Source organism: Schistocerca piceifrons, chromosome 2 (assembly GCF_021461385.2).
Source record: "Schistocerca piceifrons isolate TAMUIC-IGC-003096 chromosome 2, iqSchPice1.1, whole genome shotgun sequence".
NCBI classification, from domain to species: Eukaryota; Metazoa; Arthropoda; class Insecta; order Orthoptera; family Acrididae; genus Schistocerca; species Schistocerca piceifrons.
The window spans coordinates 662,662,892-662,951,249 of NC_060139.1; the positions used below are offsets into that span (position 1 = coordinate 662,662,892).

Genomic DNA, 288,358 nt, shown 5'->3' on the forward strand with positions numbered 1-288,358 from the left:
GCTACGGTCGCAGGTTCGAATCCTGCCTCGGGCATGGATGTGTGTGATGTCCTTAGGTTAGTTAGGTTTAAGTAGTTCTAAGTTCTAGGGGACTGATGACCACAGATGTTAAGTCCCATAGTGCTCAGAGCCATTTGAACCATTTTTTTACACTGGCTCGAATAAGGAAAGTTTAATTACAGCAAACCTGTTCATAAACTTTACCAACGATAAAGTATTTAAATAATAAACCGATTTCTTTATCATTACTCTGCAGGTGACAAGCTGTCAAAATTATAAAAAGAAGACAGAAAAGCCGAGCATTAGAAATCCATTTCCACTGGAAATGCAGTTTCTGGATGAGCAGTCGAAACGAAACAGACAAGATGCCTACAACAGATAAATGACCATGAACTTCGTACTATATTTTACAGAAATGAATTTTACAGACAGAAAACGACACATAGGTGTCAAAATACGTTTGGGTAAGAAATATATTGTGTTTTGCATAAGGTGAAGTTAGAAAAATACCAGTTCCTTTTTGCGAATGACAGGATGGCAGGATGTATTGAAAGTTACGCTTGTGAAACGTATGTTCAACATCTTCTTCATACAGTCCACCCACTACACATATACTTTGTTTTGTATTCCGCACCTATGCAATAAAAGTGAGACATATATGGAACAAATGGGAAATATCTCTCGAAAATTTCTCCTCCACGCTGTATGTACTTTCTGCAGTGGACCATAAATTGCTTCATTTGGCACTCTGAAACAGATAAACGAACTAATTTACACTATAAAATTACATCAACTGCGTAGTGGCTACTATAGCTCGTTACAAATTACTGTTATTATTATTATTATTGGCAGTGGTTAGACACAAAGCATTGGCAGCTTGAGGTCTAATTTAAGCCAGTTGGTAAGTAAGGAGTCCAGCAATCAAGTGATTTACAAACCGTGTAGTCCAACATTTAAACTTTATGTTTCATAGGAGAACAGGGTGCGGGTGAAGCAGTTGTCGCTGGGGGAGAGGGGGCGAACTGTGAAGCTTTCTTTTCTGTGAAACAATTGTAGGTAATGCACGCGATGCACAGGGATTACTGCATCGTTTATTCTTGCACCCAAACTATGGATCTAGAATACATAGAAAAAACATTGCAGCAGATATTTAAATAAGTGGAAGTAGAATTTTGTCTATGATAAGAATGAAATAAAAATGTGCTTTGAGCATATCATATTATGAAGACTGACTGAGAACAAAGGAGCAAATAGAAGAAAGGTTGTTAGAAATAGGTCTTACCAATCGTTTCATTCTAAAGTTTAGTTTGGCAGTAACGGTGGTGATGGTGGGGGCTCAGGTGAGGTGGGGGGGAGTATTAGCTAATTGCACTCAGGATTATCGGTCTGATATAGGTTGGGAACCACTGTTCATAGTCCCTCTCAACATACAGGGAGTAAGGCGTGTTGTTTTTTCTCTACCATTAACAGTCTTCCCAAAAACACATCACAAACTTGTAACCTGATGTTTTCTGCACGCTTTTAACAACTGCTCCACTAAGTGTATTACACCTGTCAGTATAGGCTTATCGTTTTGCGTCCGCTTTGCACATTTCAACGCCTGACCTGCTACGCAGGAGAAAATAAACGTTAATGAATAACTTCTCTTCCCACATGTACTTGGATGTACTAACCAATCTAAAAACATACTACTACTAACAGTTATTAGTTTGCAAATGAAGTAAATACTGATGTCATGTTATTCAGTATACTGTCCTCAGCCACGAACATCAACATTTATACCTGTTATACCCTGTATTTACTCTTCATCGTGTTTCATTTTTCCCAACTGTAAGTAACTAGGTGGGGACCGTGATTGTAGAAGTCAGCTTTCTGGCTGCTCAGGAAACTTTCTGTCTCGATTACCACGTCGTAGTCGTTCTGTAAATACCAGTCCACAACAGTGTCTTCATTCCAGGTTTTCCATAGTACACTCCCGTGAAAGTGTCCTCCTCGCCACGGCAGTCCCAAGAAACACTCTCCATCACATTATCCGTTAGTGGTATGACCTTCACCTTTTTCTGTGGTGGTGTATCCACATATGTCCAATGCTTGCTTTGTTCCTCTGTCTCGGGCTCATAGTGGAACAAGCAGCACCTATCCATGTTGGTTAGGAAGTTATTGGGATTGGTCTCACACAGCTGCAGTGTTGCTGCTGCTGTCTCAGTTTGGTGGGCTTTCTGAATCGGCGTTGAGCAGTCACGGAATCCAGCGGGCGGTGACGTCATGCAAGATGTTGATAACTGTTACAAATGACTGATTTTCACTTTTCCCACGATCGAGTCTATTGCGACACATCCAAATATCTTCACTTGCGATTCCTAGTTATTCACAGAGAGACGGTCTACCACTTCGTTCTTTGTCATTCAGACTTGTTTGACGACACTGAAACTGTCTGTGCTACCTCTGCGCTGCGTTATATGATTGTGCATTACTGCTGTGCACTTCCACGAACTCACCGTGGATTGTTGAAAAACTGTTCTTCCACAAATGCACAACACTAATTACCACACAATACTATATCAGTGGACAGCTCCATTTTGCTGCTCTAACGGCGTGGTACTGTACCGTGGCGCGAGGATTTAAGATATACAAGCACCACAGACATGCACCAGCAAACAAACAAAATTAAATACGTGAGCTTATTTTTTCAAGGCTATGATTACAACTTTATGATTACCGTTCGTATGTGTGTTTTCTTAAATTTCAGTGAAGTATGATAAACCAAGCACTAATTCTGGAACCTCAACAAACGACAGGCTGTCGCCACATTCCAAGCGCTTAGGAAACTTAAATTGGATGATGATATTCGATTTAAAATTCTGCATCTTATTGATCAGAACTACTGTATAGTGTGGATAGGACTAGAAGATCTTCTTTTAGTGTCACATGACCTGAATTTTACCAGTTATGGGATTACTTTTGACTCGTGATGACTGCTTATCTTGCACTAGATTAGACATGAGGAGATACTAAAGGTGCGACCCATTGAAAATAACCAAGCTAGGTGGTGTACTGATATAGGCACTTGACTCGCATCTGAGTAGAATACCTGTCCATGCGTCTAGCTTTGGATTTCCGTGGTATATTTGATTCGTTTTTGGCGAATGGCGGGGAGGTGTTAATGAAAAAGCCACGCCCTGTTTCCTTCCGCATTCCTCTGTCTGCTTCTAACTTCTGTCTGTTATGAACCCCTACTACATGAGACATTAAACGTAGGATCGTCTACAGTCACATGTACTCTCATACTGTGGAAAAAATGGGAAACCGTTGTGAATTGCGTGACAAGGGATCCTTCTCATAATGATATATATTTTATTCACGTATGGATGGAGTGCGAGTAGAATGGCTTCTTAAACGCCTCTCTCCTTCTTTGCTTTCATTTTAGTCTGTGTATTAAAAAATGACAACACCTGCTCTGATCTCTTGCACTTGCAACAGGATCTCCTGCTCCTTATTTACATGGTAACTCCAGTGACAAATCCCTACAAGGACGACTTCACCTTGAAGAGTGAATTAAAGTCTTTTTTTCCTTGTCCCATCCAAACACCTGCCTGAGCTGAGATTTGGAGATGTGTGGTTTTGTTGTCATGCTCATCAGTACTGCGATGTCTATATCTTCCAGTATCAATTTTCTGCAATTACTCTAATCAGAATGTTCCTTTTACAATAATTTGGGATTGACATGGAATAACAATGCCAATGTACTTGAACAGCATGCAGATAAATGTACTGCTCATCACAAATTACAACAAATTAAGTTGTATTGTGACTACGGAATATGATCGAGAAGAAATTATATCGAGTAACATTATTCTATTGCAAACAAGGTTTGACAACTTTCGATCCTGCAGCGATCAGAAAACTAAAACGAACGGCCACAGAGGAAAAAAAAATCGCAATATGTGAGGGGTGGTGACCTGTGAGGCCGAAAACAATGAACAAGATGTTGTCGTTCACCTCTTCCAATCCAATGCTGTGGGACGGTGTTGTTAAGATAACGCCACACCTCTAGGAGAAGTTGAGGAAATAACCAATTTTGTAGCATGACCAGGTATGACATTTCTGTCACAGATTCCTCCGCAAAAAAGAATGGTCAATAAACTTTTGGGACAGAAACGGCACAAAAATCATTCAGCTTCTGTGAGTTTCTTTCATGATCAAGGACGACGCCAGTTTTTGTGAGCCTCCAAATTATTATTATAATTCGGTTTACTTTGCGCGATAGATGAAAATTCGTCCAAAAAGATGAGTCGTTCGGAAAAAGTGTCATCTGCCATATCCTGGAGATCTGATACGCAACATTCGTACCTTCTGTTACCTACTGCTGTAACTGCAACTTGTAGGGCTTTGTGTGCAGGCGTCGTTTCAGAACACGCCACGCCATTTTTGAGGAAGTTGAAGTTACTGGCCTGCTCGTGTTGTGGGCTTCCGCGGACTCCGTGTGAACGCACCTCGGATCCGCTCGATATTTTCATCAGCTACTTGTGCAGAGGCGGCTTGTTGCTGAACCGACAGCGGAATGCACGTTGTCCTCGAAAAAGGAACTGACTTGCGCAAATTCGGAGACGCAAAATGATTTCATTTGTGGTGTAGCCACTATGTGGATACAAACTAACAACAGCGAAGATGAGTCAAAACTTTGAACTTTTCTCCGTCTGTGGCAGGTGCAGTGTTTTTCTATCTTCTATAGAGCAACTGAAATCTGCTCTTTCATTTTAAAGCATTCTGTATATTCTTCAAACTATTTGAAGTGTAAGGAAGAAGGTGCTTCTCACTGTACCAGTTATTAGGATTTCTTCCCGTTCGATTCACGTATGGGGCGTGTGTACAATGATTGTTTAAATTCTCCTGTGAATGCTATAATTAATCCAATCTTACATGAAATGTGTTCGCAGTTGGAAATATGGAGAAACATCAGTTGTATAATGAAACTACCTCAATGAAAACTGTGCTGGACTGGGACTCTAACTCTGATTTCCCATATATCGGAAGCAGTCACGTTACTATTAATCTATCCAAGTACGTCAATCGGCCAGACCCAACCTTCCACATGTCATCATCCATGTGTCTACAACCTTCACTCGTCAATCCATTGCGTATATTCCCACACAGACGAGACACTGTAATTGAACGTCGCTTGTCTAGTGTAAGCAGATAAATACAATATTGCAGTGACTGTTGTTCGGAAGGCCACGCCGGGTAGGCACGCGGTCTGAGGAGTCTTGTCATGGTCCGTTGCTGGACGTCAAAGTCCACCTCAAAGGGTGTTTCACAGCTTTAGATGTTCACTTATAGCTAAACTTACCTCATTAGAACAGACAAGATCCTGTCATCTTGCATTGTTCGTCGACGTGCAACAATGGATCGCAACGCACTCATTCTGGAAGGAAAATTCTGTCCGCTGCTGAGAAGAATGCGTGTGACAGGAATGTGGCTCAGTCGGCTGGGCATTGTGACAGTCTACAGCAGAGTAATATCTGCCGTTCTAAAAGAATTACCGTTGAAGCTGTTTTATCCACACTGTGTGACTGTCCTGTTTGCAAGAAAGTTATGTAAATACAGGGTGCTTGAAAAAGTGCACCTTAGTCTTAAGTATAAATTTAATGGGCAAGTTAATGAAAAATTGCATCAATGAGTAGGTATCATGAAAGGGAATTCCTTCGAGATTTGTTTAATGCTAGTTGACTTCAACGTGGGATCCATTTGTTGCCCTGCACACGTCGAGACGATATTCCACTCCTAGCCACGTATTCACCAACATTTCAGGTGTAACTGTCCCAACCACTGCGACGATTCTTTCCCGTAAATGATTGATGTCCCTGGCCTTTTCACTGTACACAAAATTTTTTATGTGGCATCAAAAGAAAAAGTCCAGTGGGGTTAAGTCTGGGCTTCATGGTGGACAAGGTAGTGAGCCAGCCTTGTCTATCCAACTTCCTGGAAAGCGAGTGTCAACAGCTGCAAACACATGGTTACTGTAATGAGGTCAGATGTCAGCTTGGAAAAACACACATCTAAAATTACGTTGAGCTGTTATAACTGATTCTGTTTTCACAAACCAAATAACACACTGCGCTTTCTGTTGTGGAGTACACATTGTTGCTGTGTTACCCTGCACTGCATGCACGCCTGGACTGAAATGAGCAAACAGAGGAAAAAAAAAAAAACAGCACTGGTGCATCTCAAGGTCAAGCAGACCTGCTAACTGCAGGGGACCAAACTTCGAGAGTTGATGAATCAAGCACCACAAACTATAATAGTGTATGTCACTGTGTACAGATTCTAGGAACATTAAAACTGGGGAGTTCTTATTCTAACAACCTGTATATTAAATCGTCACACATTCTCAGCATATTGGTGCCACCAGAAAGCATTGCTCAAATTTTTCATCTAATTGGCTGTGGCTTCAGTAGATGCTGTATAAACAGTTTATTAATTCTAATAATGCATGTGTAAGTGTTGAAATGTGCTTTTACCTCAGAATACCTGTGTCTTTTTACAGTGAGTATTTTATGTCTGAATGTAGATTTGAAAGATTTTTTAGCTTTGGTACTGATTCTGTAAATACAAAATGAGAAAAAAAGGCTTACAGATGAAATTCGTTATAAATCTGCAAGCAGGCAACAATTCCATTTGTAATCAAGAAGTAGAACATAGAATGCCTTCACTGCTAACTTTCAAGTAAACAAGATGCGGTGTTTATGGAGACTAAAGAAAAAAAACCATTTTAGTAGTTATTACTATGTACGAAGTACCTAAGGATGTCAGAAAATAAGTTACACAAAACGTCCAAAGCTCACATCACCGCTCTACAAGAGTGGTGCATTGTCAGACGACGGCACATGTTCCAGGTTGCTTGTAGACACAGTTCTGACACGTTACATAAATTTTCGTGACTCTATTTATCAAACATAGAGAAAAGTCGCGATACTTGTTTTAATGTTTCAGTTGTTCTATGTAGTACTCCTTCCCTCCCACCCCCCGCACAATGTGAGACTGTCAGGCCCAGATCACGTGATCTGGGCTGTCAGGGAAGTCCTCATTTCGTATGTTAAAACTGTACATCACGTTGGCATCAATGTCAATTATGTTGTCAAAACGTTGACCTCTCATGTGAATTTCTGCACTTTGTCATTTGTGTTGGTTTCTTATTGATAATCACCGGTGATGGTTCTTACCAGAAAAGAACTGTCCACGTCTTGCATTCGATTCAGGTCGTGGCAGGCATCCCTGTGTCGTATTTGCATGCCAGGCAAACTTTTCACATGTTCTTTCCCTGTTCAAAACATTTTGAGAAATATCTTGAACACTTGATTCAAAGATGCTGCCCCATTGCGATTTGTGACACAAGAACGTTAACACATCACAGCTACACGTCCACTACTTGATACTGCTGGATCACAATTGACAGTCCGAATGTTATAACGGTAGTTAATGCAAGCTGCCACCGTAGTTACAGGGCTGACGACGCTTACAGGCCACGAAAAAATTTTTAAACGCACGATATAGATGCATCACTTGTGCTGTAGTCCGACCCACGAATGATGGTGGTTCTCGGAGTTCGAGAAACGAACGGTTGTTCCGGGTCCAGGCGACAGCTGCGGTACGCGTCTTGATATAAGCGTGTATCCCGAAATTTATGTCTCTCACTAACTTGTGTAGAATTTGTGGCTTACCACCGGTATCAGCTCACAATAAATGGAATGAAAATTCATTAAATAATTCGCTGAGACAATGTGTAATACTCCCACCGTGGGCGACATTCGCAGCACAGCGCTCGTAACACTACTGAATGCTTATTGGCTGTCGGAGAATGAGTGACGTGGGTGCCCAGAGCGAGGCTAAATTAGACCGATCGTTTGTAACTCCATCTAAAGTGAAGTTTTGCTGTACTCCAAAGGTGAAGTATACGGAAAAGCATGATTTTTGGAGCAAAAAGGCTAAATTACACACGGATTCACCGTCAAATTCTGGCGATATACTCAAGAAAGGCGGTGTCGCGCGCAGCCATAGTGGGACGCTGTCAACAATTTGAGCAAGGCCACACAGATGTGGGCGATGCTGACTGGGAAGTAAGGCTACCGACATCGATCGCAAACAATATCCTGGTAATCTATTAGGTAGCTGAAGGAACATCGGAGGAGGGACGCTCATTTAGCGTCTCTGGAATACCTCCTTGACGAAGGAGCGGATTTCCATAGTCGAGGAATTGAACTACTAGTAGAACGTTCCGACGCTGTGTAGAGAGACTTGACTATTTTGAAAATTAGTGTCATGTATTTGTGCCATCGAAGTGCAGGACCGCATTCAATGAAAGTCACTTGGCCTACTTGAAGCCCCATCGTATCACATCAGTCAGTGTGCACTTTGCACTGCCCTTTCATGCATACACTAACTGAATGGGAACAACGAAAGGCGGTACAACAACACAAAAGAAATCTGCTAATAGAAAAATGTTTCCAGTACCACTGACCCTAGGCAGCCACGGGGCTGAAGGGAGCGAGGTGAAGCGTAGTTACGGCGCACCCCGCCTCATCCCTCTAACACATTCTTTTGAGCTGCCTGATGGAGACAAATAAATAGATAAGGGTTTTAACATCCAGCCGACGACGGAGCCCTTAGAGATGCAGCATATGCTCGGACTGAGAAAGGAAATCAGTCCTGTCCTTTTCGTACGAACTGTCCTAGGATGTGCGTTAAGCGATTTAAGGAAACCTAAAACAAGATTGTCTGATGAGGATTTAAACCACCGTCCTTGCGAATGTGAGTCCATTGACCTAACCACTGCACCAATCACTTGGTCCATTCGTCTTGAAAACATTTATAGCAGAGGTGTATAGATTCGGATGTATTGTGGGCTGCAAACCTCTCACTGTCTTTGCACAAGGGGAAAAAAGTAAACATAATTTGTTTCAAAAACATTCATTTTATGTAACAAATTACAATTTATTTTACAGAAACATTACTTACAGACATTACTTACAGACTGTTGCGTAAATGCGCAGTTACCGAAATAACGCGTTGTGAGACTTATTATTCCGAACTGCCTGTGAAAAAAAAGAAAAAGGATCTGTGTGCATCCCTGCTTTATAGCGACAATTGTAAATTTTGTAGAAATGTGATACGTCCAAAGCGACTCTGTTATTGTCAGCATCTACATCTCCGTTCATAGTAAACCACTGTGAAGTGCATGGCAGAGATTAGTTACCAAGATACCACATTTTAGGGCATCTTACTAAACCACAGACGAATAGAGTGCGTGGAGAATGACTGCTCAAATGCCGTTTTTTGTGTTGCAGTTTTCTAATCATATTTCAGAATTCCCACGGAAGCGATATGTTGGGCGCTGATTAATATCTCTGAACTCTTCAGTTAATTGTAGTTCTCGAAACTTTGTAGCTAGGCTTTTGTGGGATGATTTGTGTGTATTTGGAAGGGTCTGCTAATTCGAGCTTTTCAACATTTTCACGACTCTCTCCCGTGACTCAAACAATTCTATGACCATTCTATGCAGATGTTCATCTCCCGTTAGTCCTGGTGTGGATTTAACACATTTAAGCGCAAGTACTTTGAAGCAAGTAGCCAATCTTTGCATCACTCTGAAATCTTACCAAGAGCTGACAGGATGAAAATGGTTCAAATGGCTCTGAGCACTATGGGAATTAACTTCTGAGGTCATCAGACCCCTATAACTTAGAACTACTTAAACCTAATTAACCCAAGGACATCACACACATCCATGCGCGAGGCAGGATTCGAACCTCGCGGTTCCAGATTGTAGCGCCTGACAGGATATTTGTGTGACATTTTAAAGATAGTACTTCATCATAGATAGCTGCATCAACTGCAAAAACTCTTAGGCTAGTGTTAATATTGTCTATCAGGACATTAATACACAACATGAGCAGCACTGATCCCAATACACTATCCTACTTCCACCCAGTAAGATGTTGCATTAGTTTGCACACTGGAAACGCATTCGGGAAGACTAAGGTTAACATCTCCGTCTGGCCATCTAGAAGTAGGTAGTCACTAATTTCTGTAAATCGCTCCAGGCAAATGCCGGGACTGTTCCTTTGAAAAGGGCACGGTCAACGTCCTTTCCAATGCCTTAGAAATCCGAGCCTGTGCTCCGTCTCTAATGATCTTGCTCTCGACAGAAAATTTAATTTTTCTTCCTCCTTTCCAAGTTACTTCTACTTCTGTCGCTGACTCTCCATCAAAGATAACTTTCTACGTCATCCCTACAGAAAAACCCTCAGTCTCGTTAGAAAATGCACCTGATATTCCTCAAGGCCGTATTTTCATTATTAAGCGTTAGTGTGGAACCGAGTTAGTGTTAAGGGGGTAGGTTTAGTGCACTAAGGAATTATTTTACCATCAAACCCACCCATCCACAAAAATAAAGTATAAGAATTAAATCAGTAAAAAATAAATAGAAAAATTGACAAACCCATTAAATTTTTAATCTGTATAAATATGACTAATGAGTGGGATGAACTTAAATTTGATATTTTTGTTGATAGAAATAATAAACCAAAAGGGAAGCAAGTAGAGTCTAATTCGTACCTGGTAGTCAAGGGAAGACAGGATTCGGTTACGATTGTGGACGGCGCCGTAATCACTAACTATTGGTTGCCTTTCACAGTTACACACAATTTATTTTAAAACAGTGATTCCAGACTGAACAATAAATAAAAATACCACACGTTATTAATGAAGGAATAAACAGCTGTGTAAATAATTGTGTTTTCAATGAGTTACAATTTAGCAAATCACCATTAAATGCAGATACAGCAGATAATGTTTTAAAAGCAAGCACCTGTGATCTCGGCAGAAGGCCTTACACGCCAGGAATGGCAATAAATTAAGAATTGCTTAAAACTCGCTGCAACTTACAAAATACAGGAATTGAAATATTAAAGGCAAGTCGCCACAAACACAGCAGAAGGCATCAGACGCCAGGAATGGCAGTAAATAAGGTTTTAAAGGCTTACTGAGTAAATACAAATACCAAATTAGAATTTTAAGGCAAAGGACGGTTGAAAGACTTTCACGCCAGGAGCGGCAATAATACAAAAAATTTAGAAAAGTGCTGTAAAACAGCAAAGGTTAATTAAAAAACCAGCAACTGATCACCAAACGGGTGAAATAAGATGATGGTAAACATTGTAACACAACCCTTAACCTCCACTGAACACTACACTGCTAGATTTATTGGCTAAAATGGTTCAAATGGCTCTGAGCAGTATGGGACTTAACATCTTAGGTCATCAGTCCCTTAGAACTTAGAACTACTTAAACCTAACTAACCTAAGCACATCACATACATCCATTCCCAAGGCCGGATTCGAACCTGCGACCGTAGCAGTCACGCGGTTCCGGACTGAAGCGCCTAGAACCGCACGGACACCGCGGCCGGTGCTAGATTTATTCCAGAAGGCGACCAGAACTATTAACTAGACATATATAACCTTTAATGTGGGCGTTACAAGGTATTGTAATAAATAATACAATAATAAAACACAAGGACCAGTACATAAGTTCCTTAAAAGGTACTGAGGCAGATTATTCCCGCAGAAGGCGTGGGCTGAAGGAGCGTTACATTGAACTACTTTCCATCAGACGGTGCTCAAGGAAACGATCTCTGAGAAGTTCCGGCAACAAACACTTTCTCGAGCTTTGAGATAGGCTGCCAAGAGTTGCATTCACTTCACAAGATGGTAACTCAGACTAGTGGCAGTCTAAAACATGGTTCAAATGGCTCTGAGCACTATGGGACTTAACATCTGAGGTCATCAGTCCCCTAGAACTTAGAACTACTTAAAGCTAACTAACCTAAGGACATCATACACATCCATGCCCGAGGCAGTATTCGAACCTGCAACCGTAGCGGTCGCGCGGTTCCAGACTGAAGCGCCTAGAACCGCTCGTCCACATCGGCCGGCTGAGGAAACGTACACGGTCGTTACACTAACCTCCGCCGCAAGTGACTGGGGCGTTAGCTGCCAGCAGGCAAGAAAAATTACCGGTGGTTGAACATAACAAATTGTAACAAGTTGAACGTAGTAAATAGTAATAAGAAGTCTAGGAAAGCTAATCAGATCGGCCTTCCCCAGGCACTCCACTCGCTGCTCTTCGCCTCGGCGACACTACGAGCAGCAACACCAACCCAAGTCACTGGAGAATCGCGAGATGTCACAATGGTTGGAGGTTTCTCTACTTGGATTGAAATGCACTCATCTTAAAGCTTGCTGGATCCGGTTTACGACGAGGTCGTGCACCCGCGTGACTGCAGCCCTTCCATCCTGTAGCCAATGCGTGCTGCCATCGGTCCTGGTGTGTTCTGACACTGCGTGGACCTGGCTCCTCCTGAACCCCCAACCGAACTCTCCCAGTCACACGACCCGGAAAAACAACTACGTCGCCGCATAGGTAGGGGCAACAGTTACTACATATCGATAACCGCCGCTGCTGCCACTAGCGGACAGGCGACGCTTGGGAAACCGAGTGGCGCCAGTCAACACGAGAAGAAGACATACAACTGCATCCATGCCAACTAAACGATAACATCTGGCCTCCAACAGAGAGCAGAAACCTACAAACAGCACCAACGTGAGCCGCAGCACGGCTCAACCTCCCCCTCCCAAGGATAAACCCGGGGAGAATCCCAGATAGTGCCGTAACCAAACTTAATTTGATTAAGGTGGACCCAGTATTGCTTACCGGTGTGGTTGTCCTTAACCAGAAGATTAACTGGGCCTAAAATCCGCATAATTGCACACGGACTCAGAAAACGGGGAGTAAACTTTCCAAGGTTGCCAACACGCACCTTCCTCACGGGAAAATTACGGACATACACCTGATCTCCCGGCTTGCCCCTGAAGGCTCGTTGATTATGGTTATAATGACCAGCATGTCTGTTGTGGGCCCGGAGAATATTGCACCTCTCACGATTCCAGTTTTCTTTGACGACCCGGGGGGTGATTTCCGCAGGAATTAGATCTTGTATCCCCCATAAGTTCGAAAGGGGGGAATTAACAGGACAAGCAAACATCAAGGAAACCGGAGTAGCCATCAAAGCCTCATGGCTGGCTGTATTGAAGGCAAAGTAAGCCAAGACAGACTATAATCCCACTTACTGGGAGACGTCTGATGAAAGATAACCAGTGCGGATGTAAGGTTACGATTGCCCATTTCCGCAAAGGCCCCCTGCGGATAATACAGAGTGGTGGTTACATGCTTAACACCGCTTTGAAAACAGAAGGCCTTGAAGGGAGCCGAAAGAAAGGCCGGCGCATTATCACTAATGATTTCCTTAGGAGGTCTAAAAGCACTAAATTCGTTAGTTAAATGCGCAAAGGTGGTGGCAGCAGTCAGATTACGTCTCGGAAGAAGCCAGATAAACCTCGAAAACGCGTCAGTAATAACTAATACATACCGATGGCCTCTTTTGGTGCGAGGTAAGGGCCCCACATAATCGATATAGAGTTTGTCCATGGGGCAAGATTCACTCTCAGAACTAAGGAACCCCTGTAGAAGAGCGTTTTTCTGTTTGGCCACGCGTCACAACTGACACCGAAAAACCATTTCTCTAAAGTCTCGGTCAATAGACAGCCAATTCAGATGATCCTTAACCTTCTACAAGGTCTTATAGGTTCCTAAATGCCCGCCAATCAACGAGTTGTGAAAATAATGGAAAACGGTGAGTACTAGGGTGCCTGATAGACAGATCTTAATCTCCTTGGTACGTCTCACCCTTTCACGCAAAATGCCTTTCCTGATAATGTATTCATCCAAACGGTCCCCCGCCGAAATCCGTTTCTTAACGGGTCCTCAAGTGGGGTTTTGATCCTGATGATCAGCAATATCACTGAACAAATGAGGAATACTGCCTAACACTACACAACTAAGATTGCCTTCCCAAGCTTCTTGGGTGCCATCACAAGATGATTGTTCCGTAAACATACGGCTGAGGACGTCTGGGAGAACATTCTCAGTGCCTCTAATGTGCTTAACCTCGAACTGAAACGCCGAAATGCGTACCGCTCACCTCGCGATACGGCCTTAGTCCGCTCCTGATCAATGCAAACACTCTCGCCTGATACTAGGTGGCCTAGGAAGGATACCTGCGCCATGACTAATGTCACCTTGTAAGTAAGCTGTTTATGTTTTCTTATTGGCAACGTTACGTAGCGCTCTGTATGAAAATCACTGGCTGTGCTGTGCGCAGTCTGTGGCTAGTTTGCATTGTTGTCTGCCATTGTAGTGTTGGGCAGTTGGCTGTTAACAGCGCGTAGCGTTGCGCAGTTGGAGGTGAGCCGCCAGCAGTGGTGGATGTGGGGAGAGAAATGGCGGAGTTTTGAAATTTGTAAGACTGGATGTCATGAACTGCTATGTATATTATGATTTTTCAACACTATTAAGGTAAATACATTGCTTGTTCTCTATTAAAATCTTTCATTTGCTAACTATGCCCATCAGTAGTTAGTGCCTTCCGTAGTTTGAATCTTTTATTTAGTTGGCAGCAGTGGCGCTCGCTGTATTGCAGTAGTTCGAGTAACAAAGATTTTTGTGAGGTAAGTGATTTGTGAAAGGTATAGGTTAATGTTAGTCAGGGCCACTCTTTTGTAGGGATTATTGAAAGTCAGATTGCGTTGCGCTAAAAATATTGTGTGTCAGTTTAAGGACAGTCATGTATAATTGTTCAAAGGGGACGTTTCATATGTCGACCCTTAGCCGAGGATACCTCACTGGAATCTTCTGATTTTTTTCTTGTAGTTTGTGTAATTAGTGTAGCTTTTGTTTATTGCTAGCGCGTAATTGTAGAGAGAATTTCCTTTGTAGTTGTAGTTTTTCATTTTTGTACAGTAAAACAGTTGTGGCATGCATGTAGATTTGCACCAAGTACTTCGCAGTTGCGCTTGCAATTAACTAGATATTATGTGCTTTTCTGTGTTGTCATGTGAAATATTGTGACAATAATGGCGTGTCAAAAACGTAATACTAGGCTCCAAAGTAAACTGAGAAATGACAGTGAAAACGAAGGCAGTGTGTTAGCGCCACCGTGTAATGAGTTAACTAATGTTCAAAGTAGTAATTCTTTAATTGTGCATAGGGAAAGGGAGCGGGCTGCAAATAATGGTGTAGGCAGTGAAACAATTAGTGAACAGGGAAGCATTATCGATCGATCGGTCGGCAACAGCTTGCCTCAGGAATCCGAAAGGACAGGACACAATCTCGCAAATACTGTAGATTCAGGTTTTGGGTCCTCACCGTTTTCTCATATAAGTCTAGACACATTTTCTGCTTGTCAAAATGTGAATGTTGCCGGTGCAAATTCACTGCCGAAAAGCACTGAGGAACCTGTTTCAGACACCAGTGCATTGTTATTACAATTAATACAACAAACGGGACAAACACAGCAAAAGCTTCAAAAGTTAGACACAATGGAACAAAATCTTCAAAAGTTATACACAATGGAACAAAATCTCCAAAAGTTAGACACAATGGAACAAACAACACCAGAGACAAACACAGCAACAGTTAGACGCAATGGAACAAAATCTTCACACCACACTTGAACAAACACGTGAAGATTTAACTACTGAGTTACATAAAATCGAATCGAAATGTCAAAAAGTCTGTAATGACGTAAAAACACAAATTTGTGAGCATTTTCAACCTATTTTTTTCGCGTCATGAAAATGCATTACAGAATCACGAAGCAGCCATAAAAGAACTGCAAACTATTGTTCATGAAAATCATGAGACCTTGCAAGCTAAAATTGACTCAGTTGCATCTACCAATTCGGTTACGCAACTTGCAAAATCTCAGGAAAACTTAAAGGACACAGTAGAAAGACACATGGAGGAAATTAGTTCATTATCAGAGAAAGTAGTTGAACTTTCGGATCAGCTAAATAATTTATCTACGAAGGTAGATGATAATCTGAATGACACAAAACTGGTAGTCTTTAATGACACAGAAGAGTGCGAACAAATTAGGAAATTCAAACAAAATCAGAATCAAATTAATACGCAACACCAAAGAGAAATCCGGGAAGTACAAGATCAGCTGACACAGGTAATACAAGAATTATGTATTCCAGCGGCCACTCGCGCTCCAATACGGGAAGAGGGACATAGAAATACGGAACAACCACAAAATAATAACTCAGGGCACTTCGGAAATTATGAAAGAAATTGGCAAGGTACACCGAATTTTGAGATGGAACCGCCGAAACGACGTAACAATGACCGACATGCGACTCGCCGACATGATGATTTTGACTATAAGCTGTTCATTACTACAAGTAAATTCAAAACATTTAAGAATTCTGGAATGACATTCATCCACAAGCATGGCTCCGTCAATTCTCTCATTGTTTTCCTCCCAACTGGTCATTAGAGCACAGATTAGAATTTATGTGTGGCTATTTAGAGAATGAACCAGCTGTAAGAATGGGATCGGTCATTCACGATTGCTACAGTGAAGGAGAATTTTACCATGCCTTCCTCTCAGCATATTGGTCTCAAGCTACACAAGACCGAGTAAAACATAGCATCATTTGATAAAACATTTCGAACAATCTGAATTTTCCAGTCGTGTAAAATATTTTGAAGACATGTTGCACAAGAATAAGTACCTGTCAAACCCATACAGCCCCTCAGAACTCATCCACATTTGCTTAATCAAATTACCTGAACATTTACGACATATTATTTTGGCAGGACGTTCCAAAGACGACATTGAAGCTTTTCAGGGACTCTTACAAGAACTAAAAATTGACACTGACAATCGCAGAACGCGAAAACAGGAACACAACAATTACAGGTCACATCCGTCGCAATTCCACGATGAAAGAAATAATAACTGGTCACGACAAGGCTATTCTCACAACACAAATCGTGATCAAAACAGACACCACCCATATGACAACCGTTGGCAGAGTAGTAATAATTACAGGGAAAGATCACCTCACCCCGGTAGTGACTATCACAGAGACAATCAGAGAAACAGACAATTTGGGAACCAAAATAATTATTATCAAGGGCGACACAATAACTTTAGACGCAACGGTCCAGCGCACAGTTACGATTCAGGGAGAAATTCTCCACCACGTGACCAACAAGAAACAAACTATGGAATCTACCGACATGACGACAGACGATATGATCGTAACGACAGAGCTGAATTGCATCAGAACTGGCGGGATTCAAACACAGCAGGGCCCTCTCGACAAGGTGAATTTGTAGAAGTTAGGTCTCCAAATCCCAATAACGACGCGCGCCAACAAAGACACAATAGGCAATGACTCATACCGCTGGCAGCCACAAAACGTACTTATGAAACTGACGACGCAGCTGCCGTAGCTAGTAATTATGTAAAAATGGAAGACATTAGGGACATCTTACTCCAGGAGCACGACGTAAAACATAACAACATTGCATATCCTGTGATTCACATTACAGTAAATGACGTAAAATTTACGGCAGTACTTGACTCTGGCAGTCCCATTTCAGTAATTAGTGAAACAGCCTTTAGCAAATGCAACAAATCGAACGATTGTCCCACACTTCCGTTACGTAAGATTAAATTACAAGGTGCAATCTTTGGAAAAAGTGTAGATGTACGCCAACAAACCAACTTAGAATTCTTTTGTCAAAGCCACAGCTTCTCAATGAACTTTCTTATTGTTCCATTATTGTCGACGGAAATTATATTGGGAGTAGACTTTTTGAATGAATACAAAGCAATCTTAAACTTTCACGATGCTGAAATAAGTTTAGAGAAAGAAGGTAAGTCAATTGCTTTGAAATCTGAAGATTGGCTCTCAAACCATGATGAGGAAATTAACCGGCTTTACCTTCTGCTAGACAACAGTTCGTAAGTTTCGACGAAACTTGACACTAACAATCACTCTGCAAGTACTGACAGGGATGATATCGACGGCGTATTTGTTACTGATGAATTAATTCAGAATAAAATTCAAACAATTGAGAACTGTAATGACATTGATAGGCAGGACCTTTTTGAGACTTTACAAGCACATTCCACAGTTTTTACTCACAAAACAGGAACAATCAAGGGATTTCAATACCAATTTCGTGTTTGTGAGCATACTAAATTTTGTATTAGACCATACGTAATTCCAGCACATTATAGGGACCGTGTTAGAACAGAAATACAATCTATGCTTGACGAGGGCATTATTGAGCCTGCAGTAAGCTCATACAACAATCCATTACATGTTGTTGAGAAGAAAAATGGATCGATCAGGCTTGTCTTAGATTCGAGACAAATCAATACTATCATTATTCCTGAAACAGACAGGCCGCAAACGTTGGAAGAACTTCTTCAAAATTTTAATGGTGTAAAAGTGTTGTCTTCCATTGATCTCAGATCCAGCTTTTATCACATCGAACTTCATCTAGAATGTAGAAAATACACAGCTTTCCTTTGTTTCGGCGTTTGTTATCAGTTTCGGAAACTTCCTTTTGGTTTGAACATTTCTTCGGCAGCATTCATTCGCGGGCTAAATTCCATATTACCTGAGTTCTTAAAACGTCACATCACCTTATATGTGGACGATATTCTGATAGCAGAAGCCTCATGGGAACAACACAATCGAATCCTCAACAGCGTGTTACATATTTTTGCAGAATCTGGAATTACAGTTAACTTGGAAAAGTCTGAATTCGGTAGGTCAAAGGTGAGGTTTTTGGGACATATTATTTCTTCTAAAGGCATTCAGCCGGATCCTGAAAAGTTAGAAGCAATCAGAGCCATTCCACTTCCATCCACAAAAAAACAAGTCCGCAGTTTTCTAGGCCTCGTAAATTTTTACCGTCGTTTTCTGTATATGCAAATTCTTGTTACACCAAAACTTTGTTCTCTCACTGGAAAAAATACTATTTGGAACTGAAACGAACAAGCACAGTTGGAATTCAATTCTTTGAAAGAATCGCTACTTAATGCGCCAATACTAGCTCATCCAGATCTGTCACAAGATTTCTGCCTTAGCACGGATTCTTCTAAAGTCGGTCTTGGTGCCCATTTATTTCAAGAAGCCACAGAAAATGACACCACTGTTCAGAAAACCATTGCTTTTGCTAGCCGAGTGCTAACAAAATCTGAAAAAAATTATTCCGTTTCTGAATTAGAAGCTTTAGCTATCGTTTGGGCATTTAACAAATTCCGTTTCTTTCTTTCTGGTAAGCACATAAAAGTATACAGTGATCATCGTGCATTACAATTTCTTATGTCTTAAAAATTAAATCATAACAGGTTAAAATGTTGGGCATTGTTTCTGCAAGAATTCCACTTCACAATAGTCTACATTCCAGGCAAGGAGAACATTGTTGCGGACGCACTGTCACGCACGCCGGCTGGGCTTGAGAAAAGTAACACAGAAGGTAACCTCGAGAAAAATTTCAGTTTTCTTTACATTCAGAAAGTCGCCTTTGAAAACTTCATCACCACATCTTTAAAGGACATTGCTCATGAACAAGATAAAGATCCGATTTGGAAAGACATCAAAAGTAAATGGCATGAAAAGACACACACTCAGATTCAGCGTTATTATCTGGTTAGAAACAACGTACTCTTCAAACGCTGCACTGTTGATGACAAACTATGGGTACTTTGCATTCCAGACGATTTCGTTAATAAGCTCATTTGGTACATTCATTTCAGCTACGCACATTTTGGACCACGAAAATATTATCATATTCTTCGAACGACTTGTTATTTTAAGAATATGGAAAAGAGAATTCGAAGAGTCTTGTCTATTTGTAAACTTTGTCAAAAGGTGAAACCATCTACTATCTCACATCGTGCTCCGTTGTTTCCTATTATTCCTTCTAAATTAAAAGAATTTGCTGCTGTTGATCTCTTGGGACCCCTTGTCAGAACATCGAATGGATTTTCGTACGTTCTAGTCGCTGTTGAATTTACTTCAAAATTTGTTTCTTTCACTCCGTTATGTAAAGCAACTGGACGGTCTGTATCCAACACCTTTGTTAAAAATTTCTTATGTGAAGTTGCCCACGTTGCTAAAGTTATTTCAGATAACGGACCGCAATTAAGATCTGCTGTTTGGTCACGCATGCTTCGGAATCATAAAATCAAACCTGTTTTTATTTCATTGTACTCACCACACTGTAACCCCTCCGAACGGATTATGAAAGAAATCAATAAGCTTTACAGACTTTATTGTCACAGAAAGCATCAGCATTGGGACAGATATTTACACTTATTTCAAAACGTGCTGAGTGAAATGCCTCATGACTCCACTGCTTTACCACCTACTCTTGTACTGAAGAATGAAGAACCACCGAACAGAATCAGAGAGCTTGTACCTTTCCCGAATACACGTAAACTTCGACACAAAGACATAATTGATTTGGCTCTTAAAAATATAAAATATGCAGCAGACAAAAGGAGAAAACTACACGGTAAAGCAAATGCAAAGAAATTATATGTTGGTTAGAAAGTTCTCATTAAAGCTCATTCATTGTTACATAAGAAGAAACACTTGAGTCACAAATTCTTTCTAGTTTACAATGGACCTTACAGAATCCGACGTATACCACATGATAATTGCGTTGAAGTTGAAACTCTGCGTACTAGGAAGAGTAAAGGTTTACACCACATTTCACATGTAAAACCGTTTATTGAAAGATAATCTGCTTTTTAACTTTGTATTTGCCATATAACTTTTCACTTTACATTACCAGTATCCTTTGTCAGACTTAGAATCTGTTAACATGCAACAATGTTTGAAGTTAAATATCCAGTCAAGAACCAATAGAACTTATTTAAACAGAAATTACTAATGCACTGTTATAGTGAAAAGATGACACAGTGTTGTTATTTGTACATTCTTGCTTGTTAGTTGCACGATCTTGTAACGACTATAACGCTCACATACTTAGAACATATACCGGCACTGCTAATGAGATTTTCATGCAACGTTTTGGTTTACTTGAAAAGACATTCTTTATTTGAAGTACTTTCTGTGGGCTTAAAGATGACTTAGCACTTGGTTTCTTTGACAGCTACACAATTATATCATGACGCTACTAATGTGTTACACAATTTACATTGTTGCTTTTGTGCTGTATCTGCTTTATATCTGCACAGTTTTTCTGAATTCTTTTGGAAAGTAAAACATGTTTAATAGTAACTTTGTGGTATAGCTACAATAAGACAGCCTTTTTTTTGTTTTGTAGCACAACAATACGTTACAGTGTAGTACTTCCTTGATCACGGTACTGTACGTAATAACTATGATATCTATACGCAAAGCATTTCACTTTTGTTTATCGTGAGGTAAGTACATTAGTTTCTGCAGAACTTAGCTTTCGAAGGAAAAGAACTACGACACTTCCACAGAGATTATCTTACAGCAAGACGCACATTTAGCGCTACAGGACACGTATTTGAGTGATTAATTTTGAACTTAAATCATTTATTTTTAAAGATATTTGAAGTACAATGATACAAAGGTTTTCCGTTATACACTTCATTCCATTGCTGTAATCTGTAACACCTGAGGGTATAATTACATTAATCCTCAGGGGGGTACACGTTTACTTTGTGTACCACGTGTTTGGCATGCACAAGGAGCCCTAGCTAATATGGTATTTGCTTATACAACTTTACACATCGGTACTATATTTCTCTAACACACAAATTACACAGCTATTTGATCATTTAAGTGAGAGATAAACATTTTTTTTACCACATCAGTGACACATGTTTACGCAATTACACAGTTGGGTAACTTCACACTTATGAAATTGTATTTTGTCCTTACTTTGTGAACTGTTCATATTTTTTTGGGACCATTGTGATACTATGAGAGCTTTGAATGATGTATTTGATAAGGGAGCATGATTTTTTAAAGTACGTTTGAGGTAGATGACACTATTGAAATGAGCTGAGAATTTTTTTTAGGTTTTGACATTATTGCAGAAAGCTACCCCTTTTTTGAGATTTGGCTGAGGTTTTATGATGTTGCGATGACGATGTGTATTACGCTGTTGCGGTATGTTTATGATCAATAAGCTGATGCTATATGAAGAATTTGATTATGCTACGTATTTATTATGATGAAATATTGAAGAAGTGTCGACGAATATGTATATGTGTAATAAGGTAAGGAATAATGAGTAGTGGTTAGGGACTCTGACTTGTGAAAAAGTATGTTGGAAACCAAGAATCATACTTTAAGAGTTATGAAATGTGTCTAAATGCATGAATGTATCACAATGCCGACGAATATTTTTTGGACACTGTTATATTTATAGGATTTTGTTTCTACAGATTTGCAATGCAAATTCTCGAACTGTGAAATTTTTATATGAGACTGTCACAGCAGTGCAAACTGGTGTCGTAAATATTTCGATGAGAAAGCCAAGTGACCTTGACATAATGCATCTTGAGCGGCCAGCTGTGTCAGACACCTGGAGAAAAAGCCATTAGTGTGTGCCTTTTCAGAGGCACAGGTAAAAAAAAAGAGGGAGGCCATTATCCTCAGTATTGACATTTCTTTTTAGAAAGCATCGCAAATATGACACACTCAAACTTGAAAACATACGATTACACTGTGGAGCTCTTAATTTATGATATTTACTGAAATGCCTAATGAAATGATGAGAAACATTTTACATTTATTGTCTTTCTAGTTGAGAGATTCTTTTGCCTTTGGAGACGCCATTTGCCTAGTGAATGACGTTTCATGCATTGCTCTATATAGGCTATATATATTTGATCATTTCGTTTAATATCTAGTTTCTAGCTGCATTGCAGCATTGGTTATTATAAAATTTAATAGATGTACTAATATCACTATTTTCTGTCTACAGACCCAGGAAAGAATACATTTATGATGTACTTTCTTAGAAAAGAGAGCACAAATAGACATTTCCCTTCACAGGAACTGCATAAATAATTTTTTAAACGATTTGGTAACTTGTCTGCTACAGTAACTTATCGTGATGCATCACTCTAGTATTAAGATGTGACATAGGTATTAGACATGGCCATCTTTAGTGTAATATTTTTTCTGATTGAGCTTTGTCATGTTTAGATATACGTTATTGCATTTGCTGCTGCTGTTTACCAGGCATAGTGCTACTAAATTTCACTTTGTATTACTCTGTTAAGCTAGTTTTACTACTGATTTATTTTTCTTGTTGCTGCACATTGGCTCATATTAGTTGTAATGTTGCATTGTTTGGTAATTTAGATTTACTGCAGCTTGCTTTGACAATTTCCATTTTTTTCATTGCTGTTTGTATTAATTGTTTATGCTGCTGCATTGCCTTGTCCCTTAGTTTAGCATCTGAGCTCAGTAGATTTAAGTTAGCTTAAGAGGGGGTAGACTATATAAGAGAATGAGTTGTGATGAATTGGAAGAAATGCATTGCGAAGTTTTACAAAAAAGGTACTGGAAGCAGGTATAGATAGCACTTTTTGAAATGATGACGAACGAAGGGAGATCTCCGAGAAGTAAAGAAAGTTTTGTTTGCAAAATACTGCAGTAAAACATACCCTGTCCTTTCCTTGTGTTATCCCACTATGTGTTTGTGTACTCTTGTATATTTGTGTTCTTCCTGTCTTTATGTGTTTAGCTGATAAGAGTTATGGTGTGGAATTTTTCTGATAATATGTTATTTACTTTGAAAAGATGTTTACACATTATTTATTCTGTTTTGTTGCACATATGTGAAGGTGATGTTTCAAAAGTTATTCTGATCTTTATGTATGTACTTATGTCATAATTCCTGTAACACTGATGTATCTGTTTATTTCTATTGTTTTGTAAAGCCTGTACTACTACAGAGCTATCTGTATTGTTATGTTCTTTAATGATGTATTTTGTACCTTTGTAATTGTCTTCTTAGATTATAAAATTGTAATTGACACTAGTTCATCAAATTAAGTAACCTGTAAGTTCCATTTCACTGCACACGTTTCTGTTGGTCATAGTATATGGACAATATGTGGGAAGTAGGGACTGTTAGTGTTTGCCCGTGTGTTAAAAATTCAGCAAGGGACTGGATAACAGCATTGCTGGTTCTAAGGATAATTCCAAAAACTTTGTGAGTGCACAAGTGGTGGTTATGGACTTGCTATATTATCCGCAAGACTCTTCAATGGTGATTGTGCACCTGCACAGTCACAACAGATGGCTGCTGGCCATCTCTACAAGGACTACAGTGCATCTGTATCTTTGATGACCCACCAATACCATTATTTCTGGAAGGACTGCAGTGGGTCTGCACCTCTGGTGGCCCACCAGTACCGTAATCTCTACCAGGACTACAGTGGGTCTACTCTGTGATGACCTACCTACCAATATTCTTCAAAACTTCGACTGACTCTGCTGTGGGTTTGCTCTGTTGTGGCCCATAACCTGTCTGCATGACAAGAGTCAACACTGTCTTTCCGTTGGAAGGACAGCACTCCTTCTTCAAGACTGCATGGAAATCCACTACTTCCGTGTGCATTTTCTTTTATTGCTCAGACTTTGAGAAAAACACTGCTATTTTACTGTGATGAACGATGAGGGCTGTCTTTATGGACTGTGAGAAAATTTTAGCTTTTGACCAACATTGTATTAGAAAGTGTGTGCGTTTGATTTCTTTCTTACCGTAATTATGAAAAATTTTTTCAAATCTGTATTGGCCAGTGCCCAAAACAATTTGTAAAATTTTTTGTGGGGAGCGTGGGGGCTATGTAAGTAGGCTGTTTATGTTTTCTTATTGGCAACGTTACGTAGCACTCTGTATGAAAATCACTGGTTGTGCTGTGCACAGTCTGTGGCTAGTTTGCATTGTTGTCTGCTATTGTAGTGTTGGGCAGTTGGCTGTTAACAGCGCGTAGCGTTGCGCAGTTGGAGGTGAGCCGCCAGCAGTGGTGGATGTGGGGAGAGGAATGGCGGAGTTTTGAAATTTGTAAGACTGGATGTCATGAACTGCTATGTATATTATGATTTTTCAACACTATTAAGGTAAATACATTGCTTGTTCTCTATTAAAATCTTTCATTTGCTAACTATGCCTATCAGTAGTTAGTGCCTTCCGTAGTTTGAATCTTTTATTTAGCTGGCAGTAGTGGCGCTCGCTGTATTGCAGTAGTTCGAGTAACGAAGATTTTTGTGAGGTAAGTGATTTGTCAGGGCCACTCTTTTGCAGGGATTATTGAAAGTCAGATTGCGTTGCACTAAAAATATTGTGTGTCAGTTTAAGGACAGTCATGTATAATTGTTTAAAGGGGGCGTTTCAACCTTACTGGGTTTAACAGTCAAACCGGCCCCCTGCAACCTAGTAAAAACTTGCTGGACATGTTCCATGTGCTCTTGAAGCGAACGACTAAAAATTACCAAATGGTAATCCAGGTGACTGTAAACGCAGACTAATTTCAAGTGTCCCAGAATATTATCCAGCAAACAAGTAAAGGCGGCCGCGCAAGTAGCCAAACCAAAGGGGACCCTATTAAACTCAAACAGATTCCAATCAGTACAAAATGCTGTAACATGTTTACATTCTTTGGCTAAGGGAATATGATAATAGTCTTGATTCAGGTCGAACACAGTAAACCAATTAGCCCCAGCAAACCAAGTAAAAGAGTTATGAAAATCAGGTAAAGGAACTGATTCGAGGAGAACCTTTTCACTTAGGCGACGGTAGTCAACAACAGGTCGAAGTCCTGCCCCTGATCCTTAGGGACGAGGGGTATAGGGGAGGCATAAGCGTATGTAGGAGGCCTAAAACTCCCTGATCAAGCATTTTAGGAGGTCTTTACCCTTAATATCTTCATCTTAGTTGGTGAGGGACGATATGGGGATTGCCTGATGGGAATATAGTCAGACAGACGAATATGGTAGTCAGGAACGTTAGTAACCCCCAGTCTATCACAGAGAAGCTCTGGGAACCTCTCCAACAAACCCCTAGTTCAGAGGCCTGCTGGGAAGAAAGATGGGTGAGATCAAACTCACTAACCTTAGCATCAACAGCCAGCATTCCCGCATCTCGATGTACCTTACGTTTAGTACACTCACAGAACCCAAATTTCAGACCAGAACCGAACTTAAAGAAAAAGGTTTACCCCGAGTAATCAAAGACAAGACCAGTTTTACCAATAAAGCCACATACCAAAATCAAATCTACCAGCAGCTCCTTAACCAAGGCCAAAGACAAGGGCGACGACAAATCCCCAACCGAGATACTCTCTCGGACCCAATCATGCAGAGGCAACACCTGCCCGTTGGCAACCCGACATCTCTGCACTGAAGAAGGGACGGGCGTCGGTCTAGCAAGATGACCAAATTCAAGAAACCATTGAAACCATTCCAAGCTCAACAATGAGAAGGAGCTACCAGAATCCAAAAGGGCACAAATAGGTTCGCCACATACTCGAGAACAAGTATAAGGCAGTGGGGGTGATGATCGAGCAGCGACACAGGCACATCATGGTTTAAAGTCTCGACCCCGGGGTCACTGCCAAGTCGAAAAAAAAAAAATGGTTCAAATGGCTCTGAGCACTATGGGACTTAACATCTATGGTCATCAGTCCCCTAGAACTTAGAACTACTTAAACCTAACTAACCTAAGGACAGCACACAACAACCAGCCATCACGAGGCAGAGAAAATCCCTAACCCCGCCGGGAATCGAACCCGGGAACCCGGGCGTGGGAAGCGAGAACGCTACCGCACGATCACGAGATGCGGGCACTGCCAAGTCGGGCGTCATTTATTGACTCTAGGTGTCCTCGGCTGAAGCAAGTACTAACTAAACGCCCTGTTCGACGGCACCTGAAACAACGCCGTGATTCCCCTTTAGCAGACTCAGCTGATGTTGGTAATCCGGTGTTCCCCTCGGTGACGCTCACGGGCTTAACTTTAACTACACGGTGTCCATCGTCCGAGAGCGGCAACGCGAGTATAGCAACAATGGCAGCAAAAGTTCTTCCCAAGTGCAGGGACGACCACGAAAAACAAAATGTGACTTATCCGCCGCTCGCATTCCCCTCAGGGCAATTGAAACTAACTCCCATTCTGGCAAGTCGACCAACAAGGCCAACCAGGCCGTCTTAACTCTTTCCACGTACTGATGCAAGTCCTCCCTATCTTGCTGCGTCTGCCAAATATACCGACACTCGAGCTGTTTACGAACTCCCGTGGTTAATCTTTCGTAGATCACAAGCTCCCTCAACTGCTGCAATGAAAATCCTTCTGCCCTGGCCCTTGATACCAGGGTCCTCAATACGCTTCTAGTTAAAGGATAAAATTACCTGATGCGAAACACCAAACGCATCATCGTGTTGCTCAAAGCGAACCAACAACAATAACAACCCTTCAATTTCCTTGAGTCGGTCCACAGCTGATTCTGTGACGTCTCGAAACAGATGCACCATGGGATTAGACAATTTAGCTAACGACCCGTCTAACCCCTCAAAGGACATAAGGGCGTTATTCCCGGGCTCCCGGAAGATAACAAATCCTGCTCCCCCATCCTCTTCCCATCAAGCTCCAAACAGGTGACCTAAAACTGCAATTGATTAATCAAGGACCAAAATTCAGCGGTTGATTCCTTACCACGATCCTCTAACTTCAAAGCCCTTAAATCAGATATCTGGTTGCTTCAATGTATCAATTGTGTCCGCACCCTGTCTAACTAATTGCCACTAGGTTGAGTGTCGTCTAAAAAGCCGATATTGTCCTCAGGGCTCCTAACAGCTGTAAACAAAATCTCAGTGGCTGCCTTTGTCTCACCCACAACATCCGGCGTAACGTCAACCGGCTGAAGAACGGTAGTACGCAAGCTCACTGCTAAGTCTGGAACACTGCCCTCAATAGGCTGGTGTGTTATCGCCAGCTCATAAGTGAGGTGGTCCTTCCTCAATAGGACGTTCCTGGGCCACTGCCTGACCGCCATTACAGTGTTGATCACCTATAACAGAACACAATACTAAAGGCAGAAATCGTAGAACGCTAACAGAGTTTAACAAATCAAACCAACAGTAACTGAAATGGCGATATTACAATCGTAACCACTCTTCCTAGCAGTTGGTTCCTGGTAGTCAAGGGAAGACAGGATTCGGTTAGGATTGTGGAAGGCGCCGTAATCACTTACTATTGGTTGCCTTTCACAGTTACACACAATTTATTTTAAACAGTAATTCCAGACTGAACAATAAATAAAAATACCACACGTTATTAATGAAGGAATAAACAACTCTGTAAATAATAGCGTTTTCAGTGAGTTACAGTTTAGCAAATCACCATTAAATGCAGATATAGCAGATAATGTATTAAAAGCAAGCACCTGTGATCTGGGCAGAAGGCCTTACACGCCAGGAATGGCAATAAATTAGGAATTGTTTAAAACTCGCTGCAACTTAGAAATTATAGGTATTAAAAAATTAAAGGCAAATCGCCACAAACACAGCAGAAGGCAACAGACGCCAGGAATGGCAATAAATTAAGTTTTAAAGGCTTACTGCGTAAATACAAATACCAAATTAAAATTTTAAGGCAAATGACCACAATCACGGCTGAAGGACTTACACGCTAGGAATGGCAATAACACAAAAAATTTAGAAACCTGCTGTAAAACAGCAAATACAGTAGCAAAGGTTAATTAAAAAATTAGCAACTGATCACCAAACGGGTGAAATAAGATGATGGTAAACTCTGTAACACAACCCTTAACATCCACTGAACACTACACTGCTAGATTTACTCCAGAAGGCGACCAGAACTACTAACTAGACGTATATAACTTTTAATGTAGGCATTACAAGGTATTGTAATAAATAATACAATAACAAAATACAAGGATCAGTACATAAGTTCCTTAAAGGGTACTGAGGCAGATTATACCCGCAGAAGGCGTGGGCTGAAGGAGCGTTACACTGAACTACTGGCCATCAGACCTCCTTTTAGAACGCACTTGTCTTACAAGATCCAAGGGGCCACGGACGGTGCTCCAGGAATCCACCTATGAGAAGGTCAGGCAACAAACACTTTCACGAGCGATGAGATAGGTAGCCAAGAGTGGCATTCACTTCACAAGATGGTAACTCAGACTAGTAGCAGTCTAACGAATGACTAATGATAATTTTGCTGAAGCTACCTGACGTACGATAAACCAAATGCAACGATGAAATAATACACCAAAGCCGGAACCGGCGGTCTGCACGACGTCACCAGAACACTGTGTTTAGAGCGCCCGGAACGAGAAAGAAACCACTACCACCAGAGTTGAAGAATCACCGACGGGACTATAATCAAGAAATCTGTCACAACTACGCGCCTTTCCGGACAGCAGCGGCAAGGCGAGGAAACGTACACTGCCGTTACATACACTAACCCCCGGGGCAGGTAACTAGGGCGTTAGCGGCCAACAGCAAGAAAAATTACCACTGGTTGAACTTAACACATTGTAACAAGTTGAACTTGGTAAATAGTTATAAGAAGTCGAGGAAAGCTAATCAGATCCGCCTTCCCCGGGCACTCCACTCGCTGCTCTTCAAATGGTTCAAATGGCTCTGAGCACTATGGGACTTAACTTCTAAGGTCATCAGTCCCCTAGAACTTAAAACTACTTAAACCTAACTAACCTACACATCCATGCCCGAGGCAGGATTCTAACCTGCGACCGTAGCGGTCGCGCGGTTCCTGACTGTAGCGCCTAGAACCGCTCGGACACTCAGGCCGGCGCCGCTCTTCACCCCGGCGACACTACGCGCGGCAACACGAACCCAAGTCACTGGAGAATCGCGAGATGTCACAATGGTGGAAGTTTCTCTACTTGGATTGAAATACACTCATCTTAAAGCTTGCTGGATCCGGTTTACGACGAGGTCGTGCACCCTCGTGACCACAATCCTTCCATTCTGCAGTCCATGCGTGCTGCCACCGGTCTTGGCGTGTTCTGGCATTATTCTGTCTCCTCCTCAGCCCCCAACCGAACTGGCCCACTCACACGACCCGGAAAAACAACGTCGTCGCCCCAAAGATAGAGTAACAGTTACTACACATCGATAATCGCCGCTGGTGCCACTAGCGGACAGGCAACACTTGCGAAACCGAGTGGCGCCAGTCAACACGAGAAGAAGACAAACAACCGCAACATGCCAACTAAATGATACCGTCTGGCCTCCAACGGAGGGCAGAAACCTACAAACAGCACCAACGTGAGCTGCAGCATGGTTCACTAATATTTTCGAAGAATATTTTAAACTACCATTAATCATAGAGCATTTGAGAAGTCAGGACCATACTGACAGTACTGATGTATTAAAGCAAATTTATGATGAAGAATACAAAATATAATTTAATAGTTATGATGAATCTGATATAGAAATATGGGAGGAAATAGAAAACTCAGATTCTCTATTTTTTATGATTGTAAAAAAGTAGCGAATTATAATGTGCCAAAAATGGATTCATGAAAAATAATACAAAAACGTATTAAAGCCTAGTCATTATTTTTAATACGTTTTTGCTCAATAATTAGCGATTTAGGAGATAGAGAATACAATAAAAATCAACTAACAAGTCACTGATATATGAAACATGATATGAATTTTAGTTTTACCTTGGAAGATATAGAACAAATATATTAGTCTTATCAAAACTTATTGAATAATAAATAATTTTTAATATCTATAAGGCACCATACCATAATTTTCTAGAACTTCTCTTTTATCAAGCTGAATTGAGAATTCTTTCTTAGTCAGTTTGCTAACTAGATTTTTAGTATCAACATCTCTAGTGATCTGACTATATTCTAATTGAATCTTTCCCTTCACTACATCCTCAATTAATCTTACATGGAGTCACAACTCAGCATTTGAATATTTTTTTTTAGTTTAAAGGTAATCCCTTTATGTTCATCCCTGTGATTTTACCCTTTCTGTCATAATAATAACTCGTCCGAGTTTTCCACTTGATTTATTATTTCCAGCTTCAGTGTCACTGTTCCTCTCAGTCCGTGCCACCGGCCCACAATGCTGGGGACACCACTTTGTCATCTGCAAAACGGCTTGGCATGTAATGGCTGTCTCAGCTACTCATTTACCGCACTGCTGTGTTTCGAGTTTGAACGGCTGTGGAGTTGTGACGACGCAGGCTGCGCCAGCAATCGACTCAGCAGTCTCCATCCCTGCCACCCAGGAGAGCGGTAAGGTGGCCCACGGCATGCTTCCTCGTCAGCGTGGTTAAGATCGCGGCTACAACAAGCGCATCCGAATCTGCGGCCCTTGCCTCCGGATACCTCCGGCGTGTGTTGGTAGCCAACAAGACTGCCCGCAGTTGCGGGCCGTGGCGTGGCCCACTGCTGGCTGGCTGACGAACTTGTGTTGGCCTCAGAGGGTCGAACCAGCGATCTGCTGTGGACTGGAACTCTGGCACCCAATCTGATACTGTGTGTGGCCAGTGGTGTGACACGCCTAACCGTCTAGGAGAGCTGTCACACTTGAATGCCTTGGTAGTGAAACGGAGCCTATTTATACATTTATTTTGTTAACGTACTGCTCTGAGTCATGTACTCATAACACCTAGGAAGGCCAGTGGGCCCCTTCTGCCAGTAACTTGCGCCATGCAAACCGCTGCGTTTACTCTTTACAGCGGGTCTACGGCCCTGTGGCCTCCATTCTACTTTGCAACAGCTGGTAATGTAACTTACTGTCAAGAAGCCCATACCTGCCTATAACTTGTGCACTCAGAAATATTGCAATGAGGCTAACCTATTCCCATCTTAAATGGTGGTGTTGCTACACAACATACAACCTTTGCTACCATCAGTATATACTACAGTATCGGTATCAGTATATATAAAATTGATACCTAGTTTATTTATCCTATCATACAATCTTTGCCTTACATTTTATGTAGTGAATGAGACTACAAAAAATATTTTTAGCTGTATTATTTCCCACACAATAATCCTTGGAATTGTACTTCATCTAAACCGTTTTGTCATTATGATAATTTATATCTATATTATCTAATCGACCATCTAATAGTATCTTACAAAATCGCAGTGACCTTGTTGCATATTTTGTGTGACTCATATTTTGCCTTTGTCCAAATTTCCACCATACTTAAGACATATCTTAGCAACAGCCCATTTCCCTGGATTTTCCATTACTCTGTCAGGATCTAAGTCACTATCTAATTTCTCTTTAACTGTTTTGATATACACTTCATCAATTTGAAAATATGTGGACCAATTTCTATTTTTATTTTCATAAAATCTTTGACATAATTTTTAAACAAGATGTTGCCTTCATTTCCTAAATCCCACACTATATAGACATCTAAAATTTTTTAACCCACTTTTACAGCCAACTTTACTTAATCAGTTAGGCAAGTTCCAACAAAACTTCTTTCTTCATCATAGCGATTGCATTTACTTATCTTTTTCTCCTGCACATTTCACATACAAAGGAAACCACAGTTTATTATTTATTCTTATAGGCAAATCCGGATAGTACAATCTTCCAGGTGCCAACAGTTTACATATTAGAAATCCATACCAATTTTTAGAATAATATCTTGGTCTATATATTTTTCTTCCATGTCGCTCAGGATAATAATAACAATAATAATAATGTACAGTTACATAACGAATGCACACATAATCAAATCTTATTTTTGTGCTAACACCATCTGCTTCATTTCTTAATTTTATTGCATTTGTTTGGCACCATAAAAAGCATCTCTTGGATTCAATGGCTCAATAATTTCATGTAACTTCTTTAATTTCTTTAGGTTCTTATACTCTGCTGAGTTTAGCCAATCTCATTCCCACATTTCCACTAAATTATATCTCGTATTTCGTATTTCTGCACTTCCTGGTAAAGTCTTTTGATGAATGTCATTCATTGTTTCTTTATTTTTATTGTTAAAACATTTTTACAACCATGCCAAAAGCAACCATGGTATTGATAACACAGTATTAGCTTCTTTATCAAATCCATTTACTTTTGCACCAGCTATTGTTACTTCTCCACCATTAAGAGCATGCAAGATATTATTATTGTTTAAACTGTTTAACCAGCCTATGGATTCTTTACTAAAATTTTTATCTTGTTCTTTATCCAATACAGCGATTGTATTTTCGGGTAAATGTTTAGATCTATAAATAGCCATACAAACATCTGCAATTATTAAATAACAGAATGGATCAATATTAACTATCTCTAGAAACTGTTTTCTTAATTCTAAATGTCTTCTCCAAATATCTATATCAGGATTACAGTAATTATTAATTTCTTCCTTCTTATTGAAGACATAATTTTCTTTAACTGTGGAGCTATGCCATCTGAGAAATGCTTCTCTATCTTTTGGTTTCAATGTGTCAACACAATAATATCAAGTGTCTGGAATTGGTCCTATATAATTTTCATTTTCTTGTGTATTGAATAAATGAGAAAAATATCCTTTCTTTAATTCTTTCAAATCAAACGTTTTTGGAAAACTACTAAGAAGACCTTGTACAAAATTACTGCTATCTATAATTTTAGGCACAACATTTTGATCTCCAGCAACATTAATATAGTTCCTGTGTAGATAATATATGGGTTTATTGTATTTTCAGCACAGTACTTGAAAATAAATTGTGAATCAACGTCTTTAGCATAGTGAGCTATGAATGTATAATAATTGTGTTTCTCTGATATCATTCAGCTACAGAATTATTCATTTGTCATAAATTTATAAACAGTATCCCCTTTCAAATAGTAAACTATTATGAGATTTGGAAGATGTACATCAGTTTCTTGCTGGGCTTAATAATCGAAACACTTGTATCTTTCAGTGTAGATACAATTCACTCTCTTAGGAAATCCATCTTCACAACACTCAAACTGTTCACCAGCAACTATTTTATCACATCCCCATCATTGGTAAACACCAAAATCCTTGAATTCTCCATTAATATATCAATCATCTTTATTCTAATTTGGACAAACTTGGAAAATAAAATGCTCATAAAATTTGCTTTCACAAATACCACCTTTTGCAGACTGTATTGCTCATAATATTTTTGATTTCCAATTTTCACTGACATTACAATTTCTGCAAAGTTGATTGCGACATTTATGTTCTTTATATCTGAAACAAACCGTTTTACATCCTTCACATTTACAGGCTGTATCACAAACATCATCATGATTTTTTAAGAATTCTTCATTATAACAGTATCTATTGCAGTTTTTACTTTAGACCTTGTTTTTCCAGTTTCATGTTTTAGACCACTGGATAGCATACAGATTTTTTCTCTATTTGCATTTATGTTTGTCCTTGTTGCTATATTGCTTATTACATCTTTTACAGAAATATACTGATTGCAAGAAAGCATTCATACTGTTAATTACATCAAAATGAATGTGATCTGTATACAGATACATCTCTATTTCTTCCTTAGGCCCACTATAGATGACTGAATTGAATTTGGTAAATGTTTATGATGCTTATTTTTTGACTTCACTCTGGAATTTTTATTTCTGGTTCCCAATCTGTCATTTATTTAATGAAGTTTTTTAATAGTAAATGAGCAGATTATTTCAGCTAAGTGACAAGTAATGTGTTCTAAAAAAATTTATTGTACCTATTTGAGACAGCATTAGTAATTTTGCAGTATTTGGTTTTTATTCAACTTTTTTAACAGCAAATATGATAGCGAAAAATGATTAACTTTACTGTGATGAAGAGACAAAATGATTGTAGGTCATTATAGTTTGAAAAATTTTGAAAAATTTATCCATTCGAAAAATCCAAATATTCACACTAAAGCTGTTGAAATTTTAGAGTTACGATTGAGAGTGATGTTAAGTTGTATAGGATATAAAAGAAAATAATATTGCATATGTGCTAGGATTTAATAATGAAATTATTAAAGTAAATGAAAAAACTGTTATTAAAGATATTCCTAAAATCCTTCATTTGAACTGATAAATGTATATTTTAATTATGGTGATGGTATATTTGTTAAAAATAATAATCATTTTTCATAGAGAAACTAATATTTTTGTTTCATTCAAGTCTAATGCAGAATTTGGTGGAACAATAATTCATTAACCACATTATCCTGCATATATTACAATTTCTGAACATAGTCAAGATTTAGGAATTACTGTAAATGATGAAAATGATAATTTGCTAATGCAACAGTAAGTTTAGAAAGACTCAATAAATTTTGTCCTTATTAAAACATGAACAAAATCCAGAGTTATCAGTTTTACTCATTCCCAATGAATGAGAAGACTAAAAGTAATCTAAATCTCTCCAACAAGAACACAGAAATCAATATAGATATTGGAGTTGGTTGGGTTCATCCTAATCATACTCAATTGTACAAGAGTTTTAGTATAATTGGCACAGATGGTACTGATTTTCCATCATATGATGGAAAATCCAATCAAAAGTTAACCAATAACTATGCAGCAAAAGTTGAGGTCATCACTATAAAGAAAGGAAAAAATATTTTGTCGAGAATGGAACATCAATTCATTTCATCTGTCCTTATAAGATTAACTTTGACTATAGGTCATGAGTTAACCATGTAAGGAAATGTCCTTAATAATGGTAAGATAAAAAGTAAGAAAGATTAAGTACTATTTCCACTAGATTTCTGTGGTGGATTTTTTCAGAGATTATAAAGAAGTGATCTGGGAAGGGGATTTAAGAGTAATTTTAACTTGGGGTTCAGGTGTGGGAGATGCTATTCTTAGATGTGCTCATAAAAACTATGTTGGAATTGAAATAAAAAATGTACTTCCAAAAGAAGTGTATCTTTTATTTCAATTCCAGTGACATTTATATGAGCCCATCTAAAAATAGTATCTCCAATACTTGAACTCCAAGTTAAAATCCAAAGTTAAAATTACTCTTAAATCTCCTTCCCAGATCTCCTGTTTATAATCTCTGAAAAATCCACCAAACAAATCTAGTGGAAAAAGTACTTCATTTCCAAAAGAAGATAAAATAATAGTAGACTCTATGGAAATTCGTGTTCCTGTTATGAAATATGAACCAGAATATTCACTAGAGCTAGAAGAATAAAGACTAAAAAATCTAAAATTTGCAGTTTCTTTCTTTGAGTCACAAACATTGGAAATAGCCAGATTAGAAGGAAAAAGAAATTTTGAACTAAATAATACTAATTATTGTAATCTTTCAGAATTTGATATGTCTTATTTTATTTTTTGTGTTTCAAACCGATCGAGAAATAAACAGCTAATTATTTCTTTCTTATTCGATTACATTAAATTAGAAAATATCTATCTGAAAAATGGAAGAAATGTAGTTTTTCCTCATGAATTATGGTATCTTGATCCAGCAAATAATTATCTGAAGGCATATGATAATTTCCTCAGTTTTAAGAGAGCCTCTGAATTGACTGCTGATGTTCATGACAGTCCCTTCAATTTTATTTAAAATTGTCCTATTTTTGTTATAAATGTATCTAGGAGAATGGATGTGTTAGCCACACAGAAAACTACAATGAAATTAGTTGCCACTTTTAATGATAAAATTCTGGAAGTTACAATTGTCTACAATTTAACATATGATGCTCAGCACAGAATTTTGAGTGAAAATTTTTCATATTATAATTTTTTATTCTATGTAAATGGATACTCTACTGAAAAAGCTTAATAATGCTGGCAGTTCTAATTTGTTTCAAAAGATTAGTGAACTAGAAGTAAATCAATTGTATTACATTATAGGCTGTGAATATTTAACAATTAGATACAGGGAGAAAATTTCTTTGGAGTTTGATAACAAATTTAAAATTATTTTGCCACACAGGTTTAATAAAATAATAACTAACTGGGACTTACAGTTTTTTGAAGATGGTAATATGAAGCTAAAATATAAAGAAATGAAAAGAACTAAAAATAATAATGAATTTCGGGATCTAGATTTCATTTTATGAGTAAATTTTAAATCCAGAGGTGACCTTGGGTTTAAATTTTTGAAATATAATTTTACTGAATCAATTTTTCATATTTTATTTTTGTGGATGGGTGGGTTTCATCATTAAATAATTTCATAGTACGCTCAACCTCCCCACTTGCTACTCGAGTTACACGCTTTTCGAAGAAATACAGCAACTTCCTGACTCTTTTGATCCATAATGTCACAAGTGTAAGATGGGTTTCGCAAAACCAATATTTTAGGAATCCATGCTAGTTAGAATGTCGGAGGTTGTTCTGTTCGAGTATCATTACGTTCAAACTCAGATTATGTTCTAAGGGTATTCAAAAGATAAAAGCTATTTGACGGTAGTTTAGTGGATAACTTCTCCTCACCTTCTTGTAGACGGATGTGACTTGTGCTTTCTTTCAGCTACCTGCAGGCAGTTTTTTTCCCATCACGTGGGGGCCGGACAGTTGACAAGCGCCTCCTGCGACGGCAGTTACGTGACTTCCCTTCCCACGGCTAGCAGCCGCTGTAATCGCATCCCAAGGCCGCTGTCAGCACGAGCCTGGTGGTCGTTGTAGCAATTAGGCAACTGCCATGTTGCGTGCTAACGTTGACTCAGAAGACGTTTATAATTACGATACGGGATGGTTTTTGTGAACTTAGCGCGTACCCAGAATAAGCCGATGTCTACTCACGCACGCACTGCGAGATATTTAGCCACTATGTCCGATTTCCTGATGACGATGTTAACAATGATTTCGGCACGGCTGTTAGATAGTATGTAAAAATTTTATTTTATTGTGTTTGTGTTTGGTGCACGTAAAATGCTGCCAGCACCATATTATATTAGTGATACATCTCACGACTGAAACAAATCTTTGTAAGTACATACAGAATACTAGGCAATTGATAAGAGACCATAATCGTGGGAATGGGTGACAAACATAGGCGTCCCCTCCTGGAATAAGGTGTACAGGCTTTCTATTCATCACAGAATTCTCACGAATTTCTAGCAATGGTTGTCTGTGACTCTACTGCACTGCAGGTTTAACACTGCCGCACACGTGGGGCAATGCTGTGACATAAGCAACGACTATGTAACTTGTAAAGGGTAGTCATAAACAGACTGAAAAGCTTGTAAGGGTGTTGCAGGGGTGGTTTTGATTCGAAATAATTCTTAAGGAAAAAGAAAATTCTACACGTTGTGATGTTTTCGGGTCATTTAGCACTAAAGGTAACCAATCAGATCGTTGCGCTCGAAAGTTCAAGCATTTGCACGCGCTATAATGCATTAATGCACTGACGTCTGTGGGCCTGTGAGTTACCACCTGTCCCAATGCTCATTACTAATTAAAATTGTGCCTTTATTGAAAGTGATCAATGTAAGCTAGACGAGAAAAAGATACGTTTTTGCGGTTCGAGGAAACCAACTGGAGAACACTGTCTCTGGAACGGTGCTTGAATTTCTGTGTGCAACGACCTGGTTGGCTAACTTCAGTGTTGAATAATCCGGAAAAAAACGTAACGAATCGAACTTTTTTCTTAACAATTATTTCTCGGCACAATGTCTTCTGCAACACCCTTACAGGCTTTTAAGACTGTTTCTGACCACCTTACACAACCAGAATTTTTTGGTTGTAGCTTTTTATGGGAAATTGTTTCGAAATCTTAATGCAGATTTGATCTCGTTCTGTTCTACAGTCAATATGGATGTGAACCTTTACCGAACTGTGCCTAAACAGCGTTATAAATTTTTGTTCTCTCCCTCCTCACCATACACCTTATCCAGGTACAGAATGGAACTGGTCCAACATCTATTGAAAGGACTGCAAGGCCAATTCGAAGCAAAACATAAAGTTGAAAGCAGCAACCTCCCCATTATCTCTTACAGTTCCCACAACGGCACACACTTTCTTTACAGACAAGGGAATCAAAACAGTAGTTCACATTTAAAATTACTGATCACTTACATAAAATTTCTAGACCCTTGGATCTTCTTGAGTAAGTTTCTGTAGACGCCAATAACGACAAATGAAATTCTTTTAGATTATTGATGGAGAAAAGGTAAATAACAGTAAGAGTACACTAACTTCTTCTGAAAAAGTGGTGTTGTTACATTATTTTTTGTTTATGCAGTGTCTTCCGAAGGTGAAGATTAAGCAATACCTAGCTATGGCATTATCACCTGGCAGACATTCAATGCCAGAATGAACCTCTGACACTGCAGAGAAGCACGCGCTGTTTTGAAACTTTGTTGGCAGCGGAGAAGCTAGGAGGAAGGTACATGCGCTGGCAAGAGGGAGCCTAGGAGAGATAGCTCAGCCAGTATGCTTACTGCCTACCAAAAGCAACGTTCCGAGTTTGAGTCGCTGCTGGGTACAAAGTTTAAATTTACCAGGAAATTCCGTAAAGCTCACATCCTACTCCATATAGAAAGATTTTAAGCCCCTATTCTTTGACTGAAGTCCGCGGTTTCCTTTCTTCCAGGAGTGCTGGACCCGCGGGTTGTATGAGAACTTCTGTTAAGTTTGGATAATAGGAGATGAGCTAATGGTCGAAGTAAGGTTGTGAGGGCGGTCCATAAGAACGGCTTGGATAGCTGTAAGTGCCCTACCGCACTGGGGTGCCGCTGCGGTGCCACTGCGGCTCTGCTGGCTGAGGCGCTAGACACAAGAATGGGACTCAGTGGAGCCTGCAGCACCTGATGTCTACCTGAGTGAGACAGATCTGCCAGAATACCTGCCGCTGCGAGCATCTGCCAGCCTGGCAGCCCTGCTAGCTGAACACATGGCGGCTCATGGGAGATACCACACCAGGACGCCAGCGAGCAGACCTGACAAGTGTCGCCTGCCACTCACCCAAACTTAATTTTTTTCGACCAGCTGTATGTAAAATTTTGTCAACGGGTCTTTTATCTGAGACATTCAGATGGGATCAGCAGTTTTGGACACTGCATCTCAGGACTATTCAAAGTACAAATGAAGAAAAGGTGTTGGAAGTCGTAAATGGAGTCCCTCCACACAACAAGCACACTCAAACTCTCCCTATAATATCACACCTTTTGGACACTGGCCTGCTGGAGACAGTGAAAATCATCGATCCTCAATTTCTTCACAGACTTTTCCCGAAACTCCAGTTCAATTACAAGACCTTTACAGCACAGGCAAAGCACATAACTGTCCAGAATGTGAAATGTTTCGTCAAATCCTACTTCCAGACCGAAATAGCCCAGCTGTAACTCCTACAGAAACTGATACTAATGGGCTTAATCATCAGATACAGTAAACTTACTGTAAGAAGTAAGACGCGTTAGCAAAAATGAGCCAAGTTAGCACTGTTTTGTCTTGAATATTCATAAATAGAATTTCAGTTATGTTAACGTACTTTAAAGGAAAGTTGAAAAATCTCTTCTAGGTACACTTTACAGTTACAGCTAAAACTGTAAATATCACTACGGACAACAAATAATTAGCTACTGATTACACAGGTCACAAAAATCTTTTCTTCCAGCGAGGCCACTTTCCTTGAAACTGAAAGTACCCTTTGAAAATTTGAAATTTGGGGTAAGGTTCTATGGGACCAAACTGCTGAGGTCATCGGTCCCCAGGTTCACACACAAATTTAAGTAGCATAAACTAACTTACACTAAGGACAACACACACACCCATATCCGAGGGAGGACTCGAACCTCCGACGGGGGTAGCCGCCCCAACCGCGAGAAGGTGCCTCAGAGCGCGCGGCTACGCCGCGCAGCAAACTCCCCTTTGACATTAATGGGACATATAGAAGCGTGACGCTGTGAACGGGGCAGACTTGAATACAGGATTATGTTGTGGAAACGCTGCTAATTATCTAACATACCATTTACTTTCCAACGTGCTCACTTAAGGTTACATCGATCTTTCAAAATTTTCACCTATAATATGAACATTTAAAACAAACCCATTCTTGAAGCTACCTGGCAGATTAAAACTGTGTGCCGGCCGCCGTGGTCTAGCGGTTCTAGGCACTCAGTCCAGAACCGCGCGACCGCTACGGTCGCAGATTCGAATCCTGCCTCGGGCAGTATCTCCTCTCCTACCTTCCAAACTTTACAGAAGCTCTACTGCGAACCTTGCAGAACTAGCACTCCTGAAAGAAAGGATATTGCGGAGACATGGCTTAGCCACAGCCTGGGGGATGTTTCCAGAATGAGATTTTCACTCTGCAGCGGAGTGTGCGCTGATATGAAACTTCCTGGCAGATTAAAACTGTGTGCCCGACCGAGACTCGAACTCGGGACCTTTGCCTTTCGCGGGCAAGTGCTCTACTGGCAGAAGTAAAACTGTGAGTACCGGGCGTGAGTCGTGCTTCGGTAGCTCAGTTGGTGGAGCACTTGCCCGCGAAAGACAAAGGTCCCGAGTTCGAGTCTCGGTCGGGCACACAGTTTTAATCTGCCACGAAGTTTCATATCAGAGCACACTCCGCTGCAGAGTGAAAATCTCATTCTGGAAACCCATTCTTGTTTTGTAAGGTAAATCTTTACAGTTCAGCAAAACAGTGGTCAAATGATTAAAATTGCAAATACCCTTGCTTAAATCGCCTCATAAGCCACAGAAATTTCAGTAATGCATTGTACAAATACAGCGTTTAAATTATGGTCCAAATAGAACTTCCAAACATCAGTTTAACTAGAGAAGCTAAGGACACAGACTCTATAACCAAAACCGCCTTTAGTCACCGAATTCACAATGAAATTTAACAGACTCAAATAAACTTCTCCAGAACACGCCTTGAAGGTCCAATGGTACGGACCGGCCGCCGTGTCATCCTCATCCCATAGGCGTCACTGGATGCGGATATGGAGGGGCATGTGGTCAGCACACCGCTCTCCCGGCCGTATGTCACTTTCCGAGACCGGAGCCGCTACTTCTCAATCAAGTGGCTCCTCAGTTTGCCTCACAAGGGCTGAGTGCACCCCGCTTGCCAACAGCGCTCGGCAGAGCTGACGGTCACCCATCCAAGTACTAACCCAGTCCGACTGTGCATAACTTCGGTGATCTGACGGGAACCGGTGTTGCCACTGCGTCAAGGCCGTTGGCTGAAATTGAACAACGAATTAAAATAAGCTGTCACGATAATCTAATTTGATTGCCTAACTATATTAAGAGAATTTTAAATACAACCAATAGCATAAAATTGTTCACACTTCTTTAATTTAATTTATACCTAACAGGTAACTCAATAGCCTGACATGTCTCTTCCAAAATTTCTTGAAAGTAGTGCAGCGAGCCCAATCAGTTTCAAAGATAAACTTCTCCTTGAAGGAAAGCAGCAATAACCTACACCTCGAGCACTGCCGTTTCGTGATCGCCATTTGAAACTCGACCCATGCTATCCAGAAACATCGCTACGGTTAATATCTTCAGCTACTTCCAAGATTCAAACATTATACAGTTCAAAACCCAAGAATTCATCTAATTCATACGTCATATTCTCTCAACTGACTGCTACGGTCGCAGGTTCGAATCCTGCCTCGGGCATGGGTGTGTGTGATGTCCTTAGGTTAGTTAGGTTTAAGTAGTTCTAAGTTCTAGGGGACTTGTGACCTAAGATGTTGAGTCCCATAGTGATCAGAGTCATTTGAACCATTTTTTTCTCTCTCAACTGAGTGTGGAAATCAATCACGTGACATCGTGAAAAACAAACTAGAACTATTTGTTATTAACAAACAGAATAATTTGTTCACCATCCCGGGCTTACCACTTGTACAGTAATTGTTCTGGAGCTGCCCTGGGGCTGAAGCAACACGTCTACTCCTTCACGGCCAGTACGTTGCACACCACCACAGGACCCGAACCTGGCCTCGTCCTGCACAGTCTTCCATTAAGACCAGTGTAACATCAACCACGATGTATACACTTCTGCAACAGAAAAACGTACAGGTAATAATATGCCAATTAAGTACCCTCCGACAGCTGCATTACCAGTTTCTAGGCATGCAGAGTTGTTAAGGTGAGCGTAACCCTGCACGACATCAATTCTGGATGAAGTGTCGACAACGTCTTACGTTAACTGGGAATCTCAAGCAGGCGACGTGGTACGTACGAGCCGTCTTAACTAAACCCGCGAACTTTAAAGAACAAGCTTCACCTCCTCAGCAGACGCTCATTGGCATCAGATAATTCTTTCAAATGGTCTGACAGTTTAGCAGTCCAAACCCGCCACAGGAAAGAGAGGTCAAACACCAGTTCGGTTACAGCAACTTGAGTTGTACCTTCCCCAGACAGGCTGGGCCATCAGTCGAGTGTACTCTGCTCCCCTCACTCTGTACAGGTGTCTTTTTTACAACGACACCGGTGTTGGCCGTCCACACCGTTTTCGATCAGCGCCCTCTCTCGTTCGCTGCGAGACCTCCAAGAGACACCACAACTCAGCGATTCGCGGTGCTCGAAAGCGCGCCGCTCGCGTACCTCCTCTGCGCCGAGCACATACTTTGTGGAACTACGGTATGCACTCAGCAGAATCGATACGAGCGTATTAAAATCACAGACTTTTTTCTTCATTTCTTCACAGCAGAACTTCACTAACTCTTCAAATAAACGTACTAACATTCTCACACGAATGAAAAATGTAACACCGTCATTTCTTAAATTGTTCTACATCGTGTGTAAGAACCCGTTTATGTCACGATCAGCAATAATGGAACATCTTTTTCTGCATGCTCGTTTTATTTCGAAGTCGCACATCATGCTACAGGGTCATCTCTGAGCACAGACTGCAGGAATTCCTCTGGCGTCTTTGCTAGCATCTTCTGCTGAGCGTTGTCAGCAGAACAAACAGGGAACCTGCCATCGTGACTCAGTGCGGTACGGATCCTGAGAGACTTTCCCGCAAAAGGCAACGTTCCGGTGTCGAGTCCTGGTCCGTCACACAGGTTTAGTCTGCCAGTAGGTTTCAGATAAACAGATACAGACTTGAACTTGTCGTAGTACATCAACGAAAGCTGACGAAATCAGCGACTGTACAACAGTGCTTGGCACCGGACATCTAATATACACATACCAAAAAAAGTTTTGCATCACCCCGGTTCCCAGATCTCCTAAGACAGACGCTGACTGTGGATATTGTATCACCGACACAGTCCATTGACTACATCTACATCTACTTGATTACTCTGCTATTCACAATTCAGTGCCTGGCAGAGGGTTCAATGAACCACCTTCAAGCTGTCTCTCTACCGTTCCACTCTCGAACGGCACGCTGGAAAAACGAGCACTTAAATTTTTCTGTGCGAGCCCTGATTTCTCTTATTTTATCATGATGATCATTTCTCCCTATGTAGGTGGGTGCCAACAGAATGTTTTAGTAATCGGAGGAGAAAACTGGTGATTGAAATTTCATGAGAAGATCCCGTCGCAACGAAAAACGCCTGTGTTTACAGATTGCCATTCCAATTCACGTATTATGTCTGTGGCACTATCTCCCCTATTTAGCAATAATGCAAAACGAGCCGCCCTTCTTTGCACTTTTTCGATTTCATGTGTCAGTCCCACCTGATGCGGATCCCACACCGCACAGCAATACTCCAGAATAGGGCGGATAAGCGTGGTGTAAGCAGTCTCTTTAGCAGACCTGTTGCGCCTTCTAAGTGTTCTGCCAATAAATCGCAGTGTTTGGTTTGCTCTACCCACAACATTATATATGTGGTCGTTCCAATTTAGGGTATTTGTAATTATAATCCCTACCGCGCGGGATTAGCCGAGCGGTCTAGGCGCTGCAGTCATGGACTGTGCAGTTGATCCCGGTGGAGGTTCGAGTCCTCCCTCGGGCATGGATGTGTGTGTTTGTCCTTAGGATAATTCAGGTTAAGTAGTGTGTAAGCTTAGGGACTGATGACCTTAGCAGTTAAGTCCCATAAGATTTCACAAACCCCTTTGAACATTTTTGAATTATAATCCCTAAGACTGTTCAGAGGTGTCACTAAACTCGCCCAAAGATGTAAACAACCATGCATGAGCAGTGCCTATTAGATGGAGGGGGTCCGACAGCCGATCAGTTCCAGTCATTTCTCCAGGAAGGAGGTACACGGCTCGTGTCGTCTGTAGTTTAACCATTCCTAGACGGTCAACACCGCGGTTCGATCGCGTCCGCATTTTTACTTTGCGCCAGGAAGGGCTCTCAACAAGGGAAGTGGCCAGGCGTCTCGGAGTTAACCAAAGCGATGTTGTTAGGACATGGAGGAGATACAGAGAGACTGGAACTGTCGATGAGATGCCTCGCTCAGGCCACCCAAACGCTACTACTGCAGTGGATGACCGCTACCTACGCAGTATGGCTCGGAGGAACCCTGATAGCAACGCCACCATGTTGAGTAAGGCTTTTCGTACAGCCACAGGACGCCGTGTTACGACTCAGACTTTGCGCAGTAGGCTGCATGATGCGCAACTTCACTCCGACGTCCATGGCGAGGTCTATCTTTGCAACCACGACACCATGCAGCCCTGTACAGATGGGCCCAACAACATGCCGAGTGGACTGCTCAGGATTGGTATCACGTTCTCTTCACCGATGAGTGTCGTCTATGTGTTCAACAAGACAATCGTCAGAGACGTGTTTGGAGGCAACCCAGTCAGACTGAACGCCTTAGACACACTGTCCAGCGAATGCAGCAAGGTGGGGGTTCCCTGCTGTTTTGGGGCGGTATTTTGAGGGCCGGCGTAAGCCGCTGGCGATCATGGAAGGCGCCCTAACGGCTGTACGATACGTGAATGCCATCCTCTGACCGATAGTGCAACCATATCGGCAGCATATTGGCGAGGCATTCGTCTTCATGGACGACAATTCGCACCCCCATCGTGCACATGTTGTTATCCTGATTTCCATCAGGATAACGAAATCGCTCGACTAGAGTGGCCAGCGTGTTGTCCACACATGAACCCTATCGAACATGCCTGAGGTAAATTGGAAAGGGCTGTTTATGGTCGACGCGACCCAACAACCACTCTGAGGGGTCTACGCCGAATCGCCGTTGAGGAGTGAGACAATCTGGACTAACAGTGCCTTGATGAACTTGTGGATAGTTTGCCACAACGAATACAGGTATGCATCAATGCAAGAGGACGTGTTACTAGGTATTAGAGGTATTGTTGTGTACAGCGATCTAGACCACCACCTCTGAATATCTCGCTGTATAGTGGTACAACAAGCAATATGTGATTTTCATGAGCAATAAAAATGGCAGAAATGATGTTTATCTTGATCTCTATTCAGTTTTCAGTACAGGTTCTGGAACTCTCTGAACTGAGGTGATGCAAAACAATTTTTTATTTGTTCTGAACAAGGAGGATTTTTTTATGTGTATTTAGACCCTCAATAAAATTACTTTGTGAGTGGCAGATTGCAGTGGTGGGGGTAGTGTTGATGGCTTGCAGCCAGCCACACATCACAAGGTGCTGTATGTAGTTTGCAAAGAGGCAACAGTGGACATGTGGAGTTTAAGAAAGAGCTACAGTTGGATGGCGGCTGGCCCCTACCACACGACTCACTGAACTGTCCATCAGAAAGTAACTAAAACTGGAGTATAGTAACTTGCACTATGTGTAATAACTTACACCACCCTCTGTAACAACATGACCTGCTGTAAGGTAAATGTTACAATGTCCCTGATAGGAAATAGTGTCAAGTCAGTGATATTCATGGTAGCTGAACATAAGGAAAACAATATGCTGTGAATCTATAATAAAGATACTGCACTATAAGGTATTTCCCTTTGAAATAGCTCTAAAACCTTCTTGTACAAAATTATTGAAAAAGTTGTAACAACTGACTCTCCTCTACCATGAGATGTGGTTGAAATTTGAGCCCAGTGAGATGAGGACTAAATTCCAAATATACATGTGTTAACTCTCACGATATTTCACTCTGAAGTCATTGGTGGCTGATACCCATACATTACAATAAATCGCCTTCGTGGGCCAATGTTTAGTGAAACATTTTTTCTTCTGTTATCTTATCAGTTTTAATTATTAATTTTGATGCGTAGTTTACAATTTAAGTTTCAATTTTCTGTGTTGCACCTGCCAGAATGTATCAAAGTTTTCTGTAGCATGCTGAACAGAAGCTCTTACTACTTGTCTGTACTGTCTCAGTTTAAAATAAGGTGGGAGGGATAGACACTAGGATATGATATTACAGAGGTGGTGGAGACTTTCCAGTTGCTTCCGTTTACTGCTCATTGCATAGCCATGGTGGTATAGTGGAGACAGCAACAGATTCTAGCTTCGGTGGTCCCTTGCTCAGTCTCAGGTGGGGGTGAGAATATTTCCTCCTCCTAATGCCTCCTGGACGGGCCACCACTCACTCAGACTGCTATCAAATGAGTGCCAGTGATCTTTCCTTTGGTTAAACGGTAGCTAGGATGTCGGGTCTAGCACCCTGTGCCTCCTAGTGCTGCAGTAAAGAAATGCTTCGCTTTACTTTCAGTCAAACCAAAAGCCTGATGGCGGGCTTGAGCAAGGACTGTTACTGTTCATAGCAGCGTCACTGTGATGTTTTCCATTCCCTAAGCTATGTGCCAGAATGGTTATTACATGTCGGTTTGTATTCCAGGGAATGAACGCTACTTTAGCTGCTATGCAGTTCAGGGAAGAGAGCTTAAATATACCTCGTTCCACAACCGTCGTTACGATTTTGAGTGTCAAGCAAGTTAATATTAGCATCTCTTTCTATACTCAGTTCTAGAACCAGGCAACGTCCTCGTCCTTCCTCTAATGATATTCTCAAGATGCAATTGATGGGAAGCTGTTCCGCTGTCTTAATCAGTTTTCAGCTTAAACTATTGTTGCAGTACGTGTAGGCATGTGGAGAGAATTTTATTTTGATTAAATTCTGTAAGTGACACAGAGGGCAGGAACAGTAGAGATTTAAGTACCACTGACATCTAGGTTGTTAAGAACGAAATTATAGCTCACTTGGTGAAGGCTGAGAGAATAAATCTGCAGGACTTCGTTGAAAAACCATCTTCACCTTTCCTAAAGTGAGTTAAGCTACGCACTCAATCAAATGGTTGGTCAGGGATTGAACCCCACATCTGTCGTAGGAGTGAGCTAGATAATGCAGTGATTAAGGCACTGGAGACGCCTTCAGGAGGGTAGCAACAGATCTCTCATCCAACAATTCTGACTTATGGTTCCCGTCGACTCAGAAATCGGTTGAGCTAAATGCTGGGATGGTTTGTTCGGAAAGGACAAGGGCAGTCTATTTGCCCATCGATTCCCAATCCAAGCTTTGGCTCCGACTCTAATGACCCAATAGAAAGCATAATTCCTTTCTTGTTCCTTCCTTTGAATGAAAATTCGGTATCTTAACCACTGTGCCAAATGACAAGGTAGATGCAGTGGAATGTGTGGTGTCACCGCCAGACACCACACTTTCTAGGTGGTAGCCTTTAAATCGGCCGCGGTCCGTTAGTATACGTCGGACCCGCGTGTCGCCACTATCAGTGATTGCAGACCGAGCGCCGCCACACGGCAGGTCTAGAGAGACTTCCTAGCACTCGCCCCAGTTGGACAGCCGACTTTGCTAGCGATGGTTCACTGACAAAATACGCTCTCATTTGCCGAGACGATAGTTAGCATAGCCTTCAGCTACGTCATTTGCTACGACCTAGCAAGGCGCCATTGCCAGTTACTGTTGAGATTATGAATAATGTACCATCAAGAGCGATGTTCACCATTTATGGATTAAAGTTAAGTATTCCAGCAGCAACGTACGTTTTTTGCTAATTTCCATGAGCTGTTCCAGACCTCACGCCAGTCTGCGTGAGCTAAAACGCGTGCCTTTCGGCTTCCTCTAGTATACCGGGTTCGCTCTCTTGCCAACCCACAACAGAATGTACATTTAGGCACGGCTCACAGTGAAGCAATACGTTAACCAGTGCGATACGCGAAGGGATTTGTGATAGGATATACACTCCTGGAAATTGAAATAAGAACACCGTGAATTCATTGTCCCAGGAAGGGGAAACTTTATTGACACATTCCTGGGGTCAGATACATCACATGATCACACTGACAGAACCACAGGCACATAGACACAGGCAACAGAGCATGCACAATGTCGGCACTAGTACAGTGTATATCCACCTTTCGCAGCAATGCAGGCTGCTATTCTCCCATGGAGACGATCGTAGAGATGCTGGATGTAGTCCTGTGGAACGGCTTGCCATGCCATTTCCACCTGGCGCCTCAGTTGGACCAGCGTTCGTGCTGGACGTGCAGACCGCGTGAGACGACGCTTCATCCAGTCCCAAACATGCTCAATGGGGGACAGATCCGGAGATCTTGCTGGCCAGGGTAGTTGACTTACACCTTCTAGAGCACGTTGGGTGGCACGGGATACATGCGGACGTGCATTGTCCTGTTGGAGCAGCAAGTTCCCTTGCCGGTCTAGGAATGGTAGAACGATGGGTTCGATGACGGTTTGGATGTACCGTGCACTATTCAGTGTCCCCTCGACGATCACCAGTGGTGTACGGCCAGTGTAGGAGATCGCTCCCCTCACCATGATGCCGGGTGTTGGCCCTGTGTGCCTCGGTCGTATGCAGTCCTGATTGTGGCGCTCACCTGCACGGCGCCAAACACGCATACGACCATCATTGGCACCAAGGCAGAAGCGACTCTCATCGCTGAAGACGACACGTCTCCATTCGTCCCTCCATTCACGCCTGTCGCGACACCACTGGAGGCGGGCTGCACGATGTTGGGGCGTGAGCGGAAGACGGCCTAACGGTGTGCGGGACCGTAGCCCAGCTTCATGGAGACGGTTGCGAATGGTCCTCGCCGATACCCCAGGAGCAACAGTGTCCCTAATTTGCTGGGAAGTGGCGGTGCGGTCCCCTACGGCACTGCGTAGGATCCTACGGTCTTGGCGTGCATCCGTGCGTCGCTGCGGTCCGGTCCCAGGTCGACGGGCACGTGCACCTTCCGCCGACCACTGGCGACAACATCGATGTACTGTGGAGACCTCACGCCCCACGTGTTGAGCAATTCGGCGGTACGTCCACCCGGCCTCCCGCATGCCCACTATACGCCCTCGCTCAAAGTCCGTCAACTGCACATACGGTTCACGTCCACGCTGTCGCGGCATGCTACCAGTGTTAAAGACTGCGATGGAGCTCCGTATGCCACGGCAAACTGGCTGACACTGACGGCGGCGGTGCACAAATGCTGCGCAGCTAGCGCCATTCGACGGCCAACACCGCGGTTCCTGGTGTGTCCGCTGTGCCGTGCGTGTGATCATTGCTTGTACAGCCCTCTCGCAGTGTCCGGAGCAAGTATGGTGGGTCTGACACACCGGTGTCAATGTGTTCTTTTTTCCATTTCCAGGAGTGTAGAAGCAACCTGCATTGATGGAGCATGCAGAAACGTGGCTGAGGGATTTAACTGGTTCACAGGGGGATGACAGCGATACGGCATCGAAACGTTTCTCTGTCATATTGCCTGGCGAAATATAGACTGAAGATTGCTCCACACAACTTGTGCGCGGGAAATTCCAAGTCAAGCGACGTGTCTAAAAAATGTTTTATGTAGATGAAGCAAAGTAACATCCAGTTTGGTAATTATTTTAATAGTAAAACTTTTATTTCGGCGTAAAAAGTTAAAAACCACTATTTTGGGATCCGTACATGTTCTGCTCTATGCAGTCTTTCTCATTCGGTTTTGAGGAAACAATCTGACAAAAAAAAAAAAAGATTTTTCTACATCTTATAATTTGGCATCACAGCCTGATAATGAACAGGTTTTCTTTCCTTGTTGTCCACAATTATTGTGATAAGTAAACCAGTGGGAGTATTTTTAAAGTCTCGAGGGAAGAATGTAGTCGCTGGTCAGTTTACGTTTGGTGCGTTTTAGGTCGTAGCTTGCTGCATACGAAATATAGCTAATTTATCGAAATTGTTTTTGATAGTGCAAGGAGAGCGATACCTCTTTACATTTTCGAGATGATATGTGAGATATATTGGAGGTTGCACATGATGAGATTGACAGCTGAGAGCAACAAGCGACACTATTGCCACATGCTATGCAGAATGTGGAATTCCCTCATGTTTGTACAATGAAGACTTTCACGACCGGATGGTACTGTTGTTGATAATTCTTCCGGGTTATATGGCCGTGGTCCATGGAATACTTCTATTCCTAACGTTTCGTCCAATACTACGTTAGACGTCCTCAGAGGTATGGCTGGTCCTGTTGAGTCCTGCCGACTCTCAACAGGACCAGCCATACCTCTGAGGACGTCCAACGTAGTATTGGACGAAAAGTTAGGAATAGAAGTATCCCTCATGTTTCTCTTTTTCATGAGCTGCCGATACAAGGCTGGAAATGAAAAGACACCGGGATCTGATGATGCTAATAGGTTGTTTTGTCAGCCTATGCTACCTGGATTCAGGAAATTTTGTGACAGGCCTTAAAGTGTCCTGAAAACTAAATGCCTGTTACTTCTGGATGAGCAGCTGGACGAGGTAGAGAAGGACTTGTCGGGATTTTCCTTATCCTCATAGGCCTCCTCCATTTTTTCAAACACGTTGTCTGTCCCTAGACAGACTTCACCTCCCACTGCTACGCCACTGATGGCGGCTGACCTCACTTCAAATCTAGCAACATTTCTTCTGAATATTCAAGCTGAACCACATACTACTTTGCGAAATTGAAAAGTTCATGAAATACTATCCTAAGTTTACGTGATTTCCCTAAATCACTTCAGGCAAATGCGGGGATGGTTCCTTTGAAAGGGCACGGCCGATTTCCTTCCCCAAACTTCCCTCACCCGAGCTTGCGCTCCGTCTCTAATGACCTCGTTGTCGACGGGACGTTAAACACTAATCTCCTCCTCCTCCTCCTCCTCCTAAGTTTACTAATTTGTAACCGTTATTTATATAAGTTGAATAAAGTACCATACCACTTGGTATTACAAAAATAAACTTTCCATCATGATATTTTAACGACATTTACGCACTTTCACTAACTTACCTTATTGTAATGACTAGCACCTCAGCAGGAAAAACAGCAAGTCGAAACTTTGTCTCCTGCTTTGTCAGAGTAGCTGACACTAGTTGCTCCTAAAAATGGAAACTGTCTGCACTCATTCTGTAGAATTTGTGGAATTTTTGGTACTGAGAAACCTTACGAGAAATCACAACGGAACTATGTTTGGTATTTACGGGACTGTAAGAATGCACCCAGTACTTTTGCTCCTTTTTCAATCTTTTGAACATTAAGTAAGAATAAATGTGGAAATGAAAGTCTGAGTGAGGCTTGGACCCATGATCGGATAGCAGAATATGCTTTGTTCAGTCGTGTCTTCGTCACGAGCTCATAAACATTGTGTGAAAAGTACAACCTTCACGATTTGCTTCGAAAGAATGAGTGTTGACATGACGAAAGGTATCACAAAAGTTAGTACAAGGTGTGCCAGAAACACCATTGTATCTGAAATGTGGAACTTCTGTCTCTTCGTTGGTTGGACTTTTGTGTCGCAGTATCGGCCGTAGTTCTTTTAGTATTCTTGCTCTCTGTGATTGAAAAACTACATTATGCAATTATTGGGCGAGCTTCACAAGACACAGACATAAAAAAAAGCTATGAAATGACAGAACTGCATGCATGACCGTCGGTGTTCGAGGCTGCATCAAACCAGGAGACAAAAGATGGCGTATGCAGGAAGACGATACACACTGTAAACAAGTAGAGCCAGCACACAACCAAAGACAACACACTCAAGACGTTATCGATAGTGAAAGTGTGTGAGCAAGTTGTTTGACCAAGTGAGGGGAATTCCAGGTAGAATTTAAGCAAGAACTTGGGACTCTATTTTTAAAGTGACATGCAAATTTAACGCCTACAGCTTCCTTAAGCAAACTATCCCAATAATTGATAGTGCAAGTCAGGACCTCTGTGCTGTTATATTAAACACATAAAAAATGTTTTGCACCACCTCAGTTCAGAGAGTTCCCGAACCTGTACAGAAAATTGGATTGAGATCAACATAAACATCATTTCCGCCCTGTTTATTGCTCATGAAAACCACGCATTGCATGTTGCACCACCACACAGTGAGACCTTTGGTGGTGGACCAGATCGCGGTGCATAGCGGTACCTCTAATACCTAGTAGCAAGACCTCTTGCATTGATGCATGCCTGTACTCGTCGTGGAATACTATCCACAAATTCATCAAGGCACTGTTGGTCCAGATTGTCCCACTCCTCAATGGCGTTTGGACGTAGATCCCTCGAGTGGTTGTCGCGTCACGTCGACCATGAACAGCCCTTTTCAATCTATCTCAGGCATGTTCGATAGGGTTCATGTATGGAGAAGACGCTGGCCGCTCTAGTCGAAAGATTTCGTTGTCCTGAAGGAAATCATTCACAAGATGTGGACGATGGGGACGCGAATTGTTGTCCATGAAGACGAATGTCTCGGCAGTATGCTGCCGATATAGTTAATCTATCGATCGGAGGATGGCATTCACGTATCGTACAGCCGTTACGACGCCTTCCATGATCGCCAGCGGCATACGTCAGCCCCACATAATACCACCCCAAAACTGCAGGGAACCTCCACCTTGCTGCACTCGCTGGACAGTGAGTCCACGCCGTTCAACCTGATGGGTTGCCTCGAAACATGCCTCCGACGATTGTCTGGTTGAAGGCATATGCTACACTCATCGGTGAAGAGAACGTGATGCCAATCCCGAGCAGTCTATTCGGCATGTTTTTGGACCCATCTGTACCGCGGTGCATGGTGTCGTGGTTGCAAAGAAGGACCTCGCTATGGACGCTGGGAGTGAAGTTGCGCATCGCAGCCTACTGCGCACAGTTTGATTCGTAACACGACGTCCTGTGGCTGTACGAAAAGCCTTACTCAACATGGTGGCGTTGCTACCAGTGCTCCTCGTGCTATAATCCACCGCAGTAATAGCATTTGGGTGACAGGAGCGACGCATGTCTTCGATAGTTCCTGTCTCTCTCTGTGTCTCCTCCATGTCCGAACAATATCGCTTTGGTTCACTCCGAGACGCCTGGACACTTCCCTTGTTGAGAGCCCTTCCTGCCACAAAGTAACAATACGGACGCGATCGAATTGCGGTACTGATCGTCTAGGCATGGTTGAACTACAGACAACAGGAGCCGTGTACCTCCTTCCTGGAGAAATGACCGGAACTGATCGTCTGTCGACCTCCCTCCATCTAATAGGCACTGCTCATGCATGGTTGTTCACATCTTTGGGCAGGTTTAATTACATCTCTGAACAGTCAATGGGACAGTGTCTGTGATACAATATCTACAGTCAACGTCTATCTTTAGGAGTTCTGGGAACTGGGGTGACGTAAAACGTTTTTTGATGTATGTAGAACTCTCCGTGTTGAAAATTCCTCTTCTTGAAGTTACATGGCGGCGTCATCATTATTTCGTAGTGCGAGTCTACAATGAACAAACAACAATGTTTGGACAATAACGATAAACTGGATGGTAATCTCAAGTCTGAAACCATATTTGTTAGTGATGAAAGCAGTGGTAAAGTTGTTTCCGTTGCATTATAAGAAGCTGAGAAATTAGGCTCAGAAATACGCAGAGTACCTAGGTTTGTTGGAAACGGGTAAAGGTGTCGATGCGTGGTAGCATGTTTTAAGTTCAGAGGAGCTCCTATATTTCTGATGAAGATGATGGTGCCACAAAGGAATCCAGAGTTTGAAAACCTCTAGCCTAATATTTAAAGCCACCAGATGGTATGGAAGGTAGACTTGCTGTAGCACGTGGGGTCACGTGCTTACTTGGACGCGGAGTAGGTCATCGCTAACTGGTCGGTGTTTCTCACATTAGTGAAGTGTAGTTTTTTGTTGCAAGTGTGCGGACTGCTTTCCGAGAGTGAGTTTTGTGGCACGAAATACGAGTATGTGTTGGAACCGTTTAGTCGTTACGCTTCCAGAATGTGTTTTCGGGCATTTGATACGGAGTTTGGGTACACTGCACAGAAAATGAAAATTCCAGATCAGGAAATAGCAGGGGACGGGAGTTCGATAGAAGATTCAAGGATTGTTCCAGGCTGGAGATGGTTGCAGATGGGAAAAAATTTAAGCTTTATATGTTTTTCGATACCACACGGGAGCACGGAGTCCGAGTAAGAAATCTGCTTTCCATTCTGACGAAAGGGTCGATAGAAAAATCAAAATTCAATACCGCGTATGTACTTGGAACTGTGAGAAAAGAACATTCATTTGATGAGTACAGAAAAGGAAGAAAAAATTGCATTTGAAAAATCAGACAAGTATTTTGTATTGACAGTGTTTGAAAGAAACAAATGCTTGTTATGAAAATACTGAAAATAATTTTATTTTTTTTTTCAACCTTACTTTCTATGACACTGGTCTAAAACATCAATAAAAAACGATTCCCCTGTGGTTAATGCGAGTGCTCACGGTATATTGGGATCCCCTTTCGAATTGTGATCTGACACAAATGGTAAATTGTCGATAGTGTACAGTACGTTGCAAGTTTGGTATATATGAACCGTTTTACTGATATAGTTCCGTGTCATTGTATCTTTATTGATTTCAAATCCATCAATCCATACACTTCGTTTCAGTGAATTTCATAAAAGTTACATAATAGCAAATTACATTTTAATAAGTAGCATTACATAATAAATTTAGCTGTTACTGTTCTGCGTATCGGAGAACCACTTCTAACAGTGAGTGTATTAATACTCTTTCATAAACAGGATCACTTGCTCATAAGATTGCAGTGCTAATCATGAGTCCACGTAAAGTTTGACTCCAGGGCTGCCTAAACGGTACTGAAGAGCATTCACAGTCTGCCTGAGCAGTGTGTGACTCCTTCCAGAAGAAAGGAAGGATGGTCTTTGAATCTGTTCATCAGAAACGAGTTTCCCCTGCTACATCGCACCAACCTTTTCGTATGCTGGCAGGACGTACTTGATGCGTGAAATGAATTCAGGGTTGGATACGATTTGTCTGAAAAATGTATCATCGCGTTGGCTGTTGTTGAGGGCTTCCTCGGCGTCCTTGCCCAGGGATTCGGGCGCGAGAATCATGGGTGGCATCACTGACGCCATGCAGAGTGTGTGTGCGGCGAAGTGGTCCATGTCCAGCCGCAGCTGGTGCAGGGGGTAGGCGTCCGCCTGCCGGTGCAGCCCCAGGGCGCGCAGGGTGCCCTGCAGCACGGCGTGGTACTCCGACACCAGGCCCTCCACGTGCTGCTGGTGCACCTCCAGGCTGGCGCTGCTGCCCAGGAAGTGCTGCAGGTCCGCAGCAGGCGAGGACCAGAAGCAGTTCTGTGCCACAGACAAAACAGTACACTTAAATTCCGGAATGAGTCTCCACGCTGCAGCAGAGTGTGCGCTGATACAAAACTTACTGGGGGTTATAACTGTGTGCTGGATGGCGTCTCGAATCGGAGATATTTTCCTTTCGTGGGCCAGTGTTCTACCAACTGAGCTCGGAAGGTAAGAGATGAGGTACTAGCGGAGGTCGTGCTGTGAGATGGTGGGACATACTCGGGTAGTTCAGTTGGTAGAGCACTTGCTCCAGGGTCGACTCACAGCTTATATCTGGCAGAAAGTTTCAGTAACTTAATCATCACAACAACATGGCCTGAGGTTTGTAGTGCTTTAAACAAAAGAAACATTTGTCACTGCCGTAAATTAGAAATAATCCCCTTCCCTTGATCCTGAATAACGTTTCCAGGTGGCTTTCCATGGCTGTAAGGAAAAGGATAGATCCAAAAAAATCCCTCCCGAATGTTCGCGATTAGGACTACCTGTACCCCACTACCAGCACGCCTGGTGTTCACGGGAAAGTCTCTGACGCAACACTGGGTCATTATTTGACGAACCAACTTTACCTTTAGGGGTAGGGAACGGACAAAAAACCCAGCTCCTCGTCTGGGCCCTGGAGACCCGTGGGACGTCAACCGGCCGCCACGTCATCCTCTGCCGGGACCCACGAGAAATACTGGCCTTGAAAAGAACTTGCGACGTCACACTAGTTGTCTTGTCCGCCACACTTAGCGAATGTTCACCTCCGTGGAGGACCCACGGAAAATAAATTTGTAATTGAAACGTATCCACTTAAGGTCTTACCTTTGTCATGTGCTGTCGAAATTTCGCTTGGATTTAAATGCACAGTCAGGAATCACTGTTGCATATTTAAAAATTCAAGGCCTGAAAGGCAACAGGACAGCAGTTTTCTAGAAAGTACTCAGAGTGCAAAGGAGACGCCACAGGAAGCTCATTGGTTTGGGCATTGGCCGGGAACGTTACGTAGACTCATGAGATATAACGTGAGCTTTCGTGGAGAGCCGTGAGACGCAGCAGTGCGGTGGTGGTGACCATGTACGGTCATACACGAGACCCCTCAGGGCAGAGGCCAAAAGAGCGAATGTGGGAGGGGCAGCGTGGCCTGCCACAAGGTAAAAAGTGGAGGCGGCGGCCTCTGAAATGAGAGTTCAGATCAGATACCCGTCCAAGAGGGACATCTGTACAGGTCACGCCCAGGACCGGGACTTGTTTATTCGCTCTGGGTCTGCTCGCTTTCACCCTTAGCCATGAACCTCCTTCCAGGGATTTCTGGACAATCGTGAGAAGTGCACTTTCATTCAGGTCACTTATTCAGCTTTGCTCAGACGAGCATTAAAACTTGTAGTTATTCAGGTCTTGCTTCTTTGGTCGTATATTTCCCGACCGAGTTCCGTAACTCCTTCAAAATATTCAGTTAGCCTTCTGCACGCTGGCTGACTGGATGGACCATTCTCGGGTTCCTATGTGAGGAAGTGTCTAGACCGCTCGCTGGACGCAACTCGTCTGAAACAGTAACTTGCTTTTCGACGGAGACGGCTGCTGGCACTTCTAAGATTTGCAGTGTCAGGTGCTGTGACGTACGCGCCACGGCCAGTTCCTCTCGTTGGCGTCGGCCTCTGCCTGGCGGCATCATGTGGCAACGTGTGGAAGGGCAAGTGATGAACACACCGCTCTCCCGGTCGTTTTGACGACTTTTCAGACTGTCGACCGGTACTTCTGATTTAAGTAGCTCTTCAGTTGGCATAATGAGTTTAAATTAAATTACTGCCAGTCCTCCTGGTAAGGAAAAAAATCCTAGGCAATACCTGGAGCCGAACCTAGGTCTTCCCGCATACCAACCATCTACGCTGACCATTCGGCTAGGAGGCGGGCCAACAACAAGAAATAAAAAGTATTCAAACAGTTAACAATACAATAAACAATAATGTTCCACAAATAAAATATTTCCAATCGCCCTGCTCCAATGAATGTTTTTGAGACGCATCCTTGGTTATTAGAGCGAATGATAGAACTTCTTCTCTTTTAGCTTCCATGATTCTGGATATGGGAACTTCTGCTGTAAATTGTTCTCTTATGGAGACTATTTCCATACTAATTTCCACTTAGATGTGTTTTTGTTTAGTCGGCCGGAGTGGCCGAGCGGTTCTAGGCACTACAGTCTGGAGCCGCGCGACAGCTGCGGTCGCAGGTTCGAATCCTGCCTCGGGCATGGATGTGTGTGATATCCTTAGGTTAGTTAGGTTTAAGTAGTTCTAAGTTCTGGGGGACTGATGACCTCAAAAGTTAAGTCCCATAGTGCTCAGAGTCATTTGAACCATTTTTTGTTTTTGTTTATTTTATTTGAAAATGATTTTGAATGCTTTTACAGCTTCACGTTGAGGCACTTGTGCACTATTATCTAAACTGTATACACCCACAACTTTATTCTGTACCATGAAATTTACCACGTTAGAGAACGCTGTATATAGCAACATGATATCAATTCGGGCGTGTGCTATGTCGATAATTGTGCTTAAGTCCCTCGAGATGAAGCCACGGAAAGCTTCAAAATCTATTGTAAATAAAACAAACTGAACACAGTGGAAAATTATTTTGAAAACAGCCTTCGTGCTGCACAACTAAAAATTTACTAAGGGCGAGTAGGACTCACGCACTGAGTGTCCCACACAAACTTAATTGTGTTTATCTAGACAGTTCATACATTCTGAGAATCGAGAATCTCGACCACTTTTGCCTGTTATCGACACTGTCACTGGAGAGATATCATTCCCACAGATTCCAAGATTTTAGAGAACGAAAATCATGCAGGATGCAGGCGACCTTCACTATAAATACTCAGTAGTTCTGCATTCAGACTGACTGGGTCGCAGTCGTAAAAAGTCAAATGTCAGGCAAGAAATGACTTTATTGTCCATATGACGTGTTGTGGAATGTATCCATGATCAGATATGCAGGAGCGATCACTGCACGTAAATCTGGCGTTTCAAGTGGTATGTGAAACAAACATTCGGACGCTATCGCTCCTGGATATCTGAGCATGGATAAATTCCGAAATGCGTCGTATGAACAATAAAGTCATTCCTTGCCCGATGTGTGACTTTTACCTTTGCGATCCATTCAGCGTGAATGCAGAACTACTCTGATTGTTTTAATTTCAAGTTTGATATCGGATAACAAAAGTTCAAATGGCTCTGAGCACTATGGGACTTAACATCTACGGTCATCAGTCCACTAGAACTTAGAACTACTTAAACCTAACTAACCTAAGGACATCACACAGCACCCAGTCATCACGAGGCAGGGAAAATCCCTGACCCCGCCGGGAATCGAAGGATAAAAAAGTCAAAAGAAATATTTTTCATGTGATGTAGTTACAAACTAACAGCTTTCAGATTTCTTCCTTTGGTTCTACTGTAAAACGTTGCCTCTTGCCAAATTTCGTGATCCTAGGCCGACGCGAAATGCCCTATTGGTTTTGATGAGTGAGTTTACGAGTGTCAAAAATGTGACATAAACGACTGTATCTTTTGAGTGCATTGACCTAGAAGCTTCTCTTTCTTCACCACCAAGGGCCCACAGGCCTTAGTATTTGACACAAATTTTAATCTGATACCCGTTCCTGAGAAAAAGAGCTTTTAACAGTCGAACAGACAGACGGACAACAAAGAGATCCTATAAGGCTTTCATTTTTACCAACTGAGCCCTAAAACGCCAGAACTAGAAGTATCCCCTCAAATATTCCCAATTGGGAACTCCTATGCTCCAGCCAAGTCTGGGAAGTATAGCTGAAAGGAAAGTTCGACAGTGATATATCAAAAGTTTGATTTTATCCTACCTCTGAAAGACTTGCATAAATTAACTACATTGCTGTTGAATATTAAATGTCTAGTATAAACCTGTCCTTTTTACCGTTTATAGTCCCGTATCTGACGTTTAATACTTTTTTGTGCATCACTTTTATTTTTGTTACAGTCTGAGCGCTCAACACTAGTAAAAATGTTTTAAATCAGTGTCTGTTTTTGAATTCTGATTACCATTGTCCTCGTGTTGAACAAGTGTCTAGACCTGTCTTATATTCTCGAAGTAATGGTTTCTGGAGCACGTCAATAATGTTCTGTAATGTGGTGGCGAATCGGGTGTGTCACTCCCATCAAGAGACGACATTTGTGAGACTATGATTATATCAATTACCATGTCGACAAATGTATTCGTTTTCGAGTTACTAATTATTATTAATCTCTTACCTCAACATGGGATGAAACAGCCAACCCATTGCGGACAGATCGCCAGAGACAGCGCACCTCGTGTCCTGCTGCTAATAAGGCGAGTACACCATTCGTTTGTACAATGTTACTTATAATCCATCTTGATTGCAAAATGTTTATTCATATGACCGGTTTCGGTTCTTCTAGAACCGTCTTCAGATCTGATATTTCAGTTACAGGAGTAGCCCGTCCAAACACAGCAGCTTTCACGTGCTGTGTCACATGATGTGACTGAGTACAGGAGCTTGAATATTAGAGTGTGAAACCGGTCTCCAACCCAGCAATATATCACCGAGTACCGTCTCGATGTAGTAAACATACTATTTGTATCATGTGCCATACAAAAATCGCTCCTTTTACGTCGTTCGTATAGCTATCAGCCACCAGACACTCTCATACATATACTGTTTTTCTGACCCCTCGATTGAGAATATATAGTTGCTGAACATTTCAAAGAAAACTTGAGTTTCACTTCAAATAGATACTCCACTCATACAGCTCTTTACAGGGGGCATTGTTGGGCAGCATTTGTCGTTAGGTCTCTTCTGCCACTCAATGGTAGTATGGTAGTTGCTGTTCCTCAAGTTCATGCCATATCTTGCTGGTGGTTTTCTCGAACGCAGGGGACTAGCATTTGCGTTACTGATGACAGAATGTATCGGTAGTTCTGGATTGTCCATTATTTTGTTTAATTTTCTTAAGAGAACATCTTTACGTCTGAGGTCTGGTGGGGGGATATGACTTAGTCTTGGTAATAAATCGGAGGTGACTTCAATCTAGCCTCGATACACTGGAAAAATTATACGTTTAAAGCCGGCGGCAGCTATAAAACGTCATCCGAACTTATACTGAATGCTTTCTCAGAATTTTTTTTTTTAACAATTACTTCATGAGCCCATGGTTACGAAAGCATACTTGACCCCTTAGCAACAAATAGTCCTGGACAAATAGTGAGTATCGTGACGAATACAGAGATTAGCGACCATAAGGCAGTTGCTACTAGGCTGAATACCGTAACACCTACAACCATCAAAAAGATACGCAAAGTACGTCTATTTAAAAAAGCTGATAAAAATCTTCTTAACATCGTTTTAATAGACAGTCTTAGCTCCTTCCGATCTGGTCATGTAAGCGTAGAAAAATTACGGAATGATTTCAAAGAGATAGTATTGACAGCAATTGAGAGACATATACGACATAAATTATTAAGTGATGGTACTGATACCCCATGGTACACAAAACGGGTCAGATCGTTGTTTCAGAAGCAGCCAAAAAAGCAGGCCAAATTTAAAAGAACGCTGGCCAAGTTTCACAGAAGTTCGAAATATAGCGCATACTTCTGTGCGAGATGCTTTTAATAATTTCCATAACGAAACTCTGTCTCAAAATCTGGCAGAAAACTCAAAGAGATTCTGGTTATACATAAAGCACACCAGTGGCAAGACACAGTCAGTACCTTCTTTGCGCGATAACAACGGTGAAGTTACTGATGACAGTGCTACTAAATCAAAGTTATTAAACACGATTTTCCGAAACTCTTTCACCAAAGAAGACGAAGTAAATATTCCTGAATTCCGATCAAGAACAACTGCCAAGGTGAGAAATATAGAAGTAGATATCCTCGGTGTCGCAAAGCAGCTCACATCACTTAATAAAGTCAAGGTTTCTGGTCCAGATATTATGCCTGTGAGGTTCCTCTCAGAGCATGCTAATACAATAGCTCCATATTCAGCGATTATATACAACCGCTTGTTCACAGAAAGATCCGTACCTAAAGACTGGAAAATTGCTTAAGTCACACCAATACCCAAAAAGGGAAGCAGGAGTAATCCACTGAATTACAGGCCCATATCACTAACGTCGATTTGCAGTAAGGTTTTGGAACATATACTGTATTCGATCATTATGAAGTACCTCGAAGAATACGATTTATTGACTCACAGTCAGCATGGATTCAGAAAATATCGTTTTTGCGAAACACAACTAGCTCTTTATACTTATGAAGTAACGAGTGCTATCTACAGGGGGTGTCAAATTGATTCCATATTTTTAGATTTCCAGAAGGCTTTCGACACCGTTCCTCACAAGCGTCTTCTAACCAAATTGTGTGCCTATGGAATATCGCCTCATTTGTGTGACTGGATTCGTGATTTCCTGTCTCGAAGGTCACAGTTCGTAGTAATAGCCAGAAAGTCATGGAGTAAAACAGAAGTTCCCCAAGGAAGTGTTATAGGCCCTCTATTGTTCCTGATCTGTATTAACGATATAGGAGAAAATCTTAGTAGCCGTCTTGTAAAGTCATCAAATGACGAAAACGAATTGAAAAATGATTTGGATAAGATATCTGTATGGTGCGAAAAGTGGCAATTGACCCTGACTAAAGAAAAGTGTGAAGCTATTCACATGAGTATTAAAAGAAATTCACTAAATTTCCATTACGCGATAAGGCACACAAATCTGAAGGCTGTAAATTCAACTAAATAATTAGGGAGTACTATCACAAATAACCTAAATTGGAACGATCATGTCGATAATGTTGTGGGTAGAGCAAACCAAAGACTGTGATTCGTTGGCAGAACACTTAGGAGGTGCAACAGGTCTACTACAGAGACTGCTTACACCACGCTTGTCCGCCCTGCTCTGGAGTACTGCTGCGCGGTGTGGGATCCGCATCAGGTGGGACTGACGGATGACATCGAAAAAGTACAAAGGAGGGTGGCTCGTTTTGGATTATCGCGAAATAGGGTAGAATGTGCCACAGACATGCTACGTGATTTGGAGCGGCAATCATTAAAACAAAGGCGTTTTTCATTGCGACGGGATCTTCTCATGAAATTTTAGTCATCACTTTTCTCCTCCGATTGCGAAAACATTCTGTCGGTACTCATCTACTTAGGGAGATAAAATAAGAGAAATTAGGGCTCGCACAGAAAAATGTAAGTGCTCGTTTTTTCAGCGCGCCGCTCGAGAATGGAACGGTAGAGAGACAGCTTGAAGGTGGCTCACTGAACCCTCTTTCAGGCTCTTTATTATGAATAGGAGAGTAATCATGTAGCTGTAGATGTAAACGGTATGTACACTGATCTACGTTTCGACACCTATTAGGGGTGCCCTCATCAGAATAAATGTTGCAAAATCATGAAATTACATTGCTAAAACGCAATAGTCAGAATCTTGAACAGCTATTCTCCTGTCAAAAGTAAAGAATAACGCTGTAGCCTTTTCTAAATGTGCCCAAATTTTGACTATTGCTTTTTAATAATGTAATTTTACGATTTAGCAACATTTATTCTGATGAGGGCATCCCTAGTAGGTGTCGAAACATAGGTCAATGTATCTATCGTTTATATGCAACCGGCTGGCTGTTTAATCCTATGTTGAAACTAGTACACAGTTGCTGAATAACAGCCATGTTCATAACTGTATTGGTCTCTTAGATGCTTAGCACAAACTGTTAATATACTCCGCCAAGAGTGGCACTACTTTTTGTTTATGTTATAATGTCTGGGTGCATGAGTCACTGGGCAGAAATGGTGTACGCTCTCTCTGGCGAGGCAGTGATAGATCGCGGCTCTGAGCCGTGTCGGGAAGCTGGCTGTGAGCTGAGGTCAGTGGGCGCGAGGCGGTAGGCGTCAGCCGCGGAGGTACCCCCCTCTTCTGTCGTTCAGAGAGCATGCGGGGCGTTTCGGAAGTTGTGGCCTGCCAGTGTGAAGTGTCAGATGTAGCTGATTATTCTGACATTTTGGACACGGCACGTTAATACGTGACCCGCATGTTAATCTGATTAGTATGTTCCTAGACGGATAATTTTCTATTCGGCCCTGTAAGCTGGTGGTTTTGCTACTTCTGCACTTGATTAGCCACAACTGTTTTAGTTAGCTGGAAATGTTGTTAACTTATTTCTTGGAACAGGTTTATAGAATATTAAAGCTGTCAGCGACACAAGCGAGACGAACGTCAATCTGATGTTGTTAACATTTTGTATCTTGTATCTAATGTTGACATGTTTCGGGCAAACCTTGAGTGATGCCTAATTTTTATGTAAGCTATATGCACGGATGATGATTCATTATTCAGTCAAAATTATGAAGTAACCATTTGGTATGTGTAATGGAACTACATGGGTGTTTAACAGTAGCCAGCTTTGAGCAAAAGTATCTGGGATCCAAACCCGGAACCATCGACATTCATTATCTAAGGGAAGTTAGGTGTTTTAAAAGTTTCTTTTGTAGCACCGTGTTATATAGTTGTCGGTTTTCGTAATCATTGTGACATTGTTTTAAATTTTGGTTTCACTACCATTAAGATGTATTTCAAAAATGCTCTGGTTGTTAATCATGATGTCTGACAATTGTTAATCTCATTTTAAATTCTTAAGATGCCGAATTAAATTGCTTGTGAGCTTTATATTGTAAGTATGCTGTTTAGGTTTTTATGTTCATAATTCCACGTAGTGCTCTGTGTGAAAACCGCTGACTGCGCTGTGTGCAGTCTGTGACTGATTGGACTCATTGTTGGAATATTCGATAGCTTAGCGTTGGGCAGTTGGATGTGAACAGCGCGTAGCGTTGGGCAGTTTGAGATGAGCTGCCAGCAGTGGTGGATGTGGAGAGAGAGATGCCAGAGTTTTGAGAGGTCACTATGGGCGGACGATCTGGACGTGTATCCGTCAGAAAGAGGAAATTTGTTTAATTGAATGTCATATATATATATATATATATATATATATATATATATATATATATATATATATATATATATATATATATATATATATATATATCACGACTTTTGAACACTATTCAGGTAAATACATTGTTTGTTCTCTATCAAAATCTTTCATTTGCTAAGTATGCCTGTCAGTAGTTAATGCCTTCAGTAGTTAGAGTCTTTTATTTAGCTGGCAGTATTGGCGCTCGCTGTACTGCATTCTTAATTTTCTGAGGAGAAGTTTCAATTTTTACTGTTGTTCATGTGTGATTTGTTTCTGTGTACCGACATATTGTGTCTTTAAGCTCTTAGTTACTTGAGCTGAAGTTAAATTTCGAGACTGAAAAGTTTTTTGCTGAGATACTCTAAAGAGCGACCTGTTCATGTAATTGTAATTTTTTACGTATTTCAGAAGTTCTTATTTATACAAATGTAAAACCTTCAATCCTGTCTACTGTCCAGAGATGGTACAAACTGCCGGCCGTGATGGCCGAGCGGTTCTAGGCGCTTCAGTCCGGAGCCGGCGACTGCTACGGTCGCAGGTTCGAATCCTGCCTCGGGCATGGATGTGTGTGATGTCCTTAGATTAGTTAGGTTTAAGTAGTTCTAAGATCTAGGGGACTGATGACCTAAAATGTTGAGTCCCATAGTGCTTAGAGCCATTTGATGGTACCAACTGCACCATATTTCTCAAACATGTTAGACACTTCACAAACATTGAAGTGAACACAGTACTTTGATTATTATTCACTCGTTATACTCGCACGTTTCTTCTGCCCTCGATATTATTTTTGCATTCTTTAATTTTTGACAATTCTGAACACTCTCTCACAACTGTGATCGCATGAAATTCGCTGTCGCCTCCGGGCTTATTTTCTATTTATGTCCCCCTGTGACAGTCGCCACTCTTGGACTGCCACGCTGAGGTCCTTTTAGCACGAGCTCTCCACCTCCCTTCCATGCTTTGATCACATGAACAATACGCAATGTTGTACAATAGTGAAACATCTATTTGGCAAGTGATATTCTGACTAGCACAGTACTTTTATGAATTATTCCTCGTTTCTTCGCTATACTTTTGTAAAGAGAGAATGTCCAGGGGCAAATTCCGATATTAATTTGCTTATTAAATTTAATAAAATCTGTGTTTATGAAAATTATTTTCACAGTCGTTAATTTTTGACAATTCTGAACGTACACTCACGACTGTGATCGCATGACATTCGCTGCCGCCTCCTGGGCTATCTTCCCTTTGAGTCCCTGTGTGAAGTCGCCATTCTTAGACTGCCGACCGAGGTTTGAATATCTGCCTGGCTTGTAACGTAGCAAGTTATTACGAGATAACATTCATTGCAGTAAGGCATGCAGCCGTGTAGCCCGGTGGCTGCAGGATTGTGTCTTCGCTATGACTCACAGCGCAGCTGACGCTTCTAGCCGTGAGAAAGGTCTCAAATAACATCTAGTAGGAACGTAAATTCGTATCCCCTACGAATTTAAATAAACTATATTAATTACCATCCGAGTTTGCTCAAAGATGGTATACCATCTTTTGTTATTAATTACAGGATCCTGTCAAATTTTCAGGCTCTTATCTCTTATAGTTCCGGAGATTGAGAAAATCACTAAAATTTCCAAAAACTGGCACTTGTGTTTCAAAACTCAATTAGGAACAATAGTAGTTTGTCTTTTATTATCATATAAAGTCATAACCAGAAATTTCAGTGTATAAAATCACTTAATTGGAATTTTTTTTCAAAACTTTAATTACTCGGCATTTCGTGGTCTAAAAATCATTCAAAATTACTATCAGCTTATTATTTTGTTGTGTGAATACGTGGGAGTGAATGAGAGAGTATCTGTGGGACAAATGAAAAAAGCTTAGCACTATTTTATGTAAAGACTTACGAAAATGAACCGTGGGAAAATAGTGTTGTAACCACGAAGCAGATGACGTATGTCGATGTGTGCTTGCTTATATAAGAGAGCAACCAGAATAGAAGTCGGAAGTGGAATAAGTTTCTAAATTAATGTAAAAATTATTTTGCATTTCGTTGTATTTTATTAAATACTATATTAAAAATTGGCATTGGAATTATGTAAATGATTTTCTGATTAGAATGATTGGTTCAGGTAAGTTTTGCCGCGAGAATGATCTAGAAGGATCATTCCGATTGGTCATTCAAACCATTAGCCAATCAGAATTAAGCTGTTCCCATACACAGAAAGTTAGATGGGCATAGAGTGGGGTGGCATCAAGAGACTCGCTAGCCAACCTTCGTACGTGTAACATCGTGCTAAATGTCGCCGAGAAAATAACTTGTAAAAGGAAGACCCATTGAGTTCATTGCTGATCGGAGGTGTCGTGACTTAGGCAGTTTAAGTTACGAACATTGTGAGGAGAATTTGATTAATTAATTGATGTGTAGTGAGAGTGTGATGTTACGGTCTTAGTGAAATTCCACGTGGCGTATACAGTATACAATACTTCATCGAGTACTTATGCGAGTACTTCCAACTTTGAAGACCACTGATACGACCGAAGTTTCAACTCGCTACAGTAGTGGGTCAGTAACCGTCAGATCGACCATTAATCCGGTCGGACTGGAAGATATTCTGGCTGTTTGATTTCGTGTGAGAATATTTTGTACAGACTGTGAGATGGGAATAGCAGTTAAAACAGTAAATTCGGAGTTGATAGTAAATTTATGTGCTTCCTTAAGAATAAAAACCAGTTTACTGAAATTTCAAAAGGCTTACTGCAGGTAAACCGCATTTACCCACCACCCGAAATCTGATAAAATGAACTTACAGGAACTGATTCGCAACTTGAGTTACGCGGCCGCTGTGTGGGAGATATTAGGTCGTGGTTTCGTCAACGCTGCTTTACACGGCCTAGTGAGTACCTACTACTGCAGAGTGAAGGGACGTCGTAAGGAAGCCGTACTGAGGTAGGTGGACAATGAGAGAGAGAGAGTCTACGAACGAGCGACGACGACAAACCCCGCCCCGCCGCAACTGGTGCATTAGCGTCCAGGAAAAATAGGAAAGTACGAATGTATATGAACTCTAAAAGCAGCAGTTTAACGAACCCAATAAGTGAAACACCCACACGCGCATAAAGCAACTTAAATAGGACAATAGTAGCCCAAGAATGTAACTTTCCTAACTCATTTAGTTGAAAATAAATTATGCCAGGAAAACTGTTTCCTGCCCTTATGTAGACAGGAGTGACACCACCAGCAGTCGACCAATGATGTAAATGCCCAGAAGATGACCCCTACGTCGGGTTGAAACCTGTTGGCGGTATAATAATAATAATAAATGCGATTAAGACTGTTTTTTAATTATTGATATTCAGTACGTAACAAATGTAGATCGATTTCCTGACACGTTTTGTTCAAAATATCGTCCACGATGATCACGGCAGAGCGTACAGCGACGCACCATCAACTACCTTACACGTTCAAGATTGTTACGAGGTTGCCATCGCTGCGAGAACAAGCAAGTATGGCGCTGTCATGGGACAGCGAAATACAGGAATACAGATGGCGGCGAATTATAGGAAGAGATTTCCGACGTGATTATAGCCGCACAACATGAAGTAACTGGCTTCGGACGCGGAATGGTAGTTGGAGCTAGACGCAAGAGACATTCCATTTCGGAAATCGTTAGCGAATTCAGAATTCAGAGATCTACAGTGTCAAGAGTGCGCAGAGAATACCAAATTTCAGGCAGGGCCTCTTAAAACAGACAGCGCAGTGGCCGACGGCCTTCACTTAATGACCAATAGCAGAGGAGTTTTCAGTGTTAACAGACAAGCATTGCTGCTTGAAATAACCGCAGACGTGCGACGAACTTATCCCTTATGACAGTGCGGCGAAATTTGGCGTTAATGAGCTATGGCAGAAGAAGACCGACGCGAGTGCTTTCGCGAACAACACGATATCGCCTGTAGCGCCCCTCCTGGGCTCGTGACATATCCCTTGGAGTCTAGACGACTGGAAAACCGTGGCATGGTCAGATGAGTCCCGATTTCAGTTGGTAAGAGCTGATGGTAGCGCTCAAGTGTGCCGCAGACCCTACGAAATCATGGACCCAAGTTGTCAACAAGATGATGAGCAAGCTAGTTGAGTCTCCACAGCGGTTTGCTAGGAATAGACGGGGTCCTCTGGTCTAGCTGAACCGATCATTGACTGAAAATGGTTATGTTCAGCTATTTGGAAACCACATGCAGATAGATGTTCATGGAATTCGTGTTCCCAAACAATGATGGAACTTTTATGGATGACAATGTACCATGTCACTGGGCAACAGTTGGTCACGACTGGTTTGAAGAAAATTCTGGACAGTTCGAGCGAATGATCTGGTCACCCAGATCGCTCGAAATAAATCCCATCGAATATTTATGGGATATAATCGAGAGGTCGGCTCGTGCACAAAATTCTACACCGGCTGCACTTTCGCGGTTATGGACGGGTGCATAGGGAGCATGGCTCAGTATTTCTGTAGGGTGCTTCCAACCAACGACTTGTTGAGTCCATGCCATGTCGAGTTGGTGCACTACGCTGCTCGAAAGTAAGGTCCGACTCGATATTGGGAGGTATCCCACAACTTTTGTCAACTCAGAGCAATCCATTCAGTGAAAGCGTGTGCTAGAATACTCTCTTCGTCAGTAAACTCGTCGATAGTGCCGTGATGCTGTGTGTCATTATCAACGTACAATAAACAGTGCAGTACTGAGTGGAAGCTTCAGTTCCAAAAGTAAAGCTGGGTATTACTGTTCCCAGCAAGTATAGTGAGTGAACGGAACAAGTTTATTTTATTTATTTATTTTAATCAAGAACCACAGCACATATCGTCGACGTTAGCACTGTTCTGTAGTCATTATCTGTACAATACAAATATAGTGATAAATGAGGGTAAGAAAACTCAAAAAATTGTTCAAGTGGCTCTGAGCATTATGGGACTTAACATCTGAGGTTAGCAGTCCCCTAGAACTTAGAACTACTTAAACCTAACTAACCTAAGGACATCACACATACCCATGGCCGAGGCAAGATTCGAACCTGCGACCGTAGCGGTCCCGCGGTTCCAGACTGAAGCGCCTAGCAAGAGTGGGAAAGAAAGCCAATGTGCACTCCGTGTGCATACCGGGGGGAGTCATTCCAGATGTGGAAAGGGTCCTTCCGGATGCCATGAAGGGTACAGGGTGCACCCATCTGCAGGTGGTCGCTCGTGTCGGCACCAATGATGTGTGTCGCTATGGATCAGAGGAAATCCTCTCTGGATTCCGGCGGGCTATCTGATTTGGTGAAGACTGCCAGTCTCGCTAGCGGGATGAAAGCAGAGCTCACCATCTGCAGCATCGTCGACAGGATTGACTGCGGACCTTTGGTACAGACTCGAGTGGAGGGTCTGAATCAGACGCTGAGACGATTCTGCGACCGTGAGGGCTGCAGATTCCTCGACTTGCGCCATAGGGTGGTAGGGTTTCGGGTTCCGCTGTATAGATCAGGAGTCCACTACATGCAGCAAGCGGCTACATGGGTAGCAGGGGTTGTGTGGCGTGGACCGGGCGGTTTTTTAGGTTAGATGGCCTCGGGCAAGTACAGAAAGGGCAAGAGCCTCAAAGGGCGCGGGGCAAAGTCAGGACATGCGGGGACCAAGCAGCAATCGGTATTGTAATTGTAAACTGTCGAAGCTGCATTGGTAAAGTACCGGAACTTCAAGCGCTGATAGAAAGCACCGAAGCTGAAATCGTTAAAGGTACAGAAAGCTGGCTGAAGCCAGAGACAAATTCTGCCGAAATTTTTACAAAGGCACAGACGGTGTTTAGAAAGGATAGATTGCATGCAACCGGTGGTGGCGCTGTTAGTAGTAGTTTATATTGTAGCGAAGTAGAAGTGGATAGTTCCTGTGAATTATTATGGGTGGAGGTTATACTCAACAACCGAGCTAGGTTAATAATTGGCTCCTTTTACCGACCTCCCGACTCAGCAGCTTTAGTGGCAGAACAACTGAGAGAAAATTTGGAATACATCTCACATAAATTTCCTCAGCATGTTATAGTCTTAGGTGGAGACTTCAATTTACCAGATATAGACTGGGACACTCTGATGCTTAGGACAGGTGGTAGGGACAGAGCATCGAGTGACATTATACTGAGTGCACATCCGAAAATTACCTCGAGCAATTAAACAGAGAACCGACTCGTGGAGATAACATCTTGGACCTACTGATAACAAACAAATCCGAACTTTTCGACTCTGTAAGTGCAGAACAGGGAATCAGTGATCATAAGGCCGTTGCGCATCCCTGAATATGGAAGTTAATAGGAATATAAAAAAAGGGAGGAAGGTTTATCTGTTTAGCAAGAGTAATAGAAGGCAGATTTCAGACCTACTAATAACAAACAGGCCCGAACTTTTCGACTCTCTAAGTGCAGAACAGGGAATCAGTGATCATAAGGCCGTTGCAGCATCCCTGAATATGGAAGTTAATAGGAATATAAAAAAAGGGAGGAAGGTTTATCTGTTTAGCAAGAGTAATAGAAGGCAGATTTCAGACTACCTAACACATCAAAACGAAAATTTCTGTTCCGACACTGACAATGTTGAGTGTTTATGGAAAAAGCTCAAGGCAATCGTAAAATGCGTTCTAGACAGGTACGTGCCGAATAAAACTGTGAGGGACGGGAAAAACCCACCGTGGTTCAACAACAAAGTTAGGAAACTACTGCGAAAGCAAAGAGAGCTTCAAGTTTAAACGCAACCAAAACCTCTCAGACAAACAGAAGCTAAACGATGTCAAAGTGAGCGTAAGGAGGGCTATGCGTGAAGCGTTCAGTGAATTCGAAAGTAAAATTCTATCTACCGACTTGACAGAAAATCCTAGGAAGTTCTGGTCTTACGTTAAATCAGTAAGTGGCTCGAAACAGCATATCCAGGCACTCCGGGATGATGATGGCATTGAAACAGAGGATGACACGCGTAAAGGTGAAATACTAAACACCTTTTTCCAAAGCTGTTTCACAGAGGAAGACCGCACTGCAGTTCCTTCTCTAAATCCTTGCACAAATGAAAAAATGGCTGACATCGAAATAAGTGTCCAAGGAATAGAAAAGCAACTGGAATCACTCAACAGAGGAAAGTCCACTGGACCTGACGGGATACCAATTCGATTCTACACAGAGTACGCGAAAGAACTTGCCCCCCCTTTTAACAGCCGTGTACCGCATGTCTCTAGAGGAACGGAAGGTTTCAAATGATTGGAAAAGAGCACAGGTAGTCCCAGTGTTCAAGAAGGGTCGACAAGCAGATGCGCGAAACTATAGACCTATATCTCTGACGTCGATCTGTTGTGGAATTTTAGAACATGGTTTTTGCTCGCGTATCATGTCGTTTTTGGAAACCCAGAATCTACTCTGTAGGAATCAACATGGATTCCGAAAACAGCGATCGTGTGAGACACAACTCGCTTTATTTGCTCATGAGACCCAGAAAATATTAGATACAGGCTCCCAGGTAGATGCTATTTTCCTTGACTTCCGGAAGGCTGGATTGAAGAGTTTTTAGCAAACAGAACACAGCATGCTGTTATCAATGGAGAGACGTCTACAGACGTTAAAGTAATCTCTGGCGTGCCACAGGGGAGTGTTATGGGACCATTGCTTTTCACAATATATATGAATGACCTAGAAGATAGTGTCGGAAGTTCCATGCGGCTTTTCGCGGATGATGCTGTTGTATACAGAGAAGTTGCAGCATTAGGAAATTGTAGCGAAATGCAGGAAGATCTGCAGCGGATAGGCACTTGGTGCAGGGAGTGGCAACTGACCCTTAACATAGACAAATGTAATGTGTTGCGTATACATAGAAAGAAGGATCCTTTATTGTATGATTATATGATAGCGGAACATACACTGGTAGCAGTTACTTCTGTAAAATATCTGGGAGTATGCGTACGGAACGATTTGAAGTGGAATGATAATATAAAATTAATTGTTGGTAAGGCGGGTACCAGGTTGAGATTCATTGGGAGAGTCCTTAGAAAATGTAGTCCATCAACAAAGGAGGTGGCTTACAAAACACTCGTTCGACCTATACTTGAGTATTGCTCATGAGTGTGGGATCCGTACCAGATCGGGTTGACGCAGGAGATAGAGAAGATCCAAAGAAGAGCGGCGCGTTTCGTCACAGGGTTATTTGGTAACCGTGATAGCGTTACGGAGATGTTTAGCAAACTCAAGTGGCAGACTCTGCAAGAGAGGCGCTCTGCATCGCGGTGTAGCTTGCTCGCCAGGTTTCGAGAGGGTGCATTTCTGGATGAGGTATCGAATATATTGCTTCCCCCTACTTATACATCCCGAGGAGATCACGAATCTAAAATTAGAGAGATTCGAGCGCGCACGGAGGCTTTCAGACAGTCGTTGTTCCCGCGAACCATACGCGACTGGAACAGGAAAGGGAGGTAATGACAGTGGCACGTAAAGTGCCCTCCGCCACACACCGTTGGGTGGCTTGCGAAATATGAATGTAGATGTAGATGTAGAACCGCGCGGCCACACCGGCCAGCCTAAGACGACCAGTAAATATCCCTGAACTACCTCCAAAGTTTTCTGAGTGGGCTTCTGATTCACCCTGTAACGTCTGTTTAGTTATTCACACATGGGCCTTCCCAGCGACCGTCGTCTGAAACTATCTGCTTTTGGACGTAGTTAGTGTGACGAACTTCACCTGTTTGGCGCTTTGGTCGTGGGCGAAGACAACAATTTAGCTAAACGTAAGGAAATGACCTTATGCATGAGTTGCATGTGTACTTTGACTAGCGCATGTCATGCCATGTGTGGGAAACAACTGAACCGCTTGAATGAGATTTTGCCGGCCGGAGTAACCCGCGCGGTTCTAGGCGCTACAGTCTGGAGCCGAGCGACCGCTATGGGCGCAGGTTCGAATGCTGCCTCGGGCATTGATGTGTGTGAGGTCCTTGGGTTAGTTAGGTTTCATTAGTTCTAAGTTCTAGGCGACTGATAACCTCAGAAGTTAAGTCGCATAGTGTTCAGAGCCATTTGAACCATTTTGAATGAGATTTTCACTCTGCAGCGGAGTGTGCGCTGACGTGAAACTTCCTGGCAGATTAAAACTGTGTGCCGGACCGAGACACTGGCAGTAGTAAAGCTGTGAGGAACGGGACGTGAGTCGTGCTTGGGTAGTTCAGATGGCAGAGCACTTGCCCTCGAAATGCAAAGGTCCCGAGTTCGAGTCTCGGTTCGGCACACAGTTTTAATCTGCCAGGAAGTTTAGCTGAACCGCTTATTTCACATACTCTGTCTTGTGTTGAATTTGTTATTCTGTGGCTTTAGTAGATTCTTCTGGGATCAGAATATTAATAAACGGATGAACAGAAACTGAAGATGAAGAAAAGTAATAGCTAAAAAAGCATTTTTTTGAAGTGATCTGCTCGGACTTACCTGGAAATCTACTAATCTCACGTCGACAGGGCGATCATCAACATATCGGAACATAATGTTGTTCTTCCACAAATCACCGTGCGCCAAAACTTTCAGCTGAGGCCGGCAGCTGTCGAAGACACCCTGCAGCTTGTCAAATACGGTCGATTTGGTATCACGATACATCAGCGCGTACTTCTCGCATCCGGCAATCGTCCCTAGAACATCTGCCAGCGCGGAATACAGCCTATCGGTGACAACCGAGAAATGATCTCTGCCGTATTTAGTAAACATGGGGTGCTGCGAGAAGCTTTCGGCAGCGAGCGCCTCGTGGTCTGCCAGCAGCACGGAGGCGGCGTGCAGGCGCGCCACGGTCTTGAGGACGAGCGAGCAGTGCTGCCTGTCCAGCAGCCGGCCGCGGGGCGACATGGCGAAGCCCGCCTCGGCCAGGTCCTCCAGCAGCAGGAAGTCTATGGGCCGCGAGCCGCTGTGGTAGCAGCGGGCGGCCAGCGGCTTCCACCTGTCGCCCTCCGCGGCCTGGAGCGCCGCCTCCGCGGCGGGCAGCATCACCGTGTAGACCAGCGTCTCCCTCAGGAAGATGCCCGCCTCCTGCACTACCGTGCGCAGCGGGCCCGCGCGCAGCAGGCACTTAGCGAGCAGCGACCGCCGCTGTGTCCGCGCCTCCCCCGCGCACCTCTTGACGCTCACGGTCACGCGCAGCATCTCGCTGAGGAAGTTGACGCCGCGGTCGCAGGCGTACCCCACGTCCAGCGCCTCTACTTCCAGCTCCTCGTCCTGCTCAGCTCTCCTGAGCGCCTGCGCCACCAGCTTCTCATCCAGCCACTCTGGCGGAGGAAGCCTCTCATCAGTTTCCGGCATTTCTGAAAAACAGAAATCGATAATCAGTGCTATTTAAATATGCTGTATGCTTCTAGATCTAAATACACTACTGGCCATTAAAATTGCTACACCACGAATATGACGTGCTACAGACGCGACAGACCGACAGTAAGTAAATGCTGTGATATGCAAATGATTAACTTTTCAGAGCATTCACACAAGGTTGGTGCCGGTGGTGACACCTACAACGTGCTGACATGAGGAAAGTTTCCAACCGATTTCTCATACACAAACAGCAGTTGACCGGCGTTGCCTGGCGAAACGTTGTTGTGATGCCTCGCGTAAGGAGGACAAATGCGCACCATCACGTTTCCGACTTTGATAAAGGTCGGATTGTAGCCTATCGCGATTGCGGTTTATCGTATCGCGACATTGCTGCTCGCGTTGGTCGAGATCCGATGACTGTTAGCAGAATATGGAATCGGTGGGTTCAGGAGGGTAATACGGGACGCCTTGCTGGATCCCAACGGCCTCGTATCACTAGCAGTCGAGATGACAGGCATCTTATTCGCAGGGCTGTAACGGATCGTACACCCACGTCTCGATCCCTAACTCAACAGATGGCGACGTTTGCAATACAATCGCCATCTGCACGAACAGTTCGTGGACGTATGCAGCAGCATGGACTATCAGGTCGGAGACCATGGCTGCGGTTACCCTTGACGCTGCATCACAGACAGGAGCGCCTGCGATGGTGTACTCAACGACGAACCTGGGTGCACGAATGGCAAAACGTCATTTTTTCGGATGAATCCAGGTTCTGTTTACAGCATTATGATGTGCGCATCCGTATTTGGTGACATCGCGGTGAACGCACATTCGAAGCGTGTATTCGTCATCGCTATACTGGCATATCACACGGCTGGATGGTATGGGGTGCCATTGGTTACACGTCTCGGTCACCTCCTGTTCGCATTGACGGCGCACTGAACAGTGGACATTACATTTCAGATGTGTTACGACCCGTGGCTCTACCCTTCATTTGATCCCTGCGAAACTCTATATTTCAGCAGGATAATGCACGACCGCATGTTGCAGGTCCTGTACGGGCCTTTCTGGATACAGAAAATGTTCGGCTGCTGCCCTGGCCAGCACATTCTCCAGATCTCTCACCAACTGAAAACGTCTGGTCAATGGTGGTCGAGCAACTGGCTCGTAACAATACGCCAGTCACTACTCTTGATGAGCAATGGTATCGTGTTGAAGCTGCATGGGCAGCTGTACATGAACACGCCATCCAAGCTCTGTTTGACTTAATGCCCAGGCCTATCAAGGCCGTTATTACGGCCAGAGGTGGTTGTCCTGGGTACTGATTTCTCAGGATCTATACACCCAAATTGCGTGAAAATGTAATCACATGTCAATTCTAGTATAATATATTTGTCCAATGAATACCCGTTTATCTTCTGCATTTCTTTTTGGTTCATCAATTTTAATGGCCAGGTGTGCATATATTTTGTAAAGTGAAGCACGCGGCAGAGGTTACCTGCCACGGTACAGCTTTTTCCGATAACAGTTCATATGGGATGAATGACTGCTTACATTCCTTAGTGCACACTCTAATCACTGTAATATTTATGAATAACTGGGGTGAAAAGAATGGAAAGCAAATGGGATAGGAAAGAAGTAGGAAGGAAATAACAACTTCCAGCTGCACATTGCATTGAGGCAACGCTAAGGCGAGAGTTGCAGATTCATGCAGGACCGGAATTCTCTGGTATGGCTGCCCAACCGCCTTGGCCATCTGGACACGCTTCCCATCACACCCAAATACCAATATTCGCGCTCGTCGCACAGCAACATCCCCTTACATTAACCTCCTACTCACAGATTTCTGATTTCCGTAGGAGTTCGAGCGTTGGTTGTGTATCCGCACTGAAACTATATCATGAAGCAGCCGGAGCGTCCATAGAATTATAGATATTAGTGGTGTACGAGGGGAGTTTTAAATGTCCGTGCAAAGTCAGAGAGACGGCACTACCGGCGCGTATCGAGGCCATGTTTAGTTAGTAGCATCTTTGGAAAGAATGCATACCAAATTCCAGCCATATTGGTCTATTTCTTTGTGTTTGGCATTCGTGTGAATCAAAGAAGTCCAGCGATTGTCAAAAAATGGACGAAAAAGAATTTCGTGTGGTGATTGAACATTACTTTATGAAAGGCAAAACACCTCAGTAGACTAGAGAGAAGCTTGATAAACATTACGGTGACTCTGCACCTTCGATTAGAACAGTTTATAAGTGGTTTAAAACTTTTCGGAGTGACCATATGGGCAAAAGTGATGCTGAACGTTTTGGACGCCCTGTGAAAGTGACGACTCCAGAAATCATTGATAAAATCTATGATATGGTGATTTATGACAGAAGAGTAAGGGTGAGTGAGATGGCGAGTGCTGTGAGCATGTCGAATGAAGGGGTACATAATATTTTGCATAAACATTTGGACATGAGAAAGCTATCCACAAGATGAGTTCCGCGATTGCTCACGCTTGATCAAAAACGGAATCGTGTGAAGTGTTGCAAGGATGGTTTGCAACTGTTCAGGAAGAATCCGCAGGACTTTAAGCGTCGTTTCGTCACTGTGGATGAAACATTGATACATTACTATACTCCTGAGACCAAACAACAATCTAAACAATCGGTTACCAAGGGAGAATCTGCACCAAAAAGGCGAAGACCATTCCTTCGGCCGGAAAGGCTATGGCGAGTGTCTTTTGGGATTTGCAAGGGATAATCCTCATCGACTATCTGGAAAATGGTAAAACTATTACAGGTGCATATTATTCATCGTTATTGGACCGTTTGAAAACTGAGCTGCAAGAAAAACGCCGGCAATTGGACCGCAAAATGTCCTTTCCCATCACGACAATGCACCTGCACACACCTCAGCAGTTGTCGCAAAATTAATGGAAATAGGAATCCAACTCGTTTCACAACCCCCCTGTTCTCCAGACTTCGCTCCCTCAGACTACTATTTGCTCCCAAATTTGAAGAAATGGCTGACAGGACAAAGATTTTATTTAAACGAGTAGGTGATATAAGCAACTAATAGCTATTTTGCAGACTTGGACAATTCCTGTTATTCGGAAGGGATCAACAAAGTAGAACAGCGTTGGACGAAGTGTGTAAGTCTAAGAGGAGACTATGTAGAAAAATAAAGAGGGTTTGCCCCAAACACGTAAGTAGTTTTTATTTTTGCACCTACTTTTCAAACTCCCCTCGTATGTTGTGTCAGACACCACCAGCGATAAAGCAGCTGGGACATGTACATGAGTAACTGGCGCGAAAGGAACGGAAAGAAGACAGTATGTCCCATAGAACAGACACCTCTCATACCTACAATTCCATGGGTGCGACGACAGTTTGATGAAGTAGTTTCAGTGTGGATGCACAATGAACGTCCGAACGCCTACGGGAATCAGAAATCTGCGAGTATGGGTTTAACTGAAAGCGTGCTTGGATGACTGAGGCGTTTGAGGCAATCATTCTAGAGAAGAGGAGCACGTGGGTTTGAGTCCTGATCCGACACAAATTTTCAGCACTCGCCGTTGCATTACTATATTCCTTCAGTAGCTGGAGATGATTACTGCCTTCCTACCTGTTTCGATCCCGTTTCCTTTCCATTCCTTTCACCCCAGTTATTCATATATACGTAGCAGCTGCTTCATTGCAAGTGGTGTCTGTTATGTTGGACATGTATGTCAAAACAGATACCATTCGTATCTATAGTCAATATTGTTTTCTCGAGCCCAGTGCTAACACTCAATTTAGTATACATTTATCTGTTCACATTATCTGTTATGTTTTCGAATGTAGGTCATGCTGTTAAGATGTAATTCCATTTCTACTGTCAGAAAGCGCTTTCTGCTATCTAAAATGTTGTCTCATTGTATTTATGTATAACAAGAGATATCGCAAAATACTGTCTTGTAGGTTAGCACTATATTTTGCGGACCCCTTCAGTAACAAATAACGCACTTAAATGGTTCAAATGGCTCTGAGCACTATGGGAGTGAACATCTGAGGTCAACAGTCTCCTGGAACTTAGAACTACTTAAACCTAACTAACCTAAGGACATCACAGACATCCATGTCCGAGGCAGGATTCGAACCTGCGACCGTAGGGGTCGCGCGGGTCCAGACTGAAGTGCCTAGAACTGTTCGGCCACAACGGCTAACGCACTTAAGTGCAGCATTTTTCAATAAATAAAACTAAACAGATGAAGTATACTACTAGCAACAGGAAAGTAACAGAAGTAACTCATAATTTCTTTAAGTTACACAAAATTTGTATATTTTAGATTGTCGCCAAACTGATGGTAGTTACTCCTTACAAAGGCACTTAATAACTTACTCTGAAGTAACTTTATACAGTCCACACTGAACTATGGTTTGAGAACTGCGACTGTTTATGACATGAAAGTAGCATTAAAAGAATTATCTGTGTTAGTCACTTTCCTCTCACAGCACATTGCAGAGGACTTGAATCCTCATCTTCAGATGGATCAATGGATTACACTATATATTTGTTTGATGGATGTGACCAGTAGTCTCTTTTAAACTTTGTGCGGTTCTAAGCGCTTCAGTGTGGAACCGCGTGACCGCTACGGTCGCAGGTTCGAATCCTGCCTCGGGCATGGATGTGTGTGATGTCCTTAGGTTAGTTAGGTTTAAGTAGTTCTAAGTTCTAGGGGACTGATGACCTCAGTAGTTAAGTCCCATAGTGCTCAGAGCCATTTGAACCATTTTTTAAACTTTCTTTCACTGCAGATATGGTTCAAATGTTCAAATGTGTGGGAAATCTTATGGGACTTAACTCGTAAGGTCGTTAGTCCCTAAGCTTACACACTACTTAACCTAAATTATCCTAAGGACAAACACACACACTCATGCCCGAGGGAGGACTCGAACATCCGCCGGGACCAGCCGCACAGTCCATGACTGCAGCGCCTCAGACCGCCCGGCTAATCCCGCGCGGCGCAGATATGGTATAATTAACACTCGTTAATGTAATATGGAACTGAAACAATAGATTTTAAGCAGTAATGTTCTTACAGGACATTCCAGCAGAAATAACTCTGAGGGTAACCAACTGCGAATCACAGATAACATTATAAAATGTTTAAATATTTATAACTTTTCGTTTAATGATGTCTCTCTTGCAAAGAAATAGAAACATCAAAAATGTATTAAATTACCAGTATATTTCAGCATATGTATTTGTTAATACATGGGTTTCATGACAAGAGCCGTTTCCTGATTTACATCACTCAAAAATAGACGCTAGTACAAGTGGCTGTGCATCCTCTATTATGCTTGAGAAACTTCTAAAAAGGTCATTGCATCTGTCTCAACTTTGTCACTGAGTATTTCATGCCCACATGCACTGTTGTGAATAAAAATTTCAAGCCTTTAATAGACGTTAAATTTGAGTCCTTCGTTTCGTCAGTTATCTGTGTGCTGGCGTAAGCTGTCGCCAGCACACTGGATGACAAAGATGAAGCGGCAAGATCGATTAGTAGGCTCTGGATGAAGCGCGTCTATCGCGAGAGACGCCAGAGACACACCCACAGGCAACATGCCTCCAACGCCCTCTCGACAGCATGTATTTAGGCCCCCGCCGCTGACCACAGGATCTCACTCGCTCGCTCACTCATCCAGCTGAGCGTCTATCAGTTTACTCGCAGAGCGAGTTAAGTCCACCACACACGACAGACAGTACATAGTGACCAGATTAGTGACTATTGTGGGGCTATTACAGATGAGCTTGTACCAGAAACATGAACTCTATTTAAGTAAATGTTCCAGTTCATGTAAATAAAGAACCGTATTAATCCACGTGTGCATTTATGTTTCAGGAGGAGGATACCGTCCACCCATAGCAACATCCTCTCCCTGGCTTCCTTGCGGTACAAGACTCTACAGTGGCGAAGGAGGATAATCCAGTGGCGATCGAAGATAATCGACTTAGCCGAAGATTTTGCTTGTTTCTCTTGTGGTTTAGCTTTCAGGGGTGATCGTGTTCAAGAGTTTCTATTTCTAATTTGTTGTTGTGTTCTTGCAACTATTCCAGGAGGGGCGCCGCAGAACTAATCAAATTTCTCTTTTCAGAAACTTTGCTTGCTTTCTGATATAACTTATTTGTGTAAACCATGAATTCCCCGTCCCCTCCACCCCCGCGCCTCAACTGGAGACGGCCAATGTGATAGATGTAACACAAGTTTTTCAGTTTCAGGACCAGCAAATCTCTACCTTACTGACGACGGTACAACAACTACTGGCTGCAGAAGCTGCGTCGGCCGAACAACCACAACCGACTAACCAACCAGCTCAACAAATGCCGCAAACCAGTATACGAACAATCCGGCAATTTAAGGAAACAGAAGAGTAATTGATTGAATACCCGCCTCAGTTCCAAGCACATTGTCAAGTTCATCGTGTTCAGGGTACTGTAAAGTTACAATACTTCCTTTCGATTGCAGGGTCCCCAGTGTGTTAATACAAAAACTATTCCCAACCGCGTCTCCCAACGAACTCAGCTATGACAAAGTGATCACTGCATAAATTCAATACTATCACGGGAAAGTCCAAGTAGTGGCAGCTAGATATAAGTTTTTTCGCTTGCAGAAAAAAAACCGGAACAGAGGTACCTCCAGTGGTACACAGAATTAACGGATATGTCTATAAAGTGTAAATTTAAATGTAGTTTTGGCAACTTTTACAGTGATTGGATATGTGATGCAATAACATTCAGTGTCTCAGGTAGTAGAATACGGGAACATATCTTAAAAATACTCTTATCCGTCACTTTCCCAAGTACTGAAAATCTTATATCAATATGATTCGGGTGTCACAGCGGCCGATAAGTTTGATCAAGCCCCGTTTTGTCAGGTGGAGTCGCCCCTCGCCCGCGACCGCCCCAAGCAGCCACAACAACGAGCGCATACGCAGCCGTGCGGACAATCACGTAGACATGTAAACAGGCCTGTGAATTTTGTGAAGTCTTGCCCTAGATGTTTTGCTCGCCATAAAAGACAGGAATGCACATCACGTAACGCAACGTGTCACGCGTGTGGGAAAAAAGGTCATGCCCAAGCAGATTGTTTGCAACGGCACACAAACGCCAATTTTCTCCGCTCCCACAATAAACGGACTCGTGCATTGCAGTGAACGCTATGTTTTCAAAACCTACAACAGATTTTGCAAAAGTAAGATTAAGGTTGTGCCTCCTTTTAACCCTAGTTCTGTGCAACGACGTTATAAAACAATTTGTGTCATTACGAATTGCTGGCCATCGTGAGAACTTTGTTAGACACAGGTGCCTCAGTAACTTTGCTTAATCGTGCCACGTACGAACAGGTAGGCTCACCACGCCTTTCTAAATCTAGCAAGAACCTCATTTCTTACAACAGACAGGAAGTTCCAGTGCTTGGACAGTGTAGTTTGCCTGTCACTTAAAAATTTCACACTAAGACAGTGAATTTTTTGTGTTGAAATCAAGAGACAGTGAGACCATAGTCGGCTTAGATGCGTTTGATTTGTTTGGACTTAGCATCCAAGACAATGTACTTTCAGTGTCTGCTTTTGAACAAAAAGGCAGAGTAGCTAGCTTCCGTATGGAATTTCCTGAACTATTTTCAATAGGAATGGGAAAAACTAATAACTTTATAGCGCATGTTACATTGAAAGACAGCGGACAGCCTTTTTTCTGGGCCCTCCGCAATCCAATTACTTTAAGAGACAAAGTAGCCAGTCAATTGAAAGAATTGCAACATAATGGTGTAATTGCTCCCATTCAAGATAGTCAGTGGGCAAGTCCTCTCGTTTTGTTGCCTAAGCCTTCTGGTCGCTTTCGCATTCGTGTTGCCTTCAAGCCTAGTCAACGCACAGAGAGTAATTGACAGTCACCCGTTACCTCGCCCTGAGGAACTCATGGACAGACTTGGTGCAGGACGCTACTTTTCTAAGATAGATTTGCGTGATTCAAATTTGCAAATTCCGTTGGATGAAGAATCACAGAAAGTGTTTGTTGTAAATAAACACTTAGGACTGTTCACGTATTGGCGTTTGCCCTTTGGCAGTGCTTCTGCACCAGTCATTTTTCAACGCTACTTCGAACAGCTGACTGCGAAAGTGCCATTTCGTTCAAACCACCTTGACGATACTGTCATCTCATGTCGTACGTCAGAGGAACACGTTGCCAATTTGCGGACTCTGTTTTGAGTCTTGTCAGAAGTAGGACTCAAGTGTCGTCTCGAAAAGTGTGACTTTTTTCAAACTGGACTACAGTACGTAGGTCATGTGCTAACCAGGCATGGTGTACACCCCCTCCAGTCTCATTTGCTTGCAATTCGTGACCTGCCGTTCCTCGCAATGTATCTGAATTGCAGTCAGTGCTAGGGAAGTTGACATACTACAATCGGTTCACACTGAATGCCGCTCAGATTGCGGCTCCTTTACATCGCTTGCGTCGCACACATGTACTTTTTTGTGGACTAAAGACAGTAAAGACTCATTTCAGGAACTCAAAAATGTTTGGTTAGTGACAGATGTTTAGTGCATTTTGACCCTGCCAAACCAGTAGTTTTCAAGTCGACGCTTCTTCCTACGGAAACGGCACTTTGCTTTCGCACAGAATTGGTGCACAAGACACTCACAATGCTTTTTGCCTCAAAGTTGTTAACTCAAACTCAGTGCTATTATTCACAATTGAAGAACAAGCTGTCGATGTTGTCTATAATGTGACAAAATTCTTTCACTATCTGTTCTGTCGCAAGTCCTATTTAGTGACAGACCACAAGCCTTTGCAGTCCGTGTTTCATTCGACAAAGCCGGTTCATAGACGCATGACCCAAAAATTGTAACGTTGGGCTTTGTTGCTGTCGCAGTATGAAATTGCGTACAGACCCACGGCAAAGCATAGAAATGTAGACGCCCTATCTCGCCTTCCAATTGGCCCAGACTCTGATATTGATGCATCTGCCGCATCTTGTTGGCAAAGGACTCTAAACTGCTGGAATCTCTCCCCTTGCACTACAGAAAAATTGCACACGGAAACAGGCGCTGCAACTCTTTCTCATCTCTTATCGCTCCCACCCACCAGACGGATCATCATCGGAGGAACTTCTGCATGGCCGCCGCCATCGGGCGCTGCTACACTTGCTATAACCACCGCAGCGTCCGGCACCGCCAGTGGTCTGCAAGTATCGCTTTGCGCGGCACGATCTTGTTCTTTTCAGTGTTTATGGCAACCGTAGGCGCTGGGAAAGAGGCGCGATCCAGGAACGCATGGGCTCTTTTATGTACTTGATTGCAGGGCCCCATCGTCTGCAGCGCCGCCACCAGAACCAAATTCGTGTGAGTCATTTGCCCCTTGGTTTTGCTGCTTTTCTTCCCCCAGATTCACGGCCTCACGGGAACGCGCGGCCTTCGCAGCTGCCCGATGGTGCTACCAGGACTCTGCAGGAGGAGCGGATGGACGATGCACCCAGGCCCCGCCGTCCCCGCTCGCCGACCCGATGCACGTGGACCCGTCGTCGCCGTCGCCATCGTCTCCCCAGGACACGACCTCAGGCCTGGATGTGTGCCCCAGCAGCAGTTTTCTGGTGGATGTTCCTGTTGCTTCGCAAGCCAGATGGTGAAGTACACCATTCTCCAGTCACTGCACCCGGCTTACCTTTACGTCCAGCGTCCTGCCTCTCCCCGCCCCCTCCTCCTCGTTATCGTTCACATCCTCCCTACAAAACAACGGGCCTAGGAATGTTCTGGCGTAAGATGTCGCCAGCACACCGATCGGCAAAGATGAAGCGCGAAGATCGATTAGTAGGCACTAGATCGAGCTCACCTGAGAGACGCGAGAGACACACCCACAAGCAACGAGCTGCCAACGCCCTCTCGACACCATGTATTTAGGCTGCCGCCGCTGGCCGAAGGGCCTCACTCACTCGCTCACTCATTCAGTTGGGAGTCTGTCAGCTTACTCGCAGAGCGAGTTTAGTCCCTCGCAGACTCAATGGTACATAGCGACTAGATTAGTGATTATAGCGGAATTAATATGGATGAGCTTTTACGAGAAACATGGACTCTATTCAAGTTAAGTAAATGTTCCAGTTCATGTAAATAAAGAACTGTATTAATCCATGTGTGGATTTGTATTGTAGAAAGAGGACATCGGTACACCCGTAACAACATCCTCTCCATTGCTTCATTGCTATACACGACTTTACAATCTGTATTGTCAAAAGCATGCAGTGTCCTTATTATGAGCAGCTGTGGCAGATTTTTTTGGGGGTCTCGTACCTAAATGTATTTACGTATTTCTTAGACGTTCTTTGGAAGCTTATTCTGGTCTCTCCACATACTGTACTAGACGTTCATTGCTCTTTAACTCTTCGACGCTTAAGAAGGAAAATTTGTTTGTTAGATTTAATGATCGTGTTATTAAGAGAAAATATTGTAAATATTCAAACAAATACACATATTGCCTTTATCTTTGATTCGTAGTGGAATCTCGTAATGAATGCAGTCGTAGGAGAGAAATAACCATTAAACTTAAGAACGTGGAGATGTAAAGAAGTTGCAGCTAGACAGGAATCGTCCTCATGAACTCGAGAATTCTAACACGAAACTCCACCCACTGGGGAGGATAACTACAGCTTATTGTACGAAGATACTTGCCGGACATGTGATTACATTTTTGCCAAATTGCCATTCTTTGAGGTCCTTTTGTAATCGGATATGTATACGGGACGAAACTGTATTAGATAAATTTTTATACTGTTAGTACGCAAGGAGTGTCACTGTATTGCATGAACGTGAGAATTTTAATTCATCTGTGTATATACATAGAATGCTTACAAAAATATTTTTCCTCGGTGACTTACAAAACAATAAGTGGAAGGAATATTTACTTAGGTAAATGTAAAAATCGTTACTTGAGCAGAGTTTAATTATTTATTTTCCAGAGAGTGACAGTCGCGAGGCATAACTTTTTAAATAGAACACTATTTTTTAATCACGTAGCTGATCTATTTAAACTAATTGCGTACCGATCAATTTACATGAAGTTTCTCTCGAGTCCAATTGGCTATCTGCAGGTAAAACCGTTCAGAGTTTTGGCGGGGGGGGGGGGGGGTGGGGGGGTGGGGGGAGGTGCAGGTGCAACATTCTATAGATAATGAGCTGTGAGCTGTGTAATGGACGTTCTGGTAGCGGAATGTTAATTTAAGCGGAAAGTTCAAACGAATGCATAACTCAGTGCCTCACCCAAACGATCTGTGCACGAGATTTGTTGGTGTCAAGGTGCTACAAGCGCCCTCACTTAGCCGTTTGGTGTCATGTAGGTACATTAGCTGGGGTACGTGCGTCCTCAGGACTGCGAGAATGATCGCTAGTAACGAAAAATATTTCAGCCAGGGAGATCTGAATTGGCCTGTATCCTAGAGTCGATTTTGCTCACACTACCAGTCTACCCAACAATGACATCTTACAATTGCACTTGCTAATTACTTGTGTTGTTTATTTCAACAATAACAGTGTCTGCAGATGCATGTTAAAGACTGATTTATAATCTTTCAGTACTCACAGGGAACCCTTTGAGTGCGAGGTCACAAGTTCAGTCTTTAGTAAGGCTTATTTGAAAGCACTGTATTAACAATTACGACAGGAAAAATGTTAGCTTCTAAATTATCACCATGAGCATCAGGAAGGCGACAGAAAATGAGTGTTCGGGAGGTGCAGGGATGTATGTTTTACTCTTGACAAAACGGACATCGTTGACATTCAAGAAATGTTCAAAACAAACCATTAACTTGCACATAGAGTGAAAACTGGTATGCCACAGAAATCACAAGCGTTCGCACCATCAAGATCGAAGGCGAACTCCTCGGAAGTCACAAGGCGTGTAGGACGTTCAGCTAGATACCCACTCTTAACGAATGCATACAGAATCATGTTAGCGGTACGGGATGATGAGAAATGATAGAACTTGATGGCATGTAACCGAATGCGAAACAGTCTGTCGTGGAGCTTATCATGAAACTGACTATTCTTTAAGGAGTATCTGCAGATAGTACGACAATATGTCTTAGAGGCACGGAGAAACGAACATGCAGAAGCTGAATTTGTTCTGTGGCATGAATTTCAAAGTCACACAATTTTCAGGAGTATAATTTTTATACACTAATCAAGCAAAAGCGAGTTATTTTGACCGGCTGTTGGCCAAAAACAGTGCTAATAGCATAATTGTAGTTCTCTTACACCCATTTACCCGCTCTTGCTTGCTGTGACGTAAATATTCCCTACTGCCCTTGCAAGATCACACACAAGAGGAAGAATCGTCGGGGGTGGAACACCTCCAACTTCTCACATCTCAATAAATAACTTTCCAATCAATTTATCATCCAGATTAACAGTCGGCGTAATTGTATACGATTGCGTGAAGGTATTGATGTTAGCTGATCTGATACAACTCTCCTGGTACCGCTAATTTTCAGGGTTCCTTTCATATGAATTTCCTCTTCAAATCCCGACTGGTCGGAGCTAAAAACAAATTCCTTACTGAATGACGAGATAAGTTTATTCATCTCATCTACAAATTTTCTGACACATCCCGCAGCTTTCTGCGCATCGTGAACTTGACGCTTTGTTTGAAATAATCGTCTTCCAGTTCTATAGCACTGTTTGAAGTTATCCAAGCATTCACTGCATACCTTGAAATCACTGTAATCTATGTCGCGTGCTATTTGAAGTGCATAACGTAGTAGATCACTATCATGCATATCCTGAAAATTGTTTCGAGCATCCTTGAAACGCGCAGACACCAGTTTTTGAAAACAAGTGCGCTTTGTCCTCCCTTCACTATTCGTAGTTTTTCTTATGCTCTGCATGGCCATATTGGTGAGGACTTATTCGATATCTGATGATAATCGTTTTTTGCTATGCTGCGGATGATCTACCAATTATATTTAGTACCAGCTCCTTGAACGATTGTCATTCACTAAGCTTCACTGGAGACGGGATTTGTGGCTCCCTGGCTGACAAGGATGATGAAGAACTAAATGGCTCGATACCTGTTCCAGTACCAATTTCACTTGTTCAGCACGTACAGTCAATACTGTACTCTTCATGTACAGTTGTGCTCAAAAGTATCCGAACGACCTGAATTGCATTTCGCCTGATTAGAATGCAACCCACATAACGCAGCTGTCTAGCAGGTCCTCTAATCGCTCATCGGTACAGTCGTTTGACTATTGAAAATGGTTCCAACAAGTCACCACTAGAAAACACTGCACTGTATCGCAATAACTCAAGATGTAAAGTAATACCAAGGTACTACAAATACCAGGGGATATCTTATAACAGATAAGACGGTCCTTAAGACTTGTAAGCTCACATTTATTACAATAAATGACATGCCTGAAATGTTACCACTCTCATTATTACGTCAAATAGGTAATTCACGTAGTAAGTTCGTCGTATTCATGATTTCCTCTTCAAAGTAACATACCGTACTTATTATTTAACACAAAATGACATTAAAAATTTAAGTTATTCACGAGAAGCTAGTTGAGAATAATTATGGATGTCAAATGACACGACGAACCGTCTCGTTCTGCATATGGATTCAAACCCAGGTCATGCAAACTAAGCAAAGACGTCGTAACTGACGGAAACTAACAGTCATTCCTGACTAGGCATACAGAGAGTGATATACCTCGATTTTATACAGTATCAGTTAGCAAATATCAACTTTAAATTACATAACGTAAACATTTTTAACGGACGCGAATTCCTACCCACCATCTATTGTCCTTGTTAACGAACTACAAGAGATGTTAAATACTGCTTCTGCACAAGTAACTTACTTGAAATGCCGTGAGGTAAAGCTTTGTGTTGGACAGGGATTCGAACCCAGAACCTAATTGGGTTGTCATCGAAGCTCAATCAACTGAGATATATCGGATTTTCTCGGCAGTAGCTAGATGTTTTAACTGAAATGTCGAGACGAAACATTAATTTTTTCTTTCCCAGGACTCCAACCTGGCACCTATTCTAGAGAAAACGAAATTTAAAAATGGGTTTGTTACACCAGCAGCTACATGTGAGCATGTTTGAACTAGAAATAATATGACGAAGAGCTCAGTGCTGACTGGGAATCGAACCTCACACATATCGGTGTTGACTGCACACAAAGAGACGTCAAGCACCGAATTTTTCTCCACCAGCAGCTCGGAATAACATCCTTGAACTTACAGTGATGTCGCAAACAGTTCTGTGTCTCACTGGGACTCAAAAACGTCAGATGTCGTTAGTGTTGAGAACGAATAAAAATACATTAAAGATCAAAATTATTATCCACCAGCAGATAGGTGTTCTCATGCTAGAGCTTGATAATACACAATGAAAGCTTTAGTGCCGGGCCAGGATTCGAACCCATTCACGTGTAATATACGGAGATATTAAGGAATCTGCTCTTTTCAACAAACAACAAATTGCAGTCGAGCTGTATTGTCACGAAGGAATCAAATTCCGCGTTAAGGGCGGTCTGAGTTGCATTCCCAGTTCAGAACCAATTTTATCGACATACAGAAGCTCAAATAAAAGCAGGAATAAGTGTCCTGTGACCCTACATAGCGTTTGTTTCGTCACTAGAAATAAATAACTAGTATAAGAAAGGTTACTGCTGATAGAGTTCCTACGTTCGCGACTTTATTGTGGTTCAACCTAACGTCTACTTGGTAGAGAAGGAATATCATTTTTAACGTGAATGTCAGACCTCAATGCCATTATACCTTCTTCACTTGGCGTAGCGAGAAGAGAACAGAATCTGTCTCTTCTTATCAAAAATAATCAGCAGAAGTTTGAATCGAACCATGACCATAGGCATATGAACCTAGCATCAACCAAAGAGACCACCAAATTCTCTTCTGGATCACTAATTTTTCTATCATAACAATGTTGCGACTCACTGGATGAGAATTCTGACACACAGGTCCCCTGTGGTGGTTTGCAGCATGTTCAGTACTTTCATTTACTTGGTTGACCGAATCGCCATGAGCTAGCTGCCTCGGCTACCCAGTGCATATTTTCTACTCTATTTTGTAATCACCGAAATAAAATTACGTAACCGACACATACACAGAACTGTCAACAGTGTAGGAGCTACTCTATTGCGCTGTTTGTTGAAAACGTCGTGCAGTGCAAAAGAAAAGCTGTAACTGTCTGTCTCTCAGAAGTCTAGATCCGGCCATATGCATTATCTCACAGCACTGTGCAATGCTGAAGTTCTGGAGGAATTGTTGTTGATTTCTGGAGGTGTTGTAGCTATGTGTTAGCTAGTAACGTAATGGTAAGCGTCGCGATCTGTTGATAAGACGTCGCGAGTTCGGGTACGTTCACTGCAACATTTTTTAAAATGCAATACTGCTGTCTGCTGAAGTTATCGATATAATGGAACTTTGAACATAATTCCCTTCACTTATCAACCCAAAATAGTCGCATGTGGAAAAACGGCTAACTTGTGTGACATTTTTTTCTATTCAGGTTTAATAGATGGCCAGGCTGCAGATGCATCATGAAACTTTTGTATTATGAATGGGGAGAGCGCATCGAGTCAAAATAGTCAAAAAGTATTTTCTACATTAGCTGTCGTGTGACAGTGGCATTTAATTCTTCATCAAACCTTGTTTATCAGCTTGAACTCAGAACAAGTTTTCTACATGCATGTAATCAATAAACTGCATGTGCATTGTCAGACTGTTATAGACTTCAGAGAATTCGCATATATCGTTGATGATTAATTTCTCTCTCATGTTAACTAAAAGAAACCTTACGAAAACTGTGCACTGTATTATAAGAAATGATACAAAACTACCCACGATAACCTGACAACGAAAGTCTGCTTCAATAAAACCGAGTATCGGTACACAAGCGTGCCTCTAACAGCACGAATTAGTAAAATACTAATCACTTAGATTTCGATTGGGTCTGTGTTTGATTGGTATGCTGTTTCATACTCAAGTGGTATGCAAATGTAGCATTTCATAAATAAAGAGCGGAACGAGGCGTTACCTGTCGTGCAGCATTGTAAGTTTTTCACCATTCCACTATGAGCCGAAAGTATTTCCTTGCGATTTACTTATCGGTGTGTGATCTGACTGCTTGTAGCTCTTTCACAGAAGAGATAAAAATGTTACAGTCAGCAATAATGGAACTGCAAACCATAACAGACGTGTTCTCACAGGTTAGCGCGTTTCCACAGAGCTAGGGAAAATGCATGCATTGAGGTTTCCTCCTACGAGACCAATAGTGCCTAGAACTCGTAAACCGCCATTTAAAGGGCGAGATTAGATGCGATTTACACGTGCAATGACTTTCCTTGGCTGAAAACCGTACATTTACAATCTTTTGTTACAGCTCAAGCGATAATAACTCAGATTATTCAATTGAAATGATAGGAAAAATCAAGTGAACTTTGACGCTTAATTCCGTGCACACCAGGAAGTAACTCGTCAATCACAGAGTTGGCAAACATACCTTCCCTTGTTGCCAAATCTCAGTTACATTACGAGAAGGATGAAGACGAATCGATGTGATCCTACAGTGGGCTGACGTCTCAAAGACGCGGCTGCTACGGCCTGGAATACGTAATCCGTCTGATTCACATTTCTGTAACTGGGCTTAGGGACTGGAGCGTAGTTACTGATAATACTCAGAAATGACTGCAAACTAAGTTTCATAAATCAGTAACTCTCGTAGTTGTTTTTATATTTCTTTCGTAAGTGTACTCTAAACTATGAATCTCATTTACGGACGTTTTCGTGCCTCGCCGTTAGTAGAGCACAACAAACAAATAAAAACAAAAAAAAGAATGTGTGTGTGTGTGTGTGTGTGTGTGTGTGTGTGTGTGTGTGTGTGTGTGTGAGAGAGAGAGAGAGAGCGAGAGTGAGGGAGAGAGATAAAAATAAAAAAGAATGAGAGAGAGGGTAAAAAATTGTTTCAAAGAAACTATATCATGATATGTAAAGAAATCTTTCATTAAAATGGGACTTTCCACATCATTACCGAATGTCGTATTCATGATCTATGGAACAAGTATTAATCTAATCTAATGTAATCATATAATATCGCTGACTAGTCATGAAGAGGCACAAATTACAGACTTGAAAATTAAAGACGACAGTTTTTGTAATAAACCGGGACTCCTATAAAGACCCTTTCGTCCCTGTTAACTAACCACGAAAGATTTGTGGTATACCTCCATTCAGAAGGAACAATGTGTTCATGCATTTAAAGATGAAGCGCATGATGTGAAGTTCTGTGACGGAGATACGAACCTAACAGGCAATTGGATTGTTAAATAAGTAAAATCAAATTTTTGTGCCTGAGCGGCAATCGAACCGCACACGTACTGTCCTTTTTTATCATCCACGAAAATAGCTTCAGTAACACTTGCTTACTCACCAACAGTAAGATGTGTGCGTGTTTGACCAGAAATAACGACACCTATTGCGATTGTTGGCAACACATGAACAGACATTAAAAATGCACATTAATTTCCACTAGCAGACTGGTGTGCACGTTACAGGGCTTGAAATGAAATTATGAATATTTTTGTACTGGATCAGGATTCGGACCCACATAATTACCTTTGGAGGAGACCTAGAGAAGACTGCAGTCTTGGGAAAAGGAACGAAATGATTGAACTATACTGTTCCGAGAGATTCAGATCCTCGAAAACGGAGATACGAATTCGAATCACAGTCCAGTACCAAATTTTTCAACGTTGTAGTTCAATCAAGTACAAGAAAAATAAGAGCCCTGTTCCTTAAAATGGCAATCGGTTCATCAAATAAAATAATTTTTTCTAATGTAAGTAAGTTTACTGGAGGCAGTGTTTCTGTTTACCATGACCTCCGCCTATGTCATTTTCCAACGTAAACCGGCTCTGCCTAGTTGGTAATGAAGGAACGTGATGTTTAAGGCGGATTCTGGATTATAACGTCTTTCTCTAGAGGTTACCAGAGGTAACGTAAATCTGTTTGTGCCTCTTAAAAGTAAACGGCTGAATCCACCCATTGCACCTGTGATAGTCCGTTCCACCAGACCATTGTGGGCACATTTCCCAGCCCCAGGATTGTGCTGTAACGGAAGAAGTGCTTAGCTTTCAAAATTAGACACGGTGGAAAAAATGCGAGTCTATTAAATGGTTAAGTAGAAGCAATCTTCTGACGTGGAGATTATGCTATTCTCATGTCAGCAGCATGTAAAGGTTCTTCTAGGCACAATAGCCTCGATGTGAAGCCATTTTGAAATTTTCAGTAATTCAGTAAATTTCTTAGTTCAAGAAAATCCACTGTGAGGTCTGAAGTTACCGGATAATTCGATTATTACCGTCATTATTACTATCACTTTCCTCACACCGTTGCTGGAACCTATGTGCTTGAAGATCACTTAATGCCTTTTGGTCATTATAGAAGAAGTTGCCCAAGAAGAGGTTCTTTCCCTGTCTACGGAGTCCTTTTCATGTTAATATCAAACATCAGCAATTACTCACAGATTATATTAAATCTAAAGTGCCGGCCGGAGTGGCCGTTTGGTTCTAGGCGCTACAGTCTGGAGCCGAGCGACCGCTACGGTCGCAGGTTCGAATCCTGCCTCGGGCGTGGATGTGTGTGATGTACTTAGGTTAGTTAGGTTTAATTACTTCTAAGTTATAGGCGACTGATGACCTCAGAAGTTAAGTCCCATAGTGCTCAGAGCCTTTTGAACCATTTGAACCTAAACGGGCCCTTTATCATTGCAGGCCCTGGGCAGTGACAACAGTATTGCGCTTATACTGACAGCCTCACTGTTCCTTTTAGCTGATTTTGCAATCATTTAAATAAGACAACGTGACCTTTCAGTGGGAGACATTTCGTCCCCTTTTTCCTTGTGTGAAAATTGTTAGTATGTTTTTGCCTTCCAACCAGCGAAATGCGGCAGAGTACGGCCAGTAAACGATTCACAAACCACGATTTAGTGCCGTTAAGACGATTTCCTTAAACATTATCGTAGCTGAAGGAATTTAGTTTCGTCTTAAATCGTCCTACGCAGCAACGTTCACAGATATCTCAAATAGAAAAAGCTTGTTATCCAGGTACGAAGGTTGTGGGTTAAACTTCCCACAGTTTGTGTCAGATTGATTTTTTCATCTGATAGCACTGCGTAAGTATTTTGTCTTAGAGGTATCACAAGCAGTGTTCCTGTAGCTGTGGGAATCATTGGTGGAAAACGAGTTTAACTACAATGGGTACAGTACTGCCAAATATTCAAAATGATTATCAATCTAAGTCAGAGTTCATCCACAAATTGAGGCGTATTTATAATACTGTAGATAGACTGTGTATCCTTGTCTTCTTTGAACGGGCATTGGAAGACATTTGCACACACGTATACAATACTATGAATACTTCGAACGCTGTAGCTAACGTTGCTGTCAAAACTAATTTTAGTAGAAGGGAGGATACAAAGAAACAGTCAAACTCATGGGTGTGGACAGAAACTAAAGTGCAGATGCGGGCACTGTGCAGATGTGCGCTTTTTCATCTTCAGATCTATACAAATAATGTATACAACTCAGCGTATGCATTGCTTTCATAATGTTTCCTTCTTGTTTAGTCATCTAATGATGAACTGGATCCACGCCCATGAGTCTGATTGTTTCTTTGAATCCTTCCATCTACTATCTTTGTGTGTTATTGCTCGGTGTTCAAAAAGCAATATATTACGCCTGCTCCCACGAGGTATTAGAATGAGGTCGCAAGAAGGCTAACGAATTATAAGCAAAATACACTGAGACGCCAATTTGTCTGTCGTCATGGGGTTAAGTCGGTAGAAATAGTTGGGTATTATTGCCTGCATCACCGGCATCCCATTGCCTTCTTCTCGTTCGTTTGTGTGTTGCGCATGGTGCAAGAAATATTAGCGTTTTGCTTGCTTGTGTGACAGGTTTCACCCCACTGAATGCGAACAAGCTCACGAATAGACTGCCAGTAATTGGAATTGCGCAATAATACACTTAAATGTGTCTTTTTGCATTATGTATCCCGATGAAAATAACTGTAAATAGATTATATGCCTACTTGCTTATTCCTCGCGCTTCTCGATGCTTTCCTCAGAAAATAAAAATAAAAATAAAGAGAGAGAGAGAGAGACAGAGAGAAAAAACAGAAATGTATTTCAAATATCAGCTGGGTGACGCCATGTTCGTCTCGTGATGTAAAGCAAGGATAGTTGATAGGTTTTATCTCGTTGTACTAGCGATATGTATGGCTACAGGGTTCTTCCTTTTCTCTCTGCAGACAACCAGAACAGAATTCAGTAACAAAGTGGTAAGAAGACCTCTGCAGTGCGACAGTTAAACACTCAGTCTTTCTTGGTTATTTTGTTAATCCTTAACAATTGTCTCTAATGCAGTAAACCTCTTTGATTACTGATTTTTTATTACTACCATTGTCATTGTTATTAGTCACCTCACAACAGATTTCCTATCATTCACTGCTGCCAATGCACGTTACGAATGGATCAGAATGAATGGAATGTGGGATGTTTCGTCACGGAGAATATACACATTTCTCTCGGCGTCTTGTGTTCAGGGTGATGTGAAAATCTCAGTAAGAGAAGACGACAACGGGATGCCGGTGATACAGGCAATCATATCAAACTATTTCTGTCGACTTAACACCATGACGTAACGACAGACAAATTGGTGTCTCGGTGTATTTTGATTATAATTCGTTAGCCTTCTTGCGACCTCGTTCTAATACCTCGTGGGAGCAGGCATAATACACTCCTGGAAATTGAAATAAGAACACCGTGAATTCATTGTCCCAGGAAGGGGAAACTTTATTGACACATTCCTGGGGTCAGATACATCACATGATCACACTGACAGAACCACAGGCACGTAGACACAGGCAACAGAGCATGCACAATGTCGGCACTAGTATAGTGTATATCCACCTTTCGCAGCAATGCAGGCTGCTATTCTCCCATGGGGACGATCGTAGAGATGCTGGATGTAGTCCTGTGGAACGGCTTGCCATGCCATTTCCACCTGGCGCCTCAGTTGGACCAACGTTCGTGCTGGATGTGCAGACCGCGTGAGACGACGCTTCATCCAGTCCCAAACATGCTCAATGGGGGACAGATCCGGAGATCTTGCTGGCCAGGGTAGTTGACTTACACCTTCTAGAGCACGTTGGGTGGCACGGGATACATGCGGACGTGCATTGTCCTGTTGGAACAGCAAGTTCCCTTGCCGGTCTAGGAATGGTAGAACGATGGGTTCGATGACGGTTTGGATGTACCGTGCACTATTCAGTGTCCCCTCGACGATCACCAGTGGAGTACGGCCAGTGTAGGAGATCGCTCCCCACACCATGATGCCGGGTGTTGGCCCTGTGTGCCTCGGTCGTATGCAGTCCTGACTGTGGCGCTCACCTGCACGGCGCCAAACACGCATACGACCATCATTGGCACCAAGGCAGAAGCGACTCTCATCGCTGAAGACGACACGTCTCCATTCGTCCCTCCATTCACGCCTGTCGCGACACCACTGGAGGCGGGCTGCACGATGTTGGGGCGTGAGCGGAAGACGGCCTAACGGTGTGCGGGACCGTAGCCCAGCTTCATGGACACGGTTGCGAATGGTCCTCGCCGATACCTCAGGAGCAACAGTGTCCCTAATTTGCTGGGAAGTGGCGGTGCGGTCCCCTACGGCACTGCGTAGGATCCTACGGTCTTGGCGTGCATCCGTGCGTCGCTGCGGTCCGGTCCCAGGTCGACGGGCACGTGCACCTTCCGCCGACCACTGGCGACAACATCGATGTACTGTGGAGACCTCACGCCCCCCGTGTTGAGCAATTAAGCGGTACGTCCACCCGGCCTCCCGCATGCCCACTATACGCCCTCGCTCAAAGTCCGTCAACTGCACATACGGTTCACGTCCACGCTGTCGCGGCATGCTACCAGTGTTAAAGACTGCGATGGAGCTCCGTATGCCACGGCAAACTGGCTGACACTGACGGCGGCTGTGCACAAATGCTGCGCAGCTAGCGCCATTCGACGGCCAACACCGCGGTTCCTGGTGTGTCCGCTGTGCCGTGCGTGTGATCATTGCTTGTACAGCCTTCTCGCAGTGTCCGGAGCAAGTATGGTGGGTCTGACACACCGGTGTCAATGTGTTCTTTTTTCCATTTCCAGAAGTGTATATTGCTTTTTGAACACCGAGCAATGACACACAATGATAGTAAATGGAAGGATACAAAGAAACAATCAGACTCATGAGTGTGGATCCAGTTCATCATTAGACGACTAAACAAGAGGGAAACATTACGAAAGCAATGAATACGCTGATTAATATACATTATTTGTATAGATCTGAAGACGAAAAGACGCAGAGCTGCAGTTTACTTTCTGTCTTAATGGGCATGATTTTTAGTTTCTTCTCTTCTGAATTTTCAAATGAATTGATTATTACATGGCACAGAATAATTAGTTAACTGTGTTTCTTACAGCTTCCATTCGCACCAACATTGTTCTACATTCTCGTGCAATTCATGAAATTCTACCTGTATGATCACAAGACTGCACATAGATGCAATCGATTTCGAGGTGCATAGTGTTTGTTATCTTACTTTTTGTGACAGGTGGGCAAAGTTTATTTCCAAAAACTTTTTATTGTACTGAAATTATCTTTTGTTAGAACGTAACAAGGTAAGTGTTATATTCGTATATATTTTGTGGGAAACTGTAATTGTTGTGGAAGATTATATACCTGAATGTTTGACACAACTGATAGGAGAAAATGCTGCATATTAACCAAACCACACGCCTCCTCTCCGTATCCTACTATGATATGAGCATGGGATTCTCACATACCGCTACAGAGCTGTTCATAGCACAGCTGAGAATTGGCAACACCATCACAAACATTTGGCAACAATGTGACAGTGCAATCACTTCCACGTATGCTACGGAACTGACTCGCTAAATTCGCTTGATATTCCCTTTCCATTTGAATGACTTGTGCTACATAATCCTCATGTAAACTAAGACACTGAGACCGAAAATTCAATTTTTTGGCTAAAGAAATGCTATTCTTCACATAAGTGACAAGTTTTATTTTCTTTCACGATGTGTTATGAGGCTGAGCGAACAATATCATGATGAGAGTGGCGTGCTGGCAGCAGTGTGTTCGTAGCCCCGTGGTGGAGCCTGTGTCTCGTGTCGCACCGGCTCAATGAATCGTCAGTTCTAACCGTGGTGGGGGCCAGCGTATGCGAGCTTCTTTCCTGATTTATTTTATGGAGCTACGAATTTCCAGAAAAAGTTCTGTAACGATATCGGAAGAAAAACCCTTACACTTCAAGTCCTCTTGGTAGCTCGACCCATTACGTTCAGTTAATGGTAATACACTCCTGGAAATGGAAAAAAGAACACATTGACACCGGTGTGTCAGACCCACCATACTTGCTCCGGACACTGCGAGAGGGCTGTACAAGCAATGATCACACGCACGGCACAGCGGACACACCAGGAACCGCGGTGTTGGCCGTCGAATGGCGCTAGCTGCGCAGCATTTGTGCACCGCCGCCGTCAGTGTCAGCCAGTTTGCCGTGGCATACGGAGCTCCATCGCAGTCTTTAACACTGGTAGCATGCCGCGACAGCGTGGACGTGAACCGTATGTGCAGTTGACGGACTTTGAGCGAGGGCGTATAGTGGGCATGCGGGAGGCCGGGTGGACGTACCGCCGAATTGCTCAACACGTGGGGCGTGAGGTCTCCACAGTACATCGATGTTGTCGCCAGTGGTCGGCGGAAGGTGCACATGCCCGTCGACCTGGGGCCGGACCGCAGCGACGCACGGATGCACGCCAAGACCGTAGGATCCTACGCAGTGCCGTAGGGGACCGCACCGCCACTTCCCAGCAAATTAGGGACACTGTTGCTCCTGGGGTATTGGCGAGGACCAGTCGCAACCGTCTCCATGAAGCTGGGCTACGGTCCCGCACACCGTTAGGCCGTCTTCCGCTCACGCCCCAACATCGTGCAGCCCGCCTCCAGTGGTGTCGCGACAGGCGTGAATGGAGGGACGAATGGAGACGTGTCCTCTTCAGCGATGAGAGTCGCTTCTGCCTTGGTGCCAATGATGGTCGTATGCGTGTTTGGCGCCGTGCAGGTGAGCGCCACAATCAGGACTGCATACGACCGAGGCACACAGGGCCAACACCCGGCATCATGATGTGGGGAGCGATCTCCTACACTGGCCGTACACCACTGGTGATCGTCGAGAGGACACTGAATAGTGCAGGGTACATCCAAACCGTCATCGAACCCATCGTTCTACCATTCCTAGACCGGCAAGGGAACTTGCTGCTCCAACAGGACAATGCACGTCCGCATGTATCCCGTGCCACCCAACGTGCTCTAGAAGGTGTAAGTCAACTACCCTGGCCAGCAAGATCTCCGGATCTGTCCCCCATTGAGCATGTTTGGGACTGGATGAAGCGTCGTCTCACGAGGTCTGCACGTCCAGCACGAACGCTGGTCCAACTGAGGCGCCAGGTGGAAATGGCATGGCAAGCCGTTCCACAGGACTACATCCAGCATCTCTACGATCGTCTCCATGGGAGAATAGCAGCCTGCATTACTGCGAAAGGTGGATATACACTGTACTAGTGCCGACATTGTGCATGCTCTGTTGCCTGTGTCTACGTGCCTGTGGTTCTGTCAGTGTGATCATGTGATGTATCTGACCCCAGGAATGTGTCAATAAAGTTTCCCCTTCCTGGGACAATTAATTCACGGTGTTCTTATTTCAATTTCCAGGAGTGTAGATCTCGGCTTTCTGACTGTCAAGCTGCTTCACAGTACAAGCATCTCTGAATCTCTGAAGAAATTCGAATCGGCCGTCAAAGATACGAATTTCAATATTGTTCTTCACATAAGACTCACATGCCAGGGTGATAATTATGAAGGAAATGAAGCTCTTGATTACTGTAGGGCGTCTATGCTGAAATTCCACAGTAGCAATTAGGAACTCTCGGTAGACATTTACTAACAGTGGCTCTGGCGACTTACTTTTTCTCAGGGTAGCTTCAAATATGGGAAATTTTGTCGCCTTAAACCCAACTGAGTATTTTAAATATCACTTCTGAACAGGGTTAACTTCTGCATTAATTAATATATAGACCTCAAAACAAGCAATATGCCTGAGTAGCTATGGAGCAGGTTCTGAAAAGTATTGACACAATGTTTTGCATCCATTTACCATAGGGAATCAAAGAAAGGAGCCAAACACATTAGACAGCATCAACTCTCTGTGCCTTGACTAACACATACGAATCCGTGAAAAAATAAATTATTTGAAGAATCTCCTGTGAAAGGAAAAAGAACAGAATATGACACTTTAATTATAGTGCACTGGATCGCAATGAAATTAAATCTGTGTCACATTGATGTATTGCATTCTAGTGTAATAAAATAATCACTAAATAAAAACGGTTTTGTGCCTCCATTGCGATAGAGTGTGAAACACAAATTGTAGACAGATTTTATGGGTCACCACTCAACAATATTAAAGCATTTTACACCGTGGAGAATGAGGAGTGGAGCAGACGTCGGCAGAAGGCGTGGCAGCGCAGTGCCTCAGCCCCCGCCGGTAAGCAGCAAACGGGTCCCAGAGAACTCAGACGCATGCAGTGTTCAGAGGCGGATGGTCGGCCAAGAAATTCGCTAAAATATTGTTGAACCAAACTGTTATTACCAATGTGACAGAAAGCGAAATATTTTGGAGATTCGCTTGGAATACACTCATAGCTTCAGCACGAATAGGAAGGGGGCGATAAAAATTATATCGACGTGTGCTCTTGGTTGCCAGATGTCGTATTAGCTAATCTTGCGTTTTACCTCAAGACTGCAGTCACAGTTAAAAGTGATGCACTCAGACTGCAGTCAAGACTTCCTCTAGGAAGTGTCACAGTCTACAATGTAGCCAGATCGAGCATATTGCTGGACACAGAATTCTGAAGGCAGCACGATTGCATTGTCCACCTTACGGACAATTGTTTTGTGTAAGACGTATTTACAACACATATTGCACGCTGAAGACCAAGAGAAATTAACAAAACAAAATTATTTTATGAGAGCAACGTTAGCTACAGCGTTTTAAGTATTCATAGTATTGTATACGTGTGTGTAAATGCCTTTCAATGCCCACCCAAGGAGGACAAGGATACACAGTCTAGCTACAGTATTATAAATACGCCTCAGTTTGTGGATGAACTCTGACTTAGGTTGATAATCATTTTGAATATTTCGCAGTACTGTACCCATTGGTGTTAAACTCGTTTTCAACCAATGATTCCCACAGATACAGGAACACAACTTGTGACACCTCTTAGACAAAATACTTACCCAGTGCTATAAGACGAAAAGATCAACCTGACACAAACTGTGGGAAGTTTGTTTTACAACGTTCGTACCTGGATAAATAGCTTTTTCTATTTGAGATATCTGTGAACGTTGCTGCGTAAGACGATTTAAAAAAACTAAATTCCTTCAGCTACGACAATGTTCAAAGAAATCGTCTTAACGGCACTAAATCGTGGTTTGTGAATCGTTTACGGGCCGTACTCTACCGTATTTCGTTGGTTGGAAGGCAAAAAGCTTACTGACAAATTTCACACAAGGAAAAGGGGACGAAATGTCTCCCACTGGAAGGTCATGTTGTTTTATTTAAATGATTACAAAATATGCTAAAACAGTGCGGCTGTCAGTATAAGAACATTACTGTTGTCAGTATGATGTAGCACTACCCAGGGCCTGTAATGATAAAGGGCCCTTTTAGGTCAGGCATATTGTATACAGAAGTGGAAGAGAGAGCACCACTAAATTCTACAATCCGCATGCATTGCATACACACAGAAATTACTGTTACAGTGTACTATTGGAGCCCAATGAGTGAATTGCATATTTTTCGGTGAGAAAGATCACTGGTAAACAGTCTTCGGTACATTAGGTTACTTAAACTGGTGTCACTCTGAGCTAGAATTTATGGTCAGCGACTAAGTATAAGGTCAATGAGTCGGATGTGGGTTTCGCAACTGTGAAATACTTTCCTACACTATAGAAGTGAATATTATATTTGAACTAATAATGCTATAATCTTGAACTTGGATATCTTAGAATGAAAATCTTTCTCTTTATTGCAAAGGAAAACAATTGATTTTCTAAAACATTCTCTGCCATACACAACTTGAAACAGGTGACTTCGACCAAATCATGTGGAAGAACTGACAGCGACGTATAACGGAAGGCAGTAAGATCCTTGGCCTTCTGGTTTGGCGGTATTGGACAGCCACTTCTAGGCGCAAGAAAATTAAGAAAGGCAGCGCATTTTTTTAAATCAAGTAACGTCTTCTTCAGTTACTTTAGTTTTCAAAAAATGGCTCTGAGCACAATGCGACTTAACTTCTGAGGTCATCAGTCGCCTATAACTTAGAAGTAATTAAACCTAACTAACCTAAGTACATCACACACATCCACGCCCGAGGCAGGATTCGAACCTGCGACCGTAGCGGTCGCTCGGCTCCAGACTGTAGCGCCTAGAACCAAACGGCCACTCCGGCCGGCACTTTAGTTTTAATATAATCTGTGAGTAATTGCTGATGTTTGATATTAACATGAAAAGGACTCCGTAGACAGGGAAAGAACCTCTTCTTGGGCAACTACTTCTATAATGACCAAAAGGCATTAAGTGATCTTCAAGCACATGGGTTCCAGCAACGGTGTGAGGAAAGTGATAGTAATAATGACGGTAATAATCGAATTATCCGGTAACTTCAGACCTCACAGTGGATTTTCTTGAACTAAGAAATTTACTGAATTACTGAAAATTTCAAAATGGCTTCACATCGAGGCTATTGTGCCTAGAAGAACCTTTACATGCTGCTGACATGAGAATAGCATAATCTCCACGTCAGAAGATTGCTTCTATTTAGCCATTTAATAGACTCGCATTTTTTCCACCGTGTCTAATTTTGAAAGCTAAGCACTTTTTCCGTTACAGCACAATCCTGGGGCTGGGAAATGTGGCCACAATGGTCTGGTGGAACGGACTATCACAGGTGCAATGCGTGGATTCAGCCGTTTACTTTTAAGAGGCACAAACAGATTTATGCTACCTCTGGTAACCTCAAGAGAAAGACGTTATAATCCAGAATCCGCCTTAAACATCACGTTCCTTCATTACCAACTGGGCAGAACCGGTTTACGTTGGAAAATGACATAGGCGGAGGTCATGGTAAACAGAAATACTGTCTCCAGCAAACTTACTTACATTAGAAAAAATTATTTTATTTGATGAACCGATTGCCATTTTAAGGAACAGGGCTCTTATTTTTCTTGTACTTGATTGAACTACAACGTTGAAAAATTTGGTACTGGACTGTGATTCGAATTCGTATCTCCGTTTTCGAGGATCTGAATCTCTCGGAACAGTGTAGTTCAATCATTTCGTTCCTTTTCCCAAGACTGCAGTCTTCTCTAGGTCTCCTCCAAAGGTAATTATGTGGGTCCGAATCCTGATCCAGTACAAAAATATTCATAATTTCATTTCAAGCCCTGTAACGTGCACACCAGTCTGCTAGTGGAAATTAATGTGCATTTTTAATGTCTGTTCATGTGTTGCCAACAATCGCAATAGGTGTCGTTATTTCTGGTCAAACACGCACACATCTTACTGTTGGTGAGTAAGCAAGTGTTACTGAAGCTATTTTCGTGGATGATAAAAAAGGACAGTACGTGTGCGGTTCGATTGCCGCTCAGGCACAAAAATTTGTATCGTTATTTTAGATTCAAACATCTAGCGGCTGATAGGAAAAACCGATACTTAACATTTGATTTTACTTAGTTAACAATCCAATTGCCTGTTAGGTTCGTATCTCCGTCACAAAACTTCACATCATGCGCTTCATCTTTAAATGCATGAACACATTGTTCCTTCTGAATGGAGGTATACCACAAATCTTTCGTGGTTAGTTAACAGGGACGAAAGGGTCTTTATAGGAGTCCCGGTTTATTACAAAAACTGTCGTCTTTAATTTTCAAGTCTGTAATTTGTGCCTCTTCATGACTAGTCAGCAATATTATATGATTACATTAGATTAGATTAATACTTGTTCCATAGATCATGAATACGACATTCGGTAATGATGTGGAAAGTGCCATTTTATTGAAAGATTTCTTTACATATCATGATATAGTTTCTTTGAAACAATTTTTTACTCTCTCTCTCATTCTTTTTTATTTTTATCTCTCTCCCTCACTCTCTCTCTCTCTCACACACACACACACACACACACACACACACACACACACATTTTTTTTTTTGTTTTTATTTGTTTGTTGTGCTCTATTATAGGCGAGGCACGAAAACGTTCGTCAATGAGATTCATAGTTTAGAGTACACTTACGAAAGAAATATAAAAACAACTACGAGAGTTACTGATTTATGAAACTTAGTTTGCAGTCATTTCTGAGTATTATCAGTAACTACGCTCCAGTCCCTAAACCCAGTTACAGAAATGTGAATCAGACGGATTACGTATTCCAGGCCGTAGCAGCCGCGTCTTTGAGACGTCAGCTATGGTCACTTCCCAGCCCACTGTAGGATCACATCGGTTCGTCTTCATCCTTCTGGTAATGTAACTGAGATTTGGCAACAAGGGAAGGTATGTTTGCCAACTCTGTGATTGACGAGTTACTTCCTGGTGTGCACGGAATTAAGCGTCAAAGTTCACTTGATTTTTCCTGTCATTTCAATTGAATAATCTGAGTTATTATCGCTTGAGCTGTAACAAAAGATTGTAAATGTACGGTTTTCAGCCAAGGAAAGTCATTGCACGTGTAAATCGCATCTAATCTCGCCCTTTAAATGGCGGTTTACGAGTTCTAGGCACTATTGGTCTCGTAGGAGGAAACCTCGATGCATGCATTTTCTCTAGCTCTGTGGAAACGCGCTAACCTGTGAGAACACGTCTGTTATGGTTTGCACTTCCATTATTGCTGACTGTAACATTTTTATCTCTTCTGTGAAAGAGCTACAAGCAGTCAGATCACACACCGATAAGTAAATCGCAAGGAAATACTTTCGGCTCATAGTGGAATGGTGAAAAACTTACAATGCTGCACGACAGGTAACGCCTCGTTCCGCTCTTTATTTATGAAATGCCACATTTGCATACCACTTGAGTATGAAACAGCATACCAATCAAACACAGACCCAGTCGAAATCTAAGTGATTAGTATTTTACTAATTCGTGCTGTTAGAGGCACGCTTGTGTACCGATACTCGGTTTTATTGAAGCATACTTTCGTTGTAAGGTTATCGTGGGTAGTTTTGTATCATTTCTTATAATGCAGTGCACAGTTTTCGTAAGGTTTCTTTTAGTTAACATGAGAGAGAAATTAATCATCAACGATATATGCGAATTCTCTGAAGTCTATAACAGTCTGACAATGCACATGCAGTTTATTGATTACATGCACGTAGAAAACTTGTTCTGAGTTAAAGCTGACAAACAAGGTTTGATGAAGAATTAAATGCCACTGCCACACGACAGCTAATGTAGAAAATACTTTTTAACTATTTTGGCACGATGCGCTCTCCCCATACATAATACAAAAGTTTCAAGGTGCATCTGCAGCCTGGCCATCTATTAAACCCGAAAAGAACAAAATGTCGCAGAAGTTAGCCGTTTTTCCACATGCGACTATTTTGGGTTGATAAGTGAAGGGAATTATGTTCAAAGTTCCATTACATCGATAACTTCAGCAGACAGCAGTACTGCGTTTTAAAAAATGTTGCAGTGAACGTACCCGAAGTCGCAACGTCTTATCAACAGGGCGCGACGCTTGCCGTTATGTTACTAGCTGACACATAGCTACAACACCTCCAGAAATCAACAACAATTCCTCCAGAACTTCAGCATTGCACAGTGCTGTGAGGTAATGCATATGGCCGGATCTAGACTTCTGAGAGGCAGACAGTTACAGCTTTTCTTTTGCACTGCACGACGTTTTCAACAAACAGCGCAATAGAGTAGCGCAAGTCGAAAGGAACACTTCCTATTGAAATTTCTGCATCCTACACTGTTGGCAGTTCTGTGTAGGTGTCAGTTACGTGATTTTATTTCGGGTGATTACAAAATAGAGTCGAATGTATGCACTGGGTAGCCGAGGCAGCGAGCTCATGGCGATTCGGTCAACCAAGTAAATGAAAGTACTGAACATGCTGCAAACCACCACAGGGAACCTGTGTGTCAGAATTCTCATCCAGTGTGTCGAAACATTGTTATGATAGAAAAGTAAGTAACACATAAGAGAATTTGGTGGTCTCTTGGGTTAATGCTAGGTTCATACAGCTATGGTCTGGGTTCGATTCAAACTTCTGCTGATTATTTTTGATGAGAAGAGACAGATTCTGTTCTCTTCTCGCTACGCCAAGCGAAGAAGGTATAATGGCATTGAGGTCTGACATTCACGTTAAACATGATATTCCTTCTCTACCAAGTAGACGTTAGGTTGAACCACAATAAAGTCGCGACACGTAGAAACTCTATCAGCAGTAACCTTTCTTATACTAGTTATTTATTTCTAGTGACGAAACAAACGCTATGTAGGGTCACAGGACACTTATTCCTGCTTTTATTTGAGCTTCTGTAAGTCGATGAAATTGGTTCTGAACTGGGAATGCAACTCAGACCGCCCTTAACGCGGAATTTGATCCCTTCGTGACAATACAGCTCGACTGCAATTTGTTGTTTGTTCAAAAGAGCAGATTCCTTAATATCTCCGTATATTACACGTGAATGGGTTCGAATCCTGGCCGGGCACTAAAGCTTTCATTATGTATTATCAAGCTCTAGCATGAGAACACCTATCTGCTGGTGGATAATAATTTTGATTTTTAATGTATTTTTATTCGTTCTCAACACTAACGACATCTGACGTTTTTGAGTCCCAGTGAGACACAGATCTGTTTGCGATATCACTGTCAGTTCAAGGATCTTATTCCGAGCTGCTGGTGGAGAAAAATTCGGTACCTGACGTCTCTTTGTGTGCAGTCAACACCGATATGTGTGAGGTTCGATTCCCAGTCGGCAGTGAACTCTTCGCCTTATTATTTCTAGTTCAAACATGCTCACATGTAGCTGCTGGTGTAACAAACCCATTTTTAAAGTTCATTTTCTCTAGAATATAACAGCGATAGGTGCCAGGTTGGAGTCCTGGGAAAGAATAAATTAACGTTTCGTCTCGTCATTTCAGTTAAAACATCTAGCTACTGCCGAGAAAATCCGATATGTCTCAGTTGATTGTGCTTCGATGACAACCCAGTTAGGTTCTGGGTTCGAATCCCTGTCCAACACAAAGCTTTACCTCACGGCATTTCAAGTAAGTTACTTGTGCAGAAGCAATATTTAACATCTCTCGTAGTTCGTTAACAAGGACAATAGATGGTGGGTAGAAATTCGCCTCCGTTAAAAATGTTTACGTTATGTAATTTAAAGTTGATATTTGGTAACTGATACTGTTTAAAGTCGAGGTATATCACTCTCTGTATGCCTAGTCAAGAATGACTGTTAGTTTCCGTCAGTTACGAAGTCTTTGCTTAGTTTGCATGACCTGGGTTTGAATCCATATGCAGAACGAGACGGTTCGTCGTGTCATTTGAAATTCATACTTATTCTCAACTAGCTTCTCGTGAATAACTTAAATTTTTAATGTCATTTTGTGTTAAATAATAAGTACGGTATGTTACTTTGAAGAGGAAATCGTGAATACGACGAACTAATTACGTGAATTGCCTATCTGACTTAATAATGAGAGTGGTAACATTTCAAGTATGTCATATATTGTAATAAATGTGAGCTTACAAGCATTAAGGACCTTCTTATCTGTGATAGCATGTTCCGTGATATTTGTAGTACCTTGGTATTACTTTACATCTTGAGTTATTGCGATACAGTGCAGTGTTTTCTAGTGGTGACTTGTTGGAACCATTTTCAATAGTCAAACGACTGTACCGAGGGACGATTAGAGGACCTGCTAGACAGCTGCGCTATGTGGGTTGCATTCGAATCAGGCGAAATGCAATTCAGGTCGTTCGGATACTTTTGAGCACGAGTGTACATCGTCCACATAGTCGAGCATATAGACCACACAATCCACTGACCCATAATGCAGAAGTACTAATATGTCACCTGTTACGTCATTTTCATTCTGCGAAATTCTTCAGGTTCCTTTCCCACTTCGGCAATTGTATTTGCAGATATAATGTAATGCTTGCTTTGCTTATCGATGCCATTGCTGTGCTTTGTGTCAACACCACTAGCACTGTAGCACTGTTGTTAGTTACTCGTCGATTGAGCAGTTCAGCTACGCTCCGTAGCCTTATTCTGTGCTCACCACTGGATACCTCCAGACCAACCACTTGCTGAAATTAGCAGCCAATTTTGTGATTGCATGGTAGGTAATATGTGGGTCGTCGAATGCCGCAGACATCATTGGCCCTTTTGCGTCTTCTCACTCAAGGGGTTCAGTGTCAATATATTTTCATGACTATTGTGTGTAAGTTTCTTTTCTTTACTCGAAGTCTCAGACCTAATTCTTTATATTTGTGAACTAATTTTTAGTGTTGAACCACCGCCAGTGAAAAGTGCGACAACGCGTGCTCCACTGCGGGACATCGACAAATCTGCGTTGAGGTTGAACCGTATATGTGCAAGTCGAAAAACCTGAGAAAATAAGGATTCGTATCGACTTTATGTGATCCATCACTTCAGCTATGTATTATTTGCAACCAGACGCTGTCGAATAATTCTATGAAACAATCCGTACGTCACAGACAAATGTATTGATCACCAATCACCAGTTATAAAGACAAGCCAGTCGAATTTTCCGTCCGCAAAGAAGAAAATTTAAATAGAAGTTCAAACATAATACATAATTTTAGCCGGCCGCTGTGGCCGAGAGGTTCTAGGCGCTTCAGTCCGGAACCACTCTGCTGCTACGGTCGCAGGATCGAATCCTGCCTCGGGCATGGGTGTGTGTGATCTCCTTAGGTTAGTTAGGTTTAAGTAGTTATAAGTCTAGGGGGGCTGATGCCCTCAGATGTTAAGTTTCATAGAGCTTAGAGGCATTTCAATCATTTTAATACACAATTTTCAAAATCAACGAAGGTGGCACTGTATACATCGTATGAGTTAGCGTTAAATCACTTATACAGCAGTCGAATCTCATATTATTCCTGAATCTTTGATTATAGCAGATAAAATGTTATAGAAAAAATTCCGCTGAAGCAATGAAAACCATTCCGAATCTGACGCAAATGTAGGTCGTAAAATTCCTGATATAAGACAAGGTATTGTTGATCAAATAGTAGAAGATATAAAAATGGATGAAAAATTTGCGATTGAAGTCCATGACTTGGACGGTGTGTTTAATGATACTGACCTACTTGTATCTACATACATACTCCGCAAGCTACCATACGGTGCGTGGTAGAGGGTACCTCGTACCACAACTAGCATCTTCTCTCCCTGTTCCACTCCCAAACAGAACGAGGGACAAATGACTTCCTATATGCCTCTGTACGAGCCCTAATCTCTCTTATCTTATCTTTGTGGTCTTTCCGCGAAATGTAAGTTGGCGGCAGTAAAATTGTACTGCAGTCAAATGCTGGTTCTCTAAATTTCCTAAGTAGCGATTCACGAAAAGAACGCCTCCTTTCCTCTAGAGACTCCCACCCGAGTTCCTGAAGCATTTCCCTAACACTCGCGTGATGATCAAATCTACCAGTAACAAATCTAGCAGCCCGCCTCTGAATTGCTTTTATGTCCTCCCTCAATCCGACCTGATAGGGATCCCAAACGCTCGAGCAGTACTCAAGAATACTTCGTATTAGTGTTTTATAAGCGGTCTCCTTTACAGATGAACCACATCTTCCCAAAATTCTACCAATGAGCCGAAGACGACTATTCGCCTTCCCCACAACTGCCATCCCACTTCATATCGCTGTGCAATGTTACGCCCAAATATTTAATCGACGTGACTGTGTCAAGCTCTACACTACTAATGGAGTATTCAAACATTACGGGGTTCTTTTCCTATTCATATGCATTAATTTACTTTTATCTATATTTAGAGTTAGCTGTCATTCTTTGCACCAATCACAAATCCTGTCCAAGTCATCTTGTATCCTCCTACAGTCACTCAACGGCGATACCTTCCCATACACCACAGCATCATCAGCAAACAGCCGCACATTGCTATCCACCCTATCCAAAAGATCATTTATATAGATAGAAAACAACAGCGGACCTACCACACTTCCCTGGGCACTCCAGATGATACCCTCACCTCCGATGAACACTCACCATCGAGGACAACGTAATGGGTTCTATTACTTAAGAAGTCTTCGAGCCACTCACATACTTGGGAACCAATCCCATATGCTCGTACCTTAGTTAGGAGTCTGCAGTGGGGCACCGAGTCAAACGCTTTCTGGAAGTCAAGGAATACGGCATCCGTCGGATACCCTTCATCCATGGTTCGCAAGATATCATGTGAAAAAAGGGCGAGTTTCGTTTCCCAGGAGCGATGCTTTCTAAAGCCATGCTGATGCATGGACAGCAACTTCTCTGTCTCAAGGAAATTCATTATATTCGAACTGCGAATATGTTCGAGAATCCTGCAACAAAATGATGTTAAGGATATTGGTCTGTAATTTTGAGGATTCGTCCTTCTATCCTTCTTATATACAGGCGTCACCTGCGCTTTTTTCCAGATTCGCGATAAATGTTCCGCATTTACAATTAAAAAAATGTACTATTGTAGGCGTTGTTGAAGAAGGGGTTTTTCGAAATTGCAACCTTATCGCATGAAATAAGTGAGGAAGGATTTTTTTTGAAAAATGTTCTATTAAGGAAATTTTGAAGCTAGACCTACGAAAATCGGTATTTGGTTTCTTGGCTAAATCAATGAAAATTTAAAATGGCTTCTCAGTTATAAATAAAAGACTACGTATTTCACTATTTTTGGAAATCAGTCCCTATGGGGTGAAAAGAGGCATGAAAATTTTTATGAAAATATTTCATTGTGCAACCATTTTTGAAGCTAAATCTTTGAAAATTTGTATTTGGCTTCTCTGTTAGAAATCAAACATACGCATGTCATTGTTTCTGGAAATTCAGTACCTGAGGGAGTGAAATAGGTGAAACATATTATCAAAATATTTTATTTAGAAAGAATTTTTGAAGCTAAATCTTTGAAAACTGGTGCTTGACTTCTCGATTAGAGATGCAAAATACCTACTTCACTGTTTTTCGAAATTCAACCCCTAAGGAGGTAAAATAGGGTCGGACTGATTCACTAACTCATCATCGCCCAGCCCAGTCCGCTAAGGATAGAAAGCTGAAGTTTGGGGAGTGGTTGGAACTTATGTTGTAGGCATCCTTTAATAAGAGCTTGTGCGAAATGTCACTCCTAAGGGGACGAAATAAGGGAAGAAAGGCTTTTTGAAAGTATGTCGCTATTAAGGGAATTTTGAAGCTAGAACTACGGAAACTGGTATTTGGTTTCTCAGCCACTAAACGAGTAAAGTAGTGGGTGAAAGTTTTTTTGAAAGAAAATAATTATTAAAAAAACTACGAAAGAATTTCTAAGGATACAGTTACGTCAATTAGTATTTGACTTCTTGGTCAGAAATAAAAATAAAATGTGTTTCTGGAAATTCAGTCCCTAAGAAAGTGCAGTAGGGGAAGAAAATTTTTAAGAAAATATTTTGTTACATTAAAAAGTTATAAAGCAAAATTTATGAAAGTTGGTATTAAACTTCTCTGTTAGATATAAAGAAACATTTGTTAGGTGATGAAAGTTGCTATGGAAATATCTCCACTAGAACGTAAGAGGCATGATTAACAAAAGCTTTGGACTGCAGCTACCACAATCGCTTTTCGATCAGAAGTACATTCTGTCCTTAATTATCGTGAAAAAGTTAGAAAGTACTGCAATTTGTGAACAACGTAACGGATCATGTTTATCATGTTTACGTTTATTAAACATAAAAATCAAAACAAAAGAAAAAATCTCTGCGGGCTATATAGTCTACGCGAGCGAAGCAGCGGACGCTAAGGAGATAGAAGCTACACACAATGAATTATTTTTGCACACCTACTTTCGCTGGTCACGCGAGAACGTGTATTGACTTACCTTTTTGAACTGAAAAAGACATAAAACGTTGAAACTCGCGGCAGATTAAACAGTGTGCCAGACCAAGACTCGAACTCGGGATCTTTGCCTTTAGCGGGCAAGTACAGCAGAGCACTTCCCCGTAAAAGGCAAGGTCCTGCGTTAGGCTGTCGGTCCGGCACACAGTTTTGTCAGGAAGTTTCACATCAGCGCACACTCCGCTCCAGAGTGAAAATTTAATTCTGGAGGTAAAATGTTTTCTTACAAAGCTGAAATCCGATTTGGCGAAGCATTTTGCAGATGAAGAGCGGATTTCTTAAACAATTTATTTTACGGGTTTATTCAACATATTTAACGAGCATAATCTTCAGCTTCAAAGTTTTGACAGATATAGTCTTAAACATTGTTAGAAAGAAAAGGGGCTTTGCAACAACCTTTATTAACGCAATTAACCAAAATTACGATTTTGCAGTTTTTAACATAGTAGACAAAATGAAGTTAGTATTGCTGACGCTATTTTGGAAATCAAATTCTTCCTTCAAAAACTCAGGTTACAGTTTTTAAAATACTTTCCAAAAACACAGAAAGACGATAGTACACAAGAACGGATTACAAATTCGATGTGCACCACCGCCATCAAGTTCCCAGATCTTCTGGTAAAATTAAAAGAAAATTTTTTGGTACTGTCCATTAACAGTTCACTGAAAATAAAAATCGAAAACAGATTGTGGTAGCTTGTCTCAGGCACGGAAACAATTTACTGGATTAGTGGCATTGTCATTACATACCTTCCGCCACTCCTATAATTATCTGTGCGAGATGTGTTTCTCTGCAGTCAGTTTAATCCAGAATCATCATAGACACTCGCACTAACGAAGTTGGTGAAGCTGGTGTGTAGAAAACAACCGCAGCCACATAATTAGCAAGTCAGAAACGTATACAAATTCACATAATTCTTTTTGTGTGTGTGCTATCAGTAAAGTAGTTCTTGCACTTATTTTATATATTTATACTATAATCCTACTTTTTGTAGTATTTAATAAGTTGTAAATTTTATAATATACTTTCGATATGTTTATGTATAATTTGAATTAAAGATTACACTAGGACTAGGCCAAGGGCCTACGCCCTAGTGTTACAGGCTGGATTGGAAAATTGCCTTTGGGGATACACGGGGCATAATGATTGAATACCACTGAATTAGACTGTAGAACATATCCTTACACTGCCACATGCACCATGGGTATTGAGAGGGAGTAAGCACGGCATACACATTCGAATAGTGTGTTGGCATGTTGCTGATGCCTCGCACGACGGTTAGAAGGCTCTCTAACTTGTATGTATATGAAACAATAGCACAAAGAAATATTTACACTCCTGGAAATTGAAATAAGAACACCGTGAATTCATTGTCCCAGGAAGGGGAAACTTTATTGACACATTCCTGGGGTCAGATACATCACATGATCACACTGACAGAACCACAGGCACATAGACACAGGCAACAGAGCATGCACAATGTCGGCACTAGTACAGTGTATATCCACCTTTCGCAGCAATGCAGGCTGCTATTCTCCCATGGAGACGATCGTAGAGATGCTGGATGTAGTCCTGTGGAACGGCTTGCCATGCCATTTCCACCTGGCGCCTCAGTTGGACCAGCGTTCGTGCTGGACGTGCAGACCGCGTGAGACGACGCTTCATCCAGTCCCAAACATGCTCAATGGGGGACAGATCCGGAGATCTTGCTGGCCAGGGTAGTTGACTTACACCTTCTAGAGCACGTTGGGTGGCACGGGATACATGCGGACTTGCATTGTCCTGTTGGAACAGCAAGTTCCCTTGCCGGTCTAGGAATGGTAGAACGATGGGTTCGATGACGGTTTGGATGTACCGTGCACTATTCAGTGTCCCCTCGACGATCACCAGTGGTGTACGGCCAGTGTAGGAGATCGCTCCCCACACCATGATGCAGGGTGTTGGCCCTGTGTGCCTCGGTCGTATGCAGTCCTGATTGTGGCGCTCACCTGCACGGCGCCAAACACGCATACGACCACCATTGGCACCAAGGCAGAAGCGACTCTCATCGCTGAAGACAACACGCCTCCATTCGTCCCTCCATTCACGCCTGTCGCGACACCACTGGAGGCGGGCTGCACGATGTTGGGGCGTGAGCGGAAGACGGCCTAACGGTGTGCGGGACCGTAGCCCAGCTTCATGGAGACGGTTGCGAATGGTCCTCGCCGATACCCCAGGAGCAACAGTGTCCCTAATTTGCTGGGAAGTGGCGGTGCGGTCCCCTACGGCACTGCGTAGGATCCTACGGTCTTGGCGTGCATCCGTGCGTCGCTGCGGTCCGGTCCCAGGTCGACGGGCACGTGCACCTTCCGCCGACCACTGGCGACAACATCGATGTACTGTGGAGACCTCACGCCCCACGTGTTGAGCAATTCGGCGGTACGTCCACCCGGCCTCCCGCATGCCCACTATACGCCCTCGCTCAAAGTCCGTCAACTGCACATACGGTTCACGTCCACGCTGTCGCGGCATGCTACCAGTGTTAAAGACTGCGATGGAGCTCCGTCTGCCACGGCAAACTGGCTGACACTGACGGCGGCGGTGCACAAATGCTGCGCAGCTAGCGCCATTCGACGGCCAACACCGCGGTTCCTGGTGTGTCCGCTGTGCCGTGCGTGTGATCATTGCTTGTACAGCCCTCTCGCAGTGTCCGGAGCAAGTATGGTGGGTCTGACACACCGGTGTCAATGTGTTCTTTTTTCCATTTCCAGGAGTGTATAATGCACAAATGTATAAGAACTGTATCCTAGATAGTTTCAGTACGCTGGGCGCAGCTGCTCTCTATGTCAACACCACTTCATAGCTCTTTAGATGACTACTGCTTCGCAATGGGATGCTGTCAAGAGCGCTGCGGTGTCGCGAATTTCCTTAAGCTGGCATGACTGTAGGAGTGTTCTAGTAGTGAAGAATAATTGTATTAAGACTTCGTGCGTGATGCCGCATTTTTTCGCGCATCTCAGCGCTTATGATGTCATATCTCCTGAACTATTTGTCTTACAACAATATACTAGCGCTGGTACATTTTGTGGCATATGTGGATTATGTCTGCAAATTGTGTTGCCTGTGTTGCCAACAGAGTTAATAACAAAGAAGAAATAAATTTAAACGTCTTTCACAAGGCGACAATTTTCAAGCGTCTCAGTGTTAATAACATTATATTTCCTGAACTATGATAGTCGTCATTGTTACCCCTGTAGCAATTGTTGCCTGAGAGTGAAGGATATGTGTACCAAGTTTGGTTGGAATAACTCCAGTAGTTTAGAAGATGTGCAACACCCACACACACACACACACACACACACACACACAAGCACACACAAACACACACGCACACTCACACAAACACACACACATACAGGGTGGATAATTTTAATCAATAATGGAGAATAACTCGGGTTAGGGATCAGAATCAGCAAAATGTTTTGCATAAAAATTATAGGTGGCAAGGTCTACTAATGGCCGTGACCTTGAACGTGATTTTCAAGGAGACTTGGGTTAAATCTTTTTCTTTTTAATTTTTTTTTAATGTAAACGCTAACATTTGATTTAAAATTTCATAAGAGCGGCAAATTTTACATATAAAATGATACATTATTCAAGACCACGGCGACTTTTGAGGTCTAATAGGATTGCCTCGGAACAGAAGAGGGAAACAGCTAAATACAATGTCAAATACAAACTGGAAGGGTGTCCTGAGGTATGAGAGTCAAGGGGACTCACGCAACGACTTGTAAATTAATAATCTATGTTTTATTTATGTTGCACTGTCTTGCAAATGTCAAAAAAAGTTTATTGTGATGTATTTAATCAAATGGTTCAAATGGCTCTGAACACTATGGGACTTAACATCTGTGGTCATCAGTCCCCTATAACTTAGAACTACTTAAACCTAACTAACCTAAGGACATCACACACATCCATACCCGAGGCAGGATTCGAACCTGCGACCGTAGCGGTCACGCGGTTCCAGACTGAAGCGCCTAGAACAGCACGGACACACCGGCCGGCTGATGTATTTATTTTTGCCAACTAACAACTTAATTAAAATTTAAAGTTCAAATCTTTCTTCATGGTTTCGAAATTCGAAGTCACAAATACGTGTTTCTATGAAATAAAACACAGCATTCGATTGATCTTCGATAGTTACCTTTAAAATCATGGTTATTGTTAATGATACATCATCACCCCTTATGCTCCTTGCAATTTGTATATAATATTTATTTTGCATCCTCCTCTATTTCGAGTCAATCCGTACTACAACTAAAAATATATTTGCTTGTTGGACCTTCATTCAGTCTTGCTATAACCTTGAACAATGTATCATTTTATAAGTAAAATTTGCCGCTCTTTTCTAATTTTAAATCAAATATTACGGTTCCCATTTCAAAAAATCACTCTAGTCTCCAAATGAGCTTGAAAATCATTTTCAAGGTCGCGGCTATTAGTAGCAATGCGTAACGCTTTTGGCCACCTACAACTTTTATATAAAGCATTTTGCTGTAATGTCTGTCCCGAGTTATTCCACATTATGGATTGAAATGGTCCACCTGATATACATGTGACGGGAACAAAAAATCGCAACACCAAGAAGGAGTTGTGTGACGTAAAGGATAGTTGGTAGGCGTGTTTCTACATCCGAAAGATGATGTCTATAAAAATTTCGCGCCAGTCGCATCTGAGGATGTGGCTGTGAGGGTGCAAATCAGGTTTGCTTTAAGTACACATTATAACGGTCGTGAGCGTTAGTTGCCTTTGGAGTTGGACATGGTAAGTTATGTTAGTCAAGAAAGGTGACAAACACACCATTATCAACACGGCACTGAGTTTGAACGGGGTCGTGTAATATTGCTACAAGAAGCCAGATGTCCACTGTACATGACTGCAAGCAGGGGCGGTCACGAGAATATACGGTCGCAAGGAGACTGGACTCCAGTCGGCCACGTGACATCACCGAGAGGGAAGACCTTAGTGTTCGGCGTATGACTCTGGCGCATCGTACTGCATCTGCAATAGTTGTTTAAGCAGTATTTTCATAGAAAGAAGGGTTATTGCGATAACAAACTGAATACATCATAATCAAGTTATTACTCTGTAACGGGCTGCCGTAGACTACAGGTCCCGTATACCAAAACACTCGGAAGGTATCTCTAGACAACCTTTAAAAATTTGTCGATGGAATTCTTGTTCATGTCGTGTAACGGAGGATGTTTACCTGAGGAAATATTAAAATGTTCTATTATAAAGAAGAAGAACTACACATAGAACCTTGTAAGTTTCCAACAAAAACGCAGTACCTGTATGGTTTTCCAGTGCTAGCGCGTTACCTTCAGTTTCGCTCACATGCTATAAGAAACAGAAGTTCCTCAGGATACGCGCTGAAATATAAAGGCAGCAGCATGTGTGTCCTCCCACCAGTTCTCATTGTTTTCCAACTCAAGGGTCGCGTTACGCCGTCGCCCTCGACTGGTATCACTGGCACAAGCGGGCTTTATTGCCAGCCCATTGTACTGCCGTGGATCCGCAGTGTCATTACTTATGACGTCACGGATTATTATATGTGTAAATTTGTCGTCTTGAAATATGCGTCTGTAGATAAGATACGATTGGAGTGGTGCTTCGAGATAAGACTGAGATGCGTTATGCATAATGCAGATTTCTCTAAATCATTCTTACTTTTCTAGTTCGACCACGCTGGATGACACAGAGAAGTTTTACCTACCACTCTTGATTGTCCTTAGTTACTTTCTTCCCCATTTATCGTTTTAATATCCTCTCATAACTTAATTCGTCATTTTATTTCAAAACAATATTCCCTCACACCTACATTTATAAGGCTTCTGAAGCCTTCGCATCTTGTAGCGCCCCTCCTCGCTAAACAGCTCCCTAAACTTTTCCTCACCAGTCAGAATGAATTTTCAGTCTTTAAACTTTCTGGTTTATTACTACTATGTGATGGTCCGGGACCCGAACTCAGAAACTCACCTCCCGTGGTCAGTGTTATAACATTACCTATAATTTTAATTCACATGTGGCCAGGGGTTAGATAAATAATTAACTGTTATTACTTGCTTTACTACTCCTACACCTTAAGGAAATAATCTGCTGAAGTAAGTAAGTATGAATATAAACAAGGCCTAATATGCAAGCGCCTTGAAATTAAGTTATTTCATGACAAGGAAAGTCCTCATTTAAGTTCAGTTCAGTTAAAACCGTAAGACAGTAATTGTAAGATAGTAATTAATGGTTCTCGAGGATCCCGTTGTGTAGGAGCAGCTGAAGATCTCCGCCTGTAGCCTGTAAATTGCTGGTAGTACGAACGTCTTTGCATAGAAGCCTCGGAAAGTGGTCCAGAGCGTTACAGTTATCATCTGGTTCGATCATGTGTAGTCGGACAACCGATTACTTCGATCATCTGTAAAAACACCTCCCGGTGTAGCCTCATACTGTGATGCAAGTTCGACATCAAACATCACGAACCAAATATCCGAAGATCGTACAGAAGTCTTGCACGAACTTTCACTCTTGGAAATGCACCGTTTATAAAATGAATCTTATTTAAATATCTTTCAACACTGTTTTATATCCTTCAGGGAAATTACAGTCTCGTTTCTTCAGTACTTTTAACTTATTGGTCACAATAGCAAAGTAAAATAAAATTGCCTTTATTGGCGGACGTCAATGGGTTACAGTTCTACAAGTACTTTCAGAAAAAAACTTCGTGACACTTAAATCTATAGTCGATGTCAACAAATTTCTCTTCTTCAGAAACGCTTTCCTTGCCATCGCCAGTCTAAATTTTATATCCTCTCTACTTCGGCCACCATCAGTTATTTTGCTCCCCAAATAGCAAAACTCAGCTATTACTTCAAGTGCCTCATTTCCTTATCTAATTCTCTCAGTGTCACGTGATTTCATTCGATTACATTCCATTATCCTCATTTGCTCTCGTTGATGTTCGTCTAATGTTTTCCTTTCAAGACACTGTCCATTCCGTTCAGTTGTACTTCCAGGTCCTTTTCTGTCTCTGACAGAATTACAATGTCGTCGGAAAACCTCAGAGTTTTTATTTTTTCTCCATGGATTTTTATTCCTACTCCAAATTTTTCTTTTGTTTCCTTTACTGCTTGCTCAACATGTCGATTGAATAACATCGGGGATAGGCTACGACCCCGTCTCACTCTCTACTCAACCACTGTTTCCCTTTCGTGCCTCTCAATTTTTATAACTGCCGTCTGGTTTTTGTACAAATTGTAAATAGCCTTTCGCTCCCTGTATTTTACCCCCGCCACCTTCAGAATTTGAAAGAGAGTATTCCAGCCAACATTGTCAAAAGCTTTCTCTAAGTCTACAAATGCTAGATACGTAGATTTGCGCCTCCTTAATCTATTTTCTAAGATAAGTCGTAGGGTCAGTATTACCTCACGTGTTCCAACATTTCTACGGAATCCAAACTGATCTTCCCCAGGATCGGCGTCTATCAGTTTTTCCATTCGTCTGTACAGAATTCGTGTTAGTATTTTGCAGCCGTGACTTATTAAACTGATAGTTTGGTAATTTTCACGCCCATCATTCGAAATTATTATATTATTCTTGAAGTCTAAGGGTGTTTCGCCTGTCTCATACATCTTCCTCACCAGATGGAAGACTTTTTTCATGGTTGGCTCTCCCCAGGCTACCAGTAGTTATAATGGAATGTTGTCTACTCCTGGGGCCTTGTTTCGACTTAGGTTTTTCAGTGCTCTGTCAAATTCTTCATGCAGTATCATATCTCCCATTTCATCTCCCTCTACTTCCTCTTCCATTCTCATAATATTGCCTTCAAGTGCATCTCACTTGCCTAGACCCTCTACATACTCCTTCCACCTTTCTGCTTTTTCCTTCTGTGCTTAGGACTGGTTTCCATATGAGCTTTTGACATTCATATAGGTGGTTCTCTCTAATTTTACTGTTTGCAGTATCTTTCTGCAAATTATATACACTTCTAAAGCCTTACATTTGTCATCTAACAATTCCCCTTAGCCATTTTGCACTTGCTGTCAATCTCATACTTTTTGACGTGTGTGTTCCCTTTCGCTTGCTTCATTTATTGTATTTTTTTTCTCCTTTGAACGTTCAAACTGAATGTCTCTTGCGATATCCAAGGTTTTCTACTAAGCCTCGTATTTTTACCTATTTGATCCTCTGCTGCGTTCTCTATTTCATCTCTCAAAGGTCCCCATTTGTCTTCAACTGTATTGCGTTTCCCTTTTCTAGTCAATCGTTGCCTAATGCGCCCTATGAAACTTTCAATAATCTCTGGTTCTTTGAGTTTATCTAGGTACCATTTCCACAATTTCCCATCTTCATGCAATTTCTTCAGTTTTAATCTACAGTTCATAACCAATAAATTGTGGTCAGAGTATACATCTGCCCCTGGAAATGTCTTACAATTTAAAGTCTGGTTCCATAATCTCTGTCTTACCGTTACATAATCAGTGTGAAACCTTTTGGTGTCTCCAGGACTCGTCCATGTATAAAATCTTCTTTCATGATTCTTAAACCAAATGTTAGCGAAGATTAAATTATGCTATGTGCACAATTCTACCAGGCGGCAACCCGTTTCATTCCTTTCCCCCAGTCAATATTCACCTACTATTTTTTCTTCTCTTCTTTTTCCTACTTTTGAATTCCGGTCCCTCAAGACTATTAAATTTTCGTCTCCCTTAACTATCTGAATAAACTGTTTTATCTCGTCACCAATTTCTTCAGCCTCTTCATCATCTCCTGAACTAGTTGGGGCGTGGTCTGCATGTCTCCATTGGCTACAATAACGCGTTCGCTAAGCTATTCATAGAAGCTTACCCACATTCCTATTTTCTTATTATTGAACCTACTCCTGCGTTGCCCCACTTCGATTTTGTATTTAGAATCCTATATTCGCCTGACCACAAGGTCTGCTCCTCCTGCGACCGAACTTCACTAATTCACCCTGCATCTAACTTTACGCTGTCCATTTTCCTTTTTAAATCTTCTAACCTACCTGTCCGATTACAGAATCTGACGTACCACGGCAGTTTTGTGTCTGCTGATAACGTTATCCTCCCGAGTAGCCTCGCCCCGAGATCCGAAACGGTGACTCTTTTATTTCCGGAATATTTTGTCCAAGAGGATTCCATCATATTTAACCATACAGTAGAGCTGAATGCCTTCGGGAAAGATTACGGCTGTAGTTTCCCCTTGCTTTCAGTAGTTCGCAGCACCAGCATAGCACTGCCGTTTTGGTTAGGCCAGATCAGTAAGTCATCCAGACTGTTGCCCTTGCAACTACTGAAAAGGATACTGCTCCTCTTTAGGAACCACACGTTAGTCTGGCCTCTCAACAGATGCCCTTCCATTGTGGTTGCACCTACTGTACCGCTGTCTGTATCACTGAGGCATGCAAACCTCCCCACCAGCAGCAAGATCCATGGTTCGTAGGGGAGACCATGATATAGATACCCATGTCGGTACCAATGACGTGTGTCGCTTTGGACTGGAGGAGATTCTCTCTGGTTTCAGACGGCTAGTGGAAATGGCAAGGACTGACAGTCTTGCTTCAGAGATTAGGCAGGACTCACCAGCTGCAGCATCGTCGACAGAAACGACTGTTGTCCTTTGATACAGAGCCGAGTGGAGGGTCTGAATCAGAGGCTCAGGCGGTTCTTTGACCGTGTAGACTGCAGATTCCTTGAGTTGCGCCATCGGGTGGTGGGTTTCCGTGTTCCACTTAATAGGTCGGGAGTCCACAACACACAGGAAGCGGCTACACAGGTAGCGTTGGCTGTGTGGAAGGGACTGGGCGGTTTTTTATATTAGAGGGTCTCAGGGAACCACAGAAAGGGCGTCTGTCTAAAAGGGGACAGGTAAAAGACAGTAAGGTAGTTGTAGAAACGATCGGTATTGTAGTTGTAAAATGTCGTAGCTGTGTTGGGAAAGAACCAGAGCTCCAAGCCCTAATAGAAAGCATTGGAGCTCAAATAATTATACGTACAGAAAGCTGGGTAAAGCCGGAAATAAGATCAGCCATAATGTTTTCAAACTATCTAACAGTGTTCACGAAGGATAGACTAAATACAGTGGGTGATGGAGTATTTATTGCTGTCAGAAGTAGTTTGCCTTGTAGTAAAATTGAAGTAGGTAGTTCCTGCGAAATAGTATGGGTAGAGGTTATACTTGACAATCGGACTAAACTATTAACTGGATCGTTTCACCGAAACCCTGACTCAGAAGATATAGTTGTTGGTTCAAAGAAAACTTGAGTCTCATTTCGAATAAGTACCCCACGCTCATACAATTATAGTAGGTGGTGACTTTAATCTACCCTCGATATGCTGGAAAAATTACACTTTTAAAGCCGGCGGCAGGCATAAAAACGTAATCCGAAATTCTACTGAATGCTTTCTCAGAAAATTATTTTTAACAATTAGTTCATGAGCCTACTCGAAGCGTAAATGGTTGCGAAAACATACTTGACCACTTAGCAACCAATAATCCTGAACGACTAGGGAGTATCATGACGAATACAGGGATTAGCGACCACAAGGCAGTTGCTGCTAGGTTGAATAGCGTAACACCTATAACCATAAAAAAGAAACGCAAAGTACGTAGATAATACTGCGGGTAGATCAAACCAAAAACTGCGATTCATTGGCAGAACACTTGGAAAGTGCAACAGGTCTACTAACTGCTTACACCACGCTCGTCTGCCCTATTCTGGAGTATTGCTGTTCGGTGTAAGATCCGTATCAGTTGGGACTGACGGATGATATTGAAAAAGTTCAAAGAAGGGCGACTCGTTTTGTATTATCGCGAAATAGGAGAGATAGTGCCACAGACATGATACGTTAATTGAATCATTAAAACAAAGGCGTTTTTCGTTGTGACGGGACCTTCTCATGAAATTTCAATCACCAGTTTTCTCCTCCGATTGCTAAAACATTCTGTTGGCACCCACCTACATATGGAAAAATGATCATCACGATATAATAACAGAAATCATTGCTCGCACAGAAAAATTTAAGTGCTCGTTTCTCTCGCGCACCTTTCCAGAGTGGAACGGTAGAGAGACAGTTTGAAGGTGTTTCATTGAACCCATTGCCAGGCACTTAATTGTGAATAGCGGAGTAATCACGTAGATGTGGAGAGATGTAGATGTAATATAATCAATAAAGTCATATTTAAATTATGAAGAAATATTTATTGTTTTTAATGAATTATTCTACCAGATTCAATATATGTTTTAAATTTGTCTGATAAACGTAACTCAAAAACTTAAGTCTCTGTATCAGATCTCACCTTCACTATGAATGTTATATACATTATTTTCATAATGAGATTTTCACTCTGCAGCGGAGTGTGCGCTGATATGAAACTTCCTGGCAGATTAAAACTGTGTGCCCCACCGAGACTCGAAATCGGGACCCTTCCCTTTCACGGGCAAGTGCTCTACCAACTGAGCTACCGAAGCACGACTCACGCCCGGTACTCACAGCTTTACAGCGCACACTCCGCTGCAGAGTGAAAATCTCATTCTGGAAACATCCCCCAGGCTGGGGCTAAGCCATGTCTCCGCAATATCCTTTCTTTCAGGAGTGCTAGTTCTGCAAGGTTCGCAGGAGAGCTTCTGTAAAGTTTGGAAGGTAGGAGACGAGGTACTGGCAGAAGTAAAGCTGTGAGTACCTGGCGTGAGTCGTGCTTCGGTAGCTCAGTTGGTAGAGCACTTGCCCGCGAAAGGCAAAGGTCCCGAGTTCGAGTCTCGGTCGGGCTCACAGTTTTAATCCGCAAGGAAGTTTCATATCAGCGCACACTCCGCTGCAGAGTGAAAATCTCATTCTGGAAACATCCCCCAGGCTGGGGCTAAGCCATGTCTCCGCAATATCCTTTCTTTCAGGAGTGCTAGTTCTGCAAGGTTCGCAGGAGAGCTTCTGTAAAGTTTGGAAGGTAGGAGACGAGGTACTAGCAGAAGTAAAGCTGTGAGTACCGGGCGTGAGTCGTGCTTTGGTAGCTCAGTTGGTAGAGCACTTGCCCGCGAAAGGCAAAGGTCCCGAGTTCGAGTCTCGGTCGGGCACACAGTTTTAATCTACTAGGAAGTTTCATATCAGCGCACACTCCGCTGCAGAGTGAAAATCTCATTCTGGAAACATCCCCCAGGCTGTGGCTAAGCCATGTCTCCGCAATATCCTTTCTTTCAGGAGTGCTAGTTCTGCAAGGTTCGCAGGAGAGCTTCTGTAAAGTTTGGAAGGTAGGAGACGAGGTACTGCCAGAAGTAAAGCTGTGAGTACCGGCGTGAGTCGTGCTTCGGTAGCTCAGTTGGTAGAGCACTTGCCTGCGAAACGCAAAGGTCCCGAGTTCGAGTCTCGGTCGGGCACATAGTTTTAATCTGCCAGGAAGTTTCATATCAGCGCACACTCCGCTGCAGAGTGAAAATCTCATTCTGGAAACATCCCCCAGGCTGTGGCTAAGCCATGTCTCCGCAATATCCTTTCTTTCAGGAGTGCTAGTTCTGCTAGGTTCGCAGGAGAGCTTCTGTAAAGTTTGGAAGGTAGGAGACGAGGTACTAGCAGAAGTAAAGCTGTGAGTACCGGGCGTGAGTCGTGCTTCGGTAGCTCAGTTGGTAGAGCACTTGCCCGCGAAAGGCAAAGGTCCCGAATTCGAGTCTCGGTCGGGCACACAGTTTTAATCTGCCAGGAAGTTTCATTATTTTCATGTTCAGGGCTTTACTTAACACATCAATATGTCATTAATAAGTATGTTGATAGTAAAAGTCAACAACAACGAACTTCTTGTGCATTTTTTATTTTTTTATGGTTCTCTGATGTGGGTGATACACGCTGTTGAATGTGCATTTATGCTGCTTAGAGTGTTAAAAGGTATCTTCAGGTTCTAGACCCTACTTACACATCAGCAGCTCTTTAAAAAGTATGTTGTTAATATTCAATAATAATTAAGTTTTTGGGGGTTGGAATAAAGAACATCTCTCCCCTGTAGTGGCTATAAATCTTGCCGACATGTACGACAGTCAGAGCAACGTGTGTGTACTGGATTTGTATCTAAATAAATAACCGCCACTACACTTATGCGCATTGTCCGTGTGGGAAGACACACATTTCGCTAGCTGGAATACGATATCGTGGCTGGTCCACTCTCAATCATCACATGAGGAGACTGGGAGAGGGGACACTGAGGAATTGGACAATGCTGTGGTTAAGTCCTGATTCTCTCAGTACCTATGAGTTGTTGGTTGTTGTGTCTGTCTGCGAAGCAGCTGCGTCAGTTTCATATATGATCTGATCGATAATGTGTTGGAAGCTCTGTGACTCTGTCAGGATCGTTAATTCTCACAAAAACGATATGCATTAAAAAGACTGATACCACTATGCTGCCACCACTGTATATCCAGTGTAATGATCATATAAGTACGGTAATGGCGATTAAGACACGTACAGAAACATATATAGAACTGATTCGATATCGATGAATTGCTTGTGTTATGTCCACGATTTTCTTGTTTCAGTCCTCGGATATTGAAGATAAAGCAGCGAGGCTTCTTCAGTCATTTCTCTGGGGAAATATTTCCTTATGTTCTCGTCATTAAAAACAACTATAACTGGTATAGCGCTCATAAAAGAGATTATGTTATGTACAGAGGCACTTTGACACTCAATTTCTTTCTCAACAATTGTGTTACAGCTGAATAGGAAAGGAAGGTGATACTAAACTGCTACATGTCGATGGCTGAGTTTTAATGGAGGGAGTGTGAAATGCGAAAATATGGGGACAAGTGGTATCATACACAATGGAGTGGCGTACAAAACATGTTTTCAGCTGATCACAGCATCACACGCGTTTCTCATCAAATAATTACGACGATAAAGATATTCATCCCATTCGCCAAGAATTGCTGACAGCTATAAAGCAAACAAAATCAGGTAGTTGAAAATGCTATGTATCATGTACTGGGAGATTCGTAAATGATGAGAAAATAGGGGCAGGGGAAGGGGAGGGGGCAAGCGATACTCTAACATTACCACTTGTAAGTGCTGTGAGCTAACGTACGGCAAGATTGGTGCATTAAAGGTGACTGGTGGACCACCTCCTATTGCACTGCTCTGTGCAGGTTGTAAAAGGGGTGGAATAAAATAAATGGTTGTTCTATATTTCTTCTTACTTTTGCTGTATAAAATATGTGACTGATTTAGCCCAGACAGTTGGTAATGAGGAACACGCATCTGTTTCTGCTTGAAGGTGCCACACTGACATTACTAATCCAACAGCACATCTTTAAGGCGTTTTGAATTAGATGGAAATCATGCACCGAGAGAGACTGTTGAGAGACATTCAGCAGTAGAAGTTGTGTCTTCTGTTTACCGATAAACTTGTTAGGTTAAATGTTTCTTTGACACTATAAGAATGAAGCTATAATCATAGTGCACAAATTTCTTCTTTAAAAATTACATTACCGGTTTGATACACTTACGACTTCTGAATTTATATCAGCCATACGATCGTCGTGTCACAGCAGGACAGATTGCAAGAATCTTTGACAATTTGTACCCTGGTGTAGTTTTTATCTATTCTACATTAGGACATGGAATGAACAGTTGGGCAAGGATGGACGTAACTTGTAGTGATTTAATTGTGCCACCATTGCCTCGGTTGACTGGTCTCATTCTTTTTCGTAATTGTTGTCAGATGTATGGTCACTGTTCCCGTTATACACACATCAAAAAAAGTTTTGCATCACCCCGGTTCCCAGAACTCCTCAAGATAGACGTTGACTGTGGGTATTGTAACACAGATACTGTCCCTTTGACTGTTCAGAGATGTCACTAAACCAGCCCAAAGATATAAACAACCATGCATGACCAGGGCCTATTAGACAGCGGGGTCCGACAGCCGATCAGTTTCAGCCATTCCACCAGGAAGGAGGTACACGGCTCTTGTTGTCTGTAGTTTAACCTTGCCTAGACGGTCAACACCCCGGTTCGATCACGTCCGCATTGTTACTTTGGGCCAGGAAGGGCACTCAACAAGGGAAGTGGCCAGGCGTCTCGGAGTGAACCAAAGCGATGTTGTTAGGACATGGAGGAGATACAGAGAGACAGGAACTGTCGATGACATGCCTCGCTCAGGCCACCCAAAGGCTACTACTGCAGTGGATGACAGCTACCTACGGATTACGCCTCAGAGGAACCCTGACAGCAACGCCACCATGTTGAATAATGCTTTTCGTGGAGCCACACGACGTCGTGTTACGACTCAAACTGTGCGCAATAGGCTGCATGACGTGCAACTTCACTCCCGACGTGCATGGCGCGGTCCATCTTTGCACCTACGTCACCATGCAGCGCGGTACAGATGGGTCCAACAACATGCTGAATGGACCGCTCAGGATTGGCATCACGTTCTCTTCACCGATGAGTGTCGTATATGCCTCCAACTAGACAATCGTCGGAGACGTGTTTATAGGCAACCTGGTGAGGCTGAACGCCTTAGTCACACTGTCCAGGGAGTGCAGCAAGGTGAAGGTTCCCTGCTGTTTTCGGGTGGCATTATGTGGGGCCGATATACGCCGCTGGTTGTGATGGAAGGCGCTGTGACGGCTGTACGATACGTGAACACCATCCTCCGACCGTTAGTGCAACCATATCGGCAGCATACTGGCGAGGCATTCGTCTTCATGGACGACAATTCGCGCCACCATCGCGCACACCTTGAGAATGTCTTCCTTCAGGATAACGACATCGCTCGTCTGATGGTTTTGTGGACTACTTTGTTTCTTGTTTATTTGGTTTTTTAAGTTGTATTTGTGTTTGTTTGTTTGTGGTGTGTGTGTGTGTGTGTGTGTGTGTGTGTGTGTGTGTATGTGAGTATGTGTGTGTCGTTCAGAGTGTTAAGCTGAAAAGTCGAGGCATGGTCTCGGGTTCTTCAACCTTTTACAGATCTGACCGGATGTAGGGGGTGCAATATGTTGTATTATTGCTGGTTAGGCTTTATGGGCTGAAGACTGAAAGAAAGACTGGATTCTCATTGACAGAACCGCTGCATAGCATCATTCAGAGGCCTAAGAGTTGAAAAAAGAAAAGAAAAAGAGGGCAAGTATACTGTAGAATTACGATCTTCAACAGCACCCATAGAATGAAATAACACCCCCTTTAAATAACACAATGGCATAAATGATTCGGTTAGACTCATGAAACGGAAATAAACACGTACGGTGGCATAACTCGTATATATCCATTCTATGAAGGGGCAGCAGACAAGTTTCTGCAAGAGTCCAATAATCCGATAATCTCAACAAGCAAAAGGACATACATGGTAATGACCTAAGATCTAATATGTATAGTGAAGTGAAGCTATATCCTTAATTCCTAGGGCTCATCGAATAGAGTGCATATGGTAAATGAAAATCGCGTTTGAAGAACGCTTAACCACGCGTAGATCATTAGACGAATGCGCAGTGTTAATACTAGTGTGGAAAGCACAAAATCCGGTCACATGCAGTCTTCTACGCTAAAGATCAAGGATTGCTAATTTTATAGAGAACGTACTCCATTACGAGGTGGCTTAAAAAATTAAGTTGCACATTATCATGGCTAGGTAAGTAACTTTTATTGAATGCTGCACTGTACCTCAAAGTGACTCGGATGCGTGACACTATTTTTCAATATAGTCAACAAGTATCTGTAAGCAGTAGTCGGAACGTCGTACCAATCATTCAACTTCTCGACGATGATGTTCCTTCGGATTGCGGAGAAAATGCAAACGGCATGGTGTAAGATCTGGACAACCCGATCACTTCACCCACGTCGGTGCCGCGTTTTACCATTTTACCAAGGCGGGATTCGACGATGCATTTGGTCCATAAATCGCCAGAATTTAACAGCGAATCTGTGTGCAATACAGACGTTTTCTCACAAGAATCGTGTAGTCCCTCGTTCTTCATTTATGGAGTGCGTTTCAACTTTCTGCGACGTTTCGCTCGCGCTCTGTGCTGCACCTGTTATTCGCACCGCAGCAGAACTGTGCCCGCAGGAAAACACGGAACTGTTCTCTCTTCTGAAAACGCACCACTCTTGTTGCGCAAGGGTCTTAGTGTGGGACGAAATGTGTAACTTACTTTCTGAAGACTTTATGTACATGGAGATGTAACTGCCTGGATGAGTGGATCCTCGTGCCGGATGAGTGCAAGAACGACGATGCCATACACTGAAAAGTACTCGAACCAACATACTACTCCATCACTTACTTAAGTGCATACTAACTTGCATTTATCTACCAATGTTGTGTCTGTTCTGTATTGTACAGCAACAACGAAACAGCAAGATCATGACGAAGCGTTCTTGAGAAACACATGGCAACCATATTTTCTGTACGCATGACAATGGGTGACAAATGGCTGACAGTTCGTGGTCTTATGTGGTAGGAACTTGTCCACGTCACCGTGATTCTTTATTCACTACGGTACGAGCCTGTTTAACTTACTCGTTTATTGCTCTTCGCCTTTTGTCTCATAATATCTTATCTCGACCGAAATAGTCTCTGAGCTGTTGTTTCTACCATTAAGAAGAGGCCTTCGTTAACATTCTTAGTCACTCATTATTCTGTGCAAGAGTAATGTACCGCAGTGATAAAGTTACTGGAGCAGTGTAGAAAATACATAGGGTCCAATCCCAGTTCGGTTGTCCTGATTTCAGTTTGTCTCGATTTTCCTGAATTATTTCAGGTGAATCGCCGGATATTTCCTTCAACACAATCACGTCTATTTTCCTGCTCCGTACTTCTCTAACGGAGTTGCTTCTCTTCGGTGTTCATAGCTTCATTATCCTTCCTCGGAGAAATTTTTGTCCCTATAAATCTGCTAGAATAAATAGTTTGTGTCAGGATACTTGATCTATCAAAAGACAGACCGCTAATAAGTGGGCAAAGCGTAAATTTCTCGGCCTAGCCCTTCGCGTGTTTAGGTCAAAGCACTATTGCCAATTCCTTTTCTTTATTTCGACGAGTGGATTACATCCTTAAATTCGATGTCTGCAATTCACCTGTCAATCGCTGTCATAAACGTTTATACGACTCAAAATATTTTCCAGGCATAAATTTCTTTGGAGGTAAGGATACGCGAAAGGTCAGGGTTAAAAACTCGTAAACAGGGTGAAAGCTTTATTTCCATTTCAAATCGCTTAGTGTTCCCATTCTCAAAGTATGTTTGTTAGCAGGCGTGTTGTGATGGATACAGATGAATTTCTTATTTTGTGATCCGGGCCTCTTGTAAACTATTTAATCATCGAATTGAGCCGGAAAGTTGTGTGATAGTAACCAACTTGCAATATAATGAAGGAGGATAATCTCAAAAATTAAATGGATGTAAACTTTGTGGATAATCGATTTTCACGTTAGCCCTGGTGACCTGACGATGATAAAAAAGGATCAATGAAGTCTTCCCAAGATTCCATTTACGAAATTTATCGGACGGATGTTGGTTGTTAAGGGCGACCTCAGTGTTCACTAACACTTCCTCTTAATCTACATCTACTTTCTGGAACTTGTGTTGTGCTCATATATTGTGACGATATTTTGGAACGAAAATCTCGTTTATAAGAACAAGAATTCCTAGAGATCTTACGAAATCCAGTCGCTTTTTTCCTCCATGAGAAACACAGTACTGTAGACATCAGCTCTCCGATTGGTGCGATGCTCCTTGATTTCAGGAAGAGGCATAACTCCGTCCAGCAGTGCCGTATGAGCTTACCGTGTATCGGACCAGACCTGCAACTGCATCCACGTCCTTTTTGTATACAGAACTCAACACGCCACTCTTAACGGAACAAAATCAGCAGATGGAAAGGCAATTTCAGGAGTATGCAACGGAAGTGTGATAGGACCGTTATTGTTTACAACATACACTCTACAGTGAAAAAGAACGACGCACCACGAAAGAATTATCCGAATGGAACGAAAATCGCTATATGTGATGTATATGTACAGGTAAACAAATGATTACAATTTCAGAAAAATCTAGATAATTTATTGGCGTTGGCTGAGGAGTTGATGGATGTCTTCCTGGGGGATACTGTGCCAAATTATATCCAACTGGCCCTGTTACATCGTCAGAATCCCAAGTTGGTCGGAGGGCCCTCCCCATAATGCTCCAGCCGTTCTCAGTTGAGGAGATATGTCTCTGGCGACCTAGTTGGCAAGGAAGGGTTTGGCAAGTACGAAGAAAAGCAGTGGAAACTCTCGCCGCGGACGGTGGGCATTACTTCGCTGGAATGGAAGTCCAGGGTGGCCTGCAACGAAGGGCAACAAAACAGGGCATAGAATATCGTTGTCGTAGGACGTGCTGTAACGTTGTTGCTCATAACAACCAAAGCGGGCCTGCTATGAAAAGAAATGACAGCTCAGACCATCACTCCTGGTTGTTGGGCTGTATTGCCGGCGACATTCAAGTTGGTATCCACTGTTCTCCGCAGATTTTCCATACACGTCTTCGTTGGTCATAGGGGCTGATTTCGAAGCGGGACATATCTCTGAAAACAGTTGTACTTTAGTCAAAGGGATTCCAGACTGACCAGCTGAAAATGTGTTTTGTAAGTTATTTCTTCTTGGATGATTCCACTTTCCCCCATATTCCCGCCCTTACTAAATACTCCATTAACACGTCAGCCACCGATGTATAGTTGTACAATGCAGCAGTAATATAGGCTTTCTTTCTGTATTCCGACATAATTCTCGTAAAGTAGAGTTACTATAATGAACAAACATCAAAAAAAGTTTTGCATCACCTCGGTTCCGAGGGTTCCGGAATCTGTACAGAAAATTAGAATAGAGATCAACATAAACATCATTTCCTCCCTTTTTATTTGCTTATGAAAACCACACATTGCATGTTGTACCATCATACAGCGAGACCTTCAGAGGTGGTGGTCCAGATTGCTGTACAAGCCGGTACCTCTAATACCCAGTAGCATGTCCTCTTGCATTGACGCATGCCTGTATTCGTCGGGGCATACTGTCCACAAGTTCATCAAGGCACTGTTGGTCCAGACTGTCCCACTCCTGAACAGCGATTCGGCGTAGGTCCCTCTGAGTGGATAGTGGGTACCGTCGTCCATAAACAGTTCTTTTCAGTCTATCCCAGGCATGTTCGATAGGATTCATGCCTGGAGAACATGCTGGCTACTCCAGTCGAGCGATGTCGTTATCCTGAAGAAAGTCATTCACAAGGTGTGCATGATGGGAGCAAAAATTCCTTCTACTACAAGTGTACTTTACTAGCAGTTTGTGTATTCAAAGAATAGTTCACACGAAAGTAACATTATCTAACTGCTTTCTAGTCGACCGCTACTTGTTCGTGGGTATTACAACGTTGTCTTCATCCACATTACTAGAAAGTTTGTGGCTTTTGTAGGAGAGCACACATACCGCTCTATTGATAAAGAGGGTAAACTGAGAAAATGTATTGTATATTGCTTCCCGTGCGAGAAATTTCATACCCATTGGATCTTTAGTCTCAAGAGAAAACTTCAGTAGTTTTTTTTATTACAAACAAAATTACGCAGCGAAGGAAGAGTAGAGGGATCATCTACTCATTATACGTGAACACTCGTAGCAACACAGATTAAATCCTGCTTAGAAAATTAATGTAGAGGAAATGCAGCTTCTACAATTGTAGAGGGAGAATTTATCAGCTCTTTCGCAAATTACTATCCGATTGGACCAATTGTGTTTCTTTTCTGTTCGATTCTAACATCCCAAATACAATGAGATCATATGAGCACGACAGTAGCACTGATGAATAAAAAAGGGGATACGAATTGGACGTCACGTTCTTGAATTAACATTTTCGCATGGGGGCCTACATCTGAAGTAATTCGGAGAATTCAGTGCAGTTCTACTTAAGCCGTGCTAAATATAACACTGAATTCACAATGTTAGAAACGTCCTGATGAACTTGTGTCCTCAATGCAGGATTACGTATTTCATAAATTCGGTAGTTCAGCTGGAAAATAGCGTTTCTTGCAAGACTGCTTTGATTCTGTGGCATTGCTGTGACTGTTATTTTATCTAGAAGATACGTCATTTACATTTAGTTGTCAGCCATGTACGAGGAGATAACTGTTTATGAAAATGAACGACAAGTAAATGATCAGGCGTTAGATATTCGGGCTGATTGATATTCAGATTTTGCGAAACACAACAGGAACATATATCCATTTTTATTTCTGTAAAGTTTGTAAGTTTAAGACTGTTGACAAAGTGCTCACAAGTGCTTGTGAACGTATTTTTGAATGTGTAAATAAACATGACTATGTGTGGAAATTATATTCTCTGCAGCAATTTGAAAATTTAAAGGAATTTTCAGATTCGTCTGGATCTCAGAATTCCTTGCTGGCCGCAATTTCCCTGATGATAACAAAACGTAAAGAACTGTCATCTGTTGGTTATCTTCGCACTTGGAAAATTTCTGGAAAGAGGATACACCAACAGCTGACATCATACGCAATAAGTGTAACGACAAATAGGCAGTTATGTGGATAAGTAGTAGAAGGAACTTACATACAAGCGGTGGAACGCATATAGTCACATGCTCGTGTTGGAATCTATGTCGTTTATGACTTTTGTACATTTCAGAAGTACTGACATACTGTAAGTCTGCAGATACATAGTCTCTCTCTCTCTCTCTCTCTCTCTCTCTCTCTCTCCACACACACACACACACACACACACACACACACACACACACACACACACTTTCTCTCTCTCTCTCTCTCTCTCCCTCTCTCTTGCTCTTACTTAGGCAAAAAACTACAAAAGAAAGCGAGTGAATAACTAATCACAATTTAAAGTGCAATGTATATGCGAGAAACAAAAAGATATGCTGCGGTTTACATATCTGTTGTTGTGATAAATGTTGGCGGTTAAAAAATGTTAAAGGTACCTGTTCGTTCCATTTTTTCATTTGTTTTCTGTATGCATCTATCTGTAAATGTATAATAGTCTCTGCATGGCACTGTGAACCTATGAGAGAGATCTTCATTCTCTGCTATGTACACATTGCTAGGAACATTCATCTACCATCACATAGCCGTCAGGCACACTTGTCAACCAAATTACTGAATCATAATCAAACTAGTCTGTGATTTCATTATTGATTTTGTTGTTTCTATATTCCAACATAATAGGTTGGTAACATAGATCTGCAGACCAACACCGACAACGATAGTTCAGGTATACTTGCCGACGTCGCAAGCTGAAGATGAACAGATAGAGAAAGTGTATGAGGATATTGAAAGGGTAATGCAGTATGTAAAGGGGGACGAAAATCTAACAGTCATGGGCGACTGGAATGCAGTTGTAGGGGAAGGAGTAGAAGAAAAGGTTACAGGGGAATGTGGGCTTGGGACAAGGAATGAAGGAGGAGAAAGACTAATTGAGTTCTGTAACAAGTTTCAGCTAGTAATAGCGAATACCCTGTTCAAGAATCACAAGAGGAGGAGGTATACTTGGAAAAGGCCGGGAGATACGGGAAGATTTCAATTAGATTACATCATGGTCAGAAAGAGATTCCGAAATCAGATACTGGATTGTAAGGCGTACCCAGGAGCAGATATAGACTCAGATCACAATCTAGTAGTGATGAAGAGTAGGCTGAAGTTCAAGACATTAGTCAGGAAGAATCAATACGCAAAGAAGTCGGATACGGAAGTACTAAGGAATGACGAGATACGTTTGAAGTTCTCTAAGGCTATAGATACAGCAATAAGGAATAGCGCAGTAGGCAGTTCAGTTGAGGAGGAATGGACATCTCTAAAAAGGGCCATCACAGAAGTTGGGAAGGAAAACATAGGTACAAAGAAGGTAGCTGCGAAGAAACCATGGGTAACAGAAGAAATACTTCAGTTGATTGATGAAAGGAGGAAATACAAACATGTTCCGGGAAAATCAGGAATAGAGAAATACAAGTCGCTGAGGAATGAAATAAATAGGAAGTGCAGGGAAGCTAAGACGAAATGGCTGCAGGAAAAATGTGAAGACATCGAAAAAGATATGATTGTCGGAAGGACAGACTCAGCATACAGGAAGGTCAAAACAACCTTTGGTGACATTAAAAGCAACGGTGGTAACATTAAGAGTGCAACGGGAATTCCACTGTTAAATGCAGAGGAGAGAAAAAAATGGTTCAAATGGCTCTGAGCACTATGGGACTTAACATCTATGGTCGTCAGTCCCCTAGAACTTAGAACTACTTAAACCTAACTAACCTAAGGACAGCACACAACACCCAGCCATCACGAGGCAGAGAAAAGCAGAGGAGAGAGCAGATAGGTGGAAAGAATACATTGAAAGCCTCTATGAGGGTGAAAATTTGCCTGATGTGATAGAAGAAGAAACAGGAGTCGATTTAGAAGAGATAGGGACTCCAGTATTAGAATCGGAATTTAAAAGAGCTTTGGAGGACATACGGTCAAATAAGGCAGAGGGGATAGATAACATTCCATCAGAATTTCTAAAATCATTGGGGGAAGTGGCAACAAAACGACTATTCACGTTGGTGTGTAGAATATATGAGTCTGGCGATATACCACCTGACGTTCGGAAAAGCATCATCCACACAATTCCGAAGTCGGCAAGAGCTGACAAGTGCGAGAATTATCGCACAATCAGCTTAACAGCTCATGCATCGAAGCTGCTTACTAGAATAATATACAGAAGAATGGAAAAGAAAATTGAGAATGCGCTAGGTGACGATCAGTTTGGCTTTAGAAAAAGTAGAGGGGCGAGAGAGGCAATTCTGACGTTACGGCTAATAATGGAAGCAAGGCTAAAGAAAAATCAAGACACTTTCATAGGATTTGTCGACCTTGAAAAAGCGTTCGACAATATAAAATGGTGCAAGCTGTTCGAGATTCTGAAAAAAGTAGGTGTAAGCTATAGGGAGAGACGGGTCATATACAATATGTACAACAACCAAGAGGGAATAATAAGAGTGGAAGATCAAGAACGAAGTGCTCGTATTAAGAAGGGTGTAAGACAAGGCTGTAACCTTTCGCCCCTACTCTTCAATCTGTACATCGAGGAAGCAATGATGGAAATAAAAGAAAGGTTCAGGAGTGGAATTAAAATACAAGGTGAAAGGATATCAATGATACGATTGGCTGATGACATTGCTATCCTGAGTGAAAGTGAAGAAGAATTAAATGATCTGCTGAACGGAATGAACAGTCTAATGAGTAAACCGTATGGTTTGAGAGTAAATCGGAGAAAGACGAAGGTAATGAGAAGTAGCAGAAATGAGAACAGCGAGAAACTTAACATCAGGATTGATGGTCACGAAGTCAATGAAGTTAAGGAATTCTGCTACCTAGGCAGTAAAATAACCAATGACGGACGGAGCAAGGAGGACATCAAAAGCAGACTTGCTACGGCAAAAAAGGCATTTCTGGCCAAGAGAAGTCTACTAATATCAAATACCGGCCTTAATTTGAGGAAGAAATTTCTGAGGATGTACGTCTGGACTACAGCATTGTATGGTAGTGAAACATGGACTGTGGGAAAACCAGAACAGAAGAGAATCGAAGTATTTGAGATGTGGTGCTATAGACGAATGTTGAAAATTAGGTGGACTGATAAGGTAAGGAATGAGGAGGTGCTAGGCAGAATCGGAGAGGAATGGAATATGTGGAAAACACTGATAAGGAGAAGGGACAGGATGATAGGGCATCTGCTAAGGCATGAGGGAATGACTTCCATGGTACTAGAGGGTGCTGTAGAGCGCAAAAACTGTAGAGGAAGACAGAGATTGGAATACGTCAAGTAAATAATTGAGGACGTAGGTTGCAAGTGCTACTCTGAGATGAGGAGGTTAGCACAGGAAAGGAATTCGTGGCAGGCCGCATCACACCAGTCAGTAGACTGATGACCAAAAAAAAAAAAAAAAAACACAGATCTGGCCAAACTATACTAGCTTACTTACAGGAAGAAGAAATTGACTCAAACTGGAATAATCTGCTCCTCATTTTATTCCACCATGATTGATTTCAAACGTTCTAGTCTAATCATCAGAGGCACCTGCTCAGAATACAAACATTACAGTAATACTGTGCAATACATAATACAGTTACATTATGTATGGTGTATGTGCTAGAAAATATATTTATCTTTTCCATTCATGAGGGTAATTAATGGCAATTGCATTAATATCAAGAATGTAAACTGTGTAACTGATAAATGGACATAATAAGTGACAAGCCATTTTTGTAGAGTGATGTTTAACTTACATACTTAAGAAACCCTGATGGTGTTGGTAGTTTGTTTATACTTCTTATTTTACACCCATGGCATGGGTGAATTTGTCACCGCTTCCTAATTAATCCATATGATTGTGTTCCCCTTAGCCTCATTAATGACAGGAAGTTTTTATATATTCGCCAGTGGCCTTGCTGCAGTTATAACACTGATTCCCATCAGATCACCGAAAGTAAATGGCGTCGGGCTTGGGGAGCACTTGGATGAGTGACTATCCAGTTCTGCCTAGCGCTGTTGGCAAGGAGTACACTCAGCCATTGTGAGGCCAATTGAGGAGCCATTTGACTGAGAAATATAGGCTATGGTCGCGAAAACTGACAACGGATTGGAGACTGGTGTACTGACCACATGTCCCTCCAAATTCGCATCCAATGACGCCCAGTGGCTGAGGATACACGCTCGGTACGATTGGGTCTTCCGAGACCTGTTAAGATAGAGTTTAGAGTATAGTTTTACATACACTCCGATTAGCTGTTTTATACATAAGCTGCTGTGTGGATTACACGGCTCTAATATGCTGATAACATGCAGTTGCAAATTGTCTGAAGTTAGTGATAACACCTTTACTTTATTTTTTTGGATCAGAGCATCATGCAGGAGAGGTTTAAACATGAGGTGCTCTTAATTTGGCAATCACACGAAACAGTGTAGAGATCAACGTCTTGTATCGCTGGCTGCATGTTCAGTTTACATAGTGTAAATGTAATTTGCAACGCTTGGGATGGAGATTATAGTGCTCCCTTACTCTCAAGAATGGGGTTGATGAACCTCCAGTAGGATATGAGAGTGGGGTCGCTGTAAAGCCTAACGAGAGCCTCGCTGTAGTCGGCAGCGACACCTAGGCCGTCCATTATGGCGACGCCGCGCTGGTCGGTGGCAGTGGAGAGAGGAGCGTAGCAGACGCAGTACAGGGCCAGCATGGCGAGGCTGTCCATGTCGGCGAGCAGCTTGTGGAGGGGGTAGGCGTCCGCGTGGCGCTGCAGCCCCAGCGCCCGCAGGGCGGCGCTCAGGGCGCTGTGGTACTCCAGCAGCAGGTCGGACAGGTGGTGGCGGTGCACCTGCTCGCTGGCGTTGCCGTACAGGAAGAACACCAGGTCGCGTGCGGGGCTCGCTAGGTGCGACACCTGCAACAGCGCGACGCCTCGCCGACTTGCTTCCGGAAGTGCAGATCTTATGGTTTGGAAGCAGTGAACAAGTACAGAGGAATACGTTCAACGAATGCTTCTTTACAGGGTCGGTGTTTCTGTGCATAGACTGGGAATGACAGAAATTGTTTCACTTTCGGTGCTTAAGATTTATTTCAAGAGAATGTGTGAGTTTATTAGAAAGAGACAAGTGTTGTAGTGCCCAAACTGAGACCCGGCTAAACACCAGGGGCAGCAATCAGAAGTGACGTGGGTATGGCGGCAAGTGAGTGTTGAGCAAGCTAGCAGAATGAATCGCTGACTCTTTGGTGGAAACAGCGCGGACAGTGACCAACACTTCACTCGCAAATGACTGCCAATCATCTTTTATACTTAAAGGGACAGTAGTGTAACAAACACCCCAAGAAACCCGAAAACCCAAATAAGAATGTCATGATAATTTAAAGTAGGGAACAATGTTATCCTGACAGGTATGACAACTTTGACAATAATATAACACCTAAAAATTTTGATGAACACCAATTTCAAGTATGTCATGATATAAAGCTGGAAAGAAAGTAAGGTTATTTTTAATTAGCTTTCAAACATCTTAGTAATAACTGCAAATCAGTACGACGAAAGTTGAGTCCAAAGTAATATGACGGTCAGAGATAACATTAATTGTGAAAGAGAGTTGAGAGTTGTAAGCTCGCCGAGAAGGAAATTCAATGCGTCTACAATGCTCGATCATGGAAAAGTTAATCGCTTGCTAGTTTCCTTGCTATCAAGTTGAGAGAGAGCACCGTTTGTTACAGTACTACAAACGGAACGCTACGAGATTGTTCCTTTTTTTTTTTTTAAAAAAAAAGTAATATTGTGTGATAGGGATGCGCGGCATTTGTTCTCAGTTATTCTGACTTGAGAACTTGAACTGAAGTGATATTCTGATAGTTCGAATGGCTCTGAGCACTATGGGACTCAACTGCTGAGGTCATTAGTCCCCTAGAACTTAGAACTAGTTAAACCCAACTAACCTAAGGACATCACAAACATCCATGCCCGAGGCAGGATTCGAACCTGCGACCGTAGCGGTCTTGCGGTTCCAGACTGAAGCGCCTTTAACCGCACGGCCACTTCGGCCGGCGATATTCTGATAGTGTACGACGAGTTAATGAACTCTAATTATTGGAGATATTATTGTTGGACTCAACCTACATCAAAGTGAACAGTTACACGAAGAATGGATGAGCGCCCATAAACCCCAACGAAGAATGGACATTGTATCGAAGACTGCAATACCTGTTTAGCCTTGAGTAGGAAACATTAATACGACCACACGAAGATAATACAAATAAGCCGATTGTAAAAGTTGTAATTGTCACGATCATCGAATTGAAAAGAATAGTAATTGATCTGATTCATCGGTGTGTGTGTGGTGTGATGATTATAAACTAAGTGCTAAGAAGGAACAATAAAATTGTTCGTCAGTAATGGAAATCTCACGTGTTGCTTCCATCATTAATTGAACTGTGTGATAGTTGATAATCAAAATTAATTAACTGTGAACATTCTAATTGAAAGAGTGACTTGATTAACATTGAGGACTGAAAGTAGTGTTTTGCCGAAATAATATCACAAAGCACGGAAGCAAGATAGTGTTATAGATTATCTCTGGATTTGCGTCGTGCCATAGTGAACAATTCTGTCTAGCAACGTAACAACAACTACTGATAGCCAACTGCAAATGAATTTTTCCTCGCTTCGATGGAGTGAAACGACGCCGTTGATGAATGATTCACTCAATACTGCAATAACTAACTAACCGGGCGTAGCCAATCATCATAAAACCATAACAGACAATTAAAATCAGCGGGTCGCATCGCTGAGATGACTGTGCGGACTCGCAAACGAACTTTCATACATTACGCGAGGTACAATTTTCTTTAGAGATTTTCAGATGCTGTTCCACGTTATCCGACGGGGACAACCATCACTGCGCGTCGCGAATCCATTCCACCGACCGAGCTGTAGCAGTAGCGGCTCAACATTAACAGCGACAACAAATGGGGGGAGGGGACGTCACAGTAGGCAAGAATGAGGCTCTCTGCAGAAGGTAACAGCAGGTCCCCATTGCTTCCACCACATGAAACGAATCAGATCAACAGGCCTTCTTTTTATAAACTGTGATATGACGCCATTTTAGGTAGAGGAATCAAAGATTCTCAGGTTATATTCTGTGCTGGAACGCACAGTGCTTGCGTTCTTTTTATTTCCTTTTCATTTTACTCTTTACCATTTCATTAGTAAATGAAGGGGAATATGTAGAAATGTATGCAAGGAAACGAAAGGAGATTTTAAAGTTTCTTATGTTTTTAAAATATGTAACGAGTCTAGATTGTCAGCTCATTCTACCAGATGAAGGAAGCGACCACTGGAAACACTATGAATTAACAGAGTGTAGGAAAGAGTTACAATATTTGCAAATAAATTGCAGTTCCAGATCCACAGACACAGTCGATACTTGGTACAGGGAGACATTTCAAAAGAATCACACAGAACAATGAAAATCTCAAAATACACACACATATATATATACACTGTATGTGAACCCCTGCAGTGGTTCAGGACAGTCGAACAAAGAGGCAATGGTGAGGACCTGTGTCGCACCCAAGGAATCCATGAGACAGCATTAAATTAATGTCCACTTATTGTTGAGAGTTTTACATTCAGTCTCCTTCCCGTTATAGGAATGCACTGCCTGGTGGATCAGCACCCATTGTGAAATCTGCATTTGTAGCCTCTGGTGTTGCCTGCAGTCAGTTCTGCTGCCTCTAGCAGGGTGGAGCGGCAGCCGGCGTGTCTCCATGGCATACTGTGACTCTGGGTGTCCGATCAGTGCTCTCGTCGAGTGTAGTTGCGCTAAGGCTTGCCCCCAAAAATCTGTATGCCCCTGACGATGCTTATCGTGATAGTGAGCAGGTAGAAGTCCCAACTCAGACACAGATTACAGCCCAAGAGACAGTCCCAATGTATAACTGGTAAGGTGGTACAAGCACTGCCAAGGAGTGGTGGCACCAAGCACCCTACTCCATAAACGAACAGCTTGCAGTCTGGCACGTTAGTTCTATATCCATGGAAGATCTGCCTAGTCCACACCTGCAGTTAGTCACTGTTGTGACTAGCAGGAATGGCAGCTCAACCAAATGGCTGCAGTAGAAGTGTACTACAAACTTGCAACAGCTGGCAACACTTCGTTGTATGTCAACAGATCATCCAGCAATTAATGGAGCTGGTCTTCCATCACTGATAAGAATGGTATGGCCAGAGTCTGACCCTGAGTGGAAGGAATTGGGGGGGGGGGTGGCTGTTTATGTAAGTCAAAATGACATTACTTCTCCATATTGGTGACTGAATTTGCTCCAGTTCTGTGCTAGACTAATGTTTAGTTTCAGAGCTTCGAAGCATTCGTTTATGCGAGGTTTTACATCTGACAGGCGTTCTTGCATAGTCTTTAGATGCAGCTAAACCATGTTGCTCTGTTAATGGAATGTCACTCAGCCTCCTTTGCACTGATGTAATGATTCTCAATCAGGGACTCCTAAGGCTACCTCCTACACAGTCTGTGCCATTGTGCTCCTTGCTTGTTTGAGCTAAGGTACCCCCGAGTATCTGTACTCGTTACGCAACTATTGGATACCGTGCAAGTATGCTACGCTTGCATGTCGTTCGAGGCAGCTCAATAATTTTATTCGTCACTCTAATACTTCCTGTGGAACATTCCCCATCCTTTACGAAATTCGTCTCGAATGTATGCACCCAGACTCTCTCTCTTACTAACTGATATACTTGTGGACACCTTCATCATTAATTTATCCATCTTTGGGTGTCTTTTCCCTCCAGTTACAGCAAAACATAATCCCTTACATATGATTCCTCAGTCTATTGAACTGACTCCCAGACGGCTCTTCCCAGATGGTAGGAAACAGATAATTGACGCACAGGTAATTCAGGATGTCATTCAGTCTTCCACTTACAAAAAACGCAAATTACACAAATGCCGACCAGAATCGCTACAGTGCCTGTGGCTGAAATGCTTACACACATAAAATGGTTACGCTATCCCTCTCGATAGTGCTTGATTTGTTGCAACATCTGTTCTGTGACAAGCTGAACCTTCTGTGACGCTCTAAATTTATCTGAATTAGCTGGGTTTAAGGTATAGGCCAAATAAGTCCAACTGCTAACTGGTGGTATATCCAATGGCTTCTCTGGGCAAAACAGCAAAAGGTGTGTCAGTTGGATCATTGTTGTTCTTGTAATGACGGCTGAAAGGCAGAAGGTTGTTCTGTCTATGTCATAAACCATACCACGAAGTAAGATGCCACTGACATTTCGTTCCATCTTTGTCACACCCTGTGGCTTCCCCTTCACATGATAATTCAGAATTGTAGCCTCTGGAATGAATAGCAAATAAATCCATTGTCAGCTTTTTCTCTGAAAACGATACTCTGCTGCATCGGATTTCCCTATGAACAACTCCACCTCACATGCCTATGTGTCAGTTGGGACTACCTTGATTGAACAGATCACGATTCTCTCTTGCTAACAATCCCATAGGTCTTCCAAGGACATTAGAGCTTAAGTTTCCCTGATTTCTGAGACAATTAGCACTTCACTGGTTCACCCCTATGCCCACTTTCCCACAGTGCCCCATTTCACCAGGTAAGGGTACACAACAAAACTTTGACACTGTTCATTCAAGCCTACTACTGGAAAACAAGCATGCCGTCTTGTATCACCCAGAGTGTCTTTGACTACTGAGCTTTGATGAGACAATGCCAACTACTTTGTTTTTTAAAAGCTTCTTCCATTGTTTGATGTATTCTTCCATATCCTTTGAATATATCGTCGAGGTAGACCATACACTCTTTTAGGTTTCAGTCCCCAACGCATTTTTCTCAGTCCCCAAAGCACTCCATTCAAAAGTCTCTGAAATGCACCCTGTTCATCCTTCAGCCCAAACAGCATTCTAAAATACTCGTAAAGCCCCCATAGCATCGTAAAGGCTGTCTTCAGCTAGTCTTCTGGAACTCCTTCAAGCTGGTGGTAGCCACTCTTCGAAGCCATAGTTCAAAAGTATCTACATTGACCCAAATTGTCGACTGTTCCCATATCTCTTGGAAGCATCCAATGAGTTTTTGGGCTCAGTGACAGTGCTCGCGCCCTATAGAATATTACTGTGTTCAATGATTCCGTGAGCTAACTGCTGGTCAGTGAATTCCTCCACCAATGGTTGTAGATGCTTTGGGACCTGTGTAGCTTCCTACGCTCTGGAGTATTGCTTGCTGTCAGTATCCTGTGTTGTGTGATAGGCGTAATTGGTAATGGACCTGTTGGATTGAACAAAGCTGTGAATCTAAGGAATAAAGCTTCCATGTTTTCCCTATCATTCCTTTGCAAAAGGTCTATCATTATCATCTTCCTCTAAGACACTGAAACTGGCAACCATTGGGCCTTTTATGGACTAACCTCGTCAATGCCAAGATTGTCTAAACTCACTGGAACCACTCCATCGATATCTGTAAGACGCACTATGCTCCTGCACATCATACAACGAGACTTATCCAGTTTATCGTTGTAGTTTAGTGGTCCCACTATGCACAACAACTCTCTTCGGAAGCCCATACCTGCACTAACCTAGATCAATTTCCCTATACCTACTGGTATGTTATCCCACACATTAACATTTAGGGCATCTATATGTAATTTAGCTGGCAGCATCTTCATGACAGGCGCATCTTATGACATTGTTTCACTAGCAGTCCTCTCACACAGCGGAAACAAAGTTACACCAAGATGGATCATACACAGTGAAAGATCAACTATAGCGCGATTTTTGTCCAGAAAATCAAATTCAAGAATTACACAGTACCCCTTACCGACGTGAGGCAACACTCCATATGCACATTAAAACCCGTAGCCCCCAATGCTAAGGGTGACCAGTGCTGTTTCCAATGATTCCCCCTCATTATCACCCATTCAATATAACCTATACTGTGGAGACTGAAGTCTCTTCTTGCCCAAGAGGTCCAGTCTAGCAACGACACATACGCACCTGTGTCCAAGAATTTATGTTCCTCATTATTTACAGCCCCAAGCAAGCAGTAATCTGGCTTTGCACACGTCCTTGCAGTGTGCCGTTTTATTGGAAACAACCTTAAACGGTTAAGGCACTCCCACGTGCATCTGAAGAATGCTTCCTTGATTCAATTTATCCTGCTTCCTACTCTTGAAATCACATGCCCTATGCCCAACCTCACTACACTCAAAACTCTGGTGACATTAAATCTTACGTGGCCAACCTGTCCATATCTGTAACGTTTGACATCAGAGCAGAAGACACCATGGTCACTTAGTTTCTGAGTCACAATACCGGATCTCTTCCAGCTGCATGGAAACCCTGAGACCGAAGTATAAATGACTACCATATTCCATCCTCACTCGCCGCGACTTATCCCACGCAATATTCCTTGCAAATACGTCCAAGGCTCTATTCTTCGCTTCCTGCAACAGCACTCTATCTGCCTCTTCAATCAGTGTCACTTTGTATGGGCACGAGTTCACTTTACGAATTCTGTCACAGAATGCTTCTACCCACTCATTGTGCTTATGCGTTAATTCAATGAGTTCTTTCCTGGAAAACCTAACACTACTCTGCTTACGATATCTCTAGACGAGCCCTTCAGCCAGCTGATAAAATGTCTGTGCCTTACTAAGGTCTTCATGATACATGACATACGTTTAAGCGTCACCCACCAATCGTAATTAAGGCAGACAAAGACGTGTTTTATTGGACCAGTTACCTAACTTAGCTGCTGGCTCCATAGTATCAAGAAAGCCCTACACACTCTCGGATGTCTTTCCAGAAAACGCCATAATGAGACTGGCTGCCATAGAATCAGTAGTCGGGAGTGGTGTGTTCGCTAAGGTCTTGGTGTCCCCTCCCTGGGATTACTTGTGCCCACCCATTTTTCAACACCTCCAGTTCCTTCTGCAACTTCTCATTAGCCCTGTTTTGTTCCACTTTATCCTGAAGTAACGTGGCTACCTGACTCTTCAGAACTTCAGTGGCTTCGCTTAAAGATTCTGCACGCGTTTCTGGTCGTTGTGCAACCTACATTCTGAATTATGCTATAGAATAAACGAGAACCAATGCATTGATCCTACACCAATAAGCAAAACATTTCCACTAATCTACCCCGTGTATCAAGGCCCAGTGAGACACTGCTCTGCTAAGCTTTGTGGCCGAACCTCCTTCTTACTGGCACTCTCGCAGTACACGATAATACATGCTCCGACAAATTACAATGTTAGTAGGTCATAAATGAACCACTAATTTACGAAAAGTCTCTGATCATTTTTTAAATAAATCCACTTTAATGTGAAGAAGGAATCTTAATGCTTCCAGACATACTTTATGAAAGGACGCTTTTCCCATTGCTCCAATACTGCGATTAGACCATATGAAAAATGTATTTATTTAAGAAAGGCCTCTTATCACGTGTAAGGGGTTTTTCGTAACTAAAAGCGTTGTGGCTACACTGGGAAACAGCTGTTTTTTGTTAATTTTATCCTGTTGTGTTGGTCGCATTTGTTCTCTTCCACAGATTCCTGAGCACTCTCTTCCCAAATGGTTCAAATGGCTCTGGGCACTATGGGACTTAACATCTGAGGTCATCAGCCCCTAGAACTTAGAACCTGCGACCGTAGCAGTCGCGCGGTTCCAGACTGAAGCGCCTGGAACCGCTCGGTCACCGCGGCCGGCCTTTCTTCTCATTTACACTGTGTCAGTGCAAAGCAAGTTTCACTTTAATTCTGTGTGAAATATTGTTTATAAAGTGTTCTGTTGTATTAGTGAATTGAACAGTGTCAGATAGTGAGGGTGAAAGTGCGAATGAAGCTGATTTAGAAGTTAAGTGAAACGAGTAAAAAGTGCGTTCGTAGGCCTACGAGCTACAAAATCACTCGAATAAAGAAAGAAAGAATTCACGGACATGAATATGTTAACTACAAAGGAAACATTGTGTAAGCCTGGGAAACAGGAATGCCTTGCTTGTAATAAGATTTATATTCTAATTAAATAGCCTACGTTTGACATGATTCTACTAGTACTGTAGGCTAATTTAATTTTTTTTTCAGCTCCAGACTGAAATGTTTCAATAAAATAATTGAATATAATCAAATTGAAATCCAACACGAAAGTGAAGATTTCAACAGCAAAGACAAACAAAAGCAGTTTTTCTGTCCTTAATAGAAGCTCTTCCTGTGAAGACCAATCGTCCTTGGCTTAGTCCTACGGAAGGTAATGGGGAAGTTGAACTGCAACGCAGCCCCAGTCACTCTAAGTATCATGCAAGTTCATTTAATTTTTCTCATAGTGGTTGGACAATCAGAAGTAAGGTATATAAAAAAGCATTTTAAGTGTTCTGGCATATCGACAAGCGCCGGCACGAAGATGAAGAACGCAAGAGCAGAGAAGGCTGTGAGACGACGTCAGCCAATAGCCCGCTGACTATGACTGCATCACGAGAGGAGCGGCCTGTACAAGAAGAGAATATAAGGGCCGCCCCTGCCAGCTTCGGCCGCACGGTACCAGACCGGCACTAGAGAGCACTACGATAGCAGTTATTAGTGATCCATATCCATTGCTTGTATATAGTATATAGAGAAAGACACTGACTGCATGTCACCCATCGCTTGCGACACGTTCTTGTAATACAAAGTTTAGTTTATCTTCTTCGTTGTAACAAAAACTATTAATGTTGAGCCGTAGTAAAATTTGCTGTTTTGAAGAGCGCGCCGCAGCGCGTGGTGTGAAGCAGTCGCCCTCCGTTTCTGGCGGTGGCGCCGCTGTGGCAATCGCAGCTTTGGTGTCTCCCTCTGGTGTGAAAGGGGAAAGGTTGCCTGTTCACGTGCGTTTAAGGGCCGCTATGAGCTCCTCACCTGACGCATCCACCAGCATCTCCGCCAGTACCGCCTCCTTCCCGTTACCCAGTGTGGCTTTCGGCCGCCCTTCTCTTCCGATGACCTTCTCCTTCACCTCACTCATCTCCTCTCCGAACAGCTTAATTCCCGTCGTTCCGCTATCTTCCTCTCCCTTGACCTTGAACGAGCCTATGACCGCGTGTGGCATTCCGGTCTCCTCTTCAAGCTCCAAACCTTCGTCCTTCCTATTAACTACGTCCGTCTGATCGGCTCCTTTCTTTCCCACCGTCCTTCCTACGTCACCATCCACACCATGGATTCCTACACCTTTTTCCCCTCTGCCGGTGTGCCCCAGAGTTCCGTCCTCTCCTCTCTTCTGTACCTCTTGTACACGGCGGACATGCCGCCGCCTTCACCCCCCATTCACCTTCTCCAGTACGCCGATGACACTGCCTTCCTTGCCTTTGCCCCCACCCTGCAGCGCTCCCAACACCTTCTCCAATCTCATCTTGATTGGTTCACCGCTTGGTGCAACCAGTGGTTGCTTAAGGTCAATCCTGCCAAATCCCAGCGATCATAGTAGGCAAAACCACCCCTTCCTTCCGCCTCCTTGATTTCTACATCACCATCTATGGCCGTCCTATCGCCCTCACTCCCACCCTTAAGTACCTTGGTGTCACCCTCGACCGTCGCCTCTCCTGGACCCCCACCTCCGGACGATCCAAGCCAAGGCACGCTCCCGCCTCTGTCTCCTCAAACTCCTCTCCGGCCGAACTTGGGGTCTGGACCCCTCTACCACTCTCCATACCTGTCAATCCCTCATTCGCCCTATCCTTTGCTACGCCCACACTGCCTGGATCTCCGCTCCCCCTACCTTTTACAAATCCCTTCAGATCCTGGAACACCATGCTCTTCGCCTCGCCTATCGCATCCATCTCCCCTCCCCCACGTGGATCCTGTACAACCTAATTCCCTTCCCCCACCTCCTTCTTTTCCTCGAACGGATACGGATCCTCTACATCTCCCACAAACTCGATCCTCCTCACCCACTAGTCTCTCCCATCCTTTCCCGCCCCCGTCCGCTGCCGCGCCTTTACTTCCATGTCCCACCTGCTCTCCATCTCTCCACTCTCCACACCCTCTCCCAAGGTGGCTTCCACCAGCTCCCCCTCCCTGATGATGCCCTCCTCCCCTCCATCTACCCCTCCTACCAACTTTGATCCTCCCTCCCTCTTCCTGTGTCTGTTTCCTTTGGGCACCCTCTCTCCCTTCTCTCCCCCTTCCCTCCCTCCTCCCTTTCTCCCCACTCCTCCCCTGGGCTTCCCCTACCCCCATCCGTCTACTCCCCCTCCCCTCTCCTCTGCCATTGGCATCTTTGCTCTTCCCTCTCCGTCCCCCTCACTTTTCTTCCCCTCTTGGCAGGTCCCCGGACTCGCACACGTTACGTGGACATTCGCGCGCCGGAGATCATCGCCATCAGTGTCTCGTGTGTGTGCCGTCGTGTTTTGTGTTCAGTGATCACCGTCACGCTCCATCGTTCCCACGTGTCATCGCAATCATCGATATTTGTACGTCGTGTCAACAGCTTGTGGTGTGATTTCTCGTCGAGTGTGAACGGCTCCATGTTTTTTACCCACCATTCTGTCATTTCTGAGTATTCTTTCTGTCTTTTATCATTGTCTCCTCTAAGGCTGAAGAGCGGCGTAGAATGCTGCTGCCAGCCTACCTGTTGTATGTGCAGGTATAAAGTAACAATAAAGGAAAAAAAAACTCCGCAGGCGGTCAGTCAGTCAGTCTGAGTCGGTGCAGTCTGGGCGAGGAAGTTGGTCAGTCAGAGTGAGGCTAGGTCAGTCTGTCAGTATGAGTCTAGTCAGTTGGTCAGCCGGCTCAGTGTCGGGCAATCAGTGTCTGTCTGTCTATCGGTCTGACGTACGTTAAGAGTCGGTCGGAGTGAGGCTAGGTCAGTCTCGCGTCACCAGTTGCTGGTCTGTCTCTCGTTCGCATTTGTGCGGCAGTTAGTGTCTGTCTGTCGTCCGGAGTGTTAGTATCTGTTAGGCCGCCAGTCTGCTCGAGTTTGTTCAGGCAAAGGGCATTCCAGTGGACTGCGCAGTATAGCGAGGGGTCGTGGCTGCGCGGCCGATACGAGAGCAACAGGAGTCAACCCACGACAGCGGTCTGGCCGGCGCGAGCTGCGACGCCGTGAGTCGGGAGATCAGCGCGTTCCTGCGTCCGTTGAAGCGGCTGGCAGCGGACGGTTCGGGAAAGCGTTTTGGGGGTGCTGCGCCAGGTCTTCTCGAGAAATCGCAGTTTTTTTTTTAAGTTAAGTGATTCGTGATGTGTGGTTTCATTTACTTGTTGAATTCTACTTGTTTTCTTGGTCAGTCTCTCGTCCCCAGCTTGCTCGTCTGTCTCCCGTCCGTATTTGTTAGGCAGTTAGTGTCTGTCTGTCTGTCGGGCGGTCTACCGTACGTTAATAGCTGCCTCTGTCATGTTTGTCGGATTCGGTGTTGACGAATTTATTGCTTAAAGGCCGAATTCTTGAAATATGTTTCTATCTTGGTTATCATCTTGTGAGGCGGTATATATGTAACGTAGAGCATGCTGTACATTTTATGTAAGTCTGCATTTTATGGGTTTTATTTAAATAGTTATTTTAGGTTATCAGTTTGCCACCCTTCCACCGTTAGAGTCCTGTAAAAAATAAAAAACCAATTGCGCTTTCGGTGGTAAATAATTTGAGGATTGTACCATTTCCATTCCTCTTACGGGGTGCATAGTTTACATGTTTGTATGAGTTGTTAAAATTTTTGTTTAAAGTAATCTGGTGTCTTGCAGATTTGCACCAGTGTACTCTTTCAGAGGTTGTTGTGAGCGGTCATGACTACGGCCGTGTTGACAGGGAGTAGGCAAGCTTCTCAGCCCGAAGCTCTTACTGTTAATATTGTTCTTACCTTAAATAAAACTGTAACTTGATATTTCGAGTGTGCTTTCCTGCTTATAATTTTAAACCTGTTTTGTAAAGGCTTTTAGGAACAACATTCCCATTTGTTAAATTGTGATATGATATTTCGAGTGTGCTTTTCTGCTTATAATTTTACATCTGTTTTGAAAAAGCTTTTAGGAATAAATTCACATTTGCTAAAGGTAATTTTCCATCAGTTACTTTCTGGCAACTACTTCCATGCCCACCTAGTGTGATTTAATGTGTAAATGTTCTGGATGAATCGCCAGTAAATAAAGTAAATTCTTTAAGAAAAGATTATGAAAGTAAATTCACGGTTCAAATGTGATTTGCTTGAATTATTGTATAGCATTCCGACAACGCAGCATTGTTTAGGCACCCTATACGAAACCAGTGGGCAGGATCCCACATTAAGTCTGCATGGTATTGATGAAAACAGACTGAGAAGCGTAAAAGATAATCTCTTGACAGGTAAGAGCCCCAGAGATTTCAGGGCATAGTAAAACAATCGCAAGACGTTTCCAAAGGACTTTACAGACATGACTCACAATCATATTTGTTCGTTTCCTATGAACACACTATGCTTCCAGGGAAATCAAGCACGTAGACGCAAATCTTGACATTAAAATGAAGCATTCTTCGTTCAAATAAAAATACAGCTTAGCTCGTTCTGATTTAAATACAGTTATCATTAGAAAATTTCGAAGGAACAGTTCAGTTATCGTTAGTGCAGGCCTCAAACAGATGTTTGCTGAGAGTGTAGACAAATTATTGAAAGACTTAAAAACAGGTACGTCGATGATACTGCAAAAGAATAGCACATGCACAGCTCCCTGTCCATAAACGGAGGAGTGATAAACTATGTAGCAGTTTGCTGAATACTAAAGCGTACTGTACCATGAAAATAGTATCACGAAGGGGGTTGCACAAAAGAGAAGTAATGAAGTATGCGCCGCTTTATTTTGATACATTAATGAGAATGATCATTCTACTGTTGATCAACTCTGCCTGTAGACTGACAACAGCGCCAGGTAGATAAAGAACCATTCTGTGATAAGATTCTTAATATCTGTTACTGTCGGTGGTGTTTTTAAATAAGTAGTCCAATGGCTACCAAGGGTCATTCTTATTTACCCTATGACAGGGATTTTGGTCTATTTAAAAGGAAGATGAGGGACAAACTGTGTTCTCGACAAAACAAGGGACATTTGCGGTTGATTTTCAAACGGAAGATAATTTGGATTTCCAACAGAGATGGCCTCAGGTTTAAAAAAACCACAGCTTTTGAAAAAAATAAGAAAGAAACAAAAAAATAATGTTTTTTACTGTATCAGTATTCCATGAAACATCTTTGAAAAGCCAAGGAAAGGAAAAATCTTAGTATGTGACTTCATTTTGATGGAACTGTGAGGAAAACGTTCCAGCTTACTTTCTGCAAATCAGATTTTGCCAGTCTACCAAGGAATAGCGCGTATGACAAAAAATGGCTAATCCAGGAAAAGATCAATGAGTTGGAAAAGATATTAAATTACATAAAAAATGAACATGCTGGTCTTACAATGAGTTATTACAGTAGCCAATTATAAACAAGAAATGAAAGAAAATTTAAGATCTGCAAGAAAATTACCTTTTACATTTGTAGTTAAATATTATTACAGCTATTATTTTTTAACCCGTAACTGGTACACCTGGGTCCCAGGGACCCGAGCGAAATTTCTTTTTTCCAGCTCCGTGATGTGTGTGGTAGCACTGACTTCCCTCTCCCTGTACTCTCCTAACAATCAACTGGCTACCAGCCCACAACATTGTTGCAGGCGTTTCTTTGTTAGTTTTGTTTCTATAAAGGTGATCGGGTCCCGTGGACCCAGGTGTACCGTTAGTGAAAGTTTTCTTTTCGTGGCATTATTTCCGGTATCTTGGATTTACGGTGTAGTGCTTCAGAAAAATGAGCGAGGAAGATACTACAGATAATCTGAACGAACCATTGGACAGTGATATTGAAGACATAAGTGGAAGCGACAGTGACTATGAAATTAGTGAACATGAAACTGGAAGTGATGAAAGTGATGATGGAGACAGTAACAACGAACAATCTGGAACTAATTATATCTATGGAAGAAACAGATTCAAGTGGTCAACAACACCCAGCATACGTGGAAGAACCTCTCAAACCAACATCATTGCTCCAATTCACTTTCCTGGCATACGTAATGCAGCTAGACAGGTAACAGAAAAGACCCCTCTAGCATTTTGGGAACTACTTTTCAGCAAAGAAATGATTGCAGAGGTAGTACTCAGAACCAATGAAAAGATTATGTCATTGCCACCTGAGTCAAAAAAGAATTCTTTTTCAAATCTAACAGACAGTACTGAAATAAAAGCTGTCATAGGTCTTTGTTATTTGTGGGGAGCCTTCAAGTCAAACAACGAAGATCTGAATGGTTTATATGCTACAAACGGCACTGGTAGACCAATTTTTAGGGCAACTATGCCCTTGAAACGTTTGCTGTTTTTATTACGTTGCCTTCGTTTTGATGATGCAGCAACCCGTGACGCAAGGAAACTCACAGATAAACTGTACCACATCTCTTGGCTCTTCAATTCATTGATAGAAGCTTGTCAAGAAAACTATTCAGTCGGAGAGTACGTCACTGTTGACGAAATGCTTGTAGGATTCCGTGGTAGATGTCCATTTAGGATGTACATTCCATCCAAGCCACGGAAATACGGTATAAAAATATTTATTCTAGCTGATGCCAAAATGCACTACTGTTTGAATGCAGAGATATATTCGGGAAAATCAGCTGTAGCCATCCCGCGCCGTGTCCTCTTACCAACAGCTGTTGTCATGCGGTTGGTTGAACCAATCAAGGGAAGTAACAGAAATGTGACAGGGGACAACTGGTTCTCAAGTGTGGAGTTGGTCAATGAGTTGTCGAACTGTAATTTGACTTATATTGGCACCATGAGAAAGAACAAGGCTGAGCTACCACCAAGCTTTTCAACAGCAAAGGGCAGAAATGTGTCTTCTTCAATCTACGGATACTCTGGTTCTGTAACAATACTTTCACACGTCCCCAAAAAGAACAAGGTTGTCAACCTGATATCGACAATGCACCATGGAGAATGTATGGTGGAAAATAAGCCTGAAATAATCCATGACTACAATAAAACAAAAGGTGGAGTTGACGCACTTGACGAAAAGACGCATAATTACACGACTTCTAGAAGAACAAGGCGGTGGCCTATGGCAGTCTTCTACACTATGCTAGATATAGCAGGTGTAAATGCTTTTGTTTTGTACCATGGGAAAGAAGATACTGATGATGTGACACGCAGAGAATTCCTCATTGAACTAGGTACACAACTCATAAGTGATTGTATGAAAAGAAGATTGGATTCTCCATTTTTGAGAAAAGATATCCGAAATTCCATTTGTGATATTCTAGGCATGACCCCCTCCAAGGCATCAGGAACATCCCAGGTTCACAGTGAAGCTGGTGCTACTAAATCGAAGAGGAAAAGATGCTCAGTGTGCCCATCTAAAAAAGACAGGAAAGCATCCCGGGCGTGTGCCAGATGTCGAACACCATTATGTTTGGAATGTTCCACTGCTTTATGTCCAAACTGTTTCGGTAGTCTGGATGAATGAAATAACTGAAATGGACTGGTGAAGATGCTGTATAATTGAAACCTAATATTTTGTCATAATTTCTGCTATTTTCAAAGATCACATAGTCATTTAGCTGAGAAATGTACTAAAATTTATCCAAAAGTTGTGCCTGCAGAAATTTTTATATTGATTTTGAACTTTTCTTCTGGCTTACTGTTGTGAAGCATAGTACATTTTGTGTTTAAACGTGAAGTTTCAGTTGTCTATCTTACTATTTGTAACTGATGTGCAGGACTTTCCAAAAGTATATTTTTCACATTTCGTATTTTATGCAGTTTATTGTCCTTTTTTGTAACATCTTTAAGGTATGACCATAAATGAGGAATGTGGTTTTAAAACATTAGTAACAAAACATTAATAAAAGTTTCATATTTAAATTTCATTTAAATGTGTTTTTTTTACCAAAATATACTCAAAACTTGGGTGGGTCCCGAGGACCCAGATGTACCTTATGTGTTACAATTTATAGGTGTACCAGTTACGGGTTAATAATAAACCTAGGCATACAGATTGAAACTATTTATTTTGTAACTGTTTGATTTGTTTCAGTTTCAAAAAGGAAAACTAAAGAAGTAGAGAGAAAAAAATGTAGTACTGCTATTTAGCTAATAAAAGTTTTATATATGTATTTTTAATGTAGATCATTACAATAATAAGTAACGTATATAAAACATATTTTTTTCTTAACTTAAACTAACAATTTAGTTTGAGAAAATCTACTGAATTATAATTTTTTCACCTTTTTTTATAAATGACTCCTGACAGCGACTTTCAAGAAATGAAAAATGATCAAATGTTATGACGAAAGTAAAAAAAAAGCTAAACCATTGAGAGTTCTAAGAGTATCTGAAATAATAGTAAACACAGAAATTGTATTTTGTGTAAGATGTTTGCAAAATAAACAATTTCTCTTTGTTTTTCTGACTATTTGGATTTTGTGGCAAGAGGCACTTCAAAAATAAGCGATTCAAATATTCTGCTTTACTGTTACCCCAGAAATGTGACAGATCTGCAAGTTCCTGTGATATAAACAACATAATTCTTAAATTCACATGAATAACCTGTCAACCCACAATAAAAGAAAAAGGGGACAGGCCAACAAAATTAGGTCCCTCACTACTCTGCACAATGAGAGATGTCGGATTAAGGCTGCTGATGTATAGGTGTGGTTCCTCTACAGTGGTGGCAACTGACAAACCAGATTGTAGGTAGTCCACTGATTGCGGTCCTACAGAGGTTCAGGACAGTTGAATGGAGATGGTGGTGAGCACCTGTGACAAACACAAGGCATCATTAAGACAGAATTAAATTAACATTCATTTAGTCCTGAGAGTTTTATAGTGATGCAGTCTCCCCCTCTGGGCGGCCTGTTAGCACCGTGTGTCTGCACTGCAGGACTATACTGAGTGGTGTGCCAGTACCCACCACGGAATCTGTGGTCATAGTCCCTTGTGTTTCCCACTGTCAGTTTCATGGCCTCATGATAGGCTGTGTGGTGGGTGGTGTGTTCCCACAGCCTTACATGATTGTAAACCTCTGCCAAAGCCTCAGCAGTCTCATCGAATGTGGTTGTGCTTAGATTTGACTCCAGAAATCTGCTTATCCCTGATGACAGTTGTCATTGTGGTAAGAAGATGCAAGTCCCAACAGTGACAGAGAGGACAGCCTAAGATGTGGTCTCAGCATACAGAGCCTATAAGGTACTTCATGCACTGTCTAGGAGTGTCGGCACCAGACCACCTGCTCCCAGGTCACACGGCTTGCAGTTGGACAGATTAGTTCTTCATCCATCAGAGATCTATTTGGCCCCCATCATCAGTCATCACCATTGTGACCAGATGAATGGCAGCTCATAGCATTGAAGTTCTTCCCCACAGAAGACTGTCTGCAGACTCCTAGAGGTAGATACCAACCTTGCTGTGACTGGCAACACTGAACGGCGTTCTTGCGTAGTCTTTAATTGTATTTACTCCACACTGCTGAATTAATAGAATATCGTTATACTTGCTTTGTAGTGATCTTGTGATGCTGAATCATCAGGTCTTCCTGACCCTCTGTCTCACAGAGTCTGTGGCAAAGTGCTTCTTGCTTGTTTGTGTCCTGGCCCCTCCAAATGTTTATACTTATTACACAATCATTGCACACCAGACAAGTGGACTACACCTGGACGTCGTTCCAGACAGCTAAGAAACTTTTTACTTCCCTCTAATACTATTTTGTTGCGCAATAATACAATGTCTGAAAGGAAATAACTAGAGTTTATCACGGTGATTCTAATGTTAATGTATCGTCCTGCTGCATTTAACAGTCCTAATGAGGTGTTTGTGTGTGGATTCTAATGTTAATTTATCGTTTGCCACATTTAACAGTCCCAATGTAGTGTTTGTGTGTATATGATTTCTGTCACTACTTTAATTGTGAGGAGCGTTCAGTGTACTTTGAACATTTTTAGACCAAGTGGACAGAAGAACAAAAGCAGGATTGGGTAAAGAAGAGACAACAGGAGAGATAGTAGAGAGGGAATAAATGACCACAAGGGAGGCAGGAAAGATAAAAAGAGCAAGAATTTTTCTAACATTTTCAATAAGCATTTGATGAATTTACAATAGAGATGAATGTTAGTCTTAATCAACAATTAATTACAACAGATAATCAAGTAACATTTAATGCTTGCATTGCAAAAATAATTGTGAAAGAATGGGAGGTCCAGCATGAGATTAGGAACGTACAAAAGAAATCAAAAAGATTTAAAAACCAAAGTGAAACTATTGGATAAGAGTATTTAGATCTATAAGTAAATGAAAATATTGATGAAGTGCAAACTTGTGTAATTAATGAAAAGTACGGATGCGTGACATGTCTGTGAACAATGCTAGTGCCAGAAGAAATGAATATTGTCACAGTGTGAAAAAACAGGGAGGTAGTGTAATTAACAGTATTGATACCACCATACAGCAACTGGGAAAGTGATGATAGAGTACTGGGGAAACTTAAACGTCCTCGAGCAGATACCGCTATCAATAAGAGAGGGTGTGTTCCGTGAATTCGAGTAGAAGTCGTGACTGGTGGGAGGAGTTTCACTTTGAAACGGACAAAGATATGACAGAAATTTCCTACTTTTGATCCCCAAGGTAAGAGTCTACTAGTTTTGTTGTGAGCGCTTTTCAATGTTCTTTAGCCACTTCATGGTGTTGTGGAAGGAAAATCCAATTTTAACTGACCATTTAGAAAGGAGTACATGTTAATGGAGTCATTAAATGTGGAGCGATTTCAAAGAGGTGTTCAAAGTAAAATTGTGGTCATCTGGGACCCAGCAGTGTTAAATGCTACAGCTACTAGGACTTTAAATTTATGACGAATAGTATGGAGGATACAGAGTGGATTGTGCAACAGATCAAAAGCTTCGACAGTATTTTCGTCATGTTAATTTTGTCACCATACCTTGTTGATTCAGCACCTGGGTGTATACGGGGTTTCGCAAAAATACACGATGGCAATATTTCAAGGAGAGTTCAGCACATGTAGCAGATAAAAAACATTCATATTAACATGTGTCACGAAATGGGTATTTATTGATATATCAGACAAGGAGGTTGGTTACCAAGGACACGAGAACCTCTACTTTATTTTCACAATGATGCACCTATCTCACAACTTTGTATTCTAAATTCCCGCCCTCTGCAACTATGTATGTTCCTGCACTTCGTCACACAGAGGCATGAGCACTCTCAAAAAGTCCTGAGGTTTTACATATTGCTTGACTTCCTGCTTGAATTCTTGCAAGAGCTGATGCTTTATCCTCCAAAGGTGTGGCGTACACTAACACCTTTAATTGGTCCCACAGGGAAAAGTCCAGTGGGTTCAAGTCATGTGAGTGGCGGTCAAGCATTTGGTACACATCCACCATCCATTGTTAACATATCGGAGAACCAGAACACTAAAATGGGCAGAGGTACCATTGTGCATGAAGTACATCTCTTGCCAGAGGTGCGCAAGATCTCCAGTATAAGATTCAAACTCCTGCGAAGGAATTGTCTGTACTTCCGCCCATTCAGATGATAAGGAAGAACGTAGGATCCTATCAAGTGGTCCTTGATATTCCCATCCCATGAGTTGACGGAAAATCTTCACTGACAGGTCATTTCAAAAGTTGCGTGTGGATTGTGGTAACCACTGATGCTGATTATGGAACTTCTGAATACCATCACGCGTGAATCTTGCCACAATCATTAATAACAACACTGTTGGAAAAACAGGCCTCTTGCCAAACTGTTCGATAAACCATCGAGGAAGTAGGTCTTGCAGAGCAATCCTCTGCAGGTTATACAGATACAGCTGATTCATGCAGATGTCACCAAGATATCCATCTGATGATCTAAGTGCCGAGTGCTTACGTGTGGATTCTATTCTGCAGCATTAACAATAGCGTCCTCAGTTGCAGACATGGTGCATCCTCATCATTCTCTCGTTCCAGGTAAAGGTGTGAAACTACCATGTTGATGCTCATGTAAGTGGCAGTGACTTCTTGGAATGTAATCTTGTCTGGACACCATGCTCTGGATATCGTTTGTGGTATCCCGACGAGCTTATCCAGCATTGCCATTCGTCAACCCATACATGAAATGTATGGATGCACGCTTAGCATTTGAATACACCACTGTCTAAAACAATATGTGTAGGAGAATAAGCTCTCACAGTACAACATTACAGCAGCATATAACCTGCACCTGGGGAAATCCACCTTACTACAGTGGCAGTGGTGTATGTGCTAACAGGGTTGTACCTTGTTGTCCAGCAGAGATGTCTGTAGGGCCTGCCACCAAGTATAGTAATTCCAGCCCGGCCACGGTCTGTAGAGACTCTTGTCACACCACAGAATCACCACACAGTACTGTGGGACCACTAGATCGAATTCGTAGGAAGCACTAGTAATGTGCGTGGTAGCCAGTGTCCATGTCCAGTATCTCAATAAGTGTCCATTTCCAGACCCATGTTCACACAACGTTTTTTTTTATCTCCTGCGTGTGCTGGGCCTTGCACTCAAACACTACCGTGTATTTTTGGAGCACTCTATATTGTTAAAGAAAAAGTGTTTATGGCGTGTCACTATAAATGTTTGTTTACATGCTGATGTTCAAATGTGTGTCGTAGAGAGGCATTGAAAAATTGTGAATCAGTTACCTACAATGCAAAAGCAGATTAAGGGCAGATATTACCACATGCAGCAGCCGGCCTCTAGAAGATGAAGTGGTAGCAATCCTTAATAAAAAGAAGTAGTGGTACTGTTATACATCCGTTTGCTTTTACGGTTTCAAAAAAGGTACAACATGAGTCTTATAGGCAGTTTCAGTTGTGATTGGGCTTTGAGCAGCTGTGATTGAGCTCTGGATACTCACAGTGTAAGTGTAGGTACTGACTACATATTCGAAATTTTGTAGCATTTGTCAGTATTTTTTATACGAGCTATAATAGATATAGAAACCCTACTTATTGGTGAGACATGGCAATTTGTCTCGAACTTGGATATTCCGATTATCGTAAGCAGTCGATTTAACAATTTTTTAAATGCCAGATGGGGACACGAAACCGGAATCTCTTGCTCACATCTTTTTTTTTTTTTTCGGTGGAATCTTCCTGACGCCCAAGGTGAGGTGCGGGCAAAGTGAACAGGGATTCCATCCTAAAGCCTGGCCACCATGTCCCGCTCCCTCCCACAGCAACCACAGTAACCAAGGAAAGCGTAGCAAACGCGGAGTGGAGGTATAAAGCGCATCGATGAGAAAAGTTTCTTTTTATTTTTTCATTTTTTTCAAATTTATGTTACACCACCGAGCGTAGCAGGAAACCGACGTCACAAGGATGGAGGGCCAATTCGCCACACTCGAGAACATTTCGATGAGCAGAGAACAAGTGATACTAAAGTGGCAAATGAATGTATCAACTCCTCATTGCAGTAACAGTCCAATTCTGAGATGAGTTAAAAAAGACTCTACAAAGAAAAGTAGAGGAAAATTGTCTGTATTTGGGACTGCGGCCAGGTACATAACACCTGTCATTAAGGAGGAGCCAAATATCAAGTATTGAGTGGTACTTCAGGTAGGTAAATAAATTAGTGATATCAGTGTGAAGGGAAGTAGAAATTAGAAATTAAATGAAAAGCTTAGTTTAGTTTAGAAGAATTACACACTGGCAAACAGCGGGCAGACCAGAAGAGGCAATGACCGTGAAGTCAGCACGTCTAGGAGAAGCCATCGCCCTCCCCACATAAGCGGAAGCTGTCAATTCAGCCGTCAGGGCATCGCCCGACCGGCTCACGTGTTTCTCAGTTGTCACATGTGATCAAAAGCCCTCGCTTACATTCCAAGAGCTGTCGATTCAGCCGTCAGGGCATCACCCGACCGGCTCACGTGTTTCTCAAATGTCACATTTGCTCAAAGGCCCTCGCCTACATTCCAAGAGCCAATGACCGACGTTAAGAAGATTCTTCGAGAAGCTTTTTAACGTGACAGAAGAGGCAATGATCGTGAAGTCGTTCACCTCCAGTGAACTGAAGTGAATAAATATGCGAGACGCAGTGGGCCTGACAGTAGTAGTTTTCAGTTCAGTTTCAGAGCTGAAGACCGTCATGCAGGAAGAGACTACATGGTACACAGAAGCAGCAAGTCCGCCGCTGTAATGGAATAGCAAGCAGCAGCCTCGCCCCCAGAAGACAGAAGCTAGAAGGTATTTGAAGACTGATTTTTACGTACCTGGGTGACTCGTGAGGACGGGAAGGAGACGACCTCACATCAGCAGTCACCTGTGAGCTGGTGATGAAGATCTCACAGCCGAAGACTGAAAGCTGGAGTCCGTTGTTCGAGTCCGGGACGCTGGCCTTCCCCCGCCGCGCCGCTCCGCTGGCCGACGCACAACACTGTCACACGCGGCCTCATAGAGAAGAGAAACACTGCGACGCCACATCCGAGGTATCACCATCCGATTCACGACTTCGTTCTCAATAATTAAACGGGCCACAGCACGATGCGCGTCTCCAGTCAACTGGGCGAAACGGCGACACGAGATACACACCGCCAGGTGTAATCAGACGCCGCCGCTCACGCAGCATGAAGGCTTCGCACACGACACAGCTGCCGCTCTCCCAGCCAGAACAATCCAGTAAGGAAACCGCTGTACAAATCTTCAATAAAAGTTATCTTATTTAAAAATGCTGTTTCATTCTACCTCATACCCGAGCCAAGGAAGAAACCATCCTGCCCACATGTTGTTAAGAGAGAAAAAGTTTATTTAGTGTTTTTCGCCTTGACATAATGCTTTAGAATCAAAACAAGAAGTGAAGTGTGTGTCCGTAAATCCACCTTCTAGAGATTGTCCTATTTGAGGGAAGTATCCCTAGTCGGGAAAGAGGAGCAGGTGAGGAGGTATCTGATGCGGAGTCATATGGGTAAAGATAAGAAGCGCACACTGATTGCCAGAGAGCACGTGGGGATGCTTCCCCTCAACTACATTTGGTAACCTGTTCTGCTGAAGAATGCCATAGATTGCTTTCGTAGACATCAAGCGCGTTGACAGTATCGCAGTATGAACATAGCTCAGTTCGAGGAAAAAATGGCGGAAGTGAAAGAAGGGTGGCGGGACGTCCGAAAGCTGGATAGGGACTGAGAGAGAGCAAGGTGCAAGGGTCTCCAGCAACTGGCTGGTAAGGTACGAGGGACAAGGACGCCACAGCAGCGGTTGATACAGGCCGAAACCTCCACTACGCTGCGGAAGGATGAGGATCTTGTACCTTATTTTGAACTACAAGCCGTGGCAAACGCATGAACTCTATGCCACTAGCATGTGGAGGGTCATGGATGGCGGAATGGAGATTGTGTGTGACACATGGGCAATACGTGATGCCAAATATACATTTACATATTGTATCCGTTGTAGAAGATCAAGGGCTCGTAAACAATTGCCCAGGAACCCAGCTTATGGTTGGGAGAGTAGGCGCGCGCAGTTGAGGGTAATCGTGAGCTGCAGATCACTCGCGAAATCGAATCCTAAGCATCAGATGATAGCAGCTATAGGCAATGGAGCAGTTCTGTCGTCAGGAAGCACCACTGCTAAAGCCACAGTGCTCGGTTTGTAGACGTTAAGGCAGCTACCAGAAGCTTCGCGGTAGGCTGTAATCCACGCTAATGACTTTCCCTGATCTCAACACCGCTAAGAAGAAAGAGGTCGAGATCGTCTGCATAATCAGTGCAGCAAAATACGTGGCCACTGAGAGACAGACAGGCGTTGACAGAGGCCACAGTTACGTGGCGAAAACTCACAAGGGTGCACAGAGCGAGCTGATTTGACAAACCAGACGACGGATTAAGAAGGGAGGAGAGAGACGGCGCCTTGAATGACACACATTACGACGTCGACGGTAGTATCAGCTTTTCCCACATTCTGGTGCACCCCATCCAGGTATCGACGATGAACCCAATAAAACTCCTGGCTGAATTCAAGAGCAGCCGAAAATCAAAGCACATGATGTTTGTGAGCAAGAGTGATTATATCTCAATACTGACAGAGGGCAATGTAGATGTTATTGATCAGAGGAAACCACTTACCAGGCCGTCCGTTCAAGCTGTGCAGCCAACAGTCAGGTGAAGATCTTCATGTCGTTGTTGAGCAACGTCAAGGGACGATAATGGAATGTCTGTAACGTACTTGAAGTCTTGTGGATGGGAATCAGGAGACTGTCGAGGAAACTTTTTGGGATCTGCATGATAGGCGACTTAAGGTCCTGACAAATTTCCGTCCACACTGGTGCCAGCAGAGGACAAAATGTCCGATACAACTCCAGTGCTAACTTTATATGTATACACAGCTTGACCATAGGACCTTCAAGGTGATATCGAGAGAGGACAGTGATCTATGCCTTGGCGTGATTCTCCATCACCTGATGCTCTGACGAATACGGCATCATAGTATATTCCCATGGAATGGTGAAGTACAAGTGCTAGGTTCATTGCCACCACGCCGGGGGCTACCTTTCAGAAGTACAGAGCCCACACTGTGAAAGGACAGACTGATATGCATGGCAGCGTCAACAGCAGGCTGTCCATCTGGTCTTGTCGAGCTGCCAGCATTCGAGTGAAATAAGATGGTTCATGTTCAGTTCCTAAGGTCCCTGGTCGCGTCACACCCTTTGGCGTCAGAGATTGATGACACAGATAAAGGCGTCATGGTCAGAGAATGCAACAGGCCAGAATTCAGCAGCCTGCACCCCACCGAAAATATCGTTGGCGATGCAAACACGATCGAGGCTACTGGAAGAACGGCTAGTGAATTGCATAAACCACAGACGATCACCGTGGGCATGCTCTCAAGAGTCCACAAGGTCGAAGTGTTGGATAATTGCAGCTAGTGCTACGCACAGTTAGTGACATGAAAGTTGGTCTTTGGGCGCCAGGGTGGTGATGAAGTGGCCACCTCGGAGCAGAAAGTGAAACATTCGCACCAGAGACCTGAACAAGATAGCACATAGATGCCGATGATCCTGGGAGCCATACCTCTAGCATCCAGAAGATAGGCAACTGCATCAACGACGATACCATCACGTAAGGTAATCGCTACCCCACAACCAGTTGGGGAAGCGTGGGAGATGTGTGCTGTAAAGCCATGAGAACACCTCAAAGTTCAACATGCACCTCCTGAAGGAGGGCAACGTCAATGTCTGTATTAGGCAGCATTTCAGGCAGTAATACCAGTTTATAGTACGTTCAAGTGGTATTGACATTGACCATAGTTATGTGATGATTAAAAATCTCCCATTGCCAGGAGGATGGGTTATATAAACATAGAGGAAGCATAGGGCTCCTTGATAGGCTCCTGTGGAATGGCATATAACTGTAACAAAGAGAGAGTGGACCCCTCAAATGGGGTTCCATCTCTCTGCACACCTTCAGAACTCCAACCCTCAGTATCAATGTCGTCCACCCAGGAGATAGACGTCTCACTGGACCATTTCAATGGAACACTATCAGAGGTGCGCCCACAGATAGCGTCAAACACAGTAAGAGGGGAAACACCATCAGAAGGAGGCAGGGAAAGGTCGTGTTTGTAGGTGGATGCTGACCAGAGATGGAGTGAGGGAGAGACATCACGCCCTCTCGTGACAAGGCATTGGAGGACAGTGCATCATCAGTATAAGGATCGTCATCCTGTGCACACATCGAACGGAGCCAGTAATCACAAGTGGTGTGGAGCTGTCTCTTCCGGCGACTGTTTCTTCTTAACATGTTCTTCTGTGTCGGAAAGTGGACGGCTGTCTTTCGACATGTGACCAGATGGCAGAGAAGTGGAGGTCGGTACAGCTCTATGATTAATAACCATGGGGTCGGGACGGATGTATGGCACCTCTGACGGCCATCCTCCATTGGTACTGCCTCTGGCGGCAGTGTAAGAGAGATAGGTAAAACGTTCATCGAGGCAACGAGAGTAGATGACGCTGGTGCCGACTGATTCAGAGGGGCCACAGTGGACAGCCCCACCATGGATGTTTAAGATAGAGCTACCACAGTGGGTGTCGCTCGGAGAGCGACGTCTACAATTAGCGTCTGAACCAGTCTACGTCGAAGACGTTCAGAACCAACATGACCTACCTTACCACAACTTGAACAACTGCACAGCTGGCCATCATAAGTGATGATAGCCGTGCAGCTGGCAATAACCAGGTAATAATGCACATATTTCCTAAGTTCAGTTTTTATCTGATGAACGCCATTGAACACATGGTAGATTCCTAACGTCTTCCATGTTTCAGCAACGTGACTGACAACGTTACCATAAAGTTTAAAGGCTGTCAACACAACGTCCCACGGCACCTCAAACGCAAATCTATCTACATTGCCCTTTAGTATTACACACTACTGTGCTATTAGGCACCATCAAAAGTAAAATGCCAGCAGCAAATACGTATTGCCAAATACATAAAACACTTTCTTGAACATCTTAAGTCAACGGGTACGTAACACTCTCCGAAGCTCAATTATGAATTAAAGGCAACTGCCCTCACTGATAGCAGATTATACTATCAGGTAAGGTATATATTCCAACTCTTAACTATGATAGCGCCCAGCGTAAAATCTTTGGAAGTTTGTATATCAGATTCCAGGAAATAATATTTAAAAAGAATAGTAATATAGAGAATGGTTCTTTGGTCGTGTCAAGACCGGCCGGAGTGGCCGTGCGGTTCTAGGCGCTACAGTCTGGAGCCGAGCGACCGCTACGGTCGCAGGTTCGAATGCTGCCTCGGGCATGGATGTGTGTGATGTCCTTAGGTTAGTTAGGTTTAAGTAGTTCTAAGTTCTAGGCGACTGATGATCTCAGAAGTTAAGTCGCATAGTGCTCAGAGCCATTTGAACCATTTTTTGGTCGTGTCAAAACATCTTTAGCAGCATTGTTTGGGAAGCATAACGGAGAGCATGAATATATTACATTTCGAATAAAAATGGTGGTCGTTGTCAAATATTGAGATTTTTTTTGCTATTTTGCACGTCAAGAGTAGGGTACGTGAATATGTAAATCGAAGACAAAGATGTGGAAGGGGCACTTCTTGGTCCATTTTAACGACGTCGTCGTTGAGAAGCAGCCACCAACACAATCCATTTAGTGATCGTTGATGGCTAATGTTTCCTGTTGGTTATTGTGTACAGTTGTTACGCAACAAGGAACAAAGGTGCATTATTGTTTTTTCTAATTTGTTTATTTCCTAGGTTATCACATATAAACATTCAAAGATTTTACCGTAAATGGCATAGCTATTGGACGGGATGTATACGTGACATGATATGTTTGGTTGGTGAGGGTAAGTTGGTGAGGGTAACTGCCTTTAGCTAGCAACTGAGAACCCTGAGAGTGTTTTGCGCCGATATGAAATGTTCAAATACGTTTGACAGTGCTGCTGGCTTTCTAGTTTTGAAAGTGTCTAATGATTTAGTAACTTCAAGGTATGAAATACTACAGGGCAATGTAGATACTTTATATGGTTGTTATTACGGTACGTGTAGTATTGCTATGATATGTCTTTCCTTCTCTTATAGCTTCTGATGATCGGATAATGTAGTCCCGAAACACGTTATACTAAATAAATCACGTAATCGACAACTCGTGTGTAATATTGTCAGTACTGATTCAGGATACAATTGTAAGATGGTTTCACGACAGATAAATGGTAATCTCGTGACTGGAATATAGAATACGTTTGGATGGTTGTATTCTCAGTTGAGAAACTGTATGCCAATGTTATACAGCAAATGTGACCAAGAAACAAGCGAGGGGCAGTAACGTATCTTGAACTGAGACATTCTTTGATACGTTTTAGATTTTCACTGTAGATGAACAAGTTTTTATTTAAGATAGTTGCTTTAACTCTCAGTGGCCATTATAAGGGTTTTGCGACTTTATTTTATAGGAATCATGCGGAACACTCAGATCGCAAGTGACTATTGCTATTGGATATTGATAATGCTGCTAGTAATCAAAACGTACAGTGATACAGCATTTTCTTCATGATTCGTATTATCTTTCTGTGGTTTTAACTTTACCATATGGATAGCAAAAATTGCAGGTCGAGTATGAGCGGATGCTTTACCACACTCTGTATGCCGTGATCCTCTGCAAGATAACTCTCAAACTGACTAGGCAAAAAACAACAGAATTTAACTCACTTTGTCAGTTCAATACATGAGCGTTGTCACAGTCTCTCTGTAATCTTCTGGTTCTGCCAAAATAGCTTGTAGTGTCACAGCCAGACACCACACTTGCTAGGTGGTAGCCTTTAAATCGGCCGCGGTCCGTTAGTATACGTCGGACCCGCGTGTCGCCATTATCAGTGACTGCAAACCGAGCGCCGCCACACGGCAGGTCTAGTCTAGAGAGACTCCCTAGCACTCGCCCCAGTTGTACTTCCGACTTTGCTAGCGATGGTTCACTGCCTACATACGTTCTCATTGATTAATGGATTAAAGTTAAGTATCAAACTAATTACGTCCGCTTTCTTAATTCTAATTCCTTGTCATCTTCCAGACTTCACGTCAGCATAATTCTTCCCTCCTCACGCCAGCCTGCGTGAGCTAAAACGCGTGCATTTCGGCCTCCTCTAGTAACACGGTGTTGGCTCTTCTGCCAACACAACATAGCTGACAAATGAGCGATATTCATTATAAAGCAAACCAAGAGTCATGCAGTGTTGTTAGCCAGGAGACTCTGAGGTTTAAGTTCAGTAATAATGTCGGAAAAGGTTTTCTTACTCCATGTACTATGTCCCTTTCTCTTACGGCGTGTTAAGGGTTGTGGTGTAATTGTATGTGTGGAACATAGGTGAGTGTAACAGAGGTGTATGAAGTGTGGTCTCATGTTTATGTTGTGTAATGGTGAGAAAAAGGAGAGGAGAAACCCAATGCTGGCACAAACTCGTACAGCATCAAGGAGACGACCGAGCTTAACGCCCTCAGTGAGCGGAAGGAGTACGATCAACTTTGTCGCTCGCCCTCGCTGCACGAAACACTGCGGAGGGGTTTCTAATTTAATCCACGACACTAGCGCATAGTCTGGCGATCAGCAGCGTATGGCTTCTCTCTTGAAAGCCTTTTTTGTCGGCCAGAAACGGACGACAAAAATTTCCTCCTACAGCAGGACTCGAACAATCCATCTCCAAGTCGAGCGCCACCGCATGGGCGTACATCAACTACCTCGACAACGTAGGCAGGTCTTTCTTAGAAACATGAGCTTAATTTGAAAATTTGATTTGCACGTATTTCCTAAATGAAAAATAAAATACAGTTTGCTGGACAGCTGTCGGAAGTAAGATACAAGATCATTGAAAAAGAACATACGTACTTCAACAACATGTATTTATCAATGTGTAAGATTTAGAACTATGAATTTTGGGACACATACTTACGAATCTCTTTAAGTTTAGATTACAGATGTTAAATATGTCCTCCATCAGCGACACGAACAACACCACGTCGATACTCGAATTCCTCCCATAATGGGGTAAGCATGTCCATTGTCACTGATGTTATGGCAGTACGCATCTGGTTCTGCAACCCTTCATAACCAGCCGAGGTTTCAGAACACGCGAAATTGTAGTTGTAGACAGTTGTAGCTCCCGACTGGCAAGAGAAGTGCGCTTTATAGGATTACGCTGGGAAGCGGTTGCAAGTCATGCAACATTTTCGTCGGAAACATGAAGGCGGCCAGGACTCTTTCCTATACAGAATACGATTGTATTCTCAGTCGAGAAACTGTATGCCAATGTTATATATCAACTGTGACCAAGAAACAAGCGAGGGGCAATAACGTACCTTGATTTGAGACATTCTTTGGTAAGTTTTAGATTTTCATTGTAGATGAACAAGTTTTTATTTAAGATAGCTGCTTTGACTCTCAGTGGCCATTGTGAGGGTTTTGTGACTTTTTTTAGAGGTCTAAAAACAGTCGATACCATCTGCGAGTGTTGAATCTATTCGGATGATGAGCTTGCTACCACAGGCTGAAATATCTTTGCACTATAACCACGGAATTACACTTGACACATTCGAGAACACAAAATGATTTCTGCTGTGGAGCAGCCTTTTCGCAACATATGACTCTGATATGAAACTTCCTGGCAGATTAAAACTGTATGCCGGACCGATACTCGAACTGGGGATATTTGCCTTTCGCGGGCATGTGTTCTACCATCTGAGCTACACTTGCTAGACTCGCGCGCAGTCCTCACAGCTTTCACAAGTTTCATATCAGCGCATATTCCGGTGCAGAGTGAATATCTCATTCTGGAAACATCCCCCAGGCTGTGGCTAAGCCATGTCTCCGCAATATCCTTTCTTTCAGGAGTGCTAGTTCTGCAGTTCGCAGGAAAGCTTCTGTAAAGTTGGAAGGTAGGAGACGAGATACTGGCAGAAGTAAAGCTCTGAGGACGGGCCGTGAGTCGCGCCCGGGTAGCTCAGATGGTAGAGCACTTGCCCGAGAAAGGCAAAAGTCCCGCGTTGGAGTCTCGGTCTGGCACACAGTTTTAATCTGCCAGGAAGTTTCATATCAGCGTACACTCCGCTGCGGAGCGAAAATCTCATTCTACGAGTTTGTTGCTCAAATAACTGAGCCGTGGCACAGCGATAGATAGTTTTGACAATACAGAACTATGTAATGCGTATATTCTTTTTGAAAGAGCCTGAACATTTATTTTTTATGATACTGAATACCTGCAATAGACGGTACATAGATGACGTCTAAGAATATGAGCTATCTGCCAGACTACCTGTTAATAATTTTGAATAATTAAGTACTTGGTTCATAAACCAGCAAATGGTACGCTATCTGATCAAAAGTGTCTGGATACCTATATGTAACGCAGAATTGGCCACTCGATAACGTCACGAGACACCAGACCGCTAGCATAAAAGGAAGCGGGGAGTACTGTGTTGTCAGCAGAGAAGCTCTGACAGCAATTGGTCAGGAGAACACAATGACTTCGAACTAGGCTAGTCACTGGATGTCACCTGAGTAAAAAATCCATTTGGACATTTCAACTCTTCTTAAGCTATCCACAACGGCCTTGCCGCAGTGGCTACACCGGTTCCCGTGAGATCACCAAAGTTAAGCGCTGTCGGGCGTGGTCAGCACTTGGGTGGGTGACCATCCAGGCCGCCATGCGCTGTTGCCATTTTTCGGGGTGCACTCAGCCTCGTGATGCCAATTGAGGAGCTACTCGACCGAATAGTAGCGGCTTCGGTCAAGAATGCCATCTTACGACCGGGATAGCGGTGTGCTGACCACCGCCCCTCCTATTCGCATCCTCCACCGAGGATGACACGGCGGCCGGATGGTCCAGGTAGGCCACTCGTGGCCTGAAGACAGAGTGCTTTTTAAAGCTGTCCACGTCGACTGTTGGTGATGTGGCTCTGAAGGCGTAACTTGAAGGAACAGCCACAGCTAAACCAAGGGCAGACAGAACTCATGTGCTGACGTATACGGACCGTCGACGATTGCGGAGAGTGGTTGTAAAAAATCGCATGAAATCAGCGGAAGGAATCACTCTTGAGTTCCAAAGTGCTACCAGCAGCTCAGCTAGCAGAATGACTGTGCATAGGGAATTAAAAACAATATAGGCCACACAGTTTAGATCAGCGCTTGAGGCAGTGTAAACAGCGATGCAACTGGACAGTGGATGACTGGTAACTAGCGGTTTGGAGTGACGAGTTACGCTGTGCCCGGGGTCAGGGATTTTCTCTGCCTCGTGATGGCTGGGTGTTGTGTGCTGTCCTTAGGTTAGTTAGGTTTAAGTAGTTCTAAGTTCTAGGGGACTGATGACCATAGATGTTAAGTTCCATAGTGCTCAGAGCCACTTTAGTTACGCTGTACTCTGTACGCTGCGGCTGTCCGATGGAAGAGTTGTTAGGGTTCCGCGAATGCTTGGAGAAAGTTGCTTGTCATCATATGCTAACAATGAAATATGGATGAGGTGGTGGTAAGGTGTGAGAGCGTTTTTCGTGGTTGGTGTGTGGTTGCTTAAGAAAACGCTAATTGCGGAAGGATGAAAATCTTTCAGTTGTGTACAGTGGAGGAACACTTCAGAGACGATGATTGTATCAGAACGACAATGTACTCTCTCATAAAGCAGCATCTGTGGGGTGAGACGGTACAAACCCCCGTTACTAGATGAATATTTCTAGTATGCAAGGATTTCTTCGTGGAGAGCGAGCGCGCTACATGGCGCACGATTCGCGGAAGCGCGTGGCGCGCCCCCGCGAGATTTGCAACGGTCGGTGGGATGGTCTCCGGCCCGGGCGGCCACATGGCCCGTAGCTTGGGGCATTGTTTGGTTTTTCGAGCATTACACGAAAACTATTGGATTGTAGTCAGCAATATGCACCTTCTGAAAGATCGATCTTTCTTTCAAGTCATGAGACGCAAAAGCTATAGTAACCTCAAAATAGGTTAATATCATGAATACTGAAAGATTAATAAAAATAGTAAAAAACAACTTACAGGGACGAGCGAACACTCATTAAAAACTTCTCGTCATAGCAGATCGAGTGCCGTAGTCATATGTTAAGATTCATAAATAATTAAGTCCGTAAAGAGCAATAAACAAACTTTGAGGGAAAATTGTTTATAAAATTCAGTAGAATATTCATGACGTAAAGAACGGCACAATATAATATTTTGGCCGGCATCACACGTATTTTAAACTAGTTAAGTTATACTATACACTTAACTTGCAAAAGTTTTCGTTGTTTGCAAATTATTATTAACATTTAGCGCCCATAATTAATTAATTATTATAGATATGAAGATTTTGTGCAGCGCAATGTGTAGATCGCTGTAGCTTACGTCTGAAAACGGTGCTATATGTTAAAACCTTTACGGCACAGATGTCAACAAACAAATTTGCACTAAGTGGCGAAATTTTTTAGCGCGGTTCCGATGGTGAACTTATTTCTGTTGAGGGATGTATGTGTCAAAATTTGTAATCTTAACTGGTGAGACTGGCACTTAAATAACCATGGGGTTGGACATCCGAGCCCATATAAGTGAGCGGCCATCTTGCCCAGGGGTCGGTCGCTGGTCAGTCGTTTCGGAGGGTGGCCCATGTGGTCGTTTAAGAAAGAATTTTTCGCGCCGATTTGTTTCGACGAGGAGTATTGTTTAATAGTGCACGTGTGCAAGCATATATTTGGTGAACTGGAAGTGCTACGATTATTTGTGTGAGTACGATTTACGAGGTATACATCGTCGTAAGTGAACATGTGGCGAACTGTGATTTCACTTCAAAACTGTTAGAACAAAGAGGACAGTGGGATTTGTGGTTCTGTTCGAATTATTTGAACAATTTTCGTTTATTGCAGCCCACATTATTGCTATTGCGGCTCGGAGTCAAATTATTATTAAAGTAAAATTGTAAACCGTCTCACCAGTGCTAATTTCATTGTGTAAAAGAAAAGGACAACGCCAATAAATAATGATTGGACTGTCGTGAAAAATGATTTTAGTATAAAAATCGCCTAATTCTTGTTCCATAGCATAAACTGTACTCATGTCTGAGTGAATAATTAATTCAAAAACTATAACAAATGTGCGCGTGTGGAAGTGTACTAATGCACCAATCATCCTCTGAGACTTACGTGAGAGCAAAAATTTGCAGTAACATTTTTTAACCAACATTTGTATGTGAAAATTCGTGTGAACATTCGCAACCGCACTTATTCTTTATTTTTACCGCCCCATCGCAGAGGGGATGGGTGGTCGACAAAAACTTTCTTGTGATTACCTCCCCTGGTCTCTTGAGGTAGAATGGTCTGCTATTATTAGCAAACGTTCAGACATCTAACTCAAAGTGTCCACAGCACAGTTCTAGCCGTCATAAATGTGAAGAGTGGACACTCCCTATATCCACTAGAAGGTATCCCAGTAATTTTCATCAGATAGTGTGTACCCTCATTGGATAATTCATAATAGTGTAGTGTGAATACTCACCTGGAAGTCGACAAACCGTAAGTCGACAGGCTTTCCATCACGGTACTTAACCATTATATTCTTATTCCAGACATCGGCATGTACCAGAACTTTGAAATCGCTCTGAGCACAACTTCGAGTGACCGCATGCACGATTTTGTCCACCCATTCCTCGGAGTCTGTCTTGTATTTCTTCGAATACTTGTAACAGTCAGGGAAGTTCCCGAGCGCGACCCCGATGCTGCGGAACTGCTTCCTGTGGTACGGCTGCAGCAGGCTGGCGACAGGCGGTTGCCAGACGGGGTCTCGCCGCAGCAGAGGGTCGGCGCCGGAGTCGGGGCGGGCCAGGTCCAGCGTGCAAGAGGCGGCGTGCCACTGCGCCAGCCTGTCCAGCACCAGGCGGCAGTGCTCCAGGTCCAGGAAGCCGGCTGGCGGGGGGCCGTAGCCCGCGGCCGACAGGTCCTCCATCACCAGCACGTCGACGGGCGAGCTGGCAGCCAGGAGGCAGCGCGGACCCACGGCCTCAGCCCGCAGGCGGCGCAGCGCCTCGTGCACGGCAGGCACCAGGCTGGTCAGCATCAGCGTCTCCCTGGGGAACAGCTGCTGGAGCCTGCTGACCTCCGACACGATCCCCGTCTCATAGGTGCACTTCACTATCAAATGCCATGCGTGAACTTCCGCCTCTGCTGCTACTTCCACTTTCGCGGTCACTCTGTACAGCCTGCTCGTATAGCCTCTCTGCGTCTTGTTGGCGTTTTCCACCGTCATGGAAGCCACCCTCGGGGATTTACCACTGTACTCTGGCTTCAGAGCGACTGCGATGAATTCTCTGTTCAGCCACTCCGGAGGCTGACAATCAGAGTCTCTTCCCATACTGAGCTCTCTTCAACACCTGTATGATTCCAACCAAAATAATCAGCGAATCTGGTTGCAGAGTGTGTGTTTAAAAAAAATATATCATTGTGAGCTGTACAATTTTCAGTTCACTTGCTATCGATCAACGTAGAATTTCTTTTTTCTTTATCAAGCACGTATCACCACAGCATATCAACAGAATAAGGTGACGTTCATACACTACTGGCCATTAAAATTGCTACACCACGAAGCTGACGTGCTACAGACGCGTATTTTAACCGACAGGAACAAGATGCTGATATATGGAAATCATTAGCTTTTCAGAGCATTCACACAAGGTTGGTGCCGGTGTGCGACACCTACAACGTGCTGACATGAGGAAAGTTTCCAACCGATTTCTCATACACAACCAGCAGTTGACCAGCGTTGCCTGGTGAAACGTTGCTTTGATGTCTCGTTTAAGGAGGAGAAATGCGTACCATCACGTTTCCGACTTTGATAAAGGTCAGATTGTAGCCTATCGCGATTGCGGTTTATCGTATCGCGACATTGCTGCTCGCGTCGGCCGAGATCGAATGACTGTTAGCAGAATATGGAATCGGTGGGTTCAGGAGGGTAATATGGAACGCCGTGCTGAATCCCAAAGGCCTCGTATCACTAGCAGTCGAGATGACAGGCATCTTATCCGCATGGCTGTAACGGATCGTGCAGCCACGTCTCGATCCCCGAGTCAACAGATGGGGACGTTTGCAAAACAACAACCATCTGCTCGAACAGTTCGACGACGTTTGCAGCAGCATGGACTATCAGCTCGAAGACCATGGCTGCGGTTACCCATGACGCTGCATCACAAACAGGAGCGCCTGCGATGGTGTACTCAACGACGAACCTGGGTGCACGAATGGCAAAACGTCATTTTTTCGGATGAATCCAGGTTTTGTTTGCAGCATCATGATAGTCGCATCCGTGTTTGGTGACGTCATGGTGAACGCACATTGGAAGCGTGTATTCGTCATCGCCATACGCGCGTATCACCCGGCGTAATGGTGTGGGGTGCCATTGGCTACACGTCTCGATCAGCTCTTGTTAGCATTGACGCCACTTTCAACAGTGGACGTTACATTTCAGATGTGTTACGACCCGTGGCTCTACCATTCATTCGATCCCTGCGTAACCCTACATTTCAGCAGGATAATGCACGACCAAATGTTGCTGGTCCTGTACGGGCCTTTCTGGATAATGTTCGACTGCTGCCCTGCCTAGCACATTCTCCAGATTTATCACCAATTGAAAACGTCTGGTCAATGTTGGCCGAGCAAGTGGCTCGTCACAATAGGCCAGTCACTACTCTTGATGAACTGTGGTATCGTGTTGAAGCTGCATCGGCAGCTGTACCGGTACACGCCATCCAAGCTCTGTTTGACTGAATGGCCAGGCCTATCAAGACCGTTATTATGGCCAGAGGTGGTTGTTCTGGGTACTGATTTCTCAAGATCTATGCACCCAAATTGCGTGAAAATGTAATCACATGTCAGTTCTAGTATAATATATTTGTCCAATGAATACCCGTTTATCATCTGCATTTCTGCTTGGTGTAGCAATTTTAATGGCCAGTAGTGTATATCTAATGAAACGAGTTCTCAGTGATATTATGTCAAACACAAATGTACGTTATATTCTACATTGTTCTCTCTCATGTATGAAAAACATTCTGTTCTTATTTGGTACACATCATGTTAATATCTGTAGGTGGTTCAACATGTGAGCTGTTACCTGACTGTTGCTTGTTAGTGACTAAATAAGTCAAAATTGGCCGGCGGCAAATAAACCGAAAATTGTACTGCCAATAATGCACAACGCATTCTTTTGAAAAATATGTCGCAGCTGTGGATCCATATGCAAACAAAATATCATGCTTATGTGAAAAAAGGTACTCAGATGACCAACCTAAATCTGTGATGCGTCTCCCCATGTGCGTGGAGGTGCAAAAATGCGTTTCTCTAGACAATGACATAGCAGATGACGATGAGAGATACTTCAGAAGCCAGGGAGGCAATCCAGGCGTGTAGTATGCACTGCTGGCCTGCACGTTAGAGGTAGTTCCACAACGAAAGATCCAATGGAACAGACGCAATAATATTTACAACAGGACACAGAGTTTTACAAATGCTGACAAATGTAAACTTTAGTAATAAATACGTGAACTGCTTTAAGTAAGGATCTTTCACAACAAGTGTGTGACGGGGCATGAATGTTAATAGAATCCATGTCACCAGAGCAATGAACGTTGGTACAAATAATTCACTTGACCATTGGGGTTGTGCTGTGAATATGAAATTTGTGACATGTTGTTCATCCCGCCTTTGCAGCCGACTGTGTCAGCATTGCTCTGGCTCGAGTCTTTGGTCAGTGGGATTCAAGCTGCAGTTAGTACCGATTCAAGACAAGGTGCGATGGCATGAGACGATTAATTTGTCCTGGAGGCCAGCTCTGTGGCTGTAGTGCAGAAGCCAGGAAGCCACTGGTGCAACACTGATGGTCAGTGCAGGGCGTGGCAGAGTGTGGTGCGATGGTCAAGGCTGTTGGTGATAGTGAGTGGCGTTTGGAGCGGTCAGGCAGTGTAGTGGGAGACATGGTGGTGACTTGTAGCACATCAGCCGACAGCTGCAGTGCTAGTACCTGATGAGTCTAGGGGTGCAACGAGCCCGGTATGGTTCACTGGCCTGATACATTTTGGATGGATGTGGGAGGCCAAAGACGTCATAGTGGGCTGCAGTCAGAGCTGTGAGAACAGAGTGAAGATGTTGGATGTGGGTGAGCCGCTGGACGGTACCAAAGGAAGTTAGCTGGATGGTGTGCCATGGAGCTGGGCTCTTTGAATAACCAACAGTCGACATGTGGCCGAGCAGTTGTAGAGACCATTGATCAGAAGTGCGGTCGGTGTCTTTTTCCATTTGTGAGAGAGGATATCAGCCCCAGTAAGAGATGTAGAGGAGTGGCTCTGGGTACTACTGCAGAGGAGGACTGTGCTTTAGTGACCTGCAGTTATCGTGTGGCAGGTGGTAGGTGGTCAGGTAAAGAGGCATGTGGACTGAGTACACTGTATATTGAATAGACAGAGAGAGAGAGAGAGAGAGAGGGAGAAAGAGAGAGAGAATGCACACGTGCTTTGAGAGTGGTGGATCATTACAGACATATTTTGCAAGATCAGGCCGTCAGGAAAGTATACTGAAATTGTTCATTGATGAGCCAAAACACTATCACCAACTGCTTAATTGCTTGTTTGTCCGTCTTTGGAAGGAAATACATAACTGATTCTGCATATGAGGGATCCGACGGATTGCTGGTAGGTTTGTTGAGATACGTGGCAGTAGATGTCTACGCCCAGGCTAACTCGCGTAAATAACAGGCCGCTCATTTGCGTACGCAATGGTGGCTCCCGAGAGCGACACAGACGGGTTCTATAGTATTTACATCAGACGAATTTGGTCGCCGAAACATCAATGTGAGTTCATTATGATGCTCCTCAAACCACTGTACATGGTTCTGGCTCCGAGATATGGACAGTTATTTTGCTGAAAGGTGACATCGCCATTGGGGATGACATCAAGCATGAAGGGATGCAGATGGTTCGCAGCTGTCAGCGTGTCTTCGATTATTACCATGAAAGTGCAGGGGAATGTCTCCCACCAGCCTGCGTCCGTGACGCGCTGCACATTTCAATCTGTCTTTCACCTCGAAGACGGCGTTTGTGAAGACGACCATCATGCTAATGTAGCAAAAGTATGATTCACTGGAGAAGCCTACACGTTTCCATTGATCGACGGTCGAAACCCGATGGTCCTGTGACCACTGCAATCATAACTCACGATGTCGTTAGGTTAACATGTGAACACGTACGGGTAGTGTGCTGCGGAGCTCCATGTCCAAGAATTTTCAATGAACGGTGTGCTCTGAAACACATATGCTTCCACCAACATTGTGCTCTTTCGATAGAGATGCCACAGATGACCATCTGCTCTACTTTACAGAGCAGACAAGCCTCCAAACTCTACGTTCTGTGAAGGGTCGTGGACGTCCAACCGTTTAGAGCCTAGTGGAAGTTTTACTGTACTTCAATTTCTTTCCGTAGATGCTCGTGATAGCAGCACGTGAACATCCGAGGAGCTTCGTCGTTTTCGAGATACTCGTTCACAGGCTCTGCAAAATAATAATCTGTCCTTTGTCAAAGTCACTTATCTCAATGGATTTCCCCATTTGCAGCCCATGTCCTCACTAGGGCGACCCTTCGTCGATATCTGCTCCGATTACATACTTTTGCTGCCCCGTCACGTGCCTGCAACGCTGCCAGGCGGCTCCAGTGTCGCGGTGGGTACTGATCATAACGTTTTCGCTTATCAGTGTATTTTCAAAATGGTTCAAATGGCTCTAAGCACTCTGGGACTTAACAATGTATGTTCCCTTCAAACTACTGCCGTGTTAATTTCTGTCGAAGCGAGAGATTTGTGAATATTTGTCTGATTACGCTAAGAGAGTGCCGAATATTGTACTTACTTTGAAGCGCAGAAAATTACGTCATTAGTGTTGATCATAGCATATGTAGAGTTGTAGCTCTTTTGACTGTAGTGATATTAGTAGTAGTAGTGAGTAATTGGTGGGGGTACTGGCTAGTAGAGGTAGAGATACGCGTTATTATCCATCTGTTATGCTATGTAGAGTGATGTTAGATTGTGAAATTCAAGGGCTGAAAGTGTGATTCTACTTATTTTATGCATTTGTTCTATTATTATCAGTGGTGCCTAATAGTAAGGCCTATGGGACAAGAGTGCGAATACTTGATCCGCAAATTTGTTCATGTTAGTGGCCCCTTAATTGTCCCTGGGGCTGTATCTAATGTTAGGTTGTTGTATGACCTTGCTTAGGAAATCTTTACTGTATGTGTGACATTATGGTATCCAATTTCAGTGCTTATCAGAATGACAGCTGCAGGACTCTTGCCCATTTCGGCTTACCTGCTGAAAGAAATTTGCTGCCTAAGCTGGTAGAAGCTCCTCTGCAACTGGGTGCAACATGTACTTCAAGCAACAGCAAGGGCTGCCTACACAGTGGCGGCCACCTGGTAACGACAAGGACTACATCAATGTACCAAATGTCTGCCTGCCAACAAAAGAAAGGAAGATTAGTGTTTGTATCACTGCAGAAGAGGTCATAGGAGACAAAGCATATGCTCGTGTTGGGAAGCCATGGTCCAGCATTTGTCTTAAGCAATTTACAGAAATCATGGAAGATCTAAATCAGGATGGATGGAACATTCTCCTCCTAAATACGAGTTCAGCACCTCACCATTCCACAACTTCACGCGGCGTTTGTTTGGGAATAATCTTCGTAAAGGGTCGAAAACACATATTTTGTGAAAATAATGGTAAGTTCTCTGCGCTCTGGTTGACGCCTTGCAGCTGGTATTTATCTGATATTGAATGAAATGCCGTATTTGAGCCTAAGTTTTATAGTTAATAAGTTTATTGATAGAAACTAGTTTCCAATGCTGAATAATTTAAGAAATGCATAGCTACATAAATTAGCTTATTGATGTATCGCTATGCATTCAGGAATCGCTGTATTTGTTTTCAGTTGTCTTATATAAAAAAATGGTACATTTCTGCTAGGACTAATTATACTGCTGACAGCAGTAGTATATCGCTCATGATGATGTATCCAGTCAGATCTTAAAACCTCTGTCTGTTTCCAGTTACTGTCTCTGGTAAGTGAATGGGAAGTCCTGAAAGATCCAATAGGATGGATCATCCTGTTCTAATCATTCTCAAAACACTCGTTCCCACCGTTCCAAGTTGCTGATGCAGGCAAGTGCGACTGTGACAAACTGACAGGTAAAGTTATTCGACACGCACGAAAAAGGAAACGAACAATTTTCGTCCCCACCCGGCTAGATGATTGGCATCTCGCTTGTCGAGGGAACTTTGGAGAAAATATGTTTCAGAATATCTCCAAGGAAAACTAGTTACCTTTGCAAAAATAGACATAATGTCTTATGGGATAACAGCAATCAGTGATTTTATAATGATACTTAAAATCCGTCTTAATTGCATTTTTTTTTTATTCATATGACCGGTTTCGGTTCATTCAGAACCATCTTCAGATCTGATATTTCAGTTACCGGAGTACCCCATCCAAATCCAACATCTTTCACATGCTCCGTCATATCTTGATATTTCAGTTACAGGAGTAACCCGTCCAAATCCAGCAACTTTCACATGCTCCGTCACATCATGTGATTTTGAAGGACTTCCCTGGAAACCAGTTTGAATTCGTGCAACATCTTCTTCAGGAACACGAGGGCGTACAGGACTCTTTCTATTACATACACATTCTGTATCTAGAAACTGTCGATACCATCTGTGAATATTCCATCCATTCGGCGGATCAATTTGGTACCTCAACCTGAAACGTCTCTGCGTTGTAATAACGGAATTGCACTTCGCAAACTCGATAGCACAAAATGATTTCTGCTGCGGAGTAGGCATTTTAAACATGGGCCGGTTACTAAGCAGAAGGAAGACAATTGACATCTAGCGGCTATTTATATAAACTACACTATGTATTCGTTTCTCCAATAGCGGGGCCGAGGCGCAGCCTTCGATAGTTTGGACAAAATAATACTTTGTAATTCGTATGTTCTTTTTGAAACCCCTGTATTTTGTCATCCAGTCATCTTTTATCTTCCTAAGCTACACTTCTTTCTAGGAAATAGGCCGATGAGAGTGCTTCTAAACCAAGGCACACATCTTGCTTTCCCAGTTAGAGTCCAGTATTTTATAGGTCATTAAAACAAAACAGCATGTACCCTAGTGTCGGACATCTTGTTCTCTCTACCACACCTGGTGACAGCTAAAATTTGATCTTTGCACACCTACTTGGTTCAAGGTACAAAGGATACTGAAATTACATATCATGAGGTTATTTCCACGTCCAGATTGTCTGTATTATCATTCTCTGAAAGTAGACACGTGGGTATTTATTGGTACCATAGACTGAAGTTGCAGATAACGTACACGAGACGACTAGTATAGACAGATCTTTGTACCAAAGAAAAACAATATTTTACAGAAGCCAAAAACCGTTTGTGTTATGTGATAAAATATTCTTCCATGACGTTACAAAACACACATGGCTTATGGTGTAAAAAACAGTTGACCCCTCGGATTAAGTGCCACAATGTTATTTCAACTTTTAAATTGTCTGTACTGTCTATCACAAATAAGCAACTATTCGTTGTAGACCAAAACATGATGACTGTGGTTCGATCTTTGTTCACACTTAGTGTAAGGCAGAATGGAGCCTAAAATTAAATGTAACGATGTTATTCCCGAGTCTAAATTGACCCTAGTGTTTGTCCACAACTAATCATAGTTTGGCTATAACTGATACAACAGTGCCAAAGTACAGTGATCAGGACATAGCAGGTGCGGGGACTGAGTCCTCCCTACTCAATACTGGAATCCAACCGAGGCTGGACACAGCTGTTGTACACTCCCCGTATGATACTCGTATCCGAATACAATGATCAAGGTGCGACAAATGCTACGACTAGAGCGGGGCTCTATGTTAAGGGGAAACGACAAGAATCAGGCACGGCACTTGTGTACACGCTGTAGAGCACTTCTTCTAGCCAAGAGGGTGTAGAATTTTAATTTCATCCTTTATTTCCTGCATATTAATAATGTTAAGACATTACACATCCTTTTGGGTGGAAGATTGCAGCTCGTCCCCACGTCCTAACGGTATTTACGTACAGCACTTTAAATTTAGCCCTTTAGCAAATAAATGGTAGTTAAATGCAGCTGTTCGGCATCTTTAAACTCCGTAACCTTTAGCAAATGAATGGTCGTTAATTGTAGTTATTCCAGCAGCATTAAATTCTGTAACCGGCTTTTCTATTGATAAATGCACAATGTTAGGAACGACCGTACGTATGTACATGCAAACTTCTAAGCAGATCCAAATGAGGATGGGGGATTATAAACAAAATTCTTGTGTATACTCTAATGTACTTAATGTCCTTGGATCCACCATTTTCTGAGAGTACAACAAGATATGGCTACTTTCCATTGGCATTTACAACAATACTCATATACTGTATGTCCCCCAGTTATATCCAGTTTTTTTCATATAATGTGTTTAAAATAATTTGTAAGCCTTGTTTAGACATGTGAAAGCGATTGTTCTTCTTTCAGTAGCTGATTATTTTCTTCCTCCGTTGCAACTATTTGTGTCAAATGCTCTAGTTTGTGTTCTTTGAGATCTTTCATTTGCAGGCTTCTTTTGTTTACACATAATACAGTAACTGCGTTCAAAAGAGAACATTCTGTAGTAGGGAATGGTTTGGGACTGTTCGATATGTTTGTTCTTCTTCTTAAGACTTGCAGAATAACATTATTCGTGGGAAGAAATCCAAATTTGTCAACATCTATATTTCCCAGTGTTGTGGAGAAGAGTGTCCCAAATTGAGAAAAATATGTTTCTAAAGCTTTAATGTAACGCTTATGTCTGCTACATTACTGGCCATTAAAATTGCTACACCACGAAGATGACATACTACAAACGCAAAATTTAACCGACAGGAAGAAGATCCTGTGAAATGCAAATATGCTTTTCAGAGCATTCACACAAGTTTGGCGCCGGTGGCAACACCTACAACGTGCTGACATGAGGAAAGTTTCAAACCGATTTCTCATACACAAACAGCAGTTGACCGGCGTTGCCTGGTGAAACTTTGTTGTGATGTCTCGTGTAAGGAGCAGAAATGCGTACCATCACGTTTCAGAGTTTGATAAAGGTCAGATTGTAGCCTGTCGCGATTGCGGTTTATCGTATCGCGACATTACTGCTCGCGTTGGTCGAGATCCAATGACTGTTAGCAGAATATGGAATCGGTGGGTTCAGGAGGGTAAGACGGATCGCCGTGCTGGATCCCAACGGCCTCGTATCACTAGCAGTCGAGATGACAGGCATCTTATCCACATAGCTATAACGGATCGCCAGCCACGTCTCCATCCCTGAGTCAACAGATGGTAATGTTTGGAAGACAACAACCGTCTGTACGAACAGTTCGACGACGTTTGCAACAGCATGGACTATCAGCTCGGAGACCATGGCTGCGGTTACCCTTGACGCTGCATCACAGACAGGAGCGCCTGCGATGGTGTACTCAACGACGAACCTGGGTGCATGCATGCCAAAACGTCATTTTTTCGGATGAATCCAGGTTCTGTTTACAGCATCATGATGGTCGCATCCGTGTTTGGTGACATCGCGGTGAACGCACACTGGAAGCATGTATTCGTCATCGCCATACTGGCGTATCACCCGGCGTGATGGTATGGGGTGCCATTGGTTACACGTCTCGGTCACCTCTTGTTCGTATTGACGGCACTTTGAACAGTGGACGTTACATTTCAAATGTATTATGACACGTGGCTCTACCCTTCATTAGATTCCTGCGAAACCCTACATTTCAGCAGGATAATGCACGACCGCATGTTGCAGGTCCTGTATGGGCCTTTCTGGATACAGAGAATGTTCGATTGCTGCCCTGGTCAGCACATTCTCCAGATCTCTCACCAATTGGAAAGTCTGGTAAATGGTGGCCGAGCAAGTGGCTCGTCACAATACGCTAGTTACTACTCTTGATGAACTGTGGTATCGTGTTAAAGCTGCATGGGCAACTGCACCTATACACGCCATCCATGCTCTGTTTGACTCAACGCCCAGGCGTATCAAGGCCGTTATTACGGATAGACGTGTTAGTTCTGGGTACTGATTTGTAATCACATGTCGGTTCTTGTGTAATATATTTGTCCAACGAATACCCGTTTATCATCTGCATTTCTCCTTGGTGGCAATTTTAATGGCCAGTTGTGTAGTTACATCAGTTTTCGAGGGAGGTCCTTTCTTTTTTTTCATTTTTTTTGAGTATTTAGTATTCTGACTGGTTTGATGCGCTTAGCCACGAATTCCTCTGCAGTGGAAATCTCTTCATCTCAGAGCAACATTTGTAACCTACGTCTCAGTTATCTGTTGGATGCATTGTAATCTCAGTTTCTCTCTATAGTTTTTACCCTATACCGCTCCCTTTAGTACCATGGAAATTATTCCGTAATGTCCCTTTCTTTTGTCAGGATTTTCCATATATTCATTTCCCCCGACGCTCTGGAGAACCTTCTCATTGCTTACCTTATCAGTCCACGTAGTTTTCTATATTCTTCTGTAGCACCACATCCCAAATGCTTCGATCCTTTCCTTTTCCGATTTTCCCACAGTCCGTGTTTCGCTACCATACAATGCTGTGCTCCAAACATACATTCTCAGAAATTTGTTCCTCAGATTAAGGCCCATTTAAGATACTAGTAGACTTCTTTTGGTCTTTTTGCCAGTGCTAGTCTGCTTTTGATATCCTCCTTGCTCCGTCCGTCATTGGTTATTTTGCTGCCTAGGTAGCAGAATTCCGAAACTTCATCTACGTTGTGACCATTAATCCTGATGTTTAATTTCTCGCTATTCTCATTTATGCTACTTCTCATTACTTCCGTTTTTCTTCGATTTACTCTCAGTCCATATTCTGTACTCATTCGGCTGTTCATTCCATTCAGCAGATCCTTTAATTCTTCTTCACTTTCACTGATGACAGCAATGTCGTCAGCGAATCTTATCATTAATATCATTCCACCTTGATATTTAATTCCACTCTTGAACCTTTCTGTTACTTCCGTCATCACTTCTTCGATGCATAGATTGAACAGTAAGGGTGAAAGACTACATCCCTCTCTTACACCCTTCTTAGCCTGATGCCTATGTTGACAAATTTACAGCACGTGCCCTATCAGGAGAATCCTCCTTTTATTCAAGTTGTGTCGTAAAATGTGTTTTTAGTCAGTTCAGTTCAGTGCCTGTTCATTAATAATCCGGTCTTTCTATATAATCTTCAGTATTCTTTCATAGTGCACTTCAGCATCTTCTATAATACTCTAGTGTGAAATGTTTAACGTCCACTTTTTACTTTTATAAAAGGACAAACCCTTATAAAATGAACGAAATACTTTCAGAAAAGATTTTCTAAAACAAATTTATATTCCGTTTTAACAAAATCCTCTCTTTCACGAACCCTTTTCCTGCTGCTGCCAACCTGCCCTTTTATACCCTCTGTAGTGTGGCCATCGTCAGTTATTTTACTGCTGAAACTCATCTACTGATTTTAGTGTCTTATTTAATGGATTAGTTTAGATTAGTACTTGTTCCATAGATAACGAATATGACACTTCGTACTGATGTGGAGCGTGTCAGATTAAGAAAAGGTGTCTATGCAAGATATTTCATCACACAAAATATTACATGCACATAAAATTTTTTATTTTTTTGTGGGGGTTGGGGAAATTACCCACTTACTATATCCAAAAATTCATCTAATGAGTAGGAGTTGCCATTAAGAAATTCTTTTAATTTCCTTTTGAATGCTATATGGCTATCTGTCAGAATTTTGATTCTATTAGGTAAGTAACCAAAGACTTTTGTGGCAGCAACCCCTTCTGAGCCAAAGTTAGATTTAGCCTTGAGTAGTGAAGATCACCCTTTCTCCTAGTGTTGTATCCATGTACACTGCTATTACTTTTGAATTCGTTCGGATTGTTAATGACATATTTCATAAGTGAATATATATATTGTGAGACTACAGTAAAGATCCCTAGCTCTTTAAATAAGTGTCTGCAGGATGATCTTGGATGAGCTCCAGCAATTATTCTGATTACACGATTTTGTGCAATTAACACTCTTTTACTCAATGATGAGTTACACCAGAATATGATGCCATACAGAAGCAGAGAATGAAAATAGGCGTGGTAAGCTAATTTACTGAGATGTATATCGCCAAAATTTGCAATGACTCTAATAGCATAAGTAGCTGAACTCAAACGTTTCAGCAGATCCTCAGTGTGTTTTTCCCAGTTCAACCCCTCATCAATGTATACACTTAGAAATTTTGAATATTCTACCTCTGCTACCGATTTCTGATAGAATTCTATATTTATTAATGGTGTTATTCCATTTACTGTGTGGAACTGTATATACTGTGTTTTGTCAAAGTTTAATGAGAGCCCATTTGCAGAGAACCACTTAATGATTTTCTGAAAAACATCGTTTACAATTTCACCAGTTAATTCTTGTCTGTTGGGTGGGATAGCTATACTTGTATCATCGGCAAAAAGTACCAGCATTGCATCTTCGTGAATAAGGAATGGCAAGTCATTAATATATATTAAGAACAGCAGAGGACGCAAGACAGAACCTTGCGGCACCCCATTCTTGATTGTTCCCCAGTTTGAGAAATCACCAGTTTTCGGCATATTATGTGAACTGCTTATTTCAACTTTCTGCACTCTTCCAGTTAGGTATGATTTAAACTATTTGAGCACTGTCCCATTCATACCACAGTACTTGAGCTTATCTAGAAGTATTCCATGATTTACGCAATCAAAAGACTTTGATAGATCACAAAAAATCCCAACAGGTGACTTCCGGTTACTCAGAGCATTTAATATTTCATTAGTAAAAGTATATATAGCATTTTCCGTTTAAAAGCCCTTCTGGAAAGCAAACTGACATTTTGTTACATTTCTACAAAAGTATGAAGCTACTCTACAATACATTTCTTTTTCAAGAATTTTGGAAAATGCAGTCAGGGGAAAGATTGGGCGGTAGTTGTTGACATCAGACGTATCCCACTTTTTATGCAATGGTTTAACAATGGGATACTTCAGTCTATCTGGGAAAATACCCTGCTTCAGAGAGCTATTACATTTGTGGCTAAGAATCCTACTTATTTCGTGGGAATAAGCTTTTATTATCCTGCTGGAAATGCCATCAATTCCATGTGAGCTTTTACTCTTGAGAGAGTTTATTATCTTCCTAATTTCAGAAGGAAAGGTGGGTGGAATTTCAATTGTATCAAATGGTGTGGGTAAGGCCTCTTCCATCAACTGCCTTGCTTCTTCTAATGAACATTTAGATCCTATTTTCTCTACAACACTTAAAAAATGATTATTCAAAATGTTTTCGACTTCCGGCTTGTTGTTTATCAAGTTGCCATTCGCTTTGATGGTGATGCCGTCATCCTGTACTCTTGGTTGCCCTGTCTCCCTTGTAATAATATTCCAAATTTTTTTGATTTTGTTATCAGAGGTATTAATCTCAGACATGATGCACATGCTTCTGGAATTTTTAACAACCTTTCTTAATGTAGCACAGTAGTTTTCATAATATTTGGCTGTTTCTGGGTCATTACTCTTTCTTGTTGTTAGACGCAGTTCCCTTTTGTGGTTTCAAGATATTTTTATTCCTTTAGTAAGCCAAGGTTTTTGCATGGTTTCTTATAATTAGATTTAACTACTTTCTTGGGGAAACAGTTTTCAAATTCTCTTACAAGTGTAACATGAAATAAGTTATTTTTTAAATTAGCATCAGGTTCGTTGTACACCTCATCCCAATCTAACTGCTGAAGATTTTCTCTGAAATTTCTGATTGTTGAGACATTAATTGGACGCACAACTTTGGAGGGTAGTTTTGAATTACGGAAAGGAGCTAAATTCCTAGCATTGCCAGATTTATTTCGACCACATTCTGTTATGATTGGTTTACTTATGTTGACATGCATCTTATAACCTCGTTTCAAAACACCATCCAGTTCCTTGAGATGCTCTTCCAAGCCCTTTGCAGTATCTGACAGGATAACTATATCATCAGCAAACCTCAAAGTTTTTATTTCTTTTCCTGTAACTTGAACACCTTTACCAAATTGCTCCTTTGTTCTGACATCTCGTCCAATGTACATAGGCTAACTGAAGGTAATAATGCTGTGCAGGTTTTAACGCCATGAGCAGTTTAATGGTTAGTTTGGAAATATTACGATCGTCGAACACCGAGTAAGCGACAAGGAAAAAGTGGGGATCTTCCACTACTTGCATGGAGCGTCCTTGTGGCACAGGAAACCTCAGTGTGAGTGCTACAGCTTTCAGAGTGAGGTCGCGTGCTAAAAGTTTGCTTTCTATTGGCACTAAATATTTTCCGCCAGTTAAAGGTGGTATGGATAAATTTATAATGTTATTCTCTTTTAATGTTTCGATTACTATGTGATTACATTCTTTCGTGTATTAAAGCGTATAAATAAACTTTAGAACCTTTAAATATTTTCCAATACATTTGATAAAAACTTCAATAAGACACCTGCAGGTAACAACACCATTTGCGTATTTTTCTCATCTAGGTGACGATCTCTGTAAGCCCTGTCCAAATCTTTGTGCAAAGTGCTCTACTGAGGATCAACAGAAGGCCATTGAAGCAGTGAGAGCTGAATTACTGTTGGGGAGACTTCAAGGACATTTAACATTCCACGATGAACTTTTCAAGACTGGCGAACAGGGATGAAGGAAAGACGCCGACTAAGGAACTTGTCCGTAATCCAGAGCACCATTTCTCAATAGACAGCTGTTTAATACTGATTTATCAACAGCCTCAACATCTGGTCTTGCAAATTATGGCAAGATAATCTCAATCAAAGCACATTCCAAGTCCTATAATAAGGATGTATACTGCGGTGATTGTGGTAGTTCCTTCGAAGACAAAAGGAGTAGGAAGGATTGGATTCAGTGCACACAATGCAAAACATGGCATCATGAAACAAGTGATAATGGATCTGTAAAAATATCAGGGCTATGTATATCATGTGAAGTTGGCTGTGTTGAATTTGAAAGTAACTGAATTGGAAGTTCATTGTATGCTTAAATTTTCCGTTGTTTCTATAGTTGTTGAATATATCACTTCCATTATTATTTACAATGACGCATTTTTTCATTATTATTGGGTGTCATAAATGTGAGAGACTTTGAAGCTGGCGTTTTTACCTTCACTATTCCTTAGGCCGGTGTTACACTACCAAATTTCTTTGTCAAATATCTTTGTCAAAAATCTTTGTGGAAGATATTTGATGGTGTAATAGGGAACTTTGTCAAATGTCGTCCAACATTTGATCAAATCTAGGGCCTCGCTGTAGATTTGATCAAAGAAGTCGCTTGTCTTGTGTTCACTGCAATGTGACATGTTACCACAACATTCTGTTGTCTGTAGTGTTTTTATAAACAGTGCCGATAAATTCAATTCGTGTGTGCCGACAACTACAAAATTAATAGAGATGTATGAAGCTGATGAGTCACTTTACAACGCGAGGCACCCTGTATACAAAACTAGATTAAGAAGATTGGAGACCTGACCTGACCTAACCTACCCTAACCTAACCTAACCCTCTCCTGTAGCAAGGAATCGGGGTGTTACAGTGAGCCTGTCTTCTGCAGATGTAGCAGTTCTTAAGTGAATATTGTATTGAGGACACACTTCACTGAGCACATACAGAAATGTATGCTCATCCATTCTTAAGCAATTGATGTATGACTAGACGTCCTCCACTACAAGCTAACGTAACAAGTTTTGTTGAATGCTTTTATCGTGTCGTCGCAAAACCCACGGCTTCACCCAGGTATGTTTCCTTTGTATCCTCCGCTTCTCTTCCACATGGGCACACAGTGCAATTGTGGTACATGCAACTGCTGCTTTTAATAACGTCTTAAACTTTGACGAAAAATATGACGACAGTGTAATACCCCTTATAGCACTACGTCAAAGATATTTGTCAAATATATTTGACAGAATATTTGATCACATCTTTGATCAAATCTTTGACAAAGAAATTTTATAGTGTAATACCGGCCTTACAAACACCGGTTCTCCCTTTCCTATACAAAAATTGTATCTTAAAAATTGGTATATAGCCAATTATTTTAAAAGGAATCTATAAGGGATGTATTTGGGCTGAATTCATTAAAATTTGACAATTTTCTTGTCTCTACAGCACGTTAGAGACAATTTTCTGAATGCATGGCATTATTACCTTCAGTTACACTGTTGTAATAGATCAAGGATAGACTACAAACCTGTCTCACTCTCTTCTTAATCACGCTTCTCGTACATTTCCCAGGGTCTTACAACTGCAGTATGTTTTATGTAGAAGTTGTAGATAACCTTTCGCTCCCTCTATTTTTTGCCTGCCGCCTTGAGAATTTCAAACAGAGACTCCATTCAACATTTCTAAAATTTTCCTTTGAATCTACTGTTGTGTAATGACGCAAGATGCCCTCGCGAAGCCACAGCAGCTACCCGACAGTCGCTGCAGATAAGGATTTCTAACTGGCCTTCCACACGATGGTGCGACCGGCCGGACAAGGGCACAAGAAAAGGAGGCTGGCCTTGCCCACGAAACCGTTCGGACGCGTCTGCAACCGTGACTCATAATGTAGTTTTAAATACACAGTCCACTTTTACCAACCATATAGTTTTATTTTCTTCTGCAATGAGTGAGTGCATTCGTCTGGACTGGAGAAAGAACGAAGCAACACAGAATTAACGCGCGTTTTGTGGCTGCCTACATCTGTAAGTAGGCTACTACAAACATAAGTTTGCCTTTCTTCACTCTAAGGTAAATCAGAGGGTCAGTGTTACATCGCGTGTCCCTATGTTTCTCCAGTTTCTGAACTGATGTTCCCCAATGTCGGCTTCTACCAGTATTTCCATCCACCCTCAAATAATTTGTATCTCTATTTTGCAACCATTACTTATTAAACTGATAATTCGGTAATATTCACATCTGTTAGCACCTACCTTCAGTGTTGCGTGGGATTACACAGTAAGTAGTAGATATTTTAGTGTTACTGAAGCATCTCATTTCATATAGAGAGGAGGCTCAGTCCTCAGTGGCACATGTAGATATGTCGGTGTATGTGTGTGTTGCACGTGCCAGCCGTTAGGAGGTCAATAGTTGAGGAAGAGTATGCATAATTACTTGGAATAGCAGTCAGCATGTGATTTTCAGCTTATTTTAACTAGGCTTTGTTTTTTAACTAGTGGGGCAGATCAGAGTGAAGAGAATGACGTAAAGGGTCCTGTGGTATAATACCATATAACACATGTCACATTCGCAGTATGACCGTTTTATTCAGAAGAAGGCGTCAGTAATGGAGGTGGTGTGTTTGTCGCATTAGACAAGAAATTCAAATGCACCGAGATAGAAACTGAAGCTACTTGTGAGATTGTTTGGGAAAGACTCAGTATCAGGGTGAGTATAACTGGATCCTTCTGTCCCCCACCGGAATCATCTCCTGATGCGGCCGAAAACTTCAGAAAAAACCTCAGTTCGGTTGTATGTAAGTTACCAATCATACCGTAATCGTCGGTGGAGAGTTAAATTATCCAACAATTAACTGGCAAAATTATAGTTTTGTTAGTGATGGACGTGATAAGAGATACGGGTGAAATGTTACTAAATGCCTTGTCTCAAAACTACCTAGAACAGACAGTTAGGAATCCCACTCACGATGAGAATATATTGGATTTAATGGCAACAAATAGACATGGTCGCTTTGAGGATGTCAGTGACGACGACGCCGTTGTGGCAACAATGATTACCAAAGTAAAAACGACAGTAAAAACAAGAAGAAAGAAAGACCTATGTATGTTCGATAAACTTGATAAAAAAGTCATTCAGGAACTTGAAACTTTCAGCACACGGCAGACGATGTAGAGCAACTATGGCTTAATTTTAAGAGAATAATAGATCACTCACTGGATAGGTACGTGTCTTGTAGAAGCATTCATAATGGGAGAGACCCTCATGGTACACAGTCAATGTAAAGCAACTTCTAAAGAAATACAGACTACTGCATAATAGGTGTAAAACAAAGCATAGGACTGTAGATAGAGAGATGCTGAATGAAACACACTTCGCTGACGAGAAAGCAAACCGCGTTGCCTTCAGTGACTACCGTGGCAGAAATTATCAAACGATCTTTCAAAAACCCCATAGAAATTTTGGTCGTATGTAAAGGCTGTTAGTGGCACCAGAGGTAGTGTCCAATCTCTAGCGAATGAGACAGGAAATGAAAATGATGACAGAAAAGCAAAAGCTGAAATGCTAAACTCCGTTTTGAAACGCTCCATTACAAAGAAGAACACAGGAGAATTGCCACAATTTAATCCTCGTACCATTGAAAAAGATGAATGACATAAATATTAGTATCAGTGGTGTTGACAAACAGCTGAATAAGGCTCCTGGGCTCATTTGGAATCCCTATCATATTCTATACTGAATACGAGAATGCGTTAGCCCCTCTTCTAACTATAATCCATCGAAACCATACGCAATTCTTGAGAAAAAAGCGCAAGTCACAACCGCCTACAAGAAGGGTAGCAGAAGTGATCCACAAAACTGCTGTCTAATATCCTTGACAGATTTCTTTTAGGATCTTAGAGAACATATTCTGAGCTCAAACATAATGAGGTACCTTCAAAAGAACGACTTCGTCTATGCCAACCAGCATGGGTTCTGAAACAACGATCATATGTAACTTAACTCGCGCTTTTCACACATGACGTACTGAAAGCTTTGGATCAAGGCAGTCGGGTAGATGCTGTATTTCTTGATTTCCGTAAAGCATTTGACTCAGTACTACAACTACGTTTACCGTCAAAAGTACGATCATATGGGGTATTAAGTGAAATTTGTGACTGGACTGAGGACTTTTTGGTAGGGAGGACGCAGCACGTTATCTTATTTAGAGAGTCATCGAGAGCTGTAGAAGTAACTTCAGGTGTGTCCCAGGGAAGTGTGTTGGGACCGTTGCTGTTCATGTTGTATGTAAACAGTCTTGCAGACAATATTAATAGTAACCTTAGACTTTTTGCAGACGATGCAGTTATCTATAATGAAGTACTATCTGAAAGAAGCTACATAAATATTGAGTCAGATGTTGATACGATTTCAGAGTGGTGCAAAGATTGTCAGCTTGCTTTAAATGTTCAGAACTGTAAAACTGTCCACTTCTCAAAACATAAAAACATAGTATCCTATGACTATAACATCACTGTTGGTATCTTCGAATTCATACGAATACCTTGATGTAACGTTTTGTAGGGATGTGATATGGAAAGATCGCATGGGCTCATTTGTGTGTAAAGCAGGTGGTAGACTTCGGATTATTTGTAGAATACTGGGGAAGTGCAATCAGTCTACGAAGGAGACTGCTTACAAAACACTTCTGCGACTGGTTCTAGAATAAGGCTCAAGTGTGTGAGACATTTCCCAAATAGGACAAACGGGGTATATTGTACGTACACAGAGAAGGGGAGCACGAATGGTCACTGGTTTGTTTGATATGTGGGAGGGTGTCAGAGATACTGAAGGAACTGAACTGGCAGACACTTGAAGACAGACGTAAGCTACCCCCAGAAAGTCTACTAATACAGTTTAAAGAACCTGAATAAAATGATGATTAGGAATATACTACAACCCCCTTACATAGGGGTAGTGAGGATAAGTTTATTACTGCACACACAGAGGCATTCATTCTTTCCGCATTCCATACATGAATGGAACGGTAAGACATCCCAATTACTGGTACAGTGGCACGTACCCTCTGCTATGCGCCTCACATTGGCTTGCAGAATATAGAAGTATATGTAGGCGTACATTGTTTATAAGAGTCCGTAGACCCCATCATTAACAGCACCATACAACTCTGTATTTCCTACAATCTTGTTGGGTTCCGTATTGAGAACTAGTGAGTTGCGACAATGGGAAGCCGTTGCACTCGTATGAGGGGAATGTAAGGTTCAAGTGTTCGTCAGCGTCAGAGATTTCAGTTTTCATCGGTTTCCCTAAATAGTTTAAGACGAATATCGAGATGTTTGATTCGAAATGGTTTCGGCCGATTTCCCACCTTTCTGCACTTCAGTGCTGTGCTTCACCACTTCTAACATCGTCGTAGATGGGACTTCATACCCGAATCATCCATCTTTGTTCCCTTTGGTGATGATGTTACTACTATTACACCAATTTGAGACGTTCATCTGCATATTTTACATATGCACTCTATGTAGGAACATAAATAATTTCCTAGATCTGTTTATACAAGTTTCCCTTTCGTTATGCCGTGTATACTGCGTTACGGCTGATTTTCATCACATTTGACACAAGATTTTGGATTATAGCGATATGACACGCTTTCGCTTGTTTTATGGAACCAGTTTAGGAAGAGTGCATAAGCGTTTCCACAAGTAATGTTTCTACATGGAGGATGCGACATGAAAAATAAATGGGGAAGACTGATTTATTCGTACTCTAAAGGTAAATTTGAGTGCAGGTACATACAGGAAGATTTATACCCGCCGGTTTAGGCGAGAGCGCTAATGTGCTGCTTCCTAGACTCAGGTAGGACGCCAGCCCCGGTTCGAATCCGCCCGGCCGATTAACGACGAGGGCTGGTGTGCCTACCAGCCTGAATGTGGTTTTTAGGCGGTTTTCTACATCGCACTGGGTGACTGCCAGGCTGGTCCCCTTGTCCCACCTCGGTCACCCGACTCGCAGACATTTGAAACACATTTGCATTATTTCATGATTTACACTAGATGCAGACAGCTGGGGTAAATTAATTTCGTCCCAGGGGGTATGGGGTGGCGGCAGGAAGGGCATCCGGCCACCCCTTAAATTTAACCATGCCAAATCCGTGCTTAACCCTGCAGATCACGTGCACGATGTGGGACAAAGGCAGTGCCCAAAGAAGAAGAAGAGATACAGCAAGATTTACAACGATAATTTGATTACCATTAGTTCTGTGTGCCAGTCCATTATGGTCTCACAGCTTATGCTTCTACTTATTTAATGGATTTCGCTTGACACCAGAGAAGTTGGGAAACACCGGTGATTCGTAACTGCTCATCTGTCCAACATCTCAACGTTCATGGAAACTGATCAAAAACGATCGAAGGCATGAGCTCTATCTCCAACATGCTCAGTCGAAATGCGCTCAGTTTGTGTTGAGAAGTGCAGCAATAGCTCCTTGTTAATCGGACACTGACGTGAGGTCTTCATCGGGACGCTCTAAACTGGTAGAGGGGTATGTTATCGTTGCTCACGAGTCGACATCACCAATGAGCAAAGTATTTTTCTGGCAGAATGGGTATTTTCGACTAACTCGTACCCTTCCAGTAGTGTCTGCAACACGTCTACAGTACCTTCTTTCATTCTTTAAGCTTAAAAGTTCAAATGTTACTGCGCCCACGCCATTCCCTGCACCAATTTCTTGCAATCGACAGAGCTACTGGTGTAGGGTAGTAGCTTCTGAATCCCAAAGTGAATGCAAGATTGTGAATGCTCATGTGGTGGTGGTGAGTAAAGCACGAACTGGAGAATGTTTAATCACAGTAATCCACTTACTTTGGTTTCAGTATTTATGATGAGTTGTTAGTCTCATCAGTGGAACATGATGCTAACGAATTTACAAAAATGGCGGCATTCACGGAAGGACCTTGAAATGTTTGCCTTTGAAAAGATTGACGTCTGCACGGCCCTGCAGATGACTAATGTTTCTGCACAAATGATATAGTTGCTATCAAATGTGTTGTAAACTCGTGTCTTGCCCAGTCCGTATGGTCGTTACATGGTCTTAAGACTTCACAGACACATGCCAAACTGATGCTATGATTTCGACATCGCAGCTCTTTCTAATCAAATTACAATTGGCGGCGGGCATCTTCTACGTCAAAAGTAAGTGTGAATATAATCTGAGTGCAGCCAGTATATTAAGCTTTACGTGTCACAAGGTAAAAAGCGTATCCAGTCGCTAGGTTCTGTTGCAGTGTTACTTACCCAACTGGTGTAGTGATCGGACGCTACTGGCAGCTTTCACATCGCTCAGGCGACTAGACTCTGTGTACAATCGCTGTAGCGGCTTGGAGATAGCTCAGTACCGCATGTCTGCACGAAGAGGCAGATAGTAACTTCGGAAAACAGCACGTCTCCTTTTAACAGCACAACTACAGTACAAATATTTAACAAAGACAAAATTCTGTAATCATTTCTCACAAACTGCTTCAGTCTAAAGACGTCTCAAACTATGGTCACTATCGTTGGGATGCAATTCCTCGTCACTATCACCTTTATGGTCATCAAAAATTTCTCTGTTTAGGAAACGGGCACTGTAAGCTGTTAAACATCTTTACCATCATTGTTAGACTCTGTGTATCGGAAAACTTTGTGTGTGTCTCTACTTGCACAAGACAGTCAAAAATCAGTGTACCGATTACAAACGGCTGCAGTTATTTGAAGCGTAGTGATCCACAGACAAGAATTTCAGATAATATAATAAGAAGTTCAAAATTTTCATCACGGCGCAAGCGCTGTGAATCGGAAGACGGCGCATGCGCGCTGATGAAAAATTGAAAGTTCCTTGTAGTAAGTGAAAATTACGGAGTTAATATAGAAGAAATTCTGCTAGTTGTAACATAACAACTGTCATTTCATCGTCAAAAAACAAGGTAGATAACGTCAGCCACACAGTCAAGCACGTCCAAAATCCAAACATTCGCATGTGGCACTGGCACTTTGAAGAAACAGCACAAAACGTTGACAGAAAAAATTGAACTTTTATATTCTCTGAAATCCTTATCGACGATCGCTATGTTTTATTATAGTTATAGCTGTTTGTAATCTCTGTATTCATTTCGAACTATCCTATACTTACATTCACCGAAAATAGCATATAAATTGCAAATCCCTTTTAATAAATGTGCGCAGTGACAGTTTATACCTATCTTCCGCTGTGCAGAGTGATAAATGGTGGACAGCATAGCATTTTTACAGATCGTAAACGGCACTCATACGCTCTCCTCCCCCTGCCCCCCCCCCCCCCCCCACACACACAGGCACACACACACACACGCACACACACACACTCAAAAGAACGCACCAAGCGAGTGACAGGAGTGCAGCTGCCCCATACTTCAAAAAAATAAGTAAATTAAAAAAAAAGATCTTCGCAAACAAACTCGCATCCTTCCCTGACATAAAGGCAGTCGCATCAGTTCGGTATCAGAACGAAGAAAATCTAAACATGAATGCAGAGTCAAAGAATTATATACACGGTGTTTCAAAAATGACCGGTATATTTGAAACGGCAATAAAAACTAAACGAGCAGCGATAGAAATACACCGTTTGTTGCAATATGCTTGGGACAACAGTACATTTTCAGGCAGACAAACTTTCGAAATTACAGTAGTTGCAATTTTCAACAACAGATGGCGCTGCGGTCTGGGAAACTCTATAGTACGATATTTTCCACATATCCACCATGCGTAGCAATAATATGGCGTAGTCTCTGAATGAAATTACCCGAAACCTTTGACAACGTGTCTGGCGGAATGGCTTCACATGCAGATGAGATGTACTGCTTCAGCTGTTCAATTGTTTCTGGATTCTGGCGGTACACCTGGTCTTTCAAGTGTCCCACAGAAAGAAGTCACAGGGGTTCATGTCTGGCGAATAGGGAGGACAATCCACGCCGCCTCCTGTATGTTTCGGATAGCCCAAAGCAATCACACGATCATCGAAATATTCATTCAGGAAATTAAAGACGTCGGCCGTGCGATGTGGCCGGGCACCATCTTGCATAAACCACGAGGTGTTCGCAGTGTCGTCTAAGGCAGTTTGTACCGCCACAAATTCACGAAGAATGTCCAGATAGCGTGATGCAGTAATCGTTTCTGATCTGAAAAATGGGCCAATGATTCCTTTGGAAGAAATGGCGGCCCAGACCAGTACTTTTTGAGGATGCAGGGACGATGGGACTGCAACATGGGGCTTTTCGGTTCCCCATATGCGCCAGTTCTGTTTATTGACGAAGCCGTCCAGGTAAAAATAAGCTTCGTCAGTAAACCAAATGCTGCCCTCATGCATATCGCCGTCATCAATCCTGTGCACTATATCGTTAGCGAATGTCTCTCGTGCAGCAATTGTAGCGGCGCTGAGGGGTTGCCGCGTTTGAATTTTGTATGGATAGAGGTGTAAACTCTGGCGCATGAGACGATACGTGGACGTTGGCGTCATTTGGACCGCAGCTGCAACACGACGAACGGAAGCCCGAGGCCGCTGTTGGATCACCTGCTGCACTAGCTGCGCGTTGCCCTCTGTGGTTGCCGTACGCGGTCGCCCTACCTTTCCAGCACGTTCATCCGTCACGTTCCCAGTCCGTTGAAATTTTTCAAACAGATCCTTTATTGTATCGCTTTTCGGTCCTTTGGTTACATTAAATCTCCGTTGAAAACTTCGTCTTATTGCAACAACACTGTGTTCTAGGCGGTGGAATTCCAACACCAGAAAAATCCTCTATTCTAAGGAATAAACCATGTTGTCTACAGCACACTTGCACGTTGTGAACAGCACACGCTTACAGCAGAAAGACGACGTACAGAATGGCGCACCCACAGACTGCATTGTCTTCTATATCTTTCACATCACTTGCAGCGCCATCTGTTGTTGAAAATTGTAACTACTGTAATTTCGAAAGTTTGTCCACCTGAAAATGTACTGTTGTCCCAAGCATATTGCAACAAACGGTGTATTTCTATCGCTGCTCGTTTAGTTTTTATTGCCGTTTCAAATATACCGGTCATTTTTGAAACACCCTGTAAATGTGAATACATGAAGTATTTACACGTACCTGAACGCTACACAGCGAAATAATATGTACAAAACACTGTATGGTATCTGTTGAATTGGATGTGACTTCGACAGTTGCAGAGGACTTTAAAATTACATTTGATATCTCCCTGATTAAAGTTGCTCTCTGTGCGAGGTGAACAAACCACAAAGGAAATAACATTGTTACGCGATCTGACTACGTTTTGGAGAGATTCGTCACAGACACGCATACGTAACGCAACATAAATTCTCTCGGGTTATCTTCTGTTGATTAGTCCTAGTAATGTAATGTTGTCCCAGACCATAACAAGTGATGGCGAAATTGCTGCTGCCCAAAAGCTCTCGAGATAAACTTACTAATATGAAGAGTGTATTAATTTTGAATATTCATTTCGATCAAAAATAATATTGAGTAAAACATTAATGGAATTAGCGACGGAAATAATTAGCTTAGTTACCACCCCATAGGCATATGTACAAGGCCTTAAAGCTTCCACTTTATTTAACTAAATATGTTGTGGGTTGGCAGGAGAGCCAACACCGGGGTAATAGAGGAAGCCGAAAGGCACGCATTTTAGCTCAAGCAGGCTGGCGTGAGGTCTGGAACAGGACAAGGAAATTAGACTTTAGAGAAACGGACGTAGCTGGTGGAACACTTAACTTTAATCCATTAATGATGAGCGTCGCTCTTGACGGTACATGATTACAGTATCAATAGTAGCTGGTACTGGCGCCTTGCTAGGTCGTAGCAAATGACGTAGCTGAAGGCTATGCTAACTATCGTCTCGGCAAATGAGAGCGTACTTGTCAGTGAACCATCGCTAGCAAAGTCGGTTGTACAACTGGGGCGAGTGCTAGGAAGTCTCTCTAGACCCGCCGTGTGGCGGCGCTCGGTCTGCAATCACTGATAGTGGCGACACGCGGGTCCGACGTATACTAACAGACCGCGGCCGATTTAAAGGCTACCACCTAGCAAGTGTGGTCTCTGGCGGTGACACCACATTCCTCCCCCGCAAATCGGCGCACGGGTGTGGCATAAGGCTACCGCCCGCCGTGGGGAGGACCCCATGTTGACGTATGCGACGAGGTGTTGAGCCTAACAACAGGCGAAGCTGTGCCACCTGCACCCTGCCATTCGGACCGCGGGAAGCTAGGAAACGCCTGAAAACCTGCTCCAGGGTGCACGCCAACATGCGATGTATGTGCCCGTAGAGAGACAGGAGGGGCCGAGGGGTCGACCTCCATCGGGCCGGGGCACCCGACGGGCGAAGACGACATATGGGCCGGAGCGGGCAAGAGTTCCATGTCGGAGGACAACTGGTCACGGGAAGCGATCGGCAGCGCGTGACCCAGGGAGGCGCCCGGCGGTTGCAGCGACGCGTCTACTGCGGGCGTCGCCGGAGGGATAACAGGCGGCGGCGGTGGCGGCGGCGGCGGCGGCGGCGGCGGCGCGTCGCCATGGGGGAAAATGGAAGGCAGCGTCGGTAACACCTGGGGCTGAGGCGAGCCAGTAGATGGGTCCCCAGGGCGCTAACCGGACGGCACTGTCGCTGAAAGCAGACGGAGAGCGGCAGATCCCGTGCGACGACAGAGGCGCAGCTGATTGAGATGCCAACGCACCTCACCAGAGGCCCCCGAAACCAGATAAATAGCGCGGCAGAGGCAGCGAAGAATGCGCCCTTCGAGCCAACGCCGTGAACCTCGATAGTGGCGGTAGTAGACAACGTCGCCTGGGGCAAAAGCAGGTGACTGCCGCTGCACAGGAACCTGATGCGGCGGATGCAGCAAACACATCAATGTTCGATGAGGGCGACCATGGAGCAACTCAGCCGGCGAGCGACCATCTCGGGGCTGAGAGCGATACGACGACAAAAAGAGCAATAACGCGTCCTCCCGAGAATGCGACTCTTTCAACTTCAACATCTGTGACTTGAAAGTCCTGACCAATCGTTCAGCGGCACCGTTTGACTGTGGCGAAAACGGCGCGGACGTCAGACGTTGAATACCGTTGGCCTTGCAGAATGACTGAAATTCTGCGGACATGAATTGTGGGCCATTGTCGGAAACAATAGTCTGTGGAAGGCTTTCAATGCAAAAGATAGAGGATAACGCTTGGATGGTGGCAGATGACATCGTGGAAGACATCCGGACAACAAAAGGAAAATTACTGAATGAATCTACCACAACCAAACATAGAGCATTCCAGAATGGACCAGGAAAATCGGTGTAAGCGTTGCCAAGGGGAAGTGGATTTTGGCCATGCAAAGAATTTTCCGCGGTGGTGCTGATTGTTGTTCGGCACACACCATGCAAGAAGAGCACAGATTCGTAATCGCGGCATCGATTCCGAACCAAGTACAGTGCTGACGAGCAAGTTGTTTCGTTCTCACTATACCCCAATGTCCTTGGTGGAGAAGCTGTAAGACAGAGGACTGTAACGAACGTGGGACCACGATCCTGGACTGATCATTATCAGAACGCAACAGCAAAACACCACGTCGTACAAAAAGTCTCTCCTGGTGAGCAAAAAATCGGCGAACCAACGGATCCCCGATCCGTGACTTTGACAAGGGCCATTGCGTAGCAACAAAACGCAGAACGGTAGCAAGGACAGGGTCGGCAGCTGTGGCTGTAGCTACACGACGAAAATCAATCGGAAACGATTCGACCACGTCATCGGTTTCCGAATCAATGAACATGCAAGCAAGTTCGGAGGAATCGAATGCTTTATCCTCAGCAACAGGCAAACGGGACAACGCATCGGCGTTTCCGTGCTTAGCAGTGGACCGATGCAAGATATCGTAGCGGTACTGCGAGAGGAAAATAGACCAGTGAATGAATTTCTGCGCTGTACGTGGAGGTATAGGCTTTTTCGGATGAAAAAGCGATGTCAAAGGTTTGTGGTCTGTGATGATGGTAAAGTGGCGACCATACAAGAAATCATGAAGCTTTGTAACACCGAATACGAGAGCCAATGCTTCTTTCTCGATCTGTGAATAATTTCTTTGCGCGGACGAGAGCAATTTGGACGCAAAGGCAATAGGGCGATCGTGCGAACCATCTTTGTGCGCAAGCACAGCACCGATCCCGAAATCTGATGCATCCACCATCAACAAAAGGGGCTTCCGGGGATCGAATGGCGTAAGGCAAGTACTAGAAAGCAACGCCGAGTTCAACTGGCGAAAGGCACGTTCACATTCCGTCGTCCAGACGAACGGAACACCTTTACGGCGTAAGCGATGAAGCGGAGCTGAAATGGAAGAGGCCTGTGGAACTTATTTGTTGTAGTAATTTATTTTTCCCAGCACACACTGTAGCTGCTGCAAATTCTGCGGCGAAGGCAAGTCTTGTATGGCACGGAGGTGCTCTGGACTGGGATGTATGCCTTGGGCATTGAGTACATGTCCCAGATAGGGTAAGTCACGAGCAAAAAACACACATTTGTCCTTCCGCAATCGAAGACCATTTTGTCGCAAGACCTGAAATAATGTTCTGAGATTGGCTAAATGCTCTTCTTCCGTCTTTCCGGAGATCACAATATCGTCCAGATAGTTTGCTGCAGTAGGGACCGACGCACAAACAGTTTGTAGATATTGCTGAAACAATGCAGGGGCGGATGCACACCCGAATGGCAGTCGTTTGAATCGATACAAACCAAGATGCGTGTTAACCACCAAAACGTGCTGGATTCTCCGTCCACCGGTATTTGCAAGTACGCATCTGCTAGGTCCAACTTCGAAAATTATTTACCCGGGTACAGTTTGTCAAAAAGATCTTCCGGGCAGGGTAAAGGAAAAGTTGCAGTCACTAGTTGTGGATTCACTGTTAGGATCTGATTTACTATAGACAAGTTAAAAAACTGAAATAAACCGAAACCAAACAAGTTCACTGCAGAAGAAGAACGAAGGACGTAAAATGACACAAGTTTTGTTTGTCCCTTGTAGGTTGGAAGAAGGCTGCACTGTCCCAACACAGGGATCTCTTGACCTAAATAGGTACTTAACATTTGCGGCACGCAACGGAGGTGTGGCCAGCAGTTTGTAAGTGTCTTGATTGATCAGTGAAACTGCAGCCCCGGTATCGAGCTGGAATGGTATCACTTTGCCGTTAATGTCCAAGTCCACAAAAAGTTTATTGTCCTGCTGACGACAAGAGCGACTGTCTCGTGCAACGTGAACTGACACTGGTAAGCTGGACGAGTGGTCACGCCAATTTGGATCCCATCCTCGACGCCAATGTTGTGGGTTGGCAGGAGAGCCAACACCGGGGTAATAGAGGAAGCCGAAAGGCACGCGTTTTAGCTCACGCAGACTGGCGTGAGGTCTGAAACAGGACAAGGAAATTAGACTTCAGAAAAACGGACGTAGCTGGTGGAATACTTAACTTTAATCCATTAACGATTAGCGTCGCTTTTGGCGGTACATGATTACAGTATCAATAGTAACTGGTACTGGCGCCTTGCTAGGTCGTAGCAAATGACGTAGCTGAATGCTATGCTAACTATCGTCTCGGCAAATGAGAGCGTATTTTGTCAGTGAACCATCGCTAGCAAAGTCGGTTGTACGACTGGGGCGAGTGCTAGGAAGTCTCTCTAGACCTGCCGTGTGGCGGCGCTCGGTCTGCAATCACTGATAGTGGCGACACGCGGGTCCGACGTATACTAACGGACCGCGGCCGATTTAAAGGCCACCACCTAGCAAGTGTGGTGTCTGGCGATGACACCACAAAATATATGAATAATACGTATTTAAAATAAAGGTACAATATTTACTTTAGCTTTGGATTATTATTGTGCTTCAAGAATACAAAAGTTTTCATTGACTACACCAATTAAAATTACGTGAAACATAAGCTGTCCGCAGCATACAGATACAACGATTAGTTCTTCAACGCACATTTGAAAATCATGTAAGGCATACAGCCTAATTGGTGAATGAAATACTGTCTTGGTAAAACAGTCACCAATCAGACAGAACAGTTAAACACAGTGAAATTTGCCTTCTTCTGTTCGTCACCGCAACTACCACTCTGCTACTCAGCAACGACGCTGTTCCAATACAGCCTGCGAAGTTGTAAAATAAACACATTACCCTGTATTCTGGAGCCGGTATAGAGCAAGTATTGTGTTCGATTCTTTGTACTACCACATGAGTACAAATAGTTCATTGCTTTAATCATCGTTCTTCATCTTTCTCAGTGTAATGCAATGCAGCCTCAGTCAAAAACACACAAAGGACACTCGAGAAAAACACAATATCATTGCAGAGGAGCTCCAGTGCAACTGGAATGGAGCAATACACTTTGTTTCCCTTCCCAAGCAGCAAGCCACATGTGGTAACCATGCCCTCGCTAGATACTGTCCAAAGCCACTCTCGCCTCAAAGACATCAGGCAGATACACTCCAGTAGCAGAAGCAGCTGTGCGTTTGCGGCAGTGGATAAATGAGCCACAGAGATAGCTTGCGGGACGAAGCTATGTAAAGACAGAGCATATGGAAGATGGTCGATTATAGTGGACACCTTTCATCAGGGTGCCTTGGAAGCTGAGAGCAAACATACAATATTTTCTGCAGAGTAACTAGGAGAACACATTCTAAGCTGATCTTCAGAATTACCCTGACAGAAAATGGTCCCCATACATCGAGTTGGGTTAGAGTTTACAAAGTTCAGAATTCATAAAATATGAAATAAAGTTTAGGGCAAAGAACTCATAAATCACAATCTCTTAACGCAGCAATTCTTCTAGGATAGTTATACAAGAGCAATTACCTCTCATGGGTGAACACCAGAATACTGCTATGAAACTCATACAAAAACCATCAATTCTGAAACATATATATAACGTAATTTTAAACATACAATAAGATGTGCCATTTCTAATGTGACGTGAATTAATAACATGTAATAGAAAACTAACCAAAAAATAGTAAATTGTAAAATTTTATTTAAAAGGTAGATATAAATTATTAAATTGAAAACCATGACACATAAATTTTAGAATATGTCTTCATGGTAGCAGCGATGTAACAACTTGAACATTGTCAATAATACTTATAGGTTATACAGAGAATTATTATCCCAGAAAATATAATCAACGAATATCACCTATGGTTTCATTGTAAGCATTATGTCAAAATTTCAACATTCTCAATAATACATACAGGAATTATTATCCTATACAATATACTAATAATGATAAAGTATGGGCTCACTATAGCCATGATGTCGCACAACCAGATGAAGCATTCTCATCTTATGTACAAAAGTTGCACTTTCCTTTAATACAGTTCTACACATGTAGTACGTTCCACTCATTGAGAGCACTCCCTCTGCAGAGCTCATTATCATTTCAGTCAACGTGAGCCGTGTGCAAGCCATATCTGATCCACGCACGTGCGGCACTGATATCAACATCTTTGCAGGAAAGTATTTGGTCTGTTGCTGGGTAACCGGAGGATGCGCTTCTGCAAGGGGTATCAGGGTGGCACCGACCGGCTGTATCTGAGAGAGCACAAGACACGTTACGTAAGATGACTGATATGACAAAAATCACAGGACAACCATTCTCCCCGGCGAAAGTGTCGCTTACACAAGGTATAAAGTGACAGTGCATTCTCAGAGCTGTCATTTGTGCTGAGATTGTTCATGTGAAAATGTTACCGTTGTGATTATGGCTGCACGACGGGAATTAACAGACTTTGAAGGCGGGACGATAGTTGGATCTAGACGCATGGGACATTACATTTAGAAAATCGTTATGGAATTCAATATCCCTAGCCCCACAGTTCCAGGAGTGAGCTGAGAATACAAATTTCAGATATCAGCTCTCACTATGGACAACGCAGGGCCGACAGTCTTCTCTTAACGACCGAGTGCCGCGTAGTGTAGAGTTGTCATGGCTAACAGACAAGCACCTCTGCGTGAGATACTCACAGAAATCAATGCAGGACGTACGACGAACTTAAGTGTGAGGACAGTGTGGCGAAATTTTGCGTTAATGGGCTATGGTAGCTAACAACACGACGTTTCCTGCAGCGCCTCTTCTGGGCTCAAGTCCTATCGGTTGTACCGTAGACGACTGGCCAGATGAGACCCGATTTAAGTTGGTAAGAGTAAACGGTAGGGATCGAGTGTTGTGCAAACCCCACGATGCTATTGACCAAGTCGTCAACAAGTCAATATGCAAGCAGGTGGTGGCTTCATAATGGTGCGGCTGTGTTTACACAGAAACGACTTGGTCCTCTGGTCCGGCTAAACCGATCATTGACTGGGAATGGTTATGTTCGGCTACTTGGAAACCATTTTTAGCGAGTCATGGACTTCGTGTACCAAAATAACAATGGAATTGTCACCAGGCGACAATTGTTCACGATTGGGTTGAAGAACTTTGTGTACAGTTGGAGCGAGTGATTTGGACATCCAGATCACCTGACATAAATGCCATAGAACATTTCTGGGACATAATGGAGAGGTCAGTCCGTGCACAAAATCCTGCACCGGCAACACTTTCCCAATTATGAACGGCTATAGACGAAGCGAGGCTCAATATTTCTGCAGAGGACTACCAACGACTTGTTGAGTCCGTGCCACGTCGAGTTATTGCACTAAGCTGGACAAAAGGAGTCCCGACATGATATTAGGAGGTATACCACGACTTGTGTCACCTCGGTGACCTCTTCGGGGTTTCCTTTTGCTGCGGACACGTTAACCTCCCCAGCGGATTGATAGCTGCGGCAGAAGCGGAAACAGGGCCGGATAACTGTTGGCGCTGAGATGCCTGTCTGAATTCGAGCCACTAGCCACTCAACCATCATGAATTGCTGCGTGCGTATGCTATTTGCTGAATTTTCTTAGTAAATGTACCAGGCGAGCGGTTGCCGTACTTATTGAAGATACGTAGCTCATTGACGCTCGCACAAGTTCAGGTGGTATGTTGCTATTCTTAAGAGATTTTAAAACTTTGGCTATGCTGTCAAACTGATTTGCTTATATGTTCCTGTGTTGGTAGGAACTTGATTAGTAAATTACGTATGTTGCAGGAGAGCATAGGACTACATTACTATTGGTAGTGTACATACGTCGGTACATGCTAACGAAACCTGGAAGGTGGCCTCGCTGTATAATTCTATGTGCCTGCTATCAAGTCTGTTAACTGACAACTAATACAAAACAAAAAGTCACAACGGCGTGCTATTTAGTTTCTGAACGCACTGGCTAATAAAGGTGTCTGTCTCTTCTTATTAACGCAACTGGCCAGCTAGTTAAATCTGTGTGCTCCAGTTGTAATTTGGAATGCCTGAGGCATATTTTCTGTCAGTCTGACACTTTGTGATTTTGCCACTATTATCTGTTGTTGCCTATTGTTCTGATTATCTCTGCTGCGCAAGCGGACGAAAGTTAATACAAGAAGTTTGTATCTAATGTTTCTGGCCATTCAGCGGCGTTACCTGTTAATCATTTCTGTATGATTATCAAGAATTTCCTTTTATTTAAAAAAAAATAATTTCCTTGTTTCCATAAGGCGTTTTAGACGATTTATTGATTTGGTGCCAGAAGACCTTTTATTTAAATATCTAGGTTGTAAGATCCCATTATCGGCCTGTCTCTGCTACTCCACTTTTGTTTGTTATTGCTCTAAGTTGCTTGTGCTAAGCCTAATTGTACGTAGTCGTTGGTGGCGGTTCCTTTTGATTAGAGAAAGTAAAATCAATCTTTGCTAGTAGCGCTGTGAGACGGTTTTCAGTCTCAAACTTGTAACTGGTCACTGCCGGCGAATTTTGACTTTAATTTTCTTATTCTCAGTGGGCTTCACCTATATTCCAGTCTGGCTTGGTGTGTATGCTAAGCACTATTTGAAACGCCCCACTTATTGCAGATTTTAATTTGTAGTTGGCCATTGCTTTTATTTTTTATTTTTTTAATTCTTAGTTATTTATTTGCCAGAAGGCCTTGGTTATTTTTAAAATTCAGGAATTCTATATATTTTAATATGTGAGGTGTTCAAGGTGTTATTAAGCGTGTGTTTGTCTGTGGTGGTAAGATAATAGTGACAACCGTCTTTCTGAGTTACTGTCTCGGTGGAGAATTGAAATATTTATTTAGTCTTGCAAATACCTTTGTCGTGAATCATAAGAGCTTCGACATTAAGTATTTACTATTTGATGTTAATAAATATGCCATCTAAAGTTAATAAATACGCTTTTATTGACCCAAAAACTTACCACTCACCCTGCCAACTCCCTACTGCTCCACATCTTCAAATTTAGCCAAGTATATTACATTTCACTGCACCAAACTATGCCCAATTACTCTAACTACAGCGCCCGCTACACCAACTACGTGTATTACTTGCTGCTAGCAAATACACTCATTCGTCACAGTCATTCACATAGAGAACTCAGTTATCTCCTCCAGAAAGGTTAGTAACTGTTAGTAAATATTAAGGCAATAGGCATTGTAGTCAATGTCAAAATATACATGGTAATAGCAAATGGAAAGATTCAATAAACAGTATTCGATAAATATGACAATGTAACTTTAGAACATAATTAATACACAACAAGAATAAATTGTTCCCTACTCTAAACGAAACACAAGAGATTCCCCAGGTAACACAATAAAGGTAAGGACATGGTTATAGTAGGATATCATTACAATCATAGAAGTGTCTCTATAAGCAAGAATTTCAAACATCATGTTATAAAAAGGAAGTATCGATAAGACAAAGATAAGCACTTTAACAAGAAACCTTATCGGATCATCAAATCATTCCGAAACGACATAAATAAATACAGAATGAAATGCTGGGCACTAACTACGCACATGTAAACATGATATACCAATGTGAGAAGAAAGATCATGCAAGATATTCAGTTTAGTACCCAGAAAACGTTTGCCACGGCTTCCGTACCTTCGGGCCGATTCGAGCCAAGCGCCGCGAAGACACAGTCGTGCTTGCGACAAGCAACTGAGTATACTGATCGATGTTATTAATTAAATCGTGTGGATAGGTAGTGTCAACGTTAATTAATATTGATAATACAATGTTACATCAGCAGTTCATCTAAACTCTTCTGTGGTATCATGCCATTTCACCCAAATAAAGTACCTTCTGCTGGACCATCTTTCCTTCTTTACGCGTAGATAACGCCAAAAGCATATCAAAGTGTAACGCGATTTATTAAGGTCCTTATCAGCAAATTCACATTACTGTGGCTGTGGTTAAGACCAGTCGTCTACAGTGTACATGTTGATGAAGAGTCTTTATTTGCCGTCAGACTCGATCGGAATAAATAATAAAGCTGTCCGAGGAACTGCCCGAAACAACCTGCTTACTGGTCCTTGTGTTTTTGTTTCATGTCGCATATCTTTCAGTGGTGATGGTACTGGTACATTTGGTCATGGCAGTTAAATGCTTTATTACTTCCGGGACTGAACTTGAGACTTTTAATACAGAGACAAAAAGTAAAATTTACATCATTCTTTGTGTCACAGCAGCAATACCTTACTAACAGTTGTTTTGAGATCACCCTCTCATTATCTTGTGGTGGCCACATTCTATCCTTCATTGATTCGTGTGCTTCTGTTCTAAGTAAATCCTATCAGGCTTCACTCTGTAAAATAAATCTCAAATATCATCGTACAGTTGCATACAAGTTGTTGTTTCTGTTGCAGTTTAAATGACAGAAATGATTTGTTTCACCCTTATATAATCACTAGTACCTGCCGTTAATCCTCTCCTTACATCAACGCTTGGCTGCCACACCGCTGAATCCACCAAAAGACCTTAAATGATCCATTGACTCTTCCGTTCAGGCACTGGTATTATTAAAATCCGCAACTCACAAATAGGCTGGAGTATGTTGCGAAATTTTAGTTGCCAAGGCACTATGCAAGTATCGTAAAAAAATTGTTCAAGTACTCATTTGTGCTGCACGAAGAACCGCTTGTAGCAGCGGTTTGTGCAGCCTTTCCAGCCTAGCGTGCAAATCTGTGAATATGCACTGGCAGCCGTGACAAGAGGACACAGCGCCACATAGGCGAAGTCCAAAGCGCACGCAGGTGAAATTTAAGCACTTAACTATTCCAAAAAAAGTCTGAAATCACTAATTTTCTGAGTAACTTGCATTTCATATTGTCAGCTAAACCGTTGCAGATTTAAGAACAGTGTGTGATATTACATGGCAGACTACTTCCATAAATCCGGACTTTAATTTATTGACATTAAATATTTTATAATAATTCCTGTAACTGAGGTCTTAACTTTGAATGAAGCACATTTTACTGACGATGAAACAGTTCCTTGATTATTCCATGTAGACGTTACATAAATGCGTTTTGGATGACAAAACTCAACGGTTTTCATTATCAGGCACAAAAAAATTAAAAAATTGAGGTACTTCGCAGTAATTACTAGTTCTGTTTAGAAGGAATTGGAATGGGGTAAGAAATGGTTGTGGCTTTGTTCTGCGTATTGTGCCGTGGACCTGCCATTCTTGATCAAATTCGTAAAACGTGGTGACACAAACTGATAATGTACAAATGACTGAAGTTTAAGAATAGTATTCTGCTGATAAATTGAAATGACAAAGAGCTATCAGAAATTATATTGCTCACAAGTTTATTGAAAAATGATTTACATCGTTGAAAAACTTCTTTACACAGACTCTGAATCACACTGTTAGTTGTGGTTAGAATCCAAATTATATTAACAGTCTCTTCATCGTCACGAAGACAGAAGGAAAAAATACAATTTAGACAGATGTTTCACTCACGAGAAAAGTCGGTATTATGTAGGTTTTCAACAGAGTCGGAATCAGAATTTTTTATGGCTACTTACAAGTCATCTTGTGTCATCCACAATATTAAAAATACTCTAAGCCCCAGGTCAATATCCCTCCCAACCCCCTCCCCCACAAACGATCATGTTGACACCCTTGGACAGAGATCTCGTTATTTGAGGCAAAGAGTCAACCAAAGCAATGAATTACTTACTGCAGGTAGTAAGAAGACGTTACGGATGTAATAATGAAATTTTTCCTCTCCCATATTTCCAGATTGTACTATACTGATTACAAGATTTTTGCCCCTTAACAGCCTTTTTTTAAATGTTTGTACTAATATTCGTTTAGATTTTCGAACACTGATATAGAGCTGCAAAAATAGAAATCCACTGATACTTATCAATGGCGCTATTGTATAAGATTGTGTCATAGCATTCATTGACTGCACAAGCCACTATGTCTTTTTTCGCTAAAAATGACAAAGTGCGGTTTGCGTACCGTTCTTGCATGAAAACTGACTGATTGGCTTTATACACAGCAAGAAGCTTCGTGTTCATTTCGGCTACGAATTCCTCTGCATAGGGTGATCCATTGATCGTGACAGGGCCAAATATCTCACGAAATAAGAGTCAAACGAAAAACTACAAAGGACGAAACTTGTCTAGTCTGAAGGGGGATACCAGATGGCGCTACTGTTCGCCCGCTAGATGGCGCTGCCATAGGTCCAACTGATATCAACTGCGGTTTTTAAAAAAGGAACCGGAATTTTGTTTACATATTCGTGTAGTACGTAAAGAAATACGAATTTTTAGTTGGACCACTTTTTTCGCTTTGTGGTAGATGGCGCTGTAATATTCAAAAACGTATAAGTACGTGGTATCACGTAACATTCCGACAGTGCGGACGGTATTTGCTTCGTGATACATTACCCGTGTTAAAATGAACCGTTTACCAATTGCGGAAAAGGTCGATATGACATTGATGTGTGACTATCATGACAAAAATGCCCAACGAGCGTGTGCTATGCATGCTGCTCGGTATCCTGGACGACATGATCCAAGTGTCCGGACCGTTCGCCGGATAGTTACGTTATTTAAGGAAAGGAAATAACAAGTGTTCAGCCACATGTGAAACGTGAACCACGACGTGCAACAAATGATGACGCCCAAGCAGGTGTTTTAGCTGCTGTCGCGGCTAATCCTCACATCAGTAGCAGACAAACTGCGTGAGAATCGGGAATCTCAAAAACGTCGGTGTTGAGAATGCTACATCAACATCGATTGCACCCGTACCATATTTATATGCACCAGGAATTGAATGGCGACGACTCTGAACGTCGTGTACAGTTCTGCCACTGGGTACAAGAGAAATTACGGGTAGATGTCAGATTTTTTGCACGCATTCTATTTAGCGACGAAGCGTCAGTCACCAACAGCAGTAACGTAAACCGGCATAATATGCACTACTGGGCAACGGAAAATCCACGATGGGTGCGACAAGTGGAACATCAGCGACCTTGGCGGGTTAATGTATGATGCGGCATTATGGGAGGAAGGATAATTGGCCCCCATTTTATCGATGACAGTCTAAATCGTTCAATGTATGCTGATTTCTTACGTAATGTTCTACCGATGTTACTACAAGATGTTTCACTGCTTGACACAATGGCGATGTACTTCCAACATGATGGATATCCGGCACATAGCTCGCATGCGATTGAAGCGGTATTGAATAGCATATTTCATGACAGGTGGATTAGTAGTCGGAGTACCATATTATGGCCCGAAAGTTCACCGGATCGGTCGTCCCCGGATTTCATTCTTTGGGGAAAGTTGATGATATTTGCTATCGTGATCCACCGACAAAGCCTGACAACATGCTTCCGCGCATTGTCAATGCATGTACGAACATTACGGAAGGCGAACTACTCGCTGTTGAGAGGAATGTCGTTACACGTATTGCCAAATGCATGGAGGTTGACGGACATCATTCTGAGCATTTATTGCATTAATGTGGTATTTACAGGTAGTCATGCTGTAACAACATGCGTTCTCATAAATGATAAGTTCACAAAGGTACATGTATCACATTGGAACAACCGAAATAAAATGTTCAGACGTACGTACGTACTGATTTTGATTTAAAAAACCTACCTGTCACCAACTGTTCGTCTAAAATTGTGAGCCATATGTTTGTGACTATTACAGCTCCATCTATCACAAAGCGAAAAAAGTGGTCCAACTAAAGCATTCATATTTCTTTACGTACTACACGAATATGTAATAAAAAAATGGGGGTTCCTATTTTAAAAAAAAACGGAGTTGATATCCGTTTGACCTATGGCAGCGCTATCTAGCGGGCCAACCATAGCGCCATCTGCTTTCCCCCTTCAAGATAGACAAGTTTCATTCTTTGTAGTTTTTTCGTTTGACGCTCATTTCGTGAGATATTTGGCCCGCTCACGATCAGTGGACCACCCTGTAGTTTTTCCTATCTATGACATCGCCTCCACATGTTTGCTTGAAGTAAATTTCGTAATTTTCCGACTTCCTTTTCAATCCAGTTTCACCAGGTATAAAAACCTGGACATCAGTAATGTTGATGTCACCTGCAGTTCAGAAGACCCACTGTCGTAAATTTCCCTTGGTAATGGTGTATTGACTCTTACGGACAGTTCTAAATTTTTCGAAACGTTTTTCTTTCACACATTTGGGGCTTTTATTTTGGTACATGTTGCGTAAATCTTTGTTCTAGTTATAGAATACATGTTCAGATATTACAAAAACAGAATTTGCTTTGAATAATGCTCAACATTAATCGTTTTCTTCTTGTTCATTTACCTAAAGAACATTCAACGTTCTCTTTGTCACCGAACGTAGTTACTGTACGTGTTTCCCGTGGAGCAGGAAGGTATTATTTTTTCGTTCTGGACTTCAATTAGAACAACAATCATAGTTTGAAGCACAGTTAATGGAATTGTCGAAGGTATTGACTGTTTCTCCTAATGTTTCTACGTTTTCTAAGGAGATATGGACGTCGTTCGAATGAATCTGCAAGAAATTAACTAATAAATAACACACATGTAGGTCTCAGGAGAAATAGTTGATTTCGATTACACACTAGTTTATTCATACACTACTGGCAATTATAACTGCTACACCAAGAAGAAATACAAATGATAAAGGGGTATTCATTGGACAAATATATTATACTAGAACTGACATGTCATACATTTTCACGCAATGTGGGTACATAGATCCTGAGAAATCAGTACCCAGAACAACCACCTCTGGCCGTAATAACGTCCTTGATACGCCTGGGCATTGAGTCAAACAGATTTTGGATGACGTGTACAGGTACAGCTGCCCATGCAGCTTCAACACGATACCACAGTTCATCAAGAGTAGTGACTGGCGTATTGTGACGAGCCAGTTGCTCGGCCACCATTGACCAGACGTTTTCAATTCGTGAGGGATCTGGAGAATGTGCTGGACATGGCAGCAGTCGAACATACAGTATCCAAAAGGCCCGTACAGGACCTGCAACATGCGGTCGTGCGTTAGCCTGCTGAAATGTAGGGTTTCGCAGGGATCGAATGAAGGGTAGAGCCACGGATCGTAACACATCTGAAATGTAACGTCCACTGTTCAAAGTGCCGTCAGTGCGAAGAAGAGGTGACCGAGACATGTAACCAATGGCACCCTATACCATCACGTCGGGTGTTACGCCAGTATGGCGATGACGAATACGCGCTTCCAATGTGCGTTCACCGCGATATCGTCAAACAGGGATGCGACCATCATGATACTGTAAACAGAACCTGGATTCATCCGAAAAAATGGCCTTTTGCCATTCGTGCATCCAGGTTCGTCGTTGCCTATGCCATCGCAGGCGCTCCTGTCTGTGATTCAGCGTCAAGGGTAACCGCAGCCATGGTCTCTGAGGTGATAGTCCACGCTGCTGCAAACGTCGTCGAACTGTTCGTGCAGATGCTTGTTGTCTTGCAAACGTCCGCATCTGTTAACTTAGGGATCGAGACGTGGCTGCACGATCCGTTACAGCAATGCGGATAAAATGCCTGTCGTTGTGGCGTAACAAGACAGCCACGCCACTCGGAAGTAGCCGAAAGGCACGCGTTACACTCACGCAGACTAGAGATAGGTCTGAAACAGGATACGTAATGAATGCTATAAAGAAAAGTACGTAGCTACTGGAATACTTAACTTAAATCCATCCTTGTTGTACATCGCTATTGACGATACAAGTGAGACTCTATAGATTCAGGCAATATACTACTAATGGTGCTTTGCTAGGTCGTAGCCCTTGAGTTAGCTGAAGGCTATTCTAACTATCTGCTCTGCAAATGAGCGAGGCTTCGTCAGTGTGCGTCGCTAGCTACGTCGTCCGTACAACTGGGGCGAGTGCTAGTAAGTCTCTCGAGACCTGCCGTGTGGTGGCGCTCGGTCTGCGATCACTAACAGTGGCGACACGCGGGTCCGACATGTACTAATGGACCGCGGCCGATTTAAAGCTACCACCTAGCAAGTGTGGTGTCTGGCGGTGACAACACACCCGTCATCTCGACTGATAGTGATACGACGCCGTTTGGATCCAGCACGGCGTTCCGCATTACCCTCCTGAACCCACCGTTTCCATATTCTGCTAACAGTCACTGGATCTCGACCAACGCGAGCAGCACTGTCGGGATACGATAAACCGCAGTAGCGATAGGCTACAACCCGACCTTTATCAAAGTCGGAAACGTGATGGTACGCATTTCTCCTCCTTACACGAGGCATCACAACAACGTTTCACCAGGAAACGCCGGTCAGCTGCTGTTTGTGTGTGAGTAATCGGTTGGAAACTTCCCTCGTGTCAGCACGTTGTAGGTGCCGCCACCTGCGTCAACCTTGTGTGAATGCTCTGAAAAGCTAATCATTTGTATATCACAGCATCTTCTTCCTGTCGGTTAAATTTCGCGTCTGTAGCACGTCATCTTCGTGGTGTATCAATTTTAACGGCCAGTATTGTATTTCATCATGAAATGGATTTCACATCACTGTGAAAACTGAAAATCTGTACACAAAGACAGAAGCTATTGGCAAGCGAATTAACAAATAATTAAATAAATTCAGCGTTACCGTGACAGATTTTGCTACATTGCAGAGGCAACTGATAATTATCATGGGTATTCAATGAATTGCAGATTCGGGCGACTACTAACTGCGAGCAACAGTGTCACAAAAAACTATCAACGGAAACTGAAATTCGGTTTACAAATTTTGATCGCATTCTTCGATGTTATCTGTTTACCGATGTACCATTAAACAAGGATATGTGCTTCATTTGCCGTACGTGCGCTGTCTGCTACAGCCCGAGAGGCGGTGTACATTTCTCCAGCCAACTAAAGAGTTATGAATTTGACAGTTTCCAACATTTATTTAAAAATGTTGACAGTGTGTAAGCGCGGCTAAAATTCTGGTGTATTCGTCTTGTGTAAAAAATTTCAGGCATGTCGGACTGGGCAGTGCTATATAATCATTTGGTATATTCGCCCAACTTCAACCAAGGACCACAAGGAACACATAATTTGACACAATCTTCGTTCAATAGAAGACCAATGATCGTCATATGCTCCTTATTAATGCACAAGGTATTTCTCAGATTTCTCATAGCCAAATCATTTTCATTGAGTACTGTCCTACACATCCTTACCTGTCAATCTCACTTCATATAAAATTCAGTCACCCTCACAGTGTACTATAACAAATAATTAATGATGACACAGGCAAGACATCCTTCTCACAGCATTATCCAACATTCACAAACATCCATTACCCATGCATTAACCCATTCTCTAAATACCGTGTAACCGAGCGAGCTGGTGCTGTGATTGTCACACTGGACTGGCAGTCGGGAGGACAACGGTTCAAACCTGCCATTCAGATTTAGGTTTTCCTTGATTCCCCTAAATCGCTTGTCCGCAGCTCGTGGTCGTGCGGTAGTGTTCTCGCTTCCCGCGCCCGGGTTCCCGGGTTCGATTCCCGGCAGGGTCAGGGATTTTCTCTGCCTCGTGATCACTGGGTGTTGTGTGATGTCCTTAGGTTAGTTAGGTTTAAGTAGTTCTAAGTTCTAGGGGACTTATGACCATAGATGTTGAGTCCCATAGTGCTCAGGGCCATTTGAACCTAAATCGCTTCAGGCAAAAGCTGAGAACTATCTCATGTGGCTGTGACATTATGAGTGGTTTGTGTGTCTTGGACAAGGGACTTATCTGCACAGTGATACCATTGGACTTGAGGTTAAAGAGGTAGTAACAGAACAGTACCGACTTTCCCACCATAGCAGACAAACAAGTGACGATCATAGTAGTTGGCAATGATACACAGTGCGCGCCACAGAACAGATCGTATCAGTTCACCAGTGGTACACATTACGGCGCAACAGGAGAGCTGACGGCAGACAATGGAGAATCGCAAGCCGCATCCTTTCTCCACAGTATGGAGGAACAGCAGAGCTTATGTCAGAACAATAGCACACAGTCAATTTGCGACAAATCGGGTGGCGTAGTGTCGTCAGACTTGCGTGGCAAAATTAGTAACAGTAGCGCACTCCTAAACAGCAATAACCTTGAGAAACCAATCAATGATTGTATCACTTGTGTTATGAAACCAATTAACAGCTCTGGCTACTCCAAGTAGACCTGAATGTTAACGTTTATAGAATAGTTTTGATTGACAATTAAATGTTACAGACTGCTGTTAGAACATAATGTGTATTTATCAATGTCAGAACATATATGGTGTTGTATTTCGGCGTTGTCAATCTGAATTGCTGGTAAGTTGGATGGTTGTTTGCACTGTAAGAGTGGGCCACGCGAGTGAAGTTAGTGCAACTTACGGAAATAACAGAAAAAAATTTGTAGCAGCTGCTACCAGTAGCCGGCAGCTGTGACCGAGAGGTTCTAGGCCCTTTAGTCCGGAACCACGCGGCTGCTCCGGTCGCAGGTTCGAATCCTGCCTCGGGCATGGATATGTGTGCTGTCCTTAGGTTTAAGTAGTTCTAAGTCTAGGGGACTGATGACCTCAGATGTTAAGTCCCATAGTGCTTAGAACCTTTTGAACCATTTGAGCTACAAATGTGAATACGGGTATGGCTTATTTAGTAGGTTTATTGAAGGGAAGTTGAGGAGGTGCATGTGAAGAAGGTCAAGGCAGACGTGGTAGGCGATGAGGTACTAGATGGTTACAGTTTACCAGCAGTGTTTAACTGTGAAACCGCACTGGCTGACAATGAGGTATCAACTTATCAAAGCCGAGGTGACGCTATTATGATACACGATGTGTGAATTTGGAATGTGGACTTGTTTACAGACTATAACATTGTCAAATAAAAAGTGCAAGATAAAGAGATAGATCTGAGTGCAATAATGAAGCAACTTATGATAAATGTTGCGCAGGCCCAGGAAGCAAATGACTGACGGAATATGCACCTTTCGGAAGGACATTAAAAAAATTAAATTACAGCTGCCCAGAGATAGAAAAAATTGCAGAGGGTATTAAGGAATATATTAAACAAAGTTGGACCAAAACTCAAGAGAAACTTGTGGAAGCTTTTAAACAAACTAACGAAGTTCAGATAATTTCCCTTAGAGAGATTCAAAAGGTTCGTGAAGAGCGCACGCCAGAATTTCAGAAATTTGGCTCAAGGCTTGAGAAACAATATGGGAAACAGGACCAAATCACAGAAGATCTCAGGGAAGAGATGCGGAGAGTAGATGAAGAACGCAAAAAGGATATAGAAACAGTATCAATATGTATTATTCATCAAATGGAAGATTGTGAGCAGCAATATAAGGAGGACCAAAACATATCAATGCTGTGCGAATAGATGTGAGTTGACAAATTGTTGCTAATACGACACAACTGAAGAAACTAGGTGAAAATGTTTTGCGTCTTAACTCGGAACAGAAACCATGTAAAGAGCATGTGGACAATGTATGTGATATGAGAACAGTGAAACAAAAGTGGGACAAAAACTGGAAAGCAAGGTTAAATCCCTCTTACTTGGTGATTGCGTATATGGGAGCCATCTCTTAGGAATACAAGTTAAGGGGAGCTGGAACGATGAAAATGACAAAATTAAAGTTTATTGGTTTTTTTTCATTATAAAATTATATGGAGGTTTCTGAATAAAACAAGTTTCACTCCTCTAAGTGAATTCTAAGTGTGCTTTTTATCGCTGCAAAGTTGACGGGCAGCGTAAACGGTTGTAGCGACTTGTTGTGTCACCTCTGACGGCGCCGCTCGCTAGCTGCAAGCAGGTTATCTTTGCGGAATTAGACAGTGTTTCGTTTTCCAACGTTGTATGGTTTTATCTCTGTGACAAGCGACTGTTCATATCGCTAAACATAAACGCTATACCGTCTGTGTTGACTTGCGGAGTTTGCTTTGTGTTGTTTAGCTGTTCCATTTTGCGTATGTGATGAATTTTGCTCATAGCTGTTTTACGTATTTGGTTTGTGGATATCAATGTGCCACATTTCAGCAGTCGAGTGTTTAAGAAAAGGCATAATGAGTGGAAGAAGAAATCTTCTGTTGTTTCGAAGGGAAATGCTGCTCAGACTGTTCACCGCCTATTCCAAATGAATGTGATAGAACTTCTTCCAGCAAGAAACTTTGTGACAGGAAAGAAAAATTTGAAAACAATGAAAGTGACAGTAACGATGTGAATGAAATAATTAACATTTCCTTGCTGTCTAATATTTTGAAACATAACGTATTATGCCAAGTTTGCGAAGAAAGAGGACTGGAATTGAAAATAACTTCACACATTGGTTTGGCATGTAAAATGTCATGGAAGTGTAACAAATGTGCCGCAGAAGTTTCGTTTTCTAATTCTAACAGTATGCCTCGTAGTGATAATAGTGGAAAGAAGGTGTATGATATAAACGTTAGGCTAGTGTATGGCTTGCGTTGCATTGGCAAGGGCAGTGGTGCAGGGACAATGTTATGTGGAATTGTGAACTTACCAAAACCACCAACCAAGTTAGGATTTTATAATGAATTGGTGGGATCTTCTGCTGAAGATATTGCTCAAGCAACAACGAAGAAAGCAGTTGAAGAAGCTGTAACAGATAATGGGAATTGTAGAGATTTATCTGTTGCTTTAGATGGATCATGGCAACGTAGAGGACACAAATCTCTAAATGTAGTTGTGACAGCTACCAGTGGAGACAGTTGCAAAGTGATTGATGTTGCTATTCTCTCAAAGCATTGTAGATGTAAGGGCAATACCAAGGACGAATATAGTGAAAGTTGTGAAGCAAATTTTCGCGGCACGAGTGGAGCGATGGAAGCAGATGGAGTGAAAGCAATTTTTTTCCAGATCACAGGAGTGGTATAATGTACGATACACTAACTATCTAGGAGATGGTGAGTCTAAGGGATATAAAGCTGTAGAGGAACTCAGACCTAATGGCAATGAAATTCACATTAAAAAACAGGAGTGCATTGGACATGTACAGAAGCACATGGGGGCTCACTTGCTCAAACTAAAGCAGTCATTGGGATCCCAGAAGCTTAGTGATGGTAAGACCCTTGGAGGAAGAAGAAGATTGACAGATGAAGCAATTGATAGATTGCAGAGGTATTGTGGGTGGGCAATTAAGCAAAATACAAGAAGCATTGAGCATATGAGGAGAGCATCAACAAATGAGCACCCACAAATGCACTGTGCCCCACAGGTAATGACTCATGGTGTAGGTACCAATCAGGAAAGGAATATGCCCATAAAAACATTTTGTCAAATGCTGTAATTGATGTAATTAAGTCCATATTCAGAGATTTATAACAGCCAAGTTTATTGGAAAAATGTTTTCATGGGAAAACACAAAATCCAAATGAAAGTATAAATAATTTAATTTGGATTAGGATTCCCAAAAGAGTGTTTGTACAGATAAGAACATTGCATTTTTGAGTGTATGATGCAATGGCAACATACAATGAAGGAAATATTATCAAATGCGATGTGCTGAAACGTTTAGGTTTCCAACCAGGACACAACACCATTTCCACAATGCGCCTAATTAATGAAGAACGACTAAGAGGTGCGGGAAGAAGAGACAAAAGAATAAAATATGCAGCTAAAGGGAAGGAAAGACCAGTGAAAAGGAAACTAACACTGGAAAAAGAAGAGGACGCTGATAATCCATCATGGGGCAGGAATGGAATAAAAAACTTTGGAAGCCATTTTCATAACTTTAAATTTTCATCTTTGAGGAACATTTTCTCAAAATCTGGTAACATCATATGAATGAAATTTATACACAATATTGTTTATTTCTTTTCCTTCATTTTTATAACAAATTGTAAAAAAAATTATATAATTCGAGAGTTGTAAAAGAAAAAGTGCAAAATTACAGAGAAAAAAATAAGGATATGTTTAAAATATTGTAAAACAAAAACCAATAAATATTTCTTAACATGGCATTATGACTTTGTAGAGAAATACTCACTGAATATGTAGTCCAAATTTCAGGGCAATATGTTTAATGGTTTTAGAAAAAAATGTTCCTTCTAATTCATAAAATTAGCATGGAGGAGATGGATTGTTCCAGTTCCCCTTAAGGAATTCTTTATCAACCTGGCAAATTTTAAGAAGTTTAGTCTGAATAGGAGATGGTATTACCAGAGCTGCGGGATGCCAACAGAAATATTAGATTTGTGACACTACTTACAGAAGAAGAAGCACGCACATGGGAAATGAGGATTGGCCATATGTGAAACATATGAAGTATTTCAAAAAGAATTAGTAAATCAGTACTGGTCAATGAGGAAACAGAATGTGGTTTGTAAAAAGATGTATCAAGATAGGAAATATGGCAACAAATGTGATAAAACTTTTTCCAAGATCTGTATGAAAACAACCTGTACTTAAATGAACCAATGAGTACAGAAGGTGATGTCACTGACTGTATTGACGACACAGGAGAAAGTGTTAGCTATACCGAAAGACGACGCAGAAGCTGTCAGATCAGCATTAGAAGGTTGGGTATATGTGCACAGCCTGTATGGTTGCCAGATCTACCACGACATTTGTTGAGATCAACTGTGTGTCTAAAAAAGTGGCGGTAAACTAGAAAAAAACTTGTTCCCTATTGCCCAGGTATTAGAGCCCAGTATGTATAATTTTCAGATCTCCTGTGACTTGTGACAAGGTCAATTGTGTGGCTTGAAAATAGCGGGAAAAACAAAACAGGTTGGTGGAGTATCGTCCTATATCAGGTCGGACTAAATATCATAATTAATATAATTTATAAGCCGAAAGTAAAGTCAAAAACTTAAACACTACAGTTGAGGTGATATTTGCAATTTCGTTAGCAACAGAGTGTTTTGGCAATGAAATTTTCTGCAAGTATACAAGTGTACGACGAAATATTGCTGGTTGCAATTGTGGATCTATTTGTTACAATTTTGCTGATTTTTCCCAGTATTGCTAATACCCACATTTCAAGACCGTCACTGAAAGACACACGTAAATCCGAGACTTTAAATTTTAGTACCACATTGCATTATTTAATTCTGAAAGTAGAAGGAATAAAATATAGGGGGCGAAACGTTATCTATAACGTGTACAGAAACTAAAATGCAGCTATACGAGACAGAAATGAAAGGGAAGCAACTGTTGGTTGTACCTTATTCCTGACGATATTCAATCTGTATATTGGGGATACAGTAAATGAAACAAGGAGAAAATTGTAAAAGGAATAAAACTTTAAGGTCAGCAGTGTCATAATTTTCACATTGTGAACAATGAACTCTGAAGATCAATTGAATGGAACGGATAGTGACTTGAAATGAGCACCTAAAATGAGTATCAACAAAAATAAAAGAATGTTAATGGAACGTAGTGAAATTAAATCAGGTTATCCTGATAGAATTCGATTAGCAAATGGGACACGAAAAGTAGCAGATGCGTTTTGCTTATTCGGCAGAAAAATAATGGAATGAGACAGATCTATAGTGTATATAAAATTGATACAGATAATTGCAAGAAAAGCGTTTCTTAAGAAGGAACATTTGTTAACATGAAATATACGTATTAAGATGTCTGTACCGAAGGTATGTATTTGGAGTGTTGTCTCGTTCGGAATTGATGCAGACAAGAGAGAATAGAAACGTTTGTACTGTAAGCTGAATGCTGAAGATTTCGTGGGTAGACCGGATAAATAATGAAGGGCTACTGAATCAAACTGGGCGATTTGGTACGACTTTACTAAAAGAAGTGATCTATCGATGCGACACATCTTGAGGGCATCGAGATATTGTCAATTTGGTACCGGAGGGAAGTCTGGGAGGTTAAAGTTGTAGATTTCAGTAGTTATGCGGAAATGCATAGATTTCACAGCACAAATTAGGGTGGAGAGCTGCAACAAACCAATACGAACAAACATTGAGATGTTATGCTTTAACATACGAATAATACGTAATGTCTCTTGTACAATGTTTTACTTTATGTACCAATCATGTTTCACCGGTTCATGCTAGGAATCTTCGGTGTTTGTAACATAAAGAAAGTTATTCCACAAACTTATTTTGACAGGATGTCTTTAATTATTCTTGGCAACTCATTTAAATTGCGCAACTATTTTCAAGTATGTGACTGTGATTTTTGTCAGTTACATTCGTAAATATGTCCTCAAACAGTCTGTCCACAATCACTATATGATTACTTTAAAAACTGTGTAATCAAATAATTTTTTTTGATATTATAAACTACTGACGAACCTAGCATAAAAAGGTGAATCATATTTCGTAGACACAAATAAAACACTGAGTTACAAAAGACGGGTTTTCTATGTGCTAAGGCATAGCTGAAGCAGAAACTGAGAAAAAATCGCTTTAAATATGAACAACGTGCTACTAACATTAGCGAAAATAAAGGAAAATGTTTCCTGTTTGTATACAAGAAGGTGCTGAAAAGTAATGCTTCCAAAGTTTTTATGTGAAAATTCTTAAAGATTTTCAAATAATACAAACGTTATTAACATTCTACATCTTTCTTATACATATCTGCAGCCCTCTACCGCTAGAGGGCTCTGAATTGTAGCGTGTAACGTAGCAGTGTGTAACGTAACTATGTCGATGCTTTAGAAACATCGCGCTGTAATCGAGTTTCGAATTCGATGAGTTCGTCCATACTTGGAGCACCCTCCGCTTCAGCATTACAATCGCATACCACACAAGAGCGCTGCAACATCTGCGCAATCCGACGACTTGGGATCACTGTCATCGATCGTTCTCCATAATGTCCCGGCTTGACCCCATCCGATATTCATGTACTTCCAAAACTTAAAGGGCACTTTCGAGGACTTCACTGTAATAGTGATGAAACGGCCCAAGCAGACTCCATCAACAAAGTCTAACATTCTATAGTGACGTTATCAACAGACCTGTTTCTCGTTGGGAGCAACGTGTTTGTCGCCAGGGAACAATACCCAGAAAAAAATGTGTAGACGTGAAGCATCAAGACTTAGATTTTAGTAAGGTTGTTTTGGTTAAATAGCTGTAAGAGTTTTCACATAAAAATTTCTGATAAATACTTTTCAATTAAAATAAAAGTGAATTTACGAAATACTGAAAACAGTGGGCCCCTACGACGGGATAAACGCTATGAAAGAGAGTAGAAAGCCATATGATATAAACTAGACATTGATCAGTGTTCTTTGGTTTCTTAAAGATAGCTGACAATTTACCCGGAAATACGAAGAATCGAATGGTTAATAAAAACCAATGGATAAATTTTGTCTTGGTGAAATTTACAGCAAACCCCATCGGCGACTGGTACCAATATAACTACACCGCACACATCGACCAACTCATTCACTTCACTCTGTTATACACATAACGATTACACTTATATATGCTCTGGATCATAATTTTATCTGGGAAGAATTTTCACAGAGATGAATTAAAAATAACTCAAATCCATAACACCCGACCAAAATTTTTCGGCGTTTTCCCTCCAGTGTAAGGCAAATGCAGTGACGGAAAATTTCATGTAAAGTACCTGACTGTACTCGTACAATAAATCAGAAATCGAACAGTGCACTCTACCTCTGAGAGGTGGGGGGAGGGGTAGAGAACGAAAATTATATAAAAAAGAAATATCTATGTGGGCGACATATGGCGTCTGAGAGTATGGAAATTCATTACTTTGTGGTCCATGTTGATACACGTGATGAAATTACCATTTTATCGTCTTATGAACAATATTGTGAACAAACTACAGTTCTTCAGACGCCGAGCTGTCGCCCAAAGAAACGGAAGCGCCGGCAGATAACTCGGTGTATTTGCTGTCTACAGTTCATTGTGCATACAACTATGATGTGGCCTTCGGCGTGGACTTGACACAGCGCATGTAGCTACATCTGACACAGCCAGTTCTCAGGATGCGAGATGTTGTGGTCTTGATAGGAAAGATTTAGCATCCGCAGATTTATACTGTCACAAGTAACTAAATATACATCCCAAATTATAGCACTGTTGATTTTCAGTTTAAATTAACTAAATTTGATAGTATTGGTATGTTGCTAAAAGTCCGAAGATTTCCTGTAACTCTCCTCTATTTCCAGATCTTCGACGGAAAAATATAGCCGATGCAAAGACGAAACCCCTGTCGCCTATTTTCTATGCATAGCGTCGTTCTCGACTTTGCTGCTCATCTGAGGAGACGAGCCTCAGGAACGGCGAATTCTCAGCGGTTTTGGTACTTTACGGTCTCCACAGACACGGAAAATTTAAAGCAGAGTCCTTCCAAATGGTGGTCTACGGTATTGCTACATGTTCATCAATTGGCAAGCTGTGTTGATGAGATTATTGGGTTTTATCACCTTCTCTTCCTCACATAGCTATTGTAGTGTCAAAGTAATAGGACGTACCAAAAGGGTAATGACAACACTGCCTTAATAATGGTTATTCTGGAAACTTTCCAAAAGAAAGCTAACACTGCCTCCTAGATCGGCAGGGGTGAATTCAGTCGAGAATTAATCGCAACTAAAGAAATACATTCTTGTCTTACATATTAATTACAGAAAAAAAGGGACCGAGCGGGGTGGTGCAGTGGTTAGACACTGGACTCGCATTCGGGAGGACGACGGTTCAATCCCGCGTTCGGACATCCTGATTTTGGTTTTCCGTGATTTCCCTACATCACTCCAGGCAAATGCCGGGATGGTTCCTCTGAAAGGGCACGGCCGACTTCCTTCCCAATCCTTCCCTAATCCGATGAGACCGATGACCACGCTGTCTGGTCTCCTTCCCCGAACCAACCAACCAACCAACAGAAAAAAAGGAAGCGCTTTCGTTAGTTAGTGAAGCGTTACAGGTCAGCTTCCCACTCAGATCTTCCATCAACATAGAGAGTTTACACCTCATTCATCTGCCGTTTTGTTGAGTTTGGGAACACTTACAAGATACCATCACGTATACTTTATGACATTCGTCTTTGAATGGTTTTTAGAGAAATACACGAAACATGAAATAAGTGTAATATGACTGACATTTTTAGTAGTACCTGAGGTCTCTGACAAGCAATTGCTAACAGGACCTAAAATTTTCTGATTGAAGAGAATTACGGGGCTTCAGATTACTTTCAAGACATTCGTTGAAATGTATGATGAACACAATGCTGACTTGTAACTCAAATTATTCACGATCGGTTTCTGTCATAAGACAGTTTTCACAGTAGGAAAATTTGTTTTACAAACGCAACATCACATTTCAAACCTAACATGGAGTAGACTGAATGACTTGAAAAAAATAAGAACCGTAAGTACTCAGCTTTACAACACCGACTCAAACAACACCAGGTAGACCACTCATCACGTATTTCTACGGATATGCTGATGCTTTTAACAGTTGCCTGAAGAACGTATTTGTACTTTCAAGACGTCTGTAGATTCAGGAAAGAGTTCAACCAAGTTCACAAAAAAACAGGGTTCAAAGGAAGTAGATATGACTTAACTGTTTTTAATATTAAAAGCGTTTATAACTAAAGGAGGGAAACAACTGCGAACGAAATGTATCACTCACGCCGTTTGTGCGACCTCTTATTACTTAACTTCCCTGCCGAAAAGAAAATGAAAGCTATTTTCAAACAGTAGTAAAAGTGTGAAAGGAAGAGAGAAATTCTGAAAATTCACGGATTACAATATACTATTAACAAAACATTTGAGGAACAACATAAGGAAAGTCAGAATCTAAAGTAAAGGAAACCAGACGAAATAAGATGGGATGGAATGAAAATAACAATGTATTAAACAACTGTTTTTGTGAAGATTGAGTATGACAGATGAACTAACTTGCTACTCTGTTAGCGTGATTACATAAGACGCTTAAAACAAGCTTAGTTAAAAGTGAGTTTTGAACAGGGCAAAAAATAATTCTTCAGGAAAAATGATACATTTATGAGAATTATACAAAAATCTCAAGAATATGCGACTGAAATGACACACAATAAATATTTGTAATATTGGTTACTAAATTAAGATTAGACGGGGTAGATGTCTGACTGCGTTGACAGGAGTTAGTGGAGAAATGGGTTAACCACAGGTAAAGGTTTCTTTCCAGAATGAATCTTTCACCCAGCAACGAAGTTTACGTTGTTTTTAAACTTATTCAGTTCCAACCACTACTCGAAGATATGCTGAAATGTTTATTACATACATACTCCGTACAGAGAACACCTCTCCAGCTCTTTACTATGCATCTTGTTCAAATCGGTTGTTACTTCACCATCAGTTATTAGCTGGTTGAAGACTTCGTGCATTAGCTCATAAATATTTTGAGTTGCGAGTAAGAGTCACAATATTTTACATATTATCCATCTATCGTTCTACAAGACGTAAGTAATTCTAGCGAGCGTTACTATTCGATTTAATGACTTTGAATTATTTCCGACTTTGAATCCCACTTTCGGCAGAACTAGCAGTCAGCATCTGCTCGAGTTCAGGCGATCAATACTTCGCCAGCGCCTTCTCTTTACATTCAAGCGAGAACGTAAGCATAACAGGGAAAGAAATATGATCCATATCATTACAGGTAAGTCTATCGTCTGCAAACAGGCAATCATGCACCGTGTTTGAACAGCAGACGAGTAAATCTACAGGACCGTAGAGATTCTACTTAGGCCTGGGAAAACAAATTCCAATCCTAAACTTTACAAAGATTTAACAAATTTTCTTCTCTTTTCTTCTTTCCCGTTTCTCTTCTCTTTCAGTTTCTAACTGATTCTCAACGGTGTACTTTCAGGTAAAACCACTGATTGTTCTGTGATATCAGGTACATCTACTTTGTTTACCCTAAGCTATCTCATTGTCAGAGAGGACCACGAGGCAGTAATAATGCCGTCATAAGTAACCGAATAAATAAATAAATGGTGCACACTACGAAACCATGTCACTGTTATCGTGTTAAGAACCTTTGACGCAAGGTTTATGTCGATTGGAGAAAACCTGTGTCTACTGTGTAGGCCACTGGTAATAAGGGGTCTCACATTTCGAACACTCAACAGGGTAAAAACAGTGAGTTAATCGAGTACATTGCAGAGCCGATCTAGGTCACCGAACAGTAGCAACTCGACGTAATAATGGCTCAATGTATGGATGGAGGTTCGCTGGAAGGAAACTGAAACTATTTAAGGTAGTCTGTTTCAGCTTATTGTCTTCGACTCCGTGTAACGCTTCTTTACATATCTCTGCACTGGTATTCACGCATATGTATCACTTAACTAACATTTATGTACTTCACACAAGCAAAAATTTTTAGACACAGAAGCAGGTGAAGAGTTGAAATAACTGAGGATATGAATACTATCAAAGCTCCAAATGACGGTAAGTGATTCAGGTTTGTAAAACGGCTCAACGTCGCTTACATTCACCGCCAATTCGTGATATTTACTGGATTTCACAAATAAGTGAACGAAAAGTACGGCAGTTGTGTTTGAAAATTAAGAATTTGGCAATCGGCATAAGGAACCAAACAGGCGTGGTTTTAAAACATTCCATGCGGTCTAGAACATCAGCATTATCTGAGGTGTGATACCGAACACTTTCGAAACGAAGTTGCGCCCTTCAACATCGTCAGCATACAAAGCTGAGACGTGTAGTTGTTTTGATACGCGTCAATGCGTGCCCACACATGGACCGCCAGGCCGTTGAGAAATCACTCACAACCTCCTTGCACATAGGAGCATCTGTCTGTCTGAAGCGATTGAAGTTTGGGCGACCATATAATCCCAGTCAATGGCAATGTAGAAGACAGATTTACATTTACTGGAAGAGAAATTTAAGATCTAAATAGGCCACCTACATAATGATCATTATGGCATTACTTGCTTCAAACGCTATTTCGTTCGCGGTGGACCGACTCCCAAGTCCAGTAATATATTACACACATCCTCCTTCGCAAATGTGACACTTACCTTCATAAATATATCCTGCAGTAAATTTCCTGTGTGAAATACACCAGATTCTTCCTGCCAGACGAAAAGTGTCGTGGCCATTATATATTCAGCTCTGAACCACATAGCTGAAGTAACAGATGGCAGTTGCTTTGTCCGATGCCTAATTTCATAATGTTAGAGAGAAATGATCGGTTTTAGGGTATTTGTGAACTGTAAGAGCACTTTCCCACGAAAGGCAAAGATCCTGAGTTCAAGTCTCTGTCCGGCACGCAGTTTTAATCTGTCAGGAAGTTTCATATTTGTGGACTGTTGTTCCCAATTCGGGAACTCCCACCCCCTCCACCCCCCACCTGTAAATCCATCTTCTGATTACCATTTAGTAACTTCGTTGCTCCTCTTCCTACTTCCCTCTAACGAACCTGTAAGATGCAGCTACAAAAGTGGAAATTATGTAGGTGAACCCAAGTTCCACCGAAAAAATTTTGAAAGTTGTTGGGTGTTTTCTTAGTATTTCAGTATAAACTGAGGTGACGAAAATCATGGGATTCCTCCATACTGTGTAGGACCTCCTCCTTCCCGGCAAAGTGAAGCAGCTCGACGTGACATGGACTCAAGAAGTCGTTGGATCCCCTGCAGAAATACTGAGCAATGTTGCTTTTATATCCTTACACAACTACGAAAGTTTTGGCGGTGCACTATTTTGTGCACGAACTGACCCCTTGTTAATGTACCATAACTGTCCGGTGGGATTTATGTCGGGCGATCTGGGCGGCCAAATCATTCGCTAGAATTGTCCAGGATGTTTTACAAACCAATCGCGAACAGTTGTGACCCGGTGACGTGGTGCATTGTCATAGGTAAAAATTCCATAATTGTTTGGGAACATGGAATCCATGAATGGCGGCAATTGGTCTCCGACTATCTGAACATAACCATTTCCAGTCAATGATCGGTCCCAGTAAACACAACCCACACAATTATGGACCCATCACCTGGTTGCACAGCACCTTGTTGAGAGCCTGGATCCATGGCTTCGTGAGGCCTGCTCCACGCTCGAACACTACCGTTAACTCTTACCAACTGAAATAAGGACTCATGTGACCAGTACACGATTTTACAATCGTGTAGAGTCCAACTGATACGGTTACAAGCCCCAGGAGAGGCGTTCAGGCAACATCGTGCCGTTAGCAAAGGCACTCTCGTCCGTAGTCTTCTGCCATGGCCCATAAACGCCAAATTTCGCCGAACTGTGCTAACGGATACGTTTGTCGTACGTCCCACATTGATTACAGTGGTTATTTCATGGAGTGAAGCTCGTCTGTCAGCACTGGTAACTTTTCCCAAACGTTGCTGCTCTCGATCGTCAAGTGAAGACCGTCGGCCACTTCGTTGCCCATGGTGAGAGGTAATGCCTGAAATTTGGTCTTCCCAACATATTCATGACGCTGTGGATCTCAGAATACTGAATTCCCTAAGATTTCCGAACTGGAGTGTCCCATGCGTCTATCTCCAACTTCCATTCCCTGTTCAAAGTCTGTTAATTCCTTTCGGGCGGCTATAAACATGTCGGAAATCTCATCACTTGAATCACCTGAATACACGGCTCCGCCAATACACTGCGATTTTATACTGTGTGTACGCAGTGCTACCCCGATCTGTGTACCTGCGTACCGCTATCCAATGACTTTTTGTCAACTCAGTGCAAGAAGCTCCTGATATTCGGTGGCTGCGTACACAGTAAATATGTAATTGTGATTTATTCGGTTTGTTGCCCCGATTATATTTGTACACTACTGGCCATTAAAATTGCTACACTAAGAAGAAATGCAGATGATAAACGGGTATTCATTGGACAAATCTATTATACTAGAACTGACATGTGATTACATTTTCACGCAGTTTGGGTGCACAGATCCTGAGAAATCAGTACCCAGAACAACCACCTCTGGGCATCAGCCTTGATAAGCCCGGGCATTGAGTCAAATAGAGCTTGATGGCGTGTACAGGTACAGCTGCCCATGCAGCTTCAACACGATACCACAGTTCATCAAGAGTAGTGACTGGCCTATTGTGACGAGCCTGTTGCTCGGCCACCAGTTAACGTCAATGTTTTCAGGTGGTGAGAGGTCTGGAGAATGTGCTGGCCAGGGCAGCAGTCGAACATTTTTTGCATCCAGAAGGGCCATACAGGTCCTGCAACATGCGGTAGTGCATTATCCTGCTGAAATGCAGGGTTTCAAAGGGATCGAATGAAGGGTGGAGCCACGGGTCGTAACACATATGAAATGTAACGTCCACTGTTCAAAGTGCCGTCAATGCGAACAAGAGGTGACCGAGACGTGTAACCAGTGGCACCCCATAACATCACGCCGGATGATACGCAGTATGGCGATGGCGAATACACGCTTCCAATGTGCGTTCACCACGATGTCGCCAAACACGGATGCGACCATCATGATGCTGTAAACAGAACCTGGATTCATCCGAAAAAATGACGTTTTGCCATTCGTGCACCCAGGTTCGTCGTTGAGTACACCATCGCAGGCACTCCTGTCTGTGATGCAGCGTCAAGGGTAACCGCAGCCATGGTCTCCGACCTGATAGTCCATGCTGCTGCAAGCGTCGTCGAACTGTTCGAGCAGGTTGTTGTTGTTTTGCAAACGTCCCCATCTGTTGACTCGGGGACCGAGACGTGGCTGCACGATCCGTTACAGCCATGCGGATAAGATGCCTGTCATCTCGACTGCTAGTGATACGAGGCCGTTGGGATACACCAAAGCGTTTTCGTATTACCCTCCTGAACCCACCGATTCCATATTCTGCTAACAGTCATTGGATCTCGATCAACACGAGCAGCACTGTCGCGATACGATAAACCGCAATAGCGATAGGCTATAAACCGACCTTTATCAAAGTCGGAAACGTAATGGTACGCATTTCTCCTCCTTACACGAGGCATCAAGACAACGTTTCACCGGGCAACGCCGGTCAACTGCTGTTGTGTATGAGAAATCGGTTGGAAACTTTCCTCATGTCAGCACGTTGTAGGTGTCGCCACCGGCGCCAACCTTGTGTGAATGCTCTGAAAAGCTAATCATTTGCATATCACAGCATCTTCTCGCTGTCGGTTAAATTTCGCGTCTGTATCACGTCACATTCGTGGTGTAGCACTTTCAATGGCCAGTAGTGTATGTATGAATAACCTTCACACCAATGAAAACGCCTTCAATACGCAAACTCAAAACACAGAGTAATGCAACAACCCTCAGATGCGAAAGTACAGTCAAGCCGAAAGAGATCAGTATAGCGTCGTAGTGTCGCTCTTCCACTGCATTGAGTGAACCCAAACACAAGGCACATGACTTATCCATATTGCCGTTTAGCACTGTTAACGGATGATTAACAATGCTGTGCAGAGTAACACAAGACGGAACGCAGGCGTATGGCTGAAGAGTGGAAATGCGTTATTGTTGTCAACATCAAGCAGCCTGAGAGAACTGACACGTTTCTCTGCAGACAAGACACACAGCGCGTCAGTCGACATTCGCAGTATTTCGTACGTATTTTCAGTGCAATTCAGGTACAAAGTCAAATGTGGATAAGAAACAATACGAACTGCAACTGTTCTGTAATGAGCAACTGGCGGCCACGGGTTCCGAGAGACCAAAATACTCAAAAACGATGCACGATCAGAACCCGAAATTTTGTCGATAGAGCTCGTGTCACCTTGTATAGCTAAGCATTCTGAGGCATAATGACTTGTGAGGAATGTAACAACAGAAATTGATGTAGCAGGAATTAGGTGGGGAGGCTGACATCTGATCCACTTGTTGACCGCCGCGGCTGGAACTGGCGCGGGTCACGTGTCATCCCGCAATTGCGGCGGCCGCCCATTGCCTCGACGTCAGCTGACGCCCGTCCGGCTCCCCGCAGAAGCCGCCAGTGCTGGTTTCTGCCCGCTGCGCGGCGCTCGCTCCTCCCTCCTCGCCGACGGACTGCCGGCTGCCCGAGGTACGACGCCTTTAATCACAGTTTCTTCCTCGGTCTCTAGCAAGCAACGTATTGTGTCAGGCCGCTGTCTGTTTTTTATCGCGCTTGTCACACTGCTGCAACTGCTTCTGTGTTTTTGCACGTTCGGAATGTGTGGGTACGTAATGTTTTACTGGTGGCTGCTTTCAGATAAAGCATAATAATTACTCAGCACTAATTGTCATTAGCAACATCTTCCGATACGCCACATCATATAAAGAGTTTGAAAATACATCCAAAGGATATATTACGAAAAAAAAGAGTGCTGGCGACTGACGAACGTCTGCAAACTTAACCGATATATTGAACGGAAACAATGAACTGAAAAATCGAATAGTAAAATACTAATATTTGTGTATATCAAATGTGGCTGACCTATTGTACATCCCTTCCTCAGCAAAATGGTACGTCCGACGTTATTGCATTATAACGCATTTTAGGCAATTCAGTACACAAGAATTGATGACGATTCTTGAAATCGATCCCACGTGTGTGACGTACCATTATTTTTAGATATGAATCTGGGACAACATTACTTAATTTCGGTCCTCAGTTCTGTACCTTGTTCACCCTATGAACATATAGGTCATTGTCATCCAGACAGCGGATAGGCACTTGGTGCAGGGAGTGGCAACTGACCCTTAACATAGACAAAAGTAATGTATTGCGAATACATAGAAAGAAGGATCCTTTATTGTATGATTATATGATAGCGGAACAAACACTGGTAGCAGTTACTTCTGTAAAATATCTGGGAGTATGCGTACGGAACGATTTGAAGTGGAATGATCATATAAAACTAATTGTTGGTAAAGCGGGTACCAGGTTGAGATTCATTGGGAGAGTGCTTAGAAAATGTAGTCCATCAACAAAGGAGGTGGCTTACAAAACACTCTTTCGACCTATACTTGAGTATTGCTCATCAGTGTGGGATCCGTACCAGGTCGGGTTGACGGAGGAGATAGAGAAGATCCAAAGAAGAGCGGCGCGTTTCGTCACTGGGTTATTTGGTAACCGTGATAGCGTTACGGAGATGTTTAATAAACTCAAGTGGCAGACTCTGCGAGAGAGGCGCTCTGCATCGCGGTGTAGCTTGCTCGCCAGGTTTCGAGAGGGTGCGTTTCTGGATGAGGTATCGAATATATTGCTTCCCCCTACTTATACTTCCCGAGGAGATCACGAATGTAAAATTAGAGAGATTAGAGCGCGCACGGAGGCTTTCAGACAGTCGTTCTTCCCGCGAACCATACGCGACTGGAACAGGAAAGGGAGGTAATGACAGTGGCACGTAAAGTGCCCTCCGCCACACACCGTTGGGTGGCTTGCGGAGTATCAATGTAGATGTAGATGTAGACGAGGACTACTGCGCATGTTCTATTGTATCGTGGAATATTCTTCGTGGAACTGCTGGAATGTACAAAGCTGCAAGAAAGAAACTGGTACATTCACGGACACAGGTCTTGCTTCTTTTACCGATGGAAGTTTTTTGTAATAGTATTAGGAAACTTGTAGTTTTTATACTGGAAATTGTTTCTTGATTTCTAAGCTACTACAAGAGATATTTCCCTGTTTTTTACAAGGTATTCCCATCTCATTGCCTCATAATGTCTTGATGCACTTTAAATAATCGTTTTCTTGGTGGAAGGTTTGCGAGGAGAGTATTCGATTTAACTCATCACGAATTCTGAGCAAAACAGCAGACGAGGCGAAATTGAAACCACGGACAACTGGTTTATTATTCTAGTTAACTGCCATAAAATTTACAATCGTACATAACTGGACAAATTATTACATTATTATATCATACAAGACACCTGCCGCTCAAGATAAGAAGTTTACGTCACATAAATCATGATACGTTGCTGCTGAATGGATTCATCCAATTTATTTACTTACTTGCATTTTCCGTTGACATTGGTGAAAAACGTTGCAACATGCTAACCACTTATGTACCTTAATCTCAACGCTAAGTTAGTCCTTTATATTTATTTTTCTACATATTTAATCTTACCTGCGTTCGTTCTCTATGTCTATCTTTCCCTCCCTCTTCCCCTCCCCCCTCTCTCTTTCCCTCCGCCCCCCCCCCCCCTCATACACAAAGAGAGAGAGAGAGAGAGAGAGAGAGAGACGTCATGTCATCGTGCATTAAAAAACTCTTCTCTGCTTCTGTGGAGTATTATCTATTACGACCTTGATATCAAGGAGTATGTGTTCAGAAATTTTTATAGCTTTTTTCCGTGCTGTTGTCTGAATGAGTGATGGACGGTAGAGCTAATATCTGTTTCCGGTATTATTTTTGTGAATGTTGTTGTTGTTTTTAAATCACTCTTGATTGTTGACAAGAGAATTTAAAGAAGGAAGGAAGCTTAGAGTTTAACTTCCTGTCGACAGCGCAGTCATTAGGAACAGAGCTCAAGATCGGATTAGTATCGATTGGAAAAGAAATTGGCCGTGCCCTTTCAAGGGAACCATCCGGGCATTTGCCTTAATCACTACAGGGAAATCACGGAAATCCTAAATCTACATGGTCGGACGGGCATCTGAATCGGCATTCGCAGCGCTGACCACTGTTCTGCCTCGCTTGGTACCTGCTAAATAAAAAAATAAAAAACTCTCTCTTCTGGAGTGAACATCGCATATTACCTTTATTAGAGGCATCTGCGCAAAAAGTACATAACTCCTCAGTGAGGAATCATCCCAGAATTTATACCGTAAGATATTAGAGAGTGAAAGTAGGAAAGGTAGTTCGATATTTTTACCTCCAAAGTTGCTGAGCTTAGACTTTTAGGATGATCTATAAGGTGAGACTTCCGGTTTAAGTTACTGTCGATACAATATTGTGTTTCATTAACTGATTTTCCTTACGTATTATTTTTAACAGTGTACTCAGGTCTTGTGCACACAGTCTGACATACATTGTGTTTTGCGGCTGGTCCCGGCGGAGGTTCGAGTCCTCCCTCGGGCATGGGTGTGTGTGTTTCTCCTTAGGATAATTTAGGTTAGGTAGTGTGTAAGCTTAGGGACTGATGACCTTAGCAGTTAAGTCTCATAAGATTTCAAACACATTTGAACATTTTTGTGTTTTACCTACGTTCAGTGCTATCCTGTGTGCATGGAGCCAGTTATTAATTGTCAGCAACATATTAATCACATTTTCATCTGTTGAAGTTTGTCCATTAGTCTTTACTATATCATACTTGACTCGTCAACAAAGAGCATGACTCCTGCTTCTAGGATATATGATCGAAAGTCATCTACAGGAAACGAGAACAAGGGCAGATTCAATATCGAGCCCTTTGGTACTCCTGTAATGGTGACTTCTTATCCTGAAGATCATGGTACGTTGTGTACACTTCTTGAGTTTCCTAACGTCACATTATACATCGTTTTAGACAGGGTGGAAGTTAGTTAGCATCAAGATGTCTCGTACCATAATGTTTGAGCTCTCTGGGCTAATATTCTGAAATACACAATAAAATACATTCAACAATTAAGAGGAAATAATAACCAGCAATATTCTGTCGTTCAGATTTTGTATTGCCTGATTAGCAAAGTGAAAAATGGCAGACTCTTTTGAAATTCAAATTCGGACTGACGACTGTTTTATTTAGAGATCGTTGTGTTTTTGGCCTTGTGTGCATAATCTATTCTATTACGTTAGAAATTAAGGTAAGCAATGAGACTGGTCGGTGATTCGTAGTACTTGTCTAAGTACCTTTCTTGTAAATAGGTCTGACAACAGCATCTTTCAGCCTGTCTGGGAAATGCACTCTGTGATAGTGATGAATTTCGTATGTGACTGGATCTATTATGTGTATGAAAACAGGATTTTAATAACTTACTTGAGATCTTATAAACACTGTGAGAGCGTTTTCTATTGTGGGTATTTATTAAATTCTTAATTTATTTGGATGAGAACAGAGTAATTGCGATTTAGTTTTATGTATACAGTACTGGCATTTCTTCTTGCATATATCGTACCGCCCTACCCCCTGAGTTGTCCACGCCAATCTTACGAGTTAACTGGTTATTAAATATAATGGCTGTCGGACTCTAAAATTTATGTTTGACTGTCTTCTTCTGTTCCTCTTTGAACTATTGCCCGTAGAGAGTTAATTTTGTTATTTAAATAGTTATTTTCACACTGTGTGTAGGGAAACAATGTTTGTTGGCTTACGTTTCGGGATCTTTGGGCAACGTTAGTTTAATGACTTCTCTGAGGCCTCGTCAAGACGAATTCCAGGGTTGCAAATGGCCAACTGGAGTCGAACCCGCAATCAGTGATTATACGAGGGTCACTCCACAATAAATAAACACTATTTTTTTAAAAATTCATCTTCTATTCTACACGTTTGAAAGTTTTACAGTATGTAGATACATCCTTCAGGAACAATATTTTCATTTCTCCACGTAATTTCCTTCCCTCTCAACTGCCTTACGCCATCTTGGAACCAGCGCCTGTATACCCGCACGGTAAAAAATTCTGGACCAACCTGTTGAATCCACTGTTTGGCAGCGTGCACAAGGAGGCATCATCTCTAAACCTTGTTCCACGGAGAGAGTCTTTCAGTTTCCCAAAGACATGATAGTCACATGGAGCCAGGTCAGGACTGTAAGGCAGGTGTTTCAGTGTTGTCATCCGAGTTTTGTGATCACTTTCATGGTCTTTTGAGTGACAAGTGCCGTGCATTGTCGTGCAACAGCAAAACATCCTACTTTCGCCGATATTGTCGAACACGACTCAGTCGAGCTTGAAGTTTCTTCAGTGTCGTCAAATATGCATAAGAATTTATGGTGGTTCCACTTGGCATGAAGTCCAATCGGAATCGAAAAACACCGTAGTCGTAATTTTGCCAGCAGAAGGTGTGGTTTTGAATTTTTTTTTCTTGGTTGATGCCACTCCATTCATGCCTCTGGCGGAAAATGATGGAGCCATGTTTCATCACCTATCACAATTCTTCCAAGAAAGTCCTCTCCACCATTCTCGTACTGTTTCAAAAGTTCGCTGCATACCGTTTTTCTTGTTTCTTTGTGAGCTGCTGTCAACATCCTGGGAACCCACCTTGCACAAGCCTTTTCTAACGCCAACACTTTCAGTATTCTGCAAACACTTCCTTCCCCTATCCCAACTTAGCGTGACAATCCGTTCACTGTGATGCGTCTGTCAGCAGGCACCAATTCGTTAACTCTCTGCACATTGTCTGGAGTGTGTGCAGTACGAGGCCTGCCACTGCGAGGACAATCCTCAATATTGCCGTGCCCGCTTTCATCACGTAACCTGCTTGCCCACCGCATAACTGTACTGCAGCATCTCCATATACCTTTTTCAACCTCTTGTGGATGTTTCCCACTGTCTCGTTTTCACAACACAGGAATTGTATGACAGCACGTTGCTTCTGACGAACGTCAAGTGTAGCAGCCATCTTGAAGACGTGCTGCGACAGCGCCACTCAAGGGAATAGGTTGAACTAAGTTTGAAAACAAGCGGGAAGGATGTATCTACACACTGTAAAACTTTCACACATGCAGAATGAAAACTGTATTTTTACAAAAATAGTGGCTCTGAGCACTATGCGACTTAACTTCTGAGGTCATCAGTCGCCTAGAACTTAGAATTAATTAAACGTAACTAACCCATGGACATGACAGACATCGATGCCCGAGGCAGGATTCGGACCTGCGACCGTAGCGGTCACGCTGTTCCAGACTGAAGCGCCTAGAACCGCATGGCCACACCCGCCGGTAATAGTGTGCATTTCTTTTAGAGTGACCCTCGTACACTGGCCAGTCACGTTAGTGTCACCACTTGTAAACATCCCGAATAACCAACTTTTGCTGAGCGAACCACTGCGACGTATAAAAGGAAGAGAGCAGGTGAGGTTCTGGAAGGCACTAACTGGAATGTGAAGCGGTAATTGGAATTTGGTAAGTTCCTATGGGACCAAACTGCTGAGGTCATCGGTCGATAAGCTTATACACTGCTTAACCTAAGTTTAGGTTACGCTAAGGACAACACACACACCCATGCCCGAGGGAGGACTCGAATCTCCGACGGGGGAGTCGCGCGGACCGTGGCAAGGCGCCCAAGACCGATCGGCTACCCCGCGCGGCCGAATGTGCAGCGACGCAGACTCCAGTGTCGTGGTCGGCTGCACTACGTTTCTCGGTTGCGGATCAATGGTGCGAACAGTCCGATAGATGTGGACCCAGAGAATCTCGATTAGGTTTAAATCCGTGGTGTTTGGTGGTCAGGGTAGTACGATAAATTCATCCAGGTCCTGGCGTTGTTCCGCTCGTGGGTATCACCTTGCCGAGGAAGAACAAACTGCATGTATATTGGAAATGGTCGCCAAGGATAGATGCATACTAGTGTCGATCAACTGTACCTTCCAGAGTGACGAGATCACCCAGGAAATGCGACAAAAGCATTCCCCTGATCATAGCATTCTCTCCGCCGGCTAGGACCCTTCCAAGGGTTGTTGTAGGGATTTGCTTTCCACCCGTGGAGCATAAAACTTGATTCATCTGAAAAGGCCACTCAGTTGCTGAACAGTTGCATGTCTGTTCGCCGTCACACATCTCTACAGCCCTAAATCACTCCTGTCGTCTATGGCCCGTAGTGCATCACGGCTGCCTTGGCTCCAGTTTTGGACGGCGCCAATTTTCCATGCACGGCATATTGTAACCATGGCGGGACGCGAACAGTTTATAGACTTAGCCGTTTCGGAAATGCTTCCACCATTGGCCCGAAAGTCAATGATCATGCCCTTTTAGAGATTAGATACGAGGCGTGTTTTTTAAGTACGTACCGTTTTGAAATTAAAAAAAAAGACGTACTAAGATATCTCAATAATTTTATTTTTACATGAAATCTTGTACCTTAGAGTACTTTTATACATAATTTCCGTCAATATTGAGGCACTTGTCATAACGTTGTACCAGTTTTTGAATACTCTCCTCATAGATGTCTGCCGCCTGACTTGTAAACCACTACATCACCACTCTTTTGACTTCTTCATCGTCTTGAAGGCGCTGACCGCCAAGATGTTCCTTCAAGTGCAGGAACAGATGGTAGTCACTGGGCGCAAGATCGCGGCTGCATGGAGGATGATCTAGAGTTTCCCATCGAAACGATGTGATGAGATCTTTGGTCTGATTCGCCAGATGCGGACGGTCATTGTCTTGCAGCAAAACGATGCCCTTGCTCAACTTCCATGGACTGTTGCTTTGATCCTGGTGTGACGTAGGCCACCCATGTTTCATCGCCCGTCGTTGTGGTACCGCTCAAGGAAAGTCAGTGCACTGTCTAAACGTTTGGTTTTTCGCACATCCGTCAACATTTTTGATACCCAACGCGCGCACAATTTTCGCTAATTCAAGTGTTCAGTCACAATGCCACACAAAACACTACGAGAAACACTAGGAAAGTCATCCCGCAAGGACGAAATCGTAAAGCATCTGTTTACTCTCACCTTATTGTCCACTTCCTGCACCAAACCTCCATTAACGACAGAAGGACGCCCATTTCGTTGTTCATCAGGCACATTTGTGCGGCCATCTTTAAATGCTCTCACCAACTTTCTTACCATTCCATCATTCATAATGTTTTCTCCGTAAACTGCACAGATCTCAAGATGAATACCGATCGCTTTTAGGCTTTTAGCACTAACAAATCTGATAACAGCCCGTACTTCACAGTCGGCGGGACTCACCATTATCGGAGGCATCTTAAACAGTCAGTACACAACGTAAACAAGGAAGAATCGGACTGTAATGGCGTCAGTGCGTAGATTATGGTACAGCCTCTCATGTAAAAGTAAAATTATTGAGATATCTTAGCACGTCTTTTTTTAAGTTTCAAAGCGGTACTTACTTAGAAAACACACCTCGTACATCGCTACGTTTCCGTGTTACGACAATGAGACACTGTCATCCGCATCCTTCCTGACACTTCTGTATACCCTCCACTGCTAGTGCTGCCAAATGTCGTCTGTGTGTGGTTACTGCACGTTGACGTCGAACATAGGCGGTGGTCATATTAGCGTTAATAGGCCTTGTATTAAATGTATATAACTCGAAATATTTACAAATGCTGCACAAAACACAACCTCATGTCTGACAACAACAAAAACTGAATAAAATGGCGGCAGCTGCTTTGGCCGTTCTAGTGCACGTCCCATCATGTGATTCAGAAATCAATCACTAGGTTGCAATACAGACGAAAAACATCATGTGCTCTATGTTCAACACCCTCCCCTATTATAAGACCAACTTCTTATTAACCTGTAACTATGTTTAGTAGAAAAGATAATATTCCAATATATAAAAATTTAGAGAATATACACTACTGGCCATTAAAATTGCTACACCACGAAGATGACGTGCTACAGACGCGAAATTTAACCGACAGGAAGAAGATGCTGTGATATACAAATGATTAGCCTTTCAGAGCATTCACACAAGGTTGGCGCCGGTGGCGACACTTACAACGTGCTGGCGTGAGGAAAGTTTCCAACAGATTTCTCATACACAAACAGCAGTTGACCGCCGTTGCCTGGTGAAACGTTTTTGTGATGCCTCGTGTAAGGAGGAGAAATGCGTACTATCACGTATCCGACTATGATAAAGGTCGGATTGTAGCCTATCGCGATTGCAGTTTATCGTATCGCGACGTTGCTGCTCGCGTTGGTCGAGATCCAATGACTGTTAGCAGAATATGGAATCGGTGGGTTCAGGAGGGTAATACGGAACGCCGGCTGGATCCCAACGGCCTCGTATCTCTAGCAGTCGAGATGACAGGTATCTTATCCGCATGGCAGTAACCTATCGTGCAGCCACGTCTCGATCCATGAGTCAACAGATGGGGACGTTTGCAAAACAACAACCACCTGCACGAACAGTTCGACGACGTTTGCAGCAGCATGGACTATCAGCTCGGAGACCAAGGCTGCGGTTACCCTTGACGCTGCATCACAGACAGGAACGCCTGAGATGGTGTACTCAATGACGAACCTGGGTGCACGAATGGCAAATTGTAATTTTTTTGGATGAATCGCTGTGAACGCACATTGGAAGCGTCTATTCGTCATCGCCATACTGGCGTATCACCCGGCGTGATGGTATGGGGTGTCATTGGTTACACATCTCGGTCACCTCTTGTTCGCATAGACGACACATTGAACAGTGGACGTTACATTTCAGATGTGTTACGACCCGTGGCTCTACCCTTCACTCGATCTTTGCGAAACCCTACATTTCAGCAGGAAAATGCACGACCGCATCTTGCAGGCCCTGTAGGGGCCTTTCTGAATACAGAAAATGTTGGACTGCTGCCTTGGCCACCACATTCTCCAGATCTCTCACCGATTGAAACCGTCTTGTCAACGGTGGCCGAGCAACTGTCTCGTCACAATACGCCAGTCACTAGTCTTGATGAACTGTGGTATCGTGTTGAAGCTGCATGGGCAACTGTACCTGTACATGCCATCCAAGCTCTGGTTGACTCAATGCCCAGGCATATCAAGGCCGTTATTACGGCCAGAGGTGGTTGCTCTGGGTACTGATTTCTCAGGATCTATGCACCCACATTGCGTGAAAATGTAATCACATGTCTGTTCTAGTATAATATATTTTTCCAATGAATACCCGTTTATCATCTGCATTTCTTCTTGGTGTAGCAATTATAATGGCCAGTAGTGTACTACTGATGATGGTACCAAATTGTTAAAACGTGTTTCGACAAAAAAAGTGTAATCGTTGTTTTAAGGTGATAATGACAGTTAAAATACCGTAACTGTTTTAAAAATTAGATAGGTGTTTCAGAACACTATCAGTGACAAATGTTGTTGACTTGCTTAAATTATTTAATAAATCGACATGTCTCGAGGCTCAAACCTCATCTTCCGACTACAGTGACAATACCAAAAATCTTTAACAAAGTTAGAAGTAAATGCTGAAGTTTTTTTTCGCTGTCTTGAAATGTGCTGGCCATCCTGCAGACAAAGAGAAGGATAGCCTAATGAGACACAATGGAAAACTTGGAAATTTGTGGTAAGATCCTGTGGGACCAAACTGCTGAGGTCATCAAAAATGGTTCAAATGGCTCTGAGCACTATGGGACTCAACTGCTGTGGTCATAAGTCCCCTAGAGCTTAGAACTACTTAAACCTAACTAACCTAAGGACATCACACACATCCATGCCCGAGGCAGGATTCGAACCTGCGACCGTAGCGGTCGTGCGGTTCCAGACTGTAGCGCCTTTAACCGCTCGGCCACTCCGGCCGGCTGAGGTCATCGGTCCCTATGCCTAAACTAACTTACGCTAAGGACAACACACACCCATGCCCGAGGGAGGACTCGAACCTCCGAGGGGGTGGGGGGGAGGGGGGGAGCCGCGCGAACCGTGACAAGGCTCCTAAGACCGCACGGCTAGCGACGGAATGTTATGTTCATTTGTTGGTTTGCTGTTCACATAAGTTTTTAAAATTGATCACTCACTTTGTTCATATGAAATGGCTGTCTTCTTCTGCCGTGTTCTGTTACCTCCTTTGATGCGGTTCCTTGTTTATAAACTTGCAAAGGACACTTAATACACGTAACCATAATCAATTCTGCTTCGCAGTGGAAACAAACTGGCGGTCAAGACAAAGATTGATCCATTAAATTTCGGGCGTGTATCTGAATAAATTCCTGTGCACTCCCGAAATTTAATGGAGCAGTCATTGCGCTGCGAAAACACGAACGTGCAGAACAAAGTATGTTTTGATTTAACAACTGGTTCGTCGACAGTGGCGTCAACTGCACTTGCAATATGATGTGCACACCTAGATGACGCATCTCTGATGTTGACTGACGAAATGTATTACTGTAAGAGAGACCGTGACAGTTTGATACTAATAACGACAAAAATAATGCTATTGTAACACAGATTCATATATATTATTAATCACAATGGGTTAAGGATGAGTCCACCTTTTTGCAAGTACAAAAGTATTGCTTTCCTTCCTTTAACAGGCAAGGACGGTTCACCACAGTTGTGGAACCCACAGTGGGTTGTTTCCTTTTCTTTTCCTCTTATTTTGCATTGTGTGGGTCTTGTGGCTTCCAACAGAGATGAACCACAGGTCTAAATTACTACACCATGCCATCATTGCTGTATTTGGCTTGTCCAGAGCTGTGGCTGGTTCGTATTTGTGTATCGAACGTGTTTTTGTTGTTTTATGTAGCTGGACTGAGATTTTCTCCCGCTCATTTGTAAACAGCGCGTCTCGTTCGGCTGTTGGAGTTTTGAGACATGTTTCCCTGTACAAATTTAAGTTTCTGATGCGTTTTTCGACTCGATCATTAACCGTTAGGCTTTTTCTATTTTATCGGTATTGAACTGAAGAAGGTGAAGAAATGCGAGTTCTTGAAATATGTAATTTTGTTTAGTACTTTGTTTTCTTTTTCACTTCTGGCCAAGGCGAGCACGGTTACTGTTAGAGCATCAAAACAAATGGTGATGAGTAGCAAAAAGAAGAATAACAACTCGCTTAGCATCAAATTTAGGAACGATGCAGTAGTGGAACTTGGGAAACAATTCTCCTGTCTGGAAAGCAGGATCACAAAAGACGGGCGAAGCACTGAAGATATAAAAACCGGATTGGCAAAAGTAAATAACAGTTTTCCCAACAAAACAGATGCTGCTCTTAAGAGATATTGAGATGGAGCTGAGGAAGAAGTTCTTCAAAGAGTTCGTTTGGGGCACAATGTTGTTTGGAAATGAGAAGTGGAACATCGCACGTCAATACAAGAAATTGGAATGATTTGGAATGTGCAAAACAAATTATAGAAGGAATAGGTTGTTACAGTTACGTAAAGATGAGATTAGCAATAGCGCAAGAAAGGGAAAGATGGGGGGAAAGCATGAAATTTGTCGAAATACTGACGTCAGAATCAGGTCTGTTATCAAGTTTTATACTCGGCTTGTTGTATGAGACATTGTAGATCGTACACTTGAGTGCCAGAGGTGTACACTGTAGCTACAGTGTATTTCGTTACGAAAGAGCAGACGCGTCGCCAGCCCTTCCAGCTTGAGTCGGCGTCTTTAAATCACCTTCCGGGGCTAGGCCAGTATCCACCAGACTACATGCTGAATCTGTTTGCATGTACACTTTTAGTTAATGAAGTGGTGAATTTAAGCAGATTGCGTCACAGCTTTCTGTTTCCAGGAAACTAATGTGCGTTACTAAAGATTATTGAGCCTTCCGTATCTGTTTCGTTTGCTTAGAATGGTGCCGCTGTCTTACAGTAAATCTTCTGGGGTTCAGCGGAGACAAGAGCACGCCGTCAACTGTCAGAGGGTACACAGTGCTAAGGCTGATAACGCTTCTCGGCTCTTTAGTATAAGACAAAGAGCCTTTGTTAGTGGCTGAAAACGGGATTGACCCCGCAGTGCGCATCTGCTGTTCGGCGAAAGCAGTAAAGCAAGACGCTCCGCATTTTTCCTATAGTTCGACTTTATTTTCAGAGGTTAGTATTTTTTTTTTTACTGCCGACTTCAACGAAGTGTCTCTAGAAGAGCAACTGATATATGTTCCGGTAAACAGTGGGGTACTAGATCTTTGATTTTGTCGTTTGCAGTAGATGTAAAACTTTAATTCTGTCTGAACGCAGCCACGGACCACATAAAACATTCAGGAATGCCGAAATCTAATGTATTCTGACGGAAAAAAATCACAACACCAGGAAAGAGCTGAGCGACGTAAACGAAAGTTGGTAGGTGTGTTTCTACTTCTGAAAGAATATGTCTGTCTGTTCAAATTTCGTGCCAGTCGCGTAAGAGTGCCGCTAGTAGCAATTCTATGAGGATGCAAAATGTTCAAATGTGTGTGAAATCTTATGGGACTTAACTGCTAAGGTCATCAGTCCCTAAGCTTACACACTAATTAACCTAAATTATCCTACGGACAGACACACACACCCATGCCCGAAGGAGAACTCGAACTTCCGCCGGGACCAGCAACACAGTCCATGACTGCAGCGCCTTACGCCGGCCGGGGTGGCCGAGCGGTTCTAGGCGCTATAGTCTGGAACCGAGCGACCGCTACTGTCGCAGGTTCGAATCCTGCCTAGGGCATGTATGTGTGTGATGTCCTTAGGTTAGTTAGGTTTAAGTACTTCTAAGTTCTAGGGGACTAATGACCTCAGAAGTTAAGTCCCATAGTGCTCAGAGCCATTTGAACCATTTTTTTTTTGCAGCGCCTGAGACCGCTCGGCTACGAGGATGCAATTCAAGCTGGCTTTAAATACGCGCTGTGATGGTCGTAAGCGTTACTTATTTTTGAGATTGGACGTGGTGAGTTGATATTAGCCAAGAACGTCTTTAAGGGACAAAGACATCACTATCAACACCGTGCTCCGTTGCAAGCAATTGCTAGGTTTCCACGCATCTCAATGTTTATAATGTCGTATTCCCTGAACTACAGGGTGTTACAAAAAGGTACGGCCAAACTTTCAGGAAACATTCCTCGCACACAAATAAAGAAAAGATGTTACGTGGACATGTGTCCGGAAACGCTTAATTTCCATGTTAGAGCTCATTTTAGTTCCGTCAGTATGTACTGTACTTCCTCGATTCACCGCCAGTTGGCCCAATTGAAGGAAGGTAATGTTGACTTCGGTGCTTGTGTTGAGGTGCTTGTGTTGACATGCGACTTATTGCTCGACAGTACTAGCATCAAGCACATCAGTACGTAGCATCATTAGGTTAGTGTTCATCACGAACGTGGTTTTGCAGTCAGTGCAATGTTTACAAATGCGGAGTTGGCAGATGCCCATTTGATGTATGGATTAGCACGGGGCAATAGCCGTGGCGCGGTACGTTTGTATCGAGACAGATTTCCAGAACGAAGATGTCCAGACAGGAAGACGTTCGAAGCAATTGATCGGTGTCTTAGGGAGCACGCAACATTCCAGCCTATGACTCGCGACTGGGGAAGATCTAGAACGACGAGGACACCTGCAATGGACGAGGCAATTCTTCGTGCAGTTGACGATAACCCTAATGTCAGCGTCAGAGAAGTTGCTGCTGTACAAGGTAACGTTGACCACGTCACTGTATGGAGAGTGCTACGGGAGAACCAGTTGTTTCCGTACCATGTACAGCGTGTGCAGGCACTATCAGCAGCTGATTGGCCTCCACGGGTCCACTGCTGCGAATGGTTCATCAAACAATGTGTCAATCCCCATTTCAGTGCAAATGTTCTCTTTACGGATTAGGCTTCATTCTAAAGTGTTGAAATTGTAAATTTTCACAATCAACATGTGTGGGCTGACGAGGATCCGCACGCAATTGTGCAATCACGTCATCAACACAGATTTTCTGTGAACGTTTGGGCAGGCGTTGTTGGTGATGTCTTGATTGGACCCCATGTTCTTCCACCTACGCTCAATGGAGCACGTTATCATGATTTCATACGGGATACTCTACCTGTGCAGTTAGAACATGTGCCTTTACAAGTACGACACAACATGTGGTTCGTGCACGATGGAGCTCGTGCACATTTCAGTCGAAGTGTTCGTACGCTTCTCAACAACAGATTCGGTGACCGATGGATTGGTAGAGGCGGACCAATTCCATGGCCTCCACGCTCCCCTGGCCTCAACCCTCTTGACTTTCATTAATGGGGGCATTTGAAAACTGTTGTCTACGCAACCCCGGTACCAAATGTAGAGACTCATTGTGCTCGTATTGTGGACGGCTGTGATACAATACGCCATTCTCCAGTCTGCATCAGCGTATCAGGGATTCCATGCGACGGAGGGTGGATACATGTATCCTCGCTAACGGAGGACATTTTGAACATTTCCTGTAACAAAGTGTTTGAAGTCACGCTGGTACTTTCTGTTGCTGTGTGTTTCCATTCCATGATTAATGCGATTTGAAGAGAAGTAATAAAATGAGCTCTAACATGTAAAGTAAGCGTTTCCGGACACATGTCCACATAACATATTTTCTTTCTTTGTGTGTGAGGAATGTTTGCTGAAAGTTTGGCCGTACCTTTTTGTAACACCCTGTATGTAATTTTGTAGGCACCTTCATTGGTACATGTCGATCCTGCTAGGAAACTATATTTCGAATGTAGTTAATAGTAAAGAAGTAAGAAATTACAAAGCCACACTTCATGCTGCCTTTTTACTGCATGAAGAGCGAAAAATGTAGTAAGCGATAAACTTTTTTCCTTTCATCAGCGCGGTTCCGGACTGAACGGCCTAGAACCGCTGGGCCACAGCGGCCGGCTAATCGTTTCTCCACAAATAGCTCCGTAGCATGTCAGAAACAGTGTATCCAATTTTCGGAAGTTAATTCGTGCAACAAATTATATAAAAGCCATATTGTTTCAACGATTTCGCGGTGCCACGCCCCCTTTTGTGATCCATCGTTAGATTTGCATTTACAGAAAGGTATCTGCATTGTCAGTCATTAACGTCGACCCTCAGTGTTCTTATTGAGCAATTAAACTTAGGTTAAACGTCTGTTACAGTAAAAATTCGATAAGTCTGGTGTATAAAACGGCTTTTTCTCCGAAACTGAACTTACGTCACCATCAATGGACCTGCTTATAGAAAAATGCACATCCTAGATATAATTAATAACAGCGCAATGATGCAACATTAATGTCAAGAAATACAGAAAAAAGTGAATACATAGGTATAATTAGGCCTATTGTGGCCTATTACACTTTGTGTCATTTTCTAGGTCTGCCAGGAACGCTTTTCCTTAAAAATCTTTCTCTGACATGATAGTCTTTCTGTATTCATTTTTTGTAAACGTTCATTCTATTTCTTTTTGTCTTCGATCAGTTTTTCTCTCACCGTCAAAATTTTCAATTCCTTTCAAATATCGTCATTTCGTACTGTATTTGTTCTTTTGCGTCCCTCCATTGCTCTATGAAATTTCATTTATACTAATTATACTTGATTTTCTTGTCATTTATTCAGTAAGCACGATTCAAATCCACATAATACGGTTGGAAACATGGCTGTTTTGTAAAATTTCAGTCATGTTTGTTTCTGTCTTTTATGCCCAAAATATATATTGGTTTGCCACAAACACACTCAGCTCTACTAAACTTAATCTTTACATCTCCTTTGTATTCATTTGATATTTTACACCCAAGATAGTTAAAATATTTTAGATGTTCTATTGTTTCCTCTTCTAATGACTATCATCCATCTTTATGTCCACAAATGTTTACGCATCTCTCTTAAGCGTGGGGTACCTAGTCAGCTTCCGGCCAACATTTTTTTTCAATCCAGGTGTTGGTCGCTGCTTTAAAATAAGTTTTGAGTGGGGCGAGGAATGACTTACCAAGAGGCTGGAGAGCATGTGTAGTATGAGGGCGTAAACAGAACAATGAAACATTTTCAGCTTCTGCGAGTTCAAGGAGCGCGATTGATGTGACATGCGAACAATGTCCACCGAGAATTACAACGTTATGCCCTTTCGCTTTCCGGAACAGAAACACATCCTTAAACCACTTAAGAAATATTTAGTTGTTTATATAAGCAGATTTTTCGTTCATATAGACTTTGGAGCCGTTGAGAAGTCCATCTTGGAAATCAGGCATTAAATAGATTAAAGATGGAGGAAGAAATCTTCCTTGTGTAGAGCAGCATGCCACCAAGCTTACAGTCTCTCCATTTTCTCCAATTATAACTTTATTAACTACCTTTTCTCCTTTCCTTGCTACAACTTTTCCTACTTTATTTATTAGTTGGATCCCACTTTTATCAACATTAAAAATCTTTTGAGGTTTATCCCTCCTCAATCAGTTCATAAAAATCGTTTGCTGCTTCTCTAGTGAGCTCTATTGCCGTTGCCATTGACAATCCCTCAGCCTTTCTAATAGATAGATCAGGGTGACGACGCACAAAGCTTGGAAGCCAATCGTATCCCGCCATCTTTTTATCGTTATTAAACCTACGTTCAGTTTTTAAGGCGACCACAAATTCATATGCCATTCTTCTCACTGCCGTCTGGTCCGGACAAAATCCAGCATCACCAAGTTCCTTGATGTGTCTGACAAGCCTCTCTTCATTTTCCGGTCCAAGACTTCCCCGAATACCACAAAAATGGTATTACCAAAATTAGGGGGATGCGCAGTCGGTACCGAATGCGGCAACTCTCCGGGACTTACTATACATGAGAAGTAACAGGATGGTATGGTCGTCAGCTCGGTAGTGGTGTACCAATGAAATAAATTGTTATATTCAGCAGCCTCAATGAGTCCTTCTTTGAAAATCACTTTCTTCCTACATATGAAGGGTGCGGAGCACTGGGTATATAATACGACTGAACTACGCCTGCTGCTCTTCCTGTTCTCGTGGCAGCGTCTCCACGTTAAGTCCCGGCCACGGGTATGGAATTTCAATGTGCCGCTACTGGAAATGTATGTAAACTGGGAAAAATAAGATTAGCGTGTGAACGTAAAGCCTGTCCACATGCCCTGGCGGGCCCTTCGGTACCGACCAACCACCGTGTCATCCTCTGCCAGAGACGTCGTTGGATGCGGTATGGAGCAACAAGGGGTCAGTACATCACTCTCCCACCCGTTGTCAGTTGGAGCCGCTGTTACTCAGTCAAGCAGTAGCCCAGCTGGCATCAGGGGGCTGAGTGCACCCCGTTCCAGTCCTCACACCACGGAAAAATGGCTGTCAGCCACGCTGACCGCTTAGTTACGGAGGAAGAACAAAGTTAGTGTGTGCTTACCAAAAAGAAGACAGAGTTCCACAGTCTATAGTTCAATTCTTTTATCTTGGCGGTTTGCGCATGCCCGCCCAGACGCGGGAGATTGCTGCGTTGCCAGTTGTACGCAACAAGAGAAGCAGCGCCATAGTATAGTATAGTTAGCAAATTTATGTTTTGGGGTGAGCGCGCAGTTTATGAAGTAAAGCCACCACGGCTGCGTTAACCCTTTCAGTGCTACAGAGACGTGCTCCCCGCATTCCGCGCTGTGCGCGATTTTGTCATCACTGCACTGCTCGCCTGTGCAGACACATGGTGTTTCGACTGCTTTGACACACTTTATCATTCGATTTCACAAGAACTATTTGGCCCAAAAATTTGATTTTTACACTTCTTCTTGACTGATACCTTCCCCCCATAAATGACTTAATTTTGTTTCGATGTTCAACGCAGTTATTGTGCAGCATTAAATGTAGTAAATCATTGCACGAAATTTTGAAGAGTCTGCAAGGTAAAAATCCACAGCGTATACTTTCCGTATGGTCGATTTTAGTTGCCACTAGAAATTTCAAAAAATTACATTCAAACGAATAAAATTCATGAAGTAAAACACTTTGATATTGTTTTTAAGTAAAGAAAATATTAAGCACCAAACAAGGTTTGAACTGAGAATCCCTAACTTAGCAGCCATACACTTTAATCATTACGCTAACGCAACTCGTTATTTAGCAGCTCTCCCAGCGGAGGAGTTTAAAATATAACGCAAAATACCGACAAACGCTGTTGGTATGACTATGAATTACTCACGTTTCGTCGAAGTACAATAGGAAATAAACAATTACCGATGTTCTTTATTGCGAAAAAGCTATCGGCTGAATTAGGAGGCTTATTGCTTGTTTGGTTTAATTAATTAATAGAATATGAAGCGATTGGTATAAAGAATGCTTTTTCCAAACTTTCTATAAAAGAAAGTCTGCTATCAAGACATTGCTTTTGTTCAACTACTTTATTTATGACTGAACGTTTCTAAAACTGAAGACACTCGTCCGTGCTCTGCACTGCAGTCGAGCTCTGGCAACGTCGTTCTCTGTTCATTGGCTGACTGTCTCTTGTGAAGCCAGATGCGCAGAACGAACCTAAACCGGCCGCCGTCGTAAATGACGTGTACTTTAGTAAGCCAGATATAAGGACTAAATGCGCTTAAAAATTTTACTGTGTGCGCGGTTCGCGTCTGCGCAGTAGCTTTGTCGTGATAACGTCAAGATAAAATCAAAACAGATGTCTGGTATTAATAACTAATAGAATTACCGATCTGTCTAGTCACAATGGATACACAGAGCAGTATAATGGCCCAAGAATACGTAAATCACTAATTAGGTCTCTCGGTGGCCGTCCTATTCCCGATGGACCAGCTACCTAATTGCTATCTGCTGTTTTCTCTTGTCCCTTTCGACGCTGTCGTAAACCTCGCATTCGCCGAGTACTGGACGTTTTAGGCTTTTCGGATTCCAGCTGCTGAGAATTTTTCCGGGTTGTATGGCCGTAGTCCATGGAATTCTTCAATCCCTGACGAAGTTATGGTTTACATAGCGGATGTTTTCCCAGCGGATTTGACTGCTCTTTTCAGACACTGCCTTACCCCTAGTCAGTTCCGGTGGGAAGATGAGTTTTATGAGCAGGTTGATGGTATGGCCATGGGTAACCTATTGAGTCCTACAATTGTTAATTTTTACATGGAAAAATTGGAACAATTAGCCCTGGAAAAAGCGAGTAAGAAACCATGTCGATGGTATCGATATGTGGATGATACATTTGTTGTTCGGTCACATGGCAAAAAAACTTTAGAGGTATTCTTTTGTTATTTAAATAGTATACATAAATAAATCCAGTTTACCATGGAAATGAGGAAAGACAATGCAATATCCTTCTTGGATGTCTTTGTCATGAGACAGACTGATGGCAGCTTGAAACAAAGTCTTTCGGAAGGTTAAACATACCGACAGATACTTGTATAAGGATTCTAATCATCATCAACAACAGAAAATATGTGTAATTAAAAGTATATCGGACAGAGCTAAAAGGATTTGTACCCAAGAACACCTGGACACCGAGTTAAAACATCTAAAGCAGGCTTTTGAGAAGGTTGGGTACTCTAATCAGGAAATAAATAGAGTTTTGCGATCGAATAAGAGGAGGCCTAAGGACAACGATAGGACACAGCGATGGTAGAACACGGTTTCTCTACTCTTCATGAAAAAAGTAACGGACCAAATCGGCAAGATTCTAAGGAAATATGACGTTCGACCGATTTTCAAACCAACTAAGAAAATAAGCCAAGCACTTCGTTCCGTTAAGGATAAACGTCCCCCTCTGTCTGCAAGTGGTGTATATAAGATTCCGTGTACGTGCGGCAAGGTTTACATTGGATCTACAGAGAAGTATAAATACACGGTTGAAGGAACATAAAAAACTTTGCCGACTAGGGAAAACAGACAAATCAGTCGTGGCGGAACATGCTCTTTAATCAGGTCATCACGTAGTGACATTTCCGGAAACTGAAGTTTTATGTACTATGACTAACTATTATCCACTGCTATATAGAGAAGCTATCGAAATATGTAAACATGGGGATAATACTAACACAAAAGAAGAAGCCATGAAACTCAGTGATATATGGACTGTTGTCCTACAGAATCGATAGCTAAAAATTTTATCTTTGACAAGTTTTATCTCTGCTATCACGTGAAATCCAGACCACGCCCACTTTCCACGGTATTTAGGCCGCTCTTCGATGTCCGACTCGTCAGTCGGCAAGACTCAGCACAACCAGGAGCACCTCCGAAAATGTCCAGCGTAGCCCTGGACGAAACGTGAGGGATTGAAGAGTTGCATGGACCACGGCCATACAACCCGTAAAAATTCTCAGCAGGCGAAACATCCGGTCGTGAAAGCCTTCATTGTATGGTTTTCGGATTCCTTTCGACGTGTACTTCCCCCTAACTTGCGTTTTCTGTAATACAGAGCGTATTTACAGCCAATTTACGAGGTACTTGATTGAGAAGTAGACAACGGCCGGGAGAGCGAAGTGCTGACCACATTCCCCTCCTTATCCGCGTTCAGTGGCGCCTAACGGCAGAGGACAACACGGCGGTCGGTCGGTGCCGTTGGGCCTCACGAGGCCTGTTCGAACGGAAAGAGTTTATTCGTATTCAGTTTCGTACCGATTTTCACTTACATTCGAATATTTTTACTGTCTCACTTTGGGTCCTAGTAGTGCTCTGCCCAAATCAGTCTCCTAGCTAAGCGCGTTCCCTCGCTACACCAATTTGTAACTTTACACAAAGCTAATTCGTAACAATTACGCACGTGAACCAACACTGGCACAATGACGTCAAAGACAAAACAAATACTGAGTGACAAACACATATAGATATGAGCTATCCGTTTTCGCCACAGTCATTGCTTACGCATTATTAGTCTCTTAGTTATTAATGATTCAAGGCTGATGGCTCAAAAAAATGGCTCTAACCACTATGGGACTTAACATCTGAGGCCATCAGTCCCCTAGAACTACTTAAACCTAACTAACCTAAGGACATCACAGACACCCATGCCCGAGGCAGGATTCGAACCTGAGATCGTAGCAGCAGCGCGGTTCCGGATCGAAGTGCCTAGCACCGCTCGGCCACAGCGACCGGCCGGGCTGATGGTATTTTGTAACACAAGGAAGTTGGGCCGACGTGCCAGAGGCGTGTGTCAGCTTCAACGGTACACCACGTAACACGATGGACTAGTATTTGAGGATGGGTGGCTGGATTTGGTCGCAAGCGACTTCTGACCTGCGGCCGAAGGCGCGTCTAAGGCGGGCCTTGGAGGGGTCTTTCGGCTGCCGGCGAGCAGCGGCTCTCTGTGTGACTTGTGGCCGTCCAGCAGCGACCCAGCCACGTGGGAACGTCGAATGTAAAGGAGCGGACGTTATATTAATTCCGCCACTAGTACGCATAAAGAGATTTTTATGCATTGCTCGCATTAGTGGACATACAGAGCAAACATAGTAGATACACTGAAGGACGATATATCGAATTAAAGAGGGGAGCAACACGATTCTGCCAGTATGTACACATAAACTGTTATCAATATATCTGAAAGGACACAGTACCTAGAAGTTTTCTGTAACCATAACTCAAACAAAACTTCAATAACTTTTATATTATTAAGGTGTAAAGGAGACCAAGCACTCAAATTACTGCTCTCTGCGATGTTCATCAGCTGAGATACTTCCATGTTTTATAACACAATCCATTTAACAAAGACACGCGTTGTAACTTACTTGCAATTGAAAAGCGATATAAAATCTGATACAAGACACATGGACAATCAGAAGAGCAATATGCATTGGTGGACGTTGTTTCACACAGCGTCCGTCATTTACAACTCGTTCATGAGATTTATACACTTTATTATTTTTTATTTTTTTTATAAATGTGCGTAGTTTTGCACATAATTTGAAAACTATTACAGGTATCATAACTGTGAATTCCAATAAGGAAGTGGTGCCATATCCATATTTGCTGTAGTATTTTGCGGCACATAGAATATGAACAGCTTCTAAGCACTGAAACGAAGTTTTGCAGTTGTTTAATTTTTAAATTTGGGTGAACTACAACATATAAAATTAAATGTACGATATAAGTTTTAATTATCATTATATCGCACAGATAATGGTACAATCAGATTTTAAATACCATTTATGTGTTGAAAGTTGTGAATTAGTCTGGTGAAACTAAGACGTCATTAAGTGATGTAGATTCAGGATTTTCCGTGGAGGAGCGGTCTGAAGCTTTACAAGGTCGGTGACCATCTTGTAGAACGACAGTGTCCTGTACGCCCTGGTTGAGGCAACATCTGTGCAGCCCTAAGTGACGACTCAGATGCACACATCTAGGAGGTAGAGATTTTTCAGTTCGTCAGTTGCAACACTTAGAAATATTTTGCGTGGTTTCACTGAGTACTAGTCAGGACTCTGATTTATTTCTGCTAGCAGTTTGGCAGAATTTGTAATTTTGTGTCTGAAGTGGTTTGGGACTCTGAGTTTTGCACTGAGGCTGAGCTTCCTCTCAGTTTGCCGGTGAGGGAATATTTATGCTAGTAATTGACACTTAGGTTATAGCCCTGTGTTTTGATGAGACGCTGATAACATGTGAGCTGTTATGAGATTTAGATGCAACTAACTTTTAGGTGTGAATCCTGTCTGTGTATTCCAGCTGGTTTTAATTTAATTATTTCTGTACAGTGAGTTCGCTAACCACTATACTGAAGGCTGCAGCTGTTTTTAGATCACTTAATAGCGAAATTGCTTTCACAAAACAACAAATCAGTTTGAATTTTTAAGGGCAATAAACTTTTGTAAGTTAAAATTTAAACATTTTAGTAGCTGTTCGTTATTAACGCAAATTTCACCTACGTAGAGCTTATTAACCATTTGTCTGTCTGATAATTACACCATCGGCGAATTTATTAGTTGCTATTATTATAAAAGGGCGCTAAAGGGAGTTAGTTTTAGTTTAATATTTAAGCCCTTTAAGTCACAACCATCATGAAGTTTGTGCCCCTCGCACAAGAAATATGCGTCTTCCAGGTAAGAGGCACTTGGTAAGTTGTTTTCAGCTGCTCAGAGGATCTGAATGAATTAATTGCGACACAAACATTGTCGACATAAGATTTGTTGTGTGGTGTGTTCAAATTCGTTCACAATATTGTTCCTAAAACATATTAGAATTATTTTTAATTCGTAAGCTATTTTTCATTGTTCACTGTTTTTGCTAATAGCTGGAGAACCATCGATGGACATAAGAAATAGCAGTAAACGATTCTAAATGGTTACCAGCTGAGTAACAAAAAACGGCTCTGAGCACTATGGGACTTAACTTCTGAGGTCATCAGTCCCCTAGAACTTAGAACTACTTAAACCTAACTAACCTAAGGACATCTCAGACACATTCATGCCCGAGGCAGGATTCGAACCTGCGACCGTAGAGGTCACGCGGTTCCAGACTGTAGCGCCTAGAACCGATCGGCCACCAGGGTCGGCAGCTGTGTAACATCTGACAGAGAAGCATGAGTTACCATCTTCTTTCAGCGACAAATATTACCATTGAAATTGGCATGACATTCTGCTTGGTTTTTTATTGGTATCGCAATAAGAGCAATAGGTAAATCTCAAGTTGTATTCCAACATTGTTCTGCCACTGAATTTGGTGTACTGAGAACTCTTATTCTGGATCAATAAATAGTGCGTCTCATTAACCACTTTTGTGTAAATCATGGACAATATTTTATGACATTTCTATCTGCATAGGTAAAAACCGAGTGTCAATCTATTTTACATATCTAAAGATGTTTCAGGTTGAAAAGATAGATGTTTTACAGCATCTGAGAACAATGTGGCTTTAAATGAATTAAATTTAGCACTCAGTTACTCCACAATAATGATGGAATCATCTGTTCTTTTTTCAGGTCCAGACAACCTAACAGCATGGAATCATCCAACGACTCTCGAGGTCCCCCTCCTTCTTGGATCAATAACGAATTCATAGAAACTGCCCTGAAAAATAAAGAAGGGGACCAAGTTTCTGTAGATTCAACGAAAGTACAATACGCGTGTGCGGAAGGATCTGGCTACGCAAGTTTATTGTTCAGAGTCACTATCTTTCTAAAGGGAGCAGACGACGAAGAAGAGGCGAGGAAGGAATCGCTACTGGTGAAAACAACTCTTCTATCTGGACCCATGAAGGAACTGCTGGACAACTGCCAGGTGTTCAGAATCGAGTCACGAATGCTGCATGAGGTGATGCCTCAAGTCCACAAGCTCTTGGCACCATTGGAGGGTGAGGACTTCCGGCCGCTGACAGCTCGCTGCTACGACTGGGGACAGCAGCCGGCAGACTTTCTGGTGCTGGAAGATTTGTCAGCAGCCGGCTTCAGGATGGCTGACGCGGGACGGCCTCTGGACTATCAGCATTGCAAAATGGTCCTGCGAGCTTACGCCAGACTGCACGCCGCCTCAGCCTGTCTGATTGACAGGCAACCCGACTACAAGAGCGCGTTCACTGGGAATATGTTCACAGACAAGAATACTAAGGAATATTTCAGATCATTGGGGGGTAAGATATTGTGTGCGCTGGCGGACGAGCTGAACAAATGCCCTGGGTATGAAAAATATGCCGAAAAATGTAGGACTTACATGGACCGCGTCGCTGATACCGCATTTGATGTATATGAGCGACTCAAGGACAACACCAAGCTGTGTGTATTGAGCCATGGTGACTGCTGGAAGAACAACCTGATGTTTAAGTACGTGAACGGAGCACCGTCAGAAGTCAGACTTGTCGACTTTCAGGTAGGAATACCTTCATATTGTGTCTGTTCTTCCTCCATAAATCTTAATTCTCTTTCCCGAAATGAAGTACAGGGAATCATCGTGCCTGAAGTAGTATCAGCCACTATAAATGTCACACTTTTAATCTCTCGTTTTGCTGGAGGGTCGTTTGAAATACAGTTGAAGATTTTATTTGTGCAATGTTTGTGTGTTACGTTAAATATTGTTACAAAGGATCATTATGAATATACAGTTTCACAAGGTTGTAATTTTCTCTCAGGCTATCATTAATTTTTGATCTTACTACCAACCGAAAGAGATGACTTCGTACCTCAGATGAACACTATGTGCATCCTACTTGCAACACAACTGGCGGCCGGTGTTAGCCACATTCTCGCTGGGTCCTCTCCTGCAGGTCTGCGTGACAGTGCAATGGTGAATTATAGCAACGTAACTGAAGCAGACCGACATAAATTTTCTCCATAGAGAAACCTCACGGAAAGAATCACACACTAGAGAGTTGAGCGTGTGGTGCTGTTCTCCACGGAAGCTATTTTTTACAGCTGATCAGAGATAAATCCATCGAGTTTGTAAGTGGCAGTTTGCATATCCCTGGATGTTCACATGTTTACCATTAGGGAAACAAAGTGTTGGATAATGCATTCTTTTTTTCTCTCCTTACGTTCTGCTGAAAATTGTGAAATTAATTGATTCTCCAATTAGTTCAGGTATGCATGTCCTGTGACAGTTCTTTCCTCGAGGAAAATGTAGTAATAAATGCTTCATTTGGAAGCGACACAACACGCACTGTCTTTTTGGGTCATGTGTTCAATCCCAATGAATGGTGTTCTCCCGTCGGTTAATTTTCACTTATTGTCCTCTAGCCGTGTCGTTTTATGTTTGTAGATGACAATATGAAGTTGTTGAAAATGAGCAGCAGCAATCATTCGGCAAACCAAAGACGAAGGAGTGATTTTCATTTTTGAAGCAAATCTGTTAGTACTTGTACTACTCTACAGCACGTTTAAATGTAGACGTTTCTGACAATGAGTGCCTCATCGTAGCCCGTCAGTACAAAAAGTCTGAGACTGATGTAATAAAACATAGATAAGATCGTGGCTTTAAGCTTTCGGTGTCCTACATAGGTTCCCCCAACTAGAGTATACCGCATTGAAAGTTCCTAAGGCCATGTGAAACTGTCAGCAAGATCCTTCTTTGGCGTGTTGTTTAACTCATAAGTGACGTTCGCTTGAATGTTAGTTATGTTTTCGAAGCATTGACCATTCATTGCAGATTATCGTTTTGTGGTAAGTTCGTATCGATAGTAGCACGTAATGATTGTTCCAGAAAATAATGTCCACGTTTTGTATTTCAATAAGATCGAGACCAGCGCCCAAGCGTCATTTGCAGGTGTGCTAGACAAACTTTGCTCACACTTTTCTGTTCTGCAAAACATTGTGGAAAGTGTCTTGAATATTTGATTTAGAGATGTTGCACTCTCACGAGTTGTGACGCCACAACGTTCACAAATTACGGTCGCACGCACACTACTTAACACTGTCTGCAAGTAAGTCACGTCTGTTGTTTACAACAACTGTTAGGTCAAACTCCCACCGTGGGTACTGCACTGACGTGGCTAATACGCCTGGAGCAAAACCAGTCTCAGAACTTTTCGGACGGACGATGTACGCACTTTTTGTGCTTCAATCTCCGTGTCCGCACTGCTGTCATTTGATTTTACTGTGTTCTTAGTTACGTTCATTAGAATGCCAGTCCTCAAAACATCTGAAATGATTTAAAACTGTTTCCGTAACCCACAATGAGAACATCTACAGTTCAAGAGCGTTCGATTATTGCCTCTTTGAGAATGGCACAAACATCAGAATTCACCGACAGCGAATTATTCAAAAAGAGACAGCTACAAGTAGAAAATTGCTATATTTAAACACTGCAGGCATTCAGACTCACATTTTCATGTTAGCCTTCCTTATTCCCTGTAGGGCTACGTAGACCAGCTGAACTATGTTACCCGTAATCGTAAATCACATATGAACAGATAGTCCGTTATATTAGGGTAGCCCATGTTATTCTCTGTTCCTTTATGCTTTATCATTGTTCTGTTTGTTTTGTTCTTTCTTAATGCTAGGTTACGGGTAAATAAACATTGCATTTCATTTAATATTTCTCGCAATTTTTCCTTCTTCAGTGAAAAAGACGAGACATTCTATACACATTTTTATTTCATGTACATACTCTTCTCATTAAATGTTTATTTATCAGTACTTTGAGACATAATCTAAGTAACAGCGGAGATACTTACCACCAATAACATATATTCCTTGTGTGTTTACTTTAATTATTACAAACCTCATTTTGAATATACTAAAGTATTTGTCCGCCTGTATGCGTCTTCCCGACTATACCATTTCTGAAAATCTTTCTAATTTTACATTGTTGAAGGCCCGTTCTGCAATATATATAAATTCCGTGAAGCTTTTGTCAGTTTTTAACTATTTCTTCATGAGTATGTATGGAACTAGAATTACTTTCTTGGTTAATTGTTTCTGAAGTCAAGCCGATTATCGATCTGAACTGCTGCAGTTATTTCAACTTTCATGTTTCATTTCCTAAGCAAGAAAAGATGCAAATGAAGCTGTTCGTAACAATGGCGTTACAAGTCAGTGGCCCAGGGAATGCCACGAAACATTTACCAGACCATAACGCTCCCTCCTCCGGCGTAGACCCTTCCGACGATTGTTGCAGAGCCGTCCTCGCCAACGCCATCTCACCGATAGAGCATAAAGCGCAATTCATGTAGTCGCCATTTAGAGGAAGTCCAGTTGCGGCACAGGCGTGTAAATTCCGGCCTTCGTCGCCGATGAACCGCAGTCAGCATTGGTGCATGAAACAGGATCCTGCTGCAGAGACCATATCCACCAACGTGAGCTGAACAGTCGTTGAGGAGACAGTGTTGACAGACCCTTGGTTCATCGGGGTGGTCGTTGCTCAACAGCTGCGCGTCTGTTCGCCTGTACACATCTCCGGAGCTGTCATTCACCCCTGTCATCTATGGTCCGTGGTACTGCACAGTTGCCTCAGCACCGGATTAGGATATCGCCATTTTGCCATGCACGGTATACAGGCTGTCTGAAAAGTCTTTCCCTGATTACATAAATTGATAACTCAGGCTAGAAGCAAGATACAAATATGAAACTGGTGTCTAATTGTTTACAAACTATCAAAGTTTTTTTCACACATCAGTAAACTTCCACATGAGCACCCTTGGTAACACGTAGCACATCTAGGCGATATTCAGTTTCCGTCCACACATTAGCCAACATCACTGGAGGTATCGATGCAACGACTGTAGTTATCCGTTGCCGCAGGGTTTCAAGATCTGGCACACGTGTTCGGTAGACCTCGTCCTTGACGAAACCCCATAAGAAGACGTCTAATGGGGTTATGTCAGGAGAGTGTGGAAGCCAAACCGTTGGCCCATCACGACCAATCCATCGCCCAGGAAAGGTCATATCGAGATAGGCACGGACGTGCAAACCCCAATGAGGCGGTGCACCGTCTTGCTGAAACAAGACATCGGGGTGACACTGAAGCAGCTGAGAAACAGCATACAGTTGCAACATGTCCAGATACACTGCAGATGTGATGGTAGCCTCAGCGTAGAAGAATGGCCCCATGATTCGATCGTGCAATAGCGCACACCAAACATTCACCTTTGGACTGCCTCTGGTGCACTCCATGACGTCGCCAGGGGGTTGTGAACCCCAAATGAGCACATTATGGCGATTCACTACTCCACTGACAAAAAAGGTCGCTTCGTCGGAAAAGGCAATTCGTCTGAGATAACTATCATCGTCCTCAATATGTGACAGCATTTCGACCGCAAAGTTAAATGGCTCTGAGCACTATGGGACTTAACATCTATGGTCATCAGTCCGCAAAGTCATATCGACGTGTACTGTCATTGGGCAACAATGGAAGTGGAAGTTTTCTGATATGTGAAAAAAACTTTGATAGTTTGTAAAAAATTAGATACCAGTTTCATATTTGTATCTTACTTCTAGCCTGAGTTATCAATTTATGTAATCAAGGAAAGACTTTTCGGACACCCTGTACTTTAACTATGGCGGCACACGATCGCGTTACAAATTCAGCCGTTTTAGAAATGCCTCCACTCTTGACCCGAAAGCCAATGAACATGCCATTTTGAACGTAACACAAGTTTAGTTTAGTTACATCATGTTCCATAGATCATTTTCACGATAATTTTATCGATATGATGTGGAACAGTTCAGATTACAAGATATATATACACACATGAATAGTGCTAATATTAATTTTACTGAAAATGTTAGTTCTACATATGCAACTACATTTAGAGGTACATTTTTTTTACCACTTCTGAAACAGAAACTCGTCCATGGAATAGGAGTTGTCCAAAAGAAATGATTTTAAGCTAGATTTAAAACCTGATCTGCTACCTGCCACACACTTTATGTTGTTGGGCAAATGTCAAAGATTTTTGTTGCTGAGTAATGTACTCCTTTCGAGCAACTGACAGCTTCAGTAACGGGTAGAAAAGGTCATTTTTCCCTCTACTGTTCTACGTATGAACATAACTGTTCTTCGCTAATTGAGATGGATTATTTATAACGAATTTCATTAGTGAATTTATGTACTCTGATGGTGCAGTTAAAATACTTTACTCCTTGAATAGGTGCCTACATGACGTCCTTGGATGAACACCACTAATTATTCTCACTCCTCTCTTTTGTGCAATCAATACTTTATGTCTAAGTGGCGAGTTACCTCAGAAAACTATTTCATAAGATATTATTGAGTGGAAATATGCAAAGTACGTTAGGAGGCTGATCTGTTTATTACCAAGACTAGCGATTGTACGAAGAGCGAAAGAAGCTGAACTTAATTGTTTGAGAAGTTAAGTAATATGCAACTTCCTGTTTCCACATTACGACAATGCCGCTCTGTTTTCCACGTCCCCCCGACACGCTTTATATCTCTCCACAGCTAGTGCTGTCACCTACCTTCTACGGGAAGATATTGAAGATATTAGGGAATAACTTTCATTTTACTAGAGGGAGCTGTAGAGGGTAAAAACTGTAGAGGAAGACAGAGACTGAAATACACCCAGCAAACAATTGAGGTAAGTCGCAATTGCTGCTCGGAGGTGAAAAGTTTGACACCGGAGAGGACTCCATGGCGAGCATCAAACGATCAAACGTCCTTCACGTGGAGCAATAAGCACTCTTAGAAAAAGCTACTTAGCCTTTGATTTTTGAACTGTATCCTACTTGTGAAATTGCTTTTACTGTTTAGAATATCTTATATAATACGATGCAACGAAATGAATGGAGTGCAATACAATCCTCAAAGCGTTTAATCCATACCTCCATACAAGCACGTTGCATTTGTGCCGGTGAGCCTCAAGCGTATCTTATAGCTTCCGAGACGCTTGAAGACTCACGACGGTATCATTCAGTGTCTGTACGACAGAGAGACGTCGTGCCCTTACATGTAGAACGTGATAGGCTTTCAGTGAGGCTGGATTTTATTAAGATATGGGAGCGTAGCCACTGGTAACAGGCACACACATCAGGGCAGTTGACGTTGCTCGTACACATATAATAAAATAAGCAGTCATCAAAAGTACAACACAAGTTACTGAGTAATGCAACAACTCTCAGACGAAGCACTGTGCTCTTATGTGGTTACCGTCACCGCGGGAACAGTTCACCATATGAAAATACGTAGATCCGTTGTACCAGAATACCAAAGCATTCAGTGGACCCAGCTACATACGGGGCAACCCTTCATCAGTAAACCTATCTAGACTGCTGTGTGTCACTATCAACGTACAACTAACGCTGCCGGAGAAACAAACCCGAGAGAGATCAGAGCACTGCGGAATGCAACCTGAGCGCGACAAGTAATACGGGCATTACTGTGCTGAAAGTCAAGTATCGTGAGTGAACGGACTTATTTTGCCCAGGAAAGCCCTTTTCGCTAGTGCTAGTCTGCTTTTGACATCCTCCTTGCTCCGTCCGTCATTGGTTATTTTGCTGTCTAGGTAGTAGAATTCCTTAACTTCATCTGCTTCGTGACTATCAATCCTGATGTTAAGTTTCTTGCTGTTCTCATTTCTTATACTTCTCATTACTTTCGTCTTTCTTCAATTTATTGTCAGTCCATAATCTGTACTCTTTAGACTGCAGATCATGTAATTCTTCTTCACTTTCACTCAGGATAGCAATGTCATCAGCGAATCGTATTATTGATATCCTTTCATCCTGAATTTTATTCCACTCCGGAACCTTTGTTTTATTTCCATCACTGCTTTTTCAGTGTACATATTGAAGAGTAGGGCCGAAAGACTACATCCGTGACTTACGCCCTGTTTAATCCGAGCGCTTAGTTCTTGGTCGTCCACTCTTATTATTCCCTCTTGCCTCTTGTTCATATTGTGTATTACCCGTCTCTCCCTATAGCTTACCCTTGGAATTTCGAACATCTTGGACTATTTTACATTATCGAACGCTTTTTCCCGGACGACAAATCCTATGATGTGCTAGTCTTGCTCAAATTATCAACCCAACGTCAACCTTTCCTAAAGCCAAAGTGATCCCCATCTAATACCCCCCCCTCCCCCCCCCCCCCAATTTTCTTTTCCATTCTTCTGTATACTGTTGTTGTCAGCAACTTGGATGCATGACCTGTTAAGCTGATTGTGCAATGCTTCTCACGCTTGTCAGATTTTGCAGTCTTCGGAATTGTGTGGATGACATTTTTCCGAAAGTCAGACGGCATATCACCAGACTCATAAATTCTACACACCAACGTGAAGAGTCGTTTCGTTTCACTTCCTCCAATGATTTTAGGAATTCTGGTCTAATGTTATCTATCCACTTTGCGTTATTTGAATTTAGGTCTTCCAAAGCTCTTTTAAATTCTGATTCTAATACCGGAACCCCTATCTCTTCCGAATCATATCCTGTTTCTTTTTCTGTCACATCAGATAAATCTTCTCCCTCGTAGAGGCCTTCAGTGTACTCTTCCCACCAGTCTGCTCTCTCCTCTGCATTTAACAGTGCAATTCCCGTTGCACTCTTAATGTCACAACCCTTGCTTTTAATTTCGCAGGAGGTTATTGTGACTTTCCTATATGCTGATTCAGTCCTTCCGTCATTCATTTCTTTTCCGATTTCTTCGCATTTTTCATGCAGCCATTTCACCTTAGCTTTCCTGCTCTCCCTATTTATTTCATTCTTCAGCGGCTTGTATTTCTTATTCCTGAGTTTCCCACAATATTTTTGTACTTCCTCCGTTCATCGATCAACTGACGTATTTCTTCTGTTACCCATGGTTTCCTAGCAGTTACCTTCTTTGTACTTATGTTTTTCTTTCCAACTTCTGCGGTGGCCCTTTTTAGAGACGTGTATTGCTCTTCAACTGTACTGTCTAATGAGCTATTCGGCACTGGTGTATCTATAGCCTTAGAGAACTTCAAGCGTACCTCGTCATTCCTTAGTACTTCCGTATTCAACTTTTTTTTGTATACTCATCCTTACTAATCTCTTAAACTTCAGCCTACTCTTCGTCACTACTACACTGTGATCTGAGTCTATATCTACTCCTGGGTACGCCTTACAAACCAATATCTGATTTCAGAATCTCTGTCCGACCATGACGTAATCAAACTGAAATTTTCTCTATCACCCGGCCTTTGTCAAGTATACCTCTTCCTCCTGTTATTCTTGAACAGAGTATTCGCTGTTACTAGCCGAAACTTATTACAGAACTCAATTAGTCTTTCACTTCTCTCATTCCTTGTCCCAAACCCGTATTCTCCTGCAACCTTTTCTTCTGGTCCTTTCCCTACAGCTGTCCTCAAGTCCCCCATGACTATTAGATTTCCATCTGGCTTCACGCACTGTATTACCCTTTCAGATCCTCATATACTTTCTCTATCTCTTTATCTTCAGCCTGCGACGTCGGCATGTATACCAGAACTATAATTTTCGGTATCGGTTTGCTGTCGATTCTGATGAGAACTACCTTATCGCTGTCTATTCACAGTAACATTCTGCCCTACCTTCCTGTTTATAACGAATCCTACTCCCGCTATGCCATTTTCTGTAGGCGTTGATTTTACACTGTACTCATCTGACCAGAAATCCTTGTCTTCCTTCCATTTCTCTTCGCTGATCCATAATCAGTCTAGATTTAGCCCTTGCATTTCCCTTTTCAGATTCTCTTACTTCCCTGCCATGTTCAAGTTTCTGACATTTGACGTCCCGATTCGTTGACCGTTATCCTTTCGTTGGTTGCTCAATCTTTTTCTCATGGTCACTTTCGCTTTGGCAGTCCCATCCCGGATATGGGATATTTTATGGAAACTTTTGCCCATGGAGAGATCATCATGACACTACTTCAATTTCAGGCCACATGTCCTGTGGATACACGTTATGTGTCTTCAATGCAGTGATTTCCATTGCCTTCTGCATCCTCATGCCATTGATAATTTGTGATTCTTCCACCTTTAGGGGCAGTTTCCCATCCCTAGGATGAGAGAGTGCCCTGAACCTCTGTCCACTCCTCTGCCCTCTATGACAAAGCCGTCGGCGGAAGTCTTCGGCCACCAGTGTCGATTATTAAGCAAAATTTAAGCTGAGGCGGGTTTCGATTATTTGTCAAAGACGCTATCCCTAGAGCACGAGCGCTCAGGCTGACACTAACTTCCGTCATAAACAGATCTGTCACAGTTCGTGAGCTCACACATAGAACCTGGCAAACCACACAAACTGCTTATTGACTTCTGTCTCGGGTTCTTCGGCCGACGTTCATCTAATGATTTTACTGACGTTTCGCCAGCACGAATGGCTGGCATCGTCAAAGCTTCACCCTCCATTACCGGTGGTGAACTGGAGCCGAGCTCGCGGCCGCAGACTGTATGTACCTGGCGCGCCAACATCCGAGGGCTTCTCCGCGGTCATTTCCGGTGCGGTTCTCCTCTTGCTACCTGTGACGGTCGTTCGCTGCAGTACGGGAAGCCAGGATCCGTTTACCTTAAGGCTTTCCTCTTTCTTATTGAAGCTGTTCGCGTGTTTTTGTGTTTCTACAGCTTCTCTGAACAAGCGCGTGTGATAGTGCTTCTCTGCAGCCAGAACTTCCATGTCGGCGAATTTTATTACGTTGTCGGTCTCACTCAGTGCGTGCTATGCCACGGCCGATTTCCCCACCTGCCCCAACCACTAATGTCGCGTATGTTCTTTGATCCTGGTGTTGATTGATCGTCCAGTCATTCAGACATAAACTTTTCAGCATGTGCATGGTATACGGTATATTCCCGATATTGCAAGTGGGTCCCTTTTCTCCTTTGCCGATCTAAGACACTCCTTGATCTTCCTCGTCGGTTTGAAAATCGTCTTTACGGCCGATTCTGTCCGTCACTCTGGGAATGTTCAGCAGAGAGGCCGTACCCGACTTTTCTTTTTCTGATTCCTTACTTTGCCGAGTGTTTGGCTCTGTTACCCTTCTAATATACTTTGTGGGGTACCCATTGCTCCTCAGAACACTCTCCAGATGTTGAATTTCGCGTCTGAGGTGCTGCGGTTCACGTATTCGTCCTACTATTGTGCAAACATGGCGTAAAGACGATTTTCAAACCGACAAGGAAGATCTGATGTCTCTCATCAGTCCATCATGTGCGATATCTCAATCTCATCTCACACCCGGTACACCCCAGTGGTCTAGACGGCGCGTAAACAACGACCCCAAGCAATTCGCAAAGAGCGTAACATACGACGCTTTGCGCCGTAAAATCGTGTAGTTCCTCGTTAAATAATGGCAGTAATCTAACAACCCTGCAAAGCTCTCATTAAGTGACGTCGCGATGGATGAGTTCGGTGGGCTCTACGGACTGAGGCGGCCGTCGCAGCAGCAGTGCCAACATGCGCCGTGTGAGGAGCCAGCAGTCGGCAGCCGTACCACAAACGAAACGGTGCTTGTCGGTGTCGACAGCGGCGCATCTGGGGCAAAGAGGATCCTCGGCAAGATGTATCATGTGCAAACGTTGTCGGGTGGGGAATTTTTCAGTCTTTATCACACACCACAGCAATCTGAACGAGATGGGAAGGAAAGGCAAGAGTATGTTACTCCACACCCGCCTCCTGTCAGCTGCCGGATATGGGCAGCGTCCGTTGAAAGCAGCGTTACGAGTCCTTGATTCTAGGATCCCGCGTGTTTGGTAAGACATCCAACAGATAATTCATGTCGACCATATATGTGCGAATGTGACACAGTGCTGGCGTGATGTGTCCAACAGGAAACGGCGGACAGAGGGATTGAGGCACCAGCTCCTGAATCAGTGTACCAGGGAGGCTGTCCCTGTCCGAAGTACGTAGGCGATGTATCGTCCGCAGGAAGAGACCGCGCGCCCTGTTGTGCACGTTTATCATTGCAATGCTGCCTGCGTGTGTGGGCAACGTTAGCGTCTCGTAACGGTTCTTGAACACCCTATCCTCGCAGACGAAATCACCAAAGGCCGCCTGGAACTTAGCAGCTACCGTAGCGTCCATCGGAAGAACGTGTGTGTAATGATTAAGTTTCGGAGCCAAGTTGACTTAGATAAAATGTACCCGTATGATCAAGTCAATTGTTCGAAAGTTACGGAGTGCAGATCACATTAAGTAGTCTGCGATACGTGCATGCTGCTGTATGCTGCATGTTCCCATGGAAGGTCACTCCCAAACACTTCATCGCAGGGACTTTGGAAATGGGCACTGGCGTACTTATTTGCAGTCCTCTGCCCACATCCATGTAGTGCAACTTTCGCAGATTGATGCGATCACCTCTCCGTATTGCTGAAGCCACGCGATCGCCGTACACGTATCTTCTGCCGACCTCGTCAAGAATACTAAATCGTCCGCATAAGCACAACATTTAAAATGCACATCGCGGAGGGGAATGCCCTCCAAACGCTGTCGTAGACCATGAAGTGCAGGCTCGATGGTGATGGAAAAGAGAAAGGCTGACAGGGGACATCCTTGTCGGTAGCCATTGAGAAAACTGTGGGAGGGGCTCCGTGGGTGAGACGGAGGACCACACCTGCCGATACTGGGGACAGTCCCATCTTCTCTAAAACAGCCTGCAAGAAATGAACTCGGTCAGATGCGTGGTCTAGGTCAAACGCCTCGAGGTCGCCTTCTAAGCGGCATGCCGACATGAGAGCCACCACATCTCTATAAGAGCTTAACGCCGTGTGTATGTTACTGCCACCTCCCAGACATGTTTGGTCGGCATGAATGGCATCTTTGACAATAGCGACGAGACGAGCACGAAGAATGCGGGCTAGCAACTTGTAAGCAGAATTCCATAACGTCAACGGCCGGAAGTTTTGCGTTCTGCAGCCCCCGTTTGGTTTTGACACAGGGATAATCATGCCCTCCAAAAATTCGGGAGGGTGGTGGGGCGGAAGTCCAGGTCCAGAGTTCGCAGCACATCTGCCGCCAAACTTCCCCCATCAGGTCAGAAAAGGTATTAAAAATTCAAGCGGAAGACCATCAGGTCCGGGTGATTTGTTTCTTGCGTCCCGCGAGAGGGCCATGCGCATTTCTTCCCACATAGCGTAGCGCCGCGTTGTGCAGGACGTCCTCAGTGTCGCTGCCACGCCGTTGCTCTGCTAGATAGAGAGAGCGGTAGTAATTTGTGAGGGCGTGGAAGATGTCGTTGTGTGTCTCTGCGCGCTGCCATTCCGCAGAAATAACTGCCGTGATGAGTCGTCTCTTATGGTGTCTCCGTTCTCTGACGATGTGATAAAGAGAGGCACGTTCCTCTGGGATGGAATCTTGCAGTCTTGATCGAACCCGCGGGACGTCCAATCTGTCAGCCGTGATCTTCAGAAGCCGCGCCTGTGTCCGATGGATGTCCATTTGGCGCTCTGGCGAAGGTTGTTGCGACGCTAGTTCCCCCAAGACCGTGTAGTAAAACTCAGAGGTGGATCGGAACCAAAGCGCCCTGTCTCGTTCATACGCCATGAGCGTGCGGCGAGGAGCTGGTTTGGCGCAGTATGTCCACCATCGGGTAGTGGAATCATAGGTATGACGCCGTCGCTCACATTTGAGCCAGTGGCGGCTAATCGGCAAGTCCCGGAGAATGTTAACGTTAAGAGTCCAAGTCCTCTACTACGGCTCGTCTATTGTCGTGGCAGAGTCACGGTGCAGATGAAGGCCTGATGGTCAGTGAATGCAGTGGACCACAGCTAAGCACCGACAGTTGCTGCCCGAAGACCGCGGGAGACATAAATCCTGTCCAACCTGCTGGCCGAGTGGCGGGTGAAGTGTGTATATCCGCGACGGTCACCGTGGATTAGCGTCCATGTATCATGCAAAGCGAGATCTCTGACCATGAAGGGTTGGACATGGGACATGGTGAGGGATCTGATCCTCAGGGCGTAAGACGCTCTTAAAGTCCCCCACCCACCACCAGGTGCTTTGTAGCGCCTTGAAAGAATGGAGCTACGTCAGTGGAGTAATAGACTGTTCACTCTCGACGCTTCGCAGCACCAGACGGGGCATACAGATTCACAAGGCGGACTGCGCCGATGGTGAGCGCACTGGCTCTCGCTGATGGCAAAAACTGAATACCCATTGGTTTGATGCCATCGCGTAGTAGTACGGCCATACCACCACAGCCGTCGGAAGTTGGGTTGACGTAAGACGCGTATCCATAAACATGTAGGCGCAGATCAGGCCATATCTCTTGAAGAAACACGATATCAATGACCGCCGCTCGAATAATGTCCTTCAACAACTGAATTTTGATCGTGGAGCTAATGTCGTTGACATTGACTGTACCTATCCGATACACCTGGGTCATTTGATAGTATGGTGACGTATTCGGCAGTCGTTTAGGCCAGTATGCGCCCCATCGTCCGTCGGAACTTCCCTGTCATCCGCACCGTGTATATTATTGATCGGCTGAGACAAGATGTCCGTCCGACGATAGGCCGGCGGCGAGCATCTGGTTGTCACTCGAGTCTGGTGTCATTCGTTCATTCCATCTCTGACGCCCAATCACCAAACTGGAGATGTGGTACGTAAGGCTACACATGACGTTCTTACGATGTCTTAGCCGCAATATCGCCAGGGGGTCGTCGGTGAGCTGAGTGTGGTCAAATTGGCTTTGTCCTCGGGCGGACGTTGCCAGCAGCGAACGAGGAACCGTTAATGTGAGGTCCACAGCCCCGGCCGCAGATGGATTTTCCTCATCCTCCTGCAACGTGTCACCATCTCGAGAATCATTTCCTGCAGACAGCCTCCTCTTCTTTCGTCGCTTGGGCTACTTTTGTTTGCGGGAACGCGTGCCCGCGTCCTGTGGTTCACGACAAACAGTAGGCACCTCCCGCATCCACGTGTTCGAGCGTGAATCGATTTGCTGATGCTCTCCTTCCTCACACGGCTGGGGTGCAGACGTGGTCGCTGCTGTCGAGCACGGCGACTGTTCCGATGGAGGCTGCGTCGTCGTGGGCGCGGAAGCCGGGCCCCCGGGGGTCGGCAACTGGAACGGAACAACGTCCGCGTTCGACACGTTCCTCGCTGCCTCAACGTATGTAATAGCCAGCACTGTCGGTTGCGATGGAGGCGTCGTGTCTACACGTGGTATCTGGACGAGGCGTCGCTGCTGGCATTCAGAGCGTACTTGTCCTTCCTGCCCGCACCCTGAACAAGTCAGCGGTTGACCGTCATAAATGACGATCGCTCGACAGCCACCAACTGTCACGTACGATGAGATGTGTTTACGCAGTTCAAATCGCAGCTGACGCAATCCATTCAGTACAGGATACGTCTCGAACGTATGCCACTTTTCTTCCACGTGACTTAATACTTCCCCGTAAGGCCGCAGCGCGTTCACGACAAGCGTGGTCGGAACTTCAAACGGCAGCTCGAAGACTCGTATGTTCCGAATTCCGCGTCCTGCATGGTCGACATTCATTACACCTACGTAGTCGTCCGAGTGGTGTAAACGATATCCATCAGTGGAACGGCGAAGAAGTCGTTCGCACGCTGCTTCATCGACAAGTTTCATGTAAACTGTGCTGGAGACGATCGAAAGATGTATACCGATAAGATCCTGTGGTTCGACGTGCATTACTTCACGCAGGAAACGCTCTACTTCGTGCGTACTGGGCGTCGAACGTTACTTTAATCGTGCCCTTTCTATGAGCTGGCCGCTGTGGCCGAGCGGTTCTAGGCTCTTCAGTCCGGAACCGCGCTGCTGCTACGGTCGCAGGTTCGAATCCTGCCTCGGGCATGGATGTGTGTGATGTCCTTTAGTTAGTTAGGTTTAGCTAGTTCTAAGTCTAGTTGACCGATGACCTCACATGTTAAGTCCCATAATGCTTAGAGTCATTTGAAGCATTTGAACCTTTCTGTAAGGAAGCGCCATCGTCGTTCGAGGTGACTTGTTTGCAGTGCAGTAGCACTACCCGCGCGAGCAATCAACAGCCCGCTTGTGAAGCGCCGCACAGAGCCCTGCGAACGTCCGCTTCACAACACGGTCGAGAGCCGACTGCCACTCGGCTAAGTAGGAGGACGGTGAAACTGTGAAGACAATGTTAACTCCTGGCGCCCGAATTCCTGAGACTATATTTATCTGGTATTTTAGAATGAGGGCACTTAGAGATTTCCAAGAAACATTACACGTAATTTTAATCTGTTTAGAAACATTTTCCTGCTTGCAGCGCAAACAACATAATAAAAGGAAAGAAGTTCATCTCTTACTACGTATATTTCCGCTGCTCATGCAATAAAATTTCAGAATCAGTCGTCACTTTTTAATTTAGTACTTCTTTTCTACTAACTCTATTCACATCAGATTTTGCAGACAGTGTCGATATAAACCACTAAGTGTATCACCAAAGCTAAGTCCTCTTACGACACAAAGTTAATAAGATATGACGTCATGAACATTAAGATGCGTGAAACAGATGTTGTATACAGAGGAGTTCCATCCTTTAAAATATCGAGCATGGTGTCACTGCGATTAATCATGATGCCACCTTCCAGCTTGACAGCTGGGGCATTATGCCCTTAGGTGTTCTCCATCGGACTTCCACAAAGAATTTACACACACTAGTACAAGCCTAAACGGCCGTGCACAAATCAAATCATCTTCTGTTTGATCCCTTTAAAAAAGGAAGTGAATTGGTGATATATCATTACCGTTTGGCATGTGTACGATAAACGAGTTGATGGTGATGTTGCAGATATCATCAGTGACAAGTCCAGCCTCGGATCTACAGTACTTCCTGTACGCGAACGCCAGCGAAGATGTCCATCGGCACCACATGGAGGACCTGCTGCGCGAGTACCACAGCACGCTGGTGGGCCTGCTGCAGGGTCTGGGACTGGAACAGGAAGCTGAGGTCTACACCTTCGAGGAGCTGCAGAAGGAGATGGACGGCTGTCTAGTCCTATCATTTATGTTCAGTGCTATGAGTGGCTTCGTTCTGACCTCTGAAAAGTACGGCGCAGAGTTTGTGAAGGCATTCAATGACCCGGAGCATGCCGGCGAAGCTCTCGGTAAGACCTATCAAAATCCGTATTCGTTATCCTACATGAAGTACCTGACACCTATTTTTGACAGTAAAGGAGCTTTGTGATCACTTGTATTATAGGCGGCTTTTAAAGTTCGAAGTATGTGACAGTTTGCAATGGCAAGTTGGTGTACTCATCTACGTCCCTGCAAGCTACTGCGAGTGGAGGGACGACTTTTGTAACAGCGAGCCAATGCTATTACGTAATTATGTGCAACTTTCGGATCAGGAGCCAAACGGACCAGCATTGTGCTTCACGAAAACATGATCGTATTCGTGATGTCTTTTTACAACAGGCTTTCTCTCGGAGTATTGTGTAATTACTACATGAGGTTTTCACAAACATTGTTCTCAATTACGAATCCTTCAACAGTTCTCAAATATAAATTCTTCTCTTCATGTGGTATACTGCATATGGTGAACACAGCTACCCTGTGTATATTTGTGTCACAAAGAATATGTGATAATATGTATAGATATTTGAATGTTTGTCTATTTTGTAGCCGCCGCATGTATGAAGACAGTATTCACTGCGTTCTTAGTATGAGCTGCTCGTCATAAATATGGGACAAAAAGGAAACAGGAAGTGATTTTGTAGGCGAGTGAAGTAAGCCTTTGATCCTTTCCACCTTGCTTTTGGATCCGTAACACACAGTTTAACGGATGAAAGCATGAAAAATTTTAGACTAACTGCTCTTGTGCCGATGAATATTGTTTCAAAAACATGTAAGAATTCTTAGCATTTTATATAATAGACGGAAAAGTATGCGTATGTGAGTAAATCAGTTCGAACTCATACTCCTTTCCGGACTTGGCAGGTGGAACATTCGCTGCGATGAAGTAACGATGATAGAAGTATGCAAACATGATTTCGTTTTTGTAATTTACAATTCTGCATATTTTCAACCTGTTTGAGGCACTTGTGTACGAGGTAAGAGAAGCTGTGCCGTCTACGTCCTGATGTCACAAAATCAAGTTTTCCTCTGTTACAAGTCTTCTGTTTTCTTACTGTGCTTGCCGCCCAGCGATATAGGTTTCTTTAGTGCAGGCTGCAGTTTTACTATTACTGTAAAACATACGTATGATCACATGTAATTGTCATTATCCTCAGAGAGAAAACTAAAGTATTTGGTGGGAGCATCTTACAACTGAAGTTAAATTTTTGTAATAGTTTCTGTGTATTGTGGACGTAATGCGCCGATGTGTGTGTGTGTGTGTGTGTGTGTGTGTTTGTGTGAGATGTTAAATTTTGGCTAATTTGACAATATGTTACAGGATGACTGAAAACAAAATTGAGATAGAAAAATGGTAAGGTCAGAGGTAAAGCTGCACTCAGCCCGAAGATTTGTAAGGTTTGTTTGAAGATCACAGTGTTTTACCTGTCATGTTTGTGTTGTCTCCCTCTGACTTTTGATCTGACTTATTCCGCCAGTTAGATGAAGGTATCGTTTAATTAATATAGACTTTGGATATCGGCACAACTTGACATTTCTCATTACGAGGTGTGAATACAGCGACTGGTGACGGAAGAAAATCGTAATACACACAGGAATAGAAATGTCGAACCTTTGATTTTGTAGACTGGCACTTACTCAGTCACACAGTCACTGCAAAAGAAAACTAATTCAGTGATATTTCCAATTATTTTCGAAAACAAGTAAGGAATATCACTGCACGTTTTGACGACGTGATGAAAGTTAAGTATTTGCTCCATTAGTAGGCCCATCCGGGATAGCTGCAGTAACAATCCTTTATCCATCTCTGCGAATCAGTTTGATCTTCACAATCAATATTCAACCCGGTAAAATGTTGCCATTATTGAAATACAATTACTTCTTAGCGACATTTTCATCAAATAATTCGTGCATATCATCCACTAGCAATGGTCTCTATCTGCTATTAGCTGTGTAATGTCAAACAAAAATTTTTGTCTGCTGTCGTTAAATGTGAAGACAAAATATATCAGGGTGCATAGTTCTCTCTATTCAAGGATGAAAATTGCTGAATGTTACTGTATTTCTTCAATTTTGATATATTTTATTATTATAAAATCATAAGCTGTTAAATGTGTATACTTATGTACAAATACAACACTTATTCTTATTAAGAGCAGTGGACAATACACATACAATTATTAAACCACGCTAATTAAGATATGCTACAATGACGACTCCATAATGCAATTTATTCCTTATCCATGAAGACATTTGTTAATTTATTTGATCCAAGCCATAACTTAATTTCACCAAATCATGTTCGATTTATTGCAAATTCAACAAAAGTGGAAGCTGGATATCTTACTAAAAATTTTCGGTGCTCCTAGTGACTGTATACGCAGCAAATTTTAACAACAAAGGAGTACATGGTGTTTCACATGTACCGATTTTGCGGATTAAGTTCTTCTATCTACACGCTGAAGCGTTCGCAACCAACAGCGCGACAGTGGACAGAGTTAAGACTTATTCTTCCCCATCTAGAGGAGAAATACGAGGTAGTTATAATGAATTCCTGTTCATGTGACCACGTGCCACATTTTAATATGTGTGGATTAGAGGTGTGTTCTAATGTTGCACATAAGATTTGCGCTGCCAGAGACAGTCTCCATAAAATTCGACTGTATGACTGAAATGAAACAAAGCTTTGTATTGCTGCAAGTATCGTTCCTCAAGGCAGGTGGTAGCTCATGTAACAGCATGGCGTCATCAACAATCAAAAGAATTCACGGCAACGTTTCCTGGGCGTGGAAGCCAACGCACATCTGTTTACATAAATATGTATTACTGATGAACGAGCACGATTTACCCATAGTTTTACCACTGATCATGGATTAGACTGTATGGAAAAAAGAAATAATTGCTAAAAGCACTGATTATAGTGGGTAATAAACACAATTTGATATTAATTTTGAGATTCGAAAAGTACTGATGACTAGAGGCGTTTTGTTGAAGAAGTTGTCGTTTCACCAGAGAAACTAATGAAAGTGATTTAACACTACGGGTGTGAGTGCCGCAGTACAAGAAGAGATTGCAAAAATAGTAAAAGGTAAGCGTCGATTTGATTAGTAGAAAAAGAATTTATGTCGGGAACATAGATTATGAAATGGATGCATGTTTCGTTGACAAAACAAATAATGCAGCCCGCTGAAAACATACAAAGCGACTCTATTGTGATTCTGGAAGATAATTTCTGACTTGTATTTCGATCTTAGCTCCCAGCACAGTTTCAACAAATTTCTCGAGTCAGCACTCAGGGAATACCTCCAACGTACCGCTGCAGGCTATAATATTTTATTGAAATAACGAAACTCTGAAAAGTGGTCATCTCAGCAGCATTAAACTAGCAACTAGCTTCACCAGGACGAGCATATGTCCGTAATATGCCACCTACTTCCTCGGAAAGCATAGGAGGGAAGATACATATATGGTGCTAACATCGGAAGCTACATTTATGTCGCGCTAATTTCAGAACAATACAAAATCTAGAGATTAATCTTTTACAACGGTGTTTATGAGTGACGTAAATGATTTACGTCGAGATGTAGTGGTACGTACGTTTCTGTAAGACTGCAGTGAGATCTAATGTTACACATTCAAATTGACACATATTGATTTCTCCTTGTAGCATTCGACAGCCTCAGTGTATCGTCTAAATGACCATAGGCTGTCGGCTTCATTCTTTTCTTAAGATATTTAAAACTGTAGCACGCACATCACCAATTTCATGCAACTGATACCTAAGGCTGAATGTAATTTACATGCATGGTGCATTAAAGGAATAAAACTGGTTCCATAATTTTCGTACCATTCAATGTGAGAACGAACTTGACTCTATTATCAGATCATGTAAATGTCGAAAACGTCATCGACCTGATAGATGAACTTCCTGGTAAATATAGAATCGCTTGTCCTATATACTTTTGTCTAATAGTTCGTCTCAGAAAAGAAATTAGGTTTGACATTTTCGTAGGTGACTGTCTACAGCTGTCAGCTAATTTGAAAAAAAAGCATATTTGTACCATGAGCTGTACAATTGTATGTTTATTCTCTACCAGTTTTAATTGTTACAGTGATCTTCACAGGAGAAAAACAGTGAACGTCAGTGTATGTTTGATCCACTGATGTACATTGTTTTTCTTCTGTGAAGATAATTGTAATGTTCGAAACCGGTAGAGAGCGAACTTACACTTTTACAGCTGATGGGACAAATATGCTTTTTTTCGAGGAAATTAAATTAGTTACGATCCCCTAAATCCTACCAAGTTTTTCAGAAGCTCTCTCTTGATTGTGAGGCAAAGGACGAGGATGAAGATGCCCTCCTAAGTGCTTCTAATTGGTAATTCCACTGCGCCACCTAGCAGGATGGGATCAGACTGTATCTCAAATAGGTACTGTTGTGTAAGGATGTGGAAAGCAGTAAAGTTCATTTAATGATTCGAAAAAGGATATTTAGATACTTTACTCTCAGTTTCTTATATTAAAGCCTTCAAATTTATCTGAACAAATAATAGCTTGATAACCAGGAATAATTAACAAGCACACCGTTTAGTAACAAAGAATAATTAACATGAATACCGTAATTAGGAAACTAACTGTTAAGTTACACAGTCTATAAAGTATTTCATATTTATGTTGGGTACCCTATATTACATGGTCAACTGAAATAAGACTCCTGTTACAGTAATTTCAGCTATACCAGAACAGTGTAGTACTCATATTAGATATTCTGTATGTTATATGTAAATTACGTGTATATTTCACAACTGTTTTCTGAACCACAGCGCTGCAGTGAATGATAGGCCTACTAACTTTTAGTTCTGAAACTTGTTGCAGTTGCACTTCTGCGTGGATTTATCTTGTCGTAAGTATCTTAGCAGTGGATTTTTTGTTACTGAAATTGCGACCCTTTCCATTTTTTAAACGGTCTGTGTGAATAAAATTCCAACCTGCTTCGTGTCATGAACGTTCTGGAATGAACTTCTGACCCGTTTCGTTTCCTGAACGCTATGTGTTAATGAAATTTTAACTCCTACAGTTTTTTAAATGGTCTTTGTGAATGAAATTCCGAGTCATTTTATTTTTTAAAGAGGCTGTTTTACTGAAACCCGTTTCGCTTTACGGCCTGTGTGAATCAAATTCCGGTCTTTTGTTTTCAAACACTCTGTATAATTGAAATTTCGACTAGTTCCATTTTTTTAAAATGGAAATGAAATTGCGTGTAATTCCGTTTCTTTAAAAGGTCGGTGTTAATGCCACGGTTTGAATTTTGATAATTAGAGGCCCTCTCTGTATATGATATCACCAACTGCAAGTAAACAGTTCCGTCCTGTGGTATAAATGGAGACGTTGACTGAGCATTGCGGTTGTCAACATGTCTTCCAATTCCACCGCACGAAAGATCAGTTTTAAAAGTGAGCTGTCGGAATCTCTACGAAATATCTGCAATAACCGGGTGTTGTTGCCAAATAGGCACGTCGGGGCTGACTATGTATTGAAAAGAGCATTTAGACATATATCTCAAACGTTACAGGGACTGAGACAGCTATTCCGAGAGAAGACAGACATAGATGAACCCAATGAAAACAATGCATATATGAAAGCAGAAAGTGGAGTCATTGGAAAGCTATTCGAATCGAAGACAGGCCAAGACGAAGGAGACGAACCCAAGGAAAACAGTTTATTTATGAAAGTAGAAGGTGGAGACACTGGAGGAGAAGAAGAAGAAGAGAATTATGATGAATATGAGAAGGGAGACAGTGATGCTGGTGATGATGAGGAGTTATGAAAGAAAATTATAGATCAGACAGGATGTAAACTGGCAGTATCATTTTTTAGTAAACAATCTGAAAAACCCATGATATTGTACACGGCATCAGATTTAAACCAGCAGCAAAAGTGTGGACGTCTGGTGATTCACAGTCAACTATCAATGGAAATGATTTAATGATTCAGAATGCAAGATACCTGGAATGAGGGGATTATATAGTCTTTTATTTAACATTAAACTTACTACGGCCGGCCGTGGTGGCCGAGCGGTTCTAGGCGCTACAGTCTGGAACCGCGCGACCGCTATGGTCGTAGGTTCGAATCCTGCCTCGGGCATTGATGTGTGTGCTGTCCTTAGGTTAGTTAGTTTGAAGTAGTTCTAAGTTCTCGAGGACTGATGACCTTAGAAGTTAAGTCCCATAGTGCTCAGAGCCATTTGAATTTGAAACTTACTACAACGTGTTACAAAAGATGAAATTTTCAAAATTATGATAAAATTCTTAGTGCTACCAATGCACATATACAGAAATCTCTCACCAAAAGGTAAGTAAATTCCAACCGAGGCTGTGAATGTGCCCAGATCGTTAAGCACACATTAGCTAAAAGTAATTTAAATAATTAGTGAGAGATAGTGATATACATACCAGTATCAACGCATTTGACATTTACTATTGGGAGACAATCTCCAGCAAATCGCCAGCACATCGACTTTGTTCACTGGAATAATAAAAATGAGTTATTGGAACGATTAGTTTTCTTTCTGTCTTAGAATGTGACATACAATAATTAACTTGATAATTAAAGAACAATTATTGAAGAGTAGCTTGGAGGAGCTCGTTTATTTCTGGAAGTTTATGGTGGTTATCGAAAATAATAAAGGGAATCACTCAACTGCAGAATGAAAAGTTGAATATGAAAACATTCCATCACTTATAAGAACCTCTTAAAAAGAGCACTTTACTAGTTTGGAAGCAGGTAAATGTGTGTATGTATGTGTGTGTGTGTGTGTGTGCTCAATAGCGGTAATTTACGCAGTTCAGGTGAAACTGAAAAATTATTTTGGAAATACAATGCCCTGATATGCTTCTCAGATGTTTGTGTGTGTGTGTGTGTGTGTGTGTGTGTGTGTGTATCTGTGTATGAGAGAGAGCTGAATTACAGTAATTTACCCAGTTCAGGTGAAAGGTGCAACTTAAACACTCTTTTGGAAATACAAAGTCCGTAATATGCTTCTTAGATGTGTGTGTGTGTGTTGCAAATTATTCTAAATGAAATAAAAGAAGAAGAATAAAATTGCCTTTAAATGCTAATGTTGTATTCTTCTGAAAACTAGTTGTTCAGAAGTGTGATACATTAAGATCACCAAAGCACTAGTACAATTCATGAATGTAGATCAGTTAAGAATGTCTTTAACATATTTAACCTGCTGTATGGTCCAAAACACGGCTCTGTTACCTCCTTTAGGGAATGTACCTTTGTGGTCACGTTCACAATCGTTGTTGAAGTGCATAAGGCCGTGTGATGGAGAAGTACTATGCTACGGTACGTTTTGCTGTACACAAAAAACATCGGACTTCGTGAAAGAAATTTAGACAGCCAGATTCAACTTGTAAGTATGTAAGCCTGCACACAACAGTGGACAAATGACACGTAAATCGACGTGTCACCAAACCCACCACTTTCCAACATGATTAAAACTCTGAAACATTAAGAACAACTTTACATATCATTAGTGAATGATGACATCATTTATGATAAATGAAACATACATGAAGTAAGAAAGTATTAATATTAGCTCAAGTTTACAAAGAGGATATAAAATGACTCTCTTACAGTATGCAACACGACAGAAGACAAATTAAAGTCAAAAGTTGATATTTGCCTCAAACGTTTTTCTTTTTTTAATTGATGATCGAGAATATATCATGGATGGTGCATGTTTACAAAGATAGTAGATACATTTAGATCTTAGGGTGAAGCGTAATGAATTAATTTATTATAATGAATGTGTGCATGTGTGCATATGGGTGTGTGTTGTGATGCAGGATTCAGGTGGAAGCAGAGTTTGGCTGGGAATCGTGCAAGTGTTCAATCAAAATAAATCTTACTTTTACTAAACAATACTTTACGACACCATTCTGCATACAAATACCAAAGCCCTGAACTCATCCACTTGGAATCAGTAATGTCAGTATCAAATAATGCAATAACGTCAAATAATTATTTGCACCACACTGATATAATAACCTGAACTCCGAAGTGTGTAAATAATAATACACGTGGAGATGTGCATACATTACATACATAAAATGATATTGCTTCTTTCCTCAGTGACAGGTACGAAAATAAAAAAAAAAAAAATTCTCCTCCCCATAAATGACTTCATTAAAGCACCCAACTAAAAGAACAGCAAAAAGAGTTGCACACAACAATTACCTAATATCCAATGCTACCAGTACCATTACTATTTCCCAGACACACAGCTACAATACAAAACAATCTACATAGAAATATAACCAACTGTACCACCAACAGGGAAATGCTAAATACGCAAAAAGTACAATAACTTATCAAATAATTGATCACTAATGCACAACTATCTGACAACAGGCTCGCTGTGATTTTGAATACATAACAATAGCAGCCTGAGCATATAACATCACAGCCACAGCATGCAAATAGGTTTAAAAACAGTCGTGGTACTATCGAAATCCTAAGATCTCCCCTTGACTGTTTACAGCAATAATTAATATACCAAGCTGATTCCTCCAATACATGCACGCACTGACACGGTATACGAAGGGTGGTCAAAACATTCTCAACCAATTGTGCTCTCCCATATCAACTACGGCACACACAAAGTAGATGGCACTTTACACTCTGCTCTATTTCACGTAGCTGAGCTTTCACCCAGTCTTCCATGCTGATTGTGAGATGCTACTGTACGTTATTTTGGACGTTGAAAGGAAGACACCACCTACTGCTACAACTTGATGATGTCTACTGCCGAGAGGTGCTTACAGCTGTACTTGCACTTTCGTAGCGACCTCTCGCATTGCGCGCGACCGCAACATACTTGAAAACTCGCTACTAGCAGTGGTATAACCCTACCATCACTATTTTAATTTAGTGTGCTTTTGCCTAAATAACAGAAAACCCCGTCTCTATGCTGCCACGTATACTATACCCCAACAGAACAAATAGTCTTGTCATGGGAAAAGCCACATATAACCTTCTTACTAAAATTTAATTTCCAAATAGTGTACACTGTGAGAGGATAGTCCGGTTAATAGGAAAAGCTAATCAATAAAGTTACCGTTTTTACAGTATTTGACTGTGTTGTTCCTAATGAATAATTAAATCAGACTATTCAATTCTTTTCTTAAGATCTTATCCAGCAGTTAGAAAGAAAGGCAGCGTGAACAGTATCATATTGAAGCTAGGAGAACTCAGTTCCAAGTTCATTTAGTGGTGTAAAACATATACTAACAGTCGCCAGCCTATCCAGGCAATGAAACAGTTAAATATTGGAAAAGCAGAAGTATGAATTTTCCCTGCTTTCTTGCTACTGTTTAAGTTGCTTCTTCAAATAAATGTTACTCCACGTAAACAATGTTGGACTACACCATTATACATTACACTTGTAGAAGAGAAAAAGCCCAGTAGATAAATTCAAGGAAGTTAAATAAATTTGGCCAGGGGGGCCCATTAGAAAAGCATTTTCTGTAATCAGCAAACTTAAATACTATAATACTTAGATACTAAGGCACATGCTTTTTATACTGGACATTTCACCTCAAGAAAACCTCTTTCTTACTGGAATTTATTTTCAACAGCTGTTATTCTTTGAACCAACTGTATATAGTCATTAACAGATTCTACTATCTTGGCTGCAGTGTGACTGAATTTTACTTATCCAAACTTTTACTATAACACTTTGTAATAGTTAAGAAAACACGAAAACAATTTAAATGGTGCCTCTTTACATTAACTTGGCACTTCATAAGTCTGTAAAACAGGATACTCGGGTTAATCAAATACCAGGAAGGAACCCTATAGAGGTGTCTTATTAGGATGAAATAACAGGGTGAACCAATTTCTTTAAAGTTCAAGAATTATTATTAAAACACTTTTTAAATTTATGGTTGACGATGTACACAAGTAAAAATACAAAAAATCTGATTTGGTGGCTGTAGGCTTGAGTGTGCCTAACAATTATAATGACTACACTACCCACACTATGGCGTGCAAGTATCTTGCCGTATTGGCTCAATTTATCTTCTAGGCGTCGTTCAATTTTACATACAGTAGCCCAAAAACTCGCAGGTATGGCGTAAGCCGTTTGCAGTCTCTTAAATTGTTGAAGTTACATCAACATGAGCAACTTATACATACAAATATTTTTAAATAAAAAATGTCATCAGGAAATTATTTAACGTAATATACCATTTAGATAGTATTTTACGTACATTACTCACATATAATGCAAAGAACTTCAAACTCCAGTATAGCACTCTTTACTTTACATCTACACAAAATATAATACCAATATGCGAAAATTTTAAAGCAAATAAAGAATTGTAAAAATTTAAATGAACCATAAACAAATAATGTTATAGTGGGAAGTTTAAATTACTGCAATACACGGGACAGTGTGTATGAAGAGGACGAAATAAAGCGTTTGTAGAAACACACAATTCTTGGATTGCTTTGTAAGAGTTACATAAAATGTGTAATGGGAACAGTATTTGGCACATGAAAACGGAGAGATTAAGTATAGAGATATGTGTGTGTGTGTGTGTGTGTGTGTGTGTGTGGTGTGTGTGTGTGTGATGAATACTGCCAATTCAGAGAATCTCATGTGAAACTTATGTAATATTTTCAACATGGCATCAAGTCAAGCTAAATTTACATAATTGTCAATATGCTAATGCTGTTTTGACAAGATTTTTTTGAACATGGCACCATTTTACGCAATTCAGATGAAGAGCCTAACGTAAACTTCTGAACACTTTCCCATTTTTGGGCAGTTCAATTGAGGCTTATGTAATTTTACAGCTACATTGTGATCTGCTTCATTTTAATTGTACCCTGGGATTGACTGGACAGGGAGGAGGGAGGCAGATGCAGAAAGAGGAGGCATGATGATGTCATTAAGAGGACACATAGCTTGCCACATGAATGATATGTAGGTGTGGTTTACTGCCATCTTTTATTGTGCTGTCATTGCCCCTACAATAGGCAACTCACTCTAGCACTTGTTTTTGATGTCAGTAGTGCCAGAAGATTCAATTCTGGTGATCTCCAGCCACAACATGCCACCCAAAGAATACCTGAGACACATAACACGACTTATAGTAATATGTAATACTACATATATTAATACGCACTTGCATTTCATTTAAAGTGTACTCTCTAACATTATATTAATTAACAACAATTTATTTCTTTAAATATGAAGAAGGTACATATGTCTCTTAAAGGATAAGTTGCGAATTTAGCTGCACTAAATTTTTGTGCCCTCACACACGCCGTCCCACATAAATCAGCAAATGGCTTACTAATCTAATTCAGACGTTAAACATTATAACAATATAACCATTCTTCATTCAAATATGACAAACATTGAACAAACACATTTTCTTTCTGTCTGTCTTTTCATTGTGGTAGTTATTCTTCTACTCAAAGCAAACGTATAATTTTGTTTTTCTTCTTAAAAGCTACTGTTTGAATTTAAGTATACACTGTCAGGTATGCATACACTGACCAGTCAGAGCATTATGGTCACCTACCTAGTAGCCAGTATGTCCATCTTTGGCACAGATAACAGCAGTGACACACTGCAGCATGGAAGCAATGAGGTCTTAGTATGCCACTGGACGGAGTTGGCGTCACATCTGAATACACATGTCACCTAATTCCAGTAAATTCCGGGGAATGGCCGGATGAGTTCCGACACCACGTTCAATCACGTCGCTGATGTGTTTCATCAGGTTCAAATCTAGCGAGTTAAAGTGCCAGCACATGAATTGGAAATCGCCACTGTCTTCCTCGAACCACTCCATCACACTTCTGGCATTGTGACATGGGGCATTATCATGCTGAGAAATGCCACTGACACTGGGAAACATTATCGTCATGAAGGTGTGTATCTGGTCTGCAACCAGTGTACGATACTCCTTGGCTTTCATGATGCCGTGCACGAGATTCACAGGACCCACAGATACCCACGTGAATGTTTTCTAGATCATAACGGAGCCGCCACCAGATTGTCTCCGGCACTTACTACAGGTGTCAAGAAACTCCTCCCCAGGAAGACGACGCATTCGTTGCCCCTCTGCAGCATGTTGAAGAAAGCATCGGGATCCATTGGACCATGCAACACTCTCCCATTGCGTCAATGTCCAGTGCCTTTGGTCATGTGCCCATTTCAGTAATAGTTGCCAATGTCATGGTGTTAACATTGACACATGGTTGGGTCATCGGCTGTGGAGGCCCATCGGTAGGGTAGTTCAGTGCACTGTGTGTTCAGACACACTTGTACTCTACCCAGCATTAAACTCTATTCTTAGTTCCGCCACAGTTGTCTGCCTGTCCTCTTCTACCAACCTGTCCAGAGTATGACGTCCAAAAGCTGTAATGAGATCTGGATTTGGTTATTGGATGGATACAATTATTAATTTATAACACACAACCGAATGTAGAATTTATTACGAGCTGCACATGATCATTAAATTATAGCATGTCTCTCATTTGGAAAGACTGTAAGAAGATATTTTGTTTCCTTCGTACGTTACAATTACTAAAATTACTATTTGTGGTGAACTCTTCATCTTGAGCAAAATTCCAACGAAAAAAGTGGTATTTCTCAGTAACAGTGAAAAATACTGTTTCCCTTTACAGGGGACATGGACCACAGTAATTGCCAATGAATTAGTACTTTCCTGTATCAAAGAAACAAGGGGTTCTTCCTTGTACAGAGGTTAAAAGGTACTAAGACTTCAATAAATACCGGTAGACTCCCCACAAGTCCCCACTCCTTCACACTGCTTCAACATACACCACACAGGTGCTCTGCTCTTAAAATAAAAAAGAAATTCTTTCCTATACCAACATATTAATTAATATTAGAATGATTCATGACTCTACACATATTAAATTCTATTGTAATGCATGATAATAGATGCTATCGCCTCACCAGGTCAAAAGGGCCTCATTTTCCCTATTCACACATACCAACAACTTTGTAGAGCATAATAATCTATTGCAACGCACCAGGATAGCTGCTCACTTGCAGCAAGAGTAGAAATGGGTCTTTACACCACCACAAATTTGCATTCATAATTATATACAAAATGAAGCTCCACTCAAACATTCCATGATGGCCCAATGGTACCAGCCAGCACCTGTGCCATCCTCAGCCCACAGGTGTCACTGGATGTGGATATGGAGGGGTATGCAGACAGCACACTGCTCTCTGGCTGTTTAATTGTATACAGTTCCATATATTAACTAAACTAGAATCCACTGTATACCGATGGTGCACAATGACCATTAAATATTTAAACATAAAGAAGGATGGCAATCTGTCATAGAATCCATAATTAACTGCAGATCTAGGTTTCGACTATTACATGGTCAACTTCAGTTCTAAAATACAAAATGGAAAGAATCAGGAACCGGTACAAGGTATGTATACAATGCTGTTATACGAAGTGGGAATATATAGCGATATCATATCATAATACATACCATCACCAGAAGTGTCATATTGGCATAACCATGTCAAAACATGAACATGTGATAGTTCACATTAGTATTTATATGGCAGAGATGAAACTATTGCTTACACCCAGCACAGACAGCGAGAATATGCATCACTGAGGACCTATAGTGCCCTCTTTTGAAGTGCACATTCAAGAAGCTTAAGCTCAATTATAATGAAGATCACGACCATTAAATGAATCTAAAAAAACAATATGGCTGAGATATGCAAACTACATAGTGAATAGACTCATATGTTGTTGTTGTTGTTGTTGTTGCTGTGGTCCTCAGTCCAAATACTGATCTGATGCAGCTCTCCACTCTACTCCACCTTCTGGAAGACTTCATCACCAAGTAAATACTGCAACCTACATCCTTCTGAATCTGCTTACTGTATAAAACTCTTGGTCTCCTCTACGAGTTTTACCCCCACGCTTCGATCCAGTACTAAATTGGTGATCCCTTGATGTGTCCTACCAACCGACTCCTTCTTTTAGTCAGGCTGAACCAAAAATTTCTCTTCTCTCAAATTCCATACAGTAAGTCATCATTTGTTGTGTGATGTAAACATCTAATCTTCACCATACCTCTGTAGCACCACATTTAAAGACTTCTATTCTCTTCTCATCTAAACTGTTTATCTTCCATGCTTAACTTCCAAACATGGCTTCACTCCATCCAAATACTTTCAGAAAGAACTTCCAGCCACC

General features: G+C 42.5%; 3 protein-coding genes and 1 non-coding gene across 4 annotated transcripts; 2 read left to right on the forward strand and 2 right to left on the reverse strand.

Moving 5' to 3' along the window:
- Positions 1-55,708: 55,708 nt before the first annotated feature.
- On the reverse strand, positions 55,709-179,540 carry LOC124777018. The gene is made up of 3 exons (XM_047252271.1): positions 179,477-179,540; positions 74,798-75,657; positions 55,709-56,329 (listed from the first exon to the last, which is right to left on the reverse strand). Exons 2-3 carry the CDS (start codon positions 75,653-75,655, stop codon positions 55,931-55,933), a joined length of 1,257 nt encoding a protein of 418 aa, XP_047108227.1. The 5' UTR covers positions 75,656-75,657; positions 179,477-179,540; the 3' UTR covers positions 55,709-55,930.
- Trnar-gcg lies at positions 125,362-125,436 on the forward strand. The gene has a single exon. It is a non-coding gene; the product is annotated as a tRNA-Arg (tRNA).
- Positions 139,102-174,482, reverse strand: LOC124775718. The gene is made up of 2 exons (XM_047250544.1): positions 173,631-174,482; positions 139,102-139,497 (listed from the first exon to the last, which is right to left on the reverse strand). The coding sequence occupies exons 1-2, from the start codon at positions 174,480-174,482 to the stop codon at positions 139,102-139,104; spliced, it is 1,248 nt and encodes a 415-aa protein (XP_047106500.1).
- A 53,869-nt stretch (positions 179,541-233,409) lies between the features above and the next one.
- On the forward strand, positions 233,410-276,182 carry LOC124776477. The gene is made up of 3 exons (XM_047251491.1): positions 233,410-233,502; positions 257,630-258,512; positions 273,793-276,182. Exons 1-3 carry the CDS (start codon positions 233,495-233,497, stop codon positions 274,186-274,188), a joined length of 1,287 nt encoding a protein of 428 aa, XP_047107447.1. The 5' UTR covers positions 233,410-233,494; the 3' UTR covers positions 274,189-276,182.
- Positions 276,183-288,358: the final 12,176 nt, after the last annotated feature.

Bases quoted from the DNA above. Each gene is read 5' to 3' on its own strand.
- LOC124776477 (XM_047251491.1), top strand. The intron at 258,513-273,792 runs GTAGGAATACCT...GTGATGTTGCAG, and splicing joins TCAGACTTGTCGACTTTCAG to ATATCATCAGTGACAAGTCC.
- LOC124777018 (XM_047252271.1), bottom strand. From the start codon at position 75,655: ATGCCGGAAACTGATGAGAGGCTTCCTCCGCCAGAGTGGCTGGATGAG. The intron at 56,330-74,797 runs GTAAGTCCGAGC...TCTGTGGCACAG, and splicing joins TGAGATTAGTAGATTTCCAG to AACTGCTTCTGGTCCTCGCC.
- LOC124775718 (XM_047250544.1), bottom strand. From the start codon at position 174,482: ATGGGAAGAGACTCTGATTGTCAGCCTCCGGAGTGGCTGAACAGAGAA. The intron at 139,498-173,630 runs GTGAGTATTCAC...GCGCTGTTGCAG, and splicing joins TACGGTTTGTCGACTTCCAG to GTGTCGCACCTAGCGAGCCC.